We start from the raw sequence: 288,358 nt of genomic DNA on the forward strand, positions 1-288,358 counted from the left end.
TTCTTACGGCCACGCCAATCGCTACAAATTCCAGATGAGGCACAAAAACAGCAGGTGCTTCAACGGATATCAAGTGCTCCTTTAAGTGGGCTCTCCTCCACATCAACTTCAACATCACAAATACTCCAGTCCTCAAAGGTGTCACCCAAATCGCACTTGCTTCCTCACAGCTCCCAAATCTCCAGCTGCCCGTCTGAGTATGAGGTAGAACAGATGGTTGAGTCTGCAGAGCTGTTTACTCATACTATAGCCTGGGAATCAGAGGTCGACTCCAGCGCTTCTGTGAATCCAGACGAGGAAATGATCTGCACTGATGCCCAGAATCTTTATGAGTCGGATCCAGGACCAGACGCAGAAGGTTCTGACCATAATGTAGACCCTCATTCCCAAACTGTAACTCCTGTTGGTGGAGACAATGAGGAAGACGATGATAAGACTCAAATACCTGATTGGAGCGACAACTTTAGTTTTTTGTCAGGGCAGGAACAGGTTGGCTCTGAGGACGACGGGTGTGATAACGCACAGGGTGATGATGATGAGGTCGGAGATCCCACTTACTGTCAACCCACAGTCAGCCAAGAGATGAGGTCAGCAGAGGAGGTGGAGGAATATGCTAGTGACGACGAGGTCAGGTTGCGCCTTCCTGGACAGAGACGTAGTACTGGAAGCACGTCAACAACTGCATCCTCAAACACAACTCTGCCTCTCACCACAAGTCGTGGTGGCTCTTCAGGTCGCATGGGTGCTAAGCCTTGCATAGCCTGGGCATTTTTTCAGATCGATAAAGATGACCCAACTCGTGTTATCTGTAACATTTGTCAGCAAAAGCTAAGTAGAGGCCAAAAAATACATAGTTTGAGTACTTCATGCATGAACCGGCACATGGACATGAAGCATAAGTTGCAGTGGGAAGCTCAGTGTGCTACAATGCGGTCTAGCCGGCCGGGCCAACCACCGTCTGCCATATCTTGTGCATCCGCGGCCTCTTCATCCTCTGTGACTGGGGGGACAGCAGTCACACCTGTTTTGGGGCGCAGACCTGCCACCTCTTTACCCGCAACAGCCAGCGTGATTGGCAGGTCATCATTTTCTTTGGAGGTGGGAACACCAGCTGGTCTTGAGCGCTGTCCGACATCGATAGCACCACCTTTGGATCAAGGCAACCTAACATGTCCGCCTGCATCTTCCTCACAGACCGGCAGTTTGCCGGGGACACCCTTATCAACCCCGTCTAAGCACAATAGCCAGCCCTCGGTCCCTCAGATGTGGACAAGTAAAAGACCATTTCCTCCTAGCCATGAGAAAGCTAAGAGGTTGAATTTCACCATCTGCAAGCTCTTGGCTACAGAAATGCTGCCTTTCCGCCTGGTGGACACAGAGGATTTTCGAGACCTTATGTCCGTCGCAGTGCCCCAGTACCAGATGCCCAGTCGGCACTGCTTCTCAAAGAAAGGTGTGCCTGCGCTCCACCAGCATGTCGCACACAACATCACCGCTTCTTTGAGAAACTCTGTGTGTGACAGGGTGCATTTCACCACAGACACTTGGACGAGTAGGCATGGACAGGGGCGTTACATGTCGCTGACTGGGCACTGGGTAACTATGGTGACAGCAGGACAAGGGGCTGCTGTCCAAGTCTTGCCGTCCCCACGAGTTGTGCGTCAATCCTCTTTATGTCATTTTTCCTCCACTGCTTCTGCCTCCTCAACCTCCTCTCGGTCTTCCACCTGCACCCAAAGCCTGTCTGGTCATGCCACAAGCTTTCTAACTGCGCAGAAGGGATTCTGCACACCTCCTTACTATGCTGGCAGTAGGGCTCAACGTCATCAGGCGGTTTTTACATTGAAATGTCTGGGAAATGTGAGTCACACAGCTGAGGAGTTGTGGTCAGCTCTGGAGAACCAATTTCATGAATGGTTGTCTCCACTGGACCTGAAACCAGGGAAGGCCGTGTGCGACAATGCTGCAAACCTGGGTGCAGCCCTTCGCCGGGGCAATGTCACACACGTGCCTTGTATGGCTCACGTGTTGAACCTGGTTGTCCAGCAATTTTTAGCCCACTATCCCAGACTAGATGGCCTTCTGCAGAGGGCACGGTCGCTGTGTGCTCACTTCCGCCGTTCGCATCCCGCAGCTCAGCGACTTACATCTCTACAGAAGTCGTTGGGCCTGCCACTTCACCGGCTAAAATGCGATGTGCCTACCCGGTGGAATTCAACTCTGCACATGTTGCAGCGACTGTGGCAGCACCGACAAGCCCTGGTGCAATACGTTCTGACGTATAGCCTGGGCCAACGAGATTCAGAGGTGGGGCAAATCACGCTGGAGGAGTGGTCTCAGATCAGGGACCTATGCACCCTTCTGCACAGTTTTGAAATGGCGACGAAGATGTTTAGTGCTGACGATGCCATTATCAGCATGACTATTCCGGTGATTTACATGCTGGAGCACATGTTAAACAGAATTCGGAGTCAGGTGGTGGCACAAGAGGAGGTGGAGGAAGTAGAGGAGGAGGAGTTGTATGCGGAAGGGCTAACATCTGCAAGGTCCAGACGGTCGGCAGCACCAGGGCGGCAGGCATGTGAGGGTGGGGGAGATGATTTTACCAGGGCGCATGGTAGCAGCCAAACTAGTGAGGAAGGTGCAGGAGCCCAGGAAGAAGTGGAGGACGAACTGATGGAAGACTCATCAGATGAGGGAGACCTTGATCACATTTCTGTTGTGCGAGGTTGGGGGAGAGGACAGAGGAAGGAAGCATGATTGTTACCTCGCCACCAACACAACAGGGACTTGGTGCTCCTGGATGCGCAACACACATGAGTGCCTTCTTGCTGCACTACCTGCAACATGACCCTCGAATTGTGAGAATTAGAAATAATCCTGACTACTGGGTTGCCACACTGTTAGATCCCCGGTACAAAAGTAAATTTGCAGAAATTATTCCTGCCATAGAAAGGGATGCACGCATGCAGGAGTATCAGCAGAGACTGTTGCAGAATCTTACATGTGCTTTTCCACAAAATACCAGTGGTGCACGTAGTGAATCTCACAGTTCCAACTTGCCAACCGTGGGACCGTCAAGTGTTCAGCACTCAAACCGTAACAGAACCATAGTATCTGCTGGTAACATCAATTTTGCGGAATCATTTCAACACTTTTTTAGCCCATCCTTTGCAAGGCCACAGGAGACAAGAAGTCTGACACATAGTCAACGCCTAGAGACGATGGTACAGGAGTATCTCCAAGTAAACATTGAAGCCACGACTGTGTCACTGGACCCTTGCTCTTTTTGGGCTTCCAATCTGGATAAATGGCCGGAGCTAGCCACTTACGCCTTGGAGATCTTGTCATGCCCCGCAGATAGCGTTCTGTCTGAACGTGTGTTCAGCGCTGCTGGTGGTGTGCTGACAGATAAGCGCACGCGGCTCTCCACTGATAATGTAGACAGACTCACGTTCATAAAGATGAACAAATCATGGATCCGAAACGACTTTTCTACCCCTGTGTCATCCTGGGGAGAGTAAAAGCTTGATGATTGGTTAAAATCACCCTACCAACCGTTTTAAGCTTTCAAATTACTAATCATGTTTATCTGTATCTTGACTGGAAAATAATTTGGGCTTTGTAGCAGTGTGCAGCACTGATCCTATTAGGCCATCTATAATAAGCTTCACCAGATTTAAAATTAAAAATAATTTTTAGCTGCATCTAGCCCGGAAAATAATTTTGGGGCTCCGAGATGCGCAAGACACATAAGTGCCTTCTTGCTGCACTACCTGCAGCATGACCCTCATATTGTCAGAATTCGAAGTAATCATGACTACTGGGTTGCCACACTCTTAGATCCCCCAAACTTTTCGATCAACCTTTTCATTTTAATAAAGACCAAAAAAAATGGTCATTTTTGAAATTATAAGCATTAGCAGGTTGTTAGAAACTGAAATCAAACAGTTTTCAACTCAAAACTTTATTCTAGGTGATGTTACATTTTCACATAGGACCCCTTGTTCGAAAGGAGCTTCTGAACTCTCTCGTCCATTGAATTTGTCAGGTTTTGGATGGTTTCTGCTTCAATTGTTTTGCATGAGGACAGAATACCCTCCCAGAGCTGTTGCTTAGATGTGAACTGCCTCCCGCCATCATAGACACTCCTTTTAATGATGCTCCAAAGGTTCTGAATGGGGTAGAGGTCAGGGGAGCATGGGGGTCACACCATAAGTTTGTCCCCTTTTATGCCCATATCAGCCAGAGATGCAGATGTTTTATGTGCAGCATGAGATGGTGCATTATCATGCAGAAAAATGATCTTGCTGTGAAATACACGGTTCTTCTTCTTGAACCATGGCAGGAAGTGCTGTTTGAGAAAATCCACATACATTATGGAGTTCATCTTTAGCGCCTTCAGGGATCCTAAAGGGGCCGACAATCTCTCTCCCCATGATTCCAGCCCAAAACATTACTCCACCTCCTCCTTGTTGGCGCTGTAGCCGTGTTTGCGTGGGGTGTCCATCAACCAGCCATCCTCCACTCCATTCATCTGGACCATCGAGCACTGCACGGCACTCATCCGTGAACAAAACAGTTTTGAAATCAGTCTTCATGTAATGTTTGGCCCACTGGAGCCGTTTCTGCTTGTGTGAAGTGGATAGAGGAGGTCGACAGGATGGCGTATGCACAGCTGCAAACCTCTGAAGGACCCTGCATCTTGTTGTTCGGGGGACGTTGGAGGCACAAGCAGCTTCAAAAACTTGTCTGCTGCTATGACAAGGCTTTTTTGCCGCTGCTCTTTCAACCTGACGTAATTGCCTGTAGGAAAGAGTCCTCAATTTGCCCTTATCAGCACGCACACGTGTGTACTGTGAATCAGCTACATACTTCTTGATTGCCAAGACACTTCATCCTGATCATCGCACAATGTTGATTGTAGTCATGCCTTGACCTAAACACTCCACAATTTGTTGCTTCTCAGCAGCCGACACATCCTTTTTCTTTCCCATTTTGGCAGAAAATGTAGGCTGCTTAATAATGTGAGAGAGCCTTCTTAAGTAGTCTTGCCTTTCATTGGACACACCTGCCAAACTAATTAGCACAGGTGTCTGCAATTGCTTACAGTGATATAAAGAGCCCTGACACACATCACCATCAATGAGTTTAACTGACAAACAAATTCTTCCCTTATCACTCCTAAACACTTTTTGCATAATAATTTGGAACGCGGTGTACATGTGCTTTTCCACAAAACACCAGTGGTTCACGTAGTGAATCTTACAGTTCTAACTTGCCAACCGTGGTCTGTATGGAATTGTTCAATAAAGGGCCCAAAATTAAGATAACATAGATGGGAGAGGTCTCTATGAATAGGAATTCCTAAGTATTTGATACCCTGTGAGGGCCAGGCAAAGGGAAAGTTGGACTGGATGGAATCCTATATGGATTTAGGGAGGGAGACATCGAGGGCCTCAGACTTCGCTGCATTGATTTTAAAATTTTACCATGTAACAAAGTGATCTATTTCAGCCATAACAGCAGGGATGGATATATGTGATTGAGTGATATATACTAGGACATCATCAGCAAATAGAGAGCACTTGTACTCGGTGCCTCCCACCTCAATCCACCTAATATTGGGGTTATGGCGAATTGATGAGAGCAGGTGCTCCGTCACTAGGATGTATAAGAGAGGGGACAGAGGACATCCCTGCCTTGTCCCATTGGTGATTGTGAAAGGTGATGAAAATGTTCTGACGCACCCCCTGGGCCTTGGGACACCCGGAGCCGGACCCTTTTTGGTGGATGCTGGTGGTTGTAGTCTTCGTGGCGGCGATCCGGTTCCGTGGCTCAGGGCGGTCAAACCAGTGGCGGAACTATTTATGTGGTTTTGATGTTTAAATGTCCGACTACGCCACCCGTGGATTGCGGTCAGAGTGAACCGCCGCTACAGGGCAGACCGCTAAGGCTGGTGTTGTGGGTGCAGCAGAGCGTAGCATAACTCCCCACGGGAGGAGTATAGCCTCAGGGCAGTGTATGCGGAGGATGGGGGTGATGGTGCAGGGCAGCAGCAGTAATGACACGGAGTCAGTGATGCAGTTCAGGGCCTTTACTCACAGTTCTTATTATCCAGACCACGTCTGCAGGTAACGGCTGCCCACGTCGTACTGTGCTCACCAGGTGAGGGGCTCAGACAACTCCCAGATAACTTTGGAGCGCTTCACAGGACCCCCTTTGTGTGTCCTTTGTCTGGCCTTTCTTACCAACACTTCTGTCCGGCTGCCTCCGGCCTCCTCTTGGTAAACTTGGCGCCAGTTTCCCTGACCCTATGTGGTGCCTTCCTAGCGGGTGGAGCAAGGGGCTGCGCCACATAAAATGTCAGAGCCTCCGGTTTCTAGCTGAGGGTCGTTTCCTGCCTCCACTAGTTCGGGGACCGGTCTCCCCCTTTGGCCTGACCCCTCCACGCAGGTGGATTCGGGCGTGCGGTGGCGACTCGCCCGTCCGCACCCCTGGGATCCCTTCATTCCTCGTTCCTGGAGCCTTCTCCGCTCCTCTTCCTTCCTTCTCCCTCTTGCAGGCCTGGGCCTCTGTTACTAGGCCCGCCTCCGGAGCAGAGCTCATGCAGAGCCCCTGCTCCCTGCCACTTCTGCTCAGACTTCTCTGCACTGAACTAAGATGGTGCCCACCTTTTATACTCCCTTCTCAATGCACCCAGGAACTGCTTCCTCCCTGCTCCTGCACTGCAGGGTTCCCCTTCCTCAGTGTTCCCTCCCCCCACTCCAGCCAGGGACAGGGACTGTCGTGCCCATCTCAGGGGCATATTGGTCGCCCTGCCCCACGGCAATGTGGTGTAATGCATGCAGGTGTCGGGTCCTGATCCACACTCCATCCTTATCTGAGAGTGAGATATCACACCTCTGGGTGAGGTGCAATACGTCTGTAGCAACCGAGCCCTCGGTGCTACAGTTCCATTTATCTTCAGCCTAGGTGACGTATTGTGATACAGGGCCGTGATTTTGGCTATAAAAGGGTCCCCTAGACCCCTACCCCAAGCTTTTTAAGAGAATCATATATGGCGTGCCAGGAGACTCTATGGAATGCTTTCTCAGCATCCAACGAGAGTATCTACTTACAAATTTTTAACTGCATCTAGCCCAGGAAATACTTTGTGCCTAGTAGCAGTGTCTGCTAGTCAGCGGATTATCCCGGCTGTTAAGCAAGCTACACCACCTGTAGTTTGGACACTTAATTTTTTCAAAGGAAATGCTTCGGGACCACGGGATACTTAGTGAAGAGCATCAGGAGGCACCCCAAGGCATAGGGGCTGGGACTGGCACTAGGATGCCTTGCGGTGGACAGCCGAGCTCGATCCTTATAAAAGCTTTTTAACTGCAGCAGCTTTAGTGGATGCTACTGGAGCTGGAATTACGCGGCTGCTGGCATGAGACTTGCCCTCCAATAGATCCTTGTAAATGGATTTAAAGTGTATTCATTCAAATTAGAGGGACAATTTAAATTAAAAAGCTTAGAGCTGCCTCCACCACAGGGGGGCTCTCTCGACCCACCAGCGGACAGGCACCAGTATTGGGAGAGGGGGGCTGGCCGTCAGGGTTCACCGCGGCTCTGGCACAAACCCGGCGACACGGAGGTGGCACGGGCAGGAGCGGACTGGCCGTCTCGGCTTCTCACTTTTTGGATTTTAGAAGGGCATGACATGCCTATATCTGTGTCTCCCCCTCCTTTTACTCCTCCACCTCTTTTCTTTTCGCATGACTATATGTACTTGTCACTTTTCCATGTGTTAGTTGTGTCTTCTGAGCAGTTTGTCAGCTTTTGGACACCTTTGAAGGTGTTTTCTATGTGTTTCTATGTGTTTTTGTTTGCCTGCCATTGGTTTTAACGGTGTTCGAAGATGTTCGACGAACAGTTCGACGAACAGTTCGGCGAACACACGGGTGTTCGACGAACCGAACCGAACTCGAACACTACGGGGGTGGCTCAACACTACTGCTCACGCAATGATTTGAAAAGTACGAGAGACGCCACATTGACCATCTCTGCCCCCTGATGACATTGGAACACCAGACCCAGAAATGTACTGACAGGCGATCCACTTATCTTCAGTAATTGGTATAGACCCCAATACTGAAAAGCCAGGGTGACACCAATAGGGGGTGACGCACCCCCTGGGCCATATTCTTTAGGGGAATACCCGGAGCCGGATCAGATGGGGATTGTAGTCTCCGAGCGGCTGTGACCCGGTCCGTGCCCAGGGTGTCAAGCTCAGAGTGTGGCAGTCTTTACAGATGTTATAAATGTTCTTTGTGTCGACTACGCCACCCGTTGAATTGCGGTCAAAAGGCCGCCGCTGCAGCAGGGTCCGCTGAGGCTGGTGGTATGTGTGCAGCTGTGGTAGTATAACCCCCAACGGGAGGGGTATAGCCTCAGGGGGTCAGGTGTAGAGGAGGGTGGTTGTGGTGGTGCAGTGTGGACGGTAAGAAGACTCAGAGTCGGGCTGTGCAGTTCAGGGTTTTTACTTACTGCTGTTGTGCTGGTCACTCCGGCCTTGAGTGACCGCCCGAGCCGTGCTGCGTCCACCAGGTCCTGGACTCGGCCAACCCCCAAGCAGGTCTGGAGCGTGGTCCTGAGCTCCCTTTCTCACTGTCCTTTCTACGGCCTTCCCCACCAGGGATCCACTTATATCCGGCTCCCTCGGGCCTCTTGTTGGGTAAACCTTTTCTCTGGGTTCCCTGACCCTATACTTGGTTTGCCTTCTGAGTGGATTTAGTGAGGGGCTGCTCCACTGGTGATGTTGCAGCCTCCGGTTCTTAGTCGAGGGTAGTTTCTCTCCTCCACTAATTTGGGATCCGGTTCCCTTGCGTGCCAACCCTTCACCCTCCTGCTTGTATTCTGGGCTCTTGGGGTTCCTTCTTCTCCCCCTCTGGGTCCTTCTCTTCTCCTCTCTCTCTTCTCTCAGGACTGGCTCTCTGACCTTCCCTCTACAACAGGCTGACTGAAGACTGTCTGCCTGTCTGACTCTACAAAGACTGACCCTGATCTTAGATGGTGCCCACCTTATATACTCCCTCTATGTGTGAGCTCAGGTGACCAGCACCCAATGAGCTCCTAGCTCTACCCAGACTGCTCCCCCTATCTGCCCCTACACTACTGGGATGTTCCACCCCCCTCCCACTCCAGCCAGGGACAGACTCTGTCGTACCTGCACATTTCTCTAGTGGGAGTACAGTAGTTCTGTCCCCCGGAAATGGGATGTATGTAGTGTATGCAGCTATCTGAGCTCAGTTCCACACTCCATCCTTACCCGGGAGTGGAATATCACACCTCTGGGTTGAGGTGCAATACCCCTGTAGCAGCCGAGTCCTCAGGGTGCTACAGGGGCATTCTCCAAGAACATGACACTCCTTCCCCATGAATGAGACTTCTCTGATGGGAATGAATTTGATGCAAATTGAATTTGTGTTAAATTTTAGGAATCCACCTAACTTGGCAAATACAAACAATATGTGATAGTCTTTGTGTAAGTCTCCAAAGATGATTTTCTCCATTGCAGAAGACAGCGTCCGCCAGGGAAGGATCACATGGCCTCGCATGGTGCCGCTGGGTTTCCCTTGCAGCCTTTTCTTTTTTTGCATTTATGCAGAATCAAGCCGCAAATATTGCTGAAAGAAAATAAAATAAAAAGAGCATTTACCTCTATGACGCCTCACAAAGTGTCCATGTCACAAACAGGAGGAGTTTTTGAACACCTGTTTTATTAATCTAATTTACCAAATATTCACAGCGCAATGATAATGCGGACTGCTGCTGCTGTTATTTAATTGTGTACCTTGTATTCCTTGGTCGCTCCTTTATGGGAAGTGGATAATGGTGTTAAATAAATGTCATAGAGAAGTGAATATCAATTTGTGACGGATTCATCATGGTTAGTACTGCAGCCTTGCAGCGCTGGGGTCCTGGGTTCAAATCCCACCAAGGACAACATCTGCAAGGAGTTTGTATGTTCTCCCCATGTTTGTGTGGGTTTCCTCCGGGTTCTCCGGTTTCCTCCCACACTCCAAAGACTGATAGGGAATGTAGATTGTGGACCCCAATGTGGACAGTGCCGATATTGTCTGTGAAGCGCTGTGGAATTAATGGCGCTATATAAGTGAGTAAAATAAATCATGCACCTGTCACATAGCAATATCAGCTTTTCACACCTATTATATCAGTCTCATTCGATGTGTGTACATGACACACTAATAAGGCAGACTTTTGCTGCTGTTATTTTTTTTGGACAATTATCTACAATTTCTTAGTCCTCTTTTTTTGGAAAAGTGGAAATTGTGGCTGTAAAAACAAATATTAATTATAATGCAATAAAAAGTATTGTAAAAGAAAAAGAGGCAATGGACATGGATGTGGAAATGTGAAAAATAAAAATTCCACACAAGGCATAAGACTGAGTGATCTGCAGGTAGCAGCACATTCACTGGCGCCAACAGTCTGGGCAATGGTACCACCCACCTGTCCGGCCCCTCCGCTGCTCACTGCCCGCCGTCCAGTCCTCAGCACTGCCTCTTCCGTCACCATTAGATATGATGCTTTGAATATTGATGATCGAGCACTAAAATGCTCAAGTGCTCGATGCTCAAATCAAGCAGGTCGGACGCTCAGACAGGCTCGAGTAACGAGTATAATGGAGGTCAGTGGGAAACTCAAGCATTTTTCCAGCAGACCCTAACAGGAGTTAAAATGTTAAGAAACCTTCTTTCTTGTATAATGACTTGTATATGATCCAGAATAAATAAGAGGAAAAAAAATGCCCCCTCCACCCCCCATCTATCACCGTATTCAGCATTGTCTATGACTACAGTAGATGACATAGTAGACGGGGAAATATAACTACACCCACCGCTAGTCACCAGTAAATGTAATTATCATTTCTCTACCTTATCTGGACATGTGGTGTTTGTGACATGGTCAGACACATCCTGCTTAATTTATGAAGGAGGGACTCTGAAACTCACAAAGCCTATGCAGACAGTGCAAGAACTGCCAAAAACTAGAAGGACCTGATACACCCTGTATTTGACACGAAGGACGGCCTCATACACATTCTGCTACAGTTGTTTGGACTTGTTTAGCCTATGCATTAAGTTTAAGGGCTGCCAAAAATTAGAAGGTACAATACACCCTGAGAGACATGTAGAGGATGGTCTTAGAAACATTTCTTTACCTATTTTTAAGGAGTGAGACTCCTAGACTGGTAAAGACTATGCACTAAGTGCAAGGTATGCCAAAACTATCAAGGAGGGACTGCAATACACCTTGAAAGACAAAAATTTAGAATGATTGCAGCATGATTACCCTCTAAAAATTTGGAGAGAGTGACACATGATGGCACTCTTAAAATTTGGAAAGAGACCCATAAAATGACCCTCTAAAAATTTGGAGAGAGCGATGCATAATGACCCTCTAAAAATTTGGAGAGAGCAACGCGCAATGACTCTCTAAAAATTTGGGTCGAGGGCCATTAAATGACCCTGTTGATACTGAGGAGAAGAAAAACAAGAAACTATGAATCGAATACCCTTGTTTGGATGGGAAGTGGTGCATGGGAATACACCAGAAAAAAAGTAACATTTAAATTGGCTTAATGTCCAGCTGTCATCCGTTGGTGTTGAGAAGTCTGGGCCAATACAGCCCTTTTTCAGTTTGATAGGAATCAGGCTGTCAGCATTTTCAGTTGACCTGTGTGACATGCAGAAGTAGTGCTGGTGCTTTAAGAGCATCCAGCAATTAGAGAGGTTAACATCGTCACAGGAGAAGAGGAGTGTTTTAGCAGAGCCCCAGGGTTATTGTGGGGAAGTTGATTACTGTATGGCTGGAGCCGAAGAGAATGGTGATGTGTGTGATCTGTATCTCACAGAAGTGCCCTTGCAAGTGAAAAGGATTCAAGTGAGGAGTGAAGCTAAGGACAGGTCAGGTAGAGTTCCTGAACTAGAAATGCAGAGTATTGTCAGGCATAAAGATAAGGACTAGAAGAAATGGTGTCACAGGGATCATCTCCATTAGCAAGCCCCCCCCCCCTCCTCGATCTCACTGTGCTGTAAAGAATGCTGTGTTCATTAATGCGCCTTTGCATTAGAACTGTGCTATCCTTTACTAATGGGAAGACTGTGAGCTGCTGTACTGCTAAGGAAACTGTACTGTTTGTCAGTGGAGCCTGTTGCTCATAAGACTTAACTTTCAGTGGCTGTGCGGCTTCTTATTAAATGCTACTGTTCTACCATTTATGAGGACTCTTGTCAAATGTGTGTCTGAACAGCAAGTAAAACAACCTACGGGTCTGTACAACGCCTATTAAGAATTAACTCCTATTTAGGCTATAAGACCAAAAAGGGGGAGGAATAAGATAAAGGGGATGTCTATGATGTTCAGAATAAAGACCACATTCCAAAAGAAGAAATAGCCGGAGAGTGAGCTATTGAACAATATATACGTTTTTATTAATTAATCATAACAATGAAAAAAGAGATATTCTCTAGTTAAAAGTTACAATAAGTCAACGTGGTAATGTGAGAAGCATATTTGTATGTTCATTTACTAGTTGAGCATCTTTGTCCTATACACATGTGATTAATTTGGACTTATGGGTGTGTTTGGATTCTGTGGACAGGGATTCAGTCTCCCTTTTCTTGGCACTTTTCCATCTGCCTTGATCTAGTTATGCTTCTCACATTACCACGTTGACTTATTGTAACTTTTAACTAGAGAATATCTCTTTTTTCATTGTTATGATTAATTAATAAAAACGTATATATTGTTCAATAGCTCACTCTCCGGCTATTTCTTCTTTTGGAATGTGGTCTTTATTCTGAATATCATAGACATCCCCTTTATCTTATTCCTCCCCCTTTTTGGTCTTATAACCTACGGGTCTGTGCCTGAGGGTTAATACCCCTGTGTGCCTGAGAGAAGCTGCAGCACAAGGTCTATGGTCGCCCTGAGTAACAATTCCCCCAGGATTCCAAAGAATTCATGTAACCTGTCTCGCTCCTATCTGAACCTAGCGGTGTGCGTGTAACATTGGTGGCCTGTACGGAGAATCCTGAGTGGGAATTAGCATGTACACGGAGAAGAGGAAAAGTGTCTGAAAAAAGGCAGCAGCACAGCACCTCAACTCAACTCTTCTACACCAGTTAAAGGGGACCAGCCCTAAAGAAAAACTCACTAGCAGCAATGGATGTGGAAATACAAATGGACAGAATTAGTGAGCTGCTTCTTCAGTTAACCTGTGAAGAATTGAGATAAGTAGCAGAACATATAAAGATGCCAGAAGAACAGGTTTCTAAAACAGGTTTCTAAAGCACACAACCACAGGCAACTGTTAGCTGCCATTAATGCAAAAATGGATGAGCTGGGGGAGAAAGAAGCTGAAGACGTCATGGGGATATTCCTCCAGGAACTAACACAGTTTCTAACCAGGTTGAAGTTGAAGGATAGAGGGGCGGCACCAATTACCAAAAGCGGGAATCTCCGTCCAAAGACAGAACTACAGGAATTGAAAGAACAATTCAAAGCCCTAACAGCCCTGCAGGAATCGACCAAAACCTCTGAACGGGTGACAGACTCAGACAGGATCTCTAACCTGCTCGGGTTAGATAAATCAGGGAGACAGTCCTCTCTAACACCACAAATCACCATAAGGAAAGAATTCAAGATCCTGGGACAGATTGGAGAGTGTGAACAGAAAGAGAAACTGTCTTATATGTACTTGTTGCACCAGATTGATGCAGGCGGTCAGCCCTGGACTGAACCTCCGTAATATGCTAGAAATGAATAATCAATTGACCTTGCCACAGCTGAAGATGATTTTAAAAGGGCACTATAAAGAAGAGAGTACTTCAGAATTGTTCCACCGACTCATTAACCTCTCACAGAAAAATAATGAATCACCCCAAAGTTTCTTGTTCAAAGCAATTGAACTGAAGGATAGACTGTTGTTTGCATCCAGAGATGTAGAAGCTATACGAAAAAAACCCTGTTTGGGAGAAAAGAACAGACAAATCGCAGCGCCCTAAGTGCGTAGTCACAATATTACAGTCTTTGATGGGTGCACAATTTCATGAACTCACCTGATGGAAGACCGATATAACTTTGGATTATGTATCCTCAAAAATCCCTCTGGGATACTTTTCAATGAACAGGGCTTGCCGTCGATCGCAGCATTGTGCGGGCAAGGGGGGAGGTAAGCGCGATACTCACCTCCTCTCCCGGCCTCCAGCGATGATTGCGGCGGCTCCTGGATGTTGTCATGATGACCCAATGTCATCATGACAACATCTGGGTCACCAGGAGGCAGGATGTTACTTTGGTCATGCGCAGTGGATGAGCAAAGAAATGTCTCCCTGTGTGCAGCGCTGACAGGCTGCATGGCATAGGGAGCTGCTGCTCTCTGTGCTATAAAGCCAATCAGGCTGCAAAAAGTGAAAGTCCCATAGTGGGACAATGTGTAAAAGTAGAAAAAAGGGTAGGAAAATGAAAAAAAAAATTGTAAAAATATTAAAAAAAAATGAAAAATATAATCCCCAAAAAATAAAAATATATTGTAACCATAATAATTATTTATTATGAAAAAAATAAATAAATTAATAAAAGTACACATATTTGGTATCGCCGCGTCTGGAACGACCTGACGTATAAAAACGTCCCACTAGTTAACCCCTATAGAGAAGACGGTAAAAAAAATAAATAAAAAACAAAGCAAAAAACAATGCTTTATCATCATACCGCCAAACAAAAAATGGAATAACACGCGATCAAAAAGATGAATGTAAATAAAAATGGTACCGCTGAAAACGTCATCTTGTTCACAAAAACAAGCCACCATGAAGTTCCATCATCCAAAAAATAAAAAAGTTATGGCTCTCAGAATAAAGCGATACAAAAAAAATTATTTTTTCTAGAAAATTGTTTTTATTGTGCAATAGCGCCAAAACATAAAAAATGTATATATATATATATATATATATATATATATATACATATAAATGTGATACCGCTGTAAACGTACTGACCCGAAGAATAAAGCTGCCTTATCAATTTTACCACAAAAAAAAACAATTCCGGAATTGCTGTTTTTTGTTTATTCTGCCTCCCAAAAATCGGAATAGAAAGCGATCAAAAAATGTCACATGCCCGAAAATGGTACCAATAAAAACGTCAACTTGTCCCGCAAGAAAAAAGCTGTCACATGACTAGGTCAGCCAAAATATGGAAAAATTACAGCTCTCAAAATATGGCGATGCAAAAACTAGTCATTGCAAAAAAAAGTGTCTTTTAGTGTGTGACAGCTGTCAATCATAAAAACCCGATATGAATCTGGTATCTCTGTAATCGCACTGACCCTAAGAATAAAGTCTTTTAATCACTTATACCACACAATGAACGGTGTAAAAAAGTAAACTCTAGGGTTAGGGTTGGGCTACTGTTAGGGTTGGGGTTGGGGTTAGGGTTGTGCTAGGGTTAGGGTTGGGGTAAGCGTTAGGGTTGGGTTAGGGTTGGGGTTGTATTAGGGTTGGAGTTAGGGTTGTGCTAGGGATAGGGTTGGGCTAGGGTTAGGGTAGAGCTAGGGTTAGGGTTGGGCTAGGGTTAGGGTTGGGCTAGGGTTAGGGTTAGCGTTAGGGTTGGGCTAGGGTTGGGGTTGGGGTTAGGGTTGGGCTAGGGTTAGGGTTGGGGTTGTATTAGGGTTGGGGTTAGGGTTGGGCTAGGGTTAGGGTTAGCGTTAGGGTTGGGCTAGGGTTGGGGTGGGGGTTATGGTTGGGCTAGGGTTAGGGTTGGGGTTGTATTAGGGTTGGGGTTAGGGTAAGGATTTTTTCAAAAGTAAAGAAAAAAAAATGATGACGATATGGCGACCAGTGTTGAGCGCAAGTGCTCGCTACTTGAGTTTGCATTGTGTGCTCGGGTATGCACTGAGTATCACGGGTGTTCGAGCGACATGCTTGAGTCTCTGACCCCTATATTCTTCGCGGCAAAAAAAACGTTGCTGGGATCGCCTGCCATGCACGAGCGATCCCCGCATGTTTTTTTTGGGCTGTCTAACAACCGTGAAACATGCGGGGCAGGGACTCAAACATGTCACTGCATACCTGAGCACCCGATGCAAACTCAAGTAGCAAGTACTTGCGCTCAAGATTAATGACAACTTATTCAATATGATGACCTAATGTTATCAAATTCTGTCGTACATCTGGGTTCAAAAGGTACACTATACCAGTTGATAAAATCCTTGAGGGGTCTAGTTTCCAAACTGGAGTCAGTTGTGGGGGGTTTCCACTATTTAGACACATCAGGGGCTCCCGAAATGGACATGGCGTCCGCTCTTGATTTCAGCCAATTTTGCTTTAAAAAATTCACACAGTGCTCCTTCCCTTCTGTTCCATATTTTCCCCACATATAGGGTATTGGCATACTCTTAGTATTGGTGGTATAGCTCTCAGAATAAAGCGATACAAAAAAAATATTTTTTTCTAGAAAATTGTTTTTATTGTGCAAAAGAGCCAAAACATAAAAAACCTATATAAATGTGGTACCGCTGTAAACGTACTGACCCGAAGAATAAAGCTGCCTTATCAATTTTACCACACGAGGCGCGGCATAAAAAAAAAACCAAAAAACAATTCCGGAATTGCTGGTTTTTGTTTATGCTACCTCCCAAAAATCGGAATAGAAAGCGATCAAAAAATGTCACATGCCTGAAAATGGTACCAATAAAAACGTCAACTTGACCCGCAAAAAACAAGCCATCACATGACTCTGTCGTCCAAAATATGGAAAAATTACAGCTCTCAAAATATGGTGATGCAGAAAAACTAGTCTTTTTAAAAAAAAAGCGTCTTTTAGTGTGTGACAGCTGTCAATCATAAAAACTCTATATGAATCTGGTATCGTTGTAATCGCACTGACCCGAAGAAAAAAGTAATCTAATCACTTATACCACATGAGGAACGGTGTAAAAAAATAAACTCTAGGGTTAGGGCTGTGCTAGGTATAGGGTTGTGCTAGGATTAGGATTGGGATTGGGGTTAGGGTTTTGCTAGGGTTAGGGTTCGGCTACGGTTAGGGTTGGGCTAGAGTTTGGCTAGGGTTGGGGTTAGCGTTAAGGTTGGGATAGGCTTGCGGATGGGTTTAGGGTTGGGCTAGCGTTAGGGTTGGGATAGGGTTAAAGTTGAGGTTGTGTTAGGGTTGGGGTTAGGGTAAGGATTTTTTCAATAGTAAAGAAAAAAAAATGATGACGATATGGCGACCAGTGTTGAGCGAGCACTAAAATGCTCGAGTGCTCGAAGCTCGGGCCGAGCTCACCGTGATACTTGGGTGCTCGACCCAATCAACGAGCCCAATATTAGTCTATGGGAGACCCGAGCATTTTTGCGGCGGCACCCCCGACAGTCTGTAGAAAGCCTAAAAAGTGACCAAAATGATAGTGACAGTGCTCAAAAGGCATGGGGGCAGCATGGGGATCGCCCCTGGAAGCATTTCTGACCCCCAGGTCACTGCTGTCAACAACGTGGTCAGAGGTATTAAACCACTTTTACGGGCTCGCAATAAAACGTTCAAAAACGAAACTGAAACGGTTTTCCTGTGAAATATGTTAAGGAATTTCCTTTCCAGGGTAAAGAATTGTGTATAAGGTAAAATAAATAACCCAAAACAAAAATACTCCTCCACACCTTGGGCTATGTTCACAAATAGCATTTTTCATGCGTTTTTGCACTTTTGTATTGCTTTCAACCGTTACAAATGCATTCACTGGGAAATGTCATTTTAACATTTTACAACCTTATCTGGCCATGTGCTGTGTGACCCATGTATACAGTGCTGAAAAGACATGGGAACAGCATGGGGAAGACCCATGGAAGCATCTCTGACACCCAGGTCACTGCCTAAAAGTGTGCCCATCAGAAGTGATCCTTGCCGCATCAGAAGATGCAGACTTGCAACTATCCCCATGCAAGTCCTTGTCCCAGGGCAGTGTTCAATTGTACCTCCCCCATTCCTTGCAATGCAAGCGTAAATATACAGCCAACCACCCACCCACCCGCAGGCTGCAATACCATGCTGCTAGTTTGCACTTGAAATGGGGCCTTTTAGTTTGTAGGAGGCCGAAGCTGGCCACTACCTCAAGGCTGCTTCGGCAGCAAGGTATCCATACTCAGTCCCCAGCCGCCCGACGGCCGGGTGTCCACACTCGGTCCCCAGCCACCCCATGGCCGCGTGTCCACACACGATTCCCAGCCACATGGGGGCGACCGGGTGTCCATAAACGGTCCCCAGCTGCCCTTATTTCTCCTGTTACCAACCCACACACTTTTCTTAGACTCCTTCGGTAGGCCCTGGTTTCTCCATCAGGGGAGCTGAGAGTGCCAAGGTGAGGAGCATGATGATGATAGAAGTTAGCATCTGCTTTGTTTTCTTGGAATGCAAGCATAAGTGTGCAACCTGCCACCCACCCACCCCCAGGCTGCAATACCATACTGCTAGCTTGCTTGCACTTGAAATTTTGCTTTTTAGGCATGTGGAGGCAGACGCCGGCCACCATGTCATGACTGCGTCAGTGGCTCTTTTATCCATACTCAGTCCCCAGCCACCCGGCGGCCGGGTGTCCACGCTCGGTCCCCAGCCGCCCCGCGGCCGGGTGTCCACACACGGTCCCCAGCCGCATGGGGGTGGCTGGGTGTCCATAAACGGTCCCCAGCCGCCTCTATTTCTCCTGTTACTGACCCACACACTTATCTTTGAATGGCCTGCTTTAGGGCAGCATTGGACGAGCCCACCAGAAAACCAGACTCCTCCGGTTTTCCCTGGCTTCTCCATCAGGGGAGTTGAGAGTGCCAAGGTGAGGAGTAGAGATGAGCGGTGTTCGACTCGAACTGTTCGCCAATCTCAAATTCAAGCTGTTTTTGGCAGTGTTCGAGCCATTCGGCGAACACGAGCAATTTGAAAAAAATTCGGCTGTTCGAGGTTATCTTCGATAACTGTTCGTGCACCAAAATCATAACTGGATTTTTTCTAAGTAATGCTGAAAATTAATGTTAATACGCAGTTTGAGTGTACAGCGGGGTGGGGGGAGGGGCAGGGGATGGATCTCTGCATAAATAATGAAGATGTCCATTTTTTTTTCACTTTCCCGCATTTACAGTGGGGAGGTGCAATCTGTCAGCCTATCAGCAGCGCACACGCAGAGCGAACTGCTTTTTTTCACACAAGCAAGGGCATGTGTCATTGGCAGTGTATGTCACAAGTCCTTGCCCTATAAGACCCAGCCATTTTCCCCAACATTTTCTCACTGCTGCAGCTGCGTGTTAGACGGCACCGCTGTTGCTGTGTGCGCTATACTTTCAGTGTTAATTTCAAGCCAATTTTCGCACAAATCTACAGATAGCTTGGGAGTAGGGAATAGTTGTGATTTCAGTCCTTTTGAGGACTAGGTTACATCATTTCCTACGACTTTTATCAGGCAGGTCTGTGCTCTTAAATAGATAGGTTGGGAATAAAGACTAATTGTAATTGCAGTCCTTTTGAGGGCTAGGTTACATCAGTTCCTATCACTTTTATCAGGCAGATCTGTGCTCTTAAATGGATAGGTTGGGAGTAAAGACTAATTGTAATTGCAGTCCTTTTGAGGGCTAGGTTACATCAGTTCCTATCACTTTTTGCCAGGCAGTTCTGTGCCAGTGCTGTGCAAGTTTTTTTCACAGCATTTGGCTAAATCTAGCTAAGCAAATCCTTTTTGGCCTCTTGCAGTGTGTGTTAGTCAGTGGAGTAGCCTATCTGTGTTGCAAGCTACACCACCTGTGTATAGAATACACATTTTTTTACTGCACCTAGCCAAGTAAAACCTTTTGGGCATAGCATCATTCTATTAGTCCATCTATACTAACCTCGACCAGGTTGAAATTTCAATATAAATTTATTTGCATCTAGCTCTGAAAAAATATTTGGGCTTGTAGCAGTGTGTGGGACTTGTTCTATTAGAACATCTATACTAACCTTCACCAGGTTGCAAATTCAAAATAATTTTTATCTGGATATAGCCCAGCCAATACTTTGGGCTCTCTCAGCTCTGCTCGGTTCCCATCCATTTTTTTTTGTGCAAACAACTCCAGAGTTGTCAATTAGTGAACCACCAAAATGAGTGAAAAAAGGCCTGCTGCTGGTGGAAAGGGGAATAGGCGTGTTGGGAAGGGAAAAAAAGGTTGTGTCCGTGGGGTAGGTGTTAAAGCAACAGTAACATCTGCAGAAGAAAGACCATCTTCCAGCCAAACTAAGATGTCTACTTCTTTTAGCGGACAATGTGATAAGATCCCTTTCTTACGGCCACGCCAATCGTTACAAATTCCAGATGAGGCACAAAAACAGCAAGTGCTTCAACGGATATCAAGTGCTCCTTTAAGTGGGCCCTCCTCCACCTCAAATTCAACATCACAAATACTCCAGTCCTCAGAGGTGTCACCCCAATCGCACTTGCTTCCTCACAGCTTCCAAGTCTCCAGCTGCCCGTCTGAGTATGGGGTAGAACAGATGGTTGAGTCTGCAGAGCTGTTTACTCATACTATAGCCTGGGAATCAGAGGTCGGCTCCAGAGCTTCTAAGAATCCAGACGAGGAAATTATCTGCACTGATGCCCAGAATCTTTATGAGTCAGATCCAGGACCAGACGCAGAAGGTTCTGACCATAATGTAGACCCTCGTTCCCAAACTGTAACTCCTGTTGGTGGAGACAATGAGGAAGACGATGATGAGACTCAAATACCTGATTGGAGCGACAACTTGAGTTTTTTGTCAGGGCAGGAAGAGGTTGGCTCTGAGGACGACGGGTGTGATAACACATAGGGTGATGATGACGAGGTTGGAGATCCCACCTACTGTCAACCCACAGTCAGCCAGTCGATGAGATCAGCAGAGGAGGTGGAGGAGGATGCTAGTGGCGAAGAGGTCAGGTTGCGCCTTCCTGGACAGAGACGTAGTACTGGAAGCACGTCAACAACAGCATCCTCAAACACAACTCTGCCTCTGACCGCAAGTCGGGGTGGCTCTTCAGGTCACATGGGTGCTAAGCCTTGCATAGCCTGGGCATTTTTTCAGATTGATAAGGATGACCCAACTCGTGTTATCTGTAACATTTGTCAGCAAAAGCTAAGTAGAGGCCAAAAAATACATAGTTTGAGTACTTTATGCATGAACCGGCACATGGATATGAAGCATAAGTTGCAGTGGGAAGCTCACTGTGCTACAATGCGGCCTAGCCGGCCGGGCCAACCGCCGTCTGCCACATCTTGTGCATAAGTGGCCTCTTCATCCTCTGTAACTTGGGGGACAGCAGTCACACCTGTTTTGGGGCGCAGACCTGCCTCCTCTTTACCCGCAACAGCCAGCGTGATCGGCAGGTCATCATTTTCTTTGGAGGTGGTAACACCAGCTGGTGTTGAGCGCTGTCCGACATCGATAGCATCACCTTTGGATCAAGGCAACATAACATGTCCGCCTGCATCTTCCTCACAGACCGGCAGTTTGCCGGGGACACCCTTATCAACCCCGTCTAAGCACAATAGCCAACCCTCGGTCCATCAGATGTGGACAAGTAAAAGACCATTTCCTCCTAGCAATGAGAAAGCTAAGAGGTTGAATTTCACCATCTGCAAGCTCTTGGCTACAGAAATGCTGCCTTTCCGCCTGGTGGACACAGAGGATTTTCGAGACCTTATGTCCGTCGCAGTGCCCCAGTACTAGATGCCCAGTCGGCACTACTTCTCAAAGAAAGGTGTGCCTGTGCTCCACCAGCATGTCGCACACAACTTCACCGCTTCTTTGAGAAACTCTGTGTGTGACAGGGTGCATTTCACCACAGACACTTGGACGAGTAGGCATGGACAGGGGCGTTACATGTCGCTGACTGGGCACTGGGTAACTATGGTGACAGCAGGACAAGGGGCTGCTGTCCAAGTCTTGCCGTCCCCACGAGTTGTGCGTCAATCCTCTTTATCTCAAAGTTCCTCCACTGCTTATACCTCCTCAACCTCCTCTCGGTCCTCCACCTGCACCCAAAGCCTGTCTGGTCATGCCACAAGCTTTCTAACTGCGCAGAAGGAATCCTGCACACCTCCTTACTATGCTGGCAGTAGGGCTCAACATCATCAGGCGGTTTTTACTTTGAAATGCCTGGGAAATGTGAGTCACACAGCTGAGGAGTTGTGGTCAGCTCTGGAGAACCAATTTCATGAATGGTTGTCTCCACTGGACCTGAAACCAGGGAAGGCCATGTGCGACAATGCTGCAAACCTGGGTGCGGCCCTTCGCCGGGGCAATATCCCGGACTAGATGGCCTTCTGCAGAGGGCACGGTCGCTGTGTGCTCACTTCCGCCGTTCGCATCCCGCAGCTCAGCGACTTACATCTCTGCAGAAGTCGTTGGGCCTGCCACTTCACCAGCTAAAATGCGATGTGCCTACCCGGTGGAATTCAACTCTGCACATGTTGCAGCGACTGTGGCAGCACCGACAAGCCCTGGTGCAATACGTTCTGACCTTATAGCCTGGGCCAACAAGATCCGGAGGTGGGGCAAATTAGAAATAATCCTGACTACTGGGTTGCACACTGTTAGATCCCCGGTACAAAAGTAAATTTGCAGAAATTATTCCTGCCATAGAAAGGGATGCATGCATGCAGGAGTATCAGCAGAGACTGTTGCAGAATCTTACATGTGCTTTTCCCCAAAACACCAGTGGTGCACGTAGTGAATCTCACAGTTCCAACTTGCCAACCGTGGGACCGTCGAGTGTTTAGCACTCAAACCGTAACAGAAACACAGTATCTGCTGGTAACATCAATTTTGCAGAATCATTTCACCACTTTTTTAGCCCATCCTTTGCAAGGCCACAGGAGACAAGAAGTCTGACACATAGTCAACGCCTAGAGACGATGGTACAGGAGTATCTCCAAGTAAACATTGAAGCCATGATTGTGTCACTGGACCCTTGCTCTTTTTGGGCTTTCAATCTGGATAAATGGCCGGAGCTAGCCACTTATGCCTTGGAGATTTTGTCATGCCCCGCAGCCAGCGTTCTCTCTGAATGTGTGTTCAGCGCTGCTGGTGGTGTGCTGACAGATAAGCGCACGCGGCTCTCCACTGATAATGTAGACAGACTCACGTTCATAAAGATGAACAAATCATGGATCCGAAACGACTTTTCTACCCCTGTGTCATCCTGAGGAGAGTAAAAGCTTGATGATTGGTTAAAATCACCTTACCAACCGTTTTAAGCTTTCAAATTACTAATCATGTTTATCTGTATCTTGGCTGGAAAATTATTTGGGCTTTGTAGCAGTGTGCAGTACTGATTCTATTAGGCCATCTATACTAAGCTCCACCAGATTTAAAATTACTAATCATGTTCATCTGTATCTTGGCTGGAAAATAATTTGGGCCTTGTAGCAATGTGCAGTACTGATTCTATCAGGCCATCTATACTAAACTCCACCAGATTTGAAATTACTAATCATGTTTATCTGTATGTTGGCTGGAAAATAATTTGGGCCTTGTAGCAGTGTGCAGTACTGATTCTATTAGGCCATCTATACTAAGCTCCACCAGCTTTTAAATTAATAATAATTTTTAGCTGCATCTAGCCCGGAAAATAATTTTGGGGCTCATAGATGCGCAAGACACAAGAGTGCCTTCTTGCTGCACTACTTGCAACATGACCCTCAGATTGTCAGAATTCGAAATAATCCTGACTACTGGGTTGCCACACTCTTAGATCAAATTTTTTCATTTTAATAAAAAACAAATCATGTTTCTGTATCTTGGCTGGAAAATAATTTGGGCTTTGTAGCAGTGTGCAGATATGGCAGACGGTGGTTGGCCCGGCCGGCTAGGCCGCGTTGTAGCACAGTGAGCTTCCCACTGCAACTTATGCTTCATATCCATGTGCCGGTTCATGCATGAAGTACTCAAACTATGTATTTTTTGGCCTCTACTTAGCTTTTGCTGACAAATGTTACAGATAACACGAGTTGGGTCATCTTTATCGATCTGAAAAAATGCCCAGGCTATGCAAGGCTTAGCACCCATGCGACCAGAAGAGCCACCACGACTTGTGGTCAGAGGCAGAGTTGTGTTTGAGGATGCAGTTGTTGACGTGCTTCCAGTACTATGATTCTGTCCAGGAAGGCGCAACCTGACCTTGTCGTCACTAGCATTCTCCTTCACCTCCTCTGCTGACCTCATCTCTTGGCTGACTGTGGGTTGACAGTAAGTGGGATCTCCAACCTCATCATCATCACCCTGTGCGTTATCACACCCGTCGTCCTCAGAGCCAACCTGTTCCTGCCCTGACAAAAAACTAAAGTTGTCGCTCCAATCAGGTATTTGAGTCTCATCATCGTCTTCCTCATTGTCTCCACCAACAGGAGTTACAGTTTGGGAATGAGGGTCTACATTATGGTCAGAACCTTCTGCGTCTGGTCCTGGATCCGACTCATAAAGATTCTGGGCATCAGTGCAGATCATTTCCTCGTCTGGATTCACAGAAGCGCTGGAGCCAACCTCTGATTCCCAGGCTATAGTTTGAGTAAACAGCTCTGCAGACTCAACCATCTGTTCTACCTCATACTCAGATGGGCAGTTGGAGATTTGGGAGCTGTGAGAAAGCAAGTGCGATTGGGGTGACACCTTTGAGGACTGGAGTATTTGTGATGTTGAAGTTGATGTGGAGGAGGGCCCACTTAAAGGAGCACTTGATATCCGTTGAAGCACCTGCTGTTTTTGTGCCTCATCTGGAATTTGTAGCGATTGGCGTGGCCGTAAGAAAGGGATCTTATGACATTGTCCGCTAAAAGAAGTAGATATTTTAGTTTGGCTGGAAGATGGTCTTTCTTCTGCAGATGTTACTGTTGCTTTAACACCTACCCCACGGACACAACCTTTTTTCCCCTTCCCAACACGCCTATTCCCCTTTCCACCAGCAGCAGGCCTTTTCCACTCATTTTGGTGGTTAACTAATTCACAACTCTGGAGTTGTTTGCACAAAAAAACAATGGATGGGAACCGAGTAGAGCTGAGCGGTCAAACTGTGGTATTAGGCCAAAACTATTGGCTGGGTTAGATGCAGAAAAAATTATATTCAATTTGCAACCTGATGGAGGTCAGTATAGATGGACTAATAGAACAAGTCTCACATACAACTAGAAGCCCAAATATTTTTTCAGAGCTAGATGCAGAAAAAAATTAAATTCAATTTGCAACCTGATGGAGGTCAGTATAGATGAACTAATAGACCAAGTCCCACACACTGCTAGAAGCCCAAATATTTTTTCAGAGCTAGATGCAGAAAAAAATTATATTCAATTTGCAACCTGATGGAGGTCAGTATAGATGGACTAATAGAACAAGTCCCACACACAGCTAGAAGCCCAAATATTTTTTCAGAGCTAGATGCAGACAAAAAATTATTTTGAATTTGCAACCTGATGGAGGTCAGTATAGATGGACTAATAGAACAAGTCCCACACACAGCTAGAAGCCCAAATATTTTTTCAAAGCTAGATGCAGACAAAAAATTATTTTGAATTTGCAACCTTGTGGAGGTCAGAATAGATGGACTAATAGAACAAGTCCCACACACTGCGAGAAGCCCAAATATATTTTCAGAGCTAGATGCAGACAAAAAATTATTTTGAATTTGCAACCTGATGGAGGTCAGTATAGATGGACTAATAGAACAAGTCCCACACACTGCTAGAAGGCCAAATATTTTTTCAGAGCTAGATGCAGATAAAAATTATTTTTAATTTGCAACCTGATGGAGGTCAATATAGATGGACTAATAGAACAAGTCCCACACACAGCTAGAAGCCCAAATATTTTTTCAGAGGTAGATGCAGAAAAATATTATATTCAATTTGCAACCTGATGGAGGTCAGTATAGATGGACTAATAGAACAAGTCCCACCCACTGCTAGAAGGCCAAATATTTTTTCAGAGCTAGATGCAGACAAAAAATTATTTTGAATTTGCAACCTGATGGAGATCAGTATAGATGGACTAATAGACCAAGTCCCACACACTGCTAGAAGGCCAAATATTTTTTCAGAGCTAAATGCAGACAAAAAATTATTTTGAATTTGCAACCTGATGGAGGTCAGTATAGATGGACTAATAGAACAAGTCCCACACACTGCTAGAAGCCCAAATATTTTTTCAGAGGTAGATGCAGAAAAAAATTATATTCAGTTTGCAACCTGATGGAGGTCAGTATAGATGGAATAATAGAACAAGTCCCAAACACAGCTAGAAGCCCAAATATTTTTTCAGAGGTAGATGCAGAAAAAAATTATATTCAGTTTGCAACCTGATGGAGGTCAGTATAGATGGACTAATAGTACAAGTCCCACACACTGGTAGAAGCCCAAATATTTTTTCAGAGCTAGATGCAGAAAAAAATTAAATTCAATTTGAAACCTGATGGAGGTCAGTATAGATGGACTAATAGACGAAGTCCCACACACTGCTAGAAGCCCAAATATTTTTTCAGAGCTAGATGCAGAAAAAAATTATATTCAATTTGCAACCTGATGGAGGTCAGTATAGATGGACTAATAGAACAAGTCCCACACACTGCTAGAAGGCCAAATATTTTTTCAGAGCTAGATGCAGAAAAATATTATATTCAGTTTGCAACCTGATGGAGGTCAGTATAGATGGACTAATAGAACAAGTCCCACACACAGCTAGAAGCCCAAATATTTTTTCAGAGCTAGATGCAGACAAAAAATTATTTTGAATTTACAACCTGATGGAGGTCAGTATAGATGGACTAATAGAACAAGTCCCACACACAGCTAGAAGCCCAAATATTTTTTCAGAGCTAGATGCAGACAAAAAATTATTTTGAATTTGCAACCTGATGGAGGTCAGTATAGATGGACTAATAGAACAAGTCCCACACACTGCTAGAAGGCCAAATATTTTTTCAGAGCTAGATGCAGACAAAAAATTATTTTGAATTTGCAACCTGATGGAGGTCAGTATAGATGGACTAATAGAACAAGTCCCACACACTGCTAGAAGGCCAAATATTTTTTCAGAGCTAGATGCAGATAAAAATTATTTTTAATTTGCAACCTGATGGAGGTCAGTATAGATGGACTAATAGAACAAGTCCCACACACAGCTAGAAGCCCAAATATTTTTTCAGAGGTAGATGCAGAAAAATATTATATTCAATTTGCAACCTGATGGAGGTCAGTATAGATGGACTAATAGACCAAGTCCCACACACTGCTAGAAGGCCAAATATTTTTTCAGAGCTAGATGCAGACAAAAAATTATTTTGAATTTGCAACCTGATGGAGGTCAGTATAGATGGACTAATAGAACAAGACCCACACACTGCTAGAAGCCCAAATATTTTTTCAGAGATAGATGCAGAAAAAAATTATATTCAGTTTGCAACCTGATGGAGGTCAGTATAGATGGACTAATAGAACAAGTCCCACACACTGCTAGAAGCCCAAATATTTTTTCAGAGGCAGATGCAGAAAAAAATTATATTCAGTTTGCAACCTGATGGAGGTCAGTATAGATGGACTAATAGAGCAAGTCCCACACACTGCTAGAAGGCCAAATATTTTTTCAGAGCTAGATGCAGACAAAAAATTATTTTTAATTTGCAACCTGATGGAGGTCAGTATAGATGGACTAATAGAACAAGTCCCACCCATTGCTAGAAGGCCAAATATTTTTTCAGAGCTAGATGCAGGCAAAAAATTATTTTGAATTTGCAACCTGATGGAGATCAGTATAGATAGACTAATAGACCAGGTCCCACACACTGCTAGAAGGCCAAATATTTTTTCAGAGCTAAATGCAGACAAAAAATTATTTTGAATTTGCAACCTGATGGAGGTCAGTATAGATGGACTAATAGAACAAGTCCCACACACTGCTAGAAGCCCAAATATTTTTTCAGAGGTAGATGCAGAAAAAAATTATATTCAGTTTGCAACCTGATGGAGGTCAGTATAGATGGACTAATAGAAAAAGTCCCAAACACAGCTAGAAGCCCAAATATTTTTTCAGAGGTAGATGCAGAAAAAAATTATATTCAGTTTGCAACCTGATGGAGGTCAGTATAGATGGACTAATAGAACAAGTCCCACACACTGGTAGAAGGCCAAATATTTTTTCAGAGCTAGATGCAGACAAAAAAATATTTTTAATTTGCAACCTGATGGAGGTCAGTATAGATGGACTAATAGAACAAGTCTCACACACAGCTAGAAGCCCAAATATTTTTTCAGAGCTAGATGCAGAAAAAATTATATTCAAATTGAAACCTGATGGAGGTCAGTATAGATGGACTAATAGACCAAGTCCCACACACTCCTAGAAGCCCAAATATTTTTTCAGAGCTAGATGCAGAAAAAAATTATATTCAAATTGAAACCTGATGGAGGTCAGTATAGATAGACTAATAGAACAAGTCCCACACACTGCTAGAAGCCCAAATATTTTTTCAGAGCTAGATGCAGAAAAAAATTATATTCAATTTGAAACCTGATGGAGGTCAGTATAGATGGACTAAAAGAACAAGTCCCACACACTGCTAGAAGGCCAAATATTTTTTCAGAGCTAGATGCAGAAAAATATTATATTCAGATTGCAAACTGATGGAGGTCAGTATAGATGGACTTATAGAACAAGTCCCACTCACAGCTAGAAGCCCAAATATTTTTTCAGAGCTAGATGCAGACAAAAAATTTGTTTGAATTTGCAACCTGATGGAGGTCAGTATAGATGGAGTAATAGAGAAAGTCCCACACACTGCTAGAAGGCCAAATATATTTTTAGTGCTAGATGCAGACAAAAAATTATTTTGAATTTGCAACCTGATGGAGGTCAGTATAGATGGACTAATAGAACAAGTCCTACACACTGCTAGAAGGCCAAATATTTTTTCAGAGCTAGATGCAGATAAAAATTATTTTTAATTTGCAACCTGATGGAGGTCAGTATAGATGGACTAATAGAACAAGACCCACACACAGCTAGAAGCCCAAATATTTTGTCAGAAGTTGATGCAGAAAAAAATTATATTCAATTTACAACCTGATGGAGGTCGGTATAGATGGACTAATAGACCAAGTCCCACACACTGCTAGAAGCCCAAATATTTTTTCAGATCTAGATGCAGAAGAAAATGATATTCAATTTGCAACCTGATGGAGGTCAGTATAGATGGACTAATAGAACAAGTCCCACACACAGCTAAAAGCCCAAATATTTTTTCAGAGGTAGATGCAGAAAAAAATTATATTCAGTTTGCAACCTGATGGAGGTCAGTATAGATGGACTAATAAAACAAGTCCCACATACCACTAGAAGCCCAAATATTTTTTCAGAGCTAGATGCAGAAAAAAATTATATTCAATTTGAAACCTGATGGAGGTCAGTATAGATGGACTAATAGACCAAGTCCCACACACTGCTAGAAGCCCAAATATTTTTTCAGAGCTAGATGCAGAAAAAAATTAAATTCAATTTGAAACCTGATGGAGGTCAGTAGAGATGGACTAATAGACGAAGTCCCACACACTGCTAGAAGCCCAAATATTTTTTCAGAGCTAGATGCAGAAAAAAATTATATTCAATTTGCAACCTGATGGAGGTCAGTATAGATGGACTAATAGAACAAGTCCCACACACTGCTAGAAGGCCAAATATTTTTTCAGAGCTAGATGCAGAAAAATATTATATTCAGTTTGCAACCTGATGGAGGTCAGTATAGATGGACTAATAGAACAAGTCCCACACACAGCTAGAAGCCCAAATATTTTTTCAGAGCTGGATGCAGACAAAAAATTATTTTGAATTTACAACCTGATGGAGGTCAGTATAGATGGACTAATAGAACAAGTCCCACACACAGCTAGAAGCCCAAATATTTTTTCAGAGCTAGATGCAGACAAAAAATTATTTTGAATTTGCAACCTGATGGAGGTCAGTATAGATGGACTAATAGAACAAGTCCCACACACTGCTAGAAGGCCAAATATTTTTTCAGAGCTAGATGCAGACAAAAAATTATTTTGAATTTGCAAAATGATGGAGGTCAGTATAAATGGACTAATAGAACAAGTCCCACACACTGCTAGAAGGCCAAATATTTTTTCAGAGGTAGATGCAGAAAAATATTATATTCAATTTGCAACCTGATGGAGGTCAGTATAGATGGACTAATAGACCAAGTCCCACACACTGCTAGAAGCCCAAATATTTTTTCAGAGCTAGATTCAGAAAAAAATGATATTCAATTTGCAACCTGATGGAGGTCAGTATAGATGGACTAATAGAACAAGTCCCACACACAGCTAAAAGGCAAAATATTTTTTCAGAGGTAGATGCAGAAAAAAATTATATTCAGTTTGCAACCTGATGGAGGTCAGTATAGATGGACTAATAGAACAAGTCCCACACACTGCTAGAAGGCCAAATATTTTTTCAGAGCTAGATGCAGAAAAATATTATATTTAATTTGCAACCTGATGGAGGTCAGTATAGATGGACTAGTAGAACAAGTCCCACACACAGCTAGAAGGACAAATATTTTTTCAGAGCTAGATGCAGAAAAAAATTATTTTGAATTTGCAACCTGATGGAGGTCAGTATAGATGGACTAATAGAACAAGTCCCACCCACTGCTAGAAGGCCAAATATTTTTTCAGAGCTAGATGCAGACAAAAAATTATTTTGAATTTGCAACCTGATGGAGATCAGTATAGATGGACTAATAGACCAAGTCCCACACACTGCTAGAAGGCCAAATATTTTTTCAGAGCTAAATGCAGACAAAAAATTATTTTGAATTTGCAACCTGATGGAGGACAGTATAGATGGACTAATAGAACAAGTCCCACACACTGCTAGAAGCCCAAATATTTTTTCAGAGGTAGATGCAGAAAAAAATTATATTCAGTTTGCAACCTGATGAAGGTCAGTATAGATGGACTAATAGAACAAGTCCCAAACACAGCTAGAAGCCCAAATATTTTTTCAGAGGTAGATGCAGAAAAAAATTATATTCAGTTTGCAACCTGATGGAGGTCAGTATAGATAGACTAATAGAAGAAGTCCCACACACTGGTAGAAGGCCAAATATTTTTTCAGAGCTGGATGCAGACAAAAAAATATTTTTAATTTGCAACCTGATGGAGGTCAGTATAGATGGACTAATAGAACAAGTCTCACACACAGCTAGAAGCCCAAATATTTTTTCAGAGCTAGATGCAGAAAAAATTATATTCAAATTGAAACCTGATGGAGGTCAGTATAGATGGACTAATAGACCAAGTCCCACACACTCCTAGAAGCCCAACTATTTTTTCAGAGCTAGATGCAGAAAAAAATTATATTCAGTTTGCAACCTGATGGAGGTCAGTATAGATGGACTAATAAAACAAGTCCCACATACCACTAGAAGCCCAAATATTTTTTCAGAGCTAGATGCAGAAAAAAATTATATTCAATTTGAAACCTGATGGAGGTCAGTATAGATGGACTAATAGACTAAGTCCCACACACTGCTAGAAGCCCAAATATTTTTTCAGAGCTAGATGCAGAAAAAAATTAAATTCAATTTGAAACCTGATGGAGGTCAGTAGAGATGGACTAATAGACGAAGTCCCACACACTGCTAGAAGCCCAAATATTTTTTCAGAGCTAGATGCAGAAAAAAATTATATTCAATTTGCAACCTGATGGAGGTCAGTATAGATGGACTAATAGAACAAGTCCCACACACTGCTAGAAGGCCAAATATTTTTTCAGAGCTAGATGCAGAAAAATATTATATTCAGTTTGCAACCTGATGGAGGTCAGTATAGATGGACTAATAGAACAAGTCCCACACACAGCTAGAAGCCCAAATATTTTTTCAGAGCTAGATGCAGACAAAAAATTATTTTGAATTTACAACCTGATGGAGGTCAGTATAGATGGACTAATAGAACAAGTCCCACACACAGCTAGAAGCCCAAATATTTTTTCAGAGCTAGATGCAGACAAAAAATTATTTTGAATTTGCAACCTGATGGAGGTCAGTATAGATGGACTAATAGAACAAGTTCCACACACTGCTAGAAGGCCAAATATTTTTTCAGAGCTAGATGCAGACAAAAAATTATTTTGAATTTGCAAAATGATGGAGGTCAGTATAGATGGACTAATAGAACAAGTCCCACACACTGCTAGAAGGCCAAATATTTTTTCAGAGGTAGATGCAGAAAAATATTATATTCAATTTGCAACCTGATGGAGGTCAGTATAGATGGACTAATAGACCAAGTCCCACACACTGCTAGAAGCCCAAATATTTTTTCAGAGCTAGATTCAGAAAAAAATGATATTCAATTTGCAATCTGATGGAGGTCAGTATAGATGGACTAATAGAACAAGTCCCACACACAGCTAAAAGGCAAAATATTTTTTCAGAGGTAGATGCAGAAAAAAATTATATTCAGTTTGCAACCTGATGGAGGTCAGTATAGATGGACTAATAGAACAAGTCCCACACACTGCTAGAAGGCCAAATATTTTTTCAGAGCTAGATGCAGAAAAATATTATATTTAATTTGCAACCTGATGGAGGTCAGTATAGATGGACTAATAGAACAAGTCCCACACACTGCTAGAAGCCCAAATATTTTTTCAGAGCTAGATGCAGAAAAAAAATATTTTTAATTTGCAACCTGATGGAGGTCAGTATAGATGGACTAATAGAACAAGTCCCACCCACTGCTAGAAGGCCAAATATTTTTTCAGAGCTAGATGCAGACAAAAAATTATTTTGAATTTGCAACCTGATGGAGATCAGTATAGATGGACTAATAGACCAAGTCCCACACACTGCTAGAAGGCCAAATATTTTTTCAGAGCTAAATGCAGACAAAAAATTATTTTGAATTTGCAACCTGATGGAGGACAGTATAGATGGACTAATAGAACAAGTCCCACACACTGCTAGAAGCCCAAATATTTTTTCAGAGGTAGATGCAGAAAAAAATTATATTTAGTTTGCAACCTGATGAAGGTCAGTATAGATGGACTAATAGAACAAGTCCCAAACACAGCTAGAAGCCCAAATATTTTTTCAGAGGTAGATGCAGAAAAAAATTATATTCAGTTTGCAACCTGATGGAGGTCAGTATAGATAGACTAATAGAAGAAGTCCCACACACTGGTAGAAGGCCAAATATTTTTTCAGAGCTAGATGCAGACAAAAAAATATTTTTAATTTGCAACCTGATGGAGGTCAGTATAGATGGACTAATAGAACAAGTCTCACACACAGCTAGAAGCCCAAATATTTTTTCAGAGCTAGATGCAGAAAAAATTATATTTAAATTGAAACCTGATGGAGGTCAGTATAGATGGACTAATAGACCAAGTCCCACACACTCCTAGAAGCCGAAATATTTTTTCAGAGCTAGATGCAGAAAAAAATTATATTCAAATTGAAACCTGATGGAGGTCAGTATAGATAGACTAATAGAACAAGTCCCACACACTGCTAGAAGCCCAAATATTTTTTCAGAGCTAGATGCAGAAAAAAATTATATTCAATTTGAAACCTGATGGAGGTCAGTATAGATGGACTAATAGAACAAGTCGCACACACTGCTAGAAGGCCAAATATTTTTTCAGAGCTAAATGCAGAAAAATATTATATTCAGATTGCAACCTGATGGAGGTCAGTATAGATGGATTAATAGAACAAGTCCCACACACAGCTAGAAGCCCAAATATTTTTTCAGAGCTAGATGCAGACAAAAAATTTGTTTGAATTTGCAACCTGATGGAGGTCAGTATAGATGGAGTAATAGAGAAAGTCCCACACACTGCTAGAAGGCCAAATATATTTTTAGAGCTAGATGCAGACAAAAAATTATTTTGAATTTGCAACCTGATGGAGGTCAGTATAGATGGTCTAATAGAACAACTCCCACACACAGCTAGAAGCCCAAATATTTTTTTAGAGCTAGATGCAGACAAAAAATTATTTTTAATTTGCAACCTGATGGAGGTCAGTATAGATGGACTAATAGAACAAGTCCCACACACTGCTAGAAGGCCAAATATTTTTTCAGAGCTAGATGCAGATAAAAATTATTTTTAATTTGCTACCTGATGGAGGTCAGTATAGATGGACTAATAGAACAAGTCCCACACACTGCTAGAAGCCCAAATATTTTTTCAGAGCTAGATGCAGAAAAAAATGATATTCAATTTGCAACCTGATGGAGGTCAGTATAGATGGACTAATAGAACAAGTCCCACACACTGCTAGAAGCCCAAATATTTTTTCAGAGCTAGATGCATAAAAAAATTATATTCAATTTGAAACCTTTTGGAGGTCCGTATAGATGGACTAATAGAACAAGTCCCACACACTGCTAGAAGGCCAAATATTTTTTCAGAGCTAGATGCAGAAAAATATTATATTCAGATTGCAACCTGATGGAGGTCAGTATAGATGGACTAATAGAACAAGTCCCACACACAGCTAGAAGCCCAAATATTTTTTCAGAGCTAGATGCAGACAAAAAATTATTTTGAATTTGCAACCTGATGGAGGTCAGTATAGATGGTCTAATAGAACAACTCCCACACACAGCTAGAAGCCCAAATATTTTTTTAGAGCTAGATGCAGACAAAAAATTATTTTTAATTTGCAACCTGATGGAGGTCAGTATAGGTGGACTATAGAACAAGTTCCACACACTGCTAGAAGGCCAAATATTTTTTCAGAGCTAGATGCAGATAAAAATTATTTTTAATTTGCAACCTGATGGAGGTCAGTATAGATGGACTAATAGAACAAGTCCCACACACAGCTGGAAGCCCAAATATTTTGTCAGAGGTTGATGCAGAAAAATATTATATTCAATTTGCAACCTGATGGAGGTCAGTATAGATGGACTAATAGACCAAGTCCCACACACTGCTAGTAGCCCAAATATTTTTTCAGAGCTAGATGCAGAAAAAAATGATATTCAATTTGCAACCTGATGGAGGTCAGTATAGATGGACTAATAGAACAAGTCCCACACACTGCTAGAAGGCCAAATGTTTTTTCAGAGCTAGATGCAGAAAAATACTATATTCAATTTGCAACCTGATGGAGGTCAGTATAGATGGACTAGTAGAACAAGTCCCACACACTACTAGAAGGACAAATATTTTTTCAGAGCTAGATGCAGAAAAATATTATTTTTAATTTGCAACCTGATGGAGGTCAGTATAGATGGACTAATAGAACAAGTCCCACCCACTGCTAGAAGGCCAAATATTTTTTCAGAGCTAGATGCAGACAAAAAATTATTTTGAATTTGCAACCTGATGGAGACCAGTATAGATGGACTAATAGACCAAGTCCCACACACTGCTAGAAGGCCAAATATTTTTTCAGAGCTAAATGCAGACAAAAATTTATTTTTAATTTGCAAGCTGATGGAGGTCAGTATAGATGGACTAATAGAACAAGTCCCACACACTGCTAGAAGCCCAAATATTTTTTCAGAGGTAGATGCAGAAAAAAATTATATTCAGTTTGCAACCTGATGGAGGTCAGTATAGATGGACTAATAGAACAAGTCCCAAACACAGCTAGAAGCCCAAATATTTTTTCAGAGGTAGATGCAGAAAAAATTATATTCAAATTGAAACCTGATGGAGGTCAGTATAGATAGACTAATAGAACAAGTCCCACACACTGCTAGAAGCCCAAATATTTTTTCAGAGCTAGATGCATAAAAAAATTATATTCAATTTGAAACCTTTTGGAGGTCCGTATAGATGGACTAATAGAACAAGTCCCACACACTGCTAGAAGGCCAAATATTTTTTCAGAGCTAGATGCAGAAAAATATTATATTCAGATTGCAACCTGATGGAGGTCAGTATAGATGGACTAATAGAACAAGTCCCACACACAGCTAGAAGCCCAAATATTTTTTCAGAGCTAGATGCAGACAAAAAATTATTTTGAATTTGCAACCTGATGGAGGTCAGTATAGATGGTCTAATAGAACAACTCCCACACACAGCTAGAAGCCCAAATATTTTTTTAGAGCTAGATGCAGACAAAAAATTATTTTTAATTTGCAACCTGATGGAGGTCAGTATAGATGGACTATAGAACAAGTCCCACACACTGCTAGAAGGCCAAATATTTTTTCAGAGCTAGATGCAGATAAAAATTATTTTTAATTTGCAACCTGATGGAGGTCAGTATAGATGGACTAATAGAACAAGTCCCAAACACAGCTAGAAGCCCAAATATTTTTTCAGAGGTAGATGCAGAAAAAAATTATATTCAGTTTGCAACCTGATGGAGGTCAGTATAGATGGACTAATAGAACAAGTCCCACACACTGGTAGAAGGCCAAATATTTTTTCAGAGCTAGATGCAGACAAAAAAATATTTTTAATTTGCAACCTGATGGAGGTCAGTATAGATGGACTAATAGAACAAGTCTCACACACAGCTAGAAGCCCAAATATTTTTTCAGAGCTAGATGCAGAAAAAATTATATTCAAATTGAAACCTGATGGAGGTCAGTATAGATGGACTAATAGACCAAGTCCCACACACTCCTAGAAGCCCAAATATTTTTTCAGAGGTAGATGCAGAAAAAAATTATATTCAAATTGAAACCTGATGGAGGTCAGTATAGATAGACTAATAGAACAAGTCCCACACACTGCTAGAAGCCCAAATATTTTTTCAGAGCTAGATGCATAAAAAAATTATATTCAATTTGAAACCTTTTGGAGGTCCGTATAGATGGACTAATAGAACAAGTCCCACACACTGCTAGAAGGCCAAATTTTTTTTCAGAGCTAGATGCAGAAAAATATTATATTCAGATTGCAACCTGATGGAGGTCAGTATAGATGGACTAATAGAACAAGTCCCACACACAGCTAGAAGCCCAAATATTTTTTCAGAGCTAGATGCAGACAAAAAATTATTTTGAATTTGCAACCTGATGGAGGTCAGTATAGATGGTCTAATAGAACAACTCCCACACACAGCTAGAAGCCCAAATATTTTTTTAGAGCTAGATGCAGACAAAAAATTATTTTTAATTTGCAACCTGATGGAGGTCAGTATAGATGGACTATAGAACAAGTCCCACACACTGCTAGAAGGCCAAATATTTTTTCAGAGCTAGATGCAGATAAAAATTATTTTTAATTTGCAACCTGATGGAGGTCAGTATAGATGGACTAATAGAACAAGTCCCACACACAGCTGGAAGCCCAAATATTTTGTCAGAGGTTGATGCAGAAAAATATTATATTCAATTTGCAACCTGATGGAGGTCAGTATAGATGGACTAATAGACCAAGTCCCACACACTGCTAGAAGCCCAAATATTTTTTCAGAGCTAGATGCAGAAAAAAATGATATTCAATTTGCAACCTGATGGAGGTCAGTATAGATGGACTAATAGAACAAGTCCCACACACTGCTAGAAGGCCAAATATTTTTTCAGAGCTAGATGCAGAAAAATATTATATTCAATTTGCAACCTGATGGAGGTCAGTATAGATGGACTAGTAGAACAAGTCCCACACACTACTAGAAGGACAAATATTTTTTCAGAGCTAGATGCAGAAAAAAATTATATTCACTTTGCTACCTGATGGAGGTCAGTATAGATGGACTAATAGACCAAGTCCCACACACTGCTAGAAGCCCAAATATTTTTTCAGAGCGAGATGCAGATAAAAAATTATTTTGAATTTGCAACCTGATGGAGGTCAGTATAGATGGACTAATAGAATAAGTCCCACATACAACTAGAAGCCCAAATATTTTTTCAGAGCTAGATGCAGGAAAAAATTATATTCAATTTGAAACCTGATGGAGGTCAGTATAGATGGACTAATAGACCAAGTCCCACACACTGCTAGAAGCCCATATATTTTTTCAGAGCTAGATGCAGAAAAAAATTATATTCAATTTGAAACCTGATGGAGGTCAGTATAGATGGACTAATAGACGAAGTCCCACACACTGCTAGAAGCCCAAATATTTTTTCAGAGCTAGATGCAGAAAAATATTATATTCAGTTTGCAACCTGATGGAGGTCAGTATAGATGGACTAATAGAACAAGTCCCACACACAGCTAGAAGCCCAAATATTTTTTCAGAGCTAGATGCAGACAAAAAATTGTATTGAATTTGCAACCTGATGGAGGTCAGTATAGATGGACTAATAGAACAAGTCCCACACACAGCTAGAAGCCCAAATATTTTTTCAGAGCTAGATGCAGACAAAAAATTATTTTGAATTTGCAACCTGATGGAGGTCAGTATAGATGGACTAATAGAACAAGTCACACACACTGCTAGAAGGCCAAATATTTTTTCAGAGCTAGATGCAGACAAAAAATTATTTTGAATTTGCAACCTGATGGAGGTCAGTATAGATGGACTAATAGAACAAGTCCCACACACTGCTAGAAGGCCAAATATTTTTTCAGAGCTAGATGCAGATAAAAATTATTTTAAATTTGCAACCTGATGGAGGTCAGTATAGATGGACTAATAGAACAAGTCCCACACACAGCTAGAAGCCCAAATATTTTTTCAGAGGTAGATGCAGAAAAATATTATATTCAATTTGCAACCTGATGGAGGTCAGTATAGATGGACTAATAGACCAAGTCCCACACACTGCTAGAAGGCCAAATATTTTTTCAGAGCTAGATGCAGACAAAAAATTATTTTGAATTTGCAACCTGATGGAGGTCAGTATAGATGGACTAATAGAACAAGTCCCACACACTGCTAGAAGCCCAAATATTTTTTCAGAGGTAGATGCAGAAAAAAATTATATTCAGTTTGCAATCTGATGGAGGTCAGTATAGATGGACTAATAGAACAAGTCCCACACACTGCTAGAAGCCCAAATATTTTTTCAGAGGTAGATGTAGAAAAAAATTATATTCAATTTGCAACCTGATGGAGGTAAGTATAGATGGACTAATAGAACAAGTCCCACACACTGCTAGAAGCCCAAATATTTTTTCAGAGCTAGATGCAGAAAAAAATTAAATTCAATTTGCAACCTGATGGAGGTCAGTATAGATGGAGAAATAGAACAAGTCCCACACACTGCTAGAAGGCCAAATATGTTTTCAGAGGTAGATGCAGAAAAATATTATATTCAATTTGCAACCTGATGGAGGTCAGTATAGATGGACCAATAGACCAAGTCCCACATACTGCTAGAAGGCCAAATATTTTTTCAGAGCTAGATGCAGACAAAAAATTATTTTTAATTTGCAACCTGATGGAGGTCAGTATAGATGGACTAATAGAACAAGTCCCACACACTGCTAGAAGCCCAAATATTTTTTCAGAGGTAGATGCAGAAAAAAATTATGTTCAGTTTGCAACCTGATGGAGGTCAGTATAGACAGACTAATAGAGCAAGTCCCACACACTGCTAGAAGGCCAAATATTTTTTCAGAGCTAGATGCAGACAAAAAATTATTTTTAATTTGCAACCTGATGGAGGTCAGTATAGATGGACTAATAGAACAAGTCCCACACACAGCTAGAACCCCAAATATTTTTTCAGAGCTAGATTCTGAAAAAAATTAGATTCAAATTGAAACCTGATGGAGGTCAGTATAGATGGACTAATAGAACAAGTCCCACACACTGCTAGAAGGCCAAATATTTTTTCAAAGCTAGATGCAGACAAAAAATTATTTTTAATTTGCAACCTGATGGAGGTCAGTATAGATGGACTAATGGAACAAGTCCCACACACTGCTAGAAGCCCAAATATTTTTTCAGAGCTAGATGCAGAAAAAAATTATATTCAATTTTCAACCTGATGGAGGTCAGTATAGATGGACTAATAGAACAAGTCCCACACACTGCCAGAAGGCCAAATATTTTTTCAGAGCCAGATGCAGAAAAATATTATATTCAGATTGCAACCTGATGGAGGTCAGTATAGATGGACTAATAGAACAAGTCCCACACACAGCTAGAAGCCCAAATATTTTTTCAGAGCTAGATACAGACAAAAAATTAGTTTGAATTTGCAACCTGATGGAGGTCAGTATAGATGGAGTAATAGAGAAAGTCCCACACACTGCTAGAAGCCCAAATATTTTTTTAGAGCTAGATGCAGACAAAAAATTATTTTGAATTTGCAACCTGATGGAGGTCATTATAGATGGTCTAATAGAACAAGTCCCACACACTGCTAGAAGCCCAAATATTTTTTTAGAGCTAGATGCAGACAAAAATTTATTTTTAATTTGCAACCTGATGGAGGTCAGTATAGATGGACTAATAGAACAAGTCCCACACACTGCTAGAAGGCCAAATATTTTTTCAGAGCTAGATGCAGACAAAAAATTATTTTGAATTTGCAACCTGATGGAGGTCAGTATAGATGGACTAATAGAACAAGTCCCACACACTGCTAGAAGCCCAAATATTTTTTCAGAGGTAGATGCAGAAAAAAATTATATTCAGTTTGCAATCTGATGGAGGTCAGTATAGATGAACTAATAGAACAAGTCCCACACACTGCTAGAAGCCCAAATATTTTTTCAGAGGTAGATGTAGAAAAAAATTATATTCAATTTGCAACCTGATGGAGGTCAGTATAGATGGACTAATAGAACAAGTCCCACACACTGCTAGAAGCCCAAATATTTTTTCAGAGCTAGATGCAGAAAAAAATTAAATTCAATTTGCAACCTGATGGAGGTCAGTATAGATGGAGTAATAGAACAAGTCCCACACACTGCTAGAAGGCCAAATATGTTTTCAGAGGTAGATGCAGAAAAATATTATATTCAATTTGCAACCTGATGGAGGTCAGTATAGATGGACCAATAGACCAAGTCCCACATACTGCTAGAAGGCCAAATATTTTTTCAGAGCTAGATGCAGACAAAAAATTATTTTTAATTTGCAACCTGATGGAGGTCAGTATAGATGGACTAATAGAACAAGTCCCACACACTGCTAGAAGCCCAAATATTTTTTCAGAGGTAGATGCAGAAAAAAATTATGTTCAGTTTGCAACCTGATGGAGGTCAGTATAGATAGACTAATAGAGCAAGTCCCACACACTGCTAGAAGGCCAAATATTTTTTCAGAGCTAGATGCAGACAAAAAATTATTTTTAATTTGCAACCTGATGGAGGTCAGTATAGATGGACTAATAGAACAAGTCCCACACACAGCTAGAACCCCAAATATTTTTTCAGAGCTAGATTCTGAAAAAAATTAGATTCAAATTGAAACCTGATGGAGGTCAGTATAGATGGACTAATAGAACAAGTCCCACACACTGCTAGAAGGCCAAATATTTTTTCAAAGCTAGATGCAGACAAAAAATTATTTTTAATTTGCAACCTGATGGAGGTCAGTATAGATGGACTAATGGAACAAGTCCCACACACTGCTAGAAGCCCAAATATTTTTTCAGAGCTAGATGCAGAAAAAAATTATATTCAATTTTCAACCTGATGGAGGTCAGTATAGATGGACTAATAGAACAAGTCCCACACACTGCCAGAAGGCCAAATATTTTTTCAGAGCCAGATGCAGAAAAATATTATATTCAGATTGCAACCTGATGGAGGTCAGTATAGATGGACAAATAGAACAAGTCCCACACACAGCTAGAAGCCCAAATATTTTTTCAGAGCTAGATACAGACAAAAAATTAGTTTGAATTTGCAACCTGATGGAGGTCAGTATAGATGGAGTAATAGAGAAAGTCCCACACACTGCTAGAAGCCCAAATATTTTTTTAGAGCTAGATGCAGACAAAAAATTATTTTGAATTTACAACCTGATGGAGGTCAGTATAGATGGTCTAATAGAACAAGTCCCACACACTGCTAGAAGCCCAAATATTTTTTTAGAGCTAGATGCAGAGAAAAATTTATTTTTAATTTGCAACCTGATGGAGGTCAGTATAGATGGACTAATAGAACAAGTCCCACACACTGCTAGAAGTCCAAATATTTTTTCAGAGCTAGATGCAGATAAAAATTATTTTTGAGGTCAGTATAGATGGACTAATAGAACAAGTCCCACACACAGCTAGAAGCCCAAATATTTTTTCAGAGGTAGATGCAGAAAAAAATTATATTCAGTTTGCAACCTGATGGAGGTCAGTATAGATGGACTAATAGAACAAGTCCCACACACTGCTAGAAGGCCAAATATGTTTTCAGAGGTAGATGCAGAAAAATATTATATTCAATTTGCAACCTGATGGAGGTCAGTATAGATGGACCAATAGACCAAGTCCCACATACTGCTAGAAGGCCAAATATTTTTTCAGAGCTAGATGCAGACAAAAAATTATTTTTAATTTGCAACCTGATGGAGGTCAGTATAGATGGACTAATAGAACAAGTCCCACACACTGCTAGAAGCCCAAATATTTTTTCAGAGGTAGATGCAGAAAAAAATTATGTTCAGTTTGCAACCTGATGGAGGTCAGTATAGATAGACTAATAGAGCAAGTCCCACACACTGCTAGAAGGCCAAATATTTTTTCAGAGCTAGATGCAGACAAAAAATTATTTTTAATTTGCAACCTGATGGAGGTCAGTATAGATGGACTAATAGAACAAGTCCCACACACAGCTAGAACCCCAAATATTTTTTCAGAGCTAGATTCTGAAAAAAATTAGATTCAAATTGAAACCTGATGGAGGTCAGTATAGATGGACTAATAGAACAAGTCCCACACACTGCTAGAAGGCCAAATATTTTTTCAAAGCTAGATGCAGACAAAAAATTATTTTTAATTTGCAACCTGATGGAGGTCAGTATAGATGGACTAATGGAACAAGTCCCACACACTGCTAGAAGCCCAAATATTTTTTCAGAGCTAGATGCAGAAAAAAATTATATTCAATTTTCAACCTGATGGAGGTCAGTATAGATGGACTAATAGAACAAGTCCCACACACTGCCAGAAGGCCAAATATTTTTTCAGAGCCAGATGCAGAAAAATATTATATTCAGATTGCAACCTGATGGAGGTCAGTATAGATGGACTAATAGAACAAGTCCCACACACAGCTAGAAGCCCAAATATTTTTTCAGAGCTAGATACAGACAAAAAATTAGTTTGAATTTGCAACCTGATGGAGGTCAGTATAGATGGAGTAATAGAGAAAGTCCCACACACTGCTAGAAGCCCAAATATTTTTTTAGAGCTAGATGCAGACAAAAAATTATTTTGAATTTGCAACCTGATGGAGGTCAGTATAGATGGTCTAATAGAACAAGTCCCACACACTGCTAGAAGCCCAAATATTTTTTTAGAGCTAGATGCAGACAAAAATTTATTTTTAATTTGCAACCTGATGGAGGTCAGTATAGATGGACTAATAGAACAAGTTCCACACACTGCTAGAAGTCCAAATATTTTTTCAGAGCTAGATGCAGATAAAAATTATTTTTGAGGTCAGTATAGATGGACTAATAGAACAAGTCCCACACACAGCTAGAAGCCCAAATATTTTTTCAGAGGTAGATGCAGAAAAAAATTATATTCAGTTTGCAACCTGATGGAGGTCAGTATAGATGGACTAATAGAACAAGTCCCACACACTGCTAGAAGGCCAAATATTTTTTCAGAGCTAGATGCAGAAAAATATTATATTCAATTTGCAACCTGATGGAGGTCAGTATAGATGGACTAGTAGAACAAGTCCCACACACTACTAGAAGGACAAATATTTTTTCAAAGCTATATGCAGAAAAAAATTAGATTCAATTTGCTACCTGATGGAGGTCAGTATAGATGGACTAATAGACCAAGTCCAACACACTGCTAGAAGCCCAAATATTTTTTCAGAGGTAGATGCAGAAAAATATTATATTCAATTTGCAACCTGATGGAGGTCAGTATAGATGGACTAATAGAACAAGTCTCACACACAGCTAGAAGCCCAAATATTTTTTCAGAGCTAGATGCAGAAAAAATTATATTCAAATTGAAAGCTGATGGAGGTCAGTATAGATGGACTAATAGACCAAGTCCCACACACTCCTAGAAGCCCAAATATTTTTTCAGAGCTAGATGCAGAAAAAAATTATATTCAAATTGAAACCTGATGGAGGTCAGTATAGATAGACTAATAGAACAAGTCCCACACACTGCTAGAAGCCCAAATATTTTTTCAGAGCTAGATGCATAAAAAAATTATATTCAATTTGAAACCTTTTGGAGGTCAGTATAGATGGACTAGTAGAACAAGTCCCACACACTGCTAGAAGGCCAAATATTTTTTCAGAGCTAGATGCAGAAAAATATTATATTCAGATTGCAACCTGATGGAGGTCAGTATAGATGGACTAATAGAACAAGTCCCACACACAGCTAGAAGCCCAAATATTTTTTCAGAGCTAGATGCAGACAAAAAATTATTTTGAATTTGCAACCTGATGGAGGTCAGTATAGATGGTCTAATAGAACAACTCCCACACACAGCTAGAAGCCCAAATATTTTTTTAGAGTTAGATGCAGACAAAAAATTATTTTTAATTTGCAACCTGATGGAGGTCAGTATAGATGGACTATAGAACAAGTCCCACACACTGCTAGAAGGCCAAATATTTTTTCAGAGCTAGATGCAGATAAAAATTATTTTTAATTTGCAACCTGATGGAGGTCAGTATAGATGGACTAATAGAACAAGTCCCACACACAGCTGGAACCCAAATATTTTGTCAGAGGTTGATGCAGAAAAATATTATATTCAATTTGCAACCTGATGGAGGTCAGTATAGATGGACTAATAGACCAAGTCCCACACACTGCTAGAAGCCCAAATATTTTTTCAGAGCTAGATGCAGAAAAAAATGATATTCAATTTGCAACCTGATGGAGGTCAGTATAGATGGACTAATAGAACAAGTCCCACACACTGCTAGAAGGCCAAATATTTTTTCAGAGCTAGATGCAGAAAAATATTATATTCAATTTGCAACCTGATGGAGGTCAGTATAGATGGAGTAATAGAGAAAGTCCCACACACTGCTAGAAGCCCAAATATTTTTTTAGAGCTAGATGCAGACAAAAAATTATTTTGAATTTGCAACCTGATGGAGGTCAGTATAGATGGTCTAATAGAACAAGTCCCACACACTGCTAGAAGCCCAAATATTTTTTTAGAGCTAGATGAAGACAAAAATTTATTTTTAATTTGCAACCTGATGGAGGTCAGTATAGATGGACTAAGAGAACAAGTCCCACACACTGCTAGAAGTCCAAATATTTTTTCAGAGCTAGATGCAGATAAAAATTATTTTTAATTTGCAACCTGATGGAGGTCAGTATAGATGGAGTAATAGAACAAGTCCCACACACATCTAGAAGCCCAAATATTTTGTCAGAGGTAGATGCAGAAAAATATTATATTCAATTTGCAACCTGATGGAGGTTAGTATAGATGGACTAATAGACCAAGTCCCACACACTGCTAGAAGCCCAAATATTTTTTCAGAGCTAGATGCAGAAAAAAATTATATTCAATTTGCAACCTGATGAAGGTCAGTATAGATGGACTAATAGACCAAGTCCCACACACTGCTAGAAGCCCAAATATTTTTTCAGAGCTAGATGCAGATAAAAAATTATTTTGAATTTGCAACCTGATGGAGGTCAGTATAGATGGACTAATAGAATAAGTCCCACATACAACTAGAAGCCCAAATATTTTTTCAGAGCTAGATGCAGGAAAAAATTATATTCAATTTGAAACCTGATGGAGGTCAGTATAGATGGACTAATAGACCAAGTCCCACACACTGCTAGAAGCCCATATATTTTTTCAGAGCTAGATGCAGAAAAAAATTAAATTCAATTTGAAACCTGATGGAGGTCAGTATAGATGGACTAATAGAACAAGTCCCACACACTGCTAGAAGCCCAAATATTTTTTCAGAGCTAGATGCAGAAAAATATTATATTCAGTTTGCAACCTGATGGAGGTCAGTATAGATGGACTAATAGAACAAGTCCCACACACAGCTAGAAGCCCAAATATTTTTTCAGAGCTAGATGCAGACAAAAAATTGTATTGAATTTGCAACCTGATGGAGGTCAGTATAGATGGACTAATAGAACAAGTCCCACACACAGCTAGAAGCCCAAATATTTTTTCAGAGGTAGATGCAGAAAAATATTATATTCAATTTGCAACCTGATGGAGGTCAGTATAGATGGACTAATAGACCAAGTCCCACACACTGCTAGAAGGCCAAATATTTTTTCAGAGCTAGATGCAGACAAAAAATTATTTGGAATTTGCAACCTGATGGAGGTCAGTATAGATGGACTAATAGAACAAGTCCGACACACTGCTAGAAGCCCAAATATTTTTTCAGAGGTAGATGCAGAAAAAAATTATATTCAGTTTGCAATCTGATGGAGGTCAGTATAGATGGACTAATAGAACAAGTTCCACACACTGCTAGAAGCCCAAATATTTTTTCAGAGGTAGATGTAGAAAAAAATTATATTCAATTTGCAACCTGATGGAGGTCAGTATAGATGGACTAATAGAACAAGTCCCACACACTGCTAGAAGCCCAAATATTTTTTCAGAGCTAGATGCAGAAAAAAATTAAATTCAATTTGCAACCTGATGGAGGTCAGTATAGATGGACTAATAGAACAAGTCCCACACACTGCTAGAAGGCCAAATATGTTTTCAGAGGTAGATGCAGAAAAATATTATATTCAATTTGTAACCTGATGGAGGTCAGTATAGATGGACCAATAGACCAAGTCCCACATACTGCTAGAAGGCCAAATATTTTTTCAGAGCTAGATGCAGACAAAAAATTATTTTGAATTTGCAACCTGATGGAGGTCAGTATAGATGGACTAATAGAACAAGTCCCACACACTGCTAGAAGCCCAAATATTTTTTCAGAGGTAGATGCAGAAAAAAATTATATTCAGTTTGCAACCTGATGGAGGTCAGTATAGATGAAATAATAGAACAAGTCCCACACACTGCTAGAAGCCCAAATATTTTTTTCAGAGGTAGATGCAGAAAAAAATTATATTCAGTTTGCAACCTGATGGAGGTCAGTATAGAAAGACTAATAGAGCAAGTCCCACACACTCCTAGAAGGCCATATATTTTTTCAGAGCTAGATGCAGACAAAAAATTATTTTTAATTTGCAACCTGATGGAGGTCAGTATAGATGGACTAATAGAACAAGTCCCACACACAGCTAGAACCCCAAATATTTTTTCAGAGCTAGATTCTGAAAAAAATTAGATTCAAATTGAAACCTGATGGAGGTCAGTATAGATGGACTAATAGAATAAGTCCCACACACTGCTAGAAGGCCAAATATTTTTTCAAAGCTAGATGCAGACAAAAAATTATTTTTAATTTGCAACCTGATGGAGGTCAGTATAGATGGACTAATGGAACAAGTCCCACACACTGCTAGAAGCCCAAATATTTTTTCAGAGCTAGATGCAGAAAAAAATTATATTCAATTTTCAACCTGATGGAGGTCAGTATAGATGGACTAATAGAACAAGTCCCACACACTGCTAGAAGGCCAAATATTTTTTCAGAGCCAGATGCAGAAAAATATTATATTCAGATTGAAACCTGATGGAGGTCAGTATAGATGTACTAATAGAACAAGTCCCACACACAGCTAGAAGCCCAAATATTTTTTCAGAGCTAGATGCAGACAAAAAATTAGTTTGAATTTGCAACCTGATGGAGGTCAGTATAGATGGAGTAATAGAGAAAGTCCCACACACTGCTAGAAGCCCAAATATTTTTTTAGAGCTAGATGCAGACAAAAATTTATTTTTAATTTGCAACCTGATGGAGGTCAGTATAGATGGACTAATAGAACAAGTCCCACACACTGCTAGAAGTCCAAATATTTTTTCAGAGCTAGATGCAGATAAAAATTATTTTTAATTTGCAACCTGATGGAGGTCAGTATAGATGGACTAATAGAACAAGTCCCAAACACATCTAGAAGCCCAAATATTTTGTCAGAGGTAGATGCAGAAAAATATTATATTCAATTTGCAACCTGATGGAGGTTAGTATAGATGAACTAATAGACCAAGTCCCACACACTGCTAGAAGCCCAAATATTTTTTCAGAGCTAGATGCAGAAAAAAATTATATTCAATTTGCAACCTGATGAAGGTCAGTATAGATTGACTAATAGAACAAGTCCCACACACAGCTAGAAGCCCAAATATTTTTTCAGAGGTAGATGCAGAAAAAAATTATATTCAGTTTGCAACCTGATGGAGGTCAGTATAGATGGACTAATAGAACAAGTCCCACACACTGCTAGAAGGCCAAATATTTTTTCAGAGCTAGATGCAGAAAAATATTATATTCAATTTGCAACCTGATGGAGGTCAGTATAGATGGACTAGTAGAACAAGTCCCACACACTACTAGAAGGACAAATATTTTTTCAGAGCTATATGCAGAAAAAAATTATATTCAATTTGCTACCTGATGGAGGTCAGTATAGATGGACTAATAGACCAAGTCCCACACACAGCTAGAAGCCCAAATATTTTTTCAGAGCTAGATGCAGACAAAAAATTATTTTGAATTTGCAACCTGATGGAGGTCAGTATAGATGGACTAATAGAACAAGTCCCACATACAACTAGAAGCCCAAATAGTTTTTCAGAGCTAGATGCAGAAAAAAATTATATTCAATTTGAAACCTGATGGAGGTCAGTATAGATGGACTAATAGACCAAGTCCCACACACTGCTAGAAGCCCAAATATTTTTTCAGAGCTAGATGCAGAAAAAAATTATATTCAATTTGCAACCTGATGGAGGTCAGTATAGATGGACTAATAGAACAAGTCCCACACACTGCTAGAAGGCCAAATATTTTTTCAGAGCTAGATGCAGAAAAATATTATATTCAGTTTGCAACCTGATGAAGGTTAGTATAGATGGACTAATAGAACAAGTCGCACACACAGTAAGAAGCCCAAATATTTTTTCAGAGCTAGATGCAGACAAAAAATTATTTTGAATTTGCAACCTGATAGAGGTCAGTATAGATGGACTAATAGAACAAGTCCCACACACAGCTAGAAGCCCAAATATTTTTTCAGAGCTAGATGCAGACAAAAAATTATTTTGAATTTGCAACCTGATGGAGGTCAGTATAGATGGACTAATAGAACAAGTCCCACACACTGCTAGAAGGCCAAATATTTTTTCAGAGCTAGATGCAGACAAAAAATTAGTTTGAATTTGCAACCTGATGGAGGTCAGTATAGATGGACTAATAGAACAAGTCCCACACACTGCTAGAAGGCCAAATATTTTTTCAGAGCTAGATGCAGAAAAATTTTATATGCAATTTGCAACCTGATGGAGGTCAGTATAGATGGACTAGTAGAACAAGTCCCACACACTACTAGAAGGACAAATATTTTTTCAGAGCTAGATGCAGAAAAAAATTATATTCAATTTGCTACCTGATAGAGTTCAGTATAGATGGACTAATAGACCAAGTCCCACACACAGCTAGAAGCCCAAATATTTTTTCAGAGCTAGATGCAGAAAAAAATTATATTCAATTTGCAACCTGATGGAGGTCAGTATAGATGGACTAATAGAACAAGTCCCACACACTGCTAGAAGGCCAAATATTTTTTCAGAGCTAGATGCAGAAAAATATTATATTCAGTTTGCAACCTGATGGAGGTTAGTATAGATGGACTAATAGAACAAGTCGCACACACAGCAAGAAGCCCAAATATTTTTTCAGAGCTAGATGCAGACAAAAAATTATTTTGAATTTGCAACCTGATAGAGGTCAGTATAGATGGACTAATAGAACAAGTCCCACACACAGCTAGAAGCCCAAATATTTTTTCAGAGCTAGATGCAGACAAAAAATTATTTTGAATTTGCAACCTGATAGAGGTCAGTATAGATGGACTAATAGAACAAGTCCCACACACTGCTAGAAGGCCAAATATTTTTTCAGAGCTAGATGCAGAAAAATATTATATTCAATTTGCAACCTGATGGAGGTCAGTATAGATGGACTAGTAGAACAAGTCCCACACACTACTAGAAGGACAAATATTTTTTCAGAGCTAGATGCAGAAAAAAATTATATTCAATTTGCTACCTGATAGAGGTCAGTATAGATGGACTAATAGACCAAGTCCCACACACAGCTAGAAGCCCAAATATTTTTTCAGAGCTAGATGCAGACAAAAAAATATTTTGAATTTGCAACCTGATGGAGGTCAGAATAGATGGACTAATAGAACAAGTCCCACATACAACTAGAAGCCCAAATATTTTTTCAGAGCTAGATGCAGAAAAAAATTATATTCAATTTGAAACCTGATGGAGGTCAGTATAGATGGACTAATAGACCAAGTCCCACACACTGCTAGAAGCCCAAATATTTTTTCAGAGCTAGATGCAGAAAAAAATTAAATTCAATTTGAAACCTGATGGAGGTCAGTATAGATGGACTAATAGACGAAGTCCCACACACTGCTAGAAGCCCAAATATTTTTTCAGAGCTAGATGCAGAAAAAAATTATATTCAATTTGAAACCTGATGGAGGTCAGTATAGATGGACTAATAGACGAAGTCCCACACACTGCTAGAAGCCCAAATATTTTTTCAGAGCTAGATGCAGAAAAAATTTATATTCAATTTGCAACCTGATGGAGGTCAGTATAGATGGACTAATAGAACAAGTCCCACACACTGCTAGAACGCCAAATATTTTTTCAGAGCTAGATGCAGAAAAATATTATATTCAGTTTGCAACCTGATGGAGGTCAGTATAGATGGACTAATAGAACAAGTCCCACACACAGCTAGAAGCCCAAATATTTTTTCAGAGCTAGATGCAGACAAAAAATTATTTTGAATTTACAACCTGATGGAGGTCAGTATAGATGGACTAATAGAACAAGTCCCACACACAGCTAGAAGCCCAAATATTTTTTCAGAGCTAGATGCAGACAAAAAATTATTTTGAATTTGCAACCTGATGGAGGTCAGTATAGATGGACTAATAGAACAAGTCCCACACACTGCTAGAAGGCCAAATATTTTTTCAGAGCTAGATGCAGACAAAAAATTATTTTGAATTTGCAACCTGATGGAGGTCAGTATAGATGGACTAATTGAACAAGTCCCACACACTGCTAGAAGGCCAAATATTTTTTCAGAGCTAGATGCAGATAAAAATTATTTTTAATTTGCAACCTGATGGAAGTCAGTGTACATGGAATAATAGAACAAGTTCCACACACAGCTAGAAGCCCAAATATTTTTTCAGAGGTAGATGCAGAAAAATATTATATTCAATTTGCAACCTGATGGAGGTCAGTATAGATGGACTAATAGACCAAGTCCCACACACTGCTAGAAGGCCAAATATTTTTTCAGAGCTAGATGCAGAGAAAAAATTATTTTGAATTTGCAACCTGATGGAGGTCAGCATAGATGGACTAATAGAACAAGTCCCACACACTGCTAGAAGCCCAAATATTTTTTCAGAGGTAGATGCAGAAAAAAATTATATTCAGTTTGCAACCTGATGGAGGTCAGTATAGATGGACAAATAGAACAAGTCCCACACACTGCTAGAAGCCCAAATATTTTTTCAGAGGTAGATGCAGAAAAAAATTATATTCAGTTTGCAACCTGATGAAGGTCAGTATAGATGGACTAATAGAGCAAGTCCCACACACTGCTAGAAGGCCAAATATTTTTTCAGAGCTAGATGCAGACAAAAAATTATTTTTAATTTGCAACCTGATGGAGGTCAGTATAGATGGACTAATAGAACAAGTCCCACACACAGCTAGAACCCCAAATATTTTTTCAGAGCTTGATGCAGAAAAAAATTATTTTTAATTTGCAACCTGATGGAAGTCAGTATAGGTGGACTAATAGAATAAGTCCCACACACTGCTAGAAGCCCAAATATTTTTTCAGAGCTTGATGCAGAAAAAAATTATATTCAGTTTGCAACCTGATGGAGGTCAGTATAGATGGACTAATAGACCAAGTCCCACATACTGCTAGAAGGCCAAATATTTTTTCAGAGCTAGATGCAGACAAAGAATTATTTTGAATTTGCAACCTGATGGAGGTCAGTATAGATGGACTAATAGAACAAGTCCCACACACTGCTAAAAGCCCAAATATTTTTTCAGAGGTAGATGCAGAAAAAAATTATATTCAGTTTGCAACCTGATGGAGGTCAGTATAGATGGACTAATAGAACAAGTCCCACACACTGCTAGAAGCCCAAATATTTTTTCAGAGGTAGATGCAGAAAAAAATTATATTCAGTTTGCAACCTGATGGAGGTCAGTATAGATGGACTAATAGAACAAGTCCCACACACTGCTAGAAGCCCAAATATTTTTTCAGAGGTAGATGCAGAAAAAAATTATATTCAGTTTGCAACCTGATGGAGGTCAGTATAGATGGACTAATAGAGCAAGTCCCACACACTGCTAGAAGGCCAAATATTTTTTCAGAGCTAGATGCAGACCAAAAATTATTTTTAATTTGCAACCTGATGGAGGTCAGTATAGATGGACTAATAGAAAAAGTCCCACACACAGCTAGAACCCCAAATATTTTTTCAGAGCTAGATGCAGAAAAAAATTAGATTCAAATTGAAACCTGATGGAGGTCAGTATAGATGGACTAATAGACCAAGTCCCACACACTGCTAGAAGGCCAAATATTTTTTCAGAGGTAGATGCAGAAAAAAATTATATTCAATTTGCAACCTGATGGAGGTCAGTATAGATGGACTAATAGAACAAGTCCCACACACTGCTAGAAGCCCAAATATTTTTTCAGAGCTAGATGCAGAAAAAAATTATATTCAATTTGCAACCTGATGGAGGTCAGTATAGATGGACTAATAGAACAAGTCCCACACACTGCTAGAAGGCCAAATATTTTTTCAGAGCTAGATGCAGAAAAATATTATATTCAGTTTGCAACCTGATGGAGGTCAGTATATATGGACTAATAGAACAAGTCCCACACAAAGCTAGAAGCCCAATATTTTTTCAGAGCTAGATGCAGACAAAAAAATATTTTTAATTTGCAACCTGATGGAGGTCAGTATAGATGGACTAATAGAACAAGTCCCACACACAGCTAGAAGCCCAAATATTTTTTCAGAGGTAGATGCAGAAAAATATTATATTCAATTTGCAACCTGATGGAGGTCAGTATAGATGGACTAATAGACCAAGTCCCACACACTGCTAGAAGGCCAAATATTTTTTCAGAGCTAGATGCAGACAAAAAATTATTTTGAATTTGCAACCTGATGGAGGTCAGTATAGATGGACTAATAGAACAAGTCCGACACACTGCTAGAAGCCCAAATATTTTTTCAGAGGTAGATGCAGAAAAAAATTATATTCAGTTTGCAATCTGATGGAGGTCAGTATAGATGGACTAATAGAACAAGTCCCACACACTGCTAGAAGCCCAAATATTTTTTCAGAGGTAGATGTAGAAAAAAATTATATTCAATTTGCAGCCTGATGGAGGTCAGTATAGATGGACTAATAGAACAAGTCCCACACACTGCTAGAAGCCCAAATATTTTTTCAGAGCTAGATGCAGAAAAAAATTAAATTCAATTTGCAACCTGATGGAGGTCAGTATAGATGGACTAATAGAACAAGTCCCACACACTGCTAGAAGGCCAAATATGTTTTCAGAGGTAGATGCAGAAAAATATTATATTCAATTTGCAACCTGATGGAGGTCAGTATAGATGGACCAATAGACCAAGTCCCACATACTGCTAGAAGGCCAAATATTTTTTCAGAGCTAGATGCAGACAAAAAATTATTTTGAATTTGCAACCTGATGGAGGTCAGTATAGATGGACTAATAGAACAAGTCCCACACACTGCTAGAAGCCCAAATATTTTTTCAGAGGTAGAAGCAGAAAAAAATTATATTCAGTTTGCAACCTGATGGAGGTCAGTATAGATGGAATAATAGAACAAGTCCCACACACTGCTAGAAGCCCAAATATTTTTTTCAGAGGTAGATGCAGAAAAAAATTATATTCAGTTTGCAACCTGATGGAGGTCAGTATAGATAGACTAACAGAGCAAGTCCCACACACTGCTAGAAGGCCAAATATTTTTTCAGAGCTAGATGCAGACAAAAAATTATTTTTAATTTGCAACCTGATGGAGGTCAGTATAGATGGACTAATAGAACAAGTCCCACACACAGCTAGAAACCCAAATATTTTTTCAGAGCTAGATTCTGAAAAAAATTAGATTCAAATTGAAACCTGATGGAGGTCAGTATAGATGGACTAATAGAACAAGTCCCACACACTGCTAGAAGGCCAAATATTTTTTCAAAGCTAGATGCAGACAAAAAATTATTTTTAATTTGCAACCTGATGGAGGTCAGTATAGATGGACTAATGGAACAAGTCCCACACACTGCTAGAAGCCCAAATATTTTTTCAGAGCTAGATGCAGAAAAAAATTATATTCAATTTTCAACCTGATGGAGGTCAGTATAGATGGACTAATAGAACAAGTCCCACACACAGCTAGAAGCCCAAATATTTTTTCAGAGCTAGATGCAGACAAAAAATTAGTTTGAATTTGCAACCTGATGGAGGTCAGTATAGATGGAGTAATAGAGGAAGTCCCACACACTGCTAGTAGCCCAAATATTTTTTTAGAGCTAGATGCAGACAAAAAATTATTTTGAATTTGCAACCTGATGGAGGTCAGTATAGATGGTCTAATAGAACAAGTCCCACACACTGCTAGAAGCCCAAATATTTTTTTAGAGCTAGATGCAGACAAAAAATTATTTTTAATTTGCAACCTGATGGAGGTCAGTATAGATGGACTAATAGAACAAGTCCCACACACTGCTAGAAGTCCAAATATTTTTTCAGAGCTAGATGCAGATAAAAATTATTTTTAATTTGCAACCTGATGGAGGTCAGTATAGATGGACTAATAGAACAAGTCCCACACACATCTAGAAGCCCAAATATTTTGTCAGAGGTAGATGCAGAAAAATATTATATTCAATTTGCAACCTGATGGAGGTTAGTATAGATGGACTAATAGACCAAGTCCCACACACTGCTAGAAGCCCAAATATTTTTTCAGAGCTAGATGCAGAAAAAAATTATATTCAATTTGCAACCTGATGAAGGTCAGTATAGATGGACTAATAGAACAAGTCCCACACACAGCTAGAAGCCCAAATATTTTTTCAGAGGTAGATGCAGAAAAAAATTATATTCAGTTTGCAACCTGATGGAGGTCAGTATAGATGGACTAATAGAACAAGTCCCACACACTGCTAGAAGGCCAAATATTTTTTCAGAGCTAGATGCAGAAAAATATTATATTCAATTTGCAACCTGATGGAGGTCAGTATAGATGGACTAGTAGAACAAGTCCCACACACTACTAGAAGGACAAATATTTTTTCAGAGCTATATGCAGAAAAAAATTATATTCAATTTGCTACCTGATGGAGGTCAGTATAGATGGACTAACAGACCAAGTCCCACACACAGCTAGAAGCCCAAATATTTTTTCAGAGCTAGATGCAGACAAAAAATTATTTTGAATTTGCAACCTGATGGAGGTCAGTATAGATGGACTAATAGAACAAGTCCCACATACAACTAGAAGCCCAAATATTTTTTCAGAGCTAGATGCAGAAAAAAATTATATTCAATTTGAAACCTGATGGAGGTCAGTATAGATGGACTAATAGACCAAGTCCCACACACTGCTAGAAGCCCAAATATTTTTTCAGAGCTAGATGCAGAAAAAAATTATATTCAATTTGCAACCTGATGGAGGTCAGTATAGATGGACTAATAGAACAAGTCCCACACACTGCTAGAAGGCCAAATATTTTTTCAGAGCTAGATGCAGAAAAATATTATATTCAGTTTGCAACCTGATGGAGGTTAGTATAGATGGACTAATAGAACAAGTCGCACACACAGCAAGAAGCCCAAATATTTTTTCAGAGCTAGATGCAGACAAAAAATTATTTTGAATTTGCAACCTGGTAGAGGTCAGTATAGATGGACTAATAGAACAAGTCTCACACACAGCTAGAAGCCCAAATATTTTTTCAGAGCTAGATGCAGGCAAAAAATTATTTTGAATTTGCAACCTGATAGAGGTCAGTATAGATGGACTAATAGAACAAGTCCCACACACTGCTAGAAGGCCAAATATTTTTTCAGAGCTAGATGCAGACAAAAAATTATTTTGAATTTGCAACCTGATTGAGGTCAGTATAGATGGACTAATAGAACAAGTCCCACACACTGCTAGAAGGCCAAATATTTTTTCAGAGCTAGATGCAGAAAAATATTATATTCAATTTGCAACCTGATGGAGGTCAGTATAGATGGACTAGTAGAACAAGTCCCACACACTACTAGAAGGACAAATATTTTTTCAGAGCTAGATGCAGAAAAAAATTATATTCAATTTGCTACCTGATAGAGGTCAGTATAGATGGACTAATAGACCAAGTCCCACACACAGCTAGAAGCCCAAATATTTTTTCAGAGCTAGATGCAGACAAAAAATTATTTTGAATTTGCAACCTGATGGAGGTCAGAATAGATGGACTAATAGAACAAGTCCCACATACAACTAGAAGCCCAAATATTTTTTCAGAGCTAGATGCAGAAAAAAATTATATTCAATTTGAAACCTGATGGAGGTCAGTATAGATGGACTAATAGACCAAGTCCCACACACTGCTAGAAGCCCAAATATTTTTTCAGAGCTAGATGCAGAAAAAAATTAAATTCAATTTGAAACCTGATGGAGGTCAGTATAGATGGACTAATAGACGAAGTCCCACACACTGCTAGAAGCCCAAATATTTTTTCAGAGCTAGATGCAGAAAAAAATTATATTCAATTTGAAACCTGATGGAGGTCAGTATAGATGGACTAATAGACGAAGTCCCACACACTGCTAGAAGCCCAAATATTTTTTCAGAGCTAGATGCAGAAAAAAATTATATTCAATTTGCAACCTGATGGAGGTCAGTATAGATGGACTAATAGAACAAGTCCCACACACTGCTAGAACGCCAAATATTTTTTCAGAGCTAGATGCAGACAAAAAATTATTTTGAATTTACAACCTGATGGAGGTCAGTATAGATGGACTAATAGAACAAGTCCCACACACAGCTAGAAGCCCAAATATTTTTTCAGAGCTAGATGCAGACAAAAAATTATTTTGAATTTGCAACCTGATGGAGGTCAGTATAGATGGACTAATAGAACAAGTCCCACACACTGCTAGAAGGCCAAATATTTTTTCAGAGCTAGATGCAGACAAAAAATTATTTTGAATTTGCAACCTGATGGAGGTCAGTATAGATGGACTAATTGAACAAGTCCCACACACTGCTAGAAGGCCAAATATTTTTTCAGAGCTAGATGCAGATAAAAATTATTTTTAATTTGCAACCTGATGGAAGTCAGTATACATGGACTAATAGAACAAGTCCCACACACAGCTAGAAGCCCAAATATTTTTTCAGAGGTAGATGTAGAAAAATATTATATTCAATTTGCAACCTGATGGAGGTCAGTATAGATGGACTAATAGACCAAGTCCCACACACTGCTAGAAGGCCAAATATTTTTTCAGAGCTAGATGCAGACAAAAAATTATTTTGAATTTGCAACCTGATGGAGGTCAGCATAGATGGACTAATAGAACAAGTCCCACACACTGCTAGAAGCCCAAATATTTTTTCAGAGGTAGATGCAGGAAAAAATTATATTCAGTTTGCAACCTGATGAAGGTCAGTATAGATGGACTAATAGAGCAAGTCCCACACACTGCTAGAAGGCCAAATATTTTTTCAGAGCTAGATGCAGACAAAAAATTATTTTTAATTTGCAACCTGATGGAGGTCAGTATAGATGGACTAATAGAACAAGTCCCACACACAGCTAGAACCCCAAATATTTTTTCAGAGCTTGATGCAGAAAAAAATTATTTTTAATTTGCAACCTGATGGAAGTCAGTATAGGTGGACTAATAGAATAAGTCCCACACACTGCTAGAAGCCCAAATATTTTTTCAGAGCTAGATGCAGAAAAAAATTATATTCAGTTTGCAACCTGATGGAGGTCAGTATAGATGGACTAATAGAACAAGTCCCACACACTGCTAAAAGCCCAAATATTTTTTCAGAGGTAGATGCAGAAAAAAATTATATTCAGTTTGCAACCTGATGGAGGTCAGTATAGATGGACTAATAGAACAAGTCCCACACACTGCTAGAAGCCCAAATATTTTTTCAGAATTAGATGCAGAAAAAAATTATATTCAGTTTGCAACCTGATGGAGGTCAGTATAGATGGACTAACAGAACAAGTCCCACACACTGCTAGAAGCCCAAATATTTTTTCAGAGGTAGATGCAGAAAAAAATTATATTCAGTTTGCAACCTGATGGAGGTCAGTATAGATGGACTAATAGAACAAGTCCCACACACTGCTAGAAGCCCATATATTTTTTCAGAGGTAGATGCAGAAAAATATCATATTCAATTTGCAACCTGATGGAGGTCAGTATAAATGGACTAATAGACCAAGTCCCACACACTGCTAGAAGGCCAAATATTTTTTCAGAGCTAGATGCAGACAAAAAATTATTTTTAATTTGCAACCTGATGGAGGTCAGTATAGATGGAGTAATAGAACAAGTCCCACACACAGCTAGAACCCCAAATATTTTTTCAGAGCTAGATGCAGAAAAAAATTAGATTCAAATTGAAACCTGATGGAGGTCAGTATAGATGGACTAATAGACCAAGTCCCACACACTGCTAGAAGGCCAAATATTTTTTCAGAGGTAGATGCAGAAAAAAATTATATTCAGTTTGCAACCTGATGGAGGTCAGTATAGATGGACTAATAGAACAAGTCCCACACACTGCTGGGAACCCAAATATTTTTTCAGAGCTAGATGCAGAAAAAAATTATATTCAATTTGCAACCTGATGGAGGTCAGTATTGATGGACTAATAGAACAAGTCCCACACACTGCTAGAAGGCCAAATATTTTTTCAGAGCTAGATGCAGAAAAATATTATATTCAGTTTGCAACCTGATGGAGGTCAGTATAGATGGACTAATGGAACAAGTCCCACACAAAGCTAGAAGCCCAAATATTTTTTCAGAGCTAGATGCAGACAAAAAAATATTTTTAATTTGCAACCTGATGGAGGTCAGTATAGATGGAGTAATAGAGAAAGTCCCACACACTGCTAGAAGGCCATATATTTTTTTAGAGCTAGATGCAGACAAAAAATTATTTTTAATTTGCAACCTGATGGAAGTCAGTATAGATGGACTAATAGAACAAGTCCCACACACTGCTAGAAGCCCAAATATTTTTTTAGAGCTAGATGCAGACAAAAAATTATTTTTAATTTGCAACCTGATGGAGGTCAGTATAGATGGACTAATAGAACAAGTCCCACACACTGCTAGAAGCCCAAATATTTTTTAGAGCTAGATGCAGACAAAAAAATATTTTTAATTAGCAACCTGATGGAGGTCAGTATAGATGGACTAATAGAACAAGTCCCACACACTGCTGGAAACCCAAATATTTTTTCAGAGCTAGATGCAGAAAAAAATTGTATTCAATTTGCAACCTGATGGAGGTCAGTATTGATGGACTAATAGAACAAGTCCCACACACTGCTAGAAGGCCAAATATTTTTTCAGAGCTAGATGCAGAAAAATATTATATTCAGTTTGCAACCTGATGGAGGTCAGTATAGATGGACTAATAGAACAAGTCCCACACAAAGCTAGAAGCCCAAATTTTTTTTCAGAGCTAGATGCAGACAAAAAAATATTTTGAATTTGCAACCTGATGGAGGTCAGTATAGATGGAGTAATAGAGAAAGTCCCACACACTGCTAGAAGGCCAAATATTTTTTTAGAGCTAGATGCAGACAAAAAATTATTTTGAATTTGCAACCTGATGGAGGTCAGTATAGATGGACTAATAGAACAAGTCCCACACACTGCTAGAAGGCCAAATATTTTTTCAGAGCTAGATGCAGAAAAATATTATATTCAGTTTGCAACCTGATGGAGGTCAGTATAGATGGACTAATAGAACAAGTTCCACACAAAGCTAGAAGGCCAAATATTTTTTCAGAGCTAGATGCAGACAAAAAAATATTTTTAATTTGCAACCTGATGGAGGTCAGTATAGATGGAGTAATAGAGAAAGTCCCACACAGTGCTAGAAGGCCAAATATTTTTTTAGAGCTAGATGCAGACAAAAAATTATTTTGAATTTGCAACCTGATGGAGGTCAGTATAGATGGACTAATAGAACAAGTCCCACACACTGCTAGAAGCCCAAATATTTTTTAGAGCTAGATGCAGACAAAAAATTATTTTTAATTAGCAACCTGATGGAGGTCAGTATAGATGGACTAATAGAACAAGTCCCACACACTGCTAGAAGCCCAAATATTTTTTCAGAGCTAGATGCAGAAAAAAATTATACTCAATTTGCAACCTGATGGAGGTCAGTATAGATGGACTAATAGAACAAGTCCCACACACTGCTAGAAGCCCATATATTTTTTCAGAGGTAGATGCAGAAAAATATTATATTCAATTTGCAACCTGATGGAGGTCAGTATAGATGGACTAATAGACGAAGTCCCACACACTGCTAGAAGGCCAAATATTTTTTCAGAGCTAGATGCAGACAAAAAATTATTTTTAATTTGCAACCTGATGGAGGTCAGTATAGATGGACTAATAGAACAAGTCCCACACACAGCTAGAACCCCAAATATTTTTTCAGAGCTAGATGCAGAAAAAAATTAGATTCAAATTGAAACCTGATGGAGGTCAGTATAGATGGACTAATAGACCAAGTCCCACACACTGCTAGAAGGCCAAATATTTTTTCAGAGGTAGATGCAGAAAAAAATTATATTCAGTTTGCAACCTGATGGAGGTCAGTATAGATGGACTAATAGAACAAGTCCCACACACTGCTGGAAACCCAAATATTTTTTCAGAGCTAGATGCAGAAAAAAATTATATTCAATTTGCAACCTGATGGAGGTCAGTATTGATGGACTAATAGAACAAGTCCCACACACTGCTAGAAGGCCAAATATTTTTTCAGAGCTAGATGCAGAAAAATATTATATTCAGTTTGCAACCTGATGGAGGTCAGTATAGATGGACTAATAGAACAAGTCCCACACAAAGCTAGAAGCCCAAATATTTTTTCAGAGCTAGATGCAGACAAAAAAATATTTTTAATTTGCAACCTGATGGAGGTCAGTATAGATGGAGTAATAGAGAAAGTCCCACACACTGCTAGAAGGCCAAATATTTTTTTAGAGCTAGATGCAGACAAAAAATTATTTTGAATTTGCAACCTGATGGAGGTCAGTATAGATGGACTAATAGAACAAGTCCCACACACTGCTAGAAGCCCATATATTTTTTCAGAGGTAGATGCAGAAAAATATTATATTCAATTTGCAACCTGATGGAGGTCAGTATAGATGGACTAATAGACGAAGTCCCACACACTGCTAGAAGGCCAAATATTTTTTCAGAGCTAGATGCAGACAAAAAATTATTTTTAATTTGCAACCTGATGGAGGTCAGTATAGATGGACTAATAGAACAAGTCCCACACACAGCTAGAACCCCAAATATTTTTTCAGAGCTAGATGCAGAAAAAAATTAGATTCAAATTGAAACCTGATGGAGGTCAGTATAGATGGACTAATAGACCAAGTCCCACACACTGCTAGAAGGCCAAATATTTTTTCAGAGGTAGATGCAGAAAAAAATTATATTCAGTTTGCAACCTGATGGAGGTCAGTATAGATGGACTAATAGAACAAGTCCCACACACTGCTGGAAACCCAAATATTTTTTCAGAGCTAGATGCAGAAAAAAATTATATTCAATTTGCAACCTGATGGAGGTCAGTATTGATGGACTAATAGAACAAGTCCCACACACTGCTAGAAGGCCAAATATTTTTTCAGAGCTAGATGCAGAAAAATATTATATTCAGTTTGCAACCTGATGGAGGTCAGTATAGATGGACTAATAGAACAAGTCCCACACAAAGCTAGAAGCCCAAATATTTTTTCAGAGCTAGATGCAGACAAAAAAATATTTTTAATTTGCAACCTGATGGAGGTCAGTATAGATGGAGTAATAGAGAAAGTCCCACACACTGCTAGAAGGCCAAATATTTTTTTAGAGCTAGATGCAGACAAAAAATTATTTTGAATTTGCAACCTGATGGAGGTCAGTATAGATGGACTAATAGGACAAGTCTCACACACTGCTAGAAGCCCAAATATTTTTTTAGAGCTAGATGCAGACAAAAAATTATTTTTAATTTGCAACGTGATGGAAGTCAGTATAGATGGACTAATAGAACAAGTCCCACACACTGCTAGAAGCCCAAATATTTTTTTAAAGCTAGATGCAGACAAAAAATTATTTTTAATTTGCAACCTGATGGAGGTCAGTATAGATGGACTAATAGAACAAGTCCCACACACTGCTAGAAGCCCAAATATTTTTTCAGAGCTAGATGCAGAAAAAAATTATATTCAATTTGCAACCTGATGGAGGTCAGTATAGATGGACTAATAGAACAAGTCCCACACACTGCTAAAAGCCCATATATTTTTTCAGAGGTAGATGCAGAAAAATATTATATTCAATTTGCAACCTGATGGAGGTCAGTATAGATGGACTAATAGACCAAGTCCCACACACTGCTAGAAGGCCAAATATTTTTTCAGAGGTAGATGCAGAAAAAAATTATATTCAGTTTGCAACCTGATGGAGGTCAGTACAGATGGACTAATAGAACAAGTCCCACACACTGCTGGAAACCCAAATATTTTTTCAGAGCTAGATGCAGAAAAAAATTGTATTCAATTTGCAACCTGATGGAGGTCAGTATTGATGGACTAATAGAACAAGTCCCACACACTGCTAGAAGGCCAAATATTTTTTCAGAGCTAGATGCAGAAAAATATTATATTCAGTTTGCAACCTGATGGAGGTCAGTATAGATGGACTAATAGAACAAGTCCCACACAAAGCTAGAAGCCCAAATATTTTTTCAGAGCTAGATGCAGACAAAAAAATATTTTTAATTTGCAACCTGATGGAGGTCAGTATAGATGGAGTAATAGAGAAAGTCCCACACACTGCTAGAAGTCCAAATATTTTTTTAGAGCTAGATGCAGGCAAAAAATTATTTTGAATTTGCAACCTGATGGAGGTCAGTATAGATGGACTAATAGGACAAGTCTCACACACTGCTAGAAGCCCAAATATTTTTTTAGAGCTAGATGCAGACAAAAAATTATTTTTAATTTGCAACCTGATGGAAGTCAGTATAGATGGACTAATAGAACAATTCCCACACACTGCTAGAAGCCCAAATATTTTTTCAGAGCTAGATGCAGAAAAAAATTATATTCAGTTTGCAACCTGATGGAGGTCAGTATAGATGGACTAATAGACCAAGTCCCACATACTGCTAGAAGGCCAAATATTTTTTCAGAGCTAGATGCAGACAAAGAATTATTTTGAATTTGCAACCTGATGGAGGTCAGTATAGATGGACTAATAGAACAAGTCCCACTCACTGCTAGAAGCCCAAATATTTTTTCAGAGGTAGATGCAGAAAAAAATTATATTCAGTTTGCAACCTGATGGAGGTCAGTATAGATGGACTAATAGAACAAGTCTCACACACTGCTAGAAGCCCAAATATTTTTTCAGAGGTAGATGCAGAAAAAAATTATATTTAGTTTGCAACCTGATGGAGGTCAGTATAGATGGACTAATAGAACAAGTCCCACACACTGCTAGAAGCCCAAATATTTTTTCAGAGGTAGATGCAGAAAAAAATTATATTCAGTTTGCAACCTGATGGAGGTCAGTATAGATGGACTAATAGAGCAAGTCCCACACACTGCTAGAAGGCCAAATATTTTTTCAGAGCTAGATGTAGACAAAAAATTATTTTTAATTTGCAACCTGATGGAGGTCAGTATAGATGGACTAATAGAACAAGTCCCACACACAGCTAGAACCCCAAATATTTTTTCAGAGCTAGATGCAGAAAAAAATTAGATTCAAATTGAAACCTGATGGAGGTCAGTATAGATGGACTAATAGACCAAGTCCCACACACTGCTAGAAGGCCAAATATTTTTTCAGAGGTGGATGCAGAAAAAAATTATATTCAATTTGCAACCTGATGGAGGTCAGTATAGATGGACTAATAGAACAAGTCCCACACACTGCTAGAAGCCCAAATATTTTTTCACAGCTAGATGCAGAAAAAAATTATATTCAATTTGCAACCTGATGGAGGTCAGTATAGATGGACTAATAGAACAAGTCCCACACACTGCTAGAAGGCGAAATATTTTTTCAGAGCTAGATGCAGAAAAATATTATATTCAGTTTGCAACGTGTTGGAGGTCAGTATATATGGACTAATAGAACAAGTCCCACACAAAGCTAGAAGCCCAAATATCTTTTCAGAGCTAGATGCAGACAAAAAAATATTTTTAATTTGCAACCTGATGGAGGTCAGTATAGATGGAGTAATAGAGAAAGTCCCACACACTGCTAGAAGGCCAAATATTTTTTTAGAGCTAGATGCAGACAAAAAATTATTTTAAATTTGCAACCTGATGGAGGTCAGTATAGATGGACTAATAGAACAAGTCCCACACACTGCTAGAAGCCCAAATATTTTTTCAGAGGTAGATGCAGAAAAAAATTATATTCAGTTTGCAACCTGATGGAGGTCAGTATAGATGGACTAATAGAACAATTCCCACACACTGCTAGAAGCCCAAATATTTTTTCAGAGGTAGATGCAGAAAAAAATTATATTTAGTTTGCAACCTGATGGAGGTCAGTATAGATGGACTAATAGAACAAGTCCCACACACTGCTAGAAGCCCAAATATTTTTTCAGAGGTAGATGCAGAAAAAAATTATATTCAGTTTGCAACCTGATGGAGGTCAGTATAGATGGACTAATAGAGCAAGTCCCACACACTGCTAGAAGGCCAAATATTTTTTCAGAGCTAGATGTAGACAAAAAATTATTTTTAATTTGCAACCTGATGGAGGTCAGTATAGATGGACTAATAGAACAAGTCCCACACACAGCTAGAACCCCAAATATTTTTTCAGAGCTAGATGCAGAAAAAAATTAGATTCAAATTGAAACCTGATGGAGGTCAGTATAGATGGACTAATAGACCAAGTCCCACACACTGCTAGAAGGCCAAATATTTTTTCAGAGGTGGATGCAGAAAAAAATTATATTCAATTTGCAACCTGATGGAGTTCAGTATAGATGGACTAATAGAACAAGTCCCACACACTGCTAGAATCCCAAATATTTTTTCAGAGCTAGATGCAGAAAAAAATTATATTCAATTTGCAACCTGATGGAGGTCAGTATAGATGGACTAGTAGAACAAGTCTCACACACTTCTAGAAAGCCAAATATTTTTTCAGAGCTAGATGCAGAAAAATATTATATTCAGTTTGCAACCTGATGGAGGTCAGTATATATGGACTAATAGAACAAGTCCCACACAAAGCTAGAAGCCCAAATATTTTTTCAGAGCTAGATGCAGACAAAAAATTATTTTGAATTTGCAACCTGATGGAGGTCAGTATAGATGGACTAATAGAACAAGTCCCACACACTGCTAGAAGCCCAAATATTTTTTTAGAGCTAGATGCAGACAAAAAATTATTTTTAATTTGCAACCTGATGGAAGTCAGTATAGATGGACTAATAGAACAAGTCCCACACACTGCTAGAAGCCCAAATATTTTTTCAGAGCTAGATGCAGAAAAAAATTATATTCAGTTTGCAACCTGATGGAGGTCAGTATAGATGGACTAATAGAACAAGTCCCACATACTGCTAGAAGGCCAAATATTTTTTCAGAGCTAGATGCAGACAAAGAATTATTTTGAATTTGCAACCTGATGGAGGTCAGTATAGATGGACTAATAGAACAAGTCCCAAACACTGCTAGAAGCCCAAATATTTTTTCAGAGGTAGATGCAGAAAAAAATTATATTCAGTTTGCAATCTGATGGAGGTCAGTATAGATGGACAAATAGAACAAGTCCCACACACTGCTAGAAGCCCAAATATTTTTTCAGAGGTAGATGCAGAAAAAAATTATATTCGGTTTGCAACCTGATGGAGGTCAGTATAGATGGACTAATAGAGCAAGTCCCACACACTGCTAGAAGGCCAAATATTTTTTCAGAGCTAGATGCAGACAAAAAATTATTTTTAATTTGCAACCTGATGGAGGTCAATATAGATGGACTAATAGAACAAGTCCCACACACAGCTAGAAGCCCAAATATTTTTTTAGAGCTAGAAGCAGACAAAAAATTATTTTTAATTTGCAACCTGATGGAGGTCAGTATAGATGGACTAATAGAACAAGTCCCACACACTGCTAGAAGCCCAAATATTTTTTCAGAGCTAGATGCAGAAAAAAATAATATTCAATTTGCAACCTGATGGAGGTTAGTATAGATGGACTAATAGAACAAGTCCCACACACTGCTAGAAGCCCAAATATTTTTTCAGAGGTAGATGCAGACAAAAATTATTTTTAATTTGCAACCTGATGGAGGTCAGTATAGATGGACTAATAAAACCCGTCCCACACACTGCTAGAAGGCCAAATATTTTTTCAAAGCTACATGCGGACAAAAAATTATTTTTAATTTGCAACCTGATGGAGGTCAGTATAGATGGACTAATGGAACAAGTCCCACACACTGCTAGAAGGCCAAATATTTTTTCAGAGCTAGATGCAGACAAAAAATTATTTTTAATTTGCACCCTGATGGAGGTCAGTATAGATGGACTTGTAGAACAAGTCCCACACACTACTAGAAGGACAAATATTTTTTCAGAGCTAGATGCAGAAAAAAATTATATTCAATTTGCCACCTGATGGAGGTCAGTATAGATGGACTAATAGACCAAGTCCCACACACAGCTAGAAGCCCAAATATTTTTTCAGAGCTAGATGCAGACAAAAAATTATTTTGAATTTGCAACCTGATGGAGGTCAGAATAGATGGACTAATAGACCAAGTTCCACACACTACTAGAAGGCCAAATATTTTTTCAGAGCTAGATGCAGATAAAAAATATTTTGAATTTGCAACCTCATGGAGGTCAGTATAAATGGACTAATAGAACAAGTCCCACACACTGCTAGAAGGCCAAATATTTTTTTCAGACCCAAATGCAGACAAAAAATTATTTTGCATTTGCAACCTGATGGAGGTCAGTATAGATGGACTAATAGAACAAGTCCCACACACTGCTAGAAGGCCAAATATTTTTTCAGAGCTAGATGCAGAAAAAATTATATTCAATTTGCAACCTGATGGAGGTCAGTATAGGCGGACTAATAGAACAAGTCCCACACACTGCTAGAAGGCCAAATATTTTTTCAGCGCTAGATGCAGACAAACAATTATCTTCAATTTGCAACCTGATGCAGGTCAGTATAGATGGACTAATAGAACAAGTCCCACACACTGCTAGAAGGCCAAATATTTTTTCAGAGCTAGATGCAGAAAAATATTATATTCAGTTTGCAACCTGATGGAGGTCAGTATAGATGGACTAATAGAACAAGTCCCACACAAAGCTAGAAGCCCAAATATTTTTTTAGAGCTAGATGCAGACAAAAAAATATTTTTAATTTGCAACCTGATGGAGGTCAGTATAGATGGAGTAATAGAGAAAGTCCCACACACTGCTAGAAGAACAAATATTTTTTTAGAGCTAGATGCAGACAAAAAATTATTTTGAATTTGCAACCTGATGGAGGTCAGTATAGATGGACTAATAGAACAAGTCCCACACACTGCTAGAAGCCCAGATATTTTTTTAGAGCTAGATGCAGACAAAAAATTATTTTTAATTTGCAACCTGATGGAAGTCAGTATAGATGGACTAATAGAACAAGTCCCACACACTGCTAGAAGCCCAAATATTTTTTCAGAGCTAGATGCAGAAAAAAATTATATTCAGTTTGCAACCTGATGGAGGTCAGTATAGATGGACTAATAGACCAAGTCCCACATACTGCTAGAAGGCCAAATATTTTTTCAGAGCTAGATGCAGACAAAGAATTATTTTGAATTTGCAACCTGATGGAGGTCAGTATAGATGGACTATTAGAACAAGTCCCACACACTGCTAGAAGCCCAAATATTTTTTCAGAGGTAGATGCAGAAAAAAATTATATTCATTTTGCAACTTGATGGAGGTCAGTGTAGATGGACTCATACAACAAGTCCCACACACTGCTAGAAGCCCAAATATTTTTTCAGAGGTAGATGCAGAAAAAAATTATATTCAGTTTGCAACCTGATGGAGGTCAGTATAGATGGACTAATAGAGCAAGTCCCACACACTGCTAGAAGGCCAAATATTTTTTCAGAGCTAGATGTAGACAAAAAATTATTTTTAATTTGCAACCTGATGGAGGTCAGTATAGATGGACTAATAGAACAAGTCCCACACACAGCTAGAACCCCAAATATTTTTTCAGAGCTAGATGCAGAAAAAAATTAGATTCAAATTGAAACCTGATGGAGGTCAGTATAGATGGACTAATAGACCAAGTCCCACACACTGCTAGAAGGCCAAATATTTTTTCAGAGGTGGATGCAGAAAAAAATTATATTCAATTTGCAACCTGATGGAGGTCAGTATAGATGGACTAATAGAACAAGTCCCACACACTGCTAGAAGCCCAAATATTTTTTCACAGCTAGATGCAGAAAAAAATTATATTCAATTTGCAACCTGATGGAGGTCAGTATAGATGGACTAATAGAACAAGTCCCACACACTGCTAGAAGGCGAAATATTTTTTCAGAGCTAGATGCAGAAAAATATTATATTCAGTTTGCAACGTGTTGGAGGTCAGTATATATGGACTAATAGAACAAGTCCCACACAAAGCTAGAAGCCCAAATATCTTTTCAGAGCTAGATGCAGACAAAAAAATATTTTTAATTTGCAACCTGATGGAGGTCAGTATAGATGGAGTAATAGAGAAAGTCCCACACACTGCTAGAAGGCCAAATATTTTTTTAGAGCTAGATGCAGACAAAAAATTATTTTAAATTTGCAACCTGATGGAGGTCAGTATAGATGGACTAATAGAACAAGTCCCACACACTGCTAGAAGCCCAAATATTTTTTCAGAGGTAGATGCAGAAAAAAATTATATTCAGTTTGCAACCTGATGGAGGTCAGTATAGATGGACTAATAGAACAATTCCCACACACTGCTAGAAGCCCAAATATTTTTTCAGAGGTAGATGCAGAAAAAAATTATATTTAGTTTGCAACCTGATGGAGGTCAGTATAGATGGACTAATAGAACAAGTCCCACACACTGCTAGAAGCCCAAATATTTTTTCAGAGGTAGATGCAGAAAAAAATTATATTCAGTTTGCAACCTGATGGAGGTCAGTATAGATGGACTAATAGAGCAAGTCCCACACACTGCTAGAAGGCCAAATATTTTTTCAGAGCTAGATGTAGACAAAAAATTATTTTTAATTTGCAACCTGATGGAGGTCAGTATAGATGGACTAATAGAACAAGTCCCACACACAGCTAGAACCCCAAATATTTTTTCAGAGCTAGATGCAGAAAAAAATTAGATTCAAATTGAAACCTGATGGAGGTCAGTATAGATGGACTAATAGACCAAGTCCCACACACTGCTAGAAGGCCAAATATTTTTTCAGAGGTGGATGCAGAAAAAAATTATATTCAATTTGCAACCTGATGGAGTTCAGTATAGATGGACTAATAGAACAAGTCCCACACACTGCTAGAATCCCAAATATTTTTTCAGAGCTAGATGCAGAAAAAAATTATATTCAATTTGCAACCTGATGGAGGTCAGTATAGATGGACTAGTAGAACAAGTCTCACACACTTCTAGAAAGCCAAATATTTTTTCAGAGCTAGATGCAGAAAAATATTATATTCAGTTTGCAACCTGATGGAGGTCAGTATATATGGACTAATAGAACAAGTCCCACACAAAGCTAGAAGCCCAAATATTTTTTCAGAGCTAGATGCAGACAAAAAATTATTTTGAATTTGCAACCTGATGGAGGTCAGTATAGATGGACTAATAGAACAAGTCCCACACACTGCTAGAAGCCCAAATATTTTTTTAGAGCTAGATGCAGACAAAAAATTATTTTTAATTTGCAACCTGATGGAAGTCAGTATAGATGGACTAATAGAACAAGTCCCACACACTGCTAGAAGCCCAAATATTTTTTCAGAGCTAGATGCAGAAAAAAATTATATTCAGTTTGCAACCTGATGGAGGTCAGTATAGATGGACTAATAGAACAAGTCCCACATACTGCTAGAAGGCCAAATATTTTTTCAGAGCTAGATGCAGACAAAGAATTATTTTGAATTTGCAACCTGATGGAGGTCAGTATAGATGGACTAATAGAACAAGTCCCAAACACTGCTAGAAGCCCAAATATTTTTTCAGAGGTAGATGCAGAAAAAAATTATATTCAGTTTGCAATCTGATGGAGGTCAGTATAGATGGACAAATAGAACAAGTCCCACACACTGCTAGAAGCCCAAATATTTTTTCAGAGGTAGATGCAGAAAAAAATTATATTCGGTTTGCAACCTGATGGAGGTCAGTATAGATGGACTAATAGAGCAAGTCCCACACACTGCTAGAAGGCCAAATATTTTTTCAGAGCTAGATGCAGACAAAAAATTATTTTTAATTTGCAACCTGATGGAGGTCAATATAGATGGACTAATAGAACAAGTCCCACACACAGCTAGAAGCCCAAATATTTTTTTAGAGCTAGAAGCAGACAAAAAATTATTTTTAATTTGCAACCTGATGGAGGTCAGTATAGATGGACTAATAGAACAAGTCCCACACACTGCTAGAAGCCCAAATATTTTTTCAGAGCTAGATGCAGAAAAAAATAATATTCAATTTGCAACCTGATGGAGGTTAGTATAGATGGACTAATAGAACAAGTCCCACACACTGCTAGAAGCCCAAATATTTTTTCAGAGGTAGATGCAGACAAAAATTATTTTTAATTTGCAACCTGATGGAGGTCAGTATAGATGGACTAATAAAACCCGTCCCACACACTGCTAGAAGGCCAAATATTTTTTCAAAGCTACATGCGGACAAAAAATTATTTTTAATTTGCAACCTGATGGAGGTCAGTATAGATGGACTAATGGAACAAGTCCCACACACTGCTAGAAGGCCAAATATTTTTTCAGAGCTAGATGCAGACAAAAAATTATTTTTAATTTGCACCCTGATGGAGGTCAGTATAGATGGACTTGTAGAACAAGTCCCACACACTACTAGAAGGACAAATATTTTTTCAGAGCTAGATGCAGAAAAAAATTATATTCAATTTGCCACCTGATGGAGGTCAGTATAGATGGACTAATAGACCAAGTCCCACACACAGCTAGAAGCCCAAATATTTTTTCAGAGCTAGATGCAGACAAAAAATTATTTTGAATTTGCAACCTGATGGAGGTCAGAATAGATGGACTAATAGACCAAGTTCCACACACTACTAGAAGGCCAAATATTTTTTCAGAGCTAGATGCAGATAAAAAATATTTTGAATTTGCAACCTCATGGAGGTCAGTATAAATGGACTAATAGAACAAGTCCCACACACTGCTAGAAGGCCAAATATTTTTTTCAGACCCAAATGCAGACAAAAAATTATTTTGCATTTGCAACCTGATGGAGGTCAGTATAGATGGACTAATAGAACAAGTCCCACACACTGCTAGAAGGCCAAATATTTTTTCAGAGCTAGATGCAGAAAAAATTATATTCAATTTGCAACCTGATGGAGGTCAGTATAGGCGGACTAATAGAACAAGTCCCACACACTGCTAGAAGGCCAAATATTTTTTCAGCGCTAGATGCAGACAAAAAATTATCTTCAATTTGCAACCTGATGCAGGTCAGTATAGATGGACTAATAGAACAAGTCCCACACACTGCTAGAAGGCCAAATATTTTTTCAGAGCTAGATGCAGAAAAATATTATATTCAGTTTGCAACCTGATGGAGGTCAGTATAGATGGACTAATAGAACAAGTCCCACACAAAGCTAGAAGCCCAAATATTTTTTTAGAGCTAGATGCAGACAAAAAAATATTTTTAATTTGCAACCTGATGGAGGTCAGTATAGATGGAGTAATAGAGAAAGTCCCACACACTGCTAGAAGAACAAATATTTTTTTAGAGCTAGATGCAGACAAAAAATTATTTTGAATTTGCAACCTGATGGAGGTCAGTATAGATGGACTAATAGAACAAGTCCCACACACTGCTAGAAGCCCAGATATTTTTTTAGAGCTAGATGCAGACAAAAAATTATTTTTAATTTGCAACCTGATGGAAGTCAGTATAGATGGACTAATAGAACAAGTCCCACACACTGCTAGAAGCCCAAATATTTTTTCAGAGCTAGATGCAGAAAAAAATTATATTCAGTTTGCAACCTGATGGAGGTCAGTATAGATGGACTAATAGACCAAGTCCCACATACTGCTAGAAGGCCAAATATTTTTTCAGAGCTAGATGCAGACAAAGAATTATTTTGAATTTGCAACCTGATGGAGGTCAGTATAGATGGACTATTAGAACAAGTCCCACACACTGCTAGAAGCCCAAATATTTTTTCAGAGGTAGATGCAGAAAAAAATTATATTCATTTTGCAACTTGATGGAGGTCAGTGTACATGGACTCATACAACCAGTCCCACACACTGCTAGAAGCCCAAATATTTTTTCAGAGGTAGATGCAGAAAAAAATTATATTCAGTTTGCAACCTGATGGAGGTCAGTATAGATGGACTAATAGAGCAAGTCCCACACATTGCTAGAAGGCCAAATATTTTTTCAGAGCTAGATGCAGGCAAAAAATTATTTTTAATTTGCAACCTGATGGAGGTCAGTATAGATGGACTAATAGAACAAGTCCCACACACAGCTAGAACCCCAAATATTTTTTCAGAGCTAGATGCAGAAAAAAATTAGATTCAAATTGAAACCTGATGGAGGTCAGTATTGATGGACTAATAGACCAAGTCCCACACACTGCTAGAAGGCCAAATATTTTTTCAGAGGTAGATGCAGAAAAAAATTATATTCAATTTGCAACCTGATGGAGGTCAGTATAGATGGACTAATAGAATAAGTCCCACACACTGCTAGAAGCCCAAATATTTTTTCAGAGCTAGATGCAGAAAAAAATTATATTCAACTTGCAACCTGATGGAGGTCAGCATAGATGGACTAATAGAAGAAGTCCGAAACACTGCTAGAAGGCCAAATATTTTTTCAGAGCTAGATGGAGAAAAATATTATATTCAGTTTGCAACCTGATGGAGGTCAGTATAGATGGACTAATAGAACAAGTCCCACACAAAGCTAGAAGCCCAGATATTTTTTCAGAGCTAGATGCAGACAAAAAAATATTTTTAATTTGTAACCTGATGGAGGTCAGTATAGATGGAGGAATAGAGAAAGTCCCACACACTGCTAGAAGGCCAAATATTTTTTTAGAGCTAGATGCAGACAAAAAATTATTTTGAATTTGCAACCTGATGGAGGTCAGTATAGATGGACTAATAGAACAAGTCCCACACACTGCTAGAAGGCCAAATATTTTTTCAGAGCTAGATGCAGAAAAAATTATATTCAATTTGCAACCTGATGGAGGTCAGTATAGACGGACTAATAGAACAAGTCTCACACACTGCTAGAAGCCCAAATATTTTTTCAGATCAAGATGCAGACAAAAAATTAAATTCAATTTGCAACCTGATGGAGGTCAGTATAGATGGACTAATAGAACAAGTCCCACACACTGCTAGAAGCCCAAATATTTTTTCAGAGCTAGATGCAGAAAAAAATTATATTCCATTTGCAACCTGATGGAGGTCAGTATAGATGGACTAATAGAACAAGTCCCACACACTACTAGAAGGCCAAATATTTTTTCAGAGCTAGATGCAGAAAAATATTATATTCAGTTTGCAACCTGATGGAGGTCAGTATAGATGGACTAATGGAACAAGTCCCACACAAAGCTAGAAGCCCAAATATTTTTTCAGAGCTAGATGCCGACAAAAAAATATTTTTAATTTGCAACCTGATGGAGGTCAGTATAGATGGAGTAATAGAGAAAGTCCCACACACTGCTAGAAGGCCAAATATTTTTTTAGAGCTAGATGCAGACAAAAAATTATTTTTAATTTGCAACTTGATGGAGGTAAGTATAGATGGACTAATAGAACAAGTCCCACACACTGCTAGCAGCCCAAATATTTTTTTAGAGCTAGATGCAGACAAAAAAATATTTTTAATTTGCAACCTGATGGAAGTCAGTATAGATGGACTAATAGAACAAGTCCCACACACTGCTAGAAGCCCAAATATTTTTTCAGAGCTAGATGCAGAAAAAAATTATATTCAGTTTGCAACCTGATGGAGGTCAGTATAGATGGACTAATAGACCAAGTCCCACATACTGCTAGAAGGCCAAATATTTTTTCAGAGCTAGATGCAGACAAAGAATTATTTTGAATTTGCAACCTGATGGAGGTCAGTATAGATGGACTAATAGAACAAGTCTCACACACTGCTAGAAGCCCAAATATTTTTTCAGAGGTAGATGCAGAAAAAAATTAGATTCAAATTGAAACCTGATGGAGGTCAGTATAGATGGACTAATAGAGCAAGTCCCACACACTGCTAGAAGGCCAAATATTTTTTCAGAGATAGATGCAGAAAAAAATTATATTCAATTTGCAACCTGATGGAGGTCAGTATAGATGGACTAATAGAACAAGTCCCACACAAAGCTAGAAGCCCAAATATTTTTTCAGAGCTAGATGCAGAAAAATATTATATTCAGTTTGCAACCTGATGTAGGTCAGTATAGATTGACTAATAGAACAAGTCCCACACAAAGCTAGAAGCCCAAATATTTTTTCAGAGCTAGATGCCGATAAAAAAATATTTTTAATTTGCAACCTGATGGAGGTCAGTATAGATGGAGTAATAGAGAAAGTCCCACACACTGCTAGAAGGCCAAATATTTTTTTAGAGCTAGATGCAGACAAAAAATTATTTTGAATTTGCAACCTGATGGAGGTCAGTATAGATGGACTAATAGAACAAGTCCCACACACTGCTAAAAGCCCAAATATTTTTTTAGAGCTAGATGCAGACAAAAAATTATTTTTAATTTGCAACCTGATGGAAGTCAGTATAGATGGATTAATAGAACAAGTCCCACACACTGCTAGAAGCCCAAATATTTTTTCAGAGCTAGATGCAGAAAAAAATTAGATTCAGTTTGCAACCTGATGGAGGTCAGTATAGATGGACTAATAGACCAAGTCCCACATACTGCTAGAAGGCCAAATATTTTTTCAGAGCTATATGCAGACGAAGAATTATTTTGAATTTGTAACCTGATGGAGGTCAGTATAGATGGACTAATAGAACAAGTCCCACACACTGCTAGAAGCCCAAATATTTTTTCAGAGGTAGATGCAGAAAAAAATTATATTCAGTTTGCAACCTGATGGAGGTCAGTATAGATGGACTAATAGAACAAGTCCCACACACTGCTAGAAGCCCAAATATTTTTTCAGAGGTAAATGCAGAAAAAAATTATATTCAGTTTGCAACCTGATGGAGGTCAGTATAGATGGACAAATAGAACAAGTCCCACACACTACTAGAAGGACAAATATTTTTTCAGAGCTAGATGCAGAAAAAAATTATATTCAATTTGCCACCTGATGGAGGTCAGTATAGATGGACTAATAGACCAAGTCCCACACACAGCTAGAAGCCCAAATATTTTTTCAGAGCTAGATGCAGACAAAAAATTATTTTGAATTTGCAACCTGATGGAGGTCAGAATAGATGGACTAATAGACCAAGTTCCACACACTACTAGAAGGCCAAATATTTTTTCAGAGCTAGATGCAGATAAAAAATATTTTGAATTTGCAACCTCATGGAGGTCAGTATAAATGGACTAATAGAACAAGTCCCACACACTGCTAGAAGGCCAAATATTTTTTTCAGACCCAGATGCAGACAAAAAATTATTTTGCATTTGCAACCTGATGGAGGTCAGTATAGATGGACTAATAGAACAAGTCCCACACACTGCTAGAAGGCCAAATATTTTTTCAGAGCTAGATGCAGAAAAAATTATATTCAATTTGCAACCTGATGGAGGTCAGTATAGACGGACTAATAGAACAAGTCCCACACACTGCTAGAAGGCCAAATATTTTTTCAGCGCTAGATGCAGACAAAAAATTATCTTCAATTTGCAACCTGATGCAGGTCAGTATAGATGGACTAATAGAACAAGTCCCACACACTGCTAGAAGGCCAAATATTTTTTCAGAGCTAGATGCAGAAAAATATTATATTCAGTTTGCAACCTGATGGAGGTCAGTATAGATGGACTAATAGAACAAGTCCCACACAAAGCTAGAAGCCCAAATATTTTTTTAGAGCTAGATGCAGACAAAAAAATATTTTTAATTTGCAACCTGATGGAGGTCAGTATAGATGGAGTAATAGAGAAAGTCCCACACACTGCTAGAAGAACAAATATTTTTTTAGAGCTAGATGCAGACAAAAAATTATTTTGAATTTTCAACCTGATGGAGGTCAGTATAGATGGACTAATAGAACAAGTCCCACACACTGCTAGAAGCCCAGATATTTTTTTAGAGCTAGATGCAGACAAAAAATTATTTTTAATTTGCAACCTGATGGAAGTCAGTATAGATGGACTAATAGAACAAGTCCCACACACTGCTAGAAGCCCAAATATTTTTTCAGAGCTAGATGCAGAAAAAAATTATATTCAGTTTGCAACCTGATGGAGGTCAGTATAGATGGACTAATAGACCAAGTCCCACATACTGCTAGAAGGCCAAATATTTTTTCAGAGCTAGATGCAGACAAAGAATTATTTTGAATTTGCAACCTGATGGAGGTCAGTATAGATGGACTAATAGAACAAGTCCCACACACTGCTAGAAGCCCAAATATTTTTTCAGAGGTAGATGCAGAAAAAAATTATATTCAGATGGCAACTTGATGGAGGTCAGTATAGATGGACTAATAGAACAAGTTCCACACACTGCTAGAAGCCCAAATATTTTTTCAGAGGTAGATGCAGAAAAAAATTATATTCAGTTTGCAACTTGATGGAGGTCAGTGTAGATGGACTCATACAACAAGTCCCACACACTGCTAGAAGCCCAAATATTTTTTCAGAGGTAGATGCAGAAAAAAATTATATTCAGTTTGCAACCTGATGGAGGTCAGTATAGATGGACTAATAGAACAAGTCCCACACATTGCTAGAAGGCCAAATATTTTTTCAGAGCTAGATGCAGGCAAAAAATTATTTTTAATTTGCAACCTGATGGAGGTCAGTATAGATGGACTAATAGAACAAGTCCCACACACAGCTAGAACCCCAAATATTTTTTCAGAGCTAGATGCAGAAAAAAATTAGATTCAAATTGAAACCTGATGGAGGTCAGTATTGATGGACTAATAGACCAAGTCCCACACACTGCTAGAAGGCCAAATATTTTTTCAGAGGTAGATGCAGAAAAAAATTATATTCAATTTGCAACCTGATGGAGGTCAGTATAGATGGACTAATAGAATAAGTCCCACACACTGCTAGAAGCCCAAATATTTTTTCAGAGCTAGATGCAGAAAAAAATTATATTCAACTTGCAACCTGATGGAGGTCAGCATAGATGGACTAATAGAAGAAGTCCGACACACTGCTAGAAGGCCAAATATTTTTTCAGAGCTAGATGGAGAAAAATATTATATTCAGTTTGCAACCTGATGGAGGTCAGTATAGATGGACTAATAGAACAAGTCCCACACAAAGCTAGAAGCCCAGATATTTTTTCAGAGCTAGATGCAGACAAAAAAATATTTTTAATTTGTAACCTGATGGAGGTCAGTATAGATGGAGTAATAGAGAAAGTCCCACACACTGCTAGAAGGCCAAATATTTTTTTAGAGCTAGATGCAGACAAAAAATTATTTTGAATTTGCAACCTGATGGAGGTCAGTATAGATGGACTAATAGAACAAGTCCCACACACTGCTAGAAGGCCAAATATTTTTTCAGAGCTAGATGCAGAAAAAATTATATTCAATTTGCAACCTGATGGAGGTCAGTATAGACGGACTAATAGAACAAGTCTCACACACTGCTAGAAGCCCAAATATTTTTTCAGATCAAGATGCAGACAAAAAATTAAATTCAATTTGCAACCTGATGGAGGTCAGTATAGATGGACTAATAGAACAAGTCCCACACACTGCTAGAAGCCCAAATATTTTTTCAGAGCTAGATGCAGAAAAAAATTATATTCCATTTGCAACCTGATGGAGGTCAGTATAGATGGACTAATAGAACAAGTCCCACACACTACTAGAAGGCCAAATATTTTTTCAGAGCTAGATGCAGAAAAATATTATATTCAGTTTGCAACCTGATGGAGGTCAGTATAGATGGACTAATAGAACAAGTCCCACACACTGCTAGAAGCCCAAATATTTTTTCAGAGCTAGATGCCGACAAAAAAATATTTTTAATTTGCAACCTGATGGAGGTCAGTATAGATGGAGTAATAGAGAAAGTCCCACACACTGCTAGAAGGCCAAATATTTTTTTAGAGCTAGATGCAGACAAAAAATTATTTTTAATTTGCAACTTGATGGAGGTAAGTATAGATGGACTAATAGAACAAGTCCCACACACTGCTAGCAGCCCAAATATTTTTTTAGAGCTAGATGCAGACAAAAAAATATTTTTAATTTGCAACCTGATGGAAGTCAGTATAGATGGACTAATAGAACAAGTCCCACACACTGCTAGAAGTCCAAATATTTTTTCAGAGCTAGATGCAGAAAAAAATTATATTCAGTTTGCAACCTGATGGAGGTCAGTATAGATGGACTAATAGACCAAGTCCCACATACTGCTAGAAGGCCAAATATTTTTTCAGAGCTAGATGCAGACAAAGAATTATTTTGAATTTGCAACCTGATGGAGGTCAGTATAGATGGACTAATAGAACAAGTCTCACACACTGCTAGAAGCCCAAATATTTTTTCAGAGGTAGATGCAGAAAAAAATTAGATTCAAATTGAAACCTGATGGAGGTCAGTATAGATGGACTAATAGAGCAAGTCCCACACACTGCTAGAAGGCCAAATATTTTTTCAGAGATAGATGCAGAAAAAAATTATATTCAATTTGCAACCTGATGGAGGTCAGTATAGATGGACTAATAGAACAAGTCCCACACAAAGCTAGAAGCCCAAATATTTTTTCAGAGCTAGATGCAGAAAAATATTATATTCAGTTTGCAACCTGATGTAGGTCAGTATAGATGGACTAATAGAACAAGTCCCACACAAAGCTAGAAGCCCAAATATTTTTTCAGAGCTAGATGCCGATAAAAAAATATTTTTAATTTGCAACCTGATGGAGGTCAGTATAGATGGAGTAATAGAGAAAGTCCCACACACTGCTAGAAGGCCAAATATTTTTTTAGAGCTAGATGCAGACAAAAAATTATTTTGAATTTGCAACCTGATGGAGGTCAGTATAGATGGACTAATAGAACAAGTCCCACACACTGCTAGAAGCCCAAATATTTTTTTAGAGCTAGATGCAGACAAAAAATTATTTTTAATTTGCAACCTGATGGAAGTCAGTATAGATGGACTAATAGAACAAGTCCCACACACTGCTAGAAGCCCAAATATTTTTTCAGAGCTAGATGCAGAAAAAAATTAGATTCAGTTTGCAACCTGATGGAGGTCAGTATAGATGGACTAATAGACCAAGTCCCACATACTGCTAGAAGGCCAAATATTTTTTCAGAGCTATATGCAGACGAAGAATTATTTTGAATTTGCAACCTGATGGAGGTCAGTATAGATGGACTAATAGAACAAGTCCCACACACTGCTAGAAGCCCAAATATTTTTTCAGAGGTAGATGCAGAAAAAAATTATATTCAGTTTGCAACCTGATGGAGGTCAGTATAGATGGACTAATAGAACAAGTCCCACACACTGCTAGAAGCCCAAATATTTTTTCAGAGGTAAATGCAGAAAAAAATTATATTCAGTTTGCAACCTGATGGAGGTCAGTATAGATGGACAAATAGAACAAGTCCCACACACTACTAGAAGGACAAATATTTTTTCAGAGCTAGATGCAGAAAAAAATTATATTCAATTTGCCACCTGATGGAGGTCAGTATAGATGGACTAATAGACCAAGTCCCACACACAGCTAGAAGCCCAAATATTTTTTCAGAGCTAGATGCAGACAAAAAATTATTTTGAATTTGCAACCTGATGGAGGTCAGAATAGATGGACTAATAGACCAAGTTCCACACATTACTAGAAGGCCAAATATTTTTTCAGAGCTAGATGCAGATAAAAAATATTTTGAATTTGCAACCTCATGGAGGTCAGTATAAATGGACTAATAGAACAAGTCCCACACACTGCTAGAAGGCCAAATATTTTTTTCAGACCCAGATGCAGACAAAAAATTATTTTGCATTTGCAACCTGATGGAGGTCAGTATAGATGGACTAATAGAACAAGTCCCACACAAAGCTAGAAGCCCAAATATTTTTTTAGAGCTAGATGCAGACAAAAAAATATTTTTAATTTGCAACCTGATGGAGGTCAGTATAGATGGAGTAATAGAGAAAGTCCCACACACTGCTAGAAGAACAAATATTTTTTTAGAGCTAGATGCAGACAAAAAATTATTTTGAATTTTCAACCTGATGGAGGTCAGTATAGATGGACTAATAGAACAAGTCCCACACACTGCTAGAAGCCCAAATATTTTTTCAGAGCTAGATGCAGAAAAAAATTATATTCAGTTTGCAACCTGATGGAGGTCAGTATAGATGGACTAATAGACCAAGTCCCAGATACTGCTAGAAGGCCAAATATTTTTTCAGAGCTAGATGCAGACAAAGAATTATTTTGAATTTGCAACCTGATGGAGGTCAGTATAGATGGACTAATAGAACAAGTCCCACACACTGCTAGAAGCCCAAATATTTTTTCAGAGGTAGATGCAGAAAAAAATTATATTCAGATGGCAACTTGATGGAGGTCAGTATAGATGGACTAATAGAACAAGTTCCACACACTGCTAGAAGCCCAAATATTTTTTCAGAGGTAGATGCAGAAAAAAATTATATTCAGTTTGCAACTTGATGGAGGTCAGTGTAGATGGACTCATACAACAAGTCCCACACACTGCTAGAAGCCCAAATATTTTTTCAGAGGTAGATGCAGAAAAAAATTATATTCAGTTTGCAACCTGATGGAGGTCAGTATAGATGGACTAATAGAACAAGTCCCACACATTGCTAGAAGGCCAAATATTTTTTCAGAGCTAGATGCAGACAAAAAATTATTTTTAATTTGCAACCTGATGGAGGTCAGTATAGATGGACTAATAGAACAAGTCCCACACACAGCTAGAACCCCAAATATTTTTTCAGAGCTAGATGCAGAAAAAAATTAGATTCAAATTGAAACCTGATGGAGGTCAGTATAGATGGACTAATAGACCAAGTCCCACACACTGCTAGAAGGCCAAATATTTTTTCAGAGCTAGATGCAGAAAAAATTATATTCAATTTGCAACCTGATGGAGGTCAGTATAGACGGACTAATAGAACAAGTCCCACACACTGCTAGAAGGCCAAATATTTTTTCAGATCAAGATGCAGACAAAAAATTATATTCAATTTGCAACCTGATGGAGGTCAGTATAGATGGACTAATAGAACAAGTCCCACACACTGCTAGAAGCCCAAATATTTTTTCAGAGCTAGATGCAGAAAAAAATTATATTCAATTTGCAACCTGATGGAGGTCAGTATAGATGGACTAATAGAACAAGTCCCACACACTGCTAGAAGGCCAAATATTTTTTCAGAGCTAGATGCAGAAAAATATTATATTCAGTTTGCAACCTGATGGAGGTCAGTATAGATGGACTAATAGAACAAGTCCCACACAAAGCTAGAAGCCCAAATATTTTTTCAGAGCTAGATGCCAACAAAAAAATATTTTTAATTTGCAACCTGATGGAGGTCAGTATAGATGGAGTAATAGAGAAAGTCCCACACACTGCTAGAAGGCCAAATATTTTTTTAGAGCTAGATGCAGACAAAAAATTATTTTTAATTTGCAACTTGATGGAGGTAAGTATAGATGGACTAATAGAACAAGTCCCACACACTGCTAGAAGCCCAAATATTTTTTTAGAGCTAGATGCAGACAAAAAAATATTTTTAATTTGCAACCTGATGGAAGTCAGTATAGATGGACTAATAGAACAAGTCCCACACACTGCTAGAAGCCCAAATATTTTTTCAGAGCTAGATGCAGAAAAAAATTAAATTCAGTTTGCAACCTGATGGAGGTCAGTATAGATGGACTAATAGACCAAGTCCCACATACTGCTAGAAGGCCAAATATTTTTTCAGAGCTAGATGCAGACAAAGAATTATTTTGAATTTGCAACCTGATGGAGGTCAGTATAGATGGACTAATAGAACAAGTCTCACACACTGCTAGAAGCCCAAATATTTTTTCAGAGGTAGATGCAGAAAAAAATTAGATTCAAATTGAAACCTGATGGAGGTCAGTATAGATGGACTAATAGAGCAAGTCCCACACACTGCTAGAAGGCCAAATATTTTTTCAGAGGTAGATGCAGAAAAAAATTATATTCAATTTGCAACCTGATGGAGGTCAGTATAGATGGACTAATAGAACAAGTCCCACACAAAGCTAGAAGCCCAAATATTTTTTCGGAGCTAGATGCAGAAAAATATTATATTCAGTTTGCAACCTGATGGAGGTCAGTATAGATGGACTAATAGAACAAGTCCCACACAAAGCTAGAAGCCCAAATATTTTTTCAGAGCTAGATGCCGACCAAAAAATATTTTTAATTTGCAACCTGATGGAGGTCAGTATAGATGGAGTAATAGAGAAAGTCCCACACACTGCCAGAAGGCCAAATATTTTTTTAGAGCTAGATGCAGACAAAAAATTATTTTGAATTTGCAACCTGATGGAGGTCAGTATAGATGGACTAATAGAACAAGTCCCACACACTGCTAGAAGCCCAAATATTTTTTTAGAGCTAGATGCAGACAAAAAATTATTTTTAATTTGCAACCTGATGGAAGTCAGTATAGATGGACTAATAGAACAAGTCCCACACACTGCTAGAAGCCCAAATATTTTTTCAGAGCTAGATGCAGAAAAAAATTAGATTCAGTTTGCAACCTGATGGAGGTCAGAATAGATTGACTAATAGACCAAGTCCCACATACTGCTAGAAGGCCAAATATTTTTTCAGAGCTAGATGCAGACGAAGAAATATTTTGAATTTGCAACCTGATGGAGGTCAGTATAGATGGACTAATAGAACAAGTCCCACACACTGCTAGAAGCATAAATATTTTTTCAGAGGTAGATGCAGAAAAAAATTATATTCAGTTTACAACCTGATGGAGGTCAGTATAGATGGACAAATAGAACAAGTCCCACACACTGCTAGAAGCCCAAATATTTTTTCAGAGGTAGATGCAGCAAAAAATTATATTCAGTTTGCAACCTGATGGAGGTCAGTATAGATGGACTAATAGAGCAAGTCCCACACACTGCTAGAAGGCTAAATATTTCTTCAGAGCTAGATGCAGACAAAAAATTATTTTTAATTTGCAACCTGATGGAGGTCAGTATAGATGGACTAATAGAACAAGTCCCACACACAGCTAGAACCCCAAATATTTTTTCAGAGCTAGGCGCAGAAAAAAATTAGATTCAAATTGAAACCTGATGGAGGTCAGTGTAGATGGACTAATAGACCAAGTCCCACACACTGCTAGAAGGCCAGATATTTTTTCAGAGCTAGATGCAGAAAAAAATTAGATTCAATTTGCAACCTGATGGAGGTCAGTATAGATGGACTAATAGAACAAGTCCCACACACTGCTAGAAGCCCAAATATTTTTTCAGAGCTAGATGCAGAAAAAAATTATATTCAATTTGCAACCTGATGGAGGTCAGTATAGATGGACTAATAGAACAAGTCCAACACACTGCTAGAAGGCCAAATATTTTTTTAGAGCTAGATGCAGAAAAATATTATATTCAGTTTGCAACCTGATGGAGGTCAGTATAGATGGACTAATAGAACAAGTCCCACACAAAGCTAGAAGCCCAAATATTTTTTCAGAGCTAGATGCAGACAAAAAATATTTTTAATTTGTAACCTGATGGAGGTCAGTATAGATGGAGTAATAGAGAAAGTCCCACACACTGCTAGAAGGCCAAATATTTTTTTAGAGCTAGATGCAGACAAAAAATTATTTTGAATTTGCAACCTGATGGAGGTCAGTATAGATGGACTAATAGAACAAGTCCCACACACTGCTAGAAGGCCAAATATTTTTTCAGAGCTAGATGCAGAAAAAATTATATTCAATTTGCAACCTGATGGAGGTCAGTATAGACGGACTAATAGAACAAGTCCCACACACTGCTAGAAGGCCAAATATTTTTTCAGATCAAGATGCAGACAAAAAATTATATTCAATTTGCAACCTGATGGAGGTCAGTATAGATGGACTAATAGAACAAGTCCCACACACTGCTAGAAGCCCAAATATTTTTTCAGAGCTAGATGCAGAAAAAAATTATATTCAATTTGCAACCTGATGGAGGTCAGTATAGATGGACTAATAGAACAAGTCCCACACACTGCTAGAAGGCCAAATATTTTTTCAGAGCTAGATGCAGAAAAATATTATATTCAGTTTGCAACCTGATGGAGGTCAGTATAGATGGACTAATAGAACAAGTCCCACACAAAGCTAGAAGCCCAAATATTTTTTCAGAGCTAGATGCCAACAAAAAAATATTTTTCATTTGCAACCTGATGGAGGTCAGTATAGATGGAGTAATAGAGAAAGTCCCACACACTGCTAGAAGGCCAAATATTTTTTTAGAGCTAGATGCAGACAAAAAATTATTTTGAATTTGCAACCTGATGGAGGTCAGTATAGATGGACTAATAGAACAAGTCCCACACACTGCTAGAAGGCCAAATATTTTTTCAGAGCTAGATGCAGAAAAAATTATATTCAATTTGCAACCTGATGGAGGTCAGTATAGACGGACTAATAGAACAAGTCCCACACACTGCTAGAAGGCCAAATATTTTTTCAGATCAAGATGCAGACAAAAAATTATATTCAATTTGCAACCTGATGGAGGTCAGTATAGATGGACTAATAGAACAAGTCCCACACACTGCTAGAAGCCCAAATATTTTTTCAGAGCTAGATGCAGAAAAAAATTATATTCAATTTGCAACCTGATGGAGGTCAGTATAGATGGACTAATAGAACAAGTCGCACACACTGCTAGAAGGCCAAATATTTTTTCAGAGCTAGATGCAGAAAAATATTATATTCACTTTGCAACCTGATGGAGGTCAGTATAGATGGACTAATAGAACAAGTCCCACACAAAGCTAGAAGCCCAAATATTTTTTCAGAGCTAGATGCCAACAAAAAAATATTTTTCATTTGCAACCTGATGGAGGTCAGTATAGATGGAGTAATAGAGAAAGTCCCACACACTGCTAGAAGGCCAAATATTTTTTTAGAGCTAGATGCAGACAAAAAATTATTTTTAATTTGCAACTTGATGGAGGTAAGTATAGATGGACTAATAGAACAAGTCCCACACACTGCTAGAAGCCCAAATATTTTTTTAGAGCTAGATGCAGACAAAAAATTATTTTTAATTTGCAACCTGATGGAAGTCAGTATAGATGGACTAATAGAACAAGTCCCACACACTGCTAGAAGCCCAAATATTTTTTCAGAGCTAGATGCAGAAAAAAATTATATTCAGTTTGCAACCTGATGGAGGTCAGTATAGATGGACTAATAGACCAAGTCCCACATACTGCTAGAAGGCCAAATATTTTTTCAGAGCTAGATGCAGACAAAGAATTATTTTGAATTTGCAACCTGATGGAGGTCAGTATAGATGGACTAATAGAACAAGTCTCACACACTGCTAGAAGCCCAAATATTTTTTCAGAGGTAGATGCAGAAAAAAATTAGATTCAAATTGAAACCTGATGGAGGTCAGTATAGATGGACTAATAGAGCAAGTCCCACACACTGCTAGAAGGCCAAATATTTTTTCAGAGGTAGATGCAGAAAAAAATTATATTCAATTTGCAACCTGATGGAGGTCAGTATAGATGGACTAATAGAATAAGTCCCACACAAAGCTAGAAGCCCAAATATTTTTTCGGAGCTAGATGCAGAAAAATATTATATTCAGTTTGCAACCTGATGGAGGTCAGTATAGATGGACTAATAGAACAAGTCCCACACAAAGCTAGAAGCCCAAATATTTTTTCAGAGCTAGATGCCGACCAAAAAATATTTTTAATTTGCAACCTGATGGAGGTCAGTATAGATGGAGTAATAGAGAAAGTCCCACACACTGCTAGAAGGCCAAATATTTTTTTAGAGCTAGATGGAGACAAAAAATTATTTTGAATTTGCAACCTGATGGAGGTCAGTATAGATGGACTAATAGAACAAGTCCCACACACTGCTAGAAGCCCAAATATTTTTTTAGAGCTAGATGCAGACAAAAAATTATTTTTAATTTGCAACCTGATGGAAGTCAGTATAGATGGACTAATAGAACAAGTCCCACACACTGCTAGAAGCCCAAATATTTTTTCAGAGCTAGATGCAGAAAAAAATTAGATTCAGTTTGCAACCTGATGGAGGTCAGTATAGATGGACTAATAGACCAAGTCCCACATACTGCTAGAAGGCCAAATATTTTTTCAGAGCTAGATGCAGACGAAGAATTATTTTGAATTTGCAACCTGATGGAGGTCAGTATAGATGGACTAATAGAACAAGTCCCACACACTGCTAGAAGCCCAAATATTTTTTCAGAGGTAGATGCAGAAAAAAATTATATTCAGTTTGCAACCTGATGGAGGTCAGTATAGATGGACTAATAGAACAAGTCCCACACACTGCTAGAAGCCCAAATATTTTTTCAGAGGTAAATGCAGAAAAAAATTATATTCAGTTTGCAACCTGATGGAGGTCAGTATAGATGGACAAATAGAACAAGTCCCACACACTGCTAGAAGCCCAAATATTTTTTCAGAGGTAGATGCAGAAAAAAATTATATTCAGTTTGCAACCTGATGGAGGTCAGTATAGATGGACTAATAGAGCAAGTCCCACACACTGCTAGAAGGCTAAATATTTCTTCAGAGCTAGATGCAGACAAAAAATTATTTTTAATTTGCAACCTGATGGAGGTCAGTATAGATGGACTAATAGAACAAGTCCCACACACAGCTAGAACCCCAAATATTTTTTCAGAGCTAGGTGCAGAAAAAAATTAGATTCAAATTGAAACCTGATGGAGGTCAGTGTAGATGGACTAATAGACCAAGTCCCACACACTGCTAGAAGGCCAGATATTTTTTCAGAGCTAGATGCAGAAAAAAATTAGATTCAATTTGCAACCTGATGGAGGTCAGTATAGATGGACTAATAGAACAAGTCCCACACACTGCTAGAAGCCCAAATATTTTTTCAGAGCTAGATGCAGAAAAAAATTATATTCAATTTGCAACCTGATGGAGGTCAGTATAGATGGACTAATAGAACAAGTCCAACACACTGCTAGAAGGCCAAATATTTTTTTAGAGCTAGATGCAGAAAAATATTATATTCAGTTTGCAACCTGATGGAGGTCAGTATAGATGGACTAATAGAACAAGTCCCACACAAAGCTAGAAGCCCAAATATTTTTTCAGAGCTAGATGCAGACAAAAAAATATTTTTAATTTGTAACCTGATGGAGGTCAGTATAGATGGAGTAATAGAGAAAGTCCCACACACTGCTAGAAGGCCAAATATTTTTTCAGAGGTAGATGCAGAAAAAAATTATATTCAATTTGCAACCTGATGGAGGTCAGTATAGATGGACTAATAGAATAAGTCCCACACAAAGCTAGAAGCCCAAATATTTTTTCGGAGCTAGATGCAGAAAAATATTATATTCAGTTTGCAACCTGATGGAGGTCAGTATAGATGGACTAATAGAACAAGTCCCACACAAAGCTAGAAGCCCAAATATTTTTTCAGAGCTAGATGCCGACCAAAAAATATTTTTAATTTGCAACCTGATGGAGGTCAGTATAGATGGAGTAATAGAGAAAGTCCCACACACTGCTAGAAGGCCAAATATTTTTTTAGAGCTAGATGGAGACAAAAAATTATTTTGAATTTGCAACCTGATGGAGGTCAGTATAGATGGACTAATAGAACAAGTCCCACACACTGCTAGAAGCCCAAATATTTTTTTAGAGCTAGATGCAGACAAAAAATTATTTTTAATTTGCAACCTGATGGAAGTCAGTATAGATGGACTAATAGAACAAGTCCCACACACTGCTAGAAGCCCAAATATTTTTTCAGAGCTAGATGCAGAAAAAAATTAGATTCAGTTTGCAACCTGATGGAGGTCAGTATAGATGGACTAATAGACCAAGTCCCACATACTGCTAGAAGGCCAAATATTTTTTCAGAGCTAGATGCAGACGAAGAATTATTTTGAATTTGCAACCTGATGGAGGTCAGTATAGATGGACTAATAGAACAAGTCCCACACACTGCTAGAAGCCCAAATATTTTTTCAGAGGTAGATGCAGAAAAAAATTATATTCAGTTTGCAACCTGATGGAGGTCAGTATAGATGGACTAATAGAACAAGTCCCACACACTGCTAGAAGCCCAAATATTTTTTCAGAGGTAAATGCAGAAAAAAATTATATTCAGTTTGCAACCTGATGGAGGTCAGTATAGATGGACAAATAGAACAAGTCCCACACACTGCTAGAAGCCCAAATATTTTTTCAGAGGTAGATGCAGAAAAAAATTATATTCAGTTTGCAACCTGATGGAGGTCAGTATAGATGGACTAATAGAGCAAGTCCCACACACTGCTAGAAGGCTAAATATTTCTTCAGAGCTAGATGCAGACAAAAAATTATTTTTAATTTGCAACCTGATGGAGGTCAGTATAGATGGACTAATAGAACAAGTCCCACACACAGCTAGAACCCCAAATATTTTTTCAGAGCTAGGTGCAGAAAAAAATTAGATTCAAATTGAAACCTGATGGAGGTCAGTGTAGATGGACTAATAGACCAAGTCCCACACACTGCTAGAAGGCCAGATATTTTTTCAGAGCTAGATGCAGAAAAAAATTAGATTCAATTTGCAACCTGATGGAGGTCAGTATAGATGGACTAATAGAACAAGTCCAACACACTGCTAGAAGGCCAAATATTTTTTTAGAGCTAGATGCAGAAAAATATTATATTCAGTTTGCAACCTGATGGAGGTCAGTATAGATGGACTAATAGAACAAGTCCCACACAAAGCTAGAAGCCCAAATATTTTTTCAGAGCTAGATGCAGACAAAAAAATATTTTTAATTTGTAACCTGATGGAGGTCAGTATAGATGGAGTAATAGAGAAAGTCCCACACACTGCTAGAAGGCCAAATATTTTTTTAGAGCTAGATGCAGACAAAAAATTATTTTGAATTTGCAACCTGATGGAGGTCAGTATAGATGGACTAATAGAACAAGTCCCACACACTGCTAGAAGGCCAAATATTTTTTCAGAGCTAGATGCAGAAAAAATTATATTCAATTTGCAACCTGATGGAGGTCAGTATAGACGGACTAATAGAACAAGTCCCACACACTGCTAGAAGGCCAAATATTTTTTCAGATCAAGATGCAGACAAAAAATTATATTCAATTTGCAACCTGATGGAGGTCAGTATAGATGGACTAATAGAACAAGTCCCACACACTGCTAGAAGCCCAAATATTTTTTCAGAGCTAGATGCAGAAAAAAATTATATTCAATTTGCAACCTGATGGAGGTCAGTATAGATGGACTAATAGAACAAGTCCCACACACTGCTAGAAGGCCAAATATTTTTTCAGAGCTAGATGCAGAAAAATATTATATTCAGTTTGCAACCTGATGGAGGTCAGTATAGATGGACTAATAGAACAAGTCCCACACAAAGCTAGAAGCCCAAATATTTTTTCAGAGCTAGATGCCAACAAAAAAATATTTTTCATTTGCAACCTGATGGAGGTCAGTATAGATGGAGTAATAGAGAAAGTCCCACACACTGCTAGAAGGCCAAATATTTTTTTAGAGCTAGATGCAGACAAAAAATTATTTTGAATTTGCAACCTGATGGAGGTCAGTATAGATGGACTAATAGAACAAGTCCCACACACTGCTAGAAGGCCAAATATTTTTTCAGAGCTAGATGCAGAAAAAATTATATTCAATTTGCAACCTGATGGAGGTCAGTATAGACGGACTAATAGAACAAGTCCCACACACTGCTAGAAGGCCAAATATTTTTTCAGATCAAGATGCAGACAAAAAATTATATTCAATTTGCAACCTGATGGAGGTCAGTATAGATGGACTAATAGAACAAGTCCCACACACTGCTAGAAGCCCAAATATTTTTTCAGAGGTAGATGCAGAAAAAAATTATATTCAGTTTGCAACCTGATGGAGGTCAGTATAGATGGACTAATAGAGCAAGTCCCACACACTGCTAGAAGGCTAAATATTTCTTCAGAGCTAGATGCAGACAAAAAATTATTTTTAATTTGCAACCTGATGGAGGTCAGTATAGATGGACTAATAGAACAAATCCCACACACAGCTAGAACCCCAAATATTTTTTCAGAGCTAGAGGCAGAAAAAAATTAGATTCAAATTGAAACCTGATGGAGGTCAGTGTAGATGGACTAATAGACCAAGTCCCACACACTGCTAGAAGGCCAAATATTTTTTCAGAGGTAGATGCAGAAAAAAATTATATTCAATTTGCAACCTTATGGAGGTCAGTATAGATGGACTAATAGAACAAGTCCCACACACTGCTAGAAGGCCAAATATTTTTTCAGAGCTAGATGCAGAAAAATATTATATTCAGTTTGCAACCTTATGGAGGTCAGTATAGATGGACTAATATACCAAGTCCCACACAAAGCTAGAAGCCCAAATATTTTTTCAGAGCTAGATGCAGACAAAAAAAATATTTTTAATTTGCAACCTGATGGAGGTCAGTATAGATGGAGTAATAGAGAAAGTCCCACACACTGCTAGAAGGCCAAATATTTTTTTAGAGCTAGATGCAGACAAAAAATTATTTTGAATTTGCAACCTGATGGAGGTCAGTATAGATGGACTAATAGAACAAGTCCCACACAGTGCTAGAAGCCCAAATATTTTTTTAGAGCTAGATGCAGACAAAAAATTATTTTTAATTTGCAACCTGATGGAGGTCAGTATAGATGTTCTAATAGAACAAGTCCCACACACTGCTAGAAGCCCAAATATTTTTTCAGAGCTAGATGCAGAAAAAAATTATATTCAATTTGCAACCTGATGGAGGTTAGTATAGATGGACTAATAGAACAAGTCCCACACACTGCTAGAAGCCCAAATATTTTTTCAGAGGTAGATGCAGATAAAAATTATTTTTAATTTGCAACCTGATGAAGGTCAGTATAGATGGACTAATGAAACAAGTCCCACACACTGCTAGAAGGCCAAATATTTTTTCAAAGCTAGATGCAGACAAAAAATTATTTTTAATTTGCAACCTGATGGAGGTCAGTATAGATGGACTAATGGAACAAGTCCCACACACTGCTAGAAGGCCAAATATTTTTTTCAGAGGTAGATGCAGACAAAAAAATATTTTCAATTTGCAACCTGATGGAGGTCAGTATAGATGGACTAATAGAACAAGTCCCACACACAGCTAGAAGCCCAAATATTTTTTCAGAGGTAAATGCAGAAAAAAATTATATTCAATTTGCAACCTGATGGAGGTCAGTATAGATGGACTAATAGAACAAGTCCCACACACAGCTAGAAGCCCAAATATATTTTCAGAGCTAGATGCAGACAAAAAATTATTTTGAATTTGCAACCTGATGGAGGTCAGTATAGATGGACTAATAGAACAAGTCCCACACACTGCTAGAAGGCCAAATATTTTTTCAGAGCTAGATGCAGACAAAAAATTATTTTTAATTTGCAACCTGATGGAGGTCAGTATAGATGGACTAGTAGAACAAGTCCCACACACTACTAGAAGGACAAATATTTTTTCAGAGCTAGATGCAGAAAAAAATTATATTCAATTTGCAACCTGATGGAGGTCAGTATAGATGGACTAATAGACCAAGTCCCACACACAGCTAGAAGCCCAAATATTTTTTCAGAGCTAGATGCAGACAAAAAATTATTTTGAATTTGCAACCTGATGGAGGTCAGTATAGATGGACTAATAGACCAAGTCCCACACACTGCTAGAAGGCCAAATATTTTTTCAGAGCTAGATGCAGATAAAAAATATTTTGAATTTGCAACCTGATGGAGGTCAGTATAGATGGACTAATAGAACAAGTCCCACACACTGCTAGAAGGCCAAATATTTTTTTCGAGCCAGATGCAGACAAAAAATTATTTTGCATTTGCAACCTGATGGAGGTCAGTATAGATGGACTAATAGAACAAGTCCCACACACTGCTAGAAGGCCAAATATTTTTTCAGAGCTAGATGCAGAAAAAATTATATTCAATTTGCAACCTGATGGAGATCAGTATAGACGGACTAATAGAACAAGTCCCACACACTGCTAGAAGGCCAAATATTTTTTCAGAGGTAGATGCAGACAAAAAATTATATTCAATTTGCAACCTGATGGAGGTCAGTATAGATGGACTAATAGAACAAGTCCCACATACTGCTAGAAGCCCAAATATTTTTTCAGAGCTAGATGCAGACAAAAAATTATATTCAATTTGCAACGTGATGGAGGTCAGTATAGATCAGGGGTCCTCAAACTTTTTAAACAGGGGGCCAGTTTACGGTCCCTCAGACCATTGGAGGGCCGGAATATAGTTTTAAAAAAAAAACTATGAACAAATTACTATGCACACTGCACATATCTTATTTTGTAGTAAAAAAAACAATACAGGAACAAATACAATATTTAAAATGAAGAACAAGTAAAGTTAAATAAACCGGTATTTCAATAGGTAGGTAACTGTACCCAATAGGAAGCATAGGTCCTCAATAGGCAGGTAAATGTCCCCAATAGGCAGCATAGGTCCTCAATAGGCAGGTAAATGTACCCAATAGGCAGCATAGGTCCCCAATAGGCAGGTAAATGTACCCAATAGGCAGCATAAGTCCCCAATAGGCAGGTAAATGTCCCCAATAGGCAGGTAAATGTCCCCAATAGGCAGTATAGGTCCCCAATAGGCAGGTAAATGTCCCAAATAGGCAGGTAAATGTCCCAAATAGGCAGCATAGGTCCCCAATAGGCAGGTAAATATCCCAAATAGGCAAGTAAATGTCCCCAGTAGGCAGGTAAATGTCTCCAATAGGCAGCATAGGTCCTCAATAGGCAGGCTGTTTCCCCCTTATAATGCCCTATGCAGGCTGTTCCCCCCTTATTATGCCCCATGCAGGATTTCCCTTTCTCCCACCATATAATGCCCCGTGCAAGATATCACTCCCCTGTCTTTATAATGCCCCATTCAGGATGTCACCCCCCATATAATGACACATGCAGGATATCACTCCCCTGTCTTTATAATGCCCCATTCTGGATGTCACCCCCCCATATAATGCCCAATTCAGGATGTCACCCCCCCCATATAATGACACATGCAGGATATCACTCTCCTGTCTTTATAATGCCCCATGCAGCACGTCACCCCCCCATATAATGCCCCATGCAGCATGTCACCCCCCATATAATGGCCCATTCAGGATGTCACCCCAACATATAATGCCCCATTCAGGATGTCACCCCCCCATATAATGCCCCATGCTGGATGTCACCCCCCATATAATGCCCCATGCAGCATGTCACCCCCCCATATAATGCACCATTCAGGATGTCACCCCCCCATATAATGCCCCATTCAGGATGTCACCTCCCCCCAAACAATGCCCCATTCAGGATGTCACCCCCTCCCATATAATGCCCCATTCAGGATGTCACCCCCCCCATATAATGCCACATGCAGGATGTCACCCCCCCCATATAATGCCACATGCAGGATGTCACCCCTAATATTATGTCCCATGCCTCCATACATTAAAAAAAAAAATGAAATACTCACCTCACTCCTCCTCACCTGCTGCAGCTGCTCAGGTCTGTACTCCAGCGTCGTCCTGCACTGCGCTCCCTGTGACGGCTCAGGGGAGGGCACGGTGTAAAGACGTCACCGCGCCCTCTGACCTGAGACGTCACAGAGAGCGCAGACCAGGAAGACAGCGGATCTGCGAAGGCACGGGGAGAGGTAAGTATCGGGCTGCCGGGGCTCTGAGAAAGCGGGGGGGAAGGACGGGCGCTGACATCGCTCCCCTCTGCCCACAGCCCGGCGGGCCGGATAAAAGTCCTCCGCGGGCCGCATGTGGCCCGCGGGCCGTAGTTTGAGGACCCCTGGTATAGATGGACTAATAGAACAAGTCCCACACACAGCTAGAAGCCCAAATATTTTTTCAGAGCTAGATGCAGCCAAAAAATTATTTTGAATTTGCAACCTGATGGAGGTCAGTATAGATGGACTAATAGAACAAGTCCCACACACTGCTAGAAGGCCAAATATTTTTTCAGAGCTAGATGCAGATAAAAATTATTTTAAATTTGCAACCTGATGGAGGTCAGTATAGATGGACTAATAGAACAAGTCCCACACATTGCTAGAAGCCCAAATATTTTTTCAGAGGTAGATGCAGAAAAAAATTATATTCAGTTTGCAACCTGATGGAGGTCAGTATAGATGGACTAATAGAACAAGTCCCACACACTGCTAGAAGGCCAAATATTTTTTGAGAGCTAGATGCAGAAAAATATTATATTCAATTTGCAACCTGATGGAGGTCAGTATAGATGGACTAATAGAACAAGTCCCACACACAGCTAGAAGCCCAAATATTTTTTCAGAGCTAGATGCAGACAAAAAATTATTTTGAATTTGCAACCTGATGGAGGTCAGTATAGATGGACTAATAGAGAAAGTCCTACACACTGCTAGAAGGCCAAATATTTTTTCAGAGCTAGATGCAGACAAAAAATTATTTTGAATTTGCAACCTGATGGAGGTCAGTATAGATGGACTAATAGAACAAGTCCCACACACTGCTAGAAGGCCAAATATTTTTTCAGAGCTAGATGCAGACAAAAAATTATTTTGAATTTGCAACCTGAAGGAGGTCAGTATAGATGGACTAATAGAATGATGCTATGCCCAAAAGGTTTTACTTCACTAGGTGCAGTAAAAAAGTTGGTATTCTATACACAGGTGGTGTATCTTGCAACACAGATAGGCTACTCCACTGACTAGCACACTGTGCAATAGGCCAAAAAGGATTAGCTTTGCTAGATTCAGCCAAATGCTGTGAAAAAAACTTGCACAGACCTGCCTGGCAAAAACTGATAGGAACTGATGTAACTTAGTCCTGAAAAGGACTGCAATTACAATTAGTCTTTACTCTCACAACCTATCTAATTAAGAGCACAGACCTGCCTGATAAAAGTCGTAGGAAATGATGTAACCTAGTCCTTAAAAGGACTGCAATCACAACTATTCCCTACTCCCAAGCTATTTGTAGATTTGTGCAAAAATTGGCTTGAAATTAACAAGGTATAGCGCACACAGCAACAGCGGTGCCATCTAACACGCAGCTGCAGCAGTGAGAAAATGGTGGCGACGGGGATAATGGCTGGGTCTTATAGGGCAAGGACATGTGACATACACTGCCAATGACACATGCCCTTGCTTGTGTGAAAAAAAGCACTTCGCTCCGTGTGTGCGCTGCTGATAGGCTGACAGATTGCACCTCCCCACTGTAAATGCGTGAAAGAGGAAAAAAAATGGAGATCTTCATTATTCCTGCAGAGATCCATTACCTGCCCCTCCCCCCGCCCCGCTGTACACTCAAACTGCGTATTAGCATTCATTTTCATCATTACTGAGAAAAAATCCAGTTATGATTTTGGTGCACGAACAGTTATCGAACATAATCTCGAACAGCCGAATTTTTCTCAAATCGTTCGTTTTCGCCGAACGGCTCAAACACCGCCCAAAACAGCTCGAATTTGAGATTGGTGAACAGTTTGAGTCGAACAACGCTCATCTCTATTCAGGAGCCCAGGAAGAAGTGGAGGACGAACTGATGGAAGACTCATCAGATGAGGGAGACCTTGATCACATTTCTGTTGTGCGAGGTTGGGGGGAAAGGGCAGAGGAAGGAAGCATGATTTTTACCTCGTCACCAACACAACAGGGACTTGGTGCTCCTGGATGCGCAAGACACATGAGTGCCTTCTTGCTGCACTACCTGCAACATGACCCTCGAATTGTGAGAATTAGAAATAATCATGGCTACTGGGTTGCCACACTGTTAGATTCCCGGTACAAAAGTAAATTTGCAGAAATTATTCCTGCCATAGAAAGAGATGCACGCATGCAGGAGTATCAGCAGAGACTGTTGCAGAATCTTACATGTGCTTTTCCCCAAAACACCAGTGGTGCACGTAGTGAATCTCACAGTTCCAACTTGCCAACCGTGGGACCGTCGAGTGTTCAGCACTTAAAACGTAACAGAAACACAGTATCTGCTGGTAACATCAATTTTGCGGAATCATTTCACCACTTTTTTAGCCCATCCTTTCCAAGGCCACAGGAGACAAGAAGTCTGACACATAGTCAACGCCTAGAGACGATGGTACAGGAGTATCTCCAAGTAAACATTGAAGCCATGACTGTGTCACTGGAACCTTGCTCTTTTTGGGCTTCCAATCTGGATAAATGGCCGGAGCTAAACACTTATGTGGCACCCCAGGGGTCTGGTTTCCACAGTAATGTAATGTTATGTCTGAGAGCAGGTGGGAGGTCCTTTGGTCAGGGATCCTGTGCATGCCACACCTCCTGCCCAGTCTTGGGAGGGGAAGGGCTTATAAACCCGGGGCTGAGGCAGGGTGAGTGAGTAGAAGAAGAGCAGAAGTAGAGACAGAGAAGGAGCATAGGAAGAAACAACAGGAGCTCTGTGGAGCAGTGTTACAAAGAGTCAGGGGCTGGCAGCTGCAGAGCTCACCCTGACTGAGGAGTATCACCGGACCCGGAGTCCGAGGCTGTGGGGACTAATCTCTACCCAGCAGCAGAAACCGACCGGCAGGGGATTGCAGGTCCTCTGGCCCAGAAACCCGAAGGCACGGTCACAAGCGTGGGACCAGCACTGCCATCGTGGAGTGGAAGCCATTTGAAGGCCCCGAGTCACCGGCCATACGGGTGAGCACCACACGGTACACTCAGGGACGTGGGCTACTTATACCCGCCTCTAGAAAGGTAGCCAGAAGAGTACAGTTAGTTGGGAAGGCCTACAACTCCGCCTGGCCAGGGGAGATCCCATCTGCTCAAGGACTGACCAGGCCCCGATCGCTAGCAAGTACTCCGGGAGGGTCTATCGTTGTTACCAGTAAAGACCCTGAATTACACCGCACCATCTCTGAGTGGTTCCTGCTACCCCTAGCTTCCACGTCGGCTGCCCTGAGGCCATACCCCTCCCGTTGGGGGTTATACTATCGCGCTGCACAATTCTACACCGGCCTCAGCGGTCTGCCCTGCAGCGGCAGCTCCATAGCTGCAAATCAACGGGTGGCGTAGTCGACCCTCAAATAACATCTATCAAGACTGCCATACACTGAGCTTGACTCCCTGGGCACGGACCGGGTCCGGCCACTCGGAGACTACAACCCTCATCTGATCCGGTTCCGGGTAAGCCCCGTGTGCGAGACGCTACGCGCCACAGCAGGCCCAGGGGCGCGTCAACTTTGGCGTAGTCGGCAGGATTTCGTGCCCGCAACCACCGGGTACTGCGTGCCTGAAAAAGAGACTTTCCAAACTTACCTGTGGTGAAGATTCCCGCCATCCGGCGCCATCTTCAGCCTTCTTCCCGCCATCGGTGAAGTTTCCCGCCATCCGGCGCCATCTTCTGCCTTCTTCCCGCCATCCGTGGAGTTTTCCCGCCATTGGACGCCATCTTGAGGACGCCGCGCGGGAAGAAGAGGGGCGTGGACTCCGAAAGCGCGTGAGAACTGAAGCCCCGCCTCACGTCCGGACGTTGCGTAAGGTCCTGGAAGGAGCCCAGCAGACGCCGACGTCACAGGAGCGCGACGGAAGGTCCTCAACCCTGACGATCCACTGCGGAGCCGCGGCCTACGGAAGAGGATCATCGCAAGGTAGGCCACGGTCCACTAGGGGGGAGGAAGATGTCGGATACGGAGGAGAGCTTCACTGCCTCAACCCCCGCCAGCGCCACCGCTGCTGCAGTTATGCCCTTCACCATGCCCTATATCCCGGGAGCAGCTTGGCTACCCCAGTACTCAGGGGAGTCACATACCCTGCATGACTTTAGAGAAAAGCTGGATAGCCTCTTCCAGGTGTACCCCCTCACAGAAGAGCAAAAAGTGAGCATCCTGGTGGCCCAACTAACCGGGGCAGCCAAAAGGGAAGTAAAATCCTGGCCACCTGGGAGGAAGACTGTCGCAGGGATACTAACCCGGCTGAAGGACACCTTTGATACCCGCACCTCAGCCGAGATTAAGCTTAGATTCTACGGGTGCAAGCAACGAGCGCATGAGAGTATAAGGGACTATGCACTAAACCTACAAGAGGCCCTGAGGGCCATTAAGCAGACCGACCCTGATGGAGTGGGAGATGAGGACAGGCTGTTGACCGAACAGTTTATAGAGGGACTATATTGTAATACCCACCGAACCCAGTTGCGGGCAATGGCTTTACAGGATCCCCATCTGGGCTTTGCACAGTTCAAGGACAGAGCCATCCGGGTGCTCCGAGAACCGGCACCGGGTGGCGTTGTGACCCACAGGCGCCCTGCTATCGCTTACCACCAGGAGGCGGCGCCCTTGTCGGCAGGGCCTGTGGGAGCTGATGCACAGGCTTTGGACAATGACCCGGCTCCAGACCTACACCATCAGGTCCAAGAGCTAGCTAAGAGCGTTGCTGCGCTAACCCGAACTGTGCAGTCTTTACAGGCTTCCACTCCAGGGAAGATCCAGCTGGCATCCGGACCGGAGGACATCCCGTGGCGTCGACCAAGGAGGACCCCACCGGCCAGAGGAAGACCCAGTGACCGATACAGCGAGGACGGACGACCCATCTGCCGCCACTGCAATCAACCCGGACATATGGCAAGGTACTGTTCTTTAAACGGGCACAACCTGGGGTAGAGGGCCAACCCCCAGGAAAAAGATCACCAGGCCCATCGAACTGGCGCGACAGATATGTGGGAGGACGTCCAGTCTTGCCTGTGGTACTGGATGGCATTCCCATGAGTGCCCTACTGGACACCGGGTCACAGGTCACCACCATCCCGTACGTGCTCTTTAAGCAGTACTGGAATGACTCGGATATTACCCGCTACCCTGACGACGACTTGAGTATCATCGCCAGCAATGGCCAGCCCGTGCCACAGATCGGATTTAAAGAGGTGACCATCAAAATCGGTAGAGTCGAACTGGCAGCACAGGGACTGATCATTGTAGACATTGACAAACATGAGAGCCACCCAAAAATAACTCTAGGAACTAATGTAATTGAAAATTGTCTTGCAGAGGTGATTTTCCTTCTACAGCAGGTTGCCAAGAACGCCAGCTCCGGTGAGCAGCGAGTGCTCCAGAAAGAGATCCGGGCACTGATGCGACGGCAACAGGTGGAACTCTCCGGCGGTGAGATTGGTAGCGTAAGAATGTGTGACCCTTTTCCTATTGCCATGCCCCCAAAAAGTGAAATGATGATTTGGTGCCGGGCAGCTATTGGTCTGAGAGGTAGAGATTACCAGGCAATGGTAGAACCAGTTTACTCAGACAGTAGGCCCACCATTTTGACAGCACGGGGGGTGGTCAATGTACGCCATGGGAGGGTGCCCGTTCGCATAATCAATATCGGGGAGAGGGAAGTGTACCTGCCCTGGTATGCCACGCTAGCCAAATTATATACCATCGACCAAAACTCTATACAGTCTGTGGAACCCTTGCCTCCATCTCACCCGGAGGAAGGTAACGGCTCTAAGAAAGTAATGGAGGATTGGTGTCAGCAACTACACTTGGGAACTGACTCCACTCCCTCCCACCAGAAACAGGGAGTCTACCGGGTGGTTCAAGAGTATGAGAGAGTGTTTAGTAAACACCCGTTAGACTTCGGGCGAGTCAAGGGGGTAGAACACCGCATCCCCACGGGAGATCATCCTCCCATAAAAGAGAGGTATCGACCCGTACCCCCTGCACATTACCAACACGCCAAGGGGATGCTTAGAGACATGAAGGAGGCTGGGGTAATCCGGGATAGCTGTAGCCCCTGGGCAGCCCCACTAGTTTTAGTCAAAAAGAAAGACAACACCATGAGGATGTGTGTAGATTACCGGAAAATCAACCGTATCACACACAAGGATGCGTACCCCTTACCAAGGATAGAGGAGTCCTTGGCTGCTTTAAGATCTGCTAACTTCTTCTCTACCTTGGATCTCACTAGCGGGTACTGGCAGGTTCCTGTAGCAGAGGCGGACCGGGAGAAGACCGCATTCACCACCCCGATGGGACTTAGCGAGTTCACCTGCATGCCGTTCGGACTCTGCAACGCCCCAGGAACCTTCCAACGATTAATGGAGTGCTGTCTGGGCCACAGAAACTTCGAGACGGTCCTGTTGTACCTGGACGATGTCATCGTATATTCCAAGACTTATGAGGACCACCTGAAACACCTGGCGGAGGTGTTCGAAGCTCTGGCGAGTTACGGCCTAAAGGTGAAACCCTCCAAGTGTCACCTCCTGAAACCAAAGGTGCAGTACCTGGGACACGTGGTGAGCGCTGACGGAGTGGCTCCCGACCCTGATAAGATCACCGCAATTAAGGGATGGCCAAGCCCCTCCAGCGTAAAAGAAGTGCGGCAGTTCCTCGGGTTGGTAGGCTACTACCGAAGGTTTATTCCCGGTTTCACCAAAAAGGCAGCGCCTATGCAGGACCTCCTGATAGGCCAGTCCCGGAAGGCCAAGAACCAGAAGCCGCCCTTCAAATGGGAGGAGCTAGAAGAAGAGTCCTTCCGCCAGCTGAAGATGGCCCTCACGGGGGATGAAATCTTGGCGTACCCGGATTATAGCCAGCCCTTCATCCTCTACACCGACGCCAGTAACATCGGGCTAGGAGCCGTACTGTCCCAGATCCAGCAGGGGAAAGAACGAGTAATCGCCTACGCCAGCCGAAAACTGCGACCCACCGAAAGGAACCCCGAGAATTATAGCTCATTTAAGCTAGAGTTCCTGGCCGTGGTATGGGCAGTCACTGAGCGCTTTAAGCATTACCTTGCTTCTTCCCGGTTCACCGTGTACACGGATAACAACCCGTTGACACACCTGGACACGGCAAGACTCAGTGCCCTGGAGCAGAGGTGGATGGCCCGTCTGTCCAACTACGAGTTCACAATCAAATACCGGGCAGGGCGCTCCAATACTAACGTGGACGCCCTGTCCAGGATGCCCAACCTGCCGGACGAAGGAGAAGATCCAGAGGGACTGGAAGAAATTGAACTCCCTGCGTTCCACCGTCATGGGACTATCCAGTATTCCCACCGGGTAAGGAGTAAGCAGGCTGCTACGTTGAACCCCTTACCTCACTACAACTGGGCGGAAACGCAAGACAGCGACCCTGCCGTCCGACTGGTGAAGGAGATGCTGACTCGGCCGGAGGCTCGCCTTGAACCAGACGCTCCGGAGGAAGCCAAACAACTATGGGCGGAGAAGAGTCGACTGTTCCTTTACAAGGGGAAGTTGTGCCGCAGAATGGTCAACTCCCGGACGCATGAACTACTCTGGCAAGTAGTGGTGCCACGAAGAGACGCAGCCATGGTGATGGAGGCATACCACGACGGAGCTGGACACTTCGGGTGGAAGAAGCTGGAGTTCCTGCTGCGCGAGCGGTTCCACTGGGTAGGCATGAGGGGAACCATCGAGAAGTGGTGCAGGGACTGTGGCCCGTGCAATCTGAGAAGGAAGGACCGGGCCAGCCAGAAGACTCCCCTGCAATCCATCGTCACCCGGCAACCGTTGGAACTGGTAGCCTTGGATCATGTAAAACTGACCCCAAGCAGAAGTGGCTACGTCTACGCGTTAACCATCGTGGATCATTACTCCCGGTTCTTGGTTGTCGTCCCCGTCAAGGACTTAACGGCTCAAACAGCAGCTAGAGCCTTCCAGCAGCACTTCTGCCGTCCACACGGGTACCCGGACCAAGTGCTGACGGACCAGGGACCTGCCTTTGAAGCGGAGGTCTTCCAGGAATTCTGCAATCTGTATGTCTGCTGGAAGATAAGGACGACACCCTACCATCCGCAAACTAATGGACTTTGTGAAAAAATGAACCAGGTGGTAATGGATCTTCTAAAAACGTTGCCCCTGGAAGAACGCAGTCTGTGGCCTGAGAAGTTGCCCGATCTGGTGGACCTATACAACCACATCCCGGTAGGTTCCACCAACTGTACCCCGGCTTATCTAATGAGGGCGAGACCTGGTAAGTTACCTGTTGACCTGGAAATGGGAGTCCTGACACCTGAGGACACTTCACCAGAAGCAGACTGGGACACAGAGAGGCAACAGCAGTACCGGATAGTACAGGAGAGCGTGGAGCGAAGTCTCTGTCAGGCTAGGGAAAGGCAAGAGAAAACTTACAACCAGTATGCTCCCGCTGTTCCCCTGGTACCCGGAGAGCAGGTCTTGAAGAGGAAAAGACGGCTCCACAAGTTGGACGACCAGTGGGAGAAGGACCCGTACACCGTACTGCCCTCAAGCCACGAGAACCCGAAGGTCTGTACCATCAGTAAAGACGGAGGGGAGACCACAGCCATTGTATCCCGGGACCACCTGAAGAAGTGTCCCGAACAACTGAGGAACCCTGAAGAGGAACAAGAAGACCATCGACCCGTAGAGGAAAGGGAAGATATGGTTAGTACCATGCTCGGGGACTTCCCTCGGTCTTGGACTCAAGTCAATGGTGCAGTTGTGGTACCCGTACTCACCTTCCTCCAACCATCATCCCAAGAACCTACGGAGCAACCGGTAGAGCTGGAAGAACAGCCGGTCCAGGAGGCAGAAGACTCTATACAAGCAGACCCGGAAAATCAACCCTCTGCTTATAGTGAGCCTGCCATACCCCTAGTGAGCCAGAGGGCCCATAGACAGCTGCCCAGTTTACCCTTGACAGCTCCTACACCCTGTAGTTCAGGGCCAGACAGTCAGCTCCGTAGGTCCACTAGGGCCACTAGAGGCCAGTTACCCGCACGTTGGAGGATCTAAATGTTTAAGCTAGCTTATAATGTTTACCTGTTTATAGTTGCTTGTGTATAATTTTGTGTTTCTAGTTATTTTTAGGAGTCCTTGGTGGATTTACCGGGAATCCTCGTACAATTAGTTGGAGCGTAACCCAGGATGGACTAAAGACTGTTAAGGACTCGGGGCAGGACAGGCCCCTACCTGGTTACGTCTCCCTGTTTTGGTGAAATGGACACCTTGCTTTCCCTCAAAGACTGCACCCGGTTGCGGACACGCCGTGACCATCGTTATGTGTCTCTTTATTATAATGTTTTGGTTGTACTCTGTTATGTTTTTCCAAAAATATGTTTAGTCCCGGAGTACTAAATTTCACTAGGGGGGAATGTGGCACCCCAGGGGTCTGGTTTCCACAGTAATGTAATGTTATGTCTGAGAGCAGGTGGGAGGTCCTTTGGTCAGGGATCCTGTGCATGCCACACCTCCTGCCCAGTCTTGGGAGGGGAAGGGCTTCCCCTATATAAACCCGGGGCTGAGGCAGGGTGAGTGAGTAGAAGAAGAGCAGAAGTAGAGACAGAGAAGGAGCATAGGAAGAAACAACAGGAGCTCTGTGGAGCAGTGTTACAAAGAGTCAGGGGCTGGCAGCTGCAGAGCTCGCCCTGACTGAGGAGTATCACCGGACCCGGAGTCCGAGGCTGTGGGGACTAATCTCTACCCAGCAGCAGAAACCGACCGGCAGGGGATTGCAGGTCCTCTGGCCCAGAAACCCGAAGGCACGGTCACAAGCGTGGGACCAGCACCGCCATCGTGGAGCGGAAGCCATTAGAAGGCCCCGAGTCACCGGCCATACGGGTGAGCACCACACGGTACACTCAGGGACGTGGGCTACTTATACCCGCCTCTAGCAAGGTAGCCAGAAGAGTACAGTTAGTTGGGAAGGCCTACAACTCCGCCTGGCCAGGGGAGATCCCATCTGCTCAAGGACTGACCAGGCCCCGATCGCTAGCAAGTACTCCGGGAGGGTCTATCGTTGTTACCAGTAAAGACCCTGAATTACACCGCACCGTCTCTGAGTGGTTCCTGCTACCCCTAGCTTCCACGTCGGCTGCCCTGAGGCCATACCCCTCCCGTTGGGGGTTATACTATCGCGCTGCACAATTCTACACCGGCCTCAGCGGTCTGCCCTGCAGCGGCAGCTCCATAGCTGCAAATCAACGGGTGGCGTAGTCGACCCTCAAATAACATCTATCAAGACTGCCATACACTGAGCTTGACTCCCTGGGCACGGACCGGGTCCCGCCACTCGGAGACTACAACCCTCATCTGATCCGGTTCCGGGTAAGCCCCGTGTGCGAGACGCTACGCGCCACAGCAGGCCCAGGGGCGCGTCACTTACGCCTTGGAGATCTTGTCATGCCCCGCAGCCAGCGTTCTGTCTGAACGTGTGTTCAGCGCTGCTGGTGGTGTGCTGACAGATAAGCGCACGCGGCTCTCCACTGATAATGTAGACATACTCGCGTTCATAAAGATGAACAAATCATGGATCCGAAACGACTTTTCTACCCCTGTGTCATCCTGGGGAGAGTAAAAGCTTGATGATTTGTTAAAATCACCTCACCAACTGTTTTAAGCTTTCAAATTACTAATCATGTTTATCTGTATCTTGGCTGGAAAATAATTTGGGCCTTGTAGCAGTGTGTAGTACTGATTCTATTAGGCCACCTATACTAAACTCCACCAGATTTAAAATTACTAATCATGTTCATCTGTATCTTGGCTGGAAAATAATTTGGGCCTTGTAGCAATGTGCAGTACTGATTCTATTAGGCCATCTATACTAAACTCCACCAGATTTGAAATTACTAATCATGTTTATCTGTATGTTGGCTGGAAAATAATTTGGGCCTTGTAGCAGTGTGCAGTACTGATTCTATTAGGCCATCTATACTAAGCTCCACCAGCTTTCAAATTAATAATAATTTTTAGCTGCATCTAGCCCGGAAAATAATTTTGGGGCTCATAGATGCGCAAGACACATGAGTGCCTTCTTGCTGCACTACTTGCAACATGACCCTCAGATTGTCAGAATTCGAAATAATCCTGACTACTGGGTTGCCACACTCTTAGATCAAATTTTTTCATTTTAATAAAAAACAAAAAATGGTCATTTTTGAAATTATAAGCATTAGCAGGTTATTAGAAACTGAAATCAAACAGTTTTCAACTCAAAACTTTATTCTAGGTGATGTTACATTTGCACATAGGACCCCTTGTTCGAAAGGAACTTTTGAACTCTCTCGTCCATTGAATTTGTCAGGTTTTGGATGGTTTCTGCTTCAATTGTTTTGCATGAGGACAGAATACCCTCCCAGAGTTGTTGCTTAGATGTGAACTGCCTCCCGCCATCATAGACACTCCTTTTGATGATGCTCCAGAGGTTCTCAATGGGGTTGAGGTCGAGGTCAGGGGAGCATGGGGGTCACACCATAAGTTTGTCCCCTTTTATGCCCATATCAGCCAGAGATGCAGATGTGTTATGTGCAGCATGAGACGGTGCATTATCTTGCATGAAAATGATCTCGCTGCGGAATACACGGTTCTTCTTCTTGAACCATGGCAGGAAGTGCTGTTTGAGAAACTGGACATACATTATGAAGTTCATCTTTACCCCTTCAGGGATCCTAAAGGGGCCGACAATCTCTCTCCCCATGATTCCAGCCCATTTCTCCACCTCCTCCTTGTTGGCGCCGTAGCCGTGTTTGCATGGGGTGTCCATCAACCAGCCATCCTCCACTCCATCCATCTGGACCATCGAGCGTTGCACAGCACTCATCGGTGAACAAAACAGTTTTGAAGTCAGTCTTCATGTATTGTTTGGCCCACTGGAGCCATTTCTGCTTGTGTACAGTGGATAGAGGAGGTCGACAGGATGGCTTACGCACAGCTGCAAACCTCTGAAGGACCCTGCATCTTGTTGTTCGGGGGACGTTGGAGGCACCAGCAGCTTCAAAAACTTGTCTGCTGCTTTGACAAGGCTTTTTTGCCGCTGCTCTTTTAACCTGATGTAATTGCCTGTAGGAAAGAGTCCTCAATTTTCCCTTATCAGCACGCACACCTGTGTACTGTGAATCAGCTACATACTTCTTGATTGTGCGATGATCAGGATGAAGTGTCTTGGCAATGTTGATTGTAGTCATGCCTTGACCTAAACACTCCACAATTTGTTGCTTCTCAGCAGCCTTTTTCTTTCCCATTTTGGCAGAAAATGTAGGCTGCTTAATAATGTGGGACAGCCTTCTTAAGTAGTCTTGGACACACCTGCCAAACTAATTAGCACAGGTGTCTGCAATTGCTTACAGTTATATAAAGAGCTCTGACACACATCACCATCAATGAGTTTAACTGACAAACAAAAAAATTCTTCCCTTATCACTCCTAAACACTTTTTGCATAATAATTTGGAACACAGTGTACATGTGCTTTTCCACAAAACACCAGTGGTTCACGTAGTGAATCTTACAGTTCTAACTTGCCAACCGTGGTCTGTATGGAGTTGTTCAATAAAGGGCCCAAAATTAAGATAACATAGACCGGAGAGGTCTCTATGAATAGGAATTCCTAAGTATTTGATACCCTGTGAGGGCCAGGCAAAGGGAAAGTTGGACTGGATGGAATCCTGTATGGATTTGAGGAGGGAGACATCGAGGGCCTCAGACTTCGCTGCATTGATTTTAAAATTTGAACATACGGGTGTTAGATTAACCGAACCGAACTCGAACACTAGGGAGTGGCTCAACACTACTCTGCACCCCATCCTGACATCTCCCTACTGCGTCTCTGGAGCTCAACCACAGTGATCTTGGGGTTCTTGTTCACCTCTCTCACCAAGGCTCTTAATGCTCAGTTTGGCTGGACGGACAGGTCTAGGAAGACTTCTGGTGGTCCCAAACTTCTTCCATTTAAGGATTAAGGAGGCCACTGTGCTCTTAGGAACCTTGAGTAATGCAGAAATTCTTTTGTAACCTTGGCCAGATGTGTGCCTTGCCACAATTCTGTCTCTGAGCTCCTTGGGCAGTTCCTTTGTGCTCATGATTCTCATTTGGTCTGACATGCACTGTGAGCTGTGAGGCCTTTCCAAATCAAGTACTATCAGTTTAATTAAACACAGCTGGACTCCAATGAAGGAGTAGAATCATCTCATGGAGAATCACAAGGAAATGGACAGCATGTGACTTAAATATGAGTGTCTGAGCAAAGGGTCTGAATACTTATGACCATGTGACATTTCAGTTTTTCTTTTTTAATAAATTTGCAAAAAGTTCTATATTTCTGTTTTTTTTTTCAGTTAAGATGGGGTACAGAGTGTACTTTAATGAGAAAAAAAAAGACTTTTTTTAATTGACCAAGTGGCTGCAGTGAAACAAAGAGTGAAAAATTTAAAGGGGTCTGAATACTTTCCGTACCCACTGTAACAAAGTATTGAGATGAACTTTTGTAATTGACCAAATACTTATTTTCCATCAAAATTTGAAAAAAAAATCTTTCCAAAGCAGACAATGTGATTTTCAGGATTTGTTTTCTCATTTTGTCTCTCATAGTTGAGGTTTACCTATGATGTCAATTACAGGCCTCTCTCGTCTTTTTAAGTGGGAGAACTTGCTCAATTGGTGGCTGAATAAATACTTTTTTCCCCACTGTATGTATAGCGCAATCCTTAGTTATAGTTTCCTCTTTTATTATGTATAACGCCCTCCCTTATTACGTACCATCGTCTCTAGTTATATATGGTGCTGTCTCTTATTATATAGCTTCCTCTGCTGTTATGTACAGTGCTGTCCCTTCCATAGTGTATTCTTGTTATTTTGGTCAGTTACAGCGCCCTCTTTTACTACATAGTCGTCTCTTGTTAGATATAAAATGACTGCTGATGGAGCAGCCGGTGACCAGGAGATCAGCCCATCAGCTCCTCCATCAGAAAAGAAGCTTTCCCATACTGCATCAGCCATCATTGCATTATATATCGAACAAGAGAGGACACTATGTAATAAAATATAGGCCACTATTGTGACAATACAGCTTAAAATCTTAATTATGCCAGACATGGTGAGGGGTGCCACGCATACTGGGATTGGGGGTGAGGAGTACCACACATACCAGGATTGGGGGTGAGGGGTGCCATGCATACCAGAATAGGGATGAGGGGTGCCACGCATTCCAGAATTTGGGATGAGGGGTGCCACGCATTCCAGGATTTGGGATGAGGAGTGCCATGCATACCAGGATTGGGGGTGAGGGGTGCCATACATACCAGGATTGGTGGTGAGGGGTGCCATGCATACCAGGATAGGATGGTGAAGACAGGATGGGAGCAGCGCAAATACCAGGAGGGGGACAGCACATACCAGCATGGGAGATCATATACCAATAAAAATGCTCGCCACCTGGGCGTAGAACAGGTTCAATAGCTAGTATATATATATATATATATATATATATATATATATATATATATATATATATACGTACACACACATATATATGTATATGTGGCTATGCATACAGTATCTGTAGCCTTGTCACCATAAAAGGAAAGGGGCCCAGACACATTTCTTGCACAGGGGCCCCAAGCTGTCAGTGTCCGCCCCTGCCGAGAGGCTTGAGGGTAAATCTGCGCCCTACACTTTTCTCAGATGACAACACTTTCTGTCATGAATTTGAAAAAATCGTGAATAAATGCTCGTTGGATTTGATATTATTGACTATTGAACGACTGCAAAAATCTATTTCTGAGCCAAAGACTCATATTGATGCTGTTGAATCACAACTGAACACCTGTATAAAGCCGGAGGAGTTCTCCGCAATTAAAGAGTCATTGGACAATATTCTTATGAACCATCGGAAAGAATTGCAGGAGAGAAAACAACAACAATTTGCCAGAGACACTGAAGATTACTTGTTAAATAAAGTGTACAGATGGCATGATCCGTCCAGCAGGACAGCGAATCCCAGACAGTGTTTTGGGAATGGATATCGATCGTCAGACTCTAGCAGCGACCTCTCTGGCTCCTGGAGGAATCAACGCCATACTTTTTTTCAGAAATGCAAAGGACACAACCAAGTAAGAAAAAGAGACGAGCAGGACATCACCATCAGCGCAACTAAACCGCCAATGCAGACACAGACTCAGGTACAAATGACTGCCTTGTAGTCCATATTTCTTCAAAGACATTGACGGCGATACAAATGCATGTGTTGCAGAAAAGGACTCTCTTTTAGTATTATGTCTAATCTTAATACATTCCAACTTGAGTTCACAAGGAACAGGCAGCCTGCCACATCATAGGGAATCAGCTTAGTCTTACTGTAGGGACAGCTTTCCCTTATCTTTCCTTAGTTTAAGTTGCAGATCATAACAACAAGGACTTGAACGGGGATAGTTGCAAGTCTGCAATGACAGGTGCAGGGTGGGAGGCATCTTCGCATGTACCATGAACAGGGGTTTGGCATGCACACACTACAGCAGAATAGACTGTCCTTCACACTCAATGCGCTGGGGAGGACACAGGTAATGTTTTGGTATGCGCGCTTAATCTTCTGTATAAGGCACACCGGGACAAATAGGGGCGGCTGGGGACTGAGTATGGATACCTCGCTGTGCCGAAGCAGCCATGAGGTAGTGGCCAGTTTCGGCCTCCTCCAAACTAAAAGGCCCCATTTCAAGTGTAAGCTAGCAGTATGGTATTGCAGCCTGCGGGTGGGTGGGTGGCAGGCTGCACACTTACGCTTGCATTCCAAGAAAACAAAGTAGATGCTAACTTCTATCATCATCATCATGCTCCTCACCTTGGCACTCTCAACTCCCCTGATGGAGAAGCCGGGGTCCACCGGAGGAGTCTGGTTCTCTGGTGGGCTCGTCCAATGCTGCCCTAAAGCAGGCCGGGCTAAGAAAAGTGTGTGGGGGGAAGTTAACAGGAGAAATAGGGGCGGCTGGGGACCGTTTATGGACACCCGGCTGCCCCCAGGCGGCTGGGGACCGTGTGTGGACACCCGGCCGTGGGGCGGCTGGGGACCAAGTATGGACACCTGGCTGCCCCCTGGCGGCTGGGGACCGAGGGTGGACACCCGGCTGCCAGGCGGCTGGGGACTGAGTATGGATACCTCGCTGCCGAAGCAGCCATGAGGTAGTGGCCAGCTTCGGCCTCCTACAAACTAAAAGGCCCCATTTCAAGTGCAAGCTAGCAGTATAGTATTGCAGCCGGTGGGTGGGTGGTTGGCTGCATATTTGCGCTTGTGTGGCACCCCAGGGGTCTGGTTTCCACAGTAACAGCAATGTTATGTCTGAGAGCAGGTGGGAGGTCTCTTGGTCAGGAATCCTATACATGCCACACCTCCTGCCCAGTCCTGGGAGGGGAAGAACTTCCCCTATATAAACCTGGGGCTGAGGCAGGGTTAGTGTGTAGAGAAGAAGTAGAGACAGAGAAGCAGATATAGGAAAAGAACATCAGGAGCTCTGTGGGAGCAGTACTACAAGGAGTCAGGGGCTGGCAGCTGCAGAGCTCGCCCTGACTGAGAAGTTATCACCGGACCCGGAGTCCGAGGCTGTAGGGACTAACTCCTATCCAGCAGCAGAAACCGCCCGGCAGGGGATTGCAGGTCCTCTGGCCCAGAAACCCGAAGGCACGGTCACACGCGTGGGACCAGCACCGCCGTCGTGGAGCGGAAGCTACTAGAAGGCCCCGAGTCACCGGCCATACGGGTGAGCACCACACGGTACACTCAGGGACGTGGGCTACTTATACCCGCCTCTAGCAAGGTAGCCAGAAGAGTATCGTTAGTTTGGGAGGCCTACAACTCCGCCTGGCCAGGGGAGATCCCATCTGCTCAAGGACTGACCAGGCCCCAATCGCTAGCCAGTACTCCGGGAGGGTCTATCTTTGTCACCAGTAAAGACCCTGAACTACACCGTACCGTCTCCGAGTGGTTCCTGCTACCTCCATCATCCACGTCGGCTGCCCTGAGGCCATACCCCTCCCGTTGGGGGTTATACTATCACGCTGCACAATCCTACCACCGGCCTCAGCGGTCTGCCCTGCAGCAGCAGCTCCTTAGCTGTACTCAACGGGTGGCGTAGTCGTCCAACATCTACCGCTAATACAGCGCCACTTAGTCTGACTCCCTGGGCACGGACCGGGTCACCGCCACGAGACTACAACCCTCAACAGATCCGGCTCCGGGTAAGCTCCCGCGTGCGCAACGCAGCGCGACACAGGCCCAGGGGCGCGTCAACTTTTGGCGTAGTCGGCAGGATTTCGTGCCCGCAACCACCGGGTACTGCGTGCCAGAAAAAGACTGTTCAAACTTACCTGTGGTGAAGATTCCCGCTTTCTTCCCGCCATCGGTGGAGTTTTCCCGCCATCCGACGCCATTTTCGGCCTTCTTCCCGCCATCCGTGGAGTTTTCCCGCCATTGGACGCCATCTTGAGGACGCCGCGCGGGAAGAAGTGGGGCGTGGACTCCGAAAGCGCGCGAGAACTGAAGCCCCGCCTCACGTCCGGACGCTGCGTAAGGTCCTGGAAGGAGCCCAGCAGACGCCGACGTCACAGGAGCGCGACGGAAGGTCCTCAACCCTGACGATCCACTGCGGAGTCGCGGCCTACGGAAGAGGATCATCGCAAGGTAGGCCACGGTCCACTAGGGGGGAGAAGGATGTCGGATACGGAGGAGAGCTTCACCGCTTCAACCCCCGCCAGCGCCACCGCTGTTGCGGTCATGCCTTTCACCATGCCCTATATCCCGGGGGCAGCCTGGCTACCCCAGTACTCAGGGGAGTCACATACCCTGCATGACTTTAGAGAAAAGCTGGATAGCCTCTTCCAGGTGTACCCCCTCACAGAGGAGCAAAAAGTGAGCATCCTGGTGGCCCAATTAACCGGGGCAGCCCAAAGGGAGGTAAAGTCCTGGCCACCTGGGGGGAGGACTGTCGCAGGGATACTAACCCGGCTGAGGGACACCTTTGATACCCGCACCTCAGCCGAGATCAAACTTAGATTCTACGGGTGCAAACAGCGGGCACATGAGAGTATAAGGGACTATGCCCTGAACCTACAAGAGGCCCTGAGAGCCATTAAGCAGACCGACCCTGACGGCGTGGGAGACGAGGACAGGCTGTTGACTGAACAATTTATAGAGGGTTTATATTGCAATGCCCACCGAACCCAGTTGCGGGCAATGGCCTTACAGGACCCTCATCTGGGATTTGCACAGTTCAAGGACAGAGCCATCCGGGTGCTCCAAGAACCGGCACCAGGTGGCGTTGTGACCCACAGACGCCCCACTACCACTTACCACCAGGAGGCGGCGCCCTTGTCGGCAGGGCCTGTGGGAGCTGATGCGCAGGCTTTGAACAATGACCCGGCTCCAGACCTGCACCATCAGGTCCAAGAGCTAGCTAAAAGCGTTGCTGCGCTAACCCGAACTGTGCAGTCTTTACAGGTTTCCACTCCAGGGAAGATCCAGCTGGCATCCGGACCGGAGGACATCCCGTGGCGTCGACCAAGGAGGACCCCACCGGCCAGAGGAAGACCCAGCGACCGATACAACGAGGACGGACGACCCATCTGCCGCCGCTGCAATCAACCCGGACATATGGCAAGGTACTGTCCTTTAAACTGGCACAACCTGGGGTAGAGGGCCAACCTCCAGGAAAAGATCACCAGGCCCATCGAACTGGCGTGACAAATATGTGGGAGGACGTCCAGTCTTGCCTGTGGTACTGGATGGCATCCCTATGAGTGCCCTACTGGACACCGGGTCACAGGTCACCACCATCCCGTACGTGCTCTTCAAGCAGTACTGGAATGACTCGGATATCACCCGCTACCCTGACGACGACTTGAGTATCATCGCCAGCAATGGTCAGCCCGTGCCACAGATTGGATTTAAGGAGGTGACCATTAAAATCGGTAGAGTCGAACTGGCAGCACAGGGACTGATCATTGTAGACATTGACAAACACGAGAGTCACCCAAAGATAACTCTAGGAACTAATGTAATTGAAAATTGTCTTGCAGAGGTGATTTTCCTTTTACAGCAGGTTGCCAAGAACGCCAGCTCCGGCCAGCAGCGAGTGCTCCAGAAAGAGATCCGGGCACTGATGCGACGGCAACAGCTAGAACTCTCCGGTGGTGAGATTGGTAGCGTAAGAATGTGTGACCCTTTCCCTATTGCCATGCCCCCAAAAAGTGAAATGATGATTTGGTGCCGGGCGGCTATTGGTTTGAGAGGTAGAGATTACCAGGCAATGGTAGAACCAGTTTACTCAGACAGTAGGCCCACCATTTTGACAGCACGGGGGGTGGTCAATGTACGCCATGGGAGGGTGCCCGTTCGCATAATAAATATCGGGAAGAGGGAAGTGTACCTGCCCCGGTATGCCACGCTAGCCAAATTGTATACCATCAATCAAGACTCCATACAGTCCGTAGAACCCTTGCCTCCATCTTCCCCGGAGGAAGGTAACGGCTCTAAGAAAACAATGGAGGACTGGTGTCAGCAACTACATTTGGGTACTGACTCCACTCCCTCACACCAGAAACAGGGAGTCTATCGGGTGGATCAAGAGTACGAGAGAGTGTTTAGTAAACACCCGTTAGACTTCGGGCGAGTCAAGGGGGTAGAACACCACATCCCTACGGGAGACCATCCTCCTATAAAAGAGAGGTATCGAACCGTACCCCCTGCACACTACCAACACGCCAAGGGGATGCTTAGAGACATGAAGGAGGCTGGGGTGATCAGGGATAGCTGTAGCCCCTGGGCAGCTCCACTAGTCTTAGTCAAAAAGAAAGACAACACCATGAGGATGTGTGTAGATTACCGGAAAATCAACCGTATCACACACAAGGATGCGTACCCCTTACCAAGGATAGAGGAGTCTTTGGCTGCTTTAAGATCTGCTAACTTCTTCTCTACCTTGGATCTCACTAGCGGGTACTGGCAGGTTCCTGTAGCAGAGGCGGACCGGGAGAAGACCGCATTCACCACCCCGATGGGACTCAGCGAGTTTACCTGCATGCCGTTCGGACGCTGCAACGCACCAGGAACCTTCCAACGATTAATGGAGTGCTGTCTGGGCCACAGAAACTTCGAGACGGTCCTGTTGTACCTGGACAATGTCATCGTATATTCCAAGACGTATGAGGACCACCTGAAACACCTGGCGGAAGTGTTCGAAGCTCTGGCAAGCTACGGCCTAAAGGTGAAACCCTCCAAGTGTCACCTCCTGAAACCAAAGGTGCAGTACCTGGGACACGTGGTGAGCGCTGATGGAGTGGCCCCCGACCCTGATAAGATCACCGCAATTAAGGAATGGCCAAGTCCCTCCAGTGTAAAAGAAGTGCGGCAGTTCCTCGGGTTGGTAGGCTATTACCGCAGATTCATCCCCGGTTTCACCAAAAAGGCAGCTCCTATGCAGGACCTCCTGATAGGCCAGTCCCGGAAGGCCAAGAGCCAGAAGCCGCCCTTCAGATGGGAGAAGTTAGAAGAAGAGTCCTTCCGCCAGCTGAAGATGGCCCTCACGGGGGATGAAATCCTGGCGTACCCTGATTACAGCCAGCCCTTTATCCTCTACACCGACGCAAGTAACATCGGGCTAGGAGCCGTGCTGTCCCAGATCCAGCAGGGGAAAGAACGAGTAATCGCTTACGCCAGCCGAAAACTGCGACCCACCGAGAGAAACCCTGAGAATTACAGCTCATTTAAGCTAGAGTTCCTGGCAGTGGTGTGGGCAGTCACCGAATGCTTTAAGCACTACCTCGCTTCTTCCCGGTTCACCGTGTACACGGATAACAACCCGTTGACACACCTGGACACAGCAAGACTCGGTGCCCTAGAGCAGAGATGGATGGCCCGTCTGTCCAACTACGAGTTCACAATTAAATACCGGGCAGGACGCTCCAATACCAACGCGGACGCCCTGTCCAGGATGCCAAACCTACCGGACGTAGGAGAAGATCCAGAGGGACTGGAAGAAGTCGAACTCCCCGCGTTCCACCGTCATGGGACTATCCAGTATTCCCACCGGGTAAGGAGTAAGCAAGCCGCTACGTTTAACCCCTTGCCTCACTACAACTGGGCGGAAACGCAAGACAGTGACCCTGCCGTCCGACTGGTGAAGGAGATGCTGACTCGGCCAGAGGCTCGCCTTGACCCAGACGCTCCGGAGGAAGCCAAGCAACTGTGGGCTGAGAAGAGTCGACTGTTCCTTTATAAGGGGAAGTTGTGACGCCGAATGGTTAACTCCCGGACGCATGAACTAATCTGGCAAGTAGTGGTGCCACGAAGAGACGCAGCCATGGTGATGGAGGCATACCACGACGGGGCTGGACACTTCGGATGGAAGAAGCTGGAGTTCCTGCTGCGCGGACGGTTCCACTGGGTAGGCATGAGGGGAACCATCGAGAGGTGGTGCAGAGACTGTGGCCCGTGCAACCTAAGAAGGAAGGACCGTGCCAGCCAGAAGACTCCCCTGCAGTCCATCGTCACCCGGCAGCCATTGGAACTGGTAGCCTTGGATCATGTAAAACTGACCCCAAGCAGAAGTGGCTACGTCTACGCGTTAACCATCGTAGATCATTACTCCCGGTTCTTGGTTGTCGTCCCCGTCAAGGACTTAACGGCTCAAACAGCAGCTAGAGCCTTCCAGCAGCACTTCTGCCGTCCGCACGGGTACCCGGACCAAGTGCTGACGGACCAGGGACCTGCCTTTGAAGCGGAGGTCTTCCAGGAATTCTGCAATCTGTATGGTTGCCGGAAGATAAGGACGACACCCTATCATCCGCAAACTAATGGACTTTGTGAGAAAATGAACCAGGTGGTAATGGATCTTCTGAAAACGTTGCCCCTGGAAGAACGCAGTCTGTGGCCTGGGAAGCTGCCCAATCTGGTGGACCTATACAACCACATCCCGGTAGGTTCCACCAACTGTACCCCGGCTTACCTAATGAGGGCGAGACCTGGTAAGTTACCTGTTGACCTGGAAATGGGAGTCCTGACACCCGAGGACACTTCACCAGAAGCAGACTGGGACACAGAGAGGCAGCAGCAGTACCAGAAAGTACAGGAGAGTGTGGAGCGAAGTCTCTGTCAAGCTAGGGAAAGACAAGAGAAAACTTACAACCAGTATGCTCCCGCTGTTCCCCTGGTACCCGGAGAGCAGGTCTTGAAGAGGAAAAGACGGCTCCACAAGTTGGACGACCAGTGGGAGAAGGACCCGTACACCGTACTGCCCTCAAGCCACGAGAACCCGAAGGTCTGTACCATCAGTAAAGACGGAGGGGAGACCATAGCCATTGTATCCCGGGATCACCTGAAAAAGTGTCCTGAACAGCTACGGGACCCTGAAGAGGAACAAGAAGACCATCGACCCGTAGAGGAAAGGGAATATATGGTTAGTACTGTGCTCGGAGACTTCCCTCGGTCTTGGACTCAAGTCAATGGTGCAGTTGTGGTACCCGTACTCACCTTCCTCCAACCATCATCCCAAGCACCTACGGAGCAACAGGTAGAGCTGGAAGAACAGCCGGTCCAGGAGGCAGAAGACCCCACACCAGCAGACCAGGAGGATCAACCCTCTGCTTATAGTGAACCTGCCATACCTCTAGTGAGCCAAAGGGCCCGTGGACAGCTGCCCAGTTTACCCTTGACAGCTCCTACACCCTGTAGTTCAGGGCCAGACAGTCAGCTCTGTAGGTCCACTAGGGCCACTAGAGGCCAGTTACCCGCACGTTGGAGGATTTGAAGTGTAGAAATTGTTTTATTTATGGTTACCTGTTTTTCTTGTTGCTTGTGTATAATTATGTGTTTCTAGTTATTTATAGGAGTCCTTGGTGGATTTACCGAGAATCCTTTGTACATGGTTGGAGCGTAACCTAGGGATGGACTAAAGACTGTTAAGGACTCGGGGCAGGACAGACCCCTACCTGGTTACGTCTCCCTGTTTTGGTGAAATGGACACCTTGTTTTTCTTCAAAGACTGCACCCGGTTACGGACACGCCGTAACCATCTTTATGTGTTTTTCTTGTTGTATTATTATTGTTGTACCTTGTTATGTATACAAAAGTATGTTTAGTCCCGGAGTACTAAATTTCACTAGGGGGGAATGTGGCACCCCAGGGGTCTGGTTTCCACAGTAACAGCAATGTTATGTCTGAGAGCAGGTGGGAGGTCTCTTGGTCAGGAATCCTATACATGCCACACCTCCTGCCCAGTCCTGGGAGGGGAAGAACTTCCCCTATATAAACCTGGGGCTGAGGCAGGGTTAGTGTGTAGAGAAGAAGTAGAGACAGAGAAGCAGATATAGGAAAAGAACATCAGGAGCTCTGTGGGAGCAGTACTACAAGGAGTCAGGGGCTGGCAGCTGCAGAGCTCGCCCTGACTGAGAAGTTATCACCGGACCCGGAGTCCGAGGCTGTAGGGACTAACTCCTATCCAGCAGCAGAAACCGCCCGGCAGGGGATTGCAGGTCCTCTGGCCCAGAAACCCGAAGGCACGGTCACACGCGTGGGACCAGCACCGCCGTCGTGGAGCGGAAGCTACTAGAAGGCCCCGAGTCACCGGCCATACGGGTGAGCACCACACGGTACACTCAGGGACGTGGGCTACTTATACCCGCCTCTAGCAAGGTAGCCAGAAGAGTATCGTTAGTTTGGGAGGCCTACAACTCCGCCTGGCCAGGGGAGATCCCATCTGCTCAAGGACTGACCAGGCCCCAATCGCTAGCCAGTACTCCGGGAGGGTCTATCTTTGTCACCAGTAAAGACCCTGAACTACACCGTACCGTCTCCAAGTGGTTCCTGCTACCTCCATCATCCACGTCGGCTGCCCTGAGGCCATACCCCTCCCGTTGGGGGTTATACTATCACGCTGCACAATCCTACCACCGGCCTCAGCGGTCTGCCCTGCAGCAGCAGCTCCTTAGCTGTACTCAACGGGTGGCGTAGTCGTCCAACATCTACCGCTAATACAGCGCCACTTAGTCTGACTCCCTGGGCACGGACCGGGTCACCGCCACGAGACTACAACCCTCAACAGATCCGGCTCCGGGTAAGCTCCCGCGTGCGCAACGCAGCGCGACACAGGCCCAGGGGCGCGTCACTTGCATTGCAAGGAATGGGGGAGGTACAATTGAACACTGCCCTGGGACAAGGACTTACACGGGGATAGTTGCAAGTCTGCATCTTCTGATGCGGCAAGGATGACTTCTGATGGGCACACTTTTAGGCAGTGACCTGGGTGTCAGAGATGCTTCCAGGGGTCTTCCCCATGCTGTTCCCATGTCTTTTCAGCACTGTATGCATGTGTCACACAGCACATGGCCAGATAAGGTTGTAAAATGTTAAAATGACATTTCCCGGTGAATGCATTTGTCACGGTTGAAAGCAATACAAAAGTGCAAAAACGCATAAAAAATGCTACTTGTGAACATAGCCCAAGGTGTGGAGGAGTATTTCTTTTTTTTGGTTATTTATTTTACCTTATACACAAGTCTTTACCCTGGAAAGGATGTTCCTTAACAAATTTCACAGGAAAACCGTTTCAGTTTCGTTTTTGAACATTTTATTGTGAGTCCGTAAAAGTGGCTTAATACCTCTGACCACGTTGTTGACAGCAGTGACCTGGGGGTCAGAAATGCTTCCTGGGGCGATCCCCATGCTGTCCCCATGTCATTTGAGCACTGTCACTATAGTTTTGGGCACTTGTTAGGCTTTCTACAGACTGCCGGGGGTGCCGCCACAAAAATGCTCTAGTCTCCCATAGACTAACATTGGGCTCGTTGCTCGGGTCGAGCACCCAAGTATCACGGCGAGCTCGGCCTGAGCTTCGAGCACCCGAGCATTTTAGTGCTCGCTCAACACTAATTATAACTGTTACTGTGTTTTCTTTACCATGGAAATGTGCCTGAAAGTTTACTATAGGTCATTACTCACTGCACACAATACTCCAAGAGGACAATGACTTGTACTAAGGAAACTAAAAGCAGTAATGTTCTATCCTATTGGCAGCACCTCGGCTTCTCCTTTATTAGGCGCCACAGTCTGTAGTCACCTGCTTGTGCTTTAGTGAATAGCTGGGCATTGTAGTTCTTATAAAGCAGCCAAGTGACTAGGGACATGCCGACTTCTGCCAGTATTCTTTTCCATGATGAACATTTGCCAACTTGGTCTATGCCCAGAAGATGTGTAACCTAGAAAAAAAAGGCTCACAAAGTCTCCATTCTCTGAAACAAGGTATATTGTGTCATTGCACAGAAACCATTGTAACGGGTAAGGCTCTATTTTTCTCAGGATTAGTATTTGGTTTTTGATGTTGCAGATTTTCTGCAGCAGTTTTGCACCAATGAGATAAATTAGGTTACTTATATTTTTGAGTGTGTTATTTTGCGTGGGGTTTTTGTGTTTTTTTCTGCTGTGATTTTTGTCTCGTTTTAGGTCTTGTTTTATATTGGATACTTCCTGTTACTTAGCTTTGATTAAACTTTATTGATAAAGTCCGGATTTTCCTCATCTCATTTAAGTGTATAGAGAAAATCTACAAATAAAATGGATATTTACCACGAGAAATCAACAGGTTTTCAAAAACTCATTGCAGCTCAGGTTATGATGTGTTGATTTATAGAAATTCCATTCATTTTGCTGGAATTATAAGACACTTTGTTTTTTTGCACAACAAAAATGCGCAGCATTAAAATCTCCTCATGGGAACTTAGCCTAACATATTATTATTATGTGTTGCTTATATAACACCATCATATTTCATAGCACTTTACAGATATTATCATCACTGTCCCCATTGGGGCTCACAATCTCTTTGCAGATGTTGTCCTTGGTGGGATTTGAACCCAGGAGCCCAGTGTTGCAGGGCTGCAGTGCTAACCACTGAGCCACCATGCTACCCTCACTTATTAAAAAGGTCCAGGAAGAAAAAAATACATCTGAATGGTCTCATAAGATGGACTCTGCTTTCCTTGTTTTATGGCTTGATGATGGTCTATTCTCATGATATCTAATAGCTGAAATTATTAATTGCTTGTAAGTACACTATGTATATAAGTACCATAGACACAAAAGGCAGATTACTACCTGCTCACTGCCCATCATCAGAGGCCTTCTAGTTACTAATTATAGGCCTCATGAGCTTAAAATGGTATTAGCCATGTATAGCCGTAATTTCTTCATGGAAGACTGATATAAGTGGTTAGTACCTTTGGATCAGTGTTCTTTTCATTCATATATCATTTGACGTTTTTGAGGTATGATTTATTGCTTTGTGTGGCACCCCAGGGTGTATGGCTGCCACAGTGGTAGTAATACCATGTCTGAGAGCAAAACGGGGGTTTCCTGGTCAGAGAACACACTACATGCAACAACTCCTGCCCCAGGCCAGAAAGGGGAGGATCCTGCCCTTTATAACTGGATCTGGAGGCGGGGTTAGCTCAGACAGAGTCTGCACTGCAGTCGAGTTGAGGACACAGGGGCAAGAAGCCAGGGACTGGAGCTGAAGAGAGCTCGTCCTGGATTGTTCATACAGAGGACCGGACACCGGAGTCCGAGGCTGTGGGGATTGTACACCCAGCAGCAGATACCGTCAGGCAGGAGATTGCAGGTCTCCTGGCCCATCAGAAGCCCGGAGGCTCAGCCACACGAAAGGACCAGTACTGCCACAGAGGAGCAAGGAATACATAGGGTCCGAATCGCCAGCCATACGGGTGAGCACAGCACGTTACACTCAGGGACGTGGGCTACAACACGACTCTAAGCGGGGTAGCTAAAGAGTACAAGCAGAACGGCAGGCCTACAACTCTACCTGGCCAGGAGGACTCTAGGATTGCTCTCAGACTGACCAGGCCTCCATCACTACCGGTACTCCTGTTGGCACCTATAGCTTTGCTAACAGTAAAGACCCTGGGACTGCCCTGCAAAGACTCTGTGTCGTTATTACCAATACCCTGCACTACTACCATCATCATCCCTGCATGCTACCCTGAAGCTACACTCCTCCTGTGGGGAGTCACATCACCCTGCTGCACATACCACCAGCTTCAGCGGACTGCTCCGCAGCGGCGGTTACCAATAACCGCAATCCACAGGTGGCGTAGTCGGATATTCACAACCTAAGTACATATAATATGCCTTGGATTGACCACCTGGGTCACGGACCGGGTCACCGCCACGGTGACTACAGCCCCCAGCATCTACTGGCTCGGCTCCGGGCACCCCCACGGCCCAGGGGGCATGTCATTTGCATGTATCAAAGGTTTTGCACCTGGTTTGAAGAATTTCACTTTGAATGTAAAGTGCATATTTGACAGCTTTGCTACTCGTATAGATTAAGGAGGTATAATGGTCGGCTCTTGTTGGCAGCATCGATGTGGTCACCACCTGCAGCATTTGAACTTGCTGTCCAGGTGGACTCAAACATTTATGATGCAAAAATCTGGGCACTATATAAAGCTCTGATGTCAGTAAACTACTTAACAAAAAGTCAAAGGAAGCTAAAAATCAAACTAACAAGCCTGATGATTCCTAAAGTGTAACCATTGCCATCAGGAACACTTCCGAATCAGTCATAGTGGCAAGATTTTCAGTGAGTATGGCAGCACCAACTATGCTGGTACTAGAGTTGAAATTAAAGAGTCAAGACAACTCAGCAGAAGAAGCCTTCCTATATAGACCGCCTTACTACTTTGTGGAGGGACTTTAAAAAGATGTTGTAGTTATAACATTGAGATCCCAAGTCAACAAGCTGCATCAATTCTTGGCACCTAATTTCAGACTTGAACGAGACTTAGGGTCTACAAGGAAAGGGAAATGACCTGGACGTCCAAAAGGAAAGAAGGAAGATTCCAGCTTCATAAATATTCCAAAAATGTATTGTTTAAAAATGGATTCCATAATCAGAAGAGGAGAAACTCGTTTCGAACGCAACAGACCTGTGATCTTTATCAGAGCTCAAATGGCCTGGAAGACCTCTCTGTGTCATCTCAGTGACATTATGACGTCAACATGTGTTTTCAGAACAGCATACCTTAATGAAATCACACTGGTTTTCCAAGGCAGCAGACAAGGGCATTTGGATAAAGGGTAGTCTTTCACTCAGGTTACCCCTCTATGTGCCAGGATAGAGAACTTCTCTGTAAGAGGGGCTTACGCTCTGCTGAATATAAAATGTCCAAACATTTCAGGCATGAAGATTTAACTTAATGGTCATCGTGAAATAAAATATTTGTGTGGCTAGCTGGGAGTCTGGACTTTTCCCCATGACAGCAGCCAATATCCTGAAGTTGGTTTCTTTTTAATAAGGGGTTGCCTTCATGAGACAAGCCTTTTAAAATAGATACAAGTTCTCCGGAAATGATTGGATTTCATTACATCAAGTCATATAAAGTATTACTAGACATTCAGTAGAGATTATACCACGATAAATTCCAGTGCAAGACTTCTACCGTATACTGTACAGTATGTCATATACATTATTTAGGCATTGTAGATTGATAAAATCTATATTTTTTTCATGAAGGTATCAGTAAACAATAGGTTATTCACTACTTTTATACTGCTGACCCATCTGTCACTATAAGGTGGGCGGGGGTCTGACATCCTGTTATCACCTCTAGCTGTGGTCAGATATAAACAATGAACTAAGTAGTACACTGGTTATTCCTGAATACTGCAGATCCGCTCGTATTCTCGTCAATAAGAGCTAATCTGCAGTTACACTGCATACACTGTAATCTGGCCGCTGCCAAAGGCGATAACAGTGGATCAATGGGGGATCCTGGGTTTTCAGACCCCAATGTGACGCGCCCCGAGGGCCGTGGGGTGCTCGGTGCCGGGCCTGTAGATGCCGGGGGAGGGATATGTCACAGTGGCAGCGGCCCCGTCCGTGGCCCAGGGCAGTCAACAAAAAGGGGGATTGAATATATTTATACGGGATTTGTAATTCTTAGAAAGTGTCTGTGACGCCACCTGTGGTTTCTGGTAATAGATACCAGCGCTGTTTCAGACCTCTGGGGCGGTTGGTAGGGCAGCTGAGATGGAACGGCTCCCCACAGGTGGAGCGGGCCCCAGGACAGTGTAGGTGCAGATGATGGTGATGCTGGGGCTTGTGGTGCAGGAGAGATGGCGCAGCAAAAATAACTGACGGAGGCAGTGGAGTGCAGTCATCCGAGTTTTACTCACAGTTCTGTTCAAGTTCCTCAGGTACACTGTACGGGTGTCAGCCTCCCGCGTCGCACTGCGTCCACCAAACAAGGGGTCCAGCACTCTCTCAAGTATATCGGGAGCGCTTGACGGAACCCCGCTTCTTTTATGTTCCTTACTAGACCAACTTCTCACGCTGGGTCTTCTCCCTCCTGCCCTGCGCTTTCCCACACACAGTCCCGATCGGGTGCTCTGAAGTCCCTCTGGGCAACCTGGAGTTCCCGGACCTACTTGATGCCCTTCACAGTGACTAGGGTAAGACTGTGGCAACAGCACCATGGAAGTGCAGAAGCCTCCGGTTTCCCAGCCGAGACCTGGAGTAACATGGCTGGTCCAGGGACCGGTTCCCTTCTTGCGACCTGATCCCTCTGACACCTGGCAGATTCGGGCGTACTGGTGCCGTCCTGCACTCACCGTACCCCTGGGATCCCTTCTGTCGACGGAGCCTTCCTTCTCTGCTCCCCTCCTGGGCCTCTATTACTAGGCCCCTTATGGAGCAGAGCTCCTAAAGAGACTCTGCTCCCCTCCTCTCCTTGCTACTCACTCTCTGTCCTCCCTAAGATGGCTTCCCTTTATATACCTCCTATTATGGTGCTCCCCTGTTCTGCATCCTCCACCCTCACCCACTACTGGTTCCCCCTCTCTTTGGTTCCCCCCACTCCAGCCAGGGACAGGACTCAGCAGGAACTCAGTGCATCTTGCCCTTCCAGCCGGCCTGGAGCAGTGTAGTGTTGGATGCAGGTGTTGGGGTTCCGGGCAGCACTCCCTCCTTACCTGAGAGAAGGAGACACCACACCTCTGGTTGAGGTGCAGTACCTCTGTGGCGACTGAACCCTCAGGGGCGCCACAAATGGATCTTTTTTGTTAAGAAGCTTCTTGTTAACATTGAAGGGGCAGAATTTGTTAAATAAACTCAACACCTTCTCATTCAAAAATCCCTGGAAAAGGGACAACAAAAAGTTGTTTCTACAAGCAGGCACATTTTTAAGGGTAACCGGCCCAATACACAATATGGATAGATATCAGCCGAACAATGGTTCTTACAGCTGCTATCTCTTCTGACTACTCCATACTCAGAAACACTCACTTTTCCAAGTGTTCTTGTGTGCTTTGTGAGAGAGCTGCTGCCAGACTACACTGATGGTGGCTTATCCTACATATTAGACTGTGCCCGAGCCCACCAACATCAGCGAGTTCACTCAATGATAGTCTAACATGTATCCATACCTTAGGCCTCATTCAGACAGTCATTTTTTTCAGGTACAAGAAAAATGGACTGAGTTCATAATTGATTTTCATTAGGGTGTCATTCAAGTTTCATCAGTGTTTTATCAAACTTTGGTCAGAGTTTTATCAGTTTTTATCTGAAGGAAAATAAAAAAAAGTTTCACCAGCTCCTTCTATCGATCAGTCCGTGATAAATGGGCAGCTTGTGGATGGCATCAGAGTGCTGTCCAATTTTTCCGCTAACCCATAGACTGAAATTGCCGGTTTTGATTTGACACTCGTATCAATATTGGACATGTGTCCGTGATTTTGCACAGATCACTTGGACTGAGGGAAAAATTGGACATGTGGACAGCCCCATAGAATATCATAGGTACAAGCGTTATCAGTGAAAAGCACAGCACTTGTGCGATAAAAACTGAAATGTGAATGAGGCCCTAAGTGTTTTCTTAAGAGAAAGACTCCTCATTTCTACTATTTGAAGGCAGAAGCCCATGCCGCCATCTTACCTCTCCTATCTGTAGAATAAACATCTACAATGAAGCAGATATAATAAATGATCTGATCTGGATAGAAGCCTTCATAGTCCACTAGGACCTAATCTGTCCCCTAGATAAGGTGCTGAGCTCCTTACTGGTAAAGTCCAGCTGATTTCTAGGGAATGTTTGTCCCTGTGGATTTATGGACGTCCTCTCAATAACCGCAGCGACTTTCTGTGAAAGCCTCACTGGGCACTGAGGAGTATCTGCTGTATAGACTGGAAAAGTGCAGAATTATTAGATTATGGATGATGATAGTCTCAGAGAATACCTGCTTAGGACCAGGGCAGGTCTTTCTTATATTACAGATCTGTCTGGAGCCAATTATACATTTAAACTAAAGTTATTTTTGCAAATGTGACGGTTTTGCAGCTCAATGTACCGTAGTAGTAAGTGACGTGAAGACAGTGAACAAATGGATCAATAGATGAAATAATTGGGCTCTGTTCACATCTACCTTGTGGATTTTATTAACACCAGAAGCCACTATTTAACACTATATTTCTCATGTGACAGATACCACCGGCGACTGATGGACTCTATCGCCTTATAATTATGTTTGTGTTGTATCACCAGCAATTCCTTTATTTACAGGGAGAATTGTTTGCATTCAGTGCTATTTTTCCAATCACATCTAATGACATTGGTATTATGGGGACTATGGCTGCATTTACAGAGACCTGTCAGCAGATTTAGCACTATATGACTCGCCCCCTGGGCCGTGGGGCACTCGGGACCAGGCTTCAGGGCAATACTGGGAGTAGTAGTGGCGACCCGGTCCCATGGCTCAGGGTGGTCAGACCAGTGGCAGTCTTTTATAAGTTTTATGGTTAATTGTCCGACTACACCACCCGTGGATTGCGGTCAGAATGAACCGCCGCTGCAGGGCAGACCGCTGAGGCTGGTGTTGTGGGTGCAGCAGGGAATAGTATAACTCCCCACGGGAGGAGTGTAGCCTCAGGGCAGTGAGCGTAGATGGTGGGGGTTGTGGTGCAGGGCATCCCAGTACCGTTAGTGCTGGCGCAGTAAGAAACACAGAGTCAGTGATGCAGTCCAGGGTCTTTTACTCACAGTTGTTATCTGAGTCACTTCTGCAGGGAATGACTGCCCAAGCCGTGCTGCGTCCACCAGGTGAGGGGCTCGGTCAACCCCCAGGCAGTTCAGGAGCATGGCACAGGACCCCCTTCAATCCTTTCTCTGGCCTGCTTCACCAGTGACCCACTTTTGTCTAGCTGCCGCGGATCTGCACAGGTAAACCTGGGCCCCGTTCCCCGCTGTCCTATATGGTGCCTTCCTAGCACGTTTGATGAGGTGTCACACCAATAAATGATCACGACCTCCGGTCTTTGGCTGAGGGTAGTTTCTCCTCCACCAACCTGGGTTCCGGTACCCTTAATCTGCCTGACCCTTCATCCGATATTCTCGTGGGTTCTTAGGGTCCCTTCTGCCTTTTTGTTCCTGAGCCCTTCTGTTTCTTTCTCTCTTTCTCTGCTGTTCCTTTCTGTTTCTGTTCCTTCCTGTTCTTGTTCCTTTCTGTTCCCGGCCTTCACCCTAGGTCTGCCTCATGGAGCTGGGCCCAGACCGAGCCACAGCTCCCTGTCAGCCCTCTCTGGCTGAAATCCTTCTCTCCTTCTTCTCTGAACTGACAAGACCTAGAACTAAGATGGTGCCCACCTTTTATACCTCCCTCTAGAAACATGAGCCCAGGTGACCAGCAACCAATGGGCTCCTACCTACGCTCAGGAACCAACCCCTATCTGCTCCTACATCACTGGGTATTCCTCCCCCCTCCCCACTCCAGCCAGGGACATGGTCTGTCGTGCCTGCATTTCTGTCTAATGGGAGCACCTTTGAGCTGTCCCTCGGAAATGGGGTGAGTGTGCTGTATGCAGCTAACTGAGCCCTGGTCCATACTCCATCCTTACCTGGGAGTGGAATACCACACCTTTGGCAGAGGTGCAATACCCCTGTAGCGGCCGAACCATCGGGGCGCTAAATTCCCCCCTGGTAAACCACAGCACATCCTCGGGCTGGAAAAGATCAAAGACATTTGGTTTACTAGACATACAATACTTTTTCAATAACCTTTTACATTTAGAAAACGGACGACATTGTTCAACTCCCTTTATGGGAAACACTTTTCTTTGTCATAGTTAATACTACCGGAACTCTTTTGTCATATAAAACTCTTCATATAAAACATTTTTAAGCAAAACACATTCTTGGATACTGGCCGCGGTGCAACTTGCGACCAGGTGTTCTTTCTTCTTAAAGGTGCAACAGTCCAGCAAACTTGTCTTGAGGTAGACGTTGTAGTCTTGTTATAAAACCAGTAGGGGGCGCTTTAGGAAGCGCAACTATTTACAGGGTGGCCGCTCTCAGTCCTCGGCCAGTTTGAGAAGGGGATGGCTGCTCTCAGTCCTCAGCCAGGTAACTTAGGGGATGGGGCAACTTTCAAACAGTCCTATATCAGTCCCAACGGGAACCACACTCAATTTGAAACAGTCCCAAAACAGTTCCTTTTACCCTGACGGGTAACTATATACAGTGACACTCTACCGTTTACTGGTAACGGTGTCCTCCTGATGCTCCTTGCTCCTCCTGGTCGTCTTCAGGCCCGTCTGGACCGGTGTGCTGGGCGAACAAGTCCGCGCCCAGGGGCTGTATGGTAGGGAACTCTGGCGGGGCAGCGGAGCCCGGGGGCACTAGGCCTTGCGACCAGGCCTGCGATGGTGGTCTCTGGATCACGCCCGAGGTCAGAGGGCACGGCGTGGGGCGGAGCTCGCTGACGGCTTCGACGGCCTGGGAACCGGTTGGTAGCGATGGAGGCACGGTGTCTGCGGCGGTTTCAGGTATGTCGGGCTCCGCAGCAGGGTGCAGGGGCAGGTCGGCGGCCCTAGGGCTCGGGGTAGGGGCGTCTCTGTTACCTGCCTCCGCTGTCGCGGCCTCCTCCGCGGCGGCGTCCTCGGCCTCCGCTCTGTTTTCACTGCCCTCGGAGGCAGGTGTGCTACTGGGTGCCGGAGGTGCCTCCTGCTGCAGGATCATGGCCCGCCGGGCCATCTCTTCCTTCCACCCGGCAATCACGTCCCGCTGCGCCTGGACCATCCTCCGGTCCAGCTCCTACAGCGCAGCGTGCACATACTCAGGGTCTTCCTTGGGGAGGTGTGCTAGCAGCTTTGTGAAGCTGCATGGTGGTTCGACCTGCAGTAGGCCCCTCGCCAAGGTGTTGGAGCTGCTCCTCTCTCCATCTCCGGGTGTGGTCTGGCCAGACTGATCCAGACCACCCCCTGCCCCACAGTTTTCTTCTCTTTCCGCCCCCATGGGGGGTGGTCCTGGGGCATTCTGCTGACAATCACTCTCAGGGGCAGCCCCCCCACGTTGACGGACATTTCCACAGCCATACTCATGGCTGTTGGGGGTGGACGCCTTCTTTGGCGCCATTCTGGGACCTGGCCCACGATGGGAGGTGGCTTCCTGTTGTCTTTTGGCATGCACATTATGGCGCTCGTTCTTCTGGGGCGGGCGCCATCTTTAGTACAATGGAACAGTCTCTTTTCAGGCACGCAATACTCGCTTGTGGCGGGTTGGTAACGATCCTGCTGACTACGCCAAAGCTAACTCAACCCCTGGGCCGTGGGGCACTCGGGACCGGGCTTCAGGGCAATGCTGGGAGTAGTAGTGGCGACCCGGTCCCGTGGCTCAGGGTGGTCAGACCAGTAGCAGTCTTTTATAAGTTTTATGGTTAATTGTCCGACTACGCCACCCGTGGATTGCGGTCAGAATGAACCGCCGCTGCAGGGCAGACCGCTGAGGCTGGTGTTGTGGGTGCAGCAGGGAATAGTATAACTCCCCACGGGAGGAGTGTAGCCTCAGGGCAGTGAGCGTAGATGGTGGGGGTTGTGGTGCAGGGCGTCCCAGTACCGTTGGTGCTGGCGCGGTAAGAAACACTGAGTCAGTGATGCAGTCCAGGGTCTTTTACTCACAGTTGTTATCTGAGTCACTTCTGCAGGGAATGACTGCCCAAGCCGTGCTGCGTCCACCAGGTGAGTGGCTCGGTCAACCCCCAGGCAGTTCAGGAGCATGGCACAGGACCCCCTTCAATCCTTTCTCTGGCCTGCCTCACCAGTGACCCACTTTTGTCTAGCTGCCGCGGATCTGCGCGGGTAAACGTGGGCCCCGTTCCCCGCTGTCCTATATTGTGCCATCCTAGCAAGTTTGATGAGGTGTCGCACCAATAAATGATTACGACCTCCGGTCTTTGGCTAAGGGTAGTTTCTCCTCCACCAACTTGAGTTCCGGTACTCTTAATCTGCCTGACCCTTCACCCTGTATTCTCGTGGGTTCTTAGAGTCGCTTCTGCCTTCTTGTTCCTGAGCCCTTCTGTTTCTTTCTCTCTTTCTCTGGTGTTCCTTTCTGTTTCTGTTCCTTCCTGTTTTTGTTCCTTTCTGTTCCCGGCCTTCACCCTAGGTCTGCCTCATGGAGCTGGGCCCAGACTGAGCCACAGCTCCCTGTCAGCCCTCTCTGGCTGAAATCCTTCTCTCCTTCTTCTCTGAACTGACAAGACCTAGAACTAAGATGGTGCCCACCTTTTATACCTCCCTCTAGAAACATGAGCCCAGGTGACCAGCAACCAATGGGCTCCTACCTACGCTCAGGAACCAACCTCTATCTGCTCCTACATCACTGGGTTTTCCTCCCCACTCCCCACTCCAGCCAGGGACATGGTCTGTCGTGCCTGCATTTCTGTCTAATGGGAGCACCGTTGAGCTGTCCCTCGGAAATGGGGTGTGTGTGCTGTATGCAGCTAACTGAGCCCTGGTCCATACTCCATCCTTACCCGGGAGTGGAATACCACACCTCTGGCAGAGGTGCAATACCCCTGTAGCAGCCGAAGCCTCGGGGCGCTACATTTGTGTTGTATTACCAGCAATTCCTTTATTTACAGGAAGAATTGTTCGCATTCAGCGCTATTTTCCCCATCACATCTAATGACATTGGTATTATGGGGACTATGGCTGCATTTAAAGAGACCTGTCAGCAGATTTAGCCCTATATACTAAAGGCAGGTCTATAATGGCTCTGCTGTGTGTGATGCTGATTAATCTGATACCTGATGTGAAGGGATCCGCTCAGTTGCTGCTGAATGCTCACCTTATGAAGATTTCATAAAATGATACATCAGGTACCATTATAATCAGCATCACAGCGCCATTATAGCCATGCCTTTAATGTATAGGTCTAAATCCGTCTGACAGGTCCCCATACACATTATAGTAACATCGGCTGATTATTATTGGATTCTGTATACAGTCTAGTGTGTTCCTTTGTTAGATGATGTTGGGAAAGATAAGGATCCAGCATGTCCCATTTCACACTTCCAATTCTTTTGTTCTCTAAGAGGTAAGCTACCACAAGAGATGTCTGGCAGTGGCTCTCCCATAAGGAGCAGATAGTAGTTATAATCTAACACATAGGAGCAGTATTATAGTAGTTATATTCCTGTACATAGGGGGCAGTATTATAGTAGCTATATTCCTGTACATAGGAGCAGTATTATAGTAGTTATATTCTTGTACATAGGAGTAGAGATGAGCGTTGTTCTACTCGAACTGTTCGCCAATCTCAAATTCGAGCTGTTTTGGGCGGTGTTCGAGCCGTTCGGCGAACACGAACGATTTGAGAAAAATTCAGCTGTTCGAGGTTATGTTCGATAACTGTTCATGCACCAAATTCATAACTGGATTTTTTCTCAGTAATGATGAAAATTAATGTTAATACGCAGTTTGAGTGTACAGCGGGGTGGGGGGAGGGGCAGGGGATGGATCTCTGCAGGAACAATGAAGATCTCCATTTTTTTTTCTCTTTCCCGCATTTACAGTGGGGAGGTGCAATCTGTCAGCCTATCAGCAGCGCACACACGGAGCGAAGTGCTTTTTTTCACACAAGCAAGGGCATGTATCATTGGCAGTGTATGTCACATGTCCTTGCCCTATAAGACCAAGCCATTTTCCCCGTCGCCACCATTTTCTCACTGCTGCAGCTGCGTGTTAGACGGCACCGCTGTTGCTGTGTGCGCTATACCTTGTTAATTTCAAGCCAATTTTCGCACAAATCTACAGATAGCTTGGGAGTAGGGAATAGTTGTGATTGCAGTCCTTTTAAGGACTAGGTTACAGCATTTCCTACGACTTTTATCAGGGAGGTCTGTGCTCTTAAATAGATAGATTGTGGGAGTAAAGACTAATTGTAATTGCAGTCCTTTTCAGGACTAGGTTACATCAGTTCCTATCAGTTTTTGCCAGGCAGGTCTGTGCCAGTGCTGTGCAAGTTTTTTTCACAGCATTTGGCTGAATCTAGCAAAGCTAATCCTTTTTGGCCTATTGCAGAGTGTGTTAGTCAGTGGAGTAGCCTATCTGTGTTGCAAGATATACCACCTATGTATAGAATACCAATTTTTTTACTGCACCTAGTGAAGTAAAATCTTTTGGGCATAGCATCATTCTATTAGTCCATCTATACTGACCTCCATCAGGTTGCAAATTGAATATAATTTTTTTCTGCATCTAGCTCTGAAAAAATATTTGGCCTTCTAGCAGTGTGTGGGACTTTCTCTATTAGTCCATCTATACTGACCTCCATCAGGTTGCAAATTAAAAATAATTTTTATCTGCATCTAGCTCTGAAAAAATATTTGGGCTTCTAGCTGTGTGTGGGACTTGTTCTATTACTCCATCTATACTGACCTCCATCAGGTTGCAAATTGAATATAATTTTTTTCTGCATCTAGCTCTGAAAAAATATTGGGCTTCTAGCTGTGTGTGGGACTTGTTGTATTAGTCCATCTATACTGACCTCCATCAGGTTGCAAACTGAATATATTTTTTTCTGCATCTACCTCTGAAAAAATATTTGGCCTTCTAGCTGTGTGGGGGACTTGTGTGGCACCCCAGGGGTCTGGTTTCCACAGTAATGTAATGTTATGTCTGAGAGCAGGTGGGAGGTCCTTTGGTCAGGGATCCTGTGCATGCCACACCTCCTGCCCAGTCTTGGGAGGGGAAGGACTTCCCCTATATAAACCCGGGGCTGAGGCAGGGTGAGTGAGTAGAAGAAGAGCAGAAGTAGAGACAGAGAAGGAGCATAGGAAGAAACAACAGGAGCTCTGTGGAGCAGTGTTACAAGAGTCAGGGGCTGGCAGCTGCAGAGCTCGCCCTGACTGAGGAGTATCACCGGACCCGGAGTCCGAGGCTGTGGGGACTAATCTCTACCCAGCAGCAGAAACCGACCGGCAGGGGATTGCAGGTCCTCTGGCCCAGAAACCCGAAGGCACGGTCACAAGCGTGGGACCAGCACCGCCATCGTGGAGCGGAAGCCATTAGAAGGCCCCGAGTCACCGGCCATACGGGTGAGCACCACACGGTACACTCAGGGACGTAGGCTACTTATACCCGCCTCTAGCAAGGTAGCCAGAAGAGTACAGTTAGTTGGGAAGGCCTACAACTCCGCCTGGCCAGGGGAGATCCCATCTGCTCAAGGACTGACCAGGCCCCGATCGCTAGCAAGTACTCCGGGAGGGTCTATCGTTGTTACCAGTAAAGACCCTGAATTACACCGCACCGTCTCTGAGTGGTTCCTGCTACCCCTATCTTCCACGTCGGCTGCCCTGAGGCCATACCCCTCCCGTTGGGGGTTATACTATCGCGCTGCACAATTCTACACCGGCCTCAGCGGTCTGCCCTGCAGCGGCAGCTCCATAGCTGCAAATCAACGGGTGGCGTAGTCGATCCTCAAATAACATCTATCAAGACTGCCATACACTGAGCTTGACTCCCTGGGCACGGACCGGGTCCCGCCACTCGGAGACTACAACCCTCATCTGATCCGGTTCCGGGTAAGCCCCGTGTGCGAGACGCTACGCGACACAGCAGCCCCAGGGGCGCGTCAACTTTGGCGTAGTCGGCAGGATTTCGTGCCCGCAACCACCGGGTACTGCGTGCCTGAAAAAGAGACTTTTCAAACTTACCTGTGGTGAAGATTCCCGCCATCCGGCGCCATCTTCAGCCTTCTTCCCGCCATCGGTGAAGTTTCCCGCCATCCGGCGCCATCTTCTGCCTTCTTCCCGCCATCCGTGGAGTTTTCCCGCCATTGGACGCCATCTTGAGGACGCCGCGCGGGAAGAAGAGGGGCGTGGACTCCGAAAGCGCGCGAGAACTGAAGCCCCGCCTCACGTCCGGACGTTGCGTAAGGTCCTGGAAGGAGCCCAGCAGACGCCGACGTCACAGGAGCGCGACGGAAGGTCCTCAACCCTGACGATCCACTGCGGAGCCGCGGCCTACGGAAGAGGATCATCGCAAGGTAGGCCACGGTCCACTAGGGGGGAGGAAGATGTCGGATACGGAGGAGAGCTTCACTGCCTCAACCCCCGCCAGCGCCACCGCTGCTGCAGTTATGCCCTTCACCATGCCCTATATCCCGGGAGCAGCTTGGCTACCCCAGTACTCAGGGGAGTCACATACCCTGCATGACTTTAGAGAAAAGCTGGATAGCCTCTTCCAGGTGTACCCCCTCACAGAAGAGCAAAAAGTGAGCATCCTGGTGGCCCAACTAACCGGGGCAGCCAAAAGGGAAGTAAAATCCTGGCCACCTGGGAGGAAGACTGTCGCAGGGATACTAACCCGGCTGAAAGACACCTTTGATACCCGCACCTCAGCCGAGATTAAGCTTAGATTCTACGGGTGCAAGCAGCGAGCGCATGAGAGTATAAGGGACTATGCACTAAACCTACAAGAGGCCCTGAGGGCCATTAAGCAGACCGACCCTGATGGAGTGGGAGATGAGGACAGGCTGTTGACTGAACAGTTTATAGAGGGACTATATTGTAATACCCACCGAACCCAGTTGCGGGCAATGGCTTTACAGGATCCCCATCTGGGCTTTGCACAGTTCAAGGACAGAGCCATCCGGGTGCTCCGAGAACCGGCACCGGGTGGCGTTGTGACCCACAGGCACCCTGCTATCACTTACCACCAGGAGGCGGCGCCCTTGTCGGCAGGGCCTGTGGGAGCTGATGCACAGGCTTTGGACAATGACCCGGCTCCAGACCTACACCATCAGGTCCAAGAGCTAGCTAAAAGCGTTGCTGCGCTAACCCGAACTGTGCAGTCTTTACAGGCTTCCACTCCAGGGAAGATCCAGCTGGCATCCGGACCGGAGGACATCCCGTGGCGTCGACCAAGGAGGACCCCACCGGCCAGAGGAAGACCCAGTGACCGATACAGCGAGGACGGACGACCCATCTGCCGCCACTGCAATCAACCCGGACAAATGGCAAGGTACTGTTCTTTAAACGGGCACAACCTGGGGTAGAGGGCCAACCCCCAGGAAAAAGATCACCAGGCCCATCGAACTGGCGCGACAGATATGTGGGAGGACGTCCAGTCTTGCCTGTGGTACTGGATGGCATTCCCATGAGTGCCCTACTGGACACCGGGTCACAGGTCACCACCATCCCGTACGTGCTCTTTAAGCAGTACTGGAATGACTCGGATATTACCCGCTACCCTGACGACGACTTGAGTATCATCGCCAGCAATGGCCAGCCCGTGCCACAGATCGGATTTAAAGAGGTGACCATCAAAATCGGTAGAGTCGAACTGGCAGCACAGGGACTGATCATTGTAGACATTGACAAACATGAGAGCCACCCAAAAATAACTCTAGGAACTAATGTAATTGAAAATTGTCTTGCAGAGGTGATTTTCCTTCTACAGCAGGTTGCCAAGAACGCCAGCTCCGGCGAGCAGCGAGTGCTCCAGAAAGAGATCCGGGCACTGATGCGACGGCAACAGGTGGAACTCTCCGGCGGTGAGATTGGTAGCGTAAGAATGTGTGACCCTTTCCCTATTGCCATGCCCCCAAAAAGTGAAATGATGATTTGGTGCCGGGCAGCTATTGGTCTGAGAGGTAGAGATTACCAGGCAATGGTAGAACCAGTTTACTCAGACAGTAGGCCCACCATTTTGACAGCACGGGGGGTGGTCAATGTACGCCATGGGAGGGTGCCCGTTCGCATAATCAATATCGGGGAGAGGGAAGTGTACCTGCCCCGGTATGCCACGCTAGCCAAATTATATACCATCAACCAAAACTCTATACAGTCTGTGGAACCCTTGCCTCCATCTCACCCGGAGGAAGGTAACGGCTCTAAGAAAGTAATGGAGGATTGGTGTCAGCAACTACACTTGGGAACTGACTCCACTCCCTCCCACCAGAAACAGGGAGTCTACCGGGTGGTTCAAGAGTATGAGAGAGTGTTTACTAAACACCCGTTAGACTTCGGGCGAGTCAAGGGGGTAGAACACCGCATCCCCACGGGAGATCATCCTCCCATAAAAGAGAGGTATCGACCCGTACCCCCTGCACATTACCAACACGCCAAGGGGATGCTTAGAGACATGAAGGAGGCTGGGGTAATCCGGGATAGCTGTAGCCCCTGGGCAGCCCCGCTAGTTTTAGTCAAAAAGAAAGACAACACCATGAGGATGTGTGTAGATTACCGGAAAATCAACCGTATCACACACAAGGATGCGTACCCTTTACCAAGGATAGAGGAGTCATTGGCTGCTTTAAGATCTGCTAACTTCTTCTCTACCTTGGATCTCACTAGCGGGTACTGGCAGGTTCCTGTAGCAGAGGCGGACCGGGAGAAGACCGCATTGACCACCCCGATGGGACTTAGCGAGTTCACCTGCATGCCGTTCGGACTCTGCAACGCCCCAGGAAACTTCCAACGATTAATGGAGTGCTGTCTGGGCCACAGAAACTTCGAGACGGTCCTGTTGTACCTGGACGATGTCATCGTATATTCCAAAACTTATGAGGACCACCTGAAACACCTGGCGGAGGTGTTCGAAGCTCTGGCGAGTTACGGCCTAAAGGTGAAACCCTCCAAGTGTCACCTCCTGAAACCAAAGGTGCAGTACCTGGGACACGTGGTGAGCGCTGACGGAGTGGCTCCCGACCCTGATAAGATCACTGCAATTAAGGGATGGCCAAGCCCCTCCAGCGTAAAAGAAGTGCGGCAGTTCCTCGGGTTGGTAGGCTACTACCGAAGGTTTATTCCCGGTTTCACCAAAAAGGCAGCGCCTATGCAGGACCTCCTGATAGGCCAGTCCCGGAAGGCCAAGAACCAGAAGCCGCCCTTGAAATGGGAAGAGCTAGAAGAAGAGTCCTTCCGCCAGCTGAAGATGGCCCTCACGGGGGATGAAATCTTGGCGTACCCGGATTATAGCCAGCCCTTCATCCTCTACACCGACGCCAGTAACATCGGGCTAGGAGCCGTACTGTCCCAGATCCAGCAGGGGAAAGAACGAGTAATCGCCTACGCCAGCCGAAAACTGCGACCCACCGAAAGGAACCCCGAGAATTATAGCTCATTTAAGCTAGAGTTCCTGGCCGTGGTATGGGCAGTGACTGAGCGCTTTAAGCATTACCTTGCTTCTTCCCGGTTCACCGTGTACACGGATAACAACCCGTTGACACACCTGGACACGGCAAGACTCGGTGCCCTGGAGCAGAGGTGGATGGCCTGTCTGTCCAACTACGAGTTCACAATCAAATACCGGGCAGGGCGCTCCAATACTAACGCGGACGCCCTGTCCAGGATGCCCAACCTGCCGGACGAAGGAGAAGATCCGGAGGGACTGGAAGAAATTGAACTCCCTGCGTTCCACCGTCATGGGACTATCCAGTATTCCCACCGGGTAAGGAGTAAGCAGGCTGCTACGTTGAACCCCTTACCTCACTACAACTGGGCGGAAACGCAAGACAGCGACCCTGCCGTCCGACTGGTGAAGGAGATGCTGACTCGGCCGGAGGCTCGCCTTGAACCAGACGCTCCGGAGGAAGCCAAACAACTATGGGCGGAGAAGAGTCGACTGTTCCTTTACAAGGGGAAGTTGTGCCGCAGAATGGTCAACTCCCGGACGCATGAACTACTCTGGCAAGTAGTGGTGCCACGAAGAGACGCAGCCATGGTGATGGAGGCATACCACGACGGAGCTGGACACTTCGGGTGGAAGAAGCTGGAGTTCCTGCTGCGCGAGCGGTTCCACTGGGTAGGCATGAGGGGAACCATCGAGAAGTGGTGCAGGGACTGTGGCCCGTGCAATCTGAGAAGGAAGGACCGGGCCAGCCAGAAGACTCCCCTGCAATCCATCGTCACCCGGCAACCGTTGGAACTGGTAGCCTTGGATCATGTAAAACTGACCCCAAGCAGAAGTGGCTACATCTACGCGTTAACCATCGTGGATCATTACTCCTGGTTCTTGGTTGTCGTCCCCGTCAAGGACTTAACGGCTCAAACAGCAGCTAGAGCCTTCCAGCAGCACTTCTGCCGTCCACACGGGTACCCGGACCAAGTGCTGACGGACCAGGGACCTGCCTTTGAAGCGGAGGTCTTCCAGGAATTCTGCAATCTGTATGGCTGCCGGAAGATAAGGACGACACCCTACCATCCGCAAACTAATGGACTTTGTGAAAAAATGAACCAGGTGGTAATGGATCTTCTAAAAACGTTGCCCCTGGAAGAACGCAGTCTGTGGCCTGAGAAGTTGCCCGATCTGGTGGACCTATACAACCACATCCCGGTAGGTTCCACCAACTGTACCCCGGCTTACCTAATGAGGGCGAGACCTGGTAAGTTACCTGTTGACCTGGAAATGGGAGTCCTGACACCTGAGGACACTTCACCAGAAGCAGACTGGGACACAGAGAGGCAACAGCAGTACCGGAAAGTACAGGAGAGCGTGGAGCGAAGTCTCTGTCAGGCTAGGGAAAGGCAAGAGAAAACTTACAACCAGTATGCTCCCGCTGTTCCCCTGGTACCCGGAGAGCAGGTCTTGAAGAGGAAAAGACGGCTCCACAAGTTGGACGACCAGTGGGAGAAGGACCCGTACACCGTACTGCCCTCAAGCCACGAGAACCCGAAGGTCTGTACCATCAGTAAAGACGGAGGGGAGACCACAGCCATTGTATCCCGGGACCACCTGAAGAAGTGTCCCGAACAACTGAGGAACCCTGAAGAGGAACAAGAAGACCATCGACCCGTAGAGGAAAGGGAAGATATGGTTAGTACCGTGCTCGGGGACTTCCCTCGGTCTTGGACTCAAGTCAATGGTGCAGTTGTGGTACCCGTACTCACCTTCCTCCAACCATCATCCCAAGAACCTACGGAGCAACCGGTAGAGCTGGAAGAACAGCCGGTCCAGGAGGCAGAGGACTCTATACAAGCAGACCCGGAAAATCAACCCTCTGCTTATAGTGAGCCTGCCATACCCCTAGTGAGCCAGAGGGCCCATAGACAGCTGCCCAGTTTACCCTTGACAGCTCCTGCACCCTGTAGTTCAGGGCCAGACAGTCAGCTCCGTAGGTCCACTAGGGCCACTAGAGGCCAGTTACCCGCACGTTGGAGGATCTAAATGTTTAAGCCATCTTATAATGTTTACCTGTTTATAGTTGCTTGTGTATAATTTTGTGTTTCTAGTTATTTTTAGGAGTCCTTGGTGGATTTACCGGGAATCCTTGTACAATTAGTTGGAGCTTAACCCAGGATGGACTAAAGACTGTTAAGGACTCGGGGCAGGACAGGCCCCTACCTGGTTACGTCTCCCTGTTTTGGTGAAATGGACACCTTGCTTTCCCTCAAAGACTGCACCCGGTTGCGGACACGCCGTGACCATCGTTATGTGTCTCTTTATTATAATGTTTTGGTTGCACTCTGTTATGTTTTTCCAAAAATATGTTTAGTCCCGGAGTACTAAATTTCACTAGGGGGGAATGTGGCACCCCAGGGGTCTGGTTTCCACAGTAATGTAATGTTATGTCTGAGAGCAGGTGGGAGGTCCTTTGGTCAGGGATCCTGTGCATGCCACACCTCCTGCCCAGTCTTGGGAGGGGAAGGACTTCCCCTATATAAACCCGGGGCTGAGGCAGGGTGAGTGAGTAGAAGAAGAGCAGAAGTAGAGACAGAGAAGGAGCATAGGAAGAAACAACAGGAGCTCTGTGGAGCAGTGTTACAAGAGTCAGGGGCTGGCAGCTGCAGAGCTCGCCCTGACTGAGGAGTATCACCGGACCCGGAGTCCGAGGCTGTGGGGACTAATCTCTACCCAGCAGCAGAAACCGACCGGCAGGGGATTGCAGGTCCTCTGGCCCAGAAACCCGAAGGCACGGTCACAAGCGTGGGACCAGCACCGCCATCGTGGAGCGGAAGCCATTAGAAGGCCCCGAGTCACCGGCCATACGGGTGTGCACCACACGGTACACTCAGGGACGTGGGCTACTTATACCCGCCTCTAGCAAGGTAGCCAGAAGAGTACAGTTAGTTGGGAAGGCCTACAACTCCGCCTGGCTAGGGGAGATCCCATCTGCTCAAGGACTGACCAGGCCCCGATCGCTAGCAAGTACTCCGGGAGGGTCTATCGTTGTTACCAGTAAAGACCCTGAATTACACCGCACCGTCTCTGAGTGGTTCCTGCTACCCCTATCTTCCACGTCGGCTGCCCTGAGGCCATACCCCTCCCGTTGGGGGTTATACTATCGCGCTGCACAATTCTACACCGGCCTCAGCGGTCTGCCCTGCAGCGGCAGCTCCATAGCTGCAAATCAACGGGTGGCGTAGTCGATCCTCAAATAACATCTATCAAGACTGCCATACACTGAGCTTGACTCCCTGGGCACGGACCGGGTCCCGCCACTCGGAGACTACAACCCTCATCTGATCCGGTTCCGGGTAAGCCCCGTGTGCGAGACGCTACGCGACACAGCAGGCCCAGGGGCGCGTCACTTGTTCTATTAGTCCATCTATACTGACCTCCATCAGGTTGCAAACTGAATATAATTTTTTTCTGCATCTAGCTCTGAAAAAATATTTGGCCTTCTAGCAGTGTGTGGGACTTTCTCTATTAGTCCATCTATACTGACCTCCATCAGGTTGCAAACTGAATATTTTTTTTTCTGCATCTACCTCTGAAAAAATATTTGGGCTTCTAGCTGTGTGTGGGACTTGTTCTATTAGTCCATCTATACTGACCTCCATCAGGTTGCAAATTGAATATAATTTTTTTCTGCATCTAACCCAGCCAATAGTTTTGGCCTAATACCACAGCTTGGCCACTCAGCTCTGCTCGGTTCCCATCCATTGTTTTTTTGTGCAAACAACTCCAGAGTTGTGAATTAGTTAACCACCAAAATGAGTGGAAAAAGGCCTGCTGCTGGTGGAAAGGGGAATAGGCGTGTTGGGAAGGGGAAAAAAGGTTGTGTCCGTGGGGTAGGTGTTAAAGCAACAGTAACATCTGCAGAAGAAAGACCATCTTCCAGCCAAACTAAAATGTCTACTTCTTTTAGCGGACAATGTGATAAGATCCCTTTCTTACGGCCACGCCAATCGCTACAAATTCCAGATGAGGCACAAAAACAGCAGGTGCTTCAACGGATATCAAGTGCTCCTTTAAGTGGGCTCTCCTCCACATCAACTTCAACATCACAAATACTCCAGTCCTCAAAGGTGTCACCCCAATCGCACTTGCTTCCTCACAGCTCCCAAATCTCCAGCTGCCCGTCTGAGTATGAGGTGGAACAGATGGTTGAGTCTGCAGAGCTGTTTACTCATACTATAGCCTGGGAATCAGAGGTCGACTCCAGCGCTTCTGTGAATCCAGACGAGGAAATGATCTGCACTGATGCCCAGAATCTTTATGAGTCGGATCCAGGACCAGACGCAGAAGGTTCTGACCATAATGTAGACCCTCATTCCCAAACTGTAACTCCTGTTGGTGGAGACAATGAGGAAGACGATGATGAGACTCAAATACCTGATTGGAGCGACAACTTGAGTTTTTTGTCAGGGCAGGAACAGGTTGGCTCTGAGGACGACGGGTGTGATAACGCACAGGGTGATGATGATGAGGTTGGAGATCCCACTTACTGTCAACCCACAGTCAGCCAAGAGATGAGGTCAGCAGAGGAGGTGGAGGAAGATGCTAGTGACGACGAGGTCAGGTTGCGCCTTCCTGGACAGAGACGTAGTACTGGAAGCACGTCAACAACTGCATCCTCAAACAAAACTCTGCCTCTCACCACAAGTCGTGGTGGCTCTTCAGGTCGCATGGGTGCTAAGCCTTGCATAGCCTGGGCATTTTTTCAGATCGATAAAGATGACCCAACTCGTGTTATCTGTAACATTTGTCAGCAAAAGCTAAGTAGAGGCCAAAAAATACATAGTTTGAGTACTTCATGCATGAACCGGCACATGGACATGAAGCATAAGTTGCAGTGGGAAGCTCAGTGTGCTACAATGCGGCCTAGCCGGCCGGGCCAACCACCGTCTGCCATATCTTGTGCATCCGCGGCCTCTTCATCCTCTGTGACTGGGGGGACAGCAGTCACACCTGTTTTGGGGCGCAGACCTGCCACCTCTTTACCCGCAACAGCCAGCGTGATTGGCAGGTCATCATTTTCTTTGGAGGTGGTAACACCAGCTGGTGTTGAGCGCTGTCCGACATCGATAGCACCACCTTTGGATCAAGGCAACCTAACATGTCCGCCTGCATCTTCCTCACAGACCAGCAGTTTGCCGGGGACACCCTTATCAACCCCGTCTAAGCACAATAGCCAGCCCTCGGTCCCTCAGATGTGGACAAGTAAAAGACCATTTCCTCCTAGCCATGAGAAAGCTAAGAGGTTGAATTTCACCATCTGCAAGCTCTTGGCTACAGAAATGCTGCCTTTCCACCTGGTGGACACAGAGGATTTTCGAGACCTTATGTCCGTCGCAGTGCCCCAGTACCAGATGCCCAGTCGGCACTACTTCTCAAAGAAAGGTGTGCCTGCGCTCCACCAGCATGTCGCACACACCATCACCGCTTCTTTGAGAAACTCTGTGTGTGACAGGGTGCATTTCACCACAGACACTTGGACGAGTAGGCATGGACAGGGGCGTTACATGTCGCTGACTGGGCACTGGGTAACTATGGTGACAGCAGGACAAGGGGCTGCTGTCCAAGTCTTGCCGTCCCCACGAGTTGTGCGTCAATCCTCTTTATGTCAAAGTTCCTCCACTGCTTCTGCCTCCTCAACCTCCTCTCGGTCTTCCACCTGCACCCAAAGCCTGTCTGGTCATGCCACAAGCTTTCTAACTGCGCAGAAGGGATCCTGCACACCTCCTTACTATGCTGGCAGTAGGGCTCAACGTCATCAGGCGGTTTTTACTTTGAAATGTCTGGGAAATGTGAGTCACACAGCTGAGGAGTTGTGGTCAGCTCTGGAGAACCAATTTCATGAATGGTTGTCTCCACTGGACCTGAAACCAGGGAAGGCCGTGTGCGACAATGCTGCAAACCTGGGTGCGGCCCTTCGCCGGGGCAATGTCACACACGTGCCTTGTATGGCTCACGTGTTGAACCTGGTTGTCCAGGAATTTTTAGCCCACTATCCCAGACTAGATGGCCTTCTGCAGAGGGCACGGTCGCTGTGTGCTCACTTCCGCCGTTCGCATCCCGCAGCTCAGCGACTTACATCTCTACAGAAGTCGTTGGGCCTGCCACTTCACCGGCTAAAATGCGATGTGCCTACCCGGTGGAATTCAACTCTGCACATGTTGCAGCGACTGTGGCAGCACCGACAAGCCCTGGTGCAATACGTTCTGACGTATAGCCTGGGCCAACGAGATCCAGACGTGGGGCAAATCACGCTGGAGGAGTGGTCTCAGATCAGGGACCTATGCACCCTTCTGCACAGTTTTGAAATGGCGACGAAGATGTTTAGTGCTGACGATGCCATTATCAGCATGACTATTCCGGTGACTTACATGCTGGAGCACATGTTAAACAGAATTCGGAGTCAGGTGGTGGCACAAGAGGAGGTGGAGGAAGTAGAGGAGGAGGAGTTGTATGCGGAAGGGCTAACATCTGCAAGGTCCAGACGGTCGGCAGCAACTAATCATGTTTATCTGTATCTTGGCTGGAAAATAATTTGGGCTTTGTAGCAGTGTGCAGCACTGATTCTATTAGGCCATCTATAATAAGCTCCACCAGATTTAAAATTACTAATCATGTTTATCTGTATCTTGGTTGGAAAATAATTTGGGCTTTGTAGCAGTGTGCAGCACTGATCCTATTAGGCCATCTATACTAAGCTCCACCAGATTTAAAATTAATAATAATTTTTAGCTGCATCTAGCCCGGAAAATAATTTTGGGGCTCCGAGATGCGCAAGACACATAAGTGCCTTCTTGCTGCACTACCTGCAACATGACCCTCATATTGTCAGAATTCGAAGTAATCATGACTACTGGGTTGCCACACTCTTAGATCCGCCAAACTTTTCGATCAACTTTTTCATTTTAATAAAGACCAAAAAAATGGTCATTTTTTAAATTATAAGCATTAGCAGGTTATTAGAAACTGAAATCAAACAGTTTTCAACTCAAAACTTTATTCTAGGTGATGTTACATTTTCACATAGGACCCCTTGTTCGAAAGGAGCTTCTGAACTCTCTCGTCCATTGAATTTGTCAGGTTTTGGATGGTTTCTGCTTCAATTGTTTTGCATGAGGACAGAATACCCTCCCAGAGCTGTTGCTTAGATGTGAACTGCCTCCCGCCATCATAGACACTCCTTTTGATGATGCTCCAGAGGTTCTGAATGGGGTAGAGGTCAGGGGAGCATGGGGGTCACACCATAAGTTTGTCCCCTTTTATGCCCATATCAGCCAGAGATGCAGATGTTTTATGTGCAGCATGAGATGGTGCATTATCATGCAAAAAAATGATCTTGCTGTGAAATACACGGTTCTTCTTCTTGAACCATGGCAGGAAGTGCTGTTTGAGAAAATCCACATACATTATGGAGTTCATCTTTAGCGCCTTCAGGGATCCTAAAGGGGCCGACAATCTCTCTCCCCATGATTCCAGCCCAAAACATTACTCTACCTCCTCCTTGTTGGCGCTGTAGCCGTGTTTGTGTGGGGTGTCCATCAACCAGCCATCCTCCACTCCATCCATCTGGACCATCGAGCGCTGCACGGCACTCATCCGTGAACAAAACTGTTTTGAAATCAGTCTTCATGTAATGTTTGGCCCACTGGAGCCGTTTCTGCTTGTGTGAAGTGGATAGAGGAGGTCGACAGGATGGCGTATGCACAGCTGCAAACCTCTGAAGGACCCTGCATCTTGTTGTTCGGGGGACGTTGGAGGCACCAGCAGCTTCAAAACTTGTCTGCTGCTATGACAAGGCTTTTTTGCCGCTGCTCTTTTAACCTGACGTAATTGCTTGTAGGAAAGAGTCCTCAATTTGCCCTTATCAGCACGCACACGTGTGTACTGTGAATCAGCTACATACTTCTTGATTGCCAAGATACTTCATCCTGATCATCGCACAATGCTGATTGTAGTCATGCCTTAACCTAAACACTCCACAATTTGTTGCTTCTCAGCAGCCGACACATTCTTTTTCTTTCCCATTTTGGCAGAAAATGTAGGCTGCTTAATAATGTGAGACAGCCTTCTTAAGTAGTCTTGCCTTTCATTGGACACACCTGCCAAACTAATTAGCACAGGTGTCTGCAATTGCTTACAGTGATATAAAGAGCCCTGACACACATCACCATCAATGAGTTTAACTGACAAACAAACAAATTCTTCCCTTATCACTCCTAAACACTTTTTGCATAATAATTTGGAACACAGTGTACATGTGCTTTTCCACAAAACACCAGTGGTTCACGTAGTGAATCTTACAGTTCTAACTTGCCAACCGTGGTCTGTATGGAGTTGTTCAATAAAGGGCCCAAAATTAAGATAACATAGATGGGAGAGGTCTCTATGAATAGGAATTCCTAAGTATTTGATACCCTGTGAGGGCCAGGCAAAGGGAAAGTTGGACTGGATGGAATCCTATATGGATTTGGGGAGGGAGACATCGAGGGCCTCAGACTTCGCTGCATTGATTTTAAAATTTGACCATGTAACAAAGTGATCTATTTCAGCCATAACAGCATGGATGGATATATGTGATTGAGTGATATATACTAGGACATCATCAGCAAATAGAGAGCACTTGTACTCGGTGCCTCCCACCTCAATCCACCTAATATTGGGGTTATGGCGAATTGATGAGAGCAGGTGCTCCGTCACTAGGATGTATAAGAGAGGGGACAGAGAACATCCCTGCCTTGTCCCATTGGTGATTGTGAAAGGTGATGAAAATGTTCTGACGCGCCCCCTGGGCCTTGGGACACCCGGAGCCGGACCCTTTTTGGTGGATGCTGGTGGTTGTAGTCTCCGTGGCGGCGACCCGGTTCCGTGGCTCAGGGCGGTCAAACCAGTGGCGGAACTATTTATGTGGTTTTGATGTTTAAATGTCCGACTACGCCACCCGTGGATTGCGGTCAGAGTGAACCGCCGCTCCAGGGCAGACCGCTGAGGCTGGTGTTGTGGGTGCACAGAGCGTAGCATAACTCCCCACGGGAGGAGTATAGCCTCAGGGCAGTGTATGCGGAGGATGGGGGTGATGGTGCAGGGCAGCAGCAGTAACGACACGGAGTCAGTGATGCAGTCCAGGGCCTCAGGTGAGGGGCTCAGACAACTCCCAGATAACTTTGGAGCGCTTCACAGGACCCCCTTTGTGTGTCATTTGTCTGGCCTTTCTTACCAACCCTTCTGTCCGGCTGCCTCGGGCCTCCTCTTGGTAAACTTGGCGCCAGTTTCCCTGACCCTATGTGGTGCCTTCCTAGCGGGTGTAGCGAGGGGCTGCGCCACATAAAATGTCACAGCCTCCGGTTTCTAGCTGAGGGTCGTTTCCTGCCTCCACTAGTTTCGGGGACCGGTCTCCCCCTTTGGCCTGACCCCTCCACGCAGGTGGATTCGGGCGTGCGGTGGCGACTCGCCCGTCCGCACCCCTGGGATCCCTTCGTTCCTCGTTCCTGGAGCCTTCTCCGCTCCTCTTCCTTCCTTCTCCCTCTTCCAGGCCTGGGCCTCTGTTACTAGGCCCGCCTCCGGAGCAGAGCTCATGCAGAGCCCCTGCTCCCTGCCACTTCTGCTCAGACTCCTCTGCACTGAACTAAGATGGTGCCCACCTTTTATACTCCCTTCTCAATGCACCCAGGAACTGCTTCCTCCCTGCTCCTGCACTACAGGGTTCCCCTTCCTCAGTGTTCCCTCCCCCCACTCCAGCCAGGGACAGGGACTGTCGTGCCCATCTCAGGGGCATATTGGTCGCCCTGCCCCACGGCAATGTGGTGTAATGCATGCAGGTGTCGGGTCCTGATCCACACTCCATCCTTACCTGAGAGTGAGATATCACACCTCTGGGTGAGGTGCAATACCTCTGTAGCAACCGAGCCCTCAGGGTAATACAGTTCCATTTATCTTCAGCCTAGGTGACGTATTGCGATACAGGGCCGTGATTTTGGCTATAAAAGGGTCCCCTAGACCCCTACCCCAAGCTTTTTAAGAGAATCATATATGGCGTGCCAGGAGACTCTATGGAATGCTTTCTCAGCATCCAACGAGAGTATCTAATTACAAATTTTTAACTGCATCTAGCCCAGGAAATACTTTGTGCCTAGTAGCAGTGTCTGCTAGTCAGCGGATTATCCCGGCTGTTAAGCAAGCTACACCACCTGTAGTTTTGACACTTAATTTTTTCAAAGGAAATGCTTCGGGACCACGGGATACTCAGTGAAGAGCATCAGGAGGCACCCCAAGGCATAGGGGCTGGGACTGGCAGTAGGATGCCTTGCGGTGGACAGCCAAGCTCGATCCTTATAAAAGCTTTTTAACTGCAGCAGCTTTAGTGGACGCTACTGGAGCTGGAATTACGCGGCTGCTGGCATGAGACTTGCCCTCCAGTAGATCCTTGTAAATGGATTTAAAGTGTATTCATTCAAATTAGAGAGACAATTTAAATTAAAAAGCTTAGAGCTGCCTCCACCACAGGGGGGCTCGCTCGACCCACCAGCGGACAGGCACCAGTATTGGGAGAGGGGGGCTGGCCGTCAGGGTTCACCGCGGCTCTGGAACAAACCCGGCGACACGGAGGTGGCACGGGCAGGAGCGGACTGAACGTGTCGGCTTCTCACTTTTTGGATTTTAGAAGGGCATGACATGCCTATATCTGTGTCTCCCCCTCCTTTTACTCCTCCTCCTCTTTTCTTTTCGCATGACTATATGTACTTGTCACTTTTCCATGTGTTAGTTGTGTCTTCTGAGCAGTTTGTCAGCTTTTGGACACCTTTGAAGGTGTTTTCTATGTGTTTCTATGTGTTTTTGTTTGCCTGCCATTGGTTTTAACGGTGTTCGAAGGTGTTCGACGAACAGTTCGATGAACAGTTCGGCGAACACACGGGTGTTCGACAAACCGAACCGAACTCGAACACTACGGGGGTGGCTGTACACTACATAGGAGCAGTATTATAGTAGTTATATTCTTGTATATAGGAGCAGTATTATAGTAGTTATATTCTTGTATATAGGAGCAGTATTATAGTAGTTATATTCTTGTACATAGGAACATAGGAGCAGTATTATAGTAGTTATATTCTTGTACATAGGGAGCAGTATTATAGTAGTTATATTCTTGTACATAGGGGGCAGTATTATAGTAGTTATATTCTTGTACATAGGAGCAGTATTATAGTAGTTATATTCTTGTACATAAGGGGCAGTATTATAGTAGTTATATTCCTGTACATAGGAGCAGTATTATAGTAGTTATATTCTTGTACATAGGGGGCAGTATTATAGTAGTTATATTCTTGTACATAGGAGCAGTATTATAGTAGTTATATTCTTGTACCTAGGGGCAGTATTACAGCAGTTATATTCCTGTACATAGGAGCAGTATTATAGTAGTTATATTCTTGTACATAGGGGGCAGTATTATAGTAGTTATATTCTTGTACATAGGGGGCAGTATTATAGTAGTTATATTCTTGTACATAGGAGCAGTATTATAGTAGTTGTATTCTTGTACATAGGGACAGTATTATAGTAGTTATATTCCTGTACATAGGGGGCAGTATTATAGTAGTTATATTCTTGTACATAGGGGCAGTATTACAGCAGTTATATTCCAGTACATAGGAGCAGTATTATAGTAGTTATATTCTTGTACATAGGGGGCAGTACTATAGTAGTTATATTCTTGTACATAGGAGCAGTATTATAGTAGTTATATTCTTGTACATAGGAGCAGTATTATAGTAGTTATATTTTTGTACATAGGGGGCAGTATTATAGTAGTTATATTCTTGTACATAGGGGGCAGTATTATAGTAGTTATATTCTTGTACATAGGAGCAGTATTATAGTAGTTCTATTCCTGTACATAGTGGCAGTATTATAGTAGTTATATTCTTGTACATAGAGGCAGTATTATAGTAGTTATATTCTTGTACATAGGAGCAGTATTATAGTAGTTATATTCTTGTACATAGGAGCAGTATTATAGTAGTTATATTCTTGTACATAGAGGCAGTATTATAGTAGTTATATTCTTGTACATAGGAGCAGTATTATAGTAGTTATATTCTTGTACATAGGAGCAGTATTATAGTAGTTATATTCTTGTACATAGGAGCAGTATTATGGTAGTTATATTCTTGTACTTAGGGGCAGTATTGTAGTAGTTATATTCTTGTACATAGGAGCAGTATTATAGTAGTTATATTCTTGTACATATGAGCAGTATTATGGTAGTTATATTCTTGTACTTAGGGGCAGTATTGTAGGAGTTATATTCCTGTACATAGGAGCAGTATTGTAGTAGTTATATTCCTGTACATAGGAGCAGTATTATAGTAGTTATATTCCTGTACATAGGAGCAGTATTATAGTAGTTATATTCTTGTACATAGGGGGCAGTATTATAGTAGTTATATTCCTGTGCATATGGGCAGTATTATAGTAGTTATATTCCTGTACATAGGAGCAGTATTATAGTAGTTATATTTCTGTACATAGGGGGCAGTATTATAGTAGTTATATTCTTGTACATAGGAGCAGTATTATAGTAGTTATATTCTTGTACATAAGGGGCAGTATTATAGTAGTTATATTCCTGTGCATAGGGGCAGTATTATAGTAGTTATATTCCTGTACATAGGAGCAGTATTATAGTAGTTATAGTCCTGTACATAGGGGGCAGTATTATAGTAGTTATATTCTTGTACATAGGAGCAGTATTATAGTAGTTATATTCTTGTACTTAGGGGCAGTATTGTAGTAGTTATATTCTTGTACATAGGAGCAGTATTATAGTAGTTATATTCTTGTACATATGAGCAGTATTATGGTAGTTATGTTCTTGTACTTAGGGGCAGTATTGTAGGAGTTATATTCCTGTACATAGGAGCAGTATTGTAGTAGTTATATTCCTGTACATAGGAGCAGTATTATAGTAGTTATATTCCTGTACATAGGAGCAGTATTATAGTAGTTATATTCTTGTACATAGGGGGCAGTATTATAGTAGTTATATTCCTGTGCATATGGGCAGTACTATAGTAGTTATATTCCTGTACATAGGAGCAGTATTATAGTAGTTATATTTCTGTACATAGGGGGCAGTATTATAGTAGTTATATTCTTGTACATAGGAGCAGTATTATAGTAGTTATATTCTTGTACATAAGGGGCAGTATTATAGTAGTTATATTCCTGTGCATAGGGGCAGTATTATAGTAGTTATATTCCTGTACATAGGAGCAGTATTATAGTAGTTATAGTCCTGTACATAGGGGGCAGTATTATAGTAGTTATATTCTTGTACATAGGAGCAGTATTATAGTAGTTATATTCTTGTACATAGGAGCAGCATTATAGTAGTTATATTCTTGTACATAGGAGCAGTATTATAGTAGTTATATCCGTGTACATAGGAGCAGTATTATAGTAGTTATATTCCTGTACATAGAGGCAGTATTATAGTAGTTATATTCTTGTACATAGGAGCAGTATTATAGTAGTTATATCCGTGTACATAGGAGCAGTATTATATTAGTTATATTCTTGTACATAGGGGGCAGTATTATAGTAGTTATATTCCTGTACATAGGAGCAGTATTATAGTAGTTATATTCTTGTGCATGGGAGGCAGTATTATAGTAGTTATATTCCTGTACATAGGAGCAGTATTATAGTAGTTATATTCTTGTAAATAGGGGGCAATGTTATAGTAGTTACAATGGTGGCCAAAAGTATTGGCACCCCTGCAATTCTGTCAGATAATACTCAGTTTCTTCCTGAAAATGATTGCAATCACAAATTCTTTGGTATTATTATCTTCATTTAATTTGTCTTCAATGAAAAAAACACAAAAAGAATTGTCCTAAAGCCAAATTGGATATAATTCCACACCAAACCTAAAACAGGGGGTGGACAAAAGTATTGGCACTGTTTGAAAAATCATGTGATGCTTCTCTAATTCGTGTAATTAACAGCACCTGTAACTTACCTGTGGCACCTAACAGGTGTTGGCAATAACTAAATCACACTTGCAGCCCGTTAACATGGATTAAAGTTGACTCAACCTCTGTCCTGTGTCCTTGTGTGTACCACATTGAGCATGGAGAAAAGAAAGAAGACCAAAGAACTGTCAGAGGACTTGAGAAACCAAATTGTGAGGAAGCATGAGCAATCTCAAGGCTACAAGTCCATCTCCAAAGACCTGAATGTTCCTGTGTCTTCCGTGCGCAGTGTCATCAAGAAGTTTAAAGCCCATGGCACTGTGGCTAACCTCCCTAGATGTGGACAGAAAAGAAAAATTGACGAGAGATTTCAACGCAAGATTGTGCGGATGGTGGATAAAGAACCTTGACTAACATCCAAACAAATTCAAGCTGCCCTGGAGTCCGAGGGTACAACAGTGTCAACCTGTACTATCCGTCGGCGACTGAATAAAAAGGGACTGTATGGTAGGATACCCAGGAAGACCCCACTTCTTACCCCGAGACATAAAAAAGCCAGGCTGGAGTTTGCCAAAACTTACCTGAGAAAGCCTAAAACATTTTGGAAGAATGTTCTCTGGTCAGATGAGACAAAAGTAGAGCTTTTTGGGGAAAAGCATCAACATGGAGTGTACAGGAAAAAAAAAGAGGCATTCAAAGAAAAGAACACGGTCCCTACAGTCAAACATGGCGGAGGTTCCCTGATGTTTTGGGGTTGCTTTGCTGCCTCTGGCACTGGACTGCTTGACTGTGCATGGCATTATGAAGTCTGAAGACTGCCAACAAATTTTGCAGCATAATGTAGGGCCCAGTGTGAGAAAGCTGGGTCTCCCTCAGAGGTCATGGGTCTTCCAGCAGGACAATGACCCAAAACACACTTCCAAAATCACTATAAAATGGTTTGAGAGAAAGCACTGGAGACTTCTAAGGTGGCCAGCAATGAGTCCAGACCCGAATCCCATAGAACACCTGTGGAGAGATCTCAAAATGGCAGTTTGGAGAAGGCACCCTTCAAATATCAGGGACCTGGAGCAGTTTGCCAAAGAAGAATGGTCTACAATTCCAGCAGAGCATTGTAAGAAACTCATTGATGGTTACCGGCAGCGGTTGTTCGCAGTTATTTTGGCTAAAGGTTGTGCAACCAAGTATTAGGCTGAGGGTGCCAATACTTTTGTCTGGCCCATTTTTGGAGTTTTGTATGAAATGATCAATGATTTGATTTTTGCTTCATTCTCTTTTGTGTTTTTTCCTTGCAAGCAAATTAAATGAAGAGAATAAGACCAAAGAATTTGTGATTGCAATCATTTTCAGGAAGAAACTGAGTATTATCTGACAGAATTGCAGGGGTGCCAATACTTTTGGCCACCACTGTATATTCTTGTACATTTAAGGAATGTTATATTGGTTGTTTTTTGACGACTTTATGACTATTTTAAAGAGTATATCAGGTACAGTAATTAACTTGACAATGTGACAGCTTTGAGCTCAGAAGATTTGTTTTTCCCCCATTTTATTGGCGTTGAACCTACAACACGTTACTCTGCAGGTGGATAGAAATCAGACCAGCAGAAATCTTATATAGCAGATTTGTGCTATATAAAAAAGGAAAAAAAATAAAACACAACAAAGCTTAGAGCAAAACCTCGATTTCAGATCCTTATCAATCTTTATGGCACTACTGATGTTAATTGGAATCGTGACTGGACTGACCCTTTTGTCACTTCTTGTTTCATGAGGATAGGACCAATTTTGCTTTTCATCTTGATGAAAAAAAGTTCATAAAAAAACTGGTGACAATGCAGTGTAGAATAATAATAATAATAATAATAATAATAATAATGTCTTCCTGACCACTGGGTTGCAGAACAATTATGATATATATGCGGCACTTGGCGCTCACAGCCGGGGCTCATTCTCGATTCTCCGGGGCGTTTACTGCTAAACACCGCTGGCATAAAACAAAGATTAAAACCATTCAGGGGAGGAAAAGCCATGCGGTGTCATAATCCATTAAACTATATCATCTATAGTGAGCGGCTCCTGCCAGATGTACGGGCAGAGAGGAGCGGCTCCTGGCAGATGTACGGGCAGGGAGGAGCGGGCGTACAGCCATTGCTGGGGAATTACATCATATATACAAAACCTGGCCAGGAGAAGAACCACACAGACTACTGCCTCATCATCCAACGCTTGTGAATTCCTGATAGATAAGTATTACATTCCTAGCCGAACTATGAGCAATATGCCGATCCCCACCCCAGTAACCTGATCTCTCGTTGCATAATATAAGGGACGCTCTGCCAAGATCCTGCGTTACTCAATCTATCCAGAGTCCGGTTTCAATACAACATAATGCGGCAGGTAAAACAATGCAACATTGTATCGAACAAGGTATGAGAGGAGCAGAGAAACTAAACTGGTCGCCATGCCGTCCTCTTAAAGGGAATGGCTAGAAATGTCTGCAGGAGATCCTCAGCATGTGACGTCACCGCTAGACAAACCTTAAAGGGAATGTGCCATCAGAAAAGGACCTAATGTTTAAAACTAGTTTGTATGTTAAATTACTTTATTTGGATGAGGATGAGGATGAGGGAGGAAATGGAGGAGGAGGATGATGATGAGGATGATGGAGGAGATGGAGGAGGAGGAGAAGGATGAGGATGATGAGGAGGAGGATGGAGGAGGAGGAGGATGATGAGGAGGAGGATGGAGGAGGAGGAGGAGGACTGTGACATCACCTATTGTGAATGGTGGATCCTGTGTGATCAGTCATTGTAATCCTGCCTTTGAAGACAGGCAGTCTACTGAAAAATTCTTATAAAAAAAAACACAAGTAGGATTTTAAAATTGGCAGATTACTAACTTTTGTTTTCCAACAAATATTGTAAATATCAGAAAAGAAAAAAAAACAAGATAGAAGCAGAAAGTCACAACCCTTAGGATTGGTCACAGTTGCCTGTATTATGCCATGATGTCGCCGCGGCACTGAGCAGTCTCTGTTCACACCGTGCCGCTCAAAGTCGCCATCTACCCCCAGCCTAAAGCTCAACGTAGGGGGGTCTAGGAAGCGGAGATAGGAGGAGTTGTTTGTTGCTTCTTATGACAGAGGGAAAACATTTGGAATTTTGGTTTGTAATTGTAAGAAATTAAAAAAAAAGGTCACATTGCTGGAAAAGGAGAGAATAACTTCTATTCTGAAGGTGGGCCGGCGCCCCTCACATCCAGGGTCATTGTCTGATATTGAGACACATCAACATTTAATTAGGCTTAAGATGCAAAACCAAGAACAGGCACAAGTGAAAAGAGATTTCTTATGTTATCAATGTTTTTAAGAATAGTTGACTTTGTTTCTTCCTCAGCGATCAGATAAAGAGAAGTCATGAGGTTCAGATTACTGGAAATGTTTTATTATAGAGGTAAATACTTTGTTTTTATAGAGAAACATTGGGGCATCGGCCGCCTCTAAGCCTCAAATAATCTGCTCCGCCAGAAGCTCTCGTCGTCGACCGTTGCTGAAGCCTCCTGCAAACGCGCCAATTAATCTGCTAACAAATTGCCGGAATCATTTTAATTTTTTTTCCATCATGAACTGCAATCTGTTCAGTCACAAATGCCCAGCTCTTCCCCCTACATAAACGGCCAACAAGAGCAACAGATCACATTGATCCCTATAGTGATAACCACCATCATCTTCACATAATGATCCGTGTCACCTCATACATCGTTCTCAGATGTGTCACCTCATCCATCTATGTGAGCAGCACAGAAAGGAGCGAGAACTTCACATTCAGTGTGTGCATGGAAGCAAGGCGGCAAGTGAGGCTATGTGCACATGAAGCGTTTTTGCAGTGGTTTTTCCGCCACGGAAACGCCGTGAAAATGCTTGAAAATCGGTCTGCCAGCTATTGCAATGGCAATCCTAATGTGCTGTGCACATGATGCAGAGATTTCCGCTCAGGATTACCATTGTGAAAAAAAATGCAGCATATCCATTGTACACGCTTTCCGCGTCTATTGACTTGATACGCAACAAATTCGCAGGTATGATATATATACCTGCTAATAATAAATAATAATAGCAATAGTGGATTTGCTGCATTTCAATTAAAGCCAATGAGCGCAAATTCACGGCGGAAACGCAGTGCAGGTGGTACCCGGCTCAGCAGAGGACTACTACTCCTCTCAACCGACCGCCACTCCCGCTGATAACAGCGAGAGTGGCGCAGCTGGGGGAAGCAGTAGTCTTCTTAGCCAAGCCAGCATGCCCGCGGTTAAAGGAAATAAAAAAAATAAAATAAAAAAAAAAACACACACACACGCTTTACTCACCTATCCGGCGCCCCCGCTGTCCTGCTGGTCCTCGGCGATGCTCTCCTCCCGGCGGTACACTGCAGGGAGCGCGCTCACTCCCAGCAGTATACTGCGCTGCCAGGACCTGTGGTCACGTGAGCGATCAGCTGATCGCTCACGTGACCTCACCGTGGGAACATTCTGAGGAATGTTCCCACCAGTGTTGGTGATGAGCTCACAGGGGCTGATCAGCTGATCGCTCACGTGACCCCACCGTGGGAACATTCTGAGGAATGTTCCCACCAGTGCTGGTGATGAGCTCACAGGGGCTGATCAGCTGATGAACTCCAGTGACCTCCTGCACCAGCAAAGTACACTGACAGGAGTGATTTTACATGCCTGTCAGTGTACAATGCTGTCTTCTACAGTAGTGCATCAGTGATTGCTGATGTCACTGCTGTAGAAGTGACCCGGATCGCCGAGGGACAATCGTTGGTGGTAATCGTGGACTGCGTCGTGACGGCGGACAGGTGAGGGATATGGTTGTTTGTTTTTTTACTTTTTTTTTTAGAAGATCGAGGGCTTCGTGGACAGAGTACAATAAAAAAAAATATTTAAAACCGTGTATTTTTTATTTCATTAAAACACTTTATTCTGGTGTCTTTTATTGAAAAAGTGGCGACCACTTTACTACGCAGTTAGTTATGGGGGCGTCTTATAGACGCTCTTCATTACTAATCTGGGCTTCACATCAGCTGCCAATACAAAAGGCTGACGTGAACCTCAATCCCATTACACCACTGCCACAGCTACAGGGCAGTGGGAAGAGCGGAGGCCAAGCACCAGATTTGGCACATCTTATGGATGCGCCATTCCTGAGACTGCTGAGGGGTGATCTTAATAGCCGCGGAGAGGGCTAGTATTCATGGCATCTTCCCTGGCTATCAATATCAGCCCACAGCTGTTTGTTTAGCCTTTTCCAGTTAGATTTTATAGGGGGACCACACGTTCAAAAAATTTTTGGGGGTCCCCTTGTAATCTAGCCAGTAAAGGCTAAACAAACAGCTGTGGGCTGATATTAAATAGCCAGGGAACATTGTTGACTAATGGCCCCTTCCCTGGCTACTAATATCAGCCCCCAGCGGTCGGCTTGCCCTCTGCCGGTTATAAAAATGACACGAGCGCCCACGTCAATTTTTTTTTTTTTAATTTAAGGCTCTGTGCCCACGATCCGTACTTAGCAGTGCTTTCAACACAGTTTTTGCTGCATCCAAAATGTTGCATTCTATCGAACGTAGGTAAATCCACATGTGCTCACTGAACCATGTGGATTTACTGCATTCAATACATTCTAGTAGTCAAATTTCTGTTGCAGAGACTAGCGACTCCACAAGAAAATTTGACATGCTGCGGTCCTGAAATACGCGCCGCATGTCAGTGTCCATGGGTGATTCGCAGCCTCTGATGCACACATAGTGGACATGGGATTTCTAGAAATCCCATCCACTATGCTGTAACATCTAGACGCTGCTGGTTTGACGCTGCATAAGCACACAGCTTCAAACCTGCAGCGGCTCCTGATCGTGGCCACGTACCCAAACTCGCCCAAAGCATGTCAATTTCTGTAGCAGACACGCTGGTCTCCGCTGCAGATTTTGTCCAATTGAAGTGTCATTATATGTGGTGGATTCACATGTACCGATAACAAAAGTGCGGCATTACAACATCGCGTTTTGGACGCAGCAAAATGGCAGCGCTTTGGACGCAGCAAAATACGCTGCGTCCAAAGCGCTGCCGAGTGCTGATCGGGGGATGTAGCGGCTAATGAAACAGTTGTGAACTGTTAATAATGGCCAGGGACCATGTTTGCCTAATGGCACCTTCCTAGGCTAAAAATAGCAGCTCACAGCTGCCCCAGAAATTACATAAATGGAAATGCTAATGAGAATAGATAAATGGGATTAGCTGACACCTCGCTCTTTTGTTTGGTGATGACAAGGTGTCAGACCCTTTCATCACCAAACCAAATTAAAGTAAAGTAAAGAGTTAAACACACAGACACAGAGAAGAAACATTCTTTAATCATTTAAATTAACCAATATACTCCCCCCAGTTCTGATGGCAATCCAAGGTTTAACCCCTTAATAACATCTGACGTACTAATACGCGTCTGTGCCCTGGGACTTAAGAGCCAGACCCGTATTAGTACATCATGGCGATCGCGCGCGCACACAGGCTGTGCGGGCGCTATCGCCGCCGGGTGTCAGCTGATTGTCACAGCTGACACCCGGTACTATGTGCAGGGAGCGGTCCTGCACCGCTCCCAGCACATTAACCCCCGCGATGCTGCGATCGAAGTCGATCGAAGTCGATCGCGGCATTGCGGGGGCAGGGGGAGGTGATCGGCGATACTCACCTCCTCTTCCGGCTTCCAGCGCAGTCTGCAAAGGCTTCCCGGGTGTTGCCATGACGACCCGATGTCATCATGACAACATCCGGGTCACCAGAGAGCAGGAAGATTGCATGGGCATGCGCAGTGCATCTCCAAGCAATCTTCACACTGTGCACTTCTGACAGCCTTCATGGCATAGGGATGGTGCTTCATTCCTGTGCCATGCAGGCGATCAGAAAAAAAAAAGTGAAAGTCCCAGAGTGGGACAAAGTAATAAAGTGTATAAACTGTGTGAAAGTGGAAAAAAAAAAAAAATGTGCAAAAATATTATAAAAAAATAAAAAAAATAATACACCAAAAATAAAAATATAATGTACCCATCAATAAATATTATAATAAAAAAAAATAAAAAAAAACAAACAATAAAAGTACACATATTTGGTATCGCCGCGTCCGGAACAACCTGACCTATAAAACTGTCCCACTAGTTAACCCCTTCAGTGAACACGGTAAAAAAAAAAAAAAAAAAAACGAAGCAAAAAACAATGCTTTATCACCATACCGCCAAACAAAAAGTGGAATAACACGCGATCAAAAAGAGGCATATAAATAAAAATGATACCGCTGAAAATGTCATCTCGTCCCGCAAAAAACAAGCCACCATACAGCTCCATCAGCCGAAAAATAAAAAAGTTATAGCTCTCAGAATAAAGTGATGCTAAAAAATATTTTTTTCTATAAAATAGCTTTTATTGTGTATAAGCGCCAAAACATAGAAAAATGATACAATGTGGTACCGCTGTAAACGTACTGACCCGAAGAATAAAGCTACCTCATCAATTTTACCACACGCGGAACAGAATAAAAAAAAGCAATTCCTGAATTGTTGTTTTTTGTTTATTCTGCCTCCCAAAAATCGGAATAGAAAGCGATCAAAAAATGTCACGTGCCTGAAAATGGCACCAATAACAACGTCAAGTCATCCCGCAAAAAACGAGCCGTCACATGACTGTCTGCCAAAATCTGGAAAAATTATAGCTCTCAAAATATGGCGATGCAAAAACTAGATTTTCCAAAAAATGCGTCTTTTAGTGTGTGACAGCTGTCAGTCATAAAAACCCCATATGATTCTGGCATTGCTGTAATCACACCGACCCGAAGAATAAAGTCGTCTAATCACTTATACCGCACAAGGAACGGCGTCAAAAATAAACTCTTGGGTTAGGATTGGGCTAGGGTTAGGGCTGGGTTTGGCGCTAGGGTTGTGCTGGGGCTAGGGTTGTGCTGGGGCTAGGGTTGTGCTGGGGCTAGGGTTGTGCTAGGGCTAGGGTTGTGCTAGGGCTAGGGTTGTGCTAGGGCTAGGGTTGTGCTAGGGTTAGGGCTGGGGTTGGGATTTTTTTCAAAAGTAAGAAAAAAAGATGACGATATGGCGACTAGTGTTGAGAGCAAGTGCTCGCTACTTGAGTTTGCATCGGGTGCTCTGGTATGCATTGAGTATCGTGGGTATTTGAGTGACATGCTCGAGTCTCTGCCCCATATGCTTCGCGGCCAAAAAACTTTACGGGGATTGCCTGCCATGCACGAGCGATCCCCGCATGTTTTTTTTGGGTGTCTAATAACCGTGAAACATGCGGAGCAGGGACTCGAGCATGTCACTCGAGCACACGCTGTACATGGTGCATACCTGAGTACCCGATGCAAACTCAAGTAGCGAGCACTTGCGCTCAAGAATAATGACAACTTATTCAATATGATGACCTAATGTAAACAAATTCTGTGCCGTACCTCTGGGTTCAAAATGTTCACTATACACCTTAATAAAATCTTTGAGGGGTATAGTTTCCAAAATGGGGACACTTGTGGGGGAGCTCCACTTTTTAGGCACATCACGGGCTCTCCAAACGCGACATGGTGTCCGCTAACAAATTGAATGGAAAATCGGCTCAAATTGTTAGCGGACGCCATGTTGCGTTTGGAGAGCCCCTGTGTGCCCAAACATTGGAGCTCCCCCACAAGTGACCCCATTTTGGAAACTAGACCACCAAAGGCACCTATCTAAATGCATAGTGAGCACTTTGAACCCCAGGTGTTTCACAAATTGATTCATAAAAATGAAAAAGTGTTTTTTTTTTCACTTTTTCATTTTTACGAATCAATTTGTGAAGCACCTGGGGGTTCCAAGTGCTCACTATGCATCTAGAAAGGTGCCTTGGGGGGTCTAGTTTCCAAAATGGGGTCACTTGTGGGGGAGCTCCAAAGTTTGGGCACAGAGGGGCTCTCCAAACGCAATGTGGTGTCCGCTAACAATTTGAGCCGATTTTCCATTCAATTTGTTAGCGGATACCATGTTGCATTTAGAGAGTCCCTGTGTGCCCAAACATTGGAGCTCCCCCACAAGTGACCCCATTTTGGAAACTAGACCCCCCAAGGCACCTATCTAGATGCATAGTGAGCACTTGGAACCCCTAGGTGCTTCACAAATTGATTCGTAAAAATGAAAAAGTGTTTTTTTTTTCACTTTTTCATTTTTACGAATCAATTTGTGAAGCACCTGGGGGTTCCAAGTGCTCACTATGCATCTAGAAAGGTGCCTTGGGGGTCTAGTTTCCAAAATGGGGTCACTTGTGGGGGAGCTCCAAAGTTTGGGCACAGAGGGGCTCTCCAAACGCAATGTGGTGTCCGCTAACAATTTGAGCCGATTTTCCATTCAATTTGTTAGCGGATACCATGATGCATTTAGAGAGTTCCTGTGTGCCCAAACATTGGAGCTCCCCCACAAGTGACCCCATTTTGGAAACTAGACCCCCCAAGGCACCTATCTAGATGCATAGTGAGCACTTTGAACCCCTAGGTGCTTCACAAATTGATTCGTAAAAATGAAAAAGTGTTTTTTTTTTCACTTTTTCATTTTTACGAATCAATTTGTGAAGCACCTGGGGGTTCCAAGTGCTCACTATGCATCTAGAAAGGTGCCTTGGGGGGTCTAGTTTCCAAAATGGGGTCACTTGTGGGGGAGCTCCAAAGTTTGGCCACAGAGGGGCTCTCCAAACGCAATGTGGTGTCCGCTAACAATTTGAGCCGATTTTCCATTCAATTTGTTAGCGGATACCATGTTGCATTTAAAGAGTCCCTGTGTGCCCAAACATTGGAGTTCCCCCACAAGTGACCACATTTTGGAAACTAGTTTCCAAAATGGGGTCACTTGTGGGGGAGCTCCAAAGTTTGGGCACAAAGGGGCTCTCCAAACACAACATGGTGTCCGCTAATTATTCAAGCAAATTTTACAATCAAAAAGTCAAATGGCGCCCCTTCCCTTCCGAGCCCTGCCGTGCACCCAAACAGTGTTTTTTCCCCAAATATTGGGTATCTGCGTGCCCAGGGGAAATTGCACAACAAATTTTGGAGTCCATTTTTTCTTGTTACCCCTGTGAAAATAAAAAAATTGGGTCTAAAGTAACATTTTTGTGAAAAAAGTTAAATGTTCATTTTTTTCTTCCACATTCAAAAAATTCCTGTGAAGCACCTGAAGGGTTAATAAAGTTCTTGAATGTGGTTTTGAGCACCTTGAGGGGTGCAGTTTTTAGAATGGTGTCACTTTTGGGTATTTTCTGTCAAAAAGACCTCTCCAAGTGACTTCAAATGTGATGTGGTCCCTAAAAAAATAGTTTTGTAAATTTTGCTGGAAAAATGAGAAATCGCTGGTCAACTTTTAACCCTTATAGCTCCCTAACAAAAAAAAATTTTGGTTCCAAAATTGTGCTGATGTAAAGTAGACATGTGGGAAATGTTATTTATTAACTCTTTTGTGTGACATATCGCTCTGATTTCAGGGCTTAAAAATTCAAATTTTGAAAATTGCAAAATTTTCAAAATTTTCGCCAAATTTCCGTTTTTTTCACAAATAAACGCAAGTGATATCGAAGAAATTTTTCCACAATCATGAAGTACAATATGTCACGAAAAAACAATCTCAGAATCAGGGGGATCCGTTGAAGCGTTCCAGAGTAATTACCTCATAAAGTGACAGTGGTCAGAATTGTAAAAATTGGCCCGGTCATTAACGTGCAAACCACCCGCGGGGCTTAAGGGGTTAAGCAATGTCCGACCACAATTACTTTATTTAGCTCCAAAAAGCATTCATTGATGTATAAAAATGCATGAAACACACAGCAAACCCGTGCGGTTTTTCCGTAGCGTTTTTCCTGCCAAGGAGATGCAGAAACGCTCAGGAAATGTCTGCTTCAAATACTGAACGTGCGCACATAGCCTGAAAGAAAAACCTATGTATTTCAGGGCTTAAAAATATTCTTGTACATAGGAGCAGTATTATGGTAGTTATATTCTTGTACATAGGGGGCAGTATTATAGTAGTTATATTCTTGTACATAGGGGCAGTATTATAGTAGTTATATTCTTGTACATAGGGGCAGTATTATAGTAGTTATATTCTTGTACATAGGGGGCAGTATTATAGTAGTTATATTCTTGTACATAGGGGCAGTATTATAGTAGTTATATTCTTGTACATAGGGGGCAGTATTATAGTAGTTATATTCTTGTACATAGGAGCAGTATTATAGTAGTTATATTCTTGTGCTTTGTATACCCCTTTCACATGTAAAGCGCCATGGAATAAATAGCGCTATTATTATTAATAATAAATATTAAGCTTACAGCAGTTGTCACCTCTTGGCTGTTCACATAGAAAGTCTATTATTTAAGAGAAAGTTTCGGAGTAAAAAGAATACCGTATATATATAATCTGTTCTCCGTCCATAGACAGGAGCACATTCAGTCCACAAGAGAGGCAATTCTCATTATATACAATATTTTAAGAAATGATTGCGGCGGCGGGTGTGATATTGGCAGTAGCCCTTTAAGAGATGCCGCTGATCACATTATTGCTCACTGTCCATGTGTGACCTGTAACCTTTTTATAAACTACAGATGGAGCGGCTACAATTAGTTTATTATAGAAAGGAAACCTGGGTATGAATATAATACATATTTAATCAGACGGAGATTAGAAGTTCAGCCTGCGCCCCGGGGTGACAACATGGAAGGCTTATTAACTAAATGTCAGCACTCCTGATCAGACCGCCACATTTCTATCATCTCACCGGAGAGAGATTCTGACGCATTTCACACATCCATCAGATGTGACAAACTTCCCTATGGGGGCGACACATGGAAGAAATGGGCAGGACCCTTCTCATGTATGGGGGGGTGGGGGTCTGTATGTAAGGCTGGGTTATACAAGAGGTATTACAATGGCGGCTCCAAGCCACTCAATCTTATTCTTGATTTACGTGGCTCAGAAATTCACCACTTGTCCTTTCAGGCTGCAGCCATGTCTATCCTTCTTACTTTACACTGCAGCTCTGCTTGTTCAGATTGCATACACCAAATGATACCTTACACTTCACCCAGAAATTTTAGCTTAAAAACACAACAGAGTAACAATATCCACCTCTTCCCAAAAGGGACACACTTTTTCATTTTTTTTGCGTAGCATGTAGGGAGGGTAACCAATAACACAACCTCTATGATACCTCCAGATTCTCCACAATATTTTTACATTATTTCATTTAGTTTTTTTACTTTATTTTATTGTTGTGTTTATTTTTTTTCCTATATATATATATATATATATATATATATATATATATATATATATATACATTTTTACCCTTTATTTAATTTTTTATATTTATAATTCTTTTGTTTGTTTATTTGTGGTGTTATGATTTTTTTTCCATTTATTTCATGAAATTTTTAATTTTTTTTTTTTTTTTTTTAAATAATTTTATATTTTTACAAAAATATAAAAAACAGATTCTATCATAAAATGATCACAGAACACAAGAGTTTTGCTCCTTAGATTTATTGACTAATGTCTCCGGTGGCATTTTGTTGGATTCACTATGGTTTTCGTCCATCTGAAAGCGTTGAGGGTCTTGAGTAGTGGCGTGGATACGGGGGGACATCTTCTTCACTCCTTGCGTCCTCTGACTTTACACTGCATGCCGGCGATGTCTGCGTCTGTGACCTGAGAGGAGAATAAACGTGAGTACCCTGCTGTCCGCAGCGCTGCTAGATGGGGGACATACTATCACCTGTCCTGGTGTTTGAGGGGGCTCCTCCTTGTTCTGCGTCGCTTCCTACGTCCGCTCTGTTCTTGCGTCTTTCTTGATGGCATGATGGCAGTACTTTCTTCCGGTCCAGGAGTAAGGTAAGTGATGGCCCAGGGCTCCAGGGGGGATTTTTATAGCCCCTTACTGTTGTGATGCCATAATTCAATGACATAACAAGTGGGTGTGGCATCTTTGTTTAGTCAGAGGGTGTGGTCGGGTGACCTAAGCGATTTGCATATTCTGTGATGTCATCGCACTTGTCATGAACATTCTATTTGGAATCCTGGATTCCGCCGTCTCATTCCGCTCCGGATTCCGGAAAAGGAACATTGCGATATCAACAGACGCGCCCAGACGTCACCGCAGACATATGCCAGAAACAAAATGCTCTTGTTGCCCATAGCAACCAGCCACAATGCAGCATTCTGAGCCACTTTAGAAGTAAAAGCTGAGCGGTGATTGGTTGCTACGGGCAACAAGTTTATCTTAGTGAACCCACTTTGTCCTGTGTGGAGTGCGCCTCTAAGAGACGGCTGAACAGCATGTGTAACATTTTGGGATACTTCTAGATTTTGAGTGGAAATGATCCAGAGGCAGAATCGGATCTCATGTTTTTCTGTCCGCAGTTCACAGACGCAGGCAGCGCCATTATTAAAGCCGACCGGTGAGAAGGGGACGTCTCCCGCTAGCGATGGCTCCGTACTAACGTCCAGACGTGCACAAGCGTCACCATAAAAAAAAATAAAACCGTTAACCGTCGTTACAGATAAATAGACATATGGAGCAGAATCCGGTGTCCTGTGATTACTTGATGACGTGGCGTTTGCTACCTTATATTCAGGCTGAATCCCCCTTATATAATCCTCAGTGACGGACGTGCACCCACCATACACAAGCAGCAATGGATGCCGAGATTAGGGCTCATGCCAAGCTGGACATCGCACCAGAGCCCATGATACGATCAGATCTAGCGCCTAATGCAAGAGTTTAACCTGTTAAATGCCACTGTCACGCATAACAGTGGTAGCTGAAAAGCTTTAACATCGGCAACGTGATCCATGAGTACAGATGGGTCGCCTTGGTAGTCGAAGGGCCTACCCAAGAACCACACGTCTGTCAAGCTATAAACGAGTCAAATTTCACAATACATTATAGTATTGCAGTGTATTCTACAAGCGATCACAGGTTTAAGAAATATATAAAAAGTAAAATGAATATAACTTTAAATCTGTAAAAATGCAAAAAAAAAAATACATATATATATATATATATATATATATATATATATATGACACACACACAGTGGTGGCCAAAAGTATCGGCACCCCTGCAATTCTGTCAGATAATACTCAGTTTCTTCCTGAAAATGATTGCAATCACAAATTCTATTATCTTCATTTAATTTGCTTGCAAGGAAAAAAACACAAAAGAGAATGAAGCAAAAATCAAATCATTGATCATTTCACACAAAACTCCAAAAAAGGGCCGGACAAAAATATTGGCACCCTCAGTCTAATACTTGGTTGCACAACCTTTAGCCAAAATAACTGCGAACAACCGCTTCCGGTAACCATCAATGAGTTTCTTACAATGCTCTGCTGGAATTGTAGACCATTCTTCTTTGGCAAACTGCTCCAGGTCCCTGATATTTGAAGGGTGCCTTCTCCAAACTGCCATTTTGAGATCTCTCCACAGGTGTTCTATGGGATTCAGGTCTGGACTCATTGCTGGCCACTAGTGTTGAGCCACCCCCGTAGTGTTCGAGTTCGGTTCGGTTCGTCGAACACCCGTGTGTTCGCCGAACTGTTCGTCGAACTGTTCGTCGAACACCTTCGAACACCGTTAAAACCAATGGCAGGCAAACAAAAACACATAGAAACACATAGAAAACACCTTCAAAGGTGTCCAAAAGCTGACAAACTGCTCAGAAGACATAACTAACACATGGAAAAGTGACAAGTACATATAGTCATGCGAAAATAAAAGAGGTGGAGGAGTAAAAGGAGGGGGAGACACAGATATAGGCATGTCATGCCCTTCTAAAATCCAAAAAGTGAGAAGCCGACACGACCAGTCCGCTCCTGCCCGTGCCACCTCCGTGTCGCCGGGTTTGTGCCAGAGCCGCGGTGAACCCTGACGGCCAGCCCCCCTCTCCCAATACTGGTGCCTGTCCGCTGGTGGGTCGAGCGAGCCCCCCTGTGGTGGAGGCAGCTCTAAGCTTTTTAATTTAAATTGTCTCTCTAATTTGAATGAATACACTTTAAATCCATTTACAAGGATCTATTGGAGGGCAAGTCTCATGCCAGCAGCCGCGGTAATTCCAGCTCCAGTAGCGTCCACTAAAGCTGCTGCAGTTAAAAAGCTTTTATAAGGATCGAGCTCGGCTGTCCACCGCAAGGCATCCTACTGCCAGTCCCAGCCCCTATGCCTTGGGGTGCCTCCTGATGCTCTTCACTAAGTATCCCATGGTCCCGAAGCATTTCCTTTGAAAAAATTAAGTGTCTAAACTACAGGTGGTGTAGCTTGCTTAACAGCCGGGATAATCCGCTGACTAGCAGACACTGCTACTAGGCACAAAGTATTTCCTGGGCTAGATGCAGTTAAAAGTTTGTAATTAGATACTCTCGTTGGATGCTGAGAAAGCATTCCATAGAGTCTCCTGGCACGCCATATATGATTCTCTTAAAAAGCTTGGGGTAGGGGTCTAGGGGACCCTTTTATAGCCAAAATCACGGCCCTGTATCGCAATACGTCACCTAGGCTGAAGATAAATGGAACTGTAGCACCCTGAGGGCTCGGTTTCTACAGACGTATTGCACCTCACCCAGAGGTGTGATATCTCACTCTCAGGTAAGGATGGAGTGTGGATCAGGACCCGACACCTGCATGCATTACACCACATTGCCGTGGGGCAGGGCGACCAATATGCCCCTGAGATGGGCACGACAGTCCCTGTCCCTGGCTGGAGTGGGGGGAGGGAACACTGAGGAAGGGGAACCCTGTAGTGCAGGAGCAGGGAGGAAGCAGTTCCTGGGTACATTGAGAAGGGAGTATAAAAGGTGGGCACCATCTTAGTTCAGTGCAGAGAAGTCTGAGCAGAAGTGGCAGGGAGCAGGGGCTCTGCATGAGCTCTGCTCCGGAGGCGGGCCTAGTAACAGAGGCCCAGGCCTGGAAGAGGGAGAAGGAAGGAAGAGGAGCGGAGAAGGCTCCAGGAACGAGGAATGAAGGGATCCCAGGGGTGCGGACGGGCGAGTCGCCACCGCACGCCCGAATCCACCTGCGTGGAGGGGTCAGGCCAAAGGGGGAGACCGGTCCCCGAACGAGTGGAGGCAGGAAACGACTCTCAGCTAGAAACCGGAGGCTCTGACATTTTACGTGGCGCAGCCCCTCGCTACACCCGCTAGGAAGGCACCACATAGGGTCAGGGAAACTGGCGCCAAGTTTACCAAGAGGAGGCCCGAGGCAGCCGGACAGAAGTGTTGGTAAGAAAGGCCAGACAAAGGACACACAAAGGGGGTCCTGTGAAGTGCTCCAAAGTTATCTGGGAGTTGTCTGAGCCCCTCACCTGGTGAGCACAGTACGACGTGGGCAGCCGTTACCTGCAGACGTGGTCTGGATAATAAGAACTGTGAGTAAAGGCCCTGGACTGCATCACTGACTCCGTGTCGTTACTGCTGCTGCCCTGCACCATCACCCCCATCCTCCGCATACACTGCCCTGAGGCTATACTCCTCCCGTGGGGAGTTATGCTACGCTCTGCTGCACCCACAACACCAGCCTCAGCGGTCTGCCCTGTAGCGGCGGTTCACTCTGACCGCAATCCACGGGTGGCGTAGTCGGACATTTAAACATCAAAACCACATAAATAGTTCCGCCACTGGTTTGACCGCCGTGAGCCACGGAACCGGGTCGCCGCCACGAAGACTACAACCACCAGCATCCACCAAAAAGGGTCCGGCTCCGGGTGTCCCAAGGCCCAGGGGGTGCGTCAGAACATTTTCATCACCTTTCACAATCACCAATGGGACAAGGCAGGGATGTACTCTGTCCCCTCTCTTATACATCCTAGTGACGGAGCACCTGCTCTCATCAATTCGCCATAACCCCAATATTAGGTGGATTGAGGTGGGAGGCACCGAGTACAAGTGCTCTCTATTTGCTGATGATGTCCTAGTATATATCACTCAATCACATATATCCATCCCTGCTGTTATGGCTGAAATAGATCACTTTGTTACATGGTAAAATTTTAAAATCAATGCAGCAAAGTCTGAGGCCCTCGATGTCTCCCTCCCCAAATCCATATAGGATTCCATCCAGTCCAACTTTCCCTTTGCCTGGCCCTCACAGGGTATCAAATACTTAGGAATTCCTATTCATAGAGACCTCTCCCATCTATGTTATCTTAATTTTGTGCCCTTTATTGAACAATTCCATACAGACCACGATAGGCAAGTTAGAACTGTAAGATTCACTACGTGAACCACTGGTGTTTTGTGGAAAAGCACATGTACACTGCGTTCCAAATTATTATGCAAAAAGTGTTTAGGAGTGATAAGGGAAGAATTTGTTTGTTTGTCAGTTAAACTCATTGATGGTGATGTGTGTCAGGGCTCTTTATATCACTGTAAGCAATTGCAGACACCTGTGCTAATTAGTTTGGCAGGTGTGTCCAATGAAAGGCAAGACTACTTAAGAAGGCTCTCTCACATTATTAAGCAGCCTACATTTTCTGCCAAAATGGGAAAGAAAAAGGATGTGTCGGCTGCTGAGAAGCAACAAATTGTGGAGTGTTTAGGTCAAGGCATGACTACAATCAACATTGTGCGATGATCAGGATGAAGTGTCTTGGCAATCAAGAAGTATGTAGCTGATTCACAGTACACACGTGTGCGTGCTGATAAGGGCAAATTGAGGACTCTTTCCTACAGGCAATTACGTCAGGTTGAAAGAGCAGCGGCAAAAAAGCCTTGTCATAGCCGCAGACAAGTTTTTGAAGCTGCTTGTGCCTCCAACGTCCCCCGAACAACAAGATGCAGGGTCCTTCAGAGGTTTGCAGCAGTGCATACGCCATCCTGTCGACCTCCTCTATCCACTTCACACAAGCAGAAACGGCTCCAGTGGGCCAAACATTACATGAAGACTGATTTCAAAACTGTTTTGTTCACGGATGAGTGCCGTGCAGCGCTCGATGGTCCAGATGGATGGAGTGGAGGATGGCTGGTTGATGGACAGCCCACGCAAACACGGCTACAGCGCCAACAAGGAGGAGGTGGAGTAATGTTTTGGGCTGGAATCATGGGGAGAGAGATTGTCGGCCCCTTTAGGATCCCTGAAGGCGCTAAAGATGAACTCCATAATGTATGTGGATTTTCTCAAACAGCACTTCCTGCCATGGTTCAAGAAGAAGAACCGTGTATTTCACAGCAAGATCATTTTTCTGCATGATAATGCACCATCTCATGCTGCACATAAAACATCTGCATCTCTGGCTGATATGGGCATAAAAAGGGACAAACTTATGGTGTGACCCCCATGCTCCCCTGACCTCTACCCCATTCAGAACCTTTGGAGCATCATTAAAAGGAGTGTCTATGATGGCAGGAGGCAGTTCACATCTAAGCAACAGCTCTGGGAGGGTATTCTGTCCTCATGCAAAACAATTGAAGCAGAAACCATCCAAAACCTGACAAATTCAATGGACGAGAGAGTTCAGAAGCTCCTTTCGAACAAGGGGTCCTATGTGAAAATGTAACATCACCTAGAATAAAGTTTTGAGTTGAAAACTGTTTGATTTCAGTTTCTAACAACCTGCTAATGCTTATAATTTCAAAAATGACCATTTTTTTGGTCTTTATTAAAATGAAAAGGTTGATCGAAAAGTTTGGGGGATCTAAGAGTGTGGCAACCCAGTAGTCATGATTACTTCGAATTCTGACAATATGAGGGTCATGCTGCAGGTAGTGCAGCAAGAAGGCACTTATGTGTCTTGCGCATCTCGGAGCCCCAAAATTATTTTCCGGGCTAGATGCAGCTAAAAATTATTTTTAATTTTAAATCTGGTGGAGCTTATTATAGATGGCCTAATAGGATCAGTGCTGCACACTGCTACAAAGCCCAAATTATTTTCCAGTCAAGATACAGATAAACATGATTAGTAATTTGAAAGCTTAAAACGGTTGGTAGGGTGATTTTAACCAATCATCAAGCTTTTACTCTCCCCAGGATGACACAGGGGTAGAAAAGTCGTTTCGGATCCATGATTTGTTCATCTTTATGAACGTGAGTCTGTCTACATTATCAGTGGAGAGCCGCGTGCGCTTATCTGTCAGCACACCACCAGCAGCGCTGAACACACGTTCAGACAGAACGCTGGCTGCGGGGCATGACAAGATCTCCAAGGCGTAAGTGGCTAGCTCCGGCCATTTATCCAGATTGGAAGCCCAAAAAGAGCAAGGGTCCAGTGACACAGTCGTGGCTTCAATGTTTACTTGGAGATACTCCTGTACCATCGTCTCTAGGCGTTGACTATGTGTCAGACTTCTTGTCTCCTGTGGCCTTGCAAAGGATGGGCTAAAGAAGTGGTGAAATGATTCCGCAAAATTGATGTTACCAGCAGATACTGTGGTTCTGTTACGGTTTCAGTGCTGAACACTTGACGGTCCCACGGTTGGCAAGTTGGAACTGTGAGATTCACTACGTGCACCACTGGTGTTTTGTGGAAAAGCACATGTAAGATTCTGCAACAGTCTCTGCTGATACTCCTGCATGCGTGCATCCCTTTCTATGGCAGGAATAATTTCGGCAAATTTACTTTTGTACCGGGGATCTAACAGTGTGGCAACCCAGTAGTCAGGATTATTTCTAATTCTCACAATTCGAGGGTCATGTTGCAGGTAGTGCAGCAAGAAGGCACTCATGTGTGTTGCGCATCCAGGAGCACCAAGTCCCTGTTATGTTGGTGGCGAGGTAACAATCATGCTTCCTTCCTCTGTCCTCTCCCCCCAACCTCGCACAACAGAAATGTGATCAAGGTCTCCCTCATCTGATGAGTCTTCCATCAGTTCGTCCTCCACTTCTTCCTGGGCTCCTGCACCTTCCTCACTAGTTTGGCTGCTACCATGCGCCCTGGTAAAACCATCTCCCCCACCCTCACATGCCTGCCGCCTTGGTGCTGCCGACCGTCTGGACCTTGCAGATGTTAGCCCTTCCGCATACAACTCCTCCTCCTCTACTTCCTCCACCTCCTCTTGTGCCACCACCTGACTCCGAATTCTGTTTAACATGTGCTCCAGCATGTAAATCACCGGAATAGTCATGCTGATAATGGCATCATCAGCAATAAAACATCTTCGTCACCATTTCAAAACTGTGCAGAAGGGTGCATAGGTCCCTGATCTGAGACCACTCCTCCAGCGTGATTTTCCCCACCTCTGGATCTCGTTGGCCCAGGCTATACGTCAGAACGTATTGCACCAGGGCTTGTCGGTGCTGCCACAGTCGCTGCAACATGTGCAGAGTTGAATTCCACCGGGTAGGCACATCGCATTTTAGCCGGTGAAGTGGCAGGCCCAACGACTTCTGTAGAGATGTAAGTCGCTGAGCTGCGGGATGCGAACGGCGGAAGTGAGCACACAGCGACCGTGCCCTCTGCAGAAGGCCATCTAGTCTGGGATAGTGGGCTAAAAATTGCTGAACAACCAGGTTCAACACGTGAGCCATACAAGGCACGTGTGTGACATTGCCCCGGCGAAGGGCCGCACCCAGGTTTGCAGCATTGTCGCACACGGCCTTCCCTGGTTTCAGGTCCAGTGGAGACAGCCATTCATGAAATTGGTTCTCCAGAGCTGACCACAACTCCTCAGCTGTGTGACTCACATTTCCCAGACATTTCAAAGTAAAAACCGCCTGATGACGTTGAGCCCTACTGCCAGCATAGTAAGGAGGTGTGCAGGATCCCTTCTGCGCAGTTAGAAAGCTTGTGGCATGACCAGACAGGCTTTGGGTGCAGGTGGAAGACCGAGAGGAGGTTGAGGAGGCAGAAGCAGTGGAGGAACTTTGACATAAAGAGGATTGACGCACAACTCGTGGGGACGGCAAGACTTGGACAGCAGCCCCTTGTCCTGCTGTCACCATAGTTACCCAGTGCCCAGTCAGCGACATGTAACGCCCCTGTCCATGCCTACTCGTCCAAGTGTCTGTGGTGAAATGCACCCTGTCACACACAGAGTTTCTCAAAGAAGCGGTGATGTTGTGTGCGACATGCTGGTGGAGCGCAGGCACACCTTTCTTTGAGAAGTAGTGCCGACTGGGCATCTGATACTGGGGCACTGCGACGGACATAAGGTCTCGAAAATCCTCTGTGTCCACCAGGCGGAAAGGCAGCATTTCTGTAGCCAAGAGCTTGCAGATGGTGAAATTCGACCTCTTAGCTTTCTCATGGCTAGGAGGAAATGGTCTTTTACTTGTCCACATCTGAGGGACCGAGGGCTGGCTATTGTGCTTAGACGGGGTTGATAAGGGTGTCCCCGGCAAACTGCCGGTCTGTGAGGAAGATGCAGGCGGACATGTTAGGTTGCCTTGATCCAAAGGTGGTGCTATCGATGTCGGACAGCGCTCAACACCAGCTGGTGTTACCACCTCCAAAGAAAATGATGACCTGCCAATCACGCTGGCTGTTGCGGGTAAAGAGGTGGCAGGTCTGCGCCCCAGAACAGATGTGACTGCTGTCCCCCCAGTCACAGAGGATGAAGAGGCCGCGGATGCACAAGATATGGCAGACGGTGGTTGGCCCGGCCGGCTAGGCCGCATTGTAGCACACTGAGCTTCCCACTGCAACTTATGCTTCATGTCCATGTGCCGGTTCATGCATGAAGTACTCAAACTATGTATTTTTTGGCCTCTACTTAGCTTTTGCTGACAAATGTTACAGATAACACGAGTTGGGTCATCTTTATCGATCTGAAAAAATGCCCAGGCTATGCAAGGCTTAGCACCCATGCGACCTGAAGAGCCACCACGACTTGTGGTGAGAGGCAGAGTTGTGTTTGAGGATGCAGTTGTTGACGTGCTTCCAGTACTACGTCTCTGTCCAGGAAGGCGCAACCTGACCTCGTCGTCACTAGCATCTTCCTCCACCTCCTCTGCTGACCTCATCTCTTGGCTGACTGTGGGTTGACAGTAAGTGGGATCTCCAACCTCATCATCATCACCCTGTGTGTTATCACACCCGTCGTCCTCAGAGCCAACCTGTTCCTGCCCTGACAAAAAACTAAAGTTGTCGCTCCAATCAGGTATTTGAGTCTTATCATCGTCTTCCTCATTGTCTCCACCAACAGGAGTTACAGTTTGGGAATGAGGGTCTACATTATGGTCAGAACCTTCTGCGTCTGGTCCTGGATCCGACTCATAAAGTTTCTGGGCATCAGTGCAGATCATTTCCTCATCTGGATTCACAGAAGCGCTGGAGTCGACCTCTGATTCCCAGGCTATAGTATGAGTAAACAGCTCTGCAGACTCAACCATCTGTTCTACCTCATACTCAGACGGGCAGCTGGAGATTTGGGAGCTGTGAGGAAGCAAGTGCGATTTGGGTGACACCTTTGAGGACTGGAGTATTTGTGATGTTGAAGTTGATGTGGAGGAGAGCCCACTTAAAGGAGCACTTGATATCCGTTGAAGCACCTGCTGTTTTTGTGCCTCATCTGGAATTTGTAGCGATTGGCGTGGCCGTAAGAAAAGGATCTTATCACATTGTCCGCTAAAAGAAGTAGACATTTTAGTTTGGCTGGAAGATGGTCTTTCTTCTGCAGATGTTACTGTTGCTTTAACACCTACCCCACGGACACAACCTTTTTTCCCCTTCCCAACACGCCTATTCCCCTTTCCACCAGCAGCAGGCCTCTTTCCATTCATTTTGGTGGTTAACTAATTCACAACTCTGGAGTTGTTTGCACAAAAAAACAATGGATGGTAACCGAGCAGAGCTGAGTGGCCAAACTGTGGTATTAGGCCAAAACTATTGGCTGGGTTAGATGCAGAAAAAAATTATATTCAATTTGCAACCTGATGGAGGTCAGTATAGATGGACTAATACAACAAGTCCCACACACAGCTAGAAGCCCAATATTTTTTCAGAGGTAGATGCAGAAAAAAATATATTCAGTTTGCAACCTGATGGAGGTCTGTATAGATGGATTAATAGAACAAGTCCCACACACAGCTAGAAGCCCAATATTTTTTCAGAGGTAGATGCAGAAAAAAATATATTCAGTTTGCAACCTGATGGAGGTCAGTATAGATGGACTAATACAACAAGTCCCACACACAGCTAGAAGCCCAATATTTTTTCAGAGGTAGATGCAGAAAAAAATTATATTCAGTTTGCAACCTGATGGAGGTCTGTATAGATGGATTAATAGAACAAGACCCACACACAGCTAGAAGCCCAATATTTTTTCAGAGGTAGATGCAGAAAAAAATATATTCAGTTTGCAACCTGATGGAGGTCAGTATAGATGGACTAATACAACAAGTCCCACACACAGCTAGAAGCCCAAATATTTTTTCAGAGGTACTGTAGATGCAGATAAAAATTATTTTTAATTTGCAACCTGATGGAGGTCAGTATAGATGGACTAATAGAGAAAGTCCGACACACTGCTAGAAGGCCAAATATTTTTTCAGAGCTAGATGCAGAAAAAAATTAGATTCAGTTTGCAACCTGATGGAGGTCAGTATAGATGGACTAATAGAGAAAGTCCCACACACTGCTAGAAGGCCAAATATTTTTTCAGAGCTAGATGCATACAAAAAATTATTTTGAATTTGCAACCTGATGGAGGTCAGTATAGGTGGACTAATAGAACAAGTCCCACACACTGCTAGAAGGCCAAATATTTTTTCAGAGCTAGATGCAGAAAAAAATTATATTCAGTTTGCAACCTGATGGAGGTCAGTATAGATGGACTAATACAACAAGTCCCACACACAGCTAGAAGCCCAATATTTTTTCAGAGGTAGATGCAGAAAAAAATATATTCAGTTTGCAACCTGATGGAGGTCAGTATAGATGGACTAATACAACAAGTCCCACACACAGCTAGAAGCCCAATATTTTTTCAGAGGTAGATGCAGAAAAAAATATATTCAGTTTGCAACCTGATGGAGGTCAGTATAGATGGACTAATACAACAAGTCCCACACACAGCTAGAAGCCCAAATATTTTTTCAGAGGTACTGTAGATGCAGATAAAAATTATTTTTAATTTGCAACCTGATGGAGGTCAGTATAGATGGACTAATAGAGAAAGTCCGACACACTGCTAGAAGGCCAAATATTTTTTCAGAGCTAGATGCAGAAAAAAATTAGATTCAGTTTGCAACCTGATGGAGGTCAGTATAGATGGACTAATAGAGAAAGTCCCACACACTGCTAGAAGGCCAAATATTTTTTCAGAGCTAGATGCATACAAAAAATTATTTTGAATTTGCAACCTGATGGAGGTCAGTATAGGTGGACTAATAGAACAAGTCCCACACACTGCTAGAAGGCCAAATATTTTTTCAGAGCTAGATGCAGAAAAAAATTATATTCAGTTTGCAACCTGATGGAGGTCAGTATAGATGGACTAATACAACAAGTCCCACACACAGCTAGAAGCCCAATATTTTTTCAGAGGTAGATGCAGAAAAAAATATATTCAGTTTGCAACCTGATGGAGGTCAGTATAGATGGACTAATACAACAAGTCCCACACACAGCTAGAAGCCCAATATTTTTTCAGAGGTAGATGCAGAAAAAAATATATTCAGTTTGCAACCTGATGGAGGTCAGTATAGATGGACTAATACAACAAGTCCCACACACAGCTAGAAGCCCAAATATTTTTTCAGAGGTACTGTAGATGCAGATAAAAAATATTTTTAATTTGCAACCTGATGGAGGTCAGTATAGATGGACTAATAGAAAAAGTCCGACACACTGCTAGAAGGCCAAATATTTTTTCAGAGCTAGATGCAGAAAAAAATTAGATTCAGTTTGCAACCTGATGGAGGTCAGTATAGATGGACTAACAGAGAAAGTCCCACACACTGCTAGAAGGCCAAATATTTTTTCAGAGCTAGATGCATACAAAAAATTATTTTGAATTTGCAACCTGATGGAGGTCAGTATAGGTGGACTAATAGAACAAGTCCCACACACTGCTAGAAGGCCAAATATTTTTTCAGAGCTAGATGCAGAAAAAAATTATATTCAGTTTGCAACCTGATGGAGGTCTGTATAGATGGATTAATAGAACAAGACCCACACACAGCTAGAAGCCCAATATTTTTTCAGAGGTAGATGCAGAAAAAAATATATTCAGTTTGCAACCTGATGGAGGTCAGTATAGATGGACTAATACAACAAGTCCCACACACAGCTAGAAGCCCAATATTTTTTCAGAGGTAGATGCAGAAAAAAATATATTCAGTTTGCAACCTGATGGAGGTCAGTATAGATGGACTAATACAACAAGTCCCACACACAACTAGAAGCCCAAATATTTTTTCAGAGGTACTGTAGATGCAGATAAAAATTATTTTTAATTTGCAACCTGATGGAGGTCAGTATAGATGGACTAATAGAGAAAGTCCGACACACTACTAGAAGGCCAAATATTTTTTCAGAGCTAGATGCATGCAAAAAATTATTTTGAATTTGCAACCTGATGGAGGTCAGTATGGGTGGACTAATAGAACAAGTCCCACACACTGCTAGAAGGCCAAATATTTTTTCAGAGCTAGATGCAGAAAAAAATTATATTCAGTTTGCAACCTGATGGAGGTCTGTATAGATGGATTAATAGAACAAGACCCACACACAGCTAGAAGCCCAATATTTTTTCAGAGGTAGATGCAGAAAAAAATATATTCAGTTTGCAACCTGATGGAGGTCAGTATAGATGGACTAATACAACAAGTCCCACACACAGCTAGAAGCCCAATATTTTTTCAGAGGTAGATGCAGAAAAAAATATATTCAGTTTGCAACCTGATGGAGGTCAGTATAGATGGACTAATACAACAAGTCCCACACACAGCTAGAAGCCCAATATTTTTTCAGAGGTAGATGCAGAAAAAAATATATTCAGTTTGCAACCTGATGGAGGTCAGTATAGATGGACTAATACAACAAGTCCCACACACAGCTAGAAGCCCAAATATTTTTTCAGAGGTACTGTAAATGCAGATAAAAATTATTTTTAGTTTGCAACCTGATGGAGGTCAGTATAGATGGACTAATAGAGAAAGTCCGACACACTGCTAGAAGGCCAAATATTTTTTCAGAGCTAGATGCAGAAAAAAATTAGATTCAGTTTGCAACCTGATGGAGGTCAGTATAGATGGACTAACAGAGAAAGTCCCACACACTGCTAGAAGGCCAAATATTTTTTCAGAGCTAGATGCATACAAAAAATTATTTTGAATTTGCAACCTGATGGAGGTCAGTATAGGTGGACTAATAGAACAAGTCCCACACACTGCTAGAAGGCCAAATATTTTTTCAGAGCTAGATGCAGAAAAAAATTATATTCAGTTTGCAACCTGATGGAGGTCTGTATAGATGGATTAATAGAACAAGACCCACACACAGCTAGAAGCCCAATATTTTTTCAGAGGTAGATGCAGAAAAAAATATATTCAGTTTGCAACCTGATGGAGGTCAGTATAGATGGACTAATACAACAAGTCCCACACACAGCTAGAAGCCCAATATTTTTTCAGAGGTAGATGCAGAAAAAAATATATTCAGTTTGCAACCTGATGGAGGTCAGTATAGATGGACTAATACAACAAGTCCCACACACAGCTAGAAGCCCAAATATTTTTTCAGAGGTACTGTAGATGCAGATAAAAATTATTTTTAATTTGCAACCTGATGGAGGTCAGTATAGATGGACTAATAGAGAAAGTCCGACACACTACTAGAAGGCCAAATATTTTTTCAGAGCTACATGCAGAAAAAAATTATATTCAGTTTGCAACCTGATGAAGGTCAGTATAGATGGATTAATAGAACAAGACCCACACACAGCTAGAAGCCCAATATTTTTTCAGAGGTAGATGCAGAAAAAAATATATTCAGTTTGCAACCTGATGGAGGTCAGTATAGATGGACTAATAGAATGATGCTATGCCCAAAGGATTTTACTTCACTAGGTGCAATAAAAAAATTGGTATTCTATACACAGGTGGTATATCTTGCAACACAGATAGGCTACTCCACTGACTAACACACTCTGCAATAGGCCAAAAAGGATTAGCTTTGCTAGATTCAGCCAAATGCTGTGAAAAAAACTTGCACAGCACTGGCACAGACCTGCCTGGCAAAAACTGATAGGAACTGATGTAACCTAGTCCTGAAAAGGACTCCAATTACAATTAGTCTTTACTCCCACAACCTATCTATTTAAGAGCACAGACCTGCCTGATAAAAGTCGTAGGAAATGCTGTAACCTAGTCCTTAAAAGGACTGCAATCACAACTATTCCCTACTCCCAAGCTATCTGTATATTTGTGCGAAAATTGGCTTGAAATTAACAAGGTATAGTGCACACAGCAACAGCGGTGCCGTCTAACACGCAGCTGCAGCAGTGAGAAAATGGTGGCGACGGGGAAAATGGCTTGGTCTTATAGGGCAAGGACATGTGACATACACTGCCAATGACACATGCCCTTGCTTGTGTGAAAAAAAGCACTTTGCTCCGTGTGTGCGCTGCTGATAGGCTGACAGATTGCACCTCCCCACTGCAAATGCGGGAAAGAGAAAAAAAAATGGAGATCTTCATTGTTCCTGCAGAGATCCATCCCCTGCCCCTCCCCCCACCCCGCTGTACACTCAAACTGCGTATTAACATTAATTTTCATCATTACTGAGAAAAAATCCAGTTATGATTTTGGTGCACGAACAGTTATCGAACATAACCTCGAACAGCCAAATTTTTCTCAAATTGTTCGTGTTCGCTCGAACACTGCCCAAAACAGCTCGAATTTGAGATTGGCGAACAGTTCGAGTAGAACAACGCTCATCTCTAATAATGAGCTGACTGCTGAAAAGGGATCTCTTCTGGACTTGTTAGTCTATTAGAAAAGCGGTTTCTGGTTATTTATTATTTTATGATATAAGGGGTGACAAACTTTAAAGTAAATTATTCCAAGACTTTAAACTATGATTAAAAGGATTGGCCATTTTCTGCTTATTGTTGACCAATGTGTTTGAGAAGAAGGTAAGGCACTTACTAATATGGCCTTTCTTGAATTTCAGCACTAAATATCAGATATGGGAAACACAAATCTCGGCTCTGCTGAATTTCTGCACTGAATGCCTTTTATCATCTACAAACACATTGGTTAACAATAACCAGAGAGTGGTCAATGCCCTTAACATAAAAACTTCCTAACACATTCCCAGTAAACATTTCACTAACTAAATGTATTTTTCATAAGAGTCATTTAGTTAAATCCTTTGGCCAATTAAACATCATAAAAATGAAGGCATTGGCTCTTCTATCATCTCTATAGAAACAGTGGAGGGAGTGTAAAGTGCTGTAGTGCTGTAGTCGTGACCGAGCTGCAGTCCCTTTGGCACTTTACAGACAAGGGGTGTCCCAGTCCCAGTGTGCTATAAAGTGTGGGGGGCATCACACCCACTTGTGGGCCGTAGGCCTCCGCTGCCTCCAGGCCTCCGTCCTCAGGAGCCGCCGTACACAATGCATGGAACAACATTCAAACAAACAGTCAAACTTTCAGTAACAAGTACAAGTTCATCATGTGGGTACAAGTGGGATCGGGCCCAGCAATGCAGACTTCCTTCCTCCTTAGCACAACTCCTCTTCTCTTCTGCCACACGTTCATTCTGGACTCCCCCCAAGTCTGCTGACTCCATCAGCCCCAGGGATTCATTGTCCACTCCAGCAGTGCCCCCGGGACCTGCCACCTGCTCCTCATGTAACTCCATGTCGCAATGTCAGAAGACCACCCCGCTCCATGGTACCTGGCCTGAGCCATAGGCTCCAGGTGCTGTTGGAATGTCCATCACGGATCTCCATTTGGCCTCCCACTGTACAGAACATTTGGCCCATGCTGCCCCAACAACCCACCACCCCACCTGAACTTGAATTCTCTTCTACCCTTCACTGGCTGACACTGAATCCCCTCTAACCAGGAAGTGCCCCCCCTTCTTATCAGCACTAGTGCCCTCCCACTGGGCTAAACCTAACCTTAACCATTTCCTATCTTACATGCTAATCTATTATCCTTATGCTATATTCTATGCTATGCTAAACCACAATATTGCAATATGTAGTAAAAATCACACTCAGGCTGATCTTCAATGGAGCGCCGTCAGAACAGGCTCCAGGGCCTTCAACAGGCCAGCGGCAGCCATGACAACCCATCGGCACCCTGCATTACTGGAGGAAGGGGCAAGGTGTGCCCCCCAGACTGCGCTTTAAAAATGAGATTGACAGCAGCGTTTAAGGGATTAACAGCAGCGAGTGGAGCTTAGCTCTGCCGGCTGCTGTTAGAGTCAGATGCTGGCTGTATTAGGCCACGTACACACATTGAGTATTTGGGGAGTTTTTTACCTCAGTATTTGTAAGCCAAAACCAGGAGTGGGTGATAAATATAGAGGTGGTGACATGGTCCTATTATACTTTTCCTCTGATTGTTCCACTCCTGGTTTTGGCTTACATATACTGATGTAAAGAACTCACCAAATACTCAACGTGTGCACGTGACATAGGGGTATGTGCATGTGCAGTCTTTTATACATCGGCGTATCCACTTTTTTTTTTTCTATAGAAAGACGCTTCTGGAAAACCCTGGCTGTGTGGGTAGATAAAATAGTGAAAGCTTAAGATTGGATCGGTCATTTCTTTTAGTTGCTTTCGAAGCCTGAAGTGCTTAACAGAAGAGACAAGAAATGAAATATATGCACAGCAAGTCGTTTTGACATTGCTGTGCATATATTCATTCTTTTTTATGTTTTTTAAGTGTTTTTTCAGGTGGGTTCATGGCAGAATATGCCTGAAAATGAGGCGGTGTGCACATACCCTAATAGTCAACATCTCTGGGAAATGATGCAGACTACTACTATTGTAGGTTAGAGGAAAAGGAATCACTGGTTACAAATGCCTATAACAGGTATTCTTGTACTTCCATTTACCCACAGTGCATCTGCAGTAGTGATGAACAGTCTGGCTCTTTTTGGCGATCTGTCTCTCCTGGCTCTGCTCACCAAAAACAGCCAGCTCTTTTGGATCCTAAACCGATCCCTATTAAATATGTGTTTACAATAGGTGAACACATATTTAAGATGATGTTAATGAGGCTGAAACTCTGCCTACTTGCAGTTGACCAATTAAATTGATGAGTGGGCAGAATTTGGTCTGGGTGGAGTTACGACCCCTGAACACTGGAATTTAACACCCAGTTAGAGCCATTCAGAGAATATAGTGGCCCTCACTGGGGCGCTGACCCCCATCGTTCACAGCAGGAAGCCGTCAGTTTGTTTCAGTTCGTTTGTGAACGACCCATCACTAATCTGCGGGCTCCTTCATCTTGCAGCATCCATCTTCATTCTTCCCAAAGTCGGCGGGGGGGCGGTGTAATCCAGTATGGTGGTATTGGTGGTATTATACACCTATGATCTAGGGCGGTGTCTGCCTCACACTATATTTCTTATAGCTCATGTCATTACTTTCTTGAATATGAGGAATTCCAAAGACATGTACATGGACATGCAATAGCAATAGAAAAAAAATAAATAAAAACTCCGGCCTCCTTCCACCCCTTAATAGCCGGCCATCTCACACCTTATTTCCCCGTCACCTAGAACAGCTCAATGAGTTGTTATGGAGGAGGGGGAAAAGGGTAATTATAGTCACTGGTAGTCACCGGTAAATATAATTATTTTACATAGCAAAGCAATATAGCTTTAAATGCTATGATTTAAAAAAAAAAAATGGCCTCCTTCCACCCCTTAATAGCCAGCCATCTCACACCTTATTTCCCCGTCACCCAGAACAGCTCAATGAGTTGTTATGGAGGAGGGGGAAAAGTATAACTATAGTCATCGGTAGTCACCGGTAAATATAATTATTTTACATAGCAAAGCAATATAGCTTTAAATGCTATGATTTAAAAATAAAAAATAAAAATCCGGCCTCCTTCCACCCCTTAATAGCCGGCCATCTCACACCTTATTTCCCCGTCACCCAGAACAGCTCAATGAGTTGTTATGGAGGAGGGGGAAAAGGGTAATTATAGTCACCGGTAGTCACCGGTAAATATAATTATTTTACATAGCAAAGCAATATAGCTTTAAATGCTATGATTTAAAAAAAAAAAAAAACTAGCCTCCTTCCACCCCTTAATAGCCAGCCATCTCACACCTTATTTCCCCGTCACCCAGAACAGCTCAATGAGTTGTTATGGAGGAGGGGGAAAAGTATAACTATAGTCATCGGTAGTCACTGGTAAATATAATTATTTTACATAGCAAAGCAATATAGCTTTAAATGCTATGATTTAAAAAAAAAAAAAAATCCGGCCTCCTTCCACCCCTTAATAGCCGGCCATCTCACACCTTATTTCCCCGTCACCCAGAACAGCTCAATGAGTTGTTATCGAGGAGGGGGAAAAGTATAACTATAGTCATTGGTAGTCACCGGTAAATATAATTATTTTACATAGCAAAGCAATATAGCTTTAAATGCTATGATTTAAAAAAAAAAAAAAAAATCCGGCCTCCTTCCACCCCTTAATAGCCGGCCATCTCACACCTTATTTCCCCGTCACCCAGAACAGCTCAATGAGTTGTTATGGAGGAGGGGGAAAAGTATAACTATAGTCATCGGTAGTCACTGGTAAATATAATTATTTTACATAGCAAAGCAATATAGCTTTAAATGCTATGATTTAAAAAAAAAAAAAAAATCCGGCCTCCTTCCACCCCTTAATAGCCGGCCATCTCACACCTTATTTCCCCGTCACCCAGAACAGCTCAATGAGTTGTTATGGAGGAGGGGGAAAAGTATAACTATAGTCATCGGTAGTCACCGGTAAATATAATTATTTTACATAGCAAAGCAATATAGCTTTAAATGCTATGATTTAAAAAAAAAATAAAAAATCCGGCCTCCTTCCACCCCTTAATAGCCGGCCATCTCACACCTTATTTCCCCGTCACCCAGAACAGCTCAATGAGTTGTTATGGAGGAGGGGGAAAAGTATAACTATAGTCATCGGTAGTCACCGGTAAATATAATTATTTTACATAGCAAAGCAATATAGCTTTAAATGCTATGATTTAAAAAAAAAATAAAAAATCCGGCCTCCTTCCACCCCTTAATAGCCGGCCATCTCACACCTTATTTCCCCGTCACCCAGAACAGCTCAATGAGTTGTTATGGAGGAGGGGGAAAAGTATAACTATAGTCATCGGTAGTCACCGGTAAATATAATTATTTTACATAGCAAAGCAATATAGCTTTAAATGCTATGATTTAAAAAAAAAAAAAAAAAAAAAATCCGGCCTCCTTCCACCCCTTAATAGCCGGCCATCTCACACCTTATTTCCCCGTCACCCAGAACAGCTCAATGAGTAGTTATGGAGGAGGGGGAAAAGTATAACTATAGTCATCGGTAGTCACCGGTAAATATAATTATTTTACATAGCAAAGCAATATAGCTTTAAATGCTATGATTTAAAAAAAATAAAATAAAATCCGGCCTCCTTCCACCCCTTAATAGCCGGCCATCTCACACCTTATTCCTCACAGCCCGTGTCATTGCTGTCACGAATATGAGGAATTTAAATTACCGGTATATTTAAAAATTGTCATAGGCATTAAAAAAAAAAAAGTCCGGCCTCCTTCCACCCCTTAATAGCCGGCCTGTCTCGCACCTTTTATTTCCTCTCAGCTCAGGACAGCACCATAATCTGCTGCTATGATGGGCGAGAGGAAATGCAGTCACCGGTTATAAATGCCTATGACTGAGGTGAAGTGCAGGTGTTATTGCACTTCTACTTACCAAGCATCTCTTGGCTCCTCCATCTTGCTGATCGCATCTTCGCTCCTCCCGAGGTTAAGTGCCTGATGGATATTGGAGAAATCTTCTTACTCCACGTCGTACTCCCTTTAGCCAGTGCCCATCCTGGGATCCATACTTCAATCTTCCTATATTCTGATGATCTTCATTTCCTTCTGTTCTTCTTCCAGGGACTCAAGAGGGCACTATCTCTGATGACACGTGAGTCTTCAAGGGTTTTCTAGCTGACAAATGAAAACCCTCTGAATGCAGCCTGTTTGTCTGGGGGGATCGATGACATTGTGGCCTCTGCTGCCTCCAACTTGCCTAGATGGAACCTTTTGCGGCGGTGATGAGGTTCAGATGTCTGGATGAAAACACAACAGAAGATTAGTATTTAAGGATGATGACTTATCACATTAAATAAAGTCACAATCTTTGCTCTTCACTTGTGTATATTTTATTCCCAAGTAATCCTACATATTGGTTTTCTGGTCAATGTACTGCAATTAGCATGAGAATCAATACAGCAATTGACTATATTTGGTTTATTACCTAATCATGGGAGGTTCCATCGGTAATATACTGTAATATTTCTGTCATGTGAGATTGGTGATCTTCATGGGAAACATTTATGCCAGGTTCGTTTGGTGGCTGGCAAATTACCGCCTTTTAGGCTGCTCACCCACTAATCCAGTGTGCCGTCATACAAAGCTCATGCTAGCAAACATTAATGTATGCAGGATGACGTTAAAGATTGTTGGTGTATGAACATAAGAGCTGAAGCTAGATGCATCAAACCCGGGTGCTCTGTACAGACCCTGTGCACAATCAATTATGGAGGGGCATTAAATTCACAATCCGATGGCACTTGGCATCATTTTTTTTCTTTCAGATTCCTACTAATTCGGACAGCAGAAGCCTCTATATGCCTCCTCGAGGTATATGAGGATTGAGAAGACTGCTCATGCTCACATATAGACTTTTCTGGGAGACCTATTACAGTTTTGTACAAATTCGAGCAGTAATTCGACCTTATCCATGAGCACTTTCTCTTATGTACAATGGTTAAAGAAGAATATGTTGGGCGTTGCATTCACTACTCTTACTCTTCTTAAACATTAGATGGCTGTACAATTTCAGACTGCCAATCCTTTTGTTCTTACTGAGATAAGTCGCCACCAGATATTTGGCCAGCTACTATGTCGGCCCTCGCTCAACCGAGCTCTGCGGTGTTCCCTATGTGAGAGCTGCTGCCAGACATGCCTATAGGTGGTTTATCTCAATGAGAACAAAAGGATTGGCAACCCTGAATTGGACATGTCAGATACTTAACTCCCGCAAAAATCAATTGTCCGGGGGTTCCTATACAGATTAGACTGTTGGTAGAATCTATCGTTATCGGTGGGTTTGGCCAACAATAGTTTAATGTGTATTGGAGTAAAATGCACCAAATTTATGACAAGGTGCATGGCCTTTAGAAAAATCTGGTGCTTGAATAGTTTTACAGAGATAAATACATCTATGCTACCCTTGTATCATTTTCTATAATATGTAACAGTAAATCTATTAAAGGCAATATGTCACCAGGTTTTTGCTACCTTATCTGAGAGCAGCATGATGTAGATAAAGAGACCCTGAATCCAACAATGTATCACTTAGTTTACTTTGTGCAGTGGTTCTGATACAGAGTTCTTAGATTTAGCAATGTAGCAGAGTTGAGAAAGCTAACCCCGCCCACACTAGGCTGTGCATGTAAACAGTCCATTGACATTGAGCTGCTTAACACAGGAGGAGGCGGAGTCGGACTAGCAAGCATGTGCTGGTGTAGTCCTGGCAATGATAATCACCAGGTGATAAAACTTTCAGTGTAAGTAAACAACAGCACACAGCATTACAGGTGACATATCATTGAAATCTGTGATTTAACCTCTTCCTCATGTTGTCCACAGATTACATAGTAAAAAGTTCACCCTGACCTGGATACAATTTCTGTCCATTTACTTACTACAGGGATGTGTGGTGGGGGCATCTGAAGGGCTTCCACAGAGACCCAGTCAATATGCTGGAAAAAGGGATGATCTCTGATGTTTCTGTGGACTCCTAAGCGCTTGGCGGGATCTCTCTGGAGGAGCTGGAAATGAAAAATATGCTTAATAGTCAATCAGTGCAGGTAAAAAATCAGAACAATTCTACAGGACTTCTGTAGTGCAACGTTAGACCCTAGGGCTCTTTCACACGTCTGTGTGTCCGGTATGTGTGGTGACAGTTTCTACACGTACCGGAGACACTGACACACGTAGACCCATTCAAATGAATGGGTCTGCGCACATGTCAGTGTGTTTCCACGGACCGTGTGTCTGTGTGATCCACACAGACATGCCAGTTTTTGCCAGCCGGCAGCACGTATCACACGGACCCATTCAAGTCAATGGGTCTGTGTAAACATGTACCGCACATGGATGCCATCCGTGTGATATGTTCCGGGCTTGGGAATCAGCGGTACAGTTAGAGCTAATCCCAAACGCCGGGTGCTGAATGCTGTCCTCATCATAGTTCCCTGCCGGCGCAGCGATCAGCACCAGCAGGGGATAGTGATGAGAGTAGAATTCTGCTCCCGGTGTCTCCACCTGTAAAAATAAGAATAAAATTTAAAAAATCCTTATACTCACCTGTCCTAAGTGTCCCCACGACCGCTCAGCAGAGGAGCTGTGCTCAGTGAGCGGTGTCCTGTCAGTCACTGAGCTCAGCGCAGCTCTGGGGCCTGCTCGCTGCAGGAGTCATTCTCCCCTGCTCCTCTGCTACTACTCTCATCATTATGTCCTGCTGGTGCCGATCGCAGCGTCGGCAGGGGACTATGATGAGGGCAGTGTTCAGCGCCCGGTGCTTGGAAACAGTGCTAACTGTACCGCTGATTCCCAAATTCCGGTGCGTGTGCTACTGATGCGCCACACGGGTGGCACATGAGCGTCACACGTGTGCCACACAGGTGCACAAGGACACGCATATCTCCGGGACCAGAAATATCAGGATGTGTGAAAGAGCCCTTAGGTCCAACTGACTGTAGACTGCCAGTAGATCCATGACAGCAAGGCTCAGTGAATAAACACTTCTACCCAGCAAAACAAGTACTCATGTAGATCCTCAAATGGATTCATTGCTGGTTAGAAAGGGAAAAATTAAGAGTACATTGGCCTATTCTGTGCGGCTTCAGTACATTTACCATGGCAGTACATTACTAAGTAGTAAATCCAATATCCGTATCGTTCTCACCTCTCTAATGATGTCGTCAGCGCCGGAGGAAGATGTATCAAATAGTGCAGGATGGTAAGTGCACTCACGGGTAACCATCTCATTTATGATGAGGCCAAGCGCGTACCAGTCCACTCCGGCGCCATACTCCTCCCTAGCCAGCATCTGTCACAGAGGAGAGAACAGTTACTACATAGGTGCCATGTCAGCACATGAATGTATCAGGCTTTGTATCACGTTTGTGTACTTCTGTGGTAAAATGACACAGAGTCAGTTGAAGTAAGAAGCGTCATTGATGTTTACTAAAAGAGGCTTTTAAGTTTCCTGGAAGAGATGTGCCGACTGCCGACTACTTCATTGTAGTTTAGTGCATTATTTTTTAACCTTGCATTTTAGGCTGTCGGCCAAAGTTTAGTGTACTCTAGGGTAATGCACATGATGTATTTTTTGGGAAGGAGGGGCAAGTCCACCGAGTTTTTCAAGAGGAAGACGCTTCAGGAAAAGTCTGAGTTATTTTTATCCTGAAGCATCTTTTTTTTTTTTACCCTTCTTCGTCATTTCCATGCCCCTGACGCCCATCCCCCTGCTCCCTCTCTCTGGAGCACTCTGGAATGCCTGCTCTGTCTGCAACAAGCTCCATTTTGTCCATGACCTCTTTACCTATCACAATCTCTCCTTCCTGGGCATCACAGAGACATGGTTGACACCCTCTGACACTGCCTCCCCTGCTGCGCTGTGTTACGGTGGCCTCCACTTCACCCACACTCCTCGCCCTGGTAACAGACATGGTGGAGGAGTGGGTCTACTCCATTCTACCTGACGCGCCCCCTGGGCCAGTGCTGTTTGGGGATTACCCGGAGCCGGATCAGATGGGGGTTGTAGTCTCCGAGTGGCGGCGACCCGGTCCGTGCCCAGGGTGTCAAACTCAGTGTGTGGCAGTCTTGATAGATGTTATTGGTGTTCTTAGTGTCGACTACGCCACCCGTTGATTTGCGGTCAAAAGGCCGCCGCTGCAGAAGGGTCCGCTGAGGCTGGTGGTATGTGTGCAGCTGTGGTAGTATAACCCCCAACGGGAGGGGTATAGCCTCAGGGGGTCAGATGTAGAGGATGGTGGTTGTGAAGGTGCAGGAGAGCTAAGCAAGAAGACTCAGAGTCGGGCTGTGCAGTTCAGGGGTTTTTACTTACGGGTGTTCTTATGGTCACTCTGGCCTGAAGCGACCACCCGAGCCGTGCTGCGTCCACCAGGTCCTGGACTCGGCCAACCCCCAAGCAATTCTGGAGCGTGGTCCTGAGCTCCTGTCTGACTTTCCCTCTCTTCTGGCCGTTCTCACTAGGGATCCACTTATGTCCGGCTCCCTCGGGTCTCTTGGTGGGTACACCTCTTCTGGGTTCCCTGACCCTATACTTGGTATGCCTTCCTAGTGGATTTAGTGAGGGTCGTGGCAGATCCTGCCCACGACCTCCGGTTCCTGGCTAAGGTGTGCTTTTCTCTCTGCCAGCTTGGGATCCGGCACCCTGGGTGCCAACCCTTCACCCTGCTGTTTGTATTCTGGGGTCTTGGGGTTCCTTCTTCTTCTCTCTGGGTCCTTCTGACTCCTCTCTCTCTCTCTCAGACTTGGCCTTGGAGCTGGGCCCAGCCGGAACCACAACTCCCTGTCAGCCCTTCTGGCTGAGCTTCTCTGCTCTGCTCCTCTGACTCACTCTACAAAAGACTGACTGACCCTGATCTCAGATGGTGCCCACCTTATATACTCCCTCTATGTGTGAGCTCAGGTGACCAGCACCCAATGAGCTCCTAGCATTACCCAGACTGCTCCCCCTATCTGCCCCTACACTACTGGGATGTTCCAACCCCCTCCCACTCCAGCCAGGGACAGACACTATCGTACCTGCACATATATTGGTGGGAGTACCGTCGATCTGTCCCCCGGAATTGGGATGTATGTAGTGTATGCAGCTATCTGAGCTCAGTCCCACACTCCATCCTTCCCCGGGAGTGGAATACCACACCTCTGGCTTGAGGTGTAATACCCCTGTAGCAGCCGAATCCTCAGGGTGCTACATTCCCCCCTGGTAAATCACAGCACGTCCTCGGGCTGTAAGAGAACAAAAACATCCACAAACATACATTTTTTTTTTTTTCATAAAACATAAACATATAAAACATTATAAACATTATCAGCATAAAACTTTTTCATATAAAACATTCTTGTAAACTTTCTTGTTCCTCCGGCCACGGTGCAACTTGTGACCGGGTAAAGTGCAACAGTCTCTTGTAGTAAAAACAACAGTTTCCTATAAAACCGGTAGGGGGCGCCTTAGAAAGCGCAACTATATACAAGGGGAGGTATGGCCGCTCTCAGTCCTCGGCCAGGTATCAGGAGAGGAATGACGGCTCTCAGTCCTCGGTCAGTGGGAATAGGGACACACGGGTTTCAGTTCAATTTGCTGGTCCCAACGGGGACTATATTTTAACTAGCAGCAGTAACAGTTCTTATACCCTGACGGGTAACTATATACAGTCTCTTTACCGTACTTTAATGACGGCGTACTCCTGCTCCTCCTTCAGACCCGTCCGGATCCTCTTGCTCCTCTTCACACCATAGCTCCTCCTCCGTCAGCCGGTGTACATGGAGAGCGTAGGGTCCTTTGGCACACTTGTGCCGGGTGAACGTGACCTCGTCCCCTACATATAGGTCACGACCTCTGTGTCCCTCCGGCAGATGGGACTCCACGTCTCTTCTGGTCACAAAGACGTCGCCGGGGGTGTGATGATCCCTGATGAAACCCCAACCGTGCTGCAGTTGGAATTTAATTACAGTCCCGGTGGCACGGGGACCGTGGGCTGCACGGGGGTTCCTCCTGGTCCGGCTCTTCTGCTCTGCACTCTGTTCCTGCAGCCGCTGCTCTCGGACCCGCCTCTCTCTTCGCTCGCGGTCAAAGACCTCTAACTGCTGCCGGCAGCACTCCGCACGCTCAGCTGCGGCTGCCCGAGTCTCTTGGGTGAATCCCATGAGGTCTCCTCCGGTGGGGTCCCACGCAAACTGCGCTTCCTCCAACGAGAGTGGGGTGATCTTAACGGGCTTCGGAACCGGAATCAGGGGCTCATCTAGGGGTCTTTCTTTCCGGAGTCGGGGATGGTAATACTCTGGTGGCCACACAAAGGGCTGCCCATCCGGGCATGTGTGCTGGGCAAACAAATCTTCACCCAGGTGCGGCACTCTAGATGTTGAGGGCGCGGTGGTGGTGGCGGCGCCCGGGTTCGCCAGGCCTTGCGACCAGGCCTGGGGTACCCTGAACGTAAAGGGCACCGTGAAGACGGCGGCGCCCGGGGTTACTTGGCCCAGCGACCAGGCCGGTGGCTCAGTGGAGGTAGAGGGCGCTGTTGGTACTGCGGCGCCCGGGGGTACTAGACCTTGCGACCAGGCCGGTGGTGTTTCCTGCTTTGCCGCGCTCAGGGTTGAGGCGCGTGACGTCACAGGGGTCGCGGCCGCGGCTTCTGCTTGAGGCCTTGTCTGGAGCGGTGACGATGCAGCGACGGGCACGGCAGGGGGAATTTCGGGCTCTGCGACGGGGAGCTGGGGCAGGCACGCGGTTTCTCGGCTCGGGGTAGTGACGTCCCCTTTACCTGCCTCCATCTGTTCAGCTCCCTCTTCGGCGCCGTCTCCGGCCTTCACTCCTCCTGCACCATCCTCAGAGGCGGTCTGTCTCCTCGTCTCGGGTGGCGTGCTTCGCTGGCGGGTTCCAGCCTGCTGGGCCATCTCTCTGCTCCATGCGGCCAGTACGTCCCGCTGCACTCGGGCCATCCTCTGAGCCAAGCCCTCCAGTGTGGTCTGTGCACGCTCCCGGTCTCGGGGGAGCTGTGCCAGGATCTCCACCAGGCCTTCTGGGGTTGTCGCTTGCAACAGGCTCCTGACCACTGGGTCGGTGCTGCCTGCCTCTCCCTCCATCTCCGGGTACGGCTTCTCCGGAGTCCTCTCCAGACTTCTTGTCTCCGGGTGCGCTCTCTCCAGACTCCTCCAGGCTGCACCCATCTTCTCTCTTTTGTTCTGTCTCCGCCCACATTGAAGGTGGTCCCGGGGCAACTTTGTGATTGTCAGTTCCAGGGGCAGTTCTCTCACGCTGATGGACATCTCCAGCATCACAGTCTCCGTTGGTGGGGGCGGTTTCCGCTTTTGGCGCCATTCCTTGACCTGGCCCACGATGGGAGGTGACCTCTTGCCACCCTCTGGCACGCCCATAATGGCGTCCACTCTTCCAAGGCGGGAAATCTTCTGGAAATGGCGGGAATCGTCTCCCAGTGGCGGGAAACTCCGCGGATGGCGGGAAAAAGCTGCAGATGGCGGGCAACCGGCGGGAAACGATCCGTGATGGCGTCCCATGGCGGGGACCCTCTGGAACCGGCGGGAGACTTCTTCTTAAGGTAAATTTGAACTTCTCTTCAGGCACGCAGTACCCGGTGGTTGTGGGCACGAAATCCTGCCGACTACGCCAAAGTTGACGCGCCCCCTGGGCCAGTGCTGTTTGGGGATTACCCGGAGCCGGATCAGATGGGGGTTGTAGTCTCCGAGTGGCGGCGACCCGGTCCGTGCCCAGGGTGTCAAACTCAGTGTGTGGCAGTCTTGATAGATGTTATTGGTGTTCTTAGTGTCGACTACGCCACCCGTTGATTTGCGGTCAAAAGGCCGCCGCTGCAGAAGGGTCCGCTGAGGCTGGTGGTATGTGTGCAGCTGTGGTAGTATAACCCCCAACGGGAGGGGTATAGCCTCAGGGGGTCAGATGTAGAGGATGGTGGTTGTGAAGGTGCAGGAGAGCTAAGCAAGAAGACTCAGAGTCGGGCTGTGCAGTTCAGGGGTTTTTACTTACGGGTGTTCTTATGGTCACTCTGGCCTGAAGCGACCACCCGAGCCGTGCTGCGTCCACCAGGTCCTGGACTCGGCCAACCCCCAAGCAATTCTGGAGCGTGGTCCTGAGCTCCTGTCTGACTTTCCCTCTCTTCTGGCCGTTCTCACTAGGGATCCACTTATGTCCGGCTCCCTCGGGTCTCTTGGTGGGTACACCTCTTCTGGGTTCCCTGACCCTATACTTGGTATGCCTTCCTAGTGGATTTAGTGAGGGTCGTGGCAGATCCTGCCCACGACCTCCGGTTCCTGGCTAAGGTGTGCTTTTCTCTCTGCCAGCTTGGGATCCGGTACCCTGGGTGCCAACCCTTCACCCTGCTGTTTGTATTCTGGGGTCTTGGGGTTCCTTCTTCTTCTCTCTGGGTCCTTCTGACTCCTCTCTCTCTCTCTCAGACTTGGCCTTGGAGCTGGGCCCAGCCGGAACCACAACTCCCTGTCAGCCCTTCTGGCTGAGCTTCTCTGCTCTGCTCCTCTGACTCACTCTACAAAAGACTGACTGACCCTGATCTCAGATGGTGCCCACCTTATATACTCCCTCTATGTGTGAGCTCAGGTGACCAGCACCCAATGAGCTCCTAGCATTACCCAGACTGCTCCCCCTATCTGCCCCTACACTACTGGGATGTTCCAACCCCCTCCCACTCCAGCCAGGGACAGACACTATCGTACCTGCACATATATTGGTGGGAGTACCGTCGATCTGTCCCCCGGAAATGGGATGTATGTAGTGTATGCAGCTATCTGAGCTCAGTCCCACACTCCATCCTTCCCCGGGAGTGGAATACCACACCTCTGGCTTGAGGTGTAATACCCCTGTAGCAGCCGAATCCTCAGGGTGCTACATACCAACTGTACCTTTAGCCCTATCCCACCTCTACCCTCTCTTATTCTACCTTCTTTTGAAGTCCACTCTGTCCGCATTTACTCTCCCTCCAACCTCCAAGTGGCTGTCATATACCGACCTCCAGGCCCGGTCACTGCCTTTATTGACCAATTCTCCACCTAGCTTCTTTACTTTATCTCTGCTGACATTCCCACAATCATCATGGACGATTTCAACATCCCCACTGACACTCACCAGCCAGCAGCATCCAAACTCCTGTGGCTTACTTCATCCTTTGGAATTACTCAGTGGTCCTCCTCAGCCACCCACACAGACGGACACACACTAGACCTCATCTTCACCCGACTCTGCTCCCTATATATCCTTACAACCTCCCCACTACCTCTATCTGACCACCATCTACTCATGTTGTCATCCCTGTCCTCCTCACCTGTCACCCATGTCCAGCAACTAGCACACCCCCGCAGAGACCTTGCACATCTAGACACTCACACACTCTCTGACTCTATTCTACCACTGACATCCATATCTTCACTCCACGACACAGACAGCGCCACTGCTTTCTACAATGCCACTCTTGCATCAGCTATTGACTCGGTCGCCCCTCTTATGCATGGCAGAGCACGACGAGTCAATAGGCAACCCTGGCACAACAACCTCACTAAACAGCTTTGACAAGCATCCAGGGTTGCAGAAAACACATTCTCAAGATGACTACATTCAAACAAGCAACACTTGCATTCAAATCAGCCCTCACCTCTGCTAAACATGCCTACTTCACAACCCTCATATCTTGCTTATCCTACAACCCCAAACAGCTATTCAACACTTTTAAATCTCTCCTCCACCCCCCACTGCCCCCTCCGACCGCCGTCATCTCTGTTGAGGAGTTTGCCACACACTTCAAAAACAAGATTGACCAAACAAGGCAAGTCTATACTGCCCAACCACCACAACCCCTTTGTTTTCCAGACCATTGCCCTTCCCCCATAACCTACCTTCACAACATCACGGAAGGAGACCTTACTCGTCTCCTCACCAAATCACACCTCACCACTTGTGCACTCGACCCCATCACATCCCACCTCCTCCCCAACCTCACCCCACCATTCATCCCATCCCTTACTCATCTCTTCAACCTATCACTAACTTCTGGCACCTTCCCTGCTGCCTTCAAACATGCCACAATCACGCCCATCCTCAAAAAGCCATCCCTCGAGCCAACCGCCTTGTCCAGCTACCGCCCCATATCGCTGCTCCCATTTGCCTCCAAACTCCTTGAGCAACATGTTCACACTGAACTTTCCTCTTACTTCTCATCTAACTCTCTCTTCGACAACCGACAATCCGGCTTCCGCCCCCATCATTCCACTGAAACTGCCCTTACCAAAATCACCAATGACTTACTTACAGCCAAAGCTAACAGACAATTCTCTGTACTCCTTCTTCTTGACCTGTCCTCTGCTTTCGACACAGTTGACCACTGACTCCTACTACAGATCCTCTCTTGCTTTGGCGTCAAAAATCTTGCCCCATCCTGGATGTCCTCATACCTTTCTAACCGCACATTTAGCGTCTCCCACTCCCACACTACTTCCTCACCCTGGTAATCTCCGGTCCTCCCAAGAACTCCTTCTCTCCTCCACACTTATTCGCTCCTCGCCTAATGGCCTCCAAGATTTCTCCCGAATATCCCCCATCCTATGGAATTCTGTGCTTCAACACATCTGATTATCCTCCACACTTGGATCCTTCAGACGGAACCTGAAAACCCATCTCTTCAAACAAGCTTACAGCCTGCCATGACCTTGCCTGCTGCCACCTCAACAACACTGGAGCCACCGCAACAACCCATCCTACTGTCTTCTTCCCCATTCCTGTAGAATGTAAGCCCGCAAGGGCAGGGTCCTCTTCCCTCTGTACCAGTCTATCATTGTTAGTTTGTTTACTGTAAGTGATATCTGTATTTGGTATGTAACCCCTCCTTATGTACAGCACCATGTACATCCTTATGTACAGTATCAATGGCGCTATAAATAAATAATAATAATATTTTCATGAGTGCTTTTTCAGCCAATTTTTCAAACCTCTCTAAATACGTCTTTTTGCCGTCTATTTGTCCAGTATATGTTACTATTCTGAAAAAAAAGTATGGGATAGCTAGTAGAACACACTATTCCATCATTTAATACAATATAAACATATATTTTAAATTTACACTTTTTTAACATGTAGGTCTGTGAGTTATGGATACCACTGTTTGCCATCCATCACACGCATTTGTTACAGGGATACATCCTGAACTTTTCAATAGGTTATACTGATATACAAGTGCTTCGCGCTAAATTCGAATATCATCAAAAAGTTAATTTATTTCAGTTCTTCAATACAAAACGTGAAACTCATATATTATATAGAGTCATTACAAACAGAGTGATCTATTTCAAGTGTTTATTTCTGTTAATGTTGATGATTATGGCTTACAGCCAATGAAAACACAAAAGTCATTATCTCAGTAAAGAATACTTAACAAAAAACACCTGCAAAGGCTTCCTAAGCGTTTAAAAAGGTCCCTTAGTCTGTTTCAGTAGGCTCCACAATCATGGGGAAGACTGCTGACTTGACAGATGTCCAGAAGGCAGTCATTGACACACTCCATAATGAGGGTAAGCCACAAAAGGTCATTGCTAACGAAGCTGGTTGTTCACAGAGTGCTGTGTCTATTAATGGAAAGTTGAGTAGAAGGAAAAAATGTGGTAGAAAAAGGTGCACAAGCAACCAGGATAACCGCAGCTTTGAAAGGATTGTTAAGAAAAGGCCATTAGAAAATTTGGGGGAGATTCACAAGGAGTGGACTGCTGCTGGTGTCATTGTTACAAGAGCCACCACACACAGACGTATCCAGGACATGGGCTACAAGTGTCGCATTCCTTGTGTCAAGCCGCTCATGACCAATAGACAATGCCAGAAGCGTCTTACCTGGGCCAAGGAGAAAAAGACCTGGACTGTTGCTCAGTGGTCCAATATGTTGTTTTCAGATGAAAGTAAATTTTGCATTTCATTTGGAAATCAAGGTCCCAGAGTCTGGAGGAAGAGTGGAGAGGCCACAATCCAAGCTGCTGAAAGTCTAGTGTGAAGTTTCCACAATCAGTGATGGTTTGGGGAGCCATGTCATCTGCTGGTGTAGGTCCACTGTGTTTTATCAAGACCAAAGTCAGCGCACCCGTCTACCAGGACATTGTAGAGCACTTCATGCTTCCCTCTGCCAACAAGCTTTTTGGAGATGGAAATTTCATTCTCCAGCAGGACTTGGCACCTGTCCACACGGCCAAAAGTACCAATACCTGGTTTAAAAACAACAGTATCACTGTGCTTGATTGGCCAGCAAACTCGCCTGACCTTAAGAGAATCTATGGGGTATTGTCAAGAGGAAGATGAGAGACACCAGACCCAACAATGTAGACGAGCTGAAGGCTGCTATCAAAACCACCTGGGCTTCCATAACACCTCAGCAGTGCCACAGGCTGACCGCCTCCATGCCACATTGCCGCATTGATGCAGTAATTGATGCAAAAGGAGCCCCGCTATAATATATGAGTTTCACTTTTTGTATTGAAGAACTGAAATAAATTAACTTTTTGATGATATTCTAATTTAGTGAGAAGCACTTGTATCTGTTAAGCGAATACCTTTATGGTCCATGGGTGATGGATGCCACTGTCAGGTATCCATCAAAGCTTCCATTTAACGTAATTGATAGGTTTTACTGGCCCATACATTAAAAAGAGTCAAACAAAATATTTTGAACCAGCCCTTAGGTTTTCCATGAGAATATTTAAAGGGGTTTTCCAACTTGTAGAAATTTAGTAAAATTAACTAGCAACACTGTAAAATAACAAAATCATCACTACTCACTTCTCCCACTGCAGTGCTCCCAGTCTTCATTTAAATGGAGGTGGCATTTGACCACTGCAGCCAGTCAGTGGGTGCAGTGGTCATGTGCCATATAAAAAGCATCACTGATCTGTGATGTAAGCCATGATACCAGTAATTTGGCGTATAACCGCCAGGACCACAGACTGACTGGAGTGGTCACATGCCGCAAAGTCTGGGAGCGCTGCAATAATGTTACCGTTGGATCGATTGGGAAGAGGGTGTGTGATGATTTCGTTATTTTACAATTTCGGCAGCCATTTCTATAATTTTTCTACAAGTTGGATGACTCCATTAATAGCAATACAGATACAAATTAAATCATTAATACATCAGTCCGCAAGAGAGTTCTCTTCTTCTCACCTCAGGAGCCATAAATTCCCTAGTTCCAACATATTTGGTGGCTGTGCGGTCTCCAAGCATGTTCTCAAGTGCGAGACCGAAATCCGTGATTTTAATATGGCCCGTGTCAGCCACCAGGATGTTCTCGGGCTTGAGATCTCTGTGGATAATGCCCTTCTAATGGAGAAACTGGATGCCACACACGAGCTCAGCGGCATAGAATCTATCGGAAAAGAAGATGAAAGAATGTCAGAATATGACAGGGAATTTTTAGAAATTCCCATGAGTCAGTAGACTGTTATCTCTTTAAGGTCCCTGCTTGATGTGAACAGCCAGAGACTTGACCGGTACCTCCTGGCTTTCAGAAACATGGGCGCTAAAGCAACAACTGCAGAGAAGGTCACTGCTGACTTAGGACCTGCACGACCAACCATCAAAAGACAGTGGGTGGTTAGGAAAGGATTAAAAATAAGAATGTGTTGTATCGTTATGGAAAAAAAAAGGCATTAGTATTATAGGAAAACATTAGAAGTATTGTATCCTCATGATGGAGCTTTGAGAAATGTAGGCTATTATTTGCAATTTACTTTAACTAAGATAAAACTTAAAACTATACCTTGCGCTGGGGATGTCAAGCCGCCCCTTCATCTCTAGAAAGTCGAAGAAGTCCCCGCAGCTCATGTATTCCAGCCCAAGTAGCGCAAGTGACGCGCCCCTGGGCCTGTGTCGCGCTGCGCTGCGCATGCGGGAGCTTACCCGGAGCCGGATCTGTGGAGGGTTGTAGTCTCGTGGCGGTGACCCGGTCCGTGCCCAGGGAGTCAAACTAGACGGCAGTCCATTAGTAGTAAATGGTTGATGACTACGCCACCCGTTGAGTGCAGCCAGGGGGCTGCTGCTGCAGGGCAGACCGCTGAGGCCGATGGTGGGATTGTGCAGCGTGATAGTATAACCCCCAACGGGAGGGGTATGGCCTCAGGGCAGCCGACGTGGATGATGGGGGTAGCAGGAACCACTCAGAGACGGTACGGTGTAGTTCAGGGTCTTTACTGGTAACAACAAAAGACCCTCCCGGAGTACTTGCTAGCGGATGGGGCCTGGTCAGTCCTTGAGCAGATGGGATCTCCCCTGGCCAGGCGTAGTTGTAGGCCTCCCAAACTGACTGTACTCTTCTGGCTACCTTGCTAGGAGCTGATGTAAGTAGCCCACGTCCCTGAGTGTACCGTGTGGTGCTCACCCGTATGGCCGGTGACTCGGGGCCTTCTAATGGCTTCCGCTCCACGATGGCGGTGCTGGTCCCACGCGTGTGACCGTGCCTTCGGGCTTCTGGGCCAGAGGACCTGAAATCCCCTGCCTGACGGATTCTGCTGCTGGGCAGGAATTAGTCCCCACAGCCTCGGACTCCGGGTCCGGTAAAAAGTCTTCTTAGTCAGGGCGAACTCTGCAGCTGCCAGCCCCTGACTCCTTGTAACTGCTGTTTCTTCCTATGCTGTCTCTACTTCTTCTCTTCTTCTACTCACTCACCCTGCCTCAGCCCCAGGTTTATATAGGGGAAGTTCTTCCCCTCCCAAGACTGGGCAGGAGGTGTGGCATGCACAGGATCCCTGACTAAAGGACCTCCCACCTGCTCTCAGACATAACATTACGTTACTGTGGCAACCAGACCCCTGGGGTGTCACATTCCCCCCTAGTAAAATTTAGTACTCCGGGACTAAACATATTTTAGAAAAAACATAACAAGGTATAAACAATAATAGTACAATAAGGAAAACATATAAAGATGGTCACGGCGTGTCCGCAACCGGGTGCAGTTTTGAAAAGCAAGGTGTCCATTTCACCAACACAGGGAGACGTAACCAGGTAGGGGTCTGTTCTACCCCGAGTCCTTGACAGTCTTTAGTCCATCCTGGGTTACGCTCCAACTATATACAAGGATTCCCGGTAAATCCACCAAGGATTCCTAAAAACAACTAGAAATACAAAATTACACACAAGCAACTATAGACAGGTAAACATTATAAAATAGCTTAAACATTTAGATCCTCCAACGTGCGGGTAACTGGCCTCTAGTGGCCCTAGTGGACCTACGGAGCTGACTGTCTGGCCCTGAACTACAGGGTGTAGGAGCTGTCAAGGGTAAACTGGGCAGCTGTCTACCGGCTCTTTGTCTCACTAGGGGTACGGCAGGCTCACTATAAGCAGAGGGTTGATTCTCCTGTTCTACTTGTGTGGAGTCTTCTGCCTCCTGGACCGGCTGTTCTTCCAGCTCTACCCGTTGCTCCGTAGGTTCTTGGGATGATGGTTGGAGGAAGGTGAGTACGGGTACCACAACTGCACCATTGACTTGAGTCCAAGACTGAGGAAAGTCCCCGAGCACGGTACTAACCATATCTTCCCTTTCTTCCACGGGTCGATGGTCTTCTTGTTCCTCTTCAGGGTTCCTCAGTTGTTCGGGACACTTCTTCAGGTGGTACCGGGATACAATGGCTGTGGTTTCCCCTCCGTCTTTACTGATGGTACAGACCTTCGGGTTCTCGTGGCTTGAGGGCAGTACGGTGTACGGGTCCTTCTCCCACTGGTCGTCCAACTTGTGGAGCCGTCTCTTCCTCTTCAAGACCTGCTCTCCGGGTACCAGGGGAACAGCGGGAGCATACTGGTTGTAAGTTTTCTCTTGTCTTTCCCTAGCCTGACAGAGACTTCGCTCCACGCTCTCCTGTACTCTCCGGTACTGCTGCTGCCTCTCTGTGTCCCAGTCTGTTTCTGGTGAAGTGTCCTCGGGGGTCAGGACTCCCATTTCCAGGTCAACAGGTAACTTACCAGGTCTTGCCCTCATTAGGTAAGCCGGGGTACAGTTGGTGGAACCTACCGGGATGTGGTTGTATAGGTCCACCAGATCGGGCAACTTTTCAGGCCACAGACTGCGTTCTTCCAGGGGCAACGTTTTTAGAAGATCCATTACCACCTGGTTCATTTTTTCACAAAGTCCATTAGTCTGCGGATGGTAGGGTGTCGTCCTTATCTTCCGGCAGCCATACAGATTGCAGAATTCCTGAAAGACCTCCGCTTCAAAGGCAGGTCCCTGGTCCGTCAGCACTTGGTCCGGGTACCCGTGTGGACGGCAGAAGTGCTGCTGGAAGGCTCTAGCTGCTGTTTGAGCCGTTAAGTCCTTGACGGGGACGACAACCAAGAACCGGGAGTAATGATCCACGATGGTTAACGCGTAGACGTAGCCACTTCTGCTTGGGGTCAGTTTTACATGATCCAAGGCTACCAGTTCCAACGGTTGCCGGGTGACGATGGACTGCAGGGGAGTCTTCTGGCTGGCTCGGTCCTTCCTTCTCAGGTTGCACGGGCCACAATCTCTGCACCACTTCTCGATGGTTCCCCTCATGCCTACCCAGTGGAACCGCTCGCGCAGCAGGAACTCCAGCTTTTTCCACCCAAAGTGTCCAGCTCCGTCGTGGTATGCCTCCATCACCATGGCTGCGTCTCTTCGTGGCACCACTACTTGCCAGAGTAATTCATGCGTCCGGGAGTTAACCATTCTGCGGCACAACTTCCCTTTGTAAAGGAACAGTCGACTCTTCTCTGCCCATAGTTGTTTGGCTTCCTCCGGAGCGTCTGGTTCAAGGCGAGCCTCCGGCCGAGTCAGCATCTCCTTCACCAGTCGGACGGCAGGGTCGCTGTCTTGCATTTCCGCCCAGTTGTAGTGGGGTAAGGGGTTCAACGTAGCAGCCTGCTTACTCCTTACCCGGTGGGAATACTGAATAGTCCCATGACGGTGGAACGCAGGGAGTTCAACTTCTTCCAGTCCCTCCGGATCTTCTCCTCCGTCCGGCAGGTTGGGCATCCTGGACAGGGCGTCCGCGTTGGTATTGGAGCGTCCTGCCCGGTATTTAATTGTGAACTTGTAGTTGGACAGACGGGCCATCCACCTCTGCTCCAGGGCACCGAGTCTTGCCGTGTCCAGGTGTGTCAGCGGGTTGTTATCCGTGTACACGGTGAACCGGGAAGAAGCGAGGTAATGCTTAAAGCGCTCAGTGATTGCCCATACTACGGCCAGGAACTCTAACTTAAATGAGCTGTAATTCTCGGGGTTCCTTTCGGTGGGTCGCAGTTTTCGGCTGGCGTAGGCGATTACTCGTTCCTTCCCCTGCTGGATCTGGGACAGTACGGCTCCTAGCCCGATGTTACTGGCGTCGGTGTAGAGGATAAAGGGCTGGCTATAATCCGGGTACGCCAGGATTTCGTCCCCCGTGAGGGCCATCTTCAGCTGGCGGAAGGACTCTTCTTCCAGCTCTTCCCATTTGAAGGGCGGCTTCTGGTTCTTGGCCTTCCGGGACTGGCCTATCAGGAGGTCCTGCATAGGTGCTGCCTTTTTGGTGAAACCGGGAATAAACCTTCGGTAGTAGCCTACCAACCCGAGGAACTGCCGCACTTCTTTTACGCTGGAGGGGCTTGGCCATCCCTTAATTGCGGTGATCTTATCGGGGTCGGGAGCCACTCCGTCAGCGCTCACCACGTGTCCCAGGTACTGCACCTTTGGTTTCAGGAGGTGACACTTGGAGGGTTTCACCTTTAGGCCGTAACTCGCCAGAGCCTCGAACACTTCCGCCAGGTGTTTCAGGTGGTCCTCATACGTCTTGGAATATACGATGACATCGTCCAGGTACAACAGGACCGTCTCGAAGTTTCTGTGGCCCAGACAACACTCCATTAGGCGTTGGAAGGTTCCTGGTGCGTTGCAGAGTCCGAACGGCATGCAGGTGAACTCGCTAAGTCCCATCGGGGTGGTGAATGCGGTCTTCTCCCGGTCCGCCTCTGCTACAGGAACCTGCCAGTACCCGCTAGTGAGATCCAAGGTAGAGAAGAAGTTAGCAGATCTTAAAGTAGCCAATGACTCCTCTATCCTTGGTAAGGGGTACGCATCCTTGTGTGTGATACGGTTGATTTTCCGGTAATCTACACACATCCTCATGGTGTTGTCTTTCTTTTTGACTAAAACTAGTGGGGCTGCCCAGGGGCTACAGCTATCCCGGATTACCCCAGCCTCCTTCATGTCTCTAAGCATCCCCTTGGCGTGTTGGTAATGTGCAGGGGGTACGGGTCGATACCTCTCTTTTATGGGAGGATGATCTCCCGTGGGGATGCGGTGTTCTACCCCCTTGACTCGCCCGAAGTCTAACGGGTGTTTACTAAACACTCTCTCATACTCTTGAACCACCCGATAGACTCCTTGTTTCTGATGTGAGGGAGTGGAATCAGTACCCAAATGTAGTTGCTGACACCAGTCCTCCATGTCTTTCTTAGAGCCATTACCTTCCTCCGGGTGAGATGGAGGCAAGGGTTCCACAGATTGTATAGAATTTTGATTAGTGGTATATAATTTGGCTAGCGTGGCATACCGGGGCAGGTACACTTCCCTCTCCCCGATATTTATTATGCGAATGGGCACCCTCCCATGGCGTACATTGACCACCCCCCGTGCTGTCAAAATGGTGGGCCTACTGTCTGAGTAAACTGGTTCTACCATTGCCTGGTAATCTCTTCCTCTCAGACCAATAGCTGCCCGGCACCAAATCATCATTTCACTTTTTGGGGGCATGGCAATAGGAAAAGGGTCACACATTCTTACGCTACCAATCTCACCGCCGGAGAGTTCCACTTGTTGCCGTTGCATCAGTGCCCGGATCTCTTTCTGGAGCACCCGCTGCTCGCCGGAGCTGGCGTTCTTGGCAACCTGCTGTAAAAGGAAAATCACCTCTGCAAGACAATTTTCAATTACGTTAGTTCCTAGAGTTATTTTTGGGTGACTCTCATGTTTATCAATATCTACAATGATCAGTCCCTGTGCGGCCAGTTCGACTCTACCGATTTTGAGGGCCACCTCCTTAAATCCGATCTGTGGCACGGGCTGGCCATTGCTGGCGATGATACTCAAGTCGTCGTCAGGGTAGTGGGTAATATCCGAGTCATTCCAGTACTGCTTGAAGAGCACGTACGGGATGGTGGTGACCTGTGACCCGGTATCCAGTAGGGCACTCATGGGAATGCCATCCAGTACCACAGGCAAGACTGGACGTCCTCCCACATATCTGTCGCGCCAGTTCGATGGGCCTGGTGATCTTTTTCCTGGGGGTTGGCCCTCTACCCCAGGTTGTGCCCGTTTAAAGAACAGTACCTTTCCATATGTCCGGGTTGATTGCAGCGGCGGCAGATGGGTCGTCCGTCCTCGCTGTATCGGTCACTGGGTCTTCCTCTGGCCGGTGGGGTCCTCCTTGGTCGACGCCACGGGATGTCCTCCGGTCCGGATGCCAGCTGGATCTTCCCTGGGGTGGAGACCTGTAAAGACTGCACAGTTCGGGTTAGCGCAGCAACGCTCTTAGCTAGCTCTTGGACCTGATGGTGTAGGTCTGGAGCCGGGTCATTGTCCAAAGCCTGCGCATCAGCTCCCACAGGCCCTGCTGACAAGGGCGCCGCCTCCTGGTAGTAAGTGGTAGTGGGGCGTCTGTGGGTCACAACGCCACCTGGTGCCGGTTCTCGGAGCACCCGGATGGCTCTGTCCTTGAACTGTGCAAAGTCCAGATGGGGATCCTGTAAGGCCATTGCCCGCAACTGGGTTCGGTGGGCATTGCAATATAAACCCTCTATAAATTGTTCAGTCAACAGCCTGTCCTCGTTTCCCACCCCATCAGGGTCGGTCTGCTTTATGGCCCTCAGGGCCTCTTGTAGGTTTAGTGCATAGTCCCTTATACTCTCATGCGCTCGCTGCTTGCACCCGTAGAATCTAAGCTTAATCTCGGCTGAGGTGCGGGTATCAAAGGTGTCCTTCAGCCGGGTTAGTATCCCTGCGACAGTCTTCCTCCCAGGTGGCCAGGATTTTACTTCCCTTTTGGCTGCCCCGGTTAGTTGGGCCACCAGGATGCTCACTTTTTGCTCTTCTGTGAGGGGGTACACCTGGAAGAGGCTATCCAGCTTTTCTCTAAAGTCATGCAGGGTATGTGACTCCCCTGAGTACTGGGGTAGCCAAGCTGCTCCCGGGATATAGGGCATTGTGAAGGGCATAACTGCAGCAGCGGTAGCGCTGGCGGGGGTTGGGGCAGTGAAGCTCTCCTCCGTATCCGACATCTTCCTCCCCCCTAGTGGACCGTGGCCTACCTTGCGATGATCCTGTTCCGTAGGCCGCGGCTCCGCAGTGGATCGTCAGGGTTGAGGACCTTCCGTCGCGCTCCTGTGACGTCGGCGTCTGCTGGGCTCCTTCCAGGACCTTACGCAACGTCCGGACGTGAGGCGGGGCTTCAGTTCTCGCGCGCTTTCGGAGTCCACGCCCCTCTTCTTCCCGCGCGGCGTCCTCAAGATGGCGTCCAATGGCGGGAAAACTCCACGGATGGCGGGAAGAAGGCTGAAGATGGCGCCGGATGGCGGGAATCTTCACCGATGGCGGGAATCTTCACCACTGGTAAGTTTGAACAGTCTTTGCTTTTCAGGCACGCAGTACCCGGTGGTTGCGGGCACGTGATCCTGCCGACTACGCCAAAGTTGACGCGCCCCTGGGCCTGTGTCGCGCTGCGCTGCGCATGCGGGAGCTTACCCGGAGCCGGATCTGTGGAGGGTTGTAGTCTCGTGGCGGTGACCCGGTCCGTGCCCAGGGAGTCAAACTAGACGGCAGTCCATTAGTAGTAAATGGTTGATGACTACGCCACCCGTTGAGTGCAGCCAGGGGGCTGCTGCTGCAGGGCAGACCGCTGAGGCCGATGGTGGGATTGTGCAGCGTGATAGTATAACCCCCAACGGGAGGGGTATGGCCTCAGGGCAGCCGACGTGGATGATGGGGGTAGCAGGAACCACTCAGAGACGGTACGGTGTAGTTCAGGGTCTTTACTGGTAACAACAAAAGACCCTCCCGGAGTACTTGCTAGCGGATGGGGCCTGGTCAGTCCTTGAGCAGATGGGATCTCCCCTGGCCAGGCGTAGTTGTAGGCCTCCCAAACTGACTGTACTCTTCTGGCTACCTTGCTAGGAGCTGATGTAAGTAGCCCACGTCCCTGAGTGTACCGTGTGGTGCTCACCCGTATGGCCGGTGACTCGGGGCCTTCTAATGGCTTCCGCTCCACGATGGCGGTGCTGGTCCCACGCGTGTGACCGTGCCTTCGGGCTTCTGGGCCAGAGGACCTGAAATCCCCTGCCTGACGGATTCTGCTGCTGGGCAGGAATTAGTCCCCACAGCCTCGGACTCCGGGTCCGGTAAAAAGTCTTCTTAGTCAGGGCGAACTCTGCAGCTGCCAGCCCCTGACTCCTTGTAACTGCTGTTTCTTCCTATGCTGTCTCTACTTCTTCTCTTCTTCTACTCACTCACCCTGCCTCAGCCCCAGGTTTATATAGGGGAAGTTCTTCCCCTCCCAAGACTGGGCAGGAGGTGTGGCATGCACAGGATCCCTGACTAAAGGACCTCCCACCTGCTCTCAGACATAACATTACGTTACTGTGGCAACCAGACCCCTGGGGTGTCACACAAGCATCTATAGAAGAAATAAAAGAGAGAAGACTTTTGCGTTGATTCATCAGGACTGGCATTTTTCACACCGTTCTTGATGAGCAGGTGGAATAGAGTGCTGATTTGTTAAGAGACACGTCTCTTAAAGAATTAGGCCAGGCGCCTAGTGGCGTCTGTCTTCGTGCGCACCTAGCCACAAATGCTACTCCTGTAGGTAACTGGAGTAAAATTTGTGGCGTAAAGGTGGCAGCTGCTCTTCAAGAATTTGACGTCACCACATCCTATCATGCACCAGCTCCACCAACCTTGTTGGAGTTTGGCGAAAATGGCTTGAAAATGCCAAAAGATGCAACATTTTTGCGCAGCCTTGCGTTGCACAAAGATTTTGAGACTTTTCAAAGCTTTTTATGCCATCATTTTGACATTATAGCTTTGATGAATCAAAAAGCCATAGTTGCCAAACCATTGTGACATGTACACAGTTACTACAAAGAAGAGATCATTGGCTTCTCTACATCTTTAGAAATTTTCTCATGATCCTATAAAGTATGGGTTGTAATTCCCCAAATATTAAGCTTTTTTTTTATTGATGGTAACCTTAAAGAACACTTTGTTATATAAAATACATTTGTGATTATTTTATATACAATGGGAAAGTTTGTGTTACATAGGGGGACATTTAATAAGGAGCAATAAGTCACTACTGTACCTTGGTCTGGAATGCAAAGTCTGCGCGGACAAGGAAGGGGCTCCCAGATGCCAGCTGTAAAACTCGGCACTCCACCATCACATATTCCTCATTACCAGAAGCGAGCAGGGATCTCTTGCTGATGATCTTAACAGCATACTTCTGATGGTTAGAAGTGTCCTCTGCCAGCACAACTTTTCCAAAGCTCCCCTGCCCGAGCACATGATGGAATAATAATCTCTTTCTGATGTTATGTGAGATTGCACTTCTAGAGCAGGTTGGCCGGACACTGCTGTCCTCTATTAGAATGAAAAATAAGAGAGCATGAGAAGACATTTACATTTACTATACACTGTCTACACTGTGCTGATAGAAAAAAAAGTTATAAACACCTACAAAAGAGTTAAATCCTAAATACAAAAATTAAGTGGGTATTAAAGGGAATCTGTCAGTAGGATCGTCCCCCCTAAGCCATCTATATGTGCATGTAGGTCATAGGAAGCTGAATAAAATGATACGTTGATATCTGGGATCCAATGTCTTCTTCCAGAGAAATCTATGTTTTTTGATGTAAATGAGCTTTCCAGGTTATGGGGTGGACACTGATCTGCATGAGAATCTGCCTCCAGAGCTTATTTTCCATGAAGGGAGAGTTACCAGTGTGATGTGTAAAGGCCGCTCTCTGATCTCACTACAGACCTGTGTGTGATTATGACGCGCCCAGGGGGATGGGGACGACTCGGCGCCCGGGCCTAGTTGTTGCCTGATCTTGGGGGATGTCGCGGTGGCCGGCTCCCGGGCCTGTACCCTGGGGTCACTCTTAAAAGAAAGGGGGGAAGTTATACGGGATAGGGAATGTTCGTGACGCCACCTGTGGTGTCTGGTGAGGATCACCAGCGATGCAGCAGTCCTCTGAGGCCGGTGTTTAGGCAGCTTAGTTGGTACGACTCACCACAGGTGGAGCGGGGCCTCAGGGCAGTGTAGAGAGGGTGTAGAGTAGAGCGTTGGCGGGTGCAGAGCCGCGGAGGAATGACCAGACAGAGGCGGTAGTTGAAGTCATCCAAGTCTTTACTCACTTTGGTGTTTACTCAGCTCAGATCTTCTCTACGCTGTCACACGAAGAGCTGCGGCCGCCAGGGTGGGGTTCAGCACTCCCCAGATAGTTCAGGAGCACTTGACAGGACCCCCGCTCTAGTGTGTTCCTCTCTTGTTCAACTTCTCCCGCCTTGTGTCCCCCACTGAGTCCCGTACAGGTACTGCGATGTCCCTTGTGGGTAACGTGTAGTTCCCAGACTGACTGGGTGCCCTTTTTGGTGACTTGTGGTGAGAACGTGGCGTAAGGCCGGGTCCCTCTGGATAAACTCAGATTAGGGCATACAGGTGGCGACTCTGCTCCGTCCGTATCCCCCTGGGATCCACATAAGCCTCCGGACTTTTCCGACAGAAAAGTGAAGTGCAAAGTCAGATAATCGGTCACCGGTACCCCCTCTTGCGGCAGGGTCTCTCTGGCTGGGCCAGAATAAGGTATGCAGGTGGCGACTCCGCTCCTTCCACACCCCCTGAGATCCTTTCGCCTGTGGAGCCTATCTCCTCTGCTCCCCTCCTGGGCCTTCTTGCTTGGACCCTGACCAGGGACAGAGCCGGTTATAACTCTGCCCCGACCCCCCGTCTCGAGGCCTGAGACCGGGGACCGTGGATCCTCAGCCGGCTGCAGCCTTGTGCTGACTTGCCGTCCCAAAGACCCATGACCAAAGATCTTGTCATTAAAATTGCCTCCAGTTATATAGAATTCTAATAAAGTGCTTAGGTAAATGCTTCCTCCACCCTCGCTCACTACCTGGTTCCCCCTTACTTTGGTTCCTCCCAACTCCTCCATTCAGGCCCGGGGCAGCACTATGGTGCTTTAGGCCCCCTTCAGAACTTGAGTGGTGTAGTGTTGAGTGTGTGGTTGGGGTCCTGTGTAGTGCTCCATCCTTACCTGGGAGAGGAGATACCACACCTCGTTCTGAGGTGCAGTACCCCTGTGGCGACTGAACCCTCAGGGGCACCACAATTATACCTCACACATCTGCAGGTTCCTCTCTTGCAATGTTGTTGCAATACAGCAGAGCTCAGAGAGCTGCAAAAAATGTGTTTGTAAGAAGACAAAGTTAATTTCTCCTGTTCTGTGTCAGGTACTTGTCTCACACTGGTAACTCCCCCTTTTATTTAAAATAAGCTCTTGAGGCCGAGTTATCTTCCCGGCAACATCCTCCCTATAACCTGGAAAAGGTCAGAAAAATGTGCATTTCTCTGGAATAAGACATCAGATCGCAGATATCAAGGTATTATTTTATTCAGCTTCCTTAAACCTGCATGCCCATATAGGTGGCTTAGGAGGGTGGATCCTACTAACCGATTCCCTTTAAAGGGAATCTGTCGCATGAAAAAACACTACTAACCTGGGGTTAATCTGCAGGTTAATAGCATTTTTAACATGCCCAACACCGACACCTATAACCCTGCTTTATTCCTCCCGCTACCATTTGGGTTTCAGTCACGGAGGTGGCGCTTGTGCAGGTTCAGCCACAGTTCTGTGTATAGAGACCAGCGACTGTAATCACACCCCCGGCACTGACTGACAGCAGGCTCTGCATTAGGATCAGTTTTCACCCCTGTGACTAAAACCCAAACACAACTGGAAGGAATAAAGTTCATTTCCTCCTGGCAGCAGGGTTCTAAGTGCCGGCGCCGGGCAGGTTCAGAACGCTATTAACTTGCAGATTAACCCCAGATCTGCAGGTTAATACCGTTTTTTTATGTCACAGGTTCCCATTAAGCTATTTAAAACTATAAAGAATAAATGGCCACCACTCAAAAGATAACTACAAATTAAATTTTATTAAAGTATTAATATTGAGAATTAAACAAAATTCCGTTAAAATACATGGAGAGCGTCACACAATAGAAATTTTATGGAAAGCATATCACATATGGGTATAATTTAATGATCAGTATTCAACTCTATAATAAGTAAAGTGGCGGTGAATTAGACTCATAGTATTTATGCAGGTAAAATAGTGGTATATAGTGTAAGGCGGCGGTGTTCACACCGTGCAGTAACTGAGGCAGGGACCCAAGCAAGTCCAACATAAACAGCTTTATTCAGATACTCACAGGTAAACAGAAAAGTCCTCTGGCTCGCAGCCGGGTTAACATGAGTCCTTAAACAACGGTGCCTCGCCGGGCCGCTCAGAGCCTGACAGGTGCAGAGCCTTCCCAGGCATGGGTTCAGCCACATTCAATCCTGCTGAGCTTTCCTGCTATGCTCCTAGCAGGTTCCAACATAGAACAACACTAATCCTTAGTGCAGGGTTTTTAACCCCTTTAAAGCCCATGAAGTACTAATACGCGTCTGTGCCCTGAGACTTAAGAGCCTGACCCGTATTAGTACGTCATCGCGATCGCGCGCGCACACAGGCTGTGCGGGCGCGATCACCGCCGGGTGTCAGCTGATTGTCACAGCTGACACCCGATACTATGTGCAGGGAGCGGTCCCGCACCGCTCCCGGCACATTAACCCCCGCAATGCTGCAATCAAAGTCGATCGCAGCATTGCGGTGGCTAAGGGGAGGTGATCGGTATACTCACCTCCTCTTCCGCCTCCAGCGCTGTCTGTCGCGGCTTCCCGGGTGTTGCCATGACGACCTGATGTCGTCATGACAACATCCGGGTCACCAGACAGCAGGAAGATTTTTTGGTCATGCGCAGTGCATGACCAAACAATCTTCTCACTGTGCAGCGCTGACTGCCAGCATGGCACAGGGATGGTGCTCCATCACTATGCTATGCAGGCGATCAGAATAAAAAAAGTGAAAGTCCCATAGTGGGACAAAGTAAACAAGTAAAAAAAACTCTCAGAAAGTGAAAATAAAAATAAAAAAAAATTGTAAAAATATTAAAAATAAAATAAAAATAATAATCCACTAAAAATAAAAATATAATGTGCCCATCAATAAATATTATTATGAAAAAACAAACAAACAATAAAAGTACACATATTTGGTATCGCTGCGTCCTGACCTATAAAACTGTCCCACTAGTTAACCCCTTCAGTGAACACGGTAAATAAAAAAAAACGAAGCAAAAAACAATGCTTTATCATCATACCGTCAAACAAAAAATGGAATAACACGCAATCAAAAAAACGAATATAAATAAAAATGGTACCGCTGAAAACGTCATCTCGTCCCGCAAGAAACAAGCCACCATACAGCTCCATCATCCGAAAAATCAAAAAGTTATAGCTCTCAGAATAAAGTTATGCAAAAAAATTATTTTTTCTATAAAATAGCTTTTACTGTGTAAAAGCGCCAAAACATAGAAAAACGATATACAGTAAATGTGGTACCGCTGTAAACGTACTGACCCGAAGAATAAAGCTACCTTATCAATTTTACCACACGTGGAGTAGAATAAAAATTTTTTTTTTAAAAATTCCTGAATTGTTGGTTTTTGTTTATTCTGCCTCACAAAAGCTGGAATAGAAAGCGATCAAAAAATGGCACCAATAAAAACATCAACTCATCCCGCAAAAAACAAGCCATCACATGACTCTGTCGGCCAAAATATGAAAAAAATATAGCTCTCAAAATATGGCGATGCAAAAACTAGATTTTACAAAATATGTGTCTCTTAGTGTGTGACAGCTGTCAATCATAAAAACCCGATATGATTCTGGTATCTCTGTAGTCGCACCGACCCGAAGAATAAGGTCATCTAATAACTTATACCGCACTATACCGTAAAAAATAAACGCTAGGGCTGGGGTTGGGGTTAGGGTTGTGCTAATGTTAGGGTTGGGGTTAGGGTTGTTTTTTTTTTCCAAAAGTGAAAAAAAAAAAAAGATGACGATATGGCAACTAGTGTTGAACGCAAGTGCTCGCTACTTGAGTTTGCATCGGGTGCTCGGGTATGCACTGAGTATCGTGGGTGCTCGAGTCTCCGCTCCATATGCTTCGCGGCCAAAAAAACCTTGCGGGGATTGCCTGCCATGCACGAGCGATCCCCGCATGTTTTTTTGGGGGTGTCTAATAACCGTGAAACATGCGGGCGGGGACTCGAGCATTTCACTTGAGCACCCGTGATACATGGTGCATACCTGAGTACCCGATGCAAACTCAAGTAGCGAGCACTTGCGCTCAAGACTAATGACAACTTATTCAATATGATGACCTAATGTTATCAAATTCTGTGTCGTACCTCTGGGTTCAAAATGTTCACTATACCCCTTGATAAAATCCTTGAGGGGTGTAGTTTCCAAAATGTGGTCACTAGTGGGGGGTTTCAACTATTTAGGCACATCAGGGGCTCTCCAAACGCAACATGGCGTCCGCTCTCGATTCCAGCCGATTTTGCGTTCAAAAAGTCACACAGTGCTCCTTCCCTTCTGAACTTTGCCGTGCGCCCAAACACTGTATTTTCCCCACATATGGGGTATTGGCGTACTCAGGAGAAATTGCACAAAAGTTTTTTGTGGTCCACTTTGTACTCTTACCCTTGTGAAAATAAAAAAATTGGGGCTAAAACATCATTTTTGTGGAAAAAGTTTGATTTTTTTATTTTCACGGCTCCATGTCATAAACTTCTGTAAAGGACTTGGGGGTTCAAGGTGCTCACCACACATCTAGATAAGTTCCCTGAGGGGTCTAGTTTCCAAAATGGTGTCACTTGTGGGGGGTTTCCACTGTTTAGGCACATCAGGGGCACATCCGCTAATTATTCAAGAAAATTTTACAATCAAAAAGTCAAATTGCGCTCCTTCCCTTCCAAACCCTGCCGCGCGCCCAAACAGTGGTTTTCCCCCACATATGGGGTATCTGCTAACTCAGGAGAAATTGCACAACAAACTGCATAGTGCAATTTCTTCTGTTACCCTTATGAAAAAGCAAAAGTGGGGGCTGAAAAACATTTTTGTGGGAAAAATGTGAAAATTTTATTTTTACGGCTCAATGTTATAAACTTCTGTGAAGCACCTGGGGGTTCAAGGTGCTCACCACACATCTAGATAAGTTCCCTGAGGGGTCTAGTTTCCAAAATGGTGTCACTTGTGGGGGGTTTCCACTGTTTAGGCACATCAGGGGCTCCCTAAATGCAACATGGCGTCCGCTAATTATTCAAGCAAATTTTACATTCAAAAAGTCAAATGGCGCTCCTTTCCTTCCGAGCCCTGCCGTGCACCCAAACAGTGGTTTTCCCCCACATATGGGGTATCTGCTTACTCAGGAGAAATTGCACAACAAACTGCATGGTTCAATTTCTCCTGTTACCCTTATGAAAATGCAAAAGTGGGGGCTGAAAAACATTTTTGTGGGAAAAATGTGAAAATTTTATTTTTACGGCTCAATGTTATAAACTTCTGTGAAGCACCTGGGGGTTCAAGGTGCTCACCACACATCTAGATAAGTTCCCTGAGGGGTCTAGTTTCCAAAATCGTGTCACTTGTGGGGGGTTTCCACTGTTAAGCACATCAGGGGCTCTCCAAATGCAACATGGCATCCGCTAAATATTCAAGCTAATTTTACATTCAAAAAGTCAAATGGCGCTCCTTCCCTTCCGAGCCCTGCCGTGCACCCAAACAGTGGTTTTCCCCCACATATGGGGCATCTGCTTACTCAGGAGAAATTGCACAACAAATTTTGAGGTCCAATTTTTCCTGTTACCCCTGCAAAAATAAAAAAAATTGGGTCTAAAGTAACATTTTTGTGAAAAAAGTTAAATGTTAATTTTTTTCTTCCACATTCCAAAAATTCCTGTGAAGCACCTGAAAGGTTAATAAAGTTCTTGAATGTGGTTTGAGCACCTTGAGGGGTGCAGTTTTTAGAATCGTGTCACTTTTTGGTATTTTCTGTCATAAAGACCCCTCAAAGTGACTTTAAATATGATGTGGTCCCTAAAAAAATGGTTTTGTAAATTTTGTTGGAAAAATGAGAAATCGCTGGTCAACTTTTAACCCTTATAGCTCCCCAATAAAAAAAATTTTGGTTCCAAAATTGTGCTGATGTAAAGTAGACATGTGAGAAATGTTATTTATTAACTATTTTGTGTGACATATCTCTCTGATTTAAGGGCATAAAAATAAAAAATTTGAAAATTGCTAAATTTTCAAAATTTTCGCTAAATTTCTGTTTTTTTTTTCACAAATAAACGCAAGTGATATCGAAGAAATTTTACCACAATCATGAAGCACAATATGTCACGAAAAAACAATCTCAGAATCAGGGGGATCCGTTGAAGCGTTCCAGAGTAATTACCTCATAAAGTGACAGTGGTCAAAATTGTAAAAATTGGCCTGGTCATTAACGTGCAAACCACCTTGGGTTGTAAAGGGGTTAAAGGACCTGTGGCAAGAGCCACTGGAAAACCCAGGGTGAAGGAAGGAGGCCGTCCCACTGCCTTCCTGTAGCCTCCTTCAAGAAATGAAGGCCCTGCCGGGTTTTACTTAATCTGCCTTAGCCAGGTAGCCTGACCAGGTCAATGCTCACCTTCATTCCTGCATTGCAGCCGCAGGAGAGTTTGTGACTGCAATGCACTCCAATGGGTTTAATAGGTCTCTGTACACATTCTGGGGGATATATATCGTCCCTCATATACGATTCCAGTCACTGCCTCACAATAGATATAAAACCATATGTAAATAATATGGCGTAATAAAATAGCATAACATTGACTCAATACAAATGTCCAATGTAAAGATAACATGTGCATGAAGAGAGACTGACCAGAAGAGTGAATCCCCCAGGACTTCAATGGATGTTTCGCCATAGCCTTCTCAAGGACTACACACTTATTTTATAGGAATTTTGTTGAATCTACTTTAAGAAAATTGAATTTGCAGTTATCTTTTGATTGTCTATTTATTCTTTGTAGGTTTCCACGGTGTTGATAGAAGCTTAAAATACAGAATTGTCAGCTTATAGAACTTCCCTGGAGGAGTCCTGAATGGAGGCTGTTTATGGATCCTGTGCTCCATCAATACGCTGTGGGACAGACTTTCACATTCTGTGCACAGTTTTGACAGCTTGAGTGTTCACTAGTGATGAGCGAGTGTATTCGTTACTATTCGCTATTCACACGGATAGTACGGTATTCGGGTTACTCGCTATTCTGCGAGTATTTGTGTACTCGCCTCGCTATATTCGGATGTCCCGCCCTGCAGTTTTGGCGCCTTCTTTGCCGCCACTAGACATGCTGGGCTTCTTAACCAATCACAGTAATGCGGCAGACATCTTGGTTGTGGCATTATTGTGATTGGCTGGCTGCCCAGCGTCATAGGGTCTATTTAAGCCCTGCCGCCATTTTGTGCACATTGCATCCAGAGCCGGCGTTGTAATAGCCTAGGGAGAGATCGCTGAGCTGCTGGGGAGAGTGTTTAGGCCTCTTGATAAAACAAAAGCCATTTTACGGGCTACCTGCAGGGTATACTAGTTCTGTGTTTAAAGGAGCCGCTCACTAGCTCCATAATTCCACCAAAAGAGCTGAAGGCTCACAACAAAGTCAGAGTACAGGGAGGGAAAGATTGTGTATTAGGTAGGGAGAGGTTAAAGTGTTCTTCCAGTGTCCATCTTAAAACAGCTCTTGTCAGATGCAAAGCAATATTTTTCCAGCACACAAAGAAGTAGTATTTTGTGCTGCCTTTCTTTTTTTTAGCACCGGTCTATTTTCCCTGCTGTTTTAGGGGTTAGAGCCTGGCTTATGCTGTCCACATTAGTCCTCTTAAAAAGGCGTTTGGTGCCCTACACAAAGCAGTAGTCCAAACATTTCCTACTGCCTGCTACCAAGCATGCACCAGCCCATTTTAACCACTATTTTGGGGTGTCAACCTGCCTTCTGTCCATATTAGTCCACTTAAAATAATTGAGTGCCCTACACAAAGCAGTAGTCCAAACATTTCCTACTGCCTGCTACCAAGCACGCACCAGGCCATTTTAACCACTGTTTTGGAAGCCACCATCCCAAGGGCCACCAATCACAAATAGTAGTTAGGTTGGAGTAGGAATACTGTCCTGGTTTGTCCACTGCACAATTTGCATAGGGTTTGTAAAAATTAGCCCTATAAGCTGAGTCATGGTTGACGAAGGAAGGAAAAGGGTTCTTATGGGAAGGGGGTGATGTTAACAGCAGTAGCATGAATCTGCATTTTTGGTGAATTTAGGTTGGCTTGCTGTCATCTGGAGGGATTACAAACTATGGAGATCTCCATTCCTTATTGAATTTAATCAGAGTAAGTCTGTCTGCATTTTACATGGAGAGGCGTGTGCGCCTATCAGTGATGACTGCCCCAGCAGAGCTGAAAACATGCTCTGACACCACACTAGCAGCCGGGCAGGCCAGCACCTCCAAGGCATATAAGGAGAGGTCGGGCCAAGTGTTCAGCTTAGACACCCAATAATTAAAGGGAACTGAAGCGTCAGAAAGGACGCACGTATGGTCACTTAAGCACCCCTTGACCATCTTCTGCAACTTATCCCTCCTTGGCATTGTTACAGGCACAGATAGCCTTTACTGTTGTGCTGGTTTATTGAAAATTGCCCAATTTGTGCACATCCCCCCCCCCACCTCTGTTGGAGCTGGTGTTCTTTTCTCTTCTCATTATCCCTTGGTGTTGAAAAGAGCCGGTACCTCTGCCACCAGCATTATCTGAGGGTGATGTTTTCAGCAACTGATCTATAACGGCCCTCTTGAACAATTCAATTGTAAAACTCTTTGTTGACTCCACAAGGAGAGACGGAAATTTCTCCTTGTACGGGGGATCGAGAAAGGTGGCCAACCAGTATAGGTCGCTCTTGTCACCTGCACCTTAAAAATATCTCCAGAATCCGACCTTTTCTCACCTTTGAAACTGCTAAAATTCTTACTGTCAGTCTTATTCACTCTTGTCTGGACTACTGCAACTCTCTTCTGATCGGTCTCCCTCTTACCAAACTTTCTTCACTTCAATCAGTCCTGAATGCGGCAGCCAGGGTCATATTTCTGTCCATCCGCTTCACCGATGCCTCCATCTTGTGCCAGTCATTACACTCGTTGCCCATTTGCTACAGGATCCAATATAAACTCATCACTCTCACCCACAAAGCTCTCCACAGTTCTGCACCGCCTTATATCTCCGTTCCCATCTCTGTCTATCGCCCTACACGTGCCCTCCGTTCTACAAAAGACCTAAGACTAACATCCCCCATAATCCGAACCTCGCTCCTTCGTCTTCAAGACTTCTCTCGTGGTGCACCAGTTCTCTGGAATGCTCTACCCCAGACGATCCGACTGATGCCTAGCCGCCACGTCTTCAAGCGCGCTTTAAAAACCCATCTCTTTAAACAAGCCTACCACCTCAACTACTCAGTAAACTAACTTTCCCCTGTTCCCTCCTTCTAAATATTATTCTTAATCTGCACCCTACTATTCATCTGTCTCCACACCCTCCATGCACACGATAACTACACTCGATACTTGATTATTGCACTTCAACATACTGGCTGATGACCGGCTCATGCAGTCTTATATGAAAATCCCTTCTTATTATAATTGCCTGACCTGAAATAACAAGCACTTTTCACCTATTGTGTCCACCCATTTCCTTGTAGATTGTAAGCTTGCGAGCAGGAATCTCACTCCTAATGTAACTGTTTAAACTGTCTCACCTTGTATTGAATTTATTGTATGTACATGTCTCTGCTTTATTGTAAAGTGCTGCGGAATATGTTTGCACTATATAAATACAAAATATTATTATTATTACTGTTGGATAAAATGTGTATCAAGCGAGGGTCTTGCCACAGACACTTATACATGAACGGTGCCATGTGGGCCAGCTGCAAAAAGGCAAATGTTTTGTGTTTCCAACAGTAGAAACAGTACCCATCCTCTCCTCACGCTGACTCGCCTCCTCCTCCTCCACCTCCTCCTCTCCAGCCCATCCAGGCTGGACAGACATGAAGTTTGGGTTGGGTGTCCCCTCTGTAGCATTACGAGTCCCCTCGGTAGCACAGAAAATCAAGTCCTCTCCCTCCTCATCTTATTCCTCATCACCCAATGTTGCCTCAGAATATTGGCTGGGCTGGGTAGTATCACCCATTGGGAAATCTGGCTCCATACCAACATGCTGGGCACTCAAAGCTTCCTCTTTGAGATTATGCAGTGATTGTTTAAAGAGACACAGCAGCGGGATAGTTACGCTGATAATAGCCTGATCACCGCTCACAAGGTTGGTGCAGTACTCAAAGTTCTCAAGAACCTCACAAATGTCAGCGATCCACACCCACTCTACAGTTGTTATGTGTGGTGGCTGACTCTCAGTCTGACCGGCATGCTGAAGCTGGTATTCAGCTACTGCCCTCTGCTGTTCACTAATCCTCGCCAACATATGATAGTTGTTCCACCGTGTGGGCAGGTCGCAAATGAGTCGGTGACTTGGCAAATTCAAGCGCTTTTGCAGTGCTGTAAAAGCAGCAAAAGCAGTAGAGGAATGGCGAAAATGGGTGCTAATATGGCGCACCTTCTCAAGTAGGTACGGCAAGTCACGGAAAGTTTTCAGAAATTTCTGAACAACTAGGTTCAGCACGTGAGCCAGGCATGGCACGTGTACCAGCTTGCCGATCTTTAAAGCCGCCACCAGGTTAGGCCCATTATCGCAGACGACCAGACTGGGTTGGAGGTGCAGCGGGGAGAGCCACTGATCGGTCTGTTGCTTTAAAGCTTGCCACAGCTCTGTTGCAGTGTGTGCTTTCTGACCTAAACAGATCAGCTTCAGCAGAGCGTCTTGCCACTTTGCTGATGCACTACTGCACAGGTCCCAGCTTGGCTGTGATGGGGAGGGTAATTCAGCAGAGGATGAGGAGCAAGAGAAGGGGAGAGAGGAAGTGGAATATGAAGAGGTGTAAACCCTGACAGAAGTTGGGCCCGCTATTCTTAGCGTGGGTGGGATGTGTGATGTTCCAGTTTGCGCCTTTGTCCCACTCTCCACCAGGTTACCCCAGTATGCCATGACAGAAATGTATTGTCCCTGTCCACAACAACTTGTCCAGGTGTCTGTTGTTAGGTGGACCTTCTGGGTTACGGCTTTGGTGAGAGCACGGTTCAGATTGTTTAACACGTGCTTGTGTAACGCAGGGACGGCACACCGGGCAAAATAGTGGCGGCTTGAAACACTGTATTGTGGGGCAGCCACAGCCAAGAGATCACAGTAGACTGTGTTCCCACAAGCCTAAACGGCAACATCTCCACAGCTAGCAATTTGGCAATGTGCGAGTTTAGTATTTGTGCCTGTGGGTGCGTGGCTGGGTATTTACGTAGCTTTCCAAGCTCTCAGACACGGACAATTGGACGCTTTGCTTGCACAAGGAAGTGGATGTGGTTGATGTTTGTTGTGTGAGAGCAACCGCAGCTTGTGGGCAGGAGATATGAGCGCCTGCTTCTTGAACAGCAGATTCTGAAGGACATAGCCCAGGCAACATGGCATAAGTCTCCACCGAACCCAAAAGCACTACAGATACTGGCTGGTGATGAGCTCATGCAGCCTTTATTTATCCCTCATCCCCTCAAGATGGCTGGACCATCATTGTAAATAAGCCCCTGTACTTTGTGTCACCCCCACCTCATTGTAGATTGTAAGCTGTTAAGAGCAGGGTCGTCATTATTTTTGCTTTAATTATAGTATTATCTTTAGCTATGTTACTTATGACTGTTGAATATGAACCTCTGAATTGTAAAACGCTGCGGAATAGGTTGGCGCTATATAAATAAAGAGTATTATTATTATTATTATTATTATTATTGGTTTGACCCGTAGATGCAGATTTGGTACCCTGGTGTCCCGCCCACCTACTAGGCTGCTTGGTTGCCATGTGGTTTCTCATACTGGTGGTGCTCAGGTTGCCTTTGCCCTGGCCTCTGCCCAACTTGGTATGGCAGATGCTACAGACAACAATGTTTTTCTCTGAAGGACTTTCAGAAAAAAAAATTCCACGCAACAGCTGAACACCCCCTAGCCCTGACTTGGCACACAGCGGGGGTGCTCTTCGGAACAGTTGACTCAGTTCTCACTCTGGGTAAACCACGAACCCTTGGTGCCTGCATTGGTGCTACATATCCATCTTCCTCTGTATTGCTGTCATGGCTATGCATGCCAACGGTCCAGGTCAGATCAGTGGACTCATCATCGACCACCTCATCTTCTATCTCATCCTCCTTCCCAGTTGTAGGCTGACCTGATGGCAACTTTGTCTCATCATCATCAGCCTCCACCTCTGAAGACAGTAAATGACGTTTCTCCAAGTGGCTTTCTTCTGGCCATAGATCCTCAAATTCTTGAGCATCAACGCACGCCACCTCCTCTTGTCCCTCTTCAATGCTGCACAATGATAGGCCAGAGCCAACCAAATGATACGTACCAAACAGATCCTCGGAGTAGCCAAGCTTGGGTCATATGTCTCCTGTGACTGATAATGGCGGGAGGAAGGAGAACCAGCTTCAGGATTAGAAGGGCCAGCCTTCTGTGTATCCACAGTTGACTGTGTGGTCGTGGAAGATATGTTGCTGCTTGAAAAATGTGTAAAGTCCTTGTCTGCTATCCAAGACAGAATCTGCTCTTGCTCTTCTGGCTTCCACACACGTTTACGTTCCAGACGGGGAAATTTTTCCAGGAACATAGTGGATGCATCAAGCTTCTTCTAACCTGACACAGACTGAGTGCCATCTCGAACACCACTGACAACACCACCTCCACGTCCCTTAACAACAGGCTTTTTTGGCATTTTGGGTTTTGTTGACAGATTTTCAGATGTTGATAGCACAAGCCAAGCTAGCTGTCACAGGCACAGCCAAAATAGTGAGTCAATAAATAAATAGCCATAGGGCTAATTTTTTTACAAATCCTATGCACATTGCGCAGTGTACAAACCAGGACAGTATTCCTACTCCAACCTAACTACTATTTGTGGTTGGAGGCCCTTGGGATGGGGACTTACTGCATCAACCATGACTCAGCCCATAGAGCTAATTTTCACAAACCCTATGCACATTGTGCAGTGGACAAATCTGGAATCTACAGTAGTCCTACCAAACTAATATCTGTCATTATGGGCCCTTGTTACAGGTTGTGTCACATTGTGATTGAGATAGGGGATACATATTCAATAGAAATTTACACTGACTGTTGATGACCGAATGATGGCCCTCTGAAAACTTGAATTGAGGGCCACAACTACTACAGTACTCCATCGTAGATAATGTTTGTCAAGGGAGGCCCTTGTCATGGAATCTTCCTGCACCTATGACACAGCCCCCAGCCCCAGGAGTAATTTTTGGAAATACGATGCACATTCTGCACTGGACCAAGTAGAACAGTATCATGAAGTCTTTACTTGCTATATAATCTGGGGAATATTGAAAATCAAAATCTCTAAGCCACTTGGAGAAGCTTCTCCAACCCATCCTGGAAGGGGGTACCATATATCCTTAGTCCATTCACTTGCACAAGTGATATATTTGAGCTCATCATCCAGTTGACTTGTGCAGATTTATTTTTCCGGTTCACAGAGTTCAGCTATACCTGAGGTTTGTAGGCCGCACTCACTGCTACCTTCTAGTACGCCATGTCTCTTTGCCATTTTCTCTGTAGTCTCTGCCCTTAAATTAGTTAAATAATAGTGAGGGCCCTACAATATGAATAAGTGAGGGCACTCTCAAATGTACACAAGAGGCACCCCCAAAATTTCTAGAGGAGGGCACTTCAAAATGTATGTTACAGGGCCACACGAGGGCTCTCACAAAACTCAGCTTTCCTGCCTACTGCAGGCCTCTGAACATTTGAATTTAGTGCCGCAGTATCACATGGTGGTGGAGGAGGAGGAGGAGGGGGTCAAGCCCAATGCTAAAATGGGCACATTGTAAACTGGTATGGAATATGTATTCCACTATCTGAGTGTCAATGATGGAGGGACCGCCCAAATGTCTAAGTAACAGCTGTCCCTCCAAAACGCATGTTACAGAGCTACCTGAGGAATCTCAAGTCAAAGATCAACATACCTACTAGTATGTTCTAGCTGTGCTTGTAAAGTGCTGGAGAATAGCGAGCTAAAAATGATGTATGACAGAGGGACCTACAAAATGTATAAGTCAGGGCCCTCCCAATTGTAAAAGGCGAAAAAAAGCCACAACAGTATGTGTGAACAAACGCTAAAAGGGATATTTTTTGGTTTTTCTGGTTTATTTGGCCTTATATACAAGTGATTGTGCAGGAAAAACTGTTTCTTAACCTTTTTGGCCTGTTAAATGCAATTTAGGTTAGGTTTGGTAGTTGTTCTTGTGTGTCTGTAAAAGTGGCGTAATACTGCGACAAACTTATTCCCAGAAACCATGTGTGAGTCAGAAATGCATGCAGGCCCATTCTCCAGGCTCTTCCCATTCTGTTTCATCACTTTCCCATCCATTTCAGCCTTTTCCTCAGGCCCACAGATTCCTTTGTAGGGTCCAGCAGAAAATTACTCGCATTTCCCATTGACTTACAGTGTACTCGCTATTCCGAACGAATACGCAATTATTACAAAGTACTCGTTACGAGTATAGCGATTACGAATATTACGGTACTCGCTCATCACTAGTGTTCACTGTGCAGAATAATCTTTGGAAAAGTAATTATGATTCATAACATTATTGGGGAATTGCTATTGATGTCATTTTTAAGTTGTCATTCAGTAAACCATGGGGCAGATTTATTGTCCAATGAACAAAAGTAGATTTTAATCAAGAGATCATGAAAACTAAAGTAGTTCCACAAATGGATGTGCTTATAAAAAGTGCTGTGATAAATTTATCAAGGTGCCTCTGCTGTATCCTGTGTAACTAGCTATGCCCGACCCTGTAGAGATGCTACAGCTGATGGCCATGCACACATAACTTCTGGCAAGGGGTAGAGGCATAAGAGAATACATTGTATTGATGCCACATGACTGGGTATGGATCGAAATTACCCCTTCATCTTCCCTCTCCAATACCACTTCACTCCGTCTCCCCAATTAAAACACTGACACTTTTTTGCTTTGGATAATTTTCACCACAGCGGCCACTTATTATAACATTATAACATTATATTAAGAACAATACCATGTAAACTTAAAGAGGTTGTCCACTACTACACTGTGTGCAGAATTATTAGGCAAGTTGTATTTTAGAGGATTATTTTTATTATTGATCAACAACTATGTTCTCAATCAACCCAAAAGACTCATAAATATCCCAGCTTAATATTTTTGGAAGTTGGAGTGTTTTTTTTTTAGATTTGGCTATCTTAGGAGGATATCTGTTTGTGCAGGTAACTATTACTGTGCAGAATTATTAGGCAACTTAATGAAAAACAAATATAATCCCATCTCACTTGTTTATTTTCACCAGGTAAACCAATATCAGTGCACAAAATTTAGAAATAAACATTTCTGACATGCAAAAACAAAAACCCCAAAAATTAGTGATGAATATAGCCACCTTTCTTTATGATGACACTCAACAGCCTTCCATCCATAGATTCTGTTAGTTGCTTGATCTGTTTTCGATCAACATTGCGTGCAGCAGCCACCACAGCCTCCCAGACACTGTTCCGAGAGGTGTACTGTTTTCCCTCCCTGTAGATCTCACATTTTATGATGGACCACAGGTTCTCTATGGGGTTCAGATCAGGTGAACAAGGGGACCATGTCATTATTTTTTCTTCTTTTAGACCTTTACTGGCCAGCCACGCTGTGGAGTAGTTGGATGCATGTGATGGAGCATTGTCCTGCATGAAAATCATGTTTTTCTTGAACGATACCGACTTCTTCCTGTACCACTGCTTGAAGAAGTTGTCTTCCAGAAACTGGCAGTATGCCTGGGAGTTGAGCTTCACTCCATCCTCAACCCGAAAAGGTTCCACAAGTTCATCTTTGATGACACCAGCCCATACCAGTACCCCACCTCCACCTTGCTGGCGTCTGAGTCAGAGTGGCGCTCTCTGCCCTTTACTGATCCAACCTCTGGCCCATCCATCTGGCCCATCAATAGTCACTCTCATTTCATCAGTCCATAAAACCTTTGAAAAATCAGTCTTAAGATATTTCTTGGCCCATTCTTGACGTTTTATCTTATGATTCTTGTTCAAAGGTGGTAGTTTTTCAGCCTTCCTTACCTTGGCCATGTCCCCGAGTATCGCACACCTTGTGCTTTTTGATACTCCAGTAACGTTGCAGCTCTGAAATATGGCAAAACTGGTGGCGAATGGCATCTTGGCAGCTTCACGCTTGATTTTCCTCAATTCATGGGCAGTTATTTTGCGCCTTTTTTGGCCAACACGCTTCTTGTGACCCTGTTGGCTATTTGCCATGAAACGCTTGATTGTTCCGTGATCACGTTTCAAAAGTTTGGAAATTTCACAACTGCAGCATCCCTCTGCAAGACATCTCACAATTTTGGACTTTTCAGAGCCCGTCAAATCTCTCTTCTGACCCATTTTGCCAAAGGAAAGGAAGTTGCCTAATAATTAAGCACACCTTCTATAGGGTGTTTGCTACAGATCCGGGTGGTGGAACCTCTGTGCTGCGGTGAAAGACGGGACCTGAGGGGAGTAACTAGGTATCAACTTGGACCGACCAAGATCGTACGGCGGCTCAATCGACTTCGTGACCAGGGAAGGACCGAGCAGAGGGACCAGGTGCTACTCTGGGGACCGACCTTGTATGAGAGCAGGTGACTCCCACGGGTCAGAAGGCAGGGACTGACCGGTACAGCAGATGAGCACGGCAGGCAGGCTGACGAGTGATCCGGGCAGACGGACTGGCAGACACGGCAGGTAACAAGCAGGAGCCTCCAAGTAGGCTGGCTGGTAGGCACGGCAGGTAACAGGCAGGTGCTTCTAGGTAAGCGGGCTGGCAGGCACGGCAGGTAACAGGCAGGTGCTTGTAGGTAAGTGGTCTGGCAGGCACGGCAGGTAACGGGCAGGTGCTTCCAGGTAAGCAGGTGGGCAGAGCCCATAGACAGACTGGCAGACTGGACTGTAGACAGACTGTCGGGCTGGAGAGTAGACAAGCTGGCGGACTGAACTTGTAGTCAGGCTGGCGGACTGGACTTGTAGTCTGGCTGGCGGACTGGACTTGTAGTCTGGCTGGCGGACTGAACTTGTAGTCAGGCTGGCGGACTGGACTTGTAGTCAGGCTGGCGGACTGGACTTGTAGTCAGGCCGGCGGGCTGGACTTGTAGTCAGGCTGGCAGACTGGATTTGTAGTCAGGCTAGCGGGCTGGACTGGTAGTCAGGCTGGCGGGCTGGACTTGTAGTCAGGCTGGCGGGCTGGACTGGTAGTCAGGCTGGCGGGCTGGACTGGTAGTCAGGCTAGCAGCGGGACCTGAGGGCTGAAGCAGAGTAAAACACACAAAGCTACAACCTTGCACGGGCACCTCCATTTTGGAGGAGGTGCCTTTTATATGAAAGGTCCTCCGGCCATTGGCCGGGGACTCCTTAGGACGGCGCGCGCGGCCCCTTTAAGAGGGAGGAAGCGCGCGCGCCCTAAGAACAGTGCCCGGGAAGCTGCTCGTGCCGGCAGCAACAGAAGCAGGAGCGCCGGAGGACGCCGGGCAGGTAGTGCAGCGGTAATTGGGACGGAGTCTCTGCCTGTCAGGGGGCAGAGACGCCGATACTACAGTGTTGATGTCATTAGTCAACACTCCTCCTCATTACAGAGATGCACATCAGCAGATTTACTTAATTGGTAGTTGGCTCTCAAGCCTATGCAGCTTGGAGTAGGACAACATGTATAAAAAGTATCATGTGATCAAAATACTCATGTGCCCAATAATTCTGCACACAGTGTATAGAGAATGCCCCCTTCTATTTAAAAGGTGGAAATAAGATTTTTTATAAGTACCTTGTGTTGTGATTCTTGCCTGTGAGCAGCGATATTGCAGACCACTCACCAGTGATCATGTGATCCCGGCTGCAGACAGGCGTGACCCATTGACGCCCTCCCCCCTGATTGATGGGCTATGGGTGGGGTTTCCCCGCGCATCACAGCCCAGCATCCACCGCGCTTTCCCTCTCCTCTGCATTCATTGGTGGATGCTGGACTGTGACGTGTGGTGAAATCCCGCCCACAGCCCACCAATCAGGAGGGAGAGTGTCACTGGGTCACGCCCAGCTGCAGCCAGAACCTGACGTGACATCAGTGGATGTCAGAGCCGGCTGCAGCCGGGTCACATGATGCCTGGTTAGCAGTCAGCGATAGCGCCATCCACAGGCAAGATTCACAACACAAAGTAATTACAAAAAATCTTATTTCCACCTTTTAAATCGACGGGGGCATTCTCTATAGTAGTGGACAACCTCTTTAAAGAAAGAAGGTGGGAGGGTTTCTTGGAGCTAAAACATCTGGCACCACCTAATAAAATTATTAACCGACCATTTTACCCTCAGCCGTGATACCTTAGCTGGAGTGCACCATACTACCACAGTCTGGGATAGCTTGTCAAACCATAAGCTCCCAGGGTAAAACCCCGTCCAGAGCCCAACAAATGCCAGATTAACCCTTTCTCCATATGATACTGAGAGTGAATTATCCAATATAATTCCTTCCACCACCAATAATACACCAACTCCCAGGACCCCCCCCCCCCCCTCCCGCCAACAACCACTGTGACAATTTTGTTTTTTAATAAATATGTATAGATATATAACTATAAGAACATACAGCTCCTACCAATCCCTGCTTCACCTAAGGGAAGGAGGGGGTCACTCTCAGCTTCAGTGACCCAAGATGGCCCCTCTTTCCGGCATTTTTCCCCTAAATACTGCTCATCCTCCACCCCCTTTTTCTAAACACCAATGACCACCCTATAAACCCCCTGCATTATTTCAGATTGACCCTCTCATTCAATCTTAGTCATAAGGGGCTTTCACCTAATTCCCTTTCTGGAAGAGACTGATAGAGCTGCTTCTTTGTGTGAATTCACTCCTTTCTCTAACCATTTGTTTCCCTGAAGGAGGAGAGTATCTGCGGCTTCACCATCTTGTGAGCTCATCATGAGTCCAACCATTGAAGTACAAGCTCAGAGGTCGGACACCTAACCTGAGCCCACAGGTTATCATTACAGTGAATGCTGAGACCTCATGCAGTGCCTGGGGGGCAAGCACACAGCAGTGGCCCATAAGTAGCGGCCCATCCTTAACATGCTTATTTCCAGCAGCTTCATAGGCTATATTCACACAACCATATTGTCTGTCTGAGAGCTGCCCATGGAAAAACCCACAGCACTTGGACCAGTTCAGATGAGCGTTTGTAGTGGTAAGACGCAGTACATATTATGCTTATGCATGACCATTTTTAAATTGGATATACAATATTAGAGATGTAGTAAAACAAGGTATGCTGACATTTTCTACACTCCTAAAAAACATATCAGCAGAGTAAAGGTGGCCACACATAAGTCCAGATCTGCCACATAGATACCTGTGAATTATTATTTTGTGTATTTTTTCAAACAAACTTGATCAAGCAAATCATCATTGTAAAATTCCATTCCATATTATAGTATACTAGCTATTGAACCCGTTCTACGCCCTGGTGGCGAGCATTTTTATTGGTATATGGTCCCCTATCCTGGTTCATGCTCCCCCATTCTGGTCCCCCATCCAGGTATTTGTGCCCCCACCCTGGTCGCCCATCCTGATATATGCTCCCCCATCCTGTTATATGCTGCCCCATCCTGTTATGTGCTACCTCATCCTGGTCCCCCATCCCGGTATTTGCGTCTTCATCCTGGTCAATGCTCCCACATCCTGAATCACTTTGGGGAGATAACTACGGTTGGATGCAGAGTTGGATTCCCCCCAAGGTGTCTGCGGTGACGTGAAGGGCCATCTGCTAGCCTGTCAGACTGAAACTGCGTTCCTGTGACAAGCCCAGCATTCCCTCCTTGGTCTCGCAGCTAAGCGGCTGATCGGACGATTAGACAGCCTCTTCAGAGATCAGTTAATGGCCGGTAAGTTCTGAGCTCAGGCCCCAAAATAGGGATCCCAGTGGGAACGTGCACGCAGACTATAGAGAGAGTTTGGCACCATAGATTCTCAGTTAGAGACATTGTTTGCTAATAGGGTTGTGTGAACCTTAGCTAGATACTCCCCTCAGTGGGTGAGCTTGTGTATAGATAGTGTAACAGTATTGTAATCGTAGTAAGTTGTTAAGTTTGTGAACTTTTGCGCTGCACCCCTGCAGGGGCCGCCCCTTGCACCCATCTAATTACATCCTTGCTTTGGATAACCCTCGGTTACCGCATTAGGTGGAACCACTGGTCAGGCAAATTATAGTTCATCTTTTAGTACATCCTGGTCCTGTCAGTTGTGCAGTGCAGGGGTCCTAGCTGTGCTGAGCTAGGTATGTGTGAAGTTTATTTGTGTTCCTTTCTTACGTTGCTGGGGCAACCCAGTTTCTGTTCTTAGTAAAAAGGTGGTTCCCTAATAAATTGTCTGCTAGTATCCTTTGTCCTCGGGCCGCTGTATTCTGAGAGCGACCTCCCCGGTACACGGTCTACACTGGTATGTGCTTCCCCCATCCTGGTATGTGCTTCTCCCAACCTGGTATTTGCTTCTCCCAACCTGGTATGTGCTCCCCCATCCTGTTCTGTGCTTCCCCCATCCTGTTCTGTGCTTCCCCCATCCTGTTCTGTGCTTCCCCCATCCTGTTCTGTGCTCCCACCATCCTGTTATTTGCTTCCCCCATCCTGGTATGTGCTTCTACCATCCTGGTATGTGCTTCTACCATCCTGGTATGTATTCCCCCATTCTGTTATGTGCTTCCCCCCATCCTGTTATGTGCTTACCCCATCCTGGTATGTGCTTCTCCCATCCTGGTATGTGCTTCCCCCATCCTGTTATGTGCTCTCCCATTCTGTTATGTGCCCCCCCATCCTGTTATGTGCTTCCCCCCATCCTGTTATATGCTTCCCCCCATCCTGGCATGTGCTTTCCCCATCCTGGTATGTATTCCGCCATCCTGTTATGTGCTTCCCCCCATCCTGTTATGTGCTTCCCCCCATCCTGGTATGTGCTTTCCCCATCCTGGTATATGCTCCCCCATCTTGGTATATGCTCCCCCAATCCTGTTATATGCTCCCCCATACTCCATCAATTAAGTAAAAAAAACACTCCTACTCACCTTTCCATCGCTCCCCTGCAGTGCGTTGCCTGTGTTATTTTACTAAAATGGCGCCAGAATCAGCGCCTGCATAGCACGATATCCGGCGCCATTTTAGTAAATACACATTTGCAGAGTGTATTCAACGAAATGGCGCCGGAGTACGCACAAGTGCATACCATGCTGTCTGGCGCCATTTTGTTGAAGACACACTGCAAATGTGTCTGTACTAAAATGGCGCCGGATATCGCGCTATGTGCAGGCGCCGATTCCGACGCCACACTCCTCCCCGGCCTCCGGCCCGAACAGAGGCGCGACACTCTTCCCAGGTAGGTATGTGCTTATGGAGCCAGAGATGGCGGTATGCGTTAAGTGCCTACACATACCGCGATCTCTGGCGCCACACTCCTCCTCCCTGTAACCTGCAGCGGCTGGATGCGTTCTTCTGTCTGGGGCCAGACTGCGCAGGTGTATTGCACAGGCTCAGTCCACATATGCTTCGGACAGACGGACACATCCAACGTTATATTATAGATGATGTCACATTATTGTAGCAGTCAGTAATTATCCTGTGTGCACCATCTGATGTCTGTGCACACAGTGTACATATTATACCACGTACAGTACAATATACATAGGAGAAGATATGGCCGCTATATAGAGACGAGCAATCATCTAGTGGTCAGATGAATATTCAGTGGCTACTTGATCAGAGCCCTATGGCCGCCTCCTACCTGACACCATTCTTTTTGTCTTTCTTTGATTTGTCGGCAGGCACAATGTCTTGCATGTGTCACGCCACAAAGATGACACCACTCAAGGTCTACAAACCAAAAGAGGAGTCCGAGATGCCGGCAGGTAGGAGGAGGCTCGCAGGCCCTGGTCTGGTGGCCATGGACTACTGACGTGACTGACCAGTGTCCTGTGAATCAATTGGCACATCTGTACTGGTATCTGACATATCATGACTATACATACAGTATCAGATATTATATACAGGATATCATGTGACAGCTATATATGACACTATGACTACAGACGTCAGATATGACACCATATTATGTTGTGTCTATTATGTGATGTTTGATCTGATAGCCCTCGGCCCAATGTTATTCTATGGGCCGGCTCAGATCTGTGATTACTTTCTCATGCTGATGCAGCATGCTGCGATTGGCAGCAAGACTTGGCTCACACTCACCCATACAAGTCTATGGATGCGTGTGAAACATCGGACTGCACTTGGATGTCATCCGAGTGCAGTGCAATTACCATGGACGCTGGCAATGGAGGAGATGGAGAAATGACTTTCTTCGTCTGCTCTGCACCTACAGAGGATGGAAGCACAGTGCACTGACACTCGGCTCACTTTCGCAGCAGATGCTATACGCTAGTGTGACCCCAGCCTAGCACTGGATGTCTGTATCACAGGATATTACATCCAGTATACAGCATAATATGTGATGGTATATGATATACTGTGATACAGACATCAGATATTATACCAGCCATCAATTATCTTGTATATAATATGGGATGTCTTTGCATATAGTATATCACATACAGGATAATATGTAACGAGTGCATATTACACTATGACTACAGACATCAGATATTACACCACTCACATATTATCCTGTATATACCATCTGATGTCTGTGCACAAAGTATATCACATCCAGTATACAGGGTAATATGTGATGGTATATGATATACTGTGATACAGACATAAGATGGTATATACTGGATAATATATGATAGCATATGTCAGGGGTGGGCAATTAATTTACCCGAATGGCCACATGAGAGAACGTGACTGTTGTGGAGGGTCGAACCAATAGATTGAAGTTAATTCTGCTCAATATTAATATTAACAAACATTAATATTAACAAAAATTAATATTAATATAAAATATTAATTATATCACTTAATATTGAGCAGAATTAAGTATGTTGACATCCCCTTAAATACCGTATGAACGCACACACATAGCCCCCTTTGTTTAGTCTGAGCCCCACATAGCCCCTTATACACAGTATAAGCCCATTATACACTTTGAGACCCCACATAGCCCTTACATACAATGAGTCCTCACATAACCTCCTAAATACAGTATGAGCCCTCACATAACCTTCAATACACATTATGAGCCCTCACATAGCCCCTATATACAGTGTGAGCCCTCACATAGCCCGCTATATACAGTGTGAGACTCACATAGCCTCCTGTATACATTATGAGCTCCCACATAGCCTCCTATATACAGTGTGAGCCCCCACATAGCCTCCTATATACAATATGAGCCCTCACAAATTGCCCCTATATGCAATTTGAGCCCCAAATAGCCTCCTATATACATTATGCTCTCACACATAGCCTCCTGTATACAGTGAGCCCCCACATAGCCTCCTATATACAGTATGAGCCCTCACATAGCCTCCTATATAAAGTATGAGCTCCCACATAGCTTCCTATATACAGTGTGAGCCCCACATAGCCTTCTATAAACAGTATGAGCCCCCTATGTACAGTGCGAGTCCCCACATAGCCCATATATACAGTATGAGCCCTCACATAGCCTCCTATATGTGATATGAGCCCCACATAGCCTCCTATATACAGTGTGAGCCCCACATAGCCTCTTATATACATTATGAGCTCCCACATAGCCTTCTATATATAGTGTGAGCCCCCGCATAGCCTTCTATATATAGTGTGAGCCCTAACATAGCCCCTACATACAGTGTGAACCCCACAACCTCTCACACATAGCCTCCTATATACAGTGAGCCCCCACATAGCCTCCTATATACAGTATGAGCCCTCACATAGCCTCCTATATAAAGTATGAGCTCCCACATAGCTTCCTATATACAGTGTGAGCCCCACATAGCCTTCTATAAACAGTATGAGCCCCCTATGTACAGTGCGAGTCCCCACATAGCCCATATATACAGCATGAGCCCTCACATAGCCTCCTATATGCGATATGAACCCCACAGCCTCCTATATACAGTATGCGCCCCCACATAGCCTCCTATATACATTATGAGCTCCCACATAGGCTCCTATATACAGCGTGAGGCCCCACATAACCTCCTATATACAGTGTGAGGCCCCATATAGCCTCCTATATACAATGTGGAGACCTACATAGCCTCCTATATACAGTGGGACCCCCCACATAGCCTCTCTATATACAGTATAAGCCCCCGCATAGCCTCTGTATACTATATGCCCTCACATAGCTTCCTATATACAGTATGAGCCCACACATAACCTCCTATATACAGTATGCGTTCTCACACAGCCTTCTTTATGCAGACACACATCCCAAACACATATAAAAGAAAAAAAACAACAACATCTCACTTCGCTCTTGTTCCCCCAGTTTTGATTCTCCACTTAAAAAAGTAACCAGTTTTTTACATGCGTTTTTTTTAGGCTCCACATAGAAGACAAGAGAAAGAAAAAAACACCAAAACTGCACAGTTTAGCAGCGTCTCTACACTGTGTTCCAAATTATTATGCAAATAATATTTTCTCAGATTTTCCCAAATTACCTATATGAATTGCAGTCATTGTAATTTTCCAGTCAAATAACTATTAGAGTACAATTGAAAGGTTTTTGTACAAACTGCCTATGATAACAGTATATTTTTAAAAAAATAAAAAACTCAAACTGCCCTCAAAATGCATGTTCCAAATTATTATGCACAGCAGCGGTTTCAACCTTTTCATTTTAATAAAGAACAAAAAAATGGTCATTTTTGAAATTATAGGCATTAGCAGTTTATTACAAACTGAAATCAAACAGTTTTCAACTCAAAACTTTATTCTAGGTGATGTTACATTTGCACATAGGACCCCTTGTTCGAAAGGAGCTTCTGAACTCTCTCGTCCATTGAATTTGTCAGGTTTTGGATGGTTTCTGCTTTAATTGTTTTGCATGAGGACAGAATACCCTCCCAGATCTGTTGCTTAGATGTGAACTGCCTCCCCCCATCATAGACACTCCTTTTGATGATGCTCCAGAGGTTCTCAATGGGGTTGAGGTCAGGGGAGCATGGGTGCCATATCATAAGTTTGTCCCCTTTTATGCCCATAGCAGCCAGAGATGCAGATGTGTTATGTGCAGCATGAGACGGTGCATTATCATGCATGAAATGATCTCAATGGTCCAGATGGATGGAGTGGAGGATGGCTGGTTGATTGACACCCCATGCAAACACGGCTACGGCGCTAACAAGGAGGAGGTGGAGTAATGTTTTGGGCTGGAATCATGGGGAGAGAGATTATCGGCCCTTTTAGGATCCCTGAAGGGGTAAAGATGAACTCCATAATGTATGCTGAGTTTCTCAAACAGCAGCAAGATCATTTTCATGCATGATAATGCACCGTCTCATGCTGCACATAACACATCTGCATCTCTGGCTGCTATGGGCATAAAAGGGGACAAACTTATGGTGTGGCACCCATGCTCCCCTGACCTCAACCCCATTGAGAACCTCTGGAGCATCATCAAAAGGAGTGTCTATGATGGCGGGAGGCAGTTCACATCTAAGCAACAGCTCTGGGAGGGTATTCTGTCCTCATGCAAAACAATTGAAGCAGAAACCATCCAAAACCTGACAAATTCAATGGACGAGAGAGTTCAGAAGCTCCATTCGAACAAGCGGTCCTATGTGCAAATGTAACATCACCTAGAATAAAGTTTTGAGTTGAAAACTGTTTGATTTCAGTTTGTAATAACCTGCTAATGCTTATAATTTCAAAAATGACCATTTTTTTGTTCTTTATTAAAATGAAAAGGTTGAAAACTCTGCTGTGCATAATAATTTGGAACATGCATTTTGAGTGCAGTTTGAGTTTTTTATTTTTTTAAAAATATACTGTTATCATAGGCAGTTTGTACTAAAACCTTTCAATTGTACTCTAATAGTTATTTGACTGGAAAATTACAATGACTGCAATTCATATAGGTAATTTGGGAAAATCTGAGAAAATATTATTTGCATAATAATTTGGAACACAGTGTAGACCAAGGAAGGCGCAGTTCTCATGAAATCACATCCACTTCGCTTGGATAGCTAAACCCAGCAGAATTTATGTGCAAAAAAAGCAGCAGAAAATATGCAACATTTATGCTACATGGGAACAAGGTCTAAATTGTTAAGTAAATGTGACTGCATGAAATCTCCGCCCTCTGTGCATGTAAATACGCTGCTGTACTCTGCGGTTTTAGTGCATTTTTCTCTATAGGCTTCTTCTGAAAAAAATGCATGAAAAAAAACGCTGATGCATTTTTAAGCGAAGAATCAAAGCTTTTCTGTACTATTAAAAAAGTGCTAAAAACTGTGCTTTATATCTGCCACAAAATGGCATGAAATAAGGGGAACACGCATAAAAGAAACGCAGCAAACACACAACAATCAGGGAAGATTGTTATTGCATCGTTTGGTGAGGACACCTGCAGAAAAAAAGCAGTAGAAAGAACGCAGCATTTGCGCTACGTGTGAACACGGCCTCAGCACTACAGTTTTATTACATTTTTTATTGGTTTAATAGAGAAATATCAATCACGCCTTTTTTTATGCCATTTACTGATTCCCATAAATAATTTGATGGCTGTGTTGTGCGGGTTATCACGATTACAGGAACACCAAATATGTCAGTGTTATCTGCTGATTTGTGATGTTTTTTATTTAAATTTAAAAAAATGCATTACAAATGACAATATTTTTTTCATTATCAAGTGTTTTTCATTATTTTTTAGTAATTTTATCTCTAGAATACAAATACATACATTGTACACAGCAGTGTATTTCTATCAGTATAATCTGTCTGTTGAGTCAGAGCCTGCAATAGAGATAAAGTATACTAAATTCTCCTCATCACCAGAGCTTGTAGCTCAGTAGCTTAGGCTCCTGCCTGTAATGTTAAGGTTATGGGTTCGGGACCTGGGGAGACTCACAAAATTAGAGAAAATTATGTTTTTGTAATTGCTTCTTATTATTTTTACTACTTTTATAGCAATCTTTTTCTTCACATCAGTATACAGGGAACATAGAAATACATTGTTATATATACAATGGATCTCTATGGATATGTATAATCTGATTCTGGGTTCACTGCCTGCAATAGAGGTCAAGATTGCCAAATTCTCCTATGTGAATCATTATAAGTTGTGGCTCATTGGTAGAGCGGCAGCTTGTGAACAAGGAGATATGAGTGTAAGAACAGATCACTGGAGAAGCAGTGAATATATGTGGTGCCCCTGAGGGTTCAGTCGCCACAGGGGTACTGCACCTCAGCTCGAGGTGTGGTATCTCCTTTTCCAGGTAAGGATGGAGCATTTCTCAGGACCCTACTTCAACACTACACCACTCCTGTCCTGTAGGGGGCCTAAATGCACCAGGGTGCTTCCCTGGGCTGGGATAGAGGAGATAGGGGGAACCATGTAGTGGTGGAGGACACACTTTTAGGAAACGCTTATTCTTTCATATTTAATCTACGGCCGTCTTAAGTTCAAGGTCTTTGATTGTGGTCTTCTGTCGGGGTCCAGCAAGAGGCTGTAGCTGGCTGAAGATACATGGTCCTCGTACTCTGGCCTTGAGACGAGGAGCGGGTCAGAGTTAACCGCTGTCTCTACCCGGTCAAGGTCCTGACCTAAGAAGGCCTGGAGGGGAGCAGAGGCGATTGGCTCCACAGGCAAAACGATCCCAGGGGATACGGACGGAGCAGCCTAGGCCACCTGTACTCTTTATTCTGGCTTAGTCAGAGGGATTCCTGCTGCAAAAGGGGTGACCGGCCGCCGATATTTGACTTTGTTACTTCACGTCTCAGTCGGAAAAGCCCGGAGGCTTAGTGGATTCCAGGGGGATATGGACGGAGCGGCTTACGCCACCTGTATCTCTTAAACTGCGTTTATCGAGTGGGACCCGGCCTTACACCACGTTCATACCACACACAGTCAGGAGAAAACTTAGTGGGAGAACTAACCAAGGAGAGGAACACACACCAGAGGGGTCTCGACAGGTGCTCCTGATCTACCTGGAAAGTACTGAACCCCCTTCCCGGTGGCCGCAGTACGTCGTGTGTAGCAGAGGGAAGCTTTGCGGCTAAAGATCATCTGAAAGTGAGTAAAAACCCTGGATGACTTTACACACCGCTTCAGCCTGTTATTTTCTGCGCGGCACTGCACCCATCATCACTTTATATCACTGCCCTGAGGCCTGCTCCGCCTGTGGGGAGCCATCCCATCTTAGCTGCCCGTAACACCGGACTCAGTGGACTGAAGCCGCGCTGCTGTCCATCACCGGAAACCGCAGGTGGCGTAGTCGAAATACCACTCTCACTTAAAAGCCCAATTTTTTATGAGGCAGCCCTGGGCACGGAACGGGTCTAGGCCACGACTGCATCCCCCTCCCCTACAACCGACCCGGCTCCGAGTAACTCCATCTCCCAGGGAGGGCGTCTCTAACTTGGCGTAGTCGGCAGGATTGCATGCCCGCAGCAACGGAAGAAGATAATCCCCATTGCCGACGGGTACTGTGCGCCTTTTCACAAAAAGACTGTCGCTTCACACTTAAAGTGGCGCCCGCCCAAGAAGAACGGACGCCATTATGTGCAAAAACAACAGAAACCAAAGTCCTCCCATCGTGGGCCTGGCTCCCCAATGGCGCCAAAAGTGCAGACCACCCCCTCCAGCAGAGACAGTGCGCATAGTAGTGTCCTTCAAGATGGATGGGACGTCCCAAGGAGTGCCCATCAGCCAGCTGCCCTGGAGCCGCCCCAAAGGAGGAGGAAGAGACTGCACCCAGCAGCAAAGATGGAAGCAGCAAAGGAGATGTCCTCCGAGTCCTCTGACGCTGGTCCACCAACTGCCACCTCCCTCGGTATGGAGGGAATTCACCTGACCCCAGAGGAGGCCGAGTTCCTCCGTGGAGAATCGCAGGACCTGACCCGGAGGGTCGAAGAGGCCCAGCAACTGGCCGCCGCAGAGTGGAGAGAGGATGTGTTGCGGAGGATCCGGGACCGCCGCCAGAGCTTGTTGCACCTGTCAAGTGAGGCTCCAGCCCAGGAGGAGGAAGCCCAGGAGGCCCCGTGCAGCCCAAGTGCGGGTAAGGCAAAAACCCCTACCCCGGGCGAGAGACGCACTGAAGCCCTCCTAAGTATCCTGCCAGCACCCCTGTCCCCGGGCGCCATCGTGTGGGAGCAGCTCCTGGCTCCGGGGACTGAGTCCCAAGCCACCGCCATAGTCGGAGACCTGCTATGCCTCCCGACCCCCGATCCGGAAGCGCCTGCCCTAACATGGGTGTCCACCTGCCCCAACCCGGACTGGGCCGCATCAACAGAGCGCATACAACAACCCCCGTTACAGCCGCTGCCCGCGCCACCGGTCGCTTGCCCGGCGGCAGAAGAGTTTGCCTGGGATAACCGGGGGGGCGACCTGATGGGCTTCCCCTGGGAAACCAAGACCGAAGCGCGGAGGCGGGAGGAGACGTGCCGAAAGGTACTCCTCCAATTTGAAAAAGAGCGACGGGAGAAGCGGGTCCGCTGTGAGCGCCTGGAGGTGCGCCAGGGCTGCTAAGTCGCAGGCCCGTCAGGCAGAGGTCACCCGTCCAAGCCCCCAGGAAGAGGGCCTAGCTGTGCGCTTTCACCAGGTGGCAAGATGGGGCTTCATCCGCAGCCCACAGTTCGACCGGGAAGTGTTCGTCAACCGGCGGGACGTCAAGCCGCGGCTGGAGCAGGGCCACCTTGGCCGGAACCTCTACCCGGGCGATTTGGTGTCCTATACCCGCCACCATGGGAAGCGTGGGTGGTATGCCCTGAACGTCCACAGGATACCCCCACTCACCTACCTACAGAGGACCGGTCGGGCTCCGTCGGGAAAGATGAACCATTTCCCCGGTGGGGATACCACTTCTGAGCAGCCCCAGGAGATGTATCTCTGTGGCACCCCAGGGGTCTGGTTTCCACAGTAACGGCAATGTTATGTCTGAGAGCAGGTGGGAGGTCTCTTGGTCAGGGATCCTGTGCATGCCACACCTCCTGCCCAGTCCTGGGGGGGGAAGAACTTCCCCTATATAAACCTAGGGCTGAGGCAGGGTTAGGGAGTAGAGAAGAAGTAGAGACAGAGAAGAGAAGCAGCATAGGAAGAAACAACAGGAGCTCTGTGGGAGCAGTACTACAAGGAGTCAGGGGCTGGCAGCTGCAGAGCTCGCCCTGACTGAGAAGCTATCACCGGACCCGGAGTCCGAGGCTGTGGGGACTAACTCCTATCCAGCAGCAGAAACCGACCGGCAGGGGATTTCAGGTCCTCTGGCCAAGAAACCCGAAGGCACGGTCACACGCGTGGGACCAGCACCGCCGTCGTGGAGCGGAAGCTACTAGAAGGCCCCGAGTCACCGGCCATACGGGTGAGCACCACACGGTACACTCAGGGACGTGGGCTACTTATACCCGCCTCTAGCAAGGTAGCCAGAAGAGTACAGTTAGTTTGGGAGGCCTACAACTCCGCCTGGCCAGGGGAGATCCCATCTGCTCAAGGACTGACCAGGCCCCAATCGCTAGCCAGTACTCCGGGAGGGTCTATCTTTGTCACCAGTAAAGACCCTGAACTACACCGTACCGTCTCCGAGTGGTTCCTGCTACCCCCATCATCCACGTCGGCTGCCCTGAGGCCATACCCCTCCCGTTGGGGGTGATACTATCACGCTGCACAATCCTACCACCGGCCTCAGCGGCCTGCCCTGCAGCGGCAGCTCCTTCGCTGCATTCAACGGGTGGCGTAGTCGTACAACATCTACCGCTAATACAGCGCCACTTAGTCTGACTCCCTGGGCACGGACCGGGTCACCGCCACGAGACTACAACCCTCAACAGATCCGGCTCCGGGTAAGCTCCCGCGTGCGCAACGCTGCGCGACACAGGCCCAGGGGTGCGTCATCTCCCCTTAGTTTGAACAGTTATGTGTTTTCCTTTTTCTTCACCCTTATTTGAGTTAACAGAGACATTTGTCCCTGCGGACGTTGAGCAGTAGACAGACTAACTTTGTAAATAGTTTGCACCTATTACGGTGCTCCCTATTGGTTTTATACAAAACCCCTTCTACCTCAGACCTCAGAAGCAAAACTTGTCTGGTGTGGCTCTCCTGGAGGTCCAACTCGGGATCTCCATGCCCTGCAGCCACCCCAGGGCCTACGTTGAGGGTTTGGGACAGGTCCCTCATGCTGCTGAACTGGCACTTTCTACCGTATTTTCTACAGAACTGTCTACATGTATAATGACTCTTTAATATTTTTCTATATTTATATTCTATATATATATCATGCAACGTTAAAAGAGTCCTAACCTCCCATAAAGGGAAGAATGTTTTACTGTTTACAAAAGCAATTAAAAATTTGAATGTCTGTACCAACTTTTTACTCTATTGCAGCCCGCGGATGTGCTGTGTTTCACCGGTGGGGATTGTGGCGCCCCTGAGGGTTCAGTCGCCACAGGGGTACTGCACCTCAGCTCGAGGTGTGGTATCTCCTCTTCCAGGTAAGGATGGAGCATTTCTCAGGACCCTACTTCACCACTCAACACTACGCCACTCCTATCCTGTAGGGGGCCTAAAAGCACCAGGGTGCTGTCCCGGGCCGGGATAGAGGAGATGGGGGGAACCAAAGATAGGGGGAACCATGTAGTGGGTGAGGGTGGAGGACACACTTTTAGGAAACACTTATTCTTTCATATTTAATCTACGGCCATCTTAAGTTCAAGGTCTTTGATTGTGGTCTTCTGTCGGGGCCCAGCAAGAGGCTGTAGCTGGCTGAAGATACATGGTCCTCGTACTCTGGCCTTGAGACGAGGAGCGGGTCAGAGTTAACCGCTGTCTCTACCCGGTCAAGGTCCTGACCTAAGAAGGCCTGGAGGGGAGCAGAGGAGATTGGCTTCACAGGCAAAAGGATCCCAGGGGATACGGACGGAGCAGCCTACGCCACCTGTACTCTTTATTCTGGCTTAGTCAGAGGGATTCCTGCTGCAAAAGGGTTGACCGGCCCCCGATATCTGACTTTGTTACTTCACGTCTCAGTCGGAAAAGCCCGGAGGCTTAGTGGATCCCAGGGGGATATGGACGGAGCGGCTTACGCCACCTGTATCTCTTAAACTGCGTTAATCCAGTGGGACCCGGCCTTACACCACGTTCATACCACGCACAGTCAGGAGAAGACTTAGTGGGAGAACTAACCAAGGAGAGGAACACACACCAGAGGGGTCTCGACAGGTGCTCCTGATCTACCTGGAAAGTGCTGAACCCCCTTCCCGGTGGCCGCAGTACGCTGTGTGTAGCACAGGGAAGCTTTGCGGCTAAAGTTCATCTGAAAGTGAGTAAAAGCCCTGGATGACTTCACACCCCGCTTCAGCCTGTTATTTTCTGTGTGGCACTGCACCCATCATCACCTTCATCTCACTGCCCTGAGGCCTGCTCCGCCTGTGGGGAGCCGTCCCATCTTAGCTGCCCGTAACACCGGCCTCAGTGGACTGAAGCAGCGCTGGTGTCCATCACCGGAAACCGCAGGTGGCGTAGTCGAAATACCACTCTCACTTAAAAGCCCAATTTTTTATGAGGCAGCCCTGGGCACGGAACGGGTCTAGGCCACGACTGCACCCCCCTCCCCTACAACCGACCCGGCTCCGAGTAACCCCATCTCCCAGGGAGGGCGTCTCATATATAACTTAATTTATGCACTGAGTAGAGAAGCGGCCCTGCCCCAAAAAGGAGGAGTTATGGAGCGATGAAAACATTGGAGAGAGGTGAGTATCAGAAGCCAGGACAAAAGCGCTGACGTTTCGGGAGAGTCCCACTGAATCTGAGATAGTTGTGAGCTACCAGAATATAGGGGGGGAATTCATGACTGGTATATAATATACTGTGACCACAGACATCTGATGGTATATAGCAATGTGTATCTGATTTCTGTATCACAATAGATCATACACCAATCTGTATACTAGATGTGGTATATTATGTACACAGATATACAATGCAGTGTACTGATCACACCTGGACCGGCCTACAGGACCTCGCATATTACATATGGGGCCATATAGTACAATCTGTCATGTGCTGTAGGTTCAAGTGTGATCAGTCAATCCAGGATCCTGTATAGTGATGTCTGTGGGCCTCTCTGCTGGGACTCAGTGTGATTTATTGCTCCAGACTGAACTTTCTGCATTGACAGGGCGACCCTAATCTGCATCGAAGTTCAGACTCCTGCAAAAACTAACACTGAGCACCAGCAGAGCGACCACCGACAGGACAAAACACAAATCCGTGTGGGCTTATGAGGAGATGAGCAGCTTCCTGCTACCTCCTCCGTGTGGGCTTATGAGGAGATGAGCAGCTTCCTGCTACCTCCTCCGTGTGGGCTTATGAGGAGATGAGCAGCTTCCTGCTACCTCCTCCGTGTGGGCTTATGAGGAGATGAGCAGCTTCCTGCTACCTCCTCCGTGTGGGCTTATGAGGAGATGAGCAGCTTCCTGCTACCTCCTCCGTGTGGGCTTATGAGGAGATGAGCAGCTTCCTGCTACCTCCTCACTGCAGACCTCTTAATGTCACTTATCCACGGAGGTCTCCGATCCCCAGGCTCCTCTCCGACAGAATGAATCAGCTGCAGGCGCGCTGTGACGCCACTTCTGCAGACGCAGCACACATAGCCTGCAGTTGGCATGTCTGCATCACTGTGATGTGGCCAGGACAGCAGCTACAGTGCAGCTCCCCGGCAGCCCCCCTGAGTAGCTTCTTGGGAACCGGCGCGGGGGGACATCCCTCCCCCCAGCCCAGTGCAGTCTTAGTATGAAGAAGCTAGTAAAAAGTCCAATGCAATAGCATGTATCCTTAGATGAAAGGCTCAAAAGAATAGGGGTATATAGACCAGTGATCGCCATGCATAAAAAATAATTAGCTAATATTAATAGAAAAATATATATCAATTTTATTAGGAAAAATACATACACATCAACGACACAAAATCCATTAAAACACAAGTAAAAACTAAGTGGAATCCCTCACTGAGTGAGAGCCCACCCACTACAAAGACCACCCTGCAAAAATACATCATCATAAATAAGATAGGTAAAAGTTTTATCTGAAAGCCGGCTGGAATAAAACTATCTCCGATAATCAATACCCCACCTGGGCAGAAATATAATATGGTAACAGGAATCCTCTAACCTTGTTGTACATGAATAAAGAGTGTGATATTAAAGTCACACACACCACAATAACAATGATTGCCCAAGAAGAGGACACCAGATGAATGTCAGCAATGACCAGATGAAGCCTAATAAAGATACAAAAGTCACTAGACAATAGATCATATTTAGGTTTCCTGTTCAGCCATTAGATTTTAAGGGTAGATTATAAATTGAAGGAAAATAACACTAGCATATCCTAAATAGGCAAAGACCTATCACCAATACCAGGGACCGGGGTGGTGTGGATGAGCTGTCAATGCCCAACGCGTATCGCCACGCATGGTGGCTTCATCAGGGGCCTATGAGGTAAGTGTTCAATGGTGTTAGGCCTTAGATGAGAGGAATAAGCAGAGAGAAGACTAACGTCGTTCACTCTAGGGCTGAGTGATAGCTCAGTTTTTTTTGTAACGATAAGGCCACGTTCACACCTTCAGTATTTGGACAGTATTCTACACCAGTATTTGTAAGCCAAAACCAAGAGTGGAATAATCAGAGGAAAAGTATAATAGAAACTCGTCACCACTTCTGTATTTTTCTCCCACTCCTGGTTTTGGCTTACAAATACTGATGTAAAATACTGACCAGATACTGAAGGTGGGGACGTGGTCTAAGCTGTGTGCTCAGTTTAGGGGTCCGTCTGCTGAGCTTATACTTTACTGCTTTGATTCATGATGAGCTTACAGGAACACAGCAGATACAGCTGTGTAAAGATACAGGCACTAATATGATTAAACAAATAGGCCGGGACAGGGGCGTACACTGAAATCATGGGAACCCATGACAGATGTCCTAATTGCTCACCTCCCCTCCAAACAAATAAAAATTAAGCAGGGTCACAGAAGAGCATATTTTACAACTTTGCAGCCCTTAGAAAGTAATTTTGCCCCTATTGAAGCCCCTTAGTGTTCCCACGCAATAAGATACCCTTTTCATGGCCACCATAAAGTATGATGCCAACAATTGTGCGCCCAAACACAGTAAGATACCCCCACAGTAAATTCCTCTACACACATGGTATGATGACCCTACAGTACCCCACCCCCCAAAGTATGATACCCTCACAATGCCCCCACCACAGTATGATGGCCCACATTGTCCCCCACACATAGTATGATGGCCCCTGACACAGCCCTCCACACATTATGATGACCTGCACACAGTATAGTGGCCCTCCATACAGTATAGTGGCCCCCACAACCCTCCACACAGTATGATGGTCCCCAAACAACTCTCCACACTATATAATGGCCAGTAAACATTATAATGGCCCCCTCACTAGCTCTCCAAACAGTATAATGGCCCCAAACAGCCATCCAAACAGTATGGTGGCCCCCACTCAGCCCTCCAAACTGCAGCATCTCTACTACCTCTGTATTTAAGGGTTAACTACATTGCACTTAAATCCTGAGGTGTAGCTATACTCACAAGGGGTTAATTAAGGGTGAGGGGTTATAAATAAGGGTTTATAAGCGGCAGCTGGTTGGGGCATCCAGTCCTTTGGAAGTGCATTGAGCTGTAGGTTGGATTGCTGCTAAAGGGAAGAAAAAAATATCTTTAATTCTTCTTCCTTAGCAAGTGTGAACGGAGCGCAAGTGCAAACAGAAGTAAGTGTGTGACTTGTTTTTCAGTGACTTGGATTCAGGGAGTTTGGAAAGGAGGAATTTGGACTGAATTGCTGTCTGTATTTTCTTAATTCTTTACATTTCTTTTTCCTTAACATTTCTGTCTAGTGCAATCCCCATTAGGAAATGAGCTCCATTATTGGCAATGCTATCCAGTGTACATCTTGCCACATGTATGCAATCCTTGAACAGTCGGTCGGGGTTGCTTACTGCTGCGCGAGATGTGTGCACGTTGTGCGTTTGGAAGTCCAGGTACTGGATCTAAATGAGCAGAAATGACCGTACAAACAAGCGAGGGGGGGGTGTTTATATGTAAAATCATCCTTAAAACCCATCTTGCGTGAGAATATATGTGAGTCTAATGAAAATGTAGAGAGTCCCTATGGGTGGCGATAAGGGGAGGGGGAAAAAATAATAAATTACTGATAGGGGTTTGTTATAAGTCTCCAAAAATAATGGAAGTAGCGGAGAATATCCTCATAAAGCAAATAGATGAAGCAGTGACTCAAGGAGAAGTCATTATTATGGGGGACTTCAACTACCCTGAAATACATTGGGGAACAGAAACCTGTAGTTCCAGCAAAGGTAATAGGTTTTTGACAACTATGAGAGACAATTACCTTTCACAACTGGTTCAGGACCCAACAAGAAGAGGGGCACAGCTAGACCTAATACTAACCAACAGGCCAGACCGCATATCAAATATACGAGTTGGGGGTCACTTGGGTAATAGTGATCACAAAATAATAAGTTTTCATGTATCCTTTAATACGATGTGTAGTAGAAGGGTTACAAGGACACTAAACTTCAGGAAGGCAAATTTTCAACGGTTGAGAGATGATCTTAGTGCAATAAACTGGGACGATATCCTGAGACATAAAACTACACAATGCAAATGGGAGACATTTATTAACATCCTGAATAGGACCTGTGCACAATATATACCCTATGGGAATAAACATGCTAGAAATAGGAGGAAACCACTATGGCTAAATAATGCTGTAAGGGGCGCAATAAGTGACAAAATGAAAGCATTTAGAGAATTAAAGCAAGTAGGTAGTGATGAGACATTAAATAAATACAGAAAATTAAATAAATTCTGTAAAAAACAAAATCAAGGCAGCAAAGATTGAGACAGAGAGACTCATTGCCAGAGAAAGTAAAAATAATCCCAAAATATTCTTTAGCTACATAAATAGTAAAAAACTAAAAAATGATAGTGTTGGCCCCCTTAAAAATAGTCTGGGTGAAATGGTGCATGAGGATGAGGAAAAAGCCAATATGCTAAATGATTTTTTTTCAACAGCATTTACCCAAGAAAATCTCATGACAGAAAACATGATCAGTGATGACAAAAATTCTCCATTAAATGTCACTTGCTTAACCCAGCAGGAAGTACGGCGGCGTCTAAAAATCACTAAAGTTGACAAATCCCCGGGCCCGGATGGGATACACCCGCGAGTACTGCAGAAATTAAGTAACATCATAGACAGACCATTATTTTTAATCTTTAAAGATTCCATAATAACAGGGTCTGTACCACAGGACTGGCGTATAGCAAATGTGGTGCCAATATTCAAAAAGGGGACAAAAACCGAACTTGGAAATTATAGGCCGGTAATCTTAACCTCTACTGTGGGTAAAATCCTGGAGGGTTTCCTAAGAGATGCTATAATAGAGTATCTGAAGAATAGCCTCATGACCCAATATCAACATGGGTTTACCCCTTTCCTGTCAGACTAATCTGATCAGCTTTTATGAAGATTTACTTAAGTTCCAGACTGGACCAAGGAAATGCAGTGGATGTTGTGTATATGGACTTTTCAAAAGCTTTTGATACGGTTCCACACAAAAGGTTGATACATAAAATGAGAACAATGGGGATAGGGGAAAATATATGTATCTGGGTTAAGAATTGGCTCAGTGATAGGAAACAAAGGGTGGTTATTAATGGAACACACTCAGACTGGGTCTCCGTTAACAGTGGGGTACCACAGGGGTCAGTATTGGGCCTGCTTCTTTTTAACATATTTATTAATGACCTTGTAGGGGGCATACAGAGTAGTATTTCAATATTTGCAGATGACACTAAACTCTGCAAGGTAATCAATACAGAGGAGGACAATTTTATATTACAGGAGGATCTACAGTGCATTGTGAAAGTATTTGCCCCCCTTGAACTTTTCTACCTTTTGCCACATTTCTGGCTTCAAACATAAAGATATAAAATTCTAATTTTTTGGGAAGAATCAACAACAAGTGGGACACAATCGCGAAGTAGAACGAAATTTATTGGATATTTTAAACTTTTTAAAAAATGTACAAACTGAAAAGTGGGGCGTGCAATATTATTAGGCCCCTTTACTTTCAGTGCAGCAAACTCACTCCAGAATTTCAGTGAGGATCTCCGAATGATCCAATGTTCTCCTAAATGACTGGTAATGATGAATAGAATCCACCTGTGTGTAATCAAGTCTCCGTATAAATGCACCTGCTCTGTGATAGTCTCAGGGTTCTGTTTCAAGTGCAGAGAGCATCATGAAGACCAAGGAACACACCAGGCAGGTCCGACATATTGTTATGGCGAAGTTTAAAGCCGGATTTGGATACAAAAAGATTTCCCAAGTTTTAAACATCTCATGGAGCACTGTGCAAGCGATCATATTGAAATAGAAGGAGTATCAGACCACTGCAAATCTACCAAGACCCGACCATCCCTCTAAACTTTCATCTCAAACAAGGAGAAGACTGATCAGAGATGCAGCCAAAAGGCCCATGATCACTCTGGATGAACTGCAGAGATCTACAGCTGAGGTGGGAGAGTCTGTCCATAGGACAACAATGAGTCGTACACTTCACAAATCTGGCCTTTATGGAAGAGTGGCAAGAAGAAAGCCATTTCTCTAAGATATCCATAAAAAGTCTTGTTTGAAGTTTGCCACAAGCCACCTGGGAGACACACCAAACATGTGGAATAAGGTGCTCGGTCAGATGAAACCAAAATCGAACCTTTTGGCCACAATGCAAAACGATATGTTTGGCGTAAAAGCAACACAGCTCATCACCCTCAAAACACCCTCCCCACTGTCAAACATGGTGGTGGCAGCATCATGGTTTGGGCCTGCTTTTCTTCAGCAGGGACATGGAAGATGGTTAAAATTGATGGGAAGATGGACGGAGCCAAATACAGGACCATTCTGGAAGAAATCCTGTTGGAGTCTGCAAAAGACCTGAGACTGGGACGGAGATTTATCTTCCAACAAGACAATGATCCCAAACATAAAGCAAAATCTACAATGGAATGGTTCAAAAATAAAAGTATCCAGGTGTTAAAATGGCCAACTCAAAGTCCAGACCTGAATCCAATCGAGAATCTGTGGAAAGAGCTGAAAACTGTTGTTCACAAACGCCCTCCATCCAACCTCAATGAGCTTGAGCTGTTTTGCAAGGAAGAATGGGCAAGAATTTCAGCCTCTCGATGTGTAAAACTGATAGAGACATACCCCAAGCGACTTGCAGCTGTAATCGCAGCAAAAGGTGGCGCTACAAAGTATTAACTCAAGGGGGTTGAATAATATTGCACGCCCCACTTTTCAGTTTGTAATTTTTTTAAAAAGCTTAAAATATCCAATAAATTTCGTTCCATTTCACGATTGTGTCCCACTTGTTGTTGATTCTTTCCAAAAAAAATTTAATTTTATATCTTTATGTTTGAAGCCAGAAATGTGGCAAAAGGTAGAAAAGTTCAAGGGGGCCAAATACTTTCACAATGCACAGTATGTAAACTAGAAGCTTGGGCTGATAAATGGCAAATGAGCTTTAATGGGGATAAATGTAGCGGAAATAAAATGTATAATTATATGCTTAATTGTAAAACACTGGGCAAAACTGTCACTGAAAAAGACCTGGGTGTATTGGTGGACGACAAGCTCACGTTTGGTGGACAGTGTCAGGCAGCTGCTGCAAAGGCAAATAAAATAATGGGATGCATTAAAAGAGGCATAGATGCTCATGAGGAGAAGATAATTTTACCTCTATACAAGTCATTAGTGCGACCACACTTAGAATACTGTGTACAGTTCTGGTCTCCAGTGTATAAGAAAGACATAGCTGAACTAGAGCGGGTGCAGAGAAGAGCGACCAAGGTTATTAGAGGACTGGGGGGTCTGCAATACCAAGACAGGTTATTAGAGGACTGGGGGGTCTGCAATACCAAGACAGGTTATTAGAGGACTGGGGGGTCTGCAATACCAAGACAGGTTATTAGAGGACTGGGGGGTCTGCAATACCAAGACAGGTTATTAGAGGACTGGGGGGTCTGCAATACCAAGACAGGTTATTACACTTGGGGTTATTTAGTTTGGAAAAAAGAAGGCTTAGGGGTGATCTTATTACTATGTACAAGTATATGAGGGGACAGTACAAAGACCTTTCTACTGATCTTTTTACTCTGAGGCCTGAGACGGGGACAAGGGGGCATCTTCTACGTCTGGAGGAAAGAAGGTTTAATGATAATCACAGACGCGGATTCTTTACTGTAAGAGCAGTGAGACTATGGAGCTCTCTGCCGCATGATGTTGTAATGAGTGATTCACTACTAACATTTAAGAAGGGCATGGATGCCTTTCTTGAAAAGTATAATATTACAGGTTATAAATACTAGATTCCTTGATAGGGCGTTGATCCAGGGAACTAGTCTGATTGTCGTATGGAGTCAGGAAGGAATTTTTTTCCCCAATGTGGAGCTTAGTGTTTGCCACATGGCTTTTTTTTTGCCTCTTCTGGATCTACATGTTAGGCTATGGGTTGAACTAGATGGACTTAGTCTTCCTTCAACCTTAACCCTTTCGCAAACTTGGGTTTTGTAGTTTTTGCATTTTCGTTTTTTGCTCCCCTTGTTCCCAGAGCCATAGCGTTTTTATTTTTTGGTCAATATGGCCATGTGAGGGCTTATTTTTTGCTGGACGAGTTGTACTTTTCAACGCCATTACTAGTTTTACCATATCGTGTACAGGAAAACGGAAAAAAAATTCCAAGTGCAGTGAAATTGCAAAAAAAGTGCAATACCACAGTTGTTTTTTTTTTTTTTTTTACCACGTTCACGGAATTCTAAAACTGACCTGCCATTCTTATTCTCCAGGTCATTATGAGTTCGTAATGAACAAATAAAGTAGCACACTGTAACACTGAGTATATAGATATGAAATATGAATAGCTTAACTGCTGTAGAAAATAGAAATAAATGCAAAAAATTTTTTGAAAAATTTTTTTGCGCATGTAAATATGAAGTATGGAAAATGAATAGCATTACTGCTGTAAATAAATGAGAAATCTTAGCGCATAAATTGGCCAATTCATGTGTACCTGACAGCCGCGGTAAGGCGTTTCTCGATGTCAGGACCTATAATGTGAATACCTCTCTAAGAGACCTCCGTCTGCTTATGTGTGGGAAAGACAGATCCTGATGCATTTAAAACCACCTGCGGCATGGGGGTGGGGGTGGAGTGCTCAGTCAACGCTAAATCTAGTAACAAAGAAAATGATGGCACTTCCACTACAAAAACTAGGTGTGAACAGGTGCTTACTAAGAGCAGCTACCTCCATATATAATGAACAAATAAAGTAGCACACTGTAACACTGAGTATATAGATATGAAATATGAAATATGAATAGCTTAACTGCTGTAGAAAATAGAAATAAATGAAAAAAATTTTTTGAAAAATTTTTTTGCGCATGTAAATATGAAGTATGGAAAATGAATAGCATTACTGCTGTAAATAAATGAGAAATCTTAGCGCATAAATTGGCCAATTCATGTGATGCCGCAGGTGGTTTTAAATGCATCAGGATCTGTCTGCATTTTATTGCAATTTTGCGGCGACCAAAAAACGAAATTTTGGCATTTAGAATTTTTTTCTCGCTACGCCGCTTACCGTTCGGATTAATTCTTTTATTATATTGATAGATCGGGCGATTCTGAATGCGGCGATACCAAATATGTGTATGTAGCGTTTTTTTTTAATATTTTATTTTGAATGGGGCGAAAGGGGGGTGATTTACACTTTTATATTTTTTTAATTTTTTTTATATTTTTAAAAACGTTTTTTTTCACTTTTTGCATGCTTCTAGAGTCTCCATAGGAGACTAGAAGCAGCAACTATCCGATCGCCTCTGCTACATACAGGGGATCAGCAGATCCCCTGCATATAGCAGAATTGGTTCTGTGCTATGAGCGCCGACCACTAGGTGGCGCTCATAGCGTCCAGCTCATGACAACCGCAGGTGTCTGCTGCAGACCCTGGGTTGTCATGCCCACCCATCGGTGACCCGCGATCACGTGACGGGGTCGCCGATGGGCGGGGCTTAGGACGCGCTTCCCGGAAGCGCGCGTTAAATGCTGCTGTCGGAGATTGACAGCGGCATTTAACATGTTAACAGCCGCGGGTGGATCGCGATTCGGTTGTTGCAGGCACATGTCAGCTGTAAGAATCAGCTGACATGTGCTCGGCTCAGTGCGGGCTCAGCGCCGGAGACCTCACTGAACCGGGGGAGGAGTCCTATGACGTACTAAGACGTCATAGGTTGTAAAGGGGTTAAAAACGATGTTACTACTGTATGTTGCTATGTTACATACTTGGGTAAAGCTAGATACACGGTATACATGAGGGGCGCATTTATAAGTTTATCTCAACAATATGATTTTTTTTAAATATATCCAATTGTGCAACTGCTTAGTTTTTCATGATCTATTGATTAAAATGTACTTTTGTTCTTGGGATAAACTTTTTAAGGTCTTAAACTTACCATAAAGAGGTTTTCCATCCCTGTATTTTAATCAGCATATGTCAGAATGTGCTTTAAAAAATAAATAGCCCATGTTCACTTATGGATTGTATGTTCAGGCCATATGTTCAAGGGGTTGGTGATCGGTGTCGGACTCCCAGCACCACCACGATCATTTGGTATGTGAGTTGCCACCAGCTAGATGTGCACAGTGGACATTGTGTAATGGCTGCTGTGGGGTCCTGCCGATCAGCTCCTAGTCACTTCACTAGAAACCTATCTGCAGTTCCTGGCAGCGGCCACTACACAATGTCCAGCGCTGTGCTATTCTGCTCCATACACTATTTACATCCTGCCAATGGCGGATAACAGATGATCAGCGGGGGCTGGGTGGCAGTCCCTCACCTATATTATATTCATGACCTATCCCATCTATGCTGTATGATACATTTTGATCTCGCTAGACCTGTTGAACACTAAGCCACACTTCTTTACTTTATATCAACCCCTTTTCGAGACCCTTAATAGTGAGGCTCAAAAAATGCCAATAACACAAAATAATTCAGGCCCATTTAGCCCAATAAAACTCCCAAACCTCAATCAAAATCCTGACAAAACCTGGACTGTGAATAGACCTTGCCACATTTTTATTAGACATTAAGGAGTTTTCATACCAAAGACATTATTTATTTTATTCCATACACTTTCCCACTATAAAAATATTAAAAAAGCTATTCTCATCCCCTCTTTCAAGTTGATAGGCTGCAGGGATAACTTCACAACTCCAGCATACCTGACCGCTGCAGCCAATCGCTGGGCTCAGTGGTATTGTGATGACTGTATCAACATCATTGCTGAACCCTATGATTGGCTGCAGCCATAATGTGCACTGTGGTCATGATGCTTCTGCTATAATCTGCCCCCAAAGACCAGGGACTGAGACAGCGGAGAGACATTGCCCAACCTAGGAAGGATGAGGAGGATGAGGAGGATGAGGAGGATGAGGAGGAGGATGAGGAGGAGGATGAGGAGGAGGATGAGGAGGAGGATGAGGAGGATGAGGATGAGGAGGATGAGGAGGATGAGGAGGATGAGGAGGATGAGGAGGATGAGGAGGACAGCTTCATTTATCATTGTTATAGCCGCCAAGCATCTGGAATAAAAAAATAATCTTCTAATATCCTTTACAGTCTGAGGTGGCGTCTGCCGGGTCACGCACCCAAGGTTTAGAATAGTAGATCATTGTCTATTGATGTTTTTCCATCACTTCTCATTGACTGCAATGTAAATTGCAACGCACATGTAGCAAAAGATTCATTGAACCCCCATTCTTACAATCATTGGGGTCTTAGTATCACACTTCCACCATTAAAATAGTAATGAATACTGGCAGCACACCACATTAATTGGACTTAATTGACTTTAATGGTTGCAGCAATACCACATGTATACAGTAACAATAAAAAAACATGAAAATTCATATCACCCCATCTTTTCCAATAAAATAAAGACATATATATATATATATACTGTGCACACAACTATAAATATATATATATATATATATATATATATATATATATATACACTGTGCACACAACTATAAATATTTATATATATATATATATATATATATATATATATATACTGTGCACACAACTATAAATATTTATATATATATATAATTTATTTATTTTTTGTCTTACAACTGTAATGTAATATTGAGGTAAATCACTGTCTCCTATGAACCCCGGCCATTGACTGGGCTTCACCGGGTACCAATATGGCAGCCATGGGGATAATGATCTGTCCCCTGGCGGCCATGACATTCCATCCGCACTCCACAGCCACATTCTTTGGTGACCAATGGACGCCGCTGTCACTGGAAGAATAAAAGACTGTTATTAGTCTTGAAATATGATGGCAGAAAAAAATAATTGTTTAAAGTGTTTGTGTTTTTATGGCAATAACAGTAGAAGTGACATAAACTTTATGAAGTTGGAATCCCCATAATTGTCCTGACCCCGATAATAAAGACACAAGAGTCCAAGGCCTCACCGGACCCCGATGTTCAATGCTTTATTGTGCCCCACATATAAGCAGCCCACCCCCAGACCTCGATTTCCATAGATATCAGCTGAATACATCATTGACCCAGAGAGTAACATTATCTTCAGATTTGTAATGTATATTGTAAAGTGAATGATGAAAAAAAAAAGAATAAATGACAGAATTGCAACTTTTTTTGTAGATTTCCCTCCAGAAGTTCTTTACATGTAAATGAAATCAATGCATTAAATATACAGTATCCCAAATTATGACTTAAAAATACAATTTGTCCCAGAAGAAGTAAGTCTTTTATAACTATGTCAATGAAGATATAATAAAGTCATGCCTTTTGATGTTCTACAATGAAAAAAAAGCAAAAAAAAATAAAAATTAGAATAGGGCCCAAAATAGTCTGCTCACTAAATAGTAAAGAAAACCCTCCACAATGGTAGGTATGACTTGTTTTATAAAGCCCATAAATGTATGTGTTACTCTACCTGAGCCTCTCTGGAGTCCCTGCTGGGCTTCTGTTTTCAGGACCCCTTTGGCTCTTTTGGGCAGCGGATTTTTTTCTCCTGAAGAGTTTATGGTGTGTTTTCTCTTCTTGGCACTTTTTTTCCTCTCTTCATCCACTTGATTCATCTTCAGATTGGAAGACATCTTCTCAGCTGGCCTTGAGCTTGTCCTTCTCTTCTTCCTCTCTTGGCTGCTGTTCTTCGATGTTTTCTTATCTTCATTTGATGAGATCAATGTGGCGTTTGTCCTCTTCTTTCCCTTCCTCGGTTGTCCTCTGTCTTCATTCATCTCCATATTTTTGCTACTCAGTTCAGGGTTGGCAGATATCTCCTCCACCGTCGCAAGTCAACTCCAACTGTCACTCTCAACTGTCAACTTCCATTCAAATATTATATACACACTTGGCCTGGCCGCACGGCTGGCCATGTGACCAGTAACTGACCAATAGCTTTCTTTACTATATTCTATATAAGCATATACAGTACAGACCAAAAGTTTGGACACACCTTCTCATTTAAAGATTTTTCTGTATTTTCTTGACTATTAAAATTGTACATTCACACTGAAGGCATCAAAACTATGACGTAACACATGTGTTGTTAAGTATATAATTCCACATGTCTTAATTCATAGTTTTGATGCCTTCAGTGTGAATGTACAATTTTAATAGTCAAGAAAATACAGAAAAATCTTTAAATGAGAAGGTGTGTCCAAACTTTTGGTCTATACTGTATATCATCATTTTTATACATGGCTTGTATTGAATATCTAATATATATAATTGTCTTATCCCGTCTGTCTTTCTGTCTGTCTGTCTGTCTGTCCAGGAAATCCCACGTCGCTGATTGGTCAAGCCGCGGCCAATCAGCGAAGCGGGATTTCAGAACAAGATGGCGGCCGTTAGCGGCTCACCCTCACACCCTCTGATGCTCACGCTCTGACGCTCACGCTCTGACGCTCACGCTCTGACGCTCACGCTCGGACGCTCACGCTGACGCTCTGACGCTCACGCTGACGCTCATGCTGACGCTCTGACGCTCACGCTCTGATGCTCACGCTCGGACGCTCACATGCTCACGCTTGGACGCTCACATGCTCACGCTCTGACGCTCACGCTCATGCACTGACGCTCACGCACACACTGACGCTCACGCTCTGATGCTCACGCTCGGACGCTCACACTCGGACGCTCACGCTCAGACGCTCACATGCTCACGCTCGGACGCTCACACGCTCACATGCTCACGCTCGGACGCTCACGCTCGAACGCTCTGACACTCACGCTCTGACGCTCGGACGCTCACGTTCAGACACTCACATGCTCACGCTCGGACGCTCACACTCGGACGCTCACATGCTCACGCTCGGACGCTCACGCTCGGACGTTCACACTCGGACGCTCACGCTCTGATGCTCACGCTCTGATGCTCACGCTCACGCACTGACGCTCACGCTCACGCTCTGACGCTCACGCTCTGACGCTCACGCTCGCTCTCTGACGCTCACTCTCTGACGCTCACGCTCATGCACTGATGCTCACGCTCTGATGCTCACGCTCTGACGCTCACGCTTGGACGCTCACGCTCTGACGCTCACGCTTGGACGCTCACGCTCTGACGCTCACACTCACGCTCTGACACTCACGCACTGACGCTCACGCTCTCTCTGACGCTCACTCTCTGACGCTCACGCTCATGCACTGATGATCACGCTCTGACGCTCACGCTCTGACGCTCACACTCATGCTCTGACGCTCACGCTCTGACGCTCACGCTCTGACGCTCACGCACTGACGCTCACGCTCTCACTCTCTGACGCTCACTCTCTGACGCTCACGCTCTGACGCTCACGCTCATGCACTGATGCTCACGCTCACGCTCTGAAGCTCACGCTCACATGCTCACGCTCACATGCTCACGCTCTGACGCTCGCGCTCTGACGCTCGCGCTCTGACGCTCACACTCACGCTGACGCTCATGCTCTGACGCTCATGCTCTGACGCTCATGCTCTGACGCTCACGCTCTGACACTCATGCTCACACTCTGACGCTCACGCTCTGACGCTCTGATGCTCACGCTCTGATGCTCACGCTCGGACGCTCACGCTCGGACGCTCACATGCTCACGCTCAGACGCTCTGACGCTCACGCTCGGACGCTCACGCTCAGACGCTCACAGGCTCTGACGCTCACTCTCTGACGCTCACTCTCTGACGCTCACGCTCACGCTCTGACTCTCACGCTCTGACTCTCACGCTCATGCTCTCACGCTCACATGCTCGGACGCTCACATGCTCACGCTCACATGCTCACGCTCACATGCTCACGCTCTGACGCTCACGCTCGGACGCTCACACTCATGTACTGACGCTCTCGCTGACGCTCACGCTCGGACGTTCACATGCTCACGCTCACATGCTCGCGCTCTGACGCTCACGCTCGGACGCTTATGCTCACGCTCTGACGCTCACGCTCTGATGCTCACACTCACGCTCGGACGCTCACGCTCGGACGCTCTGATGCTCACGCTCTGACGCTCATGCTCCCACTCGGACGCTCACTCTCTGACGCTCACTCTCTGACGCTCACTCTCTGACGCTCACTCTCTGACGCTCACGCTCACGCACTGACGCTCACGCTGACGTTCACGCTGACTCTCACGCTCGGACGCTCACACTCGGACGCTCACACTCGGACGCTCTGACGCTCGGACGCTCACGCTCTGACGCTCGCGCTCTGACGCTCACGCTCGCGCTCTGACGCTCACGCTCTGACACTCACGCTGACGCTCTGACGCTCACGCTGACGCTCTGACGCTCACGCTCACACGCTCACGCTCGGTTGCTCACATGCTCACGCTCGGACGCTCTGACGCTCGGACGCTCTGACGCTCGGACGCTCTGACGCTCACGCTCTGACGCTCACGCTCTCACTCACGCTCACGCTCTGACGCTCGCGCTCTGACGCTCACGCTCACACGCTCACGCTCGGTCGCTCACATGCTCACGCTCGGACGCTCTGACGCTCGGACGCTCTGACGCTCACGCTCTGACGCTCACGCTCTCACTCACGCTCTGACGCTCGCGCTCTGACGCTCACGCTCTGACGCTCGCGCTCTGACGCTCACGCTCGCGCTCTGACGCTCACGCTCTGACACTCACGCTCACGCTCTGACGCTCGCGCTGACGCTCTGACGCTCACGCTGACGCTCTGACGCTCACGCACTGACGCTCACACGCTCACGCTCGGTCGCTCACATGCTCACGCTCGGACGCTCTGACGCTCACGCTCTGATGCTCACGCTCTCACTCACGCTCACGCTCTGACGCTCACGCTCTGATGCTCACGCTCACGCACTGATGCTCACGCTCACGCACTGACGCTCTTGCTCACGCTCTGACGCTCACGCTCTGACGCTCACGCTCTGAAGCTCACACTCACGCTCTGACGCTCACGCTCTGACGCTCACGTTCGGACGCTCACATGCTCACGCTCGGACTCTCTGATGCTCACGCTCTGATGCTCACGCTCTGACGCTGACGCTCGGACGCTCACGCTCGGACGCTCACATGCTCACGCTCGGACGCTCACATGCTCACGCTCACATGCTCACGCTCTGCCGCTCACGCTCTGCCGCTCACGCTCGGACGCTCACGCTCATGTACTGATGCTCTCGCTCTCGCTGACGCTCACGCTCGGACGCTCACATGCTCACATGCTCACGCTCACATGCTCACGCTCTGACGCTCACGCTCTGACGCTCACGCTCGGACACTCACGCTCGGAGGCTCTGACTCTCATGCTCTGACTCTCACGCTCTGACGCTTACGCTCGGACGCTCACATGCTCACGCTCAGACGCTCACGCTCAGACTCACACATGCTCACGCTCGAACACTCACGCTCTGACGCTCACTCTCTGACGCTCACGCTCTGACCCTCGGACGCTCTGACCCTCGGACCCTCGGACGCTCGGACCCTCGGACGCTCACCCTCTCGGACGCTCACCCTCGGACGCTCGGACGCTCGGACCCTCGGACGCTCGGACGCTTGGACCCTCGGACGCTCGGACCCTCGGACCCTCGGACGCTCACCCTCGGACGCTCACCCTCGGACGCTCACCCTCACACGCTCACCCTGTGCTAGCCAGTCATCTCCCGGCTACTCGCAGCAGTAGTACCCCGACCGGCGGCCTCGCTCCCCGGTCCTCCAAAATTCATTAGGGGCCCCGGGGGGATACATTGGGAGGTTAATGTAAAGTAGTGCACAACCCATTTAAACACTGCTTCACTGATTAGTCGCGCCCGGTCGGCCGCATACATATTCTAGAATACACGATGCATTAGAATCGGGCCACCATCTAGTGTTCCATATAAATGCCAGTCGTTTTTAATTCACTCTTAGGAAGATTTGCTGTATCTGTCAGATGCTCCTTATTACATCGCCCTATTTGTAGCAGAAGGACATGATGAGAAAGTGTCAGATTGTATCTGTAAGTGAGAAACCCCGGACACAAATCTAAACGCCATATGGTAAACGCCATTGAACTTGTTTCTTACAGATGAAATCTGGGGTTAAACTAAGTATTTATAAATAATAAAACTGTGCAATATATAGAGCTGTAACCATCAGACTTTATTAAAGTGGTTTCAAACCATTTTAGAACTTGAGCCAAATTCCTACTAGGTCCTCGCTCCTCGTCACACAATATTCACGGCACAGTTGCCCCAGGAGTCGCATGTATAGCAGCATGCTGCACCATTCTGTCCAGTAACATATTGGATGTTCCAGTGGACACTAGACAAACCTCAGGGTCCGATATACAGGGGGTCCGGCGCTTCCGTTATCTTCATCTTTTCTTTTTTTTATCATAGAACAAAAATATGGAAATCACAACATAGTGGGGAAAAAAAGTATTTAGTCAGCCTGGTGCAGGGATAGAATTTTGTTTCTGGTGTCCTTCGACAGCTCTTTGGTCTTCACTATAGTGGAGTTTGGAATGTGACTGTTTGAGGTTGCGGACAGGCGTCTTTTATACTGATAACAAGTTCAAACAGGTGCCAGTACTACAGGTAATGAGTGGAGGACAGAGGAGCCAGTACTACAGGTAATGAGTGGAGGACAGAGGAGCCAGTACTACAGGTAATGAGTGGAGGACAGAGGAGCCAGTACTACAGGTAATGAGTGGAGGACAGAGGAGCCAGTACTACAGGTAATGAGTGGAGGACAGAGGAGCCTCTTAAAGAAGAAGTTACAGGTCTGTGAGAGGCAGAAATCTTGCTTGTTTGTAATTGACTAAATACTTATTTTCCACCAAAATCGAAAAAAAAATTCTTTCCGAATCAGACAACGTGATTTTCAGGATTTGTTTTCTCATTTTGTCTCATAGTCGAGGTCGACCTATGATGTCAATTACAGGCCTCGCTCATCTTTTAAAGTGGGAGAACTTGCACAATTGGGGGCTGACTAAATACTGTTTTCCCCCATTGTAGTGTAGATGTGAACAGAGTCTAAAAAGCAGTAAAATCTCGCTCAGGCAGATTTGAGCCTGGATACTTTCCTAAAGGATGGGGACATGGCAGCTCTGGAAACCATAGTGGACATAACCTTCTCTTGCTGCCATAACGCTATCATAGTTCATAGATAAAGCCCACACTCAATGTGGACAGATCTATACAGAGGCCATTATAAATACTTGAACAATTCATTTCCATCAGTATCAGCTGCACTCAACCACAATAATATCATTTATCAAATGTGAAAAACAGTGTAGAAATATGTCATCATTCAACGCATTTTAGACCTAAAACCAAATCGTGGTCATTAACTTGAAAAAAGTTGTGGTGTACGTGGCTAAATTCTCTATAATGGTTTAGAGCCCAATGATTTCTATATATACACCTATTGGATGAGGCATGCACTAGATAATACATAAACTGTTAATTCCCCAAATCACAATGTTGTCTCATATTAGTGTACACATAGATTTATTTAGTTGTATCAGTATAACTCATGATTAAATCTGACCTGTTTTGCACTTATTACACCCCAGAATATGTTCCTCCAGGCTGTATTTCCCTTCAGATTGCCTTTAGATCTGTGCTTCTGTAGTTCTCCTGCTCTGGTCAATCATGCAGAGTGCAGGGTCTCTCAGCTGGTTTCTTCTATCATAGCTCTGCGGTGCCTCCAGGCTGTATTGCCTTTAGATCTGTGCTTCTGTAGTTCTCCTGCTCTGGTCAATCATGCAGAGTGCAGGGTCCCTCAGCTGGTTTCTTCTATCATAGCTCTGCGGTGCCTCCAGGCTGTATTGCATTTAGATCTGAGCTTCTGTAGTTCTCCTGCTCTGGTCCATCATGCAGAGTGCAGGGTCTCTCAGCTGGTTTCTTCTATCATAGCTCTGCGGTGCCTCCAGGCTGTATTGCCTTTAGATCTGAGCTTCTGTAGTTCTCCTGCTCTGGTCAATCATGCAGAGTGCAGGGTCTCTCAGCTGGTTTTCTTCTATCATAGCTCTGCGGTGCCTCCAGGCTGTATTGCCTTTAGATCTGAGCTTCTGTAGTTCTCCTGCTCTGGTCAATCATGCAGAGTGCAGGGTCTCTCAGCTGGTTTCTTCTATCATAGCTCTGCAGTGCCTCCAGGCTGTATTGCATTTAGATCTGAGCTTCTGTAGTTCTCCTGCTCTGGTCCATCATGCAGAGTGCAGGGTCTCTCAGCTGGTTTCTTCTATCATAGCTCTGCGGTGCCTCCAGGCTGTACTGCATTTAGATCTGTGCTTCTGTAGTTCTCCTGCTCTGGTCAATCATGCAGAGTGCAGGGTCTCTCAGCTGGTTTCTTCTATCATAGCTCTGCGGTGCCTCCAGGCTGTATTGCATTTAGATCTGAGCTTCTGTAGTTCTCCTGCTCTGGTCCATCATGCAGAGTGCAGGGTCTCTCAGCTGGTTTCTTCTATCATAGCTCTGCGGTGCCTCCAGGCTGTATTGCCTTTAGATCTGAGCTTCTGTAGTTCTCCTGCTCTGGTCAATCATGCAGAGTGCAGGGTCTCTCAGCTGGTTTTCTTCTATCATAGCTCTGCGGTGCCTCCAGGCTGTATTGCCTTTAGATCTGAGCTTCTGTAGTTCTCCTGCTCTGGTCAATCATGCAGAGTGCAGGGTCTCTCAGCTGGTTTCTTCTATCATAGCTCTGCAGTGCCTCCAGGCTGTATTGCATTTAGATCTGAGCTTCTGTAGTTCTCCTGCTCTGGTCCATCATGCAGAGTGCAGGGTCTCTCAGCTGGTTTCTTCTATCATAGCTCTGCGGTGCCTCCAGGCTGTATTGCATTTAGATCTGAGCTTCTGTAGTTCTGCTGCTCTGGTCCATCATGCAGAGTGCAGGGTCTCTCAGCTGGTTTTCTTCTATCATAGCTCTGCGGTGCCTCCAGGCTGTATTGCATTTAGATCTGTGCTTCTGTAGTTCTCCTGCTCTGGTCAATCATGCAGAGTGCAGGGTCTCTCAGCTGGTTTCTTCTATCATAGCTCTGCGGTGCCTCCAGGCTGTATTGCATTTAGATCTGAGCTTCTGTAGTTCTCCTGCTGTGGTCAATCATGCAGAGTGCAGGGTCTCTCAGCTGGTTTCTTCTATCATAGCTCTGCGGTGCCTCCAGGCTGTATTGCCTTTAGATCTGAGCTTCTGTAGTTCTCCTGCTCTGGTCCATCAAGCAGAGTGCAGGGTCTCTCAGCTGGTTTCTTCTATCATAGCTCTGCGGTGCCTCCAGGCTGTATTGCCTTTAGATCTGAGCTTCTGTAGTTCTCCTGCTCTGGTCCATCATGCAGAGTGCAGGGTCCCTCAGCTGGTTTCTTCTATCATAGCTCTGCGGTGCCTCCAGGCTGTATTGCCTTTAGATCTGTGCTTCTGTAGTTCTCCTGCTCTGGTCAATCATGCAGAGTGCAGGGTCCCTCAGCTGGTTTCTTCTATCATAGCTCTGCGGTGCCTCCAGGCTGTATTGCCTTTAGATCTGAGCTTCTGTAGTTCTCCTGCTCTGGTCCATCATGCAGAGTGCAGGGTCTCTCAGCTGGTTTCTTCTATCATAGCTCTGCGGTGCCTCCAGGCTGTATTGCCTTTAGATCTGAGCTTCTGTAGTTCTCCTGCTCTGGTCCATCATGCAGAGTGCAGGGTCCCTCAGCTGGTTTCTTCTATCATAGCTCTGCGGTGCCTCCAGGCTGTATTGCCTTTAGATCTGAGCTTCTGTAGTTCTCCTGCTCTGGTCCATCATGCAGAGTGCAGGGTCTCTCAGCTGGTTTCTTCTATCATAGCTCTGCGGTGCCTCCAGGCTGTATTGCCTTTAGATCTGAGCTTCTGTAGTTCTCCTGCTCTGGTCAATCATGCAGAGTGCAGGGTCTCTCAGCTGGTTTTCTTCTATCATAGCTCTGCGGTGCCTGCAGGCTGTATTGCCTTTAGATCTGTGCTTCTGTAGTTCTCCTGCTGTGGTCAATCATGCAGAGTGCAGGGTCTCTCAGCTGGTTTTCTTCTATCATAGCTCTGCGGTGCCTCCAGGCTGTATTGCCTTTAGATCTGTGCTTCTGTAGTTCTCCTGCTCTGGTCAATCATGCAGAGTGCAGGGTCTCTCAGCTGGTTTCTTCTATCATAGCTCTGCGGTGCCTCCAGGCTGTATTGCCTTTAGATCTGTGCTTCTGTAGTTCTCCTGCTCTGGTCAATCATGCAGAGTGCAGGGTCTCTCAGCTGGTTTCTTCTATCATAGCTCTGCGGTGCCTGCAGGCTGTATTGCATTTAGATCTGTGCTTCTGTAGTTCTCCTGCTCTGGTCCATCATGCAGAGTGCAGGGTCTCTCAGCTGGTTTCTTCTATCATAGCTCTGCGGTGCCTCCAGGCTGTATTGCCTTTAGATCTGTGCTTCTGTAGTTCTCCTGCTCTGGTCCATCATGCAGAGTGCAGGGTCTCTCAGCTGGTTTCTTCTATGATAGCTCTGCAGTGCCTCCAGGCTGTATTGCCTTTAGATCTGTGCTTCTGCAGTTCTCCTGCTCTGGTCCATCATGCAGAGTGCAGGGTCTCTCAGCTGGTTTCTTCTATCATAGCTCTGCGGTGCCTCCAGGCTGTATTGCATTTAGATCTGAGCTTCTGTAGTTCTCCTGCTGTGGTCAATCATGCAGAGTGCAGGGTCTCTCAGCTGGTTTCTTCTATCATAGCTCTGCGGTGCCTCCAGGCTGTATTGCATTTAGATCTGTGTTTCTGTAGTTCTCCTGCTCTGGTCCATCATGCAGAGTGCAGGGTCTCTCAGCTGGTTTCTTCTATCATAGCTCTGCGGTGCCTCCAGGCTGTTTTGCATTTAGATCTGTGCTTCTGTAGTTCTCCTGCTGTGGTCAATCATGCAGAGTGCAGGGTCCCTCAGCTGGTTTCTTCTATCATAGCTCTGCGGTGCCTCCAGGCTGTTTTGCATTTAGATCTGTGCTTCTGTAGTTCTCCTGCTGTGGTCAATCATGCAGAGTGCAGGGTCCCTCAGCTGGTTTCTTCTATCATAGCTCTGCGGTGCCTCCAGGCTGTTTTGCATTTAGATCTGTGCTTCTGTAGTTCTCCTGCTGTGGTCAATCATGCAGAGTGCAGGGTCCCTCAGCTGGTTTCTTCTATCATAGCTCTGCGGTGCCTCCAGGCTGTTTTGCATTTAGATCTGTGCTTCTGTAGTTCTCCTGCTCTGGTCCATCATGCAGAGTGCAGGGTCTCTCAGCTGGTTTCTTCTATCATAGCTCTGCGGGGCCTCCAGGCTGTATTGCCTTTAGATCTGTGCTTCTGTAGTTCTCCTGCTCTGGTCCATCATGCAGAGTGCAGGGTCTCTCAGCTGGTTTCTTCTATCATAGCCCTGCGGTGCCTGCAGGCTGTATTGCATTTAGATCTGTGCTTCTGTAGTTCTCCTGCTCTGGTCAATCATGCAGAGTGCAGGGTCTCTCAGCTGGTTTCTTCTATCATAGCCCTGCGGTGCCTGCAGGCTGTATTGCCTTTAGATCTGTGCTTCTGTAGTTCTCCTGCTGTGGTCCATCATGCAGAGTGCAGGGTCTCTCAGCTGGTTTTCTTCTATCATAGCTCTGCGGTGCCTCCAGGCTGTATTGCCTTTAGATCTGTGCTTCTGTAGTTCTCCTGCTCTGGTCAATCATGCAGAGTGCAGGGTCTCTCAGCTGGTTTCTTCTATCATAGCTCTGTGGTGCTTCCAGGCTGTATTGCATTTAGATCTGTGCTTCTGTAGTTCTCCTGCTCTGGTCCATCATGCAGAGTGCAGGGTCTCTCAGCTGGTTTCTTCTATCATAGCTCTGCGGTGCCTCCAGGCTGTATTGCCTTTAGATCTGTGCTTCTGTAGTTCTCCTGCTGTGGTCAATCATGCAGAGTGCAGGGTCTCTCAGCTGGTTTCTTCTATCATAGCTCTGCGGTGCCTCCAGGCTGTATTGCCTTTAGATCTGAGCTTCTGTAGTTCTCCTGCTGTGGTCAATCATGCAGAGTGCAGGGTCTCTCAGCTGGTTTCTTCTATCATAGCTCTGCGGTGCCTCCAGGCTGTATTGCATTTAGATCTGTGCTTCTGTAGTTCTCCTGCTCTGGTCCATCATGCAGAGTGCAGGGTCTCTCAGCTGGTTTCTTCTATCATAGCTCTGCGGTGCCTCCAGGCTGTATTGCCTTTAGATCTGAGCTTCTGTAGTTCTCCTGCTGTGGTCAATCATGCAGAGTGCAGGGTCTCTCAGCTGGTTTCTTCTATCATAGCTCTGTGGTGCCTCCAGGCTGTATTGCATTTAGATCTGTGCTTCTGTAGTTCTCCTGCTCTGGTCCATCATGCAGAGTGCAGGGTCTCTCAGCTGGTTTTCTTCTATCATAGCTCTGCGGTGCCTCCAGGCTGTATTGCATTTAGATCTGTGCTTCTGTAGTTCTCCTGCTCTGGTCAATCATGCAGAGTGCAGGGTCTCTCAGCTGGTTTCTTCTATCATAGCTCTGCGGTGCCTGCAGGCTGTATTGCCTTTAGATCTGAGCTTCTGTAGTTCTCCTGCTCTGGTCCATCATGCAGAGTGCAGGGTCTCTCAGCTGGTTTCTTCTATCATAGCTCCGTGGTGCCTCCAGGCTGTATTGCATTTAGATCTGTGCTTCTGTAGTTATCCTGCTCTGGTCCATCATGCAGAGTGCAGGGTCTCTCAGCTGGTTTCTTCTATCATAGCTCTGCGGTGCCTCCAGGCTGTATTGCCTTTAGATCTGTGCTTCTGTAGTTCTCCTGCTCTGGTCCATCATGCAGAGTGCAGGGTCTCTCAGCTGGTTTCTTCTATCATAGCTCTGCGGTGCCTCCAGGCTGTATTGCATTTAGATCTGAGCTTCTGTAGTTCTCCTGCTCTGGTCAATCATGCAGAGTGCAGGGTTTCTCAGCTGGTTTTCTTCTATCATAGCTCTGCGGTGCCTCCAGGCTGTATTGCCTTTAGATCTGTGCTTCTGTAGTTCTCCTGCTCTGGTCCATCATGCAGAGTGCAGGGTCTCTCAGCTGGTTTTCTTCTATCATAGCTCTGCGGTGCCTCCAGGCTGTATTGCCTTTAGATTTGAGCTTCTGTAGTTCTCCTGCTCTGGTCCATCATGCAGAGTGCAGGGTCTCTCAGCTGGTTTCTTCTATCATAGCTCTGCGGTGCCTCCAGGCTGTATTGCATTTAGATCTGTGCTTCTGTAGTTCTGCTGCTCTGGTCCATCATGCAGAGTGCAGGGTCTCTCAGCTGGTTTCTTCTATCATAGCTGTGCGGTGCCTCCAGGCTGTATTGCATTTAGATCTGTGCTTCTGTAGTTCTCCTGCTCTGGTCCATCATGCAGAGTGCAGGGTCTCTCAGCTGGTTTCTTCTATCATAGCTCTGCGGTGCCTCAAGGCTGTATTGCCTTTAGATCTGTGCTTCTGTAGTTCTCCTGCTCTGGTCCATCATGCAGAGTGCAGGGTCTCTCAGCTGGTTTCTTCTATCATAGCTCTGCAGTGCCTCCAGGCTGTATTGCCTTTAGATCTGTGCTTCTGTAGTTCTCCTGCTCTGGTCCATCATGCAGAGTGCAGGGTCTCTCAGCTGGTTTCTTCTATCATAGCTCTGCGGTGCCTCCAGGCTGTATTGCCTTTAGATCTGAGCTTCTGTAGTTCTCCTGCTCTGGTCCATCATGCAGAGTGCAGGGTCTCTCAGCTGGTTTCTTCTATCATAGCTCTGCGGTGCCTCCAGGCTGTATTGCATTTAGATCTGAGCTTCTGTAGTTCTCCTGCTCTGGTCCATCATGCAGAGTGCAGGGTCTCTCAGCTGGTTTCTTCTATCATAGCTCTGCGGTGCCTCCAGGCTGTATTGCCTTTAGATCTGTGCTTCTGTAGTTCTCCTGCTCTGGTCCATCATGCAGAGTGCAGGGTCTCTCAGCTGGTTTCTTCTATCATAGCTCTGCGGTGCCTCCAGGCTGTATTGCATTTAGATCTGTGCTTCTGTAGTTCCCCTGCTCTGGTCCATCATGCAGAGTGCAGGGTCTCTCAGCTGGTTTTCTTCTATCATAGCTCTGCGGTGCCTCCAGGCTGTATTGCATTTAGATCTGTGCTTCTGTAGTTCTCCTGCTCTGGTCAATCATGCAGAGTGCAGGGTCTCTCAGCTGGTTTCTTCTATCATAGCTCTGCGGTGCCTGCAGGCTGTATTGCATTTAGATCTGTGCTTCTGTACTTCTCCTGCTGTCGTCAATCATGCAGAGTGCAGGGTCTCTCAGCTGGTTTCTTCTATCATAGCTCTGCGGTGCCTCTAGGCTGTATTGCATTTAGATCTGTGCTTCTGTAGTTCTCCTGCTCTGGTCCATCATGCAGAGTGCAGGGTCTCTCAGCTGGTTTCTTCTATCATAGCTCTGCGGTGCCTGCAGGCTGTATTGCATTTAGATCTGAGCTTCTGTAGTTCTCCTGCTCTGGTCAATCATGCAGAGTGCAGGGTCTCTCAGCTGGTTTCTTCTATCATAGCTCTGCGGTGCCTCCAGGCTGTATTGCCTTTAGATCTGAGCTTCTGTAGTTCTCCTGCTCTGGTCCATCATGCAGAGTGCAGGGTCTCTCAGCTGGTTTCTTCTATCATAGCTCTGCGGTGCCTCCAGGCTGTATTGCCTTTAGATCTGTGCTTCTGTAGTTCTCCTGCTGTGGTCAGTCATGCAGAGTGCAGGGTCTCTCAGCTGGTTTCTTCTATCATAGCTCTGCGGTGCCTCCAGGCTGTATTGCATTTAGATCTGAGCTTCTGTAGTTCTCCTGCTCTGGTCAATCATGCAGAGTGCAGGGTTTCTCAGCTGGTTTTCTTCTATCATAGCTCTGCGGTGCCTGCAGGCTGTATTGCCTTTAGATCTGTGCTTCTGTAGTTCTCCTGCTCTGGTCCATCATGCAGAGTGCAGGGTCTCTCAGCTGGTTTTCTTCTATCATAGCTCTGCGGTGCCTCCAGGCTGTATTGCCTTTAGATTTGAGCTTCTGTAGTTCTCCTGCTCTGGTCAATCATGCAGAGTGCAGGGTTTCTCAGCTGGTTTTCTTCTATCATAGCTCTGCGGTGCCTCCAGGCTGTATTGCCTTTAGATCTGTGCTTCTGTAGTTCTCCTGCTCTGGTCCATCATGCAGAGTGCAGGGTCTCTCAGCTGGTTTCTTCTATCATAGCTGTGCGGTGCCTCCAGGCTGTATTGCATTTAGATCTGTGCTTCTGTAGTTCTCCTGCTCTGGTCCATCATGCAGAGTGCAGGGTCTCTCAGCTGGTTTCTTCTATCATAGCTCTGCGGTGCCTCAAGGCTGTATTGCCTTTAGATCTGAGCTTCTGTAGTTCTCCTGCTCTGGTCCATCATGCAGAGTGCAGGGTCTCTCAGCTGGTTTCTTCTATCATAGCTCTGCGGTGCCTCCAGGCTGTATTGCATTTAGATCTGAGCTTCTGTAGTTCTCCTGCTCTGGTCCATCATGCAGAGTGCAGGGTCTCTCAGCTGGTTTCTTCTATCATAGCTCTGCGGTGCCTGCAGGCTGTATTGCCTTTAGATCTGTGCTTCTGTAGTTCTCCTGCTCTGGTCCATCATGCAGAGTGCAGGGTCTCTCAGCTGGTTTTCTTCTATCATAGCTCTGCGGTGCCTCCAGGCTGTATTGCATTTAGATCAGTGCTTCTGTAGTTCCCCTGCTCTGGTCCATCATGCAGAGTGCAGGGTCTCTCAGCTGGTTTCTTCTATCATAGCTCTGCGGTGCCTCCAGGCTGTATTGCATTTAGATCTGTGCTTCTGTAGTTCTCCTGCTCTGGTCAATCATGCAGAGTGCAGGGTCTCTCAGCTGGTTTCTTCCATCATAGCTCTGCGGTGCCTCCAGGCTGTATTGCATTTAGATCTGTGCTTCTGTAGTTCTCCTGCTCTGGTCCATCATGCAGAGTGCAGGGTCTCTCAGCTGGTTTCTTCTATCATAGCTCTGCGGTGCCTCCAGGCTGTATTGCATTTAGATCTGTGCTTCTGTAGTTCCCCTGCTCTGGTCCATCATGCAGAGTGCAGGGTCTCTCAGCTGGTTTTCTTCTATCATAGCTCTGCGGTGCCTGCAGGCTGTATTGCATTTAGATCTGTGCTTCTGTAGTTCTCCTGCTCTGGTCAATCATGCAGAGTGCAGGGTCTCTCAGCTGGTTTCTTCTATCATAGCTCTGCGGTGCCTGCAGGCTGTATTGCATTTAGATCTGTGCTTCTGTACTTCTCCTGCTGTCGTCAATCATGCAGAGTGCAGGGTCTCTCAGCTGGTTTCTTCTATCATAGCTCTGCGGTGCCTCTAGGCTGTATTGCATTTAGATCTGTGCTTCTGTAGTTCTCCTGCTCTGGTCCATCATGCAGAGTGCAGGGTCTCTCAGCTGGTTTCTTCTATCATAGCTCTGCGGTGCCTGCAGGCTGTATTGCATTTAGATCTGAGCTTCTGTAGTTCTCCTGCTCTGGTCAATCATGCAGAGTGCAGGGTCTCTCAGCTGGTTTCTTCTATCATAGCTCTGCGGTGCCTCCAGGCTGTTTTGCCTTTAGATCTGTGCTTCTGTAGTTCTCCTGCTGTGGTCAGTCATGCAGAGTGCAGGGTCTCTCAGCTGGTTTCTTCTATCATAGCTCTGCGGTGCCTCCAGGCTGTATTGCCTTTAGATCTGTGCTTCTGTAGTTCTCCTGCTCTGGTCAATCATGCAGAGTGCAGGGTCTCTCAGCTGGTTTCTTCTATCATAGCTCTGCGGTGCCTCCAGGCTGTATTGCCTTTAGATCTGTGCTTCTGTAGTTCTCCTGCTCTGGTTCATCATGCAGAGTGCAGGGTCTCTCAGCTAGTTTCTTCTATCATAGCTCTGCGGTGCCTCCAGGCTGTATTGCCTTTAGATCTGTGCTTCTGTAGTTCTCCTGCTCTGGTCCATCATGCAGAGTGCAGGGTCTCTCAGCTGGTTTCTTCCATCATAGCTCTGCGGTGCCTTCATGCTGTATTGCCTTTAGATCTGAGCTTCTGTAGTTCTCCTGCTCTGGTCAATCATGCAGAGTGCAGGGTCTCTCAGCTGGTTTCTTCTATCATAGCTCTGCGGTGCCTCCAGGCTGTATTGCCTTTAGATCTGTGCTTCTGTAGTTCTCCAGCTCTGGTCAATCATGCAGAGTGCAGGGGCTCTCAGCTGGTTTCTTCTATCATAGCTCTGCGGTGCCTCCAGGCTGTATTGCATTTAGATCTGTGCTTCTGTAGTTCTCCTGCTCTGGTCCATCATGCAGAGTGCAGGGTCTCTCAGCTGGTTTCTTCTATCATAGCTCTGCGGTGCCTCCAGGCTGTATTGCATTTAGATCTGTGCTTCTGTAGTTCTCCTGCTCTGGTCCATCATGCAGAGTGCAGGGTCTCTCAGCTTGTTTTCTTGTATCATAGCTCTGCGGTGCCTGCAGGCTGTATTGCCTTTAGATCTGTGCTTCTGTAGTTCTCCTGCTCTGGTCTATCATGCAGAGTGCAGGGTCTCTCAGCTGGTTTCTTCTATCATAGCTCTGCGGTGCCTCCAGGCTGTATTGCCTTTAGATCTGTGCTTCTGTAGTTCTCCTGCTCTGGTCAATCATGCAGAGTGCAGGGTCTCTCAGCTGGTTTCTTCTATCATAGCTCTGCGGTGCCTCCAGGCTGTATTGCCTTTAGATCTGTGCTTCTGTAGTTCTCCTGCTCTGGTCCATCATGCAGAGTGCAGGGTCTCTCAGCTGGTTTCTTCTATCATTGCTCTGCGGTGCCTGCAGGCTGTATTGCCTTTAGATCTGTGCTTCTGTAGTTCTCCTGCTCTGGTTCATCATGCAGAGTGCAGGGTCTCTCAGCTAGTTTCTTCTATCATAGCTCTGCGGTGCCTCCAGGCTGTATTGCCTTTAGATCTGTGCTTCTGTAGTTCTCCTGCTCTGGTCCATCATGCAGAGTGCAGGGTCTCTCAGCTGGTTTCTTCTATCATAGCTCTGCGGTGCCTCCAGGCTGTATTGCCTTTAGATCTGTGCTTCTGCAGTTCTCCTGCTCTGGTCCATCATGCAGAGTGCAGGGTCTCTCAGCTGGTTTCTTCTATCATAGCTCTGCGGTGCCTCTAGGCTGTATTGCATTTAGATCTGTGCTTCTGTAGTTCTCCTGCTCTGGTCCATCATGCAGAGTGCAGGGTCTCTCAGCTGGTTTCTTCTATCATAGCTCTGCGGTGCCTGCAGGCTGTATTGCATTTAGATCTGAGCTTCTGTAGTTCTCCTGCTCTGGTCAAAAATGCAGAGTGCAGGGTCTCTCAGCTGGTTTCTTCTATCATAGCTCTGCGGTGCCTCCAGGCTGTATTGCCTTTAGATCTGTGCTTCTGTAGTTCTCCTGCTCTGGTTCATCATGCAGAGTGCAGGGTCTCTCAGCTGGTTTCTTCTATCATAGCTCTGCGGTGCCTCCAGGCTGTATTGCATTTAGATCTGAGCTTCTGTAGTTCTCCTGCTCTGGTCCATCATGCAGAGTGCAGGGTCTCTCAGCTGGTTTCTTCTATCATAGCTCTGCGGTGCCTCCAGGCTGTATTGCCTTTAGATCTGTGCTTCTGTAGTTCTCCTGCTCTGGTTCATCATGCAGAGTGCAGGGTCTCTCAGCTGGTTTCTTCTATCATAGCTCTGCGGTGCCTCCAGGCTGTATTGCCTTTAGATCTGTGCTTCTGTAGTTCTCCTGCTCTGGTCCATCATGCAGAGTGCAGGGTCTCTCAGCTGGTTTCTTCTATCATAGCTCTGCGGTGCCTCCAGGCTGTACTGCCTTTAGATCTGTGCTTCTGTAGTTCTCCTGCTCTGGTCCATCATGCAGAGTGCAGGGTCTCTCAGCTGGTTTCTTCTATCATAGCTCTGCGGTGCCTCCAGGCTGTATTGCCTTTAGATCTGTGCTTCTGCAGTTCTCCTGCTCTGGTCCATCATGCAGAGTGCAGGGTCTCACAGCTGGTTTCTTCTATCATAGCTCTGCGGTGCCTCTAGGCTGTATTGCATTTAGATCTGTGCTTCTGTAGTTCTCCTGCTCTGGTCCATCATGCAGAGTGCAGGGTCTCTCAGCTGGTTTCTTCTATCATAGCTCTGCGGTGCCTGCAGGCTGTATTGCATTTAGATCTGAGCTTCTGTAGTTCTCCTGCTCTGGTCAATCATGCAGAGTGCAGGGTCTCTCAGCTGGTTTCTTCTATCATAGCTCTGCGGTGCCTCCAGGCTGTATTGCCTTTAGATCTGAGCTTCTGTAGTTGTCCTGCTCTGGTCCATCATGCAGAGTGCAGGGTCTCTCAGCTGGTTTCTTCTATCATAGCTCTGCGGTGCCTCCAGGCTGTATTGCCTTTAGATCTGAGCTTCTGTAGTTCTCCTGCTCTGGTCCATCATGCAGAGTGCAGGGTCTCTCAGCTGGTTTTTTCTATCATAGCTCTGCGGTGCCTCCAGGCTGTATTGCATTTAGATCTGTGCTTCTGTAGTCCTCCTGCTCTGGTCCATCATGCAGAGTGCAGGGTCTCTCAGCTGGTTTCTTCTATCATAGCTCTGCGGTGCCTCCAGGCTGTATTGCATTTAGATCTGTGCTTCTGTAGTTCTCCTGCTCTGGTCCATCATGCAGAGTGCAGGGTCTCTCAGCTGGTTTCTTCTATCATAGCTCTGCGGTGCCTCCAGGCTGTATTGCCTTTAGATCTGTGCTTCTGTAGTTCTCCTGCTCTGGTCAATTATGCAGAGTGCAGGGTCTCTCAGCTGGTTTCTTCTATCATAGCTCTGCGGTGCCTCCAGGCTGTATTGCCTTTAGATCTGTGCTTCTGTAGTTCTCCTGCTCTGGTCCATCATGCAGAGTGCAGGGTCTCTCAGCTGGTTTCTTCTATCATAGCTCTGCGGTGCCTCCAGGCAGTATTGCATTTAGATCTGTGCTTCTGTAGTTCTCCTGCTCTGGTCCATCATGCAGAGTGCAGGGTCTCTCAGCTGGTTTCTTCTATCATAGCTCTGCGGTGCCTCCAGGCTGTATTGCCTTTAGATCTGTGCTTCTGTAGTTCTCCTGCTCTGGTCCATCATGCAGAGTGCAGGGTCTCTCAGCTGGTTTCTTCTATCATAGCTCTGCGGTGCCTCCAGGCTGTATTGCCTTTAGATCTGTGCTTCTGTAGTTCTCCTGCTGTGGTCAATCATGCAGAGTGCAGGGTCTCTCAGCTGGTTTCTTCTATCATAGCTCTGCGGTGCCTCCAGGCTGTGTTGCATTTAGATCTGTGCTTCTGTAGTTCTCCAGCTCTGGTCAATCATGCAGAGTGCAGGGTCTCTCAGCTGGTTTCTTCTATCATAGCTCTGCGGTGCCTCCAGGCTGTATTGCCTTTAGATCTGAGCTTCTGTAGTTCTCCTGCTCTGGTCCATCATGCAGAGTGCAGGGTCCCTCAGCTGGTTTCTTCTATCATAGCTCTGCGGTGCCTGCAGGCTGTATTGCCTTTAGATCTGTGCTTCTGTAGTTCTCCTGCTCTGGTCCATCATGCAGAGTGCAGGGTCCCTCAGCTGGTTTCTTCTATCATAGCTCTGCGGTGCCTGCAGGCTGTATTGCATTTAGATCTGTGCTTCTGTAGTTCTCCTGCTGTGGTCAATCATGCAGAGTGCAGGGTCTCTCAGCTGGTTTCTTCTATCATAGCTCTGCGGTGCCTCCAGGCTGTATTGCATTTAGATCTGTGCTTCTGTAGTTCTCCTGCTCTGGTCCATCATGCAGAGTGCAGGGTCTCTCAGCTGGTTTCTTCTATCATAGCTCTGCGGTGCCTCCAGGCTGTATTGCATTTAGATCTGTGCTTCTGTAGTTCTCCAGCTCTGGTCAATCATGCAGAGTGCAGGGTCTCTCAGCTGGTTTCTTCTAGCATAGCTCTGCGGTGCCTCCACGCTGTATTGCCTTTAGATCTGTGCTTCTGTAGTTCTCCTGCTCTGGTCCATCATGCAGAGTGCAGGGTCTCTCAGCTGGTTTCTTCTATCATAGCTCTGCGGTGCCTCCAGGCTGTATTGCCTTTAGATCTGTGCTTCTGTAGTTCTCCTGCTGTGGTCCATCATGCAGAGTGCAGGGTCTCTCAGCTGGTTTCTTCTATCATAGCTCTGCGGTGCCTCCAGGCTGTATTGCATTTAGATCTGTGCTTCTGTAGTTCTCCTGCTCTGGTCCATCATGCAGAGTGCAGGGTCCCTCAGCTGGTTTCTTCTATCATAGCTCTGCGGTGCCTCCAGGCTGTATTGCATTTAGATCTGTGCTTCTGTAGTTCTCCTGCTCTGGTCAGTCATGCAGAGTGCAGGGTCTCTCAGCTGGTTTCTTCTATCATAGCTCTGCGGTGCCTCCAGGCTGTATTGCATTTAGATCTGTGCTTCTGTAGTTCTCCTGCTCTGGTCCATCATGCAGAGTGCAGGGTCTCTCAGCTTGTTTTCTTGTATCATAGCTCTGCGGTGCCTGCAGGCTGTATTGCCTTTAGATCTGTGCTTCTGTAGTTCTCCTGCTCTGGTCTATCATGCAGAGTGCAGGGTCTCTCAGCTGGTTTCTTCTATCATAGCTCTGCGGTGCCTCCAGGCTGTATTGCATTTAGATCTGAGCTTCTGTAGTTCTCCTGCTCTGGTCAATCATGCAGAGTGCAGGGTCTCTCAGCTGGTTTCTTCTATCATAGCTCTGCGGTGCCTCCAGGCTGTATTGCCTTTAGATCTGTGCTTCTGTAGTTCTCCAGCTCTGGTCAATCATGCAGAGTGCAGGGGCTCTCAGCTGGTTTCTTCTATCATAGCTCTGCGGTGCCTCCAGGCTGTATTGCATTTAGATCTGTGCTTCTGTAGTTCTCCTGCTCTGGTCCATCATGCAGAGTGCAGGGTCTCTCAGCTGGTTTCTTCTATCATAGCTCTGCGGTGCCTCCAGGCTGTATTGCATTTAGATCTGTGCTTCTGTAGTTCTCCTGCTCTGGTCCATCATGCAGAGTGCAGGGTCTCTCAGCTTATTTTCTTGTATCATAGCTCTGCGGTGCCTGCAGGCTGTATTGCCTTTAGATCTGTGCTTCTGTAGTTCTCCTGCTCTGGTCTATCATGCAGAGTGCAGGGTCTCTCAGCTGGTTTCTTCTATCATAGCTCTGCGGTGCCTCCAGGCTGTATTGCATTTAGATCTGAGCTTCTGTAGTTCTCCTGCTCTGGTCCATCATGCAGAGTGCAGGGTCTCTCAGCTGGTTTCTTCTATCATAGCTCTGCGGTGCCTGCAGGCTGTATTGCCTTTAGATCTGAGCTTGTGTAGTTCTCCTGCTCTGGTCCATCATGCAGAGTGCAGGGTCTCTCAGCTGGTTTCTTCTATCATAGCTCTGCGGTGCCTCCAGGCTGTATTGCATTTAGATCTGTGCTTCTGTAGTTCTCCTGCTGTGGTCCATCATGCAGAGTGCAGGGTCTCTCAGCTGGTTTCTTCTATCATAGCTCTGCGGTGCCTCCAGGCTGTATTGCATTTAGATCTGTGCTTCTGTAGTTCTCCTGCTGTGGTCAATCATGCAGAGTGCAGGGTCTCTCAGCTGGTTTCTTCTATCATAGCTCTACGGTGCCTCCAGGCTGTATTGCCTTTAGATCTGAGCTTCTGTAGTTCTCCTGCTCTGGTCCATCATGCAGAGTGCAGGGTCTCTCAGCTGGTTTCTTCTATCATAGCTCTGCGGTGCCTCCAGGCTGTATTGCATTTAGATCTGTGCTTCTGTAGTTCTGCTGCTCTGGTCCATCATGCAGAGTGCAGGGTCTCTCAGTTGGTTTCTTCTATCATAGCTCTGCGGTGCCTCCAGGCTGTATTGCCTTTAGATCTGTGCTTCTGTAGTTCTCCAGCTCTGGTCAATCATGCAGAGTGCAGGGTCTCTCAGCGGGTTTTGTTCTATCATAGCTCTGCGGTGCCTCCAGGCTGTATTGCCTTTAGATATGAGCTTCTGTAGTTCTCCTGCTCTGGTCTATCATGCAGAGTGCAGGGTCTCTCAGCTGGTTTCTTCTATCATAGCTCTGCGGTGCCTGCAGGCTGTATTGCATTTAGATCTGAGCTTCTGTAGTTCTCCTGCTCTGGTCAATCATGCAGAGTGCAGGGTCTCTCAGCTGGTTTCTTCTATCATAGCTCTGCGGTGCCTCCAGGTTGTATTGCATTTAGATCTGTGCTTCTGTAGTTCTCCTGCTCTGGTCCATCATGCAGAGTGCAGGGTCTCTCAGCTGGTTTCTTCTATCATAGCTCTGCGGTGCCTCCAGGCTGTATTGCCTTTAGATCTGTGCTTCTGTAGTTCTCCTGCTCTGGTCCATCATGCAGAGTGCAGGGTCTCTCAGCTGGTTTCTTCTATCATAGCTCTGCGGTGCCTCCAGGCTGTATTGCATTTAGATCTGTGCTTCTGTATTTCTACTGCTGTGGTCAATCATGCAGAGTACAGGGTCTCTCAGCTGGTTTCTTCTATCATAGCTCTGCGGTGCCTCCAGGCTGTATTGCATTTAGATCTGTGCTTCTGTAGTTCTCCTGCTCTGGTCCATCATGCAGAGTGCAGGGTCTCTCAGCTGGTTTCTTCTATCATAGCTCTGCGGTGTCTCCAGGCTGTATTGCATTTAGATCTGTGCTTCTGTAGTTCTACTGCTGTGGTCAATCATGCAGAGTGCAGGGTCTCTCAGCTGGTTTCTTCTATCATAGCTCTGCGGTGCCTCCAGGCTGTATTGCATTTAGATCTGTGCTTCTGTAGTTCTCCTCCTCTGGTCCATCATGCAGAGTGCAGGGTCTCTCAGCTGGTTTCTTCTATCATAGCTCTGCGGTGTCTCCAGGCTGTATTGCATTTAGATCTGTGCTTCTGTAGTTCTCCTCCTCTGGTCCATCATGCAGAGTGCAGGGTCTCTCAGCTGGTTTCTTCTATCATAGCTCTGCGGTGCCTCCAGGCTGTATTGCATTTAGATCTGTGCTTCTGTAGTTCTCCTCCTCTGGTCCATCATGCAGAGTGCAGGGTCTCTCAGCTGGTTTCTTCTATCATAGCTCTGCGGTGTCTCCAGGCTGTATTGCATTTAGATCTGTGCTTCTGTAGTTCTACTGCTGTGGTCAATCATGCAGAGTGCAGGGTCTCTCAGCTGGTTTCTTCTATCATAGCTCTGCGGTGCCTCCAGGCTGTATTGCCTTTAGATCTGTGCTTCTGTAGTTCTCCTGCTGTGGTCCATCATGCAGAGTGCAGGGTCCCTCAGCTTGTTTCTTCTATCATAGCTCTGCGGTGCCTCCAGGCTGTATTGCATTTAGATCTGTGCTGCTGTAGTTCTCCTGCTGTGGTCAATCATGCAGAGTGCAGGGTCTCTCAGCTGGTTTCTTCTATCATAGCTCTGCGGTGCCTGCAGGCTGTATTGCCTTTAGATCTGAGCTTCTGTAGTTCTCCTGCTCTGGTCAATCATGCAGAGTGCAGGGTATCTCAGCAGGTTTCTTCTATCATAGCTCTGCGGTGCCTCCAGGCTGTATTGCATTTAGATCTGAGCTTCTGTAGTTCTCCTGCTCTGGTCCATCATGCAGAGTGCAGGGTCTCTCAGCTGGTTTCTTCTATCACAGCTCTGCGGTGCCTCCAGGCTGTATTGCATTTAGATCTGTGCTTCTGTAGTTCACCTGCTCTGGTCCATCATGCAGAGTGCAGGGTCTCTCAGCTGGTTTCTTCTATCATAGCTCTGCGGTGCCTCCAGGCTGTATTGCCTTTAGATCTGTGCTTCTGTAGTTCTCCTGCTCTGGTCCATCATGCAGAGTGGAGGGTCTCTCAGCTGGTTTTCTTCTATCATAGCTCTGCGGTGCCTCCAGGCTGTATTGCCTTTAGATCTGTGCTTCTGTAGTTCTCCTGCTCTGGTCCATCATGCAGAGTGCAGGGTCTCTCAGCTGGTTTTCTTCTATCATAGCTCTGCGGTGCCTCCAGGCTGTATTGCATTTAGATCTGTGCTTCTGTAGTTCTCCTGCTCTGGTCCATCATGCAGAGTGCAGGGTCTCTCAGCTGGTTTCTTCCATCATAGCTCTGTGGTGCCTCCAGGCTGTACTGCATTTAGATCTGTGCTTCTGTAGTTCTCCTGCTCTGGTTCATCATGCAGAGTGCAGGGTCTCTCAGCTAGTTTCTTCTATCATAGCTCTGCGGTGCCTCCAGGCTGTATTGCCTTTAGATCTGAGCTTCTGTAGTTCTCCTGCTGTGGTCAATCATGCAGAGTGCAGGGTCTATCAGCTGGTTTTCTTCTATCATAGCTCTGCGGTGCCTCCAGGCTGTATTGCCTTTAGATCTGTGCTTCTGTAGTTCTCCTGTTCTGGTCCATCATGCAGAGTGCAGGGTCTCTCAGCTGGTTTTCTTCTATCATAGCTCTGCGGTGCCTCCAGGCTGTATTGCATTTAGATCTGTGCTTCTGTAGTTCTCCTGCTCTGGTCCATCATGCAGAGTGCAGGGTCTCTCAGCTGGTTTCTTCTATCATAGCTCTGCGGTGCCTCCAGGCTGTATTGCATTTAGATCTGTGCTTCTGTAGTTCTCCTGCTCTGGTCCATCATGCAGAGTGCAGGGTCTCTCAGCTGGTTTCTTCTATCATAGCTCTGTGGTGCTTCCAGGCTGTATTGCATTTAGATCTGTGCTTCTGTAGTTCTCCTGCTCTGGTCCATCATGCAGAGTGCAGGGTCTCTCAGCTGGTTTCTTCTATCATAGCTCTGCGGTGCCTCCAGGCTGTATTGCCTTTAGATCTGTGCTTCTGTAGTTCTCCTGCTGTGGTCAGTCATGCAGAGTGCAGGGTCTCTCAGCTGGTTTCTTCTATCATAGCTCTGCGGTGCCTCCAGGCTGTATTGCATTTAGATCTGTGCTTCTGTAGTTCTCCTGCTCTGGTCCATCATGCAGAGTGCAGGGTCTCTCAGCTGGTTTCTTCTATCATAGCTCTGCGGTGCCTCCAGGCTGTATTGCATTTAGATCTGTGCTTCTGTAGTTCTCCTGCTCTGGTCAGTCATGCAGAGTGCAGGGCCTCTCAGCTGGTTTCTTCTATCATAGCTCTGTGGTGCCTCCAGGCTGTATTGCCTTTAGATCTGAGCTTCTGTAGTTCTCCTGCTCTGGTCCATCATGCAGAGTGCAGGGTCTCTCAGCTGGTTTTCTTCTAATGTGGCACCCCAGGGGTCTGGTTTCCACAGTAACAGCAATGTTATGTCTGAGAGCAGGTGGGAGGTCTCTTGGTCAGGAATCCTATGCATGCCACACCTCCTGCCCAGTCCTGGGAGGGGAAGGACTTCCCCTATATAAACCTGGGGCTGAGGCAGGGTTAGTGAGTAGAGAAGAAGTAGAGAAAGAGAAGCAGCATAGGAAGAAACAACAGGAGCTCTGTGGGAGCAGTGTTACAAGGAGTCAGGGGCTGGCAGCTGCAGAGCTCGCCCTGACTGAGAAGATTTCTTACCGGACCCGGAGTCCGAGGCTGTGGGGACTAACTCCTACCCAGCAGCAGAATCCATCAGGCAGAGGATTCCAGGTCCTCTGGCCAAGAAACCCGAAGGCACGGTCACACGCATGGGACCAGCACCGCCGTCGTGGAGCGGAAGCAGATAGAAGGCCCCGAGTCACCGGCCATACGGGTGAGCACCACACGGTACACTCAGGGACGTGGGCTACTTTTACCCGCCTCTAGCAAGGTAGCCAGAAGAGTACAGTTAGTTTGGGAGGCCTACAACTCCGCCTGGCCAGGGGAGATCCCATCTGCTCAAGGACTGACCAGGCCCCAATCGCTAGCCAGTACTCCGGGAGGGTCTATCTTTGTCACCAGTAAAGACCCTGAACTACACCGTACCGTCTCCGAGTGGTTCCTGCTACCCCCATCATCCACGTCGGCTGCCCTGAGGCCATACCCCTCCCGTTGGGGGTTATACCAACACGCTGCACAATCTCACCACCGGCCTCAGCGGTCTGCCCTGCAGCGGCGGCTCCAAAGCTGCATTCAACGGGTGGCGTAGTCGTCCTACATCTACTGCTAAATACAGCGCCACTTAGTCTGACTCCCTGGGCACGGACCGGATCACCGCCACGAGACTACAACCCTCAACAGATCCGGCTCCGGGTAAGCTCCCGCGTGCGCAACGCTGCGCGACACAGGCCCAGGGGCGCCTCAACTTTTGGCGTAGTCAGCAGGATCTCGTGCCCGCAACCACCGGGTACTGCGTGCCTGAAAAAGACTGTTCAAACTTACCAGTGGTGAAGATTCCCGCCAACCGTGGAGGTTTCCCGCCATCCGGCGCCATCTTCTACCTTCTTCCCGCCATCCGCGAAGTTTTCCCGCCATCCGGCGCCATCTTCTGCCTTCTTCCCGCCATCCGTGGAGTTTTCCCGCCATTGGACGCCATCTTGAGGACGCCGCGCGGGAAGAAGAGGGGCGTGGACTCCGAAAACGCGCGAGAACTGAAGCCCCGCCTCACGTCCGGACGTTGCGTAAGGTCCTGGAAGGAGCCCAGCAGACGCCGACGTCACAGGAGCGCGACGGAAGGTCCTCAACCCTGACGATCCACTGCGGAGCCGCGGCCTACGGAAGAGGATCATCGCAAGGTAGGCCACGGTCCACTAGGGGGGGAGAAGGATGTCGGATACGGAGGAGAGCTTCACCGCTCCAACCCCCGCCAGCGCCACCGCTGTTGCGGTCATGCCTTTCATCATGCCCTATATCCCGGGGGCAGCCTGGCTACACCAGTACTCAGGGGAGTCACATACCCTGCAGGACTTTAGAGAAAAACTGGATAGCCTCTTCCAGGTGTACCCCCTCACAGAAGAGCAAAAAGTGAGCATCCTGGTGGCCCAATTAACCGGGGCAGCCCAAAGGGAGGTAAAGTCCTGGCCACCTGGGGGGAGGACTGTCGCAGGGATACTAACCCGGCTGAGGGACACCTTTGATACCCGCACCTCAGCCGAGATCAAGCTCAGATTCTACGGGTGCAAACAGCGGGCACATGAGGGTATAAGGGACTATGCATTAAACCTACAAGAAGCCCTGAGAGCCATTAAGCAGACCGACCCTGACGGCGTGGGAGACGAGGACAGGCTGTTGACTGAACAATTTATAGAGGGTTTATATTGCAATGCCCACCGAACCCAGTTGCGGGCAATGGCCTTACAGGACCCTCATCTGGGATTTGCACAGTTCAAGGACAGAGCCATCCGGGTGCTCCGAGAACCGGCACCAGGTGGCGTTGTGACCCACAGACGCCCCACTACCACTTACCACCAGGAGGCGGCGCCCTTGTCGGCAGGGCCTGTGGGAGCTGATGCGCAGGCTTTGAGCAATGACCCGGCTCCAGACCTGCACCATCAGGTCCAAGAGCTAGCTAAAATCGTTGCTGCGCTAACCCGAACTGTGCAGTCTTTACAGGTTTCCACTCCAGGGAAGATCCAGCTGGCATCCGGACCGGAGGACATCCCGTGGCGTCGACCAAGGAGGACCCCACCGGCCAGAGGAAGACCCAGCGACCGATACAACGAGGACGGACAACCCATCTGCCGCCGCTGCAATCAACCCGGACATATGGCAAGGTACTGTCCTTTAAACTGGCACAACCTAGGGTAGAGGGCCAACCCCTAGGAAAAAGATCATATACTGTATATATACACACACACACACATATATGTATATACTGTATATATACACACACATATATATATACTGTATATATACACACACACATATATATACTGTATATATACACACACACACATATATAGCTACAGGCCCCGCTGCGTCCTCTGTGTCTCTGTACAGATATAAGTGTAACACGTCCTGGATCCAGCACAGGTGACAGTCTGCCATAGAGCTGACGTGCAGTACATACACTGTGTTATAGGGGGCGCTCACCTCACCGCTACTTCTCTGCTCATATAAGATCTCTTTTTCTGCCATTAAATAATTCGGTTGTCATGGCAGCGGAGGCGGGGCGTTGGTAGGGGGCGTGTCTGATATAGGGCAGATTGGGGCGGGGATGTCATGCAGTGCTTGTCTCATCGCTGTAATTTCCTGCTGTTGCCACCTGGTGGACAGAATTGGTCAGTACACGCTGAGAATGCTCACATGGTGGGGGAGGGGCAGCTTATATATGTATATACACAGTCACAATGCAGTTAGGGTTATGTTCACACAGTGTTTTTTTAAATGTTTTTTTCCACATTATAAAACTCAGAGTTGTCAGGAAAAGCATTGCATGTATTTTTGATGTATGCCTCACACTAAATACATTTTTGAAGATTTTTTTTAATCTTCCATCCTATACTCGGGCACTGGCTGTATATTGTTGTGGCCCCGGGACTTGCTTAGATCCGCTGGGTGGCATTGCCAGCTACATTGCAGTAAATGGGCGACCTGAAATCCCACATTTATCCTGTGACCAGTTAGGGACTGTTTTTTCTTAAAGAAGGGGCTCATGTTATTAATCCCAGACAATCCATTAATGGAGTTTCCAGTAGTATAATAATGATGATTTATCCTGGGGATGGGTTATCAATATCAGATCGGTGGGCTCCGACACGCGGCACTGGCTCTACCCATCACTTGTTTGCAACGCTCAGATGTAAATAGTTTGAAGATCTGAACATCACTGCTCCATTCACTGTACTGTGGGTCCTGCAAGTCAGCTAATATTCATGTAATAGGAGCTGATCTGCAGCACCAGGGAGCGGCCACTACACAGTGACCAGAGCTGTGATGTTCAGCTCCTCAACAATGTTTACATCTGACCTCTGCCGAAGCTGCAAACAGCTGATTAGTGGAGGTGCCACGTGCCGGACCCCTACAAATCTGATATTAATGAGCTAACCAGGGGATAGGCCATCAATATGTTTGTCCTGGAAATTCCCTTTAAGGCCCACCTGCACATACTATGTATATAATATATATATGGCAAAGAGTGGGAAGGGGTTAATCACAGGCTCATAAAACAGACAAACAACACGAATATTGGTTCTATCTTTACACATTTGGGGTAGCCCTTAAGAGGGCCGTTGGGTCAAAGAGAGAGAGAGAGAGAGAAGAGAGAGGGGAGGGAGAGATACCGGGAGATACCAAGAGAGAGAAAAAAAGAGAGACCCAACCAGTGCAAGGCTAAGCCGGGCAGGCGGTAGCGGCTATTTATACCCACTGCTGATCTCTGATTGCTGGAAAATCTGGGTGTGGCTGCTCTCTGATTGGTGGAAAATCTGGGTGTGGCTGCTCTGTGATTGGTCAGCATTATGACCTCACAGTGGCGATGACTCGTACCTCCTGGGTGGTTCTTCTGGGCGGTTCTGTTTTCTGACTGGTGGAAATTCTAATCAGCATTATGACCTCACAGTGGCCGTGACTCATGTTTCATGGACTGTTCTATCTGGGTGACCTGAAACATGCTGATCTCTGATTGGTGGAAATTCAAGTCATCTTCATGACATCACAATCAGCATGTTATTACTGCTGAGATGTTCAGCTTTTTCCTAAATTTCCTACGTTTTGTCCTAATTTATTAGCACATATATACCACTCATTCCTACAATCAAAGGATCAGGAAACCACTCTGAAATCAATATCCTACAATTTACCCCAACAGCAAAATAACAACTATACACAAAATACCAAAAGATATATCAGATTATTAATGACTAGTGTTGAGCATTCCGATACTGAAATATCGGGTATCGGCCGATATTCGCGGTATCGGAATTCTGATACTTAATTCCGATACTTTTAGAATATCGAATACCGGAATCGGAAGTTCCCATAATGCCTGCGCTCTGCAGTGTCTCTGAAGGATGACAAGCTGGATGGCAGCGCTCAGCTGCGATCCAGCCTGTCATCAGAATGCCATCCTAGCGTGAGAGAATTTTCCTGATTGTTTAAAAGCCGGCGGGCGGTAAAAAGCCGCCGGCTTTTAAACAATCACACAGCCCCACACTCGCTTCCCCGCAGCCTCCCACCCCGATCCTCCGCTCCCCTCGCCACCTCCCATCCCGATCGTAAGTTAGGACCGGGCGGGGAGCGCAGCACCAAGAAGCGGGGAGCGAAGGACCCGGGCGGGGAAGCCGGCAGTGAAAAGACTTCACCGCCGGCTTTCCCGTTCTGTGCTGCGCTTTCCCGCCAGTTATTTCAAATGAACAGCTGAGGTATCAGGTGATGCTGATCAGCTGTTCATTTGAAGTAGCCAGGTGCCCTCAGAGGGTTCATGTGAGTTCATGCTTGACTGCATTGCATGAACTCACATGAACTTTCCCACGGTCGCACAGGTCAGCCTCACCTCCCAGACCGGTCATGATTGGTGTGTGTGGGTGTCTGTGCGATGTCTGCGGGTGTGTGCGGGGTGTCTGTGCGATGTGTGCGGGTGTGTGTGCGGTGTGTGTGCGATGTCTCCGGGTGTGTGCGGGGTGTCTGTGCGATATGTGCGGGTGTGCGCGGTGTCTGTGCGATGTCTGTGGGTGTGTGCGTGCAGGCAAACATAGGCCGATGTGACACTACTACTCCCATCGGCCTATGTCTGTCCCCCGTCCACTTGTGCCAGCAGGATCAGCTTGATGGGAGCAGTAGTTCCCATCAGCCTGATCCTGCTATTTAAACTACCCCATATGTTATTTTGGCCCTATACATGTTTTATTTTTTTTTGTTTTTAGTCCCCAATAAATTTTAAATACATTTCATTGGTGGCCAGTGGTTACCTAAAATAAATTAGTTCATACATTACCTGTCCCCGCCGATCGCCACCTAAAATAAAGTAAAAAATAAAAAACTACACCTATACTCACCTAGACACCTAATTCCCCGAAGTCATCGATCTCCTGTAATAAAATTTAAAATAATAAACCACAACCTTATCCTTACCCCTCCGTAGTAGTCCACGAGTGTCCCACGAAGATCTCCAGTTTATAGCAGCCACATAGAATGTGACCGCTCTGAACCGCCGCCGCCGCTAGAATGACAGGGCCGTAAAGCAGCTCCGTCATTGCATAAGCGGGTTCGCCGGAGTTCAGGCAGCGCTGCTCCGGTTAGCTCCTTTACGGCCCTGCTGTATCGTGAGAAATTCCCACGGTACAGCAGTGCCGTAAAGGAGGTCACCGGAGCTGCGCTGCCTGAATGCACTCCGGTGACCTCAGTCAGTGGCTCCCGCTGCAGGGAGCGGACGTGTTCCCGGCAGCGTGAGCTTACAGCAGCCATGCACAGCTGTCACCATCTCCAGATGTGACAGCTGTGCATGGGAGATCAGCGCAGGAACGTGGACAGGTAACTATTTTTTTTTTTAGTAAACTAAGAATTAAATAAAATGGTGTGTTTTATTTCAAATAAATTATTTTTTTCTGGGTGTAGTGTGTTTTTTATTTTTAACACTTTGTAGGTTAGTAATGGGGGTGTCTTATAGACGCCCATCATTACTAACCTGGGCTTCATGGCAGCTGGCGCTGACATGAACCCCACCACTATTACCCCCTGCCACCGCACCAGGGCAGCGTGGAAGAGCGAGGCTAAGTGCCAGAATTGGCGCATCCTATGGATGCGCCATTTCTGGGGCGGCTGACGGCTGGTGTTTCTAGCCTGGGAGGGGGCCAATATTCATGGCACCCTTCCTGGGTTATTAATATCAGCCCCCAGCTGTCTGCCTAGCCTTTGCTAGCTATTAAAATAGGGGGACCCCACATCATTTTTTTGGGGGGTCTCCCATTTTAATAGCTAGTAAAGGCTAGGTATTCAGCTGGGGGCTGATATTAGTAGCCTGGGAAGCTCCATGGGTGTTACCACCTTCCCAGGCTTCAAACATCTGCCCCAGCCGTCTACTTAACCTGTTTTTGTGTCCAGCCAGGTACAACTAGGCAGCTGGGGGCTGGAATCCGCAGCGCTGGGAGGCCCAAGCTTTCTGGGCCACCCCCGCTGCAAATTGCAGTCCGCAGCCACCCCGGAAAATGGCGCGTTCATAGAAGTGCCATCTTCTGGCGCTGTACCCAACTCATCCAGGGCCCTGGTGCGGTGGCTCACTGGGTAATAAAGGGGTTAGGGCCAGCTTGGCATTATCAGCTGGCCCTAAGCCCGAAATTCATGGGGTCACGCCAATATTAGACATGACCACCATGAATTTCTAGTAAAGAATTTAAAAAAAACACAACACCCAGAAAAAAGTCCTTTAATTGAAATAAACACACAATTCTTTATTGTTCTAAATTAAACCATACTTACCATCACGCCCATTCCAGCTGAAGCCAACGATCTCCTGCAATAAAAGAAAAATAATAAAGCAACCTCATCCTTACCTTTCCATGGTTCCCACGACAGCTTCAGCTCTGCTACATCGAGATGACAGGCTGGACCGCAGCAGAACGCTGCCATCCAGCCTGTCATCCCGCGGACACTGAGAAGTGCAGGCTTGCTTGCGCTCCTCAGTGTCTCGCTGTGACGGCATAAAGATGAGCCGAGGTCATGTCCAATGAACTCGGCTCACCTCATGCACGTCACTGACAGCGTGGGAGAATTCTAAGTGCTGAGTGCAGGAGCCTGCGCTTCTCAGTGTCCGCGGGATGACAGGCTGGATGGTAGCGTTCTGCTGCGGTCCAGCCTGTCATCTCGATATAGCAGAGCTGAAGCTGTCGTGGGAACCATGGAAAGGTAAGGATGATGTTGCTTTATTATTTTTCTTTTATTGCAGGAGATCGTTGGCTTCAGCTGGAATGGGCGTGATGGTAAGTAGAGTTTAATTTAGAACAATAAAGAATTGTGTGTTTATTTCAATTAAAGGACTTTATTCTGGGTGTTTGTGGTTTTTTTTAACTTTGACTATGGGGTTAGTAATGGGGGTGTCTTATAGACGCCTCTCCATTACTAATCTGGGTTTGATGTCAGCTGGCATTATAAGCTGACATCAACCCCAACCCTATTACCCCACTGCTACCGCTACAGGGCAGTGGGAAGAGCGAGGCTAAATGCCAGAATTGGCGCATCCTATGGATGCGCCATTTCTGGGGTGGCTGACGGCTGGTGTTTCTAGCCTGGGAGGGGGCCAATATTCATGGCACCCTTCCTGGGCTATTAATATCAGCCCCCAGCTGTCTGCCTAGCCTTTGCTAGCTATTAAATTAGGGGGGACCCCACGTCATTTTTTTGGGGGGTCCCCCATTTTAATAGCTAGTAAAGGCTAGGTATTCAGCTGGGGGCTGATATTAGTAGCCTGTGAAGCTCCGTGGGTATTACCCCCTTCCCAGGCTTTAAACATCTGCCCCAGCCGTCTGCTTAACCTCCGCTAGAGCCTAAAATTACGGGGAACCCCACGCCAATTTTTTTTTAAATAAATCCTTTATTTTAACACTAAATGACAAGTACAGTAATCAACACTGTCACTGTACTTCATGTATATGTGACTGACATGTTTCTATTTATCTAATCTATGTGTGATTCTCTATTCCTTCTATTCTAAATTGTCGGATACCGCTGCTGAATTGTCGGCCGGCTTTTTTAAAGAGACGGTGCATGAAAACACTATTATTTTTTTTTAATAAATCCTTTACACTAAATGACAAGTACAGTAAGCAACACTGTCACTGTACTTCATATATATTTGACTGACATGTTTCTATCTATCTAATCTATGTGTGAAGCTCTATTCTTTCTGTTGTAAATTGTCGGGTACCGGTGTATGCCGCTGATGAATTGCCGGCTTTTCGCGTAATACATTCAACATTATTCTTAGTTGTTTTACTTCATGTAGAATTAACCTGCAAGGAAAGAAAGGGTTTATTTTCATTCCGATATTTGTGTCCCATTGACTTGCATTGGTTTCCGGTATCGGAATCAGCGATATCCGATACTTTTTGGGTATCGGTCCGATCCAATCCGATACGATATTTCTTGATATCGGAAGGTATCGCTCAACACTATTAATGAGCAAATAAAAGACACAATCACATAAAAATAATTTTTAGAAAGGTGTAGAAAAAATGCTGTAAAGTAAGAACGCTTCAAAAATAGAAATGTTAATGATTTATTTAATCAATTAACAAAATACAAAGTGATACAAAGTGAATGAACAAACGAAAAATCTAGATCCAATTAATATTTGGTGTGACCAACTTTTCACTTTAAAACAGCATCAATTATTCCAGGTACACCTGCGCAAAGTCAGGGATTTTGTAATAATACAGTCAGGTGTCTGGTCATACACCATGGCAAGACTGAGCACGAATACACAAGGAAGTTATACTACATCAGCAAGGTCTCTAAGGCACAAATTTCAAAGCAGATTGAGGGTTCAAGATGTGTCATTCAAGCACTTATGAAGAAGCAAGAAAATGTGCAACGTTGGGGTCAGTAGATGCAGTGGTCGGCCAAGGAAACTTAGTGCAGCAGATGTATGACACATTATGGTTACTTTCCTTCAAAAGCGAAAGATGTCCAGCAGTGCCATCAGCTCAGAACTGGCAGCAACCAGTGGGACTCAGCTTCACTCATCTACTGTTCAGAGAAGACTGGCCAGAAGTGGTCTTCATAGTAGAATTGTGGCGAAAAAGCCATATCTTCCACATCAAAACAAGGCCAAGTGACTCAACTATGCATTAAAACAGAGGAACCAGGGTGTAGAAAATTGGCAGGATGTGCTCTGGACGGTTGAGTCAAAATGTGAAAAATGTTGTTATTACAGAAGAGATTTTGTTCACTGAAGGGCTGGAGAGCAGTACAATAATGAGTGTCTGTGGGCAATAGTGATGCATAAGCACGGTGGAGGGTCCTGTAAGTTTGGGGCTGCATTTCAGCAAATGGAAGTGGGAATTGGGTTAGAATTATTGGTTCCCTCAATGCTGAGATATAGAGGCAGATACTTATCCATCATGCAATATCATTATGGAGGTGTCTGATTGGATCCAAATGTTTTCTTCAGCAGAACAACAACCCCAAACGTACAGCCAATGTCATTAAGAATTATCTTCAATGTAAAGAACAAGGAGTCCTGGAAATGATATGGTCCCACCCAGTGGAGTAACGAGAGTCTGATAGGCCCCCACCTGCATGTTGGTCAGATGTATGGGCCCTTGTAGTGTTCTGGATCCTATAAAGATATATGTGTTCTCTCCCTATGTAGTAATGTCCCCCATCCTGGCTCCTTCTTGTAATAATCTCCCACATGCTGGGCCTTATGCTATAACATTTTCCCCCACCTGTGCCCCTGTCTGGTAATGTCCCCATTCTGGCATCATTTCCTTCATTCTGGTTTAATGTCCCCATCCTGGAATAGTGTATCCATTCTGATATAATGTCCCCCTTTTGGTATAATATCTCTAATCTGGTATAATATCCCCCATGATGGTGTAATGCTCCCAATTCTGCTATAATGTCCCCAAAGCTGGTATAATGCCCCACATCCTGGTATAGTATCTCCAGTTCTGGCATAATGTCCCCCATGCTGCTATAATATCCCTTATACTGGTATAATATCATCATTGTGATATAATGTCCCCCATCCTGGTATAACATCATCATTGTGATATAATGTTCCCATTCTAATATAGTGTCACCCATCTGGGTATGGTGTACCCCATTCTGGTATAGTGTCCCTTATTCTAGTATAATGTCCCCAATTCTGGTATAATTTCCCCATTC

The sequence above is a fragment of the Phyllobates terribilis genome, unplaced genomic scaffold, assembly GCF_046119375.1.
Source record: "Phyllobates terribilis strain yellow unplaced genomic scaffold, ASM4611937v1 Scaffold_178__1_contigs__length_3940740, whole genome shotgun sequence".
In the NCBI taxonomy this organism is placed as follows: domain Eukaryota; kingdom Metazoa; phylum Chordata; class Amphibia; order Anura; family Dendrobatidae; genus Phyllobates; species Phyllobates terribilis.